Source organism: Ornithorhynchus anatinus, chromosome 14 (assembly GCF_004115215.2).
Source record: "Ornithorhynchus anatinus isolate Pmale09 chromosome 14, mOrnAna1.pri.v4, whole genome shotgun sequence".
Taxonomy (NCBI): domain Eukaryota; kingdom Metazoa; phylum Chordata; class Mammalia; order Monotremata; family Ornithorhynchidae; genus Ornithorhynchus; species Ornithorhynchus anatinus.
Window position 1 is genome coordinate 35058680 of NC_041741.1, and position 288358 is coordinate 35347037.

The following is a 288358-nucleotide window of genomic DNA, read 5'->3' on the forward strand; positions in this document are numbered from 1 at the left end:
GTTCTCTCAATTCAAACTGGTGTGAATAGTTGTACTGCTGTCACTACGTAGTGTCTGGAGTGCCACTGCTTGCCTATAAGCATTCTGAATCATCGCTCACTATTTTGAGGGTCAAGCAAAATTTGAATGCATTGAAAAAGATACTATTTTACATATTCTGGGACCAGTTAGAAAAAGATCTTACTTGTCCAGTGGCATATGCACTCTCTTGCAAGAGAGGATTCAAAGACCCTTAAAAAGCCACTTCAAGTTACAGTCAAAGATGCAAACCTCCTTTGAGTGTTATTTTCTGGACATATTTGAGGCAACTTTCTCCAAGACAGCTGTGATCATAATACCCAGCCATGATAACAGCCCTAAACACACAGAAGTTCAGCAGGCCTGAGCTCAGCAAAACAAAATTTACTTGGCCTGAACCAGAGAAAAAAGGCTTTTCATGAATCCTTGCAAATGCTAATGAGGTCTCCTCAACCTTGAACTATGTTTGCTTTTTATCTTGGAAATCTTTTTTTTTTCCAGTTAAAATACCACTAGGAGGTAAGAATGATAACTAATGTTGCCTATCCAGGGAGTTTAAACTATGACTGGTTGCTCACTAACATTTTTAGAAAACTATTACACATTTTCTAATGTGGGATAGTGTCCATTTGGTAAGAACAGAAAAGAAAAATAGACTGTTTACTTGGGTTTTAGCAGTCCACCTGCCATGGAGATGGCAGATAGTTCATTTGCATCAGTTTTGCTTTACTCCCCATCCGTGATAGTCTTGTGTCAATGTGAATGAAATACATTTGCAATGTGTAAATAGTTGACTCAAAGCACCAACTCTGTGCGCATGAATAGCTCTTTTAAGCTTCTCTGCCCTTTCTGGCCTGCAGATGCAAAGATAAATGAAGAAAAGCCTTATTATTTTTTTACTGAGGCTTAATTTAAAGATCTCTGCTCAACCAGCTTTCACCCTCACAACCCATCACTTTCTACTCCTTGAATTATTTGGCCCTGACTCTACAAATAACTGGGCAAAAGAACCCTGTTTTGTAGGTATGTTAAAACTAGCCTTGCTGTTATGTCCCAGGGATAGCCGGGTCTTTCCCAGTGAGAAAACATGGACACTTAAAGTTGATGTACTACAATCCCCTCCCTTATTGGTATAATTAGATGGATGAAGCTTTTCTTCAGTGATTTATTTGCATTTTCAATAGCATAAATCCCATGAAGAAGAGATCTGCTACAAAGAATTCCCACAGCCTATGCTTTGAAATTACCCTGTTTGAAAATTGCTCTCTATCTGCTATTTCTTTCAAGAAAGAGCAAAAGATGCCAGAAGCACTCAATCCAGTAAATTGTATGTTCCCTTTTCGACCACTCATTCTTCAAGATTAGTAATTGCTAGGTAGTCAGAACAGTTTGATATAGTGACACTTTTTAGGACCAGTGTTTATAAAAGAGAAGAATAAGCAAATCCGAGTGATTGACAAAATTCAGTTTGTAGTCCTGATTATAAATCTGTTCTATACTGGAAGAAATTCTATAAAAGGCCCTGCTAACTCTCTTTCTGAATGTAGTCATTCACTGTGACAGACGCAGTGTTCTGAGTGTCCAATTTGTTCTTTGCTTCTGAGAGCATTGTCAGTAGGTCAGTCAATCTTACTCATTGTTTGTTTATGGTACTTGTTTATGGTATTTGTAAAACCCTTACTATGACCAGGCACTGTACTAAGTGCTGAGGTAGATACGACATAATTGGGGTAGATAAAGTCACTGTCCCACTTAGGCTCATAGTCTTAATACCCAATTTACAGATGAGGGAACTGAGGCCCAGTGAAGTGACTTGCTCAAGATCACACAGCAGACACATGACGAAGTCGGGATTAGAACACACATCTTCCTGACTCCCAGGCCCATGTTCTTTCCACTAGGCCATGCTGCTTCTCTGTAGACTGTAAAATCTTTGTGAGCGGGATTTAATCTACCATCTCTACTGTACACTCCCAAGCACTTGGTACTGCTCTACACACAATAAGCGCTCCTTAAATACCACTGACAGATTGATCGATTTCATACTAATGATGGTATTTATTATGCCCTTACTAGAACTCTTCTAAGCACTGGGGTAGATACAATCTCATCCCATTCGACACAGTCCCTATCACACATGAGGCTCACAGTCTAAGTAAGAGGGAGGACAGCTATTGAATTCCCATTTTATAGATGAAGAATCTGAGGCACAGAGAAGTTAAGTGACTTGCCCAAGGTCACCCAACAGTCAACTGGCAGAGCTGGGATTAGAATTTAGGTCCTCTGATTCCCAGGTCTGTGCACTCTCCATTAGGCCAAACTGAGCCCAACCCATCTTAGGAGCGGCTCTAATATTAACAGGGATCTGAACTGGGATTTATACCCTTTATTCACCTCATCCTCACACAATTTATCTGTAATTTAATGTCTGTTTCCTTCTCCAGACTGTAAACTCTTGGTGGGCTGGGAACAAGTCTACCAACTCTGTTGTACTTTCCCACAAAGTAATAATAATAATAATAATAGTAATGTTGGTATTTGTTAAGCGCTTACTATGTGCAGAGCACTGTTCTAAGAGCTGGGGTAGATACAGGGTAATCAGGTGTCCCACGTGAGGCTCACAGTTAATCTGCATTTTACAGATGAAGTAACTGAGGCACAGAGAAGTTAAGTGACTTGCCCACAGTCACACAGCTGACAAATGGCAGAGCCAGGATTCTAATCCATGACCTCCGACTCCCAAGACCGGGCTTTTCCCACTGAGCCACACTGCTTTCAAATATCACTAATTGATGAGCAGGGACAATGCCAACACTTTCTTCTTCTATGACCCCCTTTGGGGCCACAGTGTCCATTGGGCATTCAGTCAGTGATAGTGATGGACTTTCCTGCTGGAAGGGAAGATCCTCCTGAACAAGATCGAGATCGTGGGATTTGAATCCAGCATTTGTTTTATAAAACAGTGATACACAAGGTAGATGGTTATCACGTAGCTTCAATAAAAGGCAATTCTGACCTTCTTTGTTCTCACTAGGGTAGTCACTTGAGGTAAAAATGTTCCATTTCAAATAGGGTAGTCGCTTTAGGTAAAAATGTTCCATTTCAAATAGCCTTCGTTAAAATGGTTGACCTAGAGGCTAACATAGGCCTGGAAATGTCACTCATTGTTCTGCATTGTTTGTTTCTCAATTGTGAAATTCACTGGCCAGAGAACTGCCTAGATCCAGCAATACACTGTTAATTGCATACTTTCAAATACAGATTTGCATTAGTATGTTGGCCAAACTAGAAGAGAAAACCATCCAGGGGGTGATAAAGCATTAAGGTTATAAATTTCATGGGACTGTCAAACAAAGGAGGAATTTTTATTAATTCTTTAAATGCAAATGTTGGGCACTTTCTCCCCATAATTCTCCCCTGCTGGGCCCCAGGTAGGGAAGTGTGACATAGTGTTAGTTTTCCACTCTGGGTGAGGAGAAAAGTAGAAAGAACAGAGTGGGTGATTCGTTGTGGGCAGGGAACACGTCTACTAATTCTGCTGTATTGTGCTCTCCTAAGTGCTTAGGACAGTGCTCTGCATATAGTGAGTAGGTGCTCAATAAATATGATTGATCAAGAGAGTTTCAGCTTCCCAGTGGATCTGAGGAAAAGGCCTCCATTCTCACCGGATTGTTTCTCACAGCATTAATAAAGGAGCGATCCAAAGCTGTCATGCCCTTCCCCCACCTGCCCCCCATCGGACTTCTCCACAGAGCTAATATTAAAATGTCATCAACGGAGACCTTGGCAGGCTCTGCAAGTATTGGGTGAATCGTTAACTATCCTCCCCATTCCCTCTCAAACATAAAATTGTGTTTTTTGCTGCTTCATACACCAGCTCAGCATTCTGTTCCCTATTGATTCCATGGAAAGCCCAGAAGGCCCTGAAAATTAAAGTCAGAAATTAAAAATGGAAGGGTCCAGCATTGTTGACATATCCCATCAATCAGTGGGATATATTGAGTGCTTACTAAGCACTGAACTAAGCACTTGGGAGAATACAAGAGAGTTGGTAGACACTCTCCCTGCTCACAAGGACCTTAGAGTCTAGAAGGGGAGACAGACATTAATACATTTCAGACATGTACATGTATTGTGGGGTAATATCAAGTGCTTTAAGGGTACAGATCCAAGTTTGAGGGTGATGCAGAAAGGAGTGGAAATAGGGGACATCAAGGCTTAGTCAGGGAAGGCCCCTTGGAGAAGATATGACTTTTTAAAAAGGATTTGAAAGTTGGGGAAAGTGGTGGACTGTGTTAAATGAAGGACTCAACTAAATCCCAGGCAATCGCTTGCTGATCACAAGACTTGCTGACCTCTTTATCCCTGACACCAAGATGGAGCCCTAGCTCAGTCCAGGCCTAATGAAGACTATCCATATTGAGCTTGGGGCTAATGGATTGGACTGGGGAGGGGTCCACCTGGATTGGCATGGTGTATAGAGCACTGGCCTGGGAGTTAGCAGGTCACGGGTTCTAATCCTGGATCCGCCACTTGTCTGCTGTGTGACCTTGGGCAAGGTACTTAACTTCTCTGTGCCTCAGTTACCTCATCTGTAAAATGGGGATTAAGACTGTGAGCCCCACATGGAACAACCTGATTACCTTGTATCCACCCCAGCATTTAGAACATTGCCTGGCACATAGTAAGCACTTAACAAATACCATCATCATTATTATTATTAAAGTTAATTCTCAGAAATTTTTCCAATGAAGGCAGGGTAAATGGAACAGTTCTGCAAGGAAAATTCCACTGGAATTAACTTTAAATATAGGAAATGGTACAAGAAGCTGCGACACCTCTCCCTTCTGAGTTCACTGCTGCTCATGACTCTGTGCTCAGTTTGCAGTTTATCTGGCAGTAATCCATTATGATTTTTGCTGATATTGATGATTAACTTTTAGACATTTCATTTTAGACCAATTTATTGCCCCTTTGAATTTGGACATGCTGCTCTGAGTTTCCAGGCCTTTCAGTAGGGCTCATAAAATGTGTGTTTCCAGGTCTAGAATGGCAAATTAAAGTGACCCGAGCCTGCTTCTTTACATATGGTCTAGGGTGTTGGTTTCAAAAAGAGAATCAATAAATTCTACCTGTGAACCCTGGTCAAAGCCAAAGGTGATTATGGACCAGCACACATTGTAATAACTCAGCTTCAATTTAGGATTGAATGGAAACGGCTGGGTCTGCCTTTTTTTGACTTTTTTTAAGCACTTACTATGAGTCAAGCATTGTCCTAAGTGCTGGAGGAGATACAAATTTATCTGGTTGGACACAGTCCTTTACATGGAGCTCATAGTCCAAGTTGGTGGGAAAACGGGAAGTGAATCCTCATCTGTAACTGAGGTACAGAGAAGTTAAGTGATTTGCCCAAGGTCACCAAGCAGACAATCGGTGGATACAGGAATAGGACCCATGTCCTTTGTCTCTCGGGGCCATACTCTTTTCACTAGACCAAATTGTGTTGTACTGTAAAAATATGGATTTGTGACCATGTTACTGAGTTTTTGCATGTCTCCTGTTGCCACTCAACATTTCACATCTTCACCACTTTTTTTCACCCCTCTCTAAAAAATACAGTACAAGAGTCGACATTTTCATATTTATTTTGTCCTTTTTGTTTTCAGAACTATTTTGTGAGCCTCCAAACTGCAGGAGTCGAGCTCATTTTGCTCAGAAACTCAGATGGTAAGTAGTAGGCGAGAACTCCCTTTTCTCAATTATGCACACACAAGTGTTAATTAATCCTTTTCATACTAGAGTTTGTGACCACTTTTTCCTGTTCCAATAATTTAACACTTCTACTCTTGTAGCTCATCTCTTGCCCCCCACCCACACTTCCTGCTACTGTAATAATAATAATAATGATGGCATTTGTTAAACTCTCATATGTGTCAAGCACTGTACTAAGCATCAGATTAGATATGAGATAGGTCGGACTATCCCACATACAGCTCAGAGTCTAAGTGGGAGGTAGAACAGGGATTGAATTCCCCATTTTACAAATGAGGAAACTGAGGCCCAGAGAAGTGAAGTGATTTGCCCAAGGTCACACAACATGAAAGTGGCAGAGCTGGGATCAGAATGCAGCTCCTCTGAATCCCAGGTCCATGCTTTTTCCCCTAGACAGTAAGCTAGAGAAGCGGCATGGCTCAGTGGAAAGAGCATGGGCTTTGGAGTCAGAGGTCATGAGTTCGAATCCCAGCTCTGTCACTTGTCAACTGTGTGACTGTGGGCAAGTCACTTAACTTCTCTGTGCCTCAGTTACCTCATCTGTAAAATGGGAATTAAGACTGTGAGCCCCATGTGGGACAACCTGATTCCCCTGTGTCTACCCCAGAGCTTAGAACAGTGCTCTGCACATAGTAAGTGCTTAACAAATACCAACATTATTAAGCTCATTATGGGCAGGAAATGTGTCTGTTTATTGTTGTGTTATAATAATAATAATGTTGGTATTTATTAAGCGCTTACTATGTGCAGAGCACTGTTCTAAGCGCTGGGGAGATAGAGGGTCATCAGGTTGTCCTACGTGACGCTCACAGTCTCAATCCCCATTTTACAGATGAGGTAACTGAGGCACAGAGAAGTGAAGTGACTTGCCCACAGTCACACAGCTGACAAGTTATACTATCCTAAGAGCTTAATACAGTGCTCTGCACCAGTAAGCTCTCAGTAAATATGATTAACTGACTGACTAGACCACACTGCTTCATTAGGTCATGCTGCTTCCCAATCCCTTTCTTAGGTTATAACAGGAGAGAGACAATCTAGAAGAACTGAGAACAAAAATGTCCATCATTCTGATCAACAGAACTGGGCATAACTATAAAATCCAAAGTCAGGTGGAGGAACCAAGCCACTAATTCTATAATTGTAGCATGACAATCAAGTCAATATATTGCCCCCAACTTTTTCAGGGTGGGCCATGAGTTGGCTTCATGATGGCCCTTCATCTTCCCTGCATGGTACTCTTCCAGCACTGAGCATCAAAGCTGCCCTGTGCAGGTACAGATTATCAAAGGAATATCAGGTTCTCCAAATAATATTACACTAGAAAATAAACAAAAATAAAACATAGGCTTGCCCCTTTTGGGTCTGGCCATTCTACTCACCCATGTATTTTTTTCCCAGCACTTTGAATGTTGCTTTGCACACAGTCATCCCAGTTATCACGTCTGGGTGTCAAAGGAGCACCTCTGTCTATTTGTAATATTGTGTAGCTTCTTCTCTATGGAGCTGTTCATTCAGTTATTGGTTCATCTGTTTCAGCCTAACATGTTTGTACTGCCTACTACTCGAGACTTGTTCTTCCTCCAGTTTTCATTTTCTAAAAATAATTTGGGTCTGGCTCCCCCATTAAACTGTAAATTCATTGAGGTCAGAGATGACATATGGTAGGCCTTCCCTGATTTAAGCCCTCTTTATTCTGCCTTCCTCTCCCTTCTGCGTCATCTATGCATTTCTATCTATCTATACCCTCTGGGCATTTGGTAGTCATCCCAATTCAGCCCCATGGCACTTATGTACACATCCTAAATTATTTATATTAATGTCTGCCTTCCCCTCTATAATATAAGCCTGTTTGGCCAGGGTACATGTCTAGTGACTCTGTTGTCCTATATTTTCCCATATACTTAGTGTTCTATACACAATAAGCACTCAATAATTACTACTAATAGATTATACTCTTGTTCTCTCCCAAGTAGTAATAATAATAATTGTGGTATTTGTTAAATGTTTACTATATGCCAGGCACTGTACTAAGTGCTGGGGTGGATACAAGCAAATTGGGTTGGACAGAGTCCAAGTATTTGAAAGGTGCCTAGCATTCAGTAGGCATTCAATAAATAACACTGAGAAGAAAGAAATAATCTTAAGGGAAGTAATGGTAACATTTAATCTTGAGCCTTGTCCTGGAATAGTTAAAATAGCCTCAGCAAACACATGCACCTTATATGTAAATGCCACACTGCATTTTATGCAAATATCTTTTAGGGCCCTTTTACTACCTTGTGTGTGTGCAATGGGGTGTAATAGAGGTAAACACATTCCTATAACAGGTGTCGGGGCTGTGTAGCTGAATATGTTGGAGCCGGTAGGTTACAATGGTATCAGCAGTGAAATATTTACGGGTTCAGGGCATGTGGAGCAAGGTGGCTGGAAATCGATGACTTTTCATGGCTAATCTGAGACTCATTCTGGAGTGCACTATTATCTACTGGTGCTTGAGAAGCACTGATGGAACACAAAGATAATAGGAGGAGGAGGAGGACAAAGAGGAAGAAGAGGAGGCTCCCCTGTTCATTGTGGCTGGCAACTTTCCTTTTACTGGTGGTCACTATCCCTTTCTTGCTTTTAAAATGCTCCAAGTTACACAAGCCCTGGAAAGACTTTAATATGAAATACAGAATTAAAACCAGAAGAGGCAACAATCCTTTTCCTTTCCCTTTTTTGTTCTCTAGCTCCCCTCCCCACCATCACCTCACATCTATAGAAAAAGGTGCTTTTTCTTTCTCTCCTCTCCTTCTTCCCCTTGGCCTCCCTCTCCGACTGGGCTCCCCCTCCCTGATTTTGCTGCTGCTTCTTCTTCCCACCAGGCACAGCTTAGGACCTTTATCCCATTAGCCTCGTTCCCTAGCTTGTTTGCCTACAGTCTGGTCTTTCTGATTTTCACTTTTAATTAAGATGGATCAATCAGAGCTCCACCAGGCTCCCGGTTTCAAGTTTTGATGAAGAATTATTACCCTCTGAGCAGAGGGAGGCTGGCGCTGGGTCACGTTCTAATGAATGCCAGGGGAGGCCTGAGTCCAGAGGGAGACAGACTGCAAACCGGCTAAATGGAGCTGCCAGTCCAGACTTGGCTGCTGCCAGGCTTTCCCCAATTACCAGGGCCAGAATTAGTCAGGAGTTGGGAACTGTGCTTTCTTTAGTTAACCCTCCCCCACTGACTCATCTGGGCCATTTCAAAAGGGTCCCCCTGGTGCAAAGTGATTTGCAGCTAATAAACCCGCTTACTTAGGAAGACCATGGATTTCTTTCTTTGAGACCAGATTGCCAGATGAAGTCCGGCTGTATTAAGACCTTCAAAGGAATTCTTGCTGGTGACTTAGGGGAGGTGGGAACCAATACCCCTACTTGGATAGACATTTTGTTTTCCAAGTCTGTTCTTCAGAACTGGAAACTTTCCCAGCTTCGTCATGGGTGAGGCCTGCAGCCACTTCATTACACCTGCAACAGGTGATCGGGAGGGGCTTTTCCACTCTTGGGCCTGGAGCTGAGTCACCCTGGAATTAACACCAGCCTGCCTAGGGGTTCCTCCCTTCTTCCCTTCCTCTGTGTGCCTTTCCCTAAAGCTTCTTTACTGCCGAACGCATTTGAAAACATCAAGCCACTCTCTCTAGCCAAATCCCTAATCCAGACCTGGTCTCAGCAATGTGGGGCATCAGCTCCTAAAACCTCCAGGTATCCCGTACCTTCCAAGCAGTGATGCAGTGTGGCCTAGTGGAAAGAACACGGGCCTGGGAGTCAGAGGTCCTGGGTTCTAATCCCACCTCTGCCGCTTGCCTGCTTTCTGACCACAGTCATTATCATTAGTATGACCAGTCATGTAATGATGGATGTCCTCATAATTTCCTCTCCTATTTTCAACCAGAAAGGTGGGGGGAAATGGCTAATCACTCTTTTACCTGCAAGATCTTGACAGACGCCTGAAATGAGCCTTTCCTCAACAGGTGAAATATGCCTTCTTCACCGCCCAACCACCAGTTGCAAATAATGTATCCTCTTCCACCCTCTCTGGCCTCCTCCTTCAAGTTTAGGGAGAGCAGCCAGCTCTTCAAGTTTTCTCAGGGCCTACATCCAGCCCACATGCTGAACCTCAACTCAGCTCGGGAGTACTCTACTGGAGTACATGCCTCCCCTCTCCTCCCTTTATCTTGTTCACCTGTGGGTAACAAGTGTTAGAACTGAGTCAGCTGTTGAGCCAGCTGGGCTGGCCTCTCTCTCACATTCTCTGTTCTTTTTGTTGTTGGTTTTGTTTTTTATAATGGTATCTGTGCCCAGTCACACAGCAGGCGAGAGATGGTGCAGTCATTAGAACCCAGATCCCCACTAAATCTCTGATCATATCAACTGCTCTACCCTCTCTCTATTTTCTAGAAATGTAGCTGGTGTGGGACAAGAAGTGTCTGGCATGTGAACCAGCCATGCAAGCTTCAGAGCCTTTATCGGTCACTCTGCTCACGGCTCTTCTAAAGGCAACCCAATCTCCATCCTGTGCAGATTTTCAGCGGGAGAGCACTAAAGCCTTCTGATTGATTGGATCACCTTTTCCAGTTCTATTTGTGTTGTCAGCCCATCACTTCTCAAGTGGATAAATCATGTTCCGCTGGCCATTAGATGGTGGAGCCCTGCTGCGGTGGCCTTCAGTGCGATCTCTGTCACATCCTTTTCCTTTAGCCCAAAATCTCCTGCATTTGCCAAAGTTCAACACAAGGACTCATTGTTGGGATAATTTGGCAGAACCTAATAAACTACCTATTGTTGTGAGATAACCCAAAGAATAATAACAAATATAGAGTCGGCGTCAAGGGTAAAAGAAATCAGATTTTTTTTATTACTAAGAAAACTCACCGGCAGAAAACACAAGACTCACTAACATTTTTCTGATTAGCGTGGAGAGGATTGTGACCACAGGAATGTACATTAACAAAAGCAATAAGCTAATTAAATAGCACACAAATGTGTTATTGTCTGGGTATTAATGCTCGAAGGTCATGTCTCGAATTTTGATAGCCAAGAGAGATTATTAAAGTGGATTATTTGGCAGGAATCTTTTTGTCCTACATGTTAGGTGCAAGCTTAAGATAACTAATTTATTTTCGGGGGGAACGAGAACAAATGATCTTTCACATACACTTGCGTTGGTTGTGTTTAGCGCACAGGGCTTTGGTGGAATCGAGAAGTAGAGGTGAGCTTTGAGAAGTCGGGGTGAGCTATAAACACTGTCCAGGCATTTGTTAGCACTGAGGCCTCTCGACTGTAGCTAGGGAGACTCAGACCTGTCTCTCGCAATTTGAGGTTTTATACATAACTGAGCACTAACCAAACAAGCAGTGAGCCATGCATCACCCTTGCACTGAGACAGACACAATGATCAAAAAGGACAAAAATGGTTCTGATAAAAAGAAATCCATGTTAACTGGGGCCTTCTCCCTAAACCACAGCAAGTTGCAGTGTGGCCTAGTGGATAGAACATGGGCCTGGGAGTCAGGAGGTCCTGGGTTTAATCCTGTTCCGCCACTTGTCTGCTGTGTGACATAGCGTGGCTCAGTGGAAAGAGCACGGGCTTGTGAGTCAGAGGTCATGGGTTCGAATCTCATATCTGCCGCTTGTCAGCTGAGTGACTGTGGACAAGTCACTTCACTTCTCTGAGCCTCACTTACCTCATCTGTAAAATGGGGATGAAGACTGTGAGCCCTATGTGGGACAACCTGATTACCCTGTATCTACCCCAGCGCTTAGAACAGTGCTCTGCACATAGTAAGTGCTTAACAAATACATTATTACTAGGCAAGTCACTTAACTTCCCTGTGCCTCAGTTACCTCATCTGTAAAATAGGGATGAAGACTGTGAGCCCTCTGTGGGACAGAGACTGGCTCCAAACTGATTACTTTGTATCTACCACTGTGCTTAGTAGAGTGCCTAGCACATAGTAAGTGCTTAACAAATACCACAATTATTATTATTATTCTCTCTAGGAGTGGGTTTAACAGCACCCACTGGAGCCAAACATTCTGGGTATTTTCACTCTGGCATGGGCCTAAATCAAACCTCTCTAGTGGGTGAAGGGTACTTTGCTTTTTGCCACATGGCCAAGGGAGAAGTGGCATGGCCCAGTGGAAAGAACACTGGCCTGGGAGTTGGAGGACTTGTGATCCCTCTAGATTGTCAGCTTGTGGGAAGGGAAGGTGCCTACCAACTCTGTTGTACTGTACTCTCTCAACACTCGAATCCAGTGCCCTGCACACAATAAGCGCTAAATAAATATCATTGATTGATTGATTCTAAATCTCAGCTCTGCCCTGTTTCCCGTTTCCCTGTTTCATGGCACATTGGTTGACATTGTCTCCCTGCTGTACCAGAGAATACAGGGGGCCCTAGTGGATAGAGCACGGGAGTCAGAAGGACCTGGGTTCTAATCTCAACTCTGTTAACTGCATGCTGTGTGATCTTGGGCAAGTCACTTAATTTTTCTGTGCCTCAGTTATCTCATTGATAAAAGGGATTTAGACTGTGAGTCGCATGTGGGACAGAGACAATGGTCAACCTGGTTAGCTTGTATCTACCCCAGTCCTTAGAACAGTGCCTGGCACATAGTAAGCACTTAACAAATATCATAAAAACATGTTCATGAGCAGGGAAGGAGTAAGTGGTAGCTCCTTTACTTGTCTGCTGACTTTGCAGGGTTGTTGTTAGGGCTGAAATTAACTAACTGATGTGAGAACTCTTTGGGAATAAAATGCTGTAGAAAACCAAGGTATTATTATTGTTATTATTACTACTTCTGGCAGCCACTTCACTAACTGATTTCAGGTTGTCCCTTGCTTTCTCTGAACTCTGAGAAAGAGGAACTGCTCGAGCCCTCCAAGCTGCTACTCAGCTGCCCATGATGACACTGGTACATTGTTTTTTTACCAATTTTTCCTGGGTGAACAAACCTAGGGAAAAAGATATTTATCACTATCAGGAATGCCCTCCCTTTTCATATCCAATAGAAAATTCATCTCCCCACCTTCAAACCCTTATTGAAGGCCCATTTCCTCCAAGAGGCCTTCCCTGACTAAGCCCTCATTTCCACTTTTCCCACTCTCTTCTGCATCACCCTGCCTTGATCCTTTTACTCATATCTCCCCTTCCCCTCCAGCCCCACAGCACTTGTGCATATATCCTTTACTTATTTATTTATTTATTTATTTATCTATCTATTTATTTATTTATATTAATGTCTGTTTCCCCCTCTAGACTGTAAGCTCTTTGTGGGCAGGGAATGTGTCTGCTATATTGTCATGTTGTAGTCCCCCTAACATTTAGTACAGTGCTCTCATGCAGTAAGCACTTAATAAATATGATTGATTGATATACAACTCAAAGGATGTGCTGCTTAACATGAAGTCTCCAGGTCAAAGTGACATCACTTTTTATTATATTTGTTAAGTGCTTACCATGGGTCAAGCACTATTCTAATTGCTGGGGTAGGTACAAGACACTGTGCCTGTATCACGAAGGACTCACAATCTAAACTGGGGGGAGGAGGACTTAATCCCCATTTTACAGATGAAACAACTGAGGTCCAGAGAAGTTATGTGACTTGCCCAAGGTCACACAGCAGACAGAAGGCAGGAGTAGAACGCAGGTACTCTGACTCCCAGGCCTGTGCTCTTTTCACTAAGCCGTGCTGTTCCCTCATTGTTGGCAACCTGGAAACCCCAGAAGCCAAGCTAAGGCCCCCCTCACCCAGGGTCTATCGCAAATGGTTGAGAGCCGGGAAGGTCTATTAGCCTCTTGGGGGCAGGGGCTTGACATGGATGCCCTTTTCTGTTCATACTGTGTCCTGAGCCAGAAACACAGTGAACTAGTGGAGGGAAATCCAAAGTAACGATAACCATATGAGGTATGATTTAGTCTAGTCCCATTGGTATTGTTTAAAAAGACAGCCAACTGCATTGATTTTGTTTCATCCAATTATTTTGTGGTCTTTCTCCAGCTCCAAGGAAGGAGCCTCGTAATTCTCCCCAGTTGCACTATAAATTATTGGAATAACCAGGGCTGTGAAGGGTATATGTCATCTCAACTAAAGGCTTGGGCTTTAAAGGTTTGGGCAGGCTTGCGTGAACTAGTGCTAGTTCCTGCTTTGGAAGTCTTGTATTTGAATCTTTCATATACCAGCCTTTCCTGAGTCTCAGTCCTCCCTGTAGAATTAATTAGTGAGTGATTCTGATGAGGGTGATGGACTGGCTAACATTTATACAGTGGAAAAATACTTCCGGGGAATATTTTATCCAGGGCCAGGTTTAGATGTTTGGTCACCTGAAACATTTTCCCACAGCACTTATGTACACAGCCTTATATTCTGCCTCTTCCTCTATCTGTAATATATTTTGTCTGTCTACCCCTGTAGAGTACAAGCACCTTAAGAGCGGGATTCAGGACTACCAAATCTATTGTATTGCACTCTCCCAAGAATCTACTACAGTGCCCAATAAATGTGATTAATTGATTGATTGAATGACTGATGAGTGCCCAGGTTAACCCTTTTAGCCCCTGCCAGTTCAACCCTCACCACTCATTGGTGGCGCAGCCCAAAGGTGGTGGTGGGGAGATAGGGAGCCTGGGAGGGTGACAGTGGCAGCTAATGAAATATCAGGAGACCCCTCCTGCATCTGACACAAATGTTTCAGTTTTCACACCTCACTGAGATTCTGGCATGACTGATTTATGAAAGAATTTACCTTAGTGGCTTGAAAATTTGCTGCCAGCTTCCACCTTTCTTGCATCTCTATATACTCATATTATCTGCAAGGCCCCATCCTTTCTGAAAATAATTTTTTTTTACTGTATCTGGTCCTTTGATAAGTGTCATTTTTTTCTGCTTTCCAGCCCTATCTTCTTTTTTCGATCAGACAAGTCAGTAGAGGAATCGAGGCTGACAAACATTGGGAGAACATTCTCACACACCAGCTGGGTGAATTTTAATAATGAAATAATTGACTATCCTTAGGTGAACTTCCTCATGGTGTATTTCCTCCCTAAAATAAACATGCCAAACTAGGGAAAAGTATTTGGGTCTATTGGGTCAGGAATTTCCATGTTTTGTCAGGAATGAAGGCAATTTTCCTCTTTGTATACCAGAGATACTCTCTTATAGGTAAATACTGGTTTGATATTGTCTGGAAGAAGCGTGGGGCACAATTGCCAGCTAATATAATCATCATTATTATTATTATTACTGGAATACTTCTCTGTGCCTCAGTTTTTTTCAACTGTAAAATGGGGATTCAGTGCCTTTTTTCCATCCCCCTTAGATTATGAGCCCCTATGTAGGACAGGGACTGTATCTGACTTGATTTTTTTGTATTCATCCCAGGGCTTAGTATAGTGTTTGGCACATAGTAAACCCTTAGCAAATACTATTATCATTATTATTATTACTATTGCTTTGCATTACTTATGACTATTGCATTACCTATGACTTTTTGCCCACCTTTATCTGGGAAAGACACAAAGGGCTTCTAAAGATCTTTGAGTGACGAGACTCAAATATCAGTGAGAGGCCAGAGCTTGGGGTGAACAGCCACAGTAACAACATGGAGGAAGTCGCTCAACAAGAAAGCTCACGGCCCCAATCCTAAACCTGATTTTTGAGGTTCACAAGACAAACCCAACCACCACATATGTTTCCTAAACTGAGATGAGCTTACTTGTCCCATCTTACTCATCTTCACCCCAGAAGATTCAGAAAGCAGGAGAATGCATTTCTCATGCTTAAGAAAGGATGTTCTGGGGTCTTGAGAACACGGAATTATTTGTTCCTAAACTCTAGAAAGGTGGCCTTGGCGGAACTGCCCAGATCAGTGTATTTTGGCTCCTGGTTGCAGTGGCATAAATGCCACGTGTATGAATGGCCTGGGGGCAACTGCTCACTGACTCACACAGCTGTCCTGGCACTCAGGAATGTGAACGATCAGTCTACCTCTGTTTCCTTTTCCCACCCCTTTGGAGTGGAAGGATAACAAAGCAGATGGGCATAAAGGGAGCAGGTGGGGTAGGTGAGCGTCACTGAAACCGCAGTGCAAGCAAGGGCGGTTCTGAGTGGAAGCTCTTCCAACATCCTTGTGGTTTGGTGAAATACAATTGTGCCTGGCCCAGGGAGTTTGACCTTTGGTGATTTTCCATTGCGATTCTGGACAAGGCCTTTTTTCATTTCCCAGCCGGCCCTTATGAGTAAAGCTCAGACAGGACCAAACCTGGATTTTGGGGGCCTAAATGCAAAACAGTAAAAAAGACAAAACCCCAAATATCTAACTCTCATTCTAGGAGTTTTGATAGCAGCATTAGAGTAACAGCATGGCCTAGTGGAAAGAACACAGGACTGGGAGTCAGAGGACCTGAGTTCTAATCCTATTCTGCCACTTCCTTGCTGTGTGACCTTGGACTAATCCCTTAACTTCTTGTTCTTCAGTTCCCTCATCTGCAATATGAGGATTCAATACTTGTTCTCCTTCTTCCTTAGACTGTGAGAGCCACGTGGGACCTGATTATCCCATAGTTCCCTAGCACTTAAAACAGTTTGGTACATAGTAAGCACTTAACAAATACCACGATTATTATTTTATCATTATCCAACATAAGGCATCTCTGCCCTGCTGAAACAAGGACCCCTGCAAGTTTGTCATAAACTGAGGACTCTGGATAATTTGCTCGAGGAGAGTTTGACATCTTCACAGAACCATACCCAGGTTAATGGTTTGTATGGCAGACAGGAAATTTATGGAGTTAATGACTAGGCATTGGTTTTTTGAATGGAAAGCACACACAGTCTGTGACATGACTTTGACAATGCAAGGTAGTTGGATTCTTTTGTGTCTGGGTTGCAATCAAACTTCTCAGAGGGGCAAAAGGGTGACATGTTCTTTTCTTCAGATAAATATTATTTCTCTCAGGCCTTGGCAAATCTTCCCAAGCTGCTGTGATGGGATGAGCCCGAGCTTCTGTAGGCATGTAACAATACCTGTCTAACACATGCGTGGCAGACAAAGCTGTCGTAAATCTCTAAGCCCAACAGGAAAATTAATGAGCACAGCACAGAGCGGGACCTTGTCAGTCCCATAATAGGTCTGTGGGAGGAAGAATTCTGCTGTTTCCCTCCAGGCATTAGGGGCAACTGAGCAACTGATGCTTTGTGGTCATTATCCAATTATAACTGCTTTTAGCTCTGAAGAATTTGGTCGTTTATTACTTTCAATTCATCCAGGGGAAACAGTGGCCAACACAACTGCAGTGAGGATGCAGTTTAATCTTCCTTTCCAAGACTTGAGAAAGGAGGCAGATTATAATGCTTTTCCTCCATGCACTTAAGAAATATCTTGTTACACCCAACGGTCCTTTAAAGTAGCAAAGATTTTGTCCTATTTTGCAGCTCGAGAGGACAAGGCATGGAGGATGAAGTAGTTTTTTTCTTTAAGGATATCCAAAAGAGAGCAAGGAGGCTGGAATGTACCGAGTCTTTTTAACTCCCAGTCATCACTGCAATCTCAGGACCACCCTGCTTTGCTCTGAGGAAAGTAAAATAGTTTTCCACATTCCCTTCTCTATACAAAATATATCCTACTTAAATAGCCGTCTGACAGGGCTCTTAGGAAGAGTTGCAAAAAACCAAAAGTACAGAATGTATTTTTAATCTTAATCACTTTATCATAGAAAATGTTTCTGTAACATGTTTTTACTTAGTGTACACTCTACTTTAGCAGCAAAGAAACTGTAGGGGTAGTATCAATTCAAAGCAGAGACATATTGATAAAATTACCTAACTGTCCCATTTCAATTTTTTCTCAAAAGCTATTTCAGCTACCTATGGTCATCCACCTGCCAGTGTAAGTTCTGAGAAGAAAGAGGGAGGTTGGTTTAGGGAAGAAGATGAAGGGTGTAGAGGAAGGAAGGAAAAAATAAATTGGTTAATTGTATTTATTGAGTGCTTACTGTGTGCAGAACATGGTACTAAACATTACAATTCAATAGAGTTGGTAGATTAGATCCCTACCCATAAGGAGCAAGAGGGAGAGTCAGACATTGAAATAAATTACAAATAGGGGAAGTGGCAGAGAATAAGAATAGGCACATAAGCGCAGTGGGACTGAAGGTGGGGTGAATAGCAAATGTTTGAAGGGTACAGGTCCAATTGCAAGGGCAATGCAGAAGGAAGAGAAAGAAGGGAAATGAGGGCTCAGATGGGGAAGGTTTCTTGGAGAAGTTGTGATTTTAGGATGGCTTTAACAGTGGAGAAAGTGGTGGTCTGTCTGAAGAGGGAGAAGGAAAGGAAGGGAGACAGAGGGAGGGAAGGAGAAAACATTACCAGAAAGACACCAACCTCTCTTACTTCAATCACAACTCTGCATCTCTCTAGGTCAGTAAAGGTACCAGAAGCTCAGGGCGTTGCTTTCAATCCTATTAAGTTCCTATGGGCAAGTAGCAACACTAATTTACAGGTTAATTAAAATCTGCTAATGGACACTCTTCATGATTCCAAAGACATTAATCAATCTATCAGTAGTATATATTGACCTACTACTATAAGCTAAGCACTGTACTAAATGCTTGGGAGAGTACAATAGAATTAGTAGACATGAATGAGCACCAATTGGAGGTATTTGAAGAGTGGAAAGATGTGGGCAGAATGACATGATAAAAAAATGACCCAGGCAGCTGGGAGGTGAACGGGTTGGAGAGAGGAAGAGAGTGGAAAGTGGTGATCAGCAAAGAGGTTGACACGAGGAGTCAAGCCAGGATATGACATGTGCTTGGATCAGGGTGGTGGGTCATTGGATGGATAGGAAGGGAAATGCTATGAATATGTTGTAGAGAAAGAATGGACAGGATCTGGCACTAGACTTCAGTTTGAGAGCTGAAAGAGAGCGAGGAGTCAAATAAAATACCAAAGTTGTGGGATTAAGAGACAGGGAGGATGGTGGTGTTGTCAAATGTGATGGGAAAGTAAGGTAGAAGAGAGGATTTGGGAGGGAAGATGAGGAGTTCAGTTTTGGACTTGCTGAGCTTGTCAGTGGGATATCCGGGCAGCAGCCAGGAGGAAATGCAAAAGATCAGAGAAGGACAGAAGTTAGGGCTAGCAGGTAGAATTGGAATTTGGGATTCATTATCATAGAGTGGGAGGTTGAAGCTGTGGAAGTGGATGACAAGGTTGCCCGCTAATGCAGGTTTCTGAGAGAGTATTTTCAGCTGGAGCTATAATAATGCAGAGTGTTGATTTTGAAACTGAATCAACAATTTACTCTCTGAAGTCACCTTTTATATTCTGCTATGGTTCTGTCAGTGATTTAGCTTTCAAAGTTCCTGTCAACAGAAAAGAGAATACACAAAATCTCTGAGTAAAATATCAAAATGAGTGGGAATTGGGGTCTCTTTGGTTTCCTCATTTTGAAAAAAAGGAAAGATAATTTATCAACAAATCACGCTGCATCCAAATAGTAATCGCGCCAACATTCCCTGGATTCCTGATGACAGTATAGCCAAAAAAAATGCAATGAAAACACGTATGATGGCAGAACTGAGTGTTAACAGACACTTTCAACCTCATGTTATCAATAATGAAATACCGTTAACCATCTTACTTGAAACGAAAGCTCCTGACTCTTGTCTATCTTCTGACTTCTTACATCCCCCTCTGGCTGATTTTCTCTGATTATAAAAACTTGCATTGTGTGATTCTCTTTCCTTCTTCTTTCTGTTGTAGGCCTCTCTCCTCTCTTTCTGGTCAGCAGCATCACTTTCTGCAGAAACCAGGGGTAAAAGTACGTATTTGAAGAGCAAAAGCTGAGAGTGGCCTATCAACTTTCAGTTCAAGTTATTATTACTGTGAGGGTGAGTGTAGGTCTTTCTCTGGCAAGGGGCCAGTGTAAACCCCCAAGTTGTCATGGAATCAGTGGCTGGACCCTTGGGCTGAGCAGGTGTCTGGCCACCTGGCTTAACTTGGAGTGTAGTTGAGGGTAGAGATGAGATAAGCTTGTTATTGTCATTCTGACTCTTGTTCAATTTCTCTTCTACCTTTCCCAATCCCATGCCCAGGCTGGCTTCCCTGTACATACAAAATCAGTGCTGAATGTGGATATTTTTGACTCTTGCCTGATTGTGAGCCCCTCAAAGACACAGGAACTCTAATTCCCACTATGTATTCTTTTCCAATGCTTAGTATAATGCTATACATACAGTAAGCACTTTATGGTACAACTGGAGATCAGTGCAGCAGATGGAGGCAGCTGGTCTCCCCTCCATTCCTGGTAGGGTCCACACCCACATACCATAACCCCTAGCTAGAACTAAACAGATCTACCCAGAGCTCCCTTCCCCCACTGCTGAAAAATATATTTTGCTGTTCTTGCTTTTTTCCTCTCTTTGCATCTCTCTGACTCTCTCCATCTCTCTGACTCTCTCTGTCTCTCTCACTCTGTTCTCTCTCCCATTCAGCAACCATTCCAGCTCTGGTGGGTATGAATTTGGGATTGAGCATTTTTGTAACCCTGCAGGGTGCTGAATTCAGTCAGAGACAGCTGCAAGAACAGCACTGAAATCAGGGCAAGAGTTCAGAAGTAGAGTAACAGGCCCAGCATTTTTCTTGAACATATTTGCAGACTGGATACTTTGAGGGCCTTTTTTCCATGTGTACCCCCAGTGCTTTCCCTTGCTTCTAGCTCTTGTGTGGACCTCCCTTGTGGTACTGCAATTACTCACAAATATTTCCCTTCTGAACTGTGGGAAAGAAGCTGAGTGTAGCTCTGACCCTTCGGCAAGGTTAGGCTTGGGGACTGACTGCCATTGAGACAATTAGCATAGAAGGAAAAGGAAGGAGCCCTGGAGACCCTGGAGTTCTTCAGCTGCTCTGTTCCCAACCTTTGGTCTTTGGTGTCCTGGGGTAGGGAGTGGGATGGTGGGTGGAGATGGGGTCAAGCCAGGGAATATCAAGATCCTTTATGCCATCTGTCCACCGCTGATTATCAACCTTCAGTCATTTTGCTGCATGAATTTATCCCAAAGAGCTAATTTTATGAGTACCAGGCCTCCTCCTCTGCTTAGAAACATTAGCAAGGCCAGATGTGAATTGAATTTTGGACTTGTGGTCACATCCCAACAGATTTAGTCTCATTAGTGTAAATCTATGAAAAGATAACCCTATCCCAGGACTTTCCATGACATCAGATTTCAAATATGAGGGACATTTGTTTTCAGGGCGAATGACACAATAGAGGGCAAAGACTTTGACCTCAGGCTAAGGATGCTAAGAGGTATTTTTCATTTTATTTTATTTACTCTGGCATTTGTTAAGCACTTACTATATGTTAAGCTTTGTTCTAAATGCTGAGGTGATACCCATTAATCAGGTCGGATACAGACCCTGTCGCACATGGGACTCACAGTTTTAAGCAGGAGGGCAAATAGGCATTGAATATCCACTTTATAGATGGGGAAACTGGGACACAGAGAAGTTGAGTGACTTGCTCAAGGTCACAGAGCAGACAAATGGCAGAGCCAGAATTAGAACCCAGTTCCTCTTACTCTCAGGCCAATGCAAGTTTTTATAATCAGAGAAAATCAGCCAGAGGGGGATGTAAGAAGGCAACCGATAGACAAGGGTCAGGAACTTTCGCTTCAAGTAAGATGGTTAACAGTATTTCATTATTGATAACATGAGGTTGAAAGTGTCTGTTAACACTCAGTTCTGCCATCATACATGTTTTCATTGCATTTTTTGGCTATACTGTCATCAGGAATCCAAAAAATGTTGGCGCGATTACTATTTGGATGCAGCGTGATTTGTCTTTCCACTAGATCACACTGCCCCGCTCTCTGTGGAGATTACTGGGCAGTGTATATTGTGGGTTTCTGAAGAACCAAGAGGTATGGAGGAATACCTCTTTGCTGACCCTTCCAGCTCCTGTTTCTCCCCACTCCAGTCTATACTTCACTCTGCTGCCTAGATTTTTTTTTTCTACAAAAATGTTTAGGCCATGTTTCCCCACTCCTCAAGAACCTTCAGTGGTTGCCCACGGACCCCTGGAAACTGCTTACCATCGGCTTTAAAGCAGTCAATCACCTTGCCCCCTCCTACCTCACCTCACTACTCTCCTACTACAATCCAGCCCACACACTTCACTCCTCTATTGCCAACCTACTCACTATCCCCATCTCGTCTATCTCACCGCCGACTTCTCACCCACGTGCCTCTGGTAACACAGTAGCTCAGTGGCAGAGCTGGGATTCAAACCTGGGTCTTCTGATTCTCCATCCTGTGCTCTTTCAATCAGGCCGTGTCGCCAGGGCAGAGACGAGAGCTATTTATAAACCAGAGAGAAATGGCAGAAGAATGGCCAGAGAGCACTAAACATAATTACCAGTGATCCTGGAAGGTGAGAAGAATATTTTCTCCAGAGATAAATGGGAAGTAAGCTAGGATTTGATAACCTTTACAAACTAGATAAAGTTATAGCATTAGCTGTTCTTTCATGACTTGGATTCAATACCTTTTTAGAAAGAAAAAATAGGACAGAAAGGATTCTTTAAAGAAGTCCCTTAATAACAAAGAACAGTTAGACGCAAGTGCATTTTCAGCTGAGGCTGGAAACCTACTGTGCTATTCAATATATTTTAAAAAGACCTCTGAATAAAAAGCTTCCATACAGCAAGGGTCTTCCCAATTTATGGTTTCTTCAGTTTAGTTATTACTGTAAAGGGTTTTTTGGGGGGATGGCAAAATGTAAGAAAGGAATCCTGGTCCAAAATAGTCTAAATATTTTCTCAGACTTTTCTCGGTCTTCTTGCTCTACATTAAGTGGAACAGAATATTTCTTTTTGAAAAATAACTTGTAAAACATATGGACCTACAGATGACTTCTTAAAGATGACTGAGGAGATGTTAGAATAGCTACTGAAACTCATCCTTTAGTACCAGTGTCCCATACAACACAAAAACACAGGGAAACAGAAGGCTTAAAGACACTCTCTAGTTTTTCTCAGTTTAAAAAGCAGGAGTAAAAATACCTTTTCAAGAGTCGGAAACACCTTATGAAATCATATTCTTTTATTACATAGATGAAATATAAAAACAAATTAACCAAAGAATATCCATTTTTGCAAGTCCATGGGACCTCAAAAAAAATACATGCGGTATGAGAAGAGTGATGTGATTCTTACAACACTGCAGTTCATTTTTCTCTTTTGTACACCTATGTACTGAAGGGTCTGTAGGTAATGTGGCTAAACATGGATTACAGAAGAGGAATAATTATGAAAATTTGAATTAATTCTGTGAACTGTCTCATACATTGGTGTTAATAATGGAAAAAGATAATGACCATATATACTGTAAAGACTTGGGAAAAACCCCTTTATGTTCAGACTTAAATACTTAGCATATAATAAAATATATTCCATGTTCACTGTGATTTTTGAATTGTAGGCTTGTGTGATGCAAATAAATGACTTCCTTTTCCTTAATGTCCATATTTTTCTCTCCAGGTAGTCATTATCTGTGGAAGATTGCATTCTCTTGTTTTTAAAATCTCTTGTTCACTTTGACTTTTTTAAGATTTCATCACAGCCGATATATATGGAATCCAAATCCTGGTCTGAAGTTGGGATCTCAGTGCAAATACATTTTTATTTTCAAATTGCATCCTTAAAAAATTTTCTCTGAGTGTTCAGTGCCAGAGCCAAAAGAGAAGAATTTATTTTTTACAGTTACTCTTGTCCATTTAGGTATATCTTGGAGTGCTTCCGTTTCAATATGTTGTCCCTACACACTGTCTTCTTTCTCTTCCCTCAAAAAATCAGAAATTCCACAAGTCCATAGTGGCAGGTAGTAAAGTGCTTTATACAATGAAATATTATTTACAGGTGACTAAGATCCATTTAACACCTTACAGACCAAAGTTCACATACCACGCATCACCTTCAAGAGAAGGCTCTTTCTTAAACAACTTTGTGAAACAAGATTGAAGTGCCTCAGGTTAAGTTTCATTAATTTCTTTAAATAGCATAAAATGCAAAGCAACACTTTCTGTTGTTGAAGGCTACTAATCAAACACATTGTTATCAAAGGTTAACTACAAAATCACACATTGCTCCTGTAGGACTCCCATCTGATGCAAATATCAGAATCAGCCCAGCACAAACTTGGTATCAACATCTGTTTTTAGATTCTACACTTTTATGCAACAAAAACTGTCAATTCATTCCCTCAAAGAAGTTATGGTACATGAATAAGTGCCAATTCTATACCTCTGTCATCCCAGGTCTTTGACACCATCTCATCTGGGAGCTTCCAAGCAGAGCTAAAAAGACCCCAAATAGGGTCTTTCTGACACGTTTGCTCATCAAAGTCTTCCTGCCACTCCCAAGTCTGTAAACTCATCCATTTACCATCTCCCAAGCCCTATGCCCTCCCTTTCCACCCCCACTCTCAAAATGAAATGTTGGCACTTACTTGTATATATTGCTTAAACACTGGTCCAAATGGGTGATGTGTTAGACAAAGCCTATGTGTTGGAATATCTCTCGACACTTTTTGGCACTTTTTTTTTTACATTCCAGTTTCATTTTCAAGGTCTCCTTCTTATCAAGTTTGCTTTTGCGCACATAGAAATGCCCTAGCGCTCTACGCACCTTACTATTAGTTGCAATATCTCTTTAAAATCTCCATGACTTTTCTTCCAAGAGATGGTTTCCAGTGCTGCACAAAACTTTTCATATTGACAATCAGTCGGCCAGTTCTTACATCTTCATGGCCTGCCACAAGATATTCCAATCCTAAAAGAAAAGAAAAATCAAGGATTATGTATCTTAATGCTTTATTGAGGTGAGGGCTCCTTTATTTCAGTTGTCTAATAGACAACCAAAGTCCGTGACTCAGTATGGGAGTGCAGGCCAATGCAAAAAAAAAAAAATAAATTAAGTAATGTTTATTGAGGATTAGGAGGAATAAATTACTGCTTCTTCACTCTTGTGCCCGGGGTTTGGCTATAGTACCACATGTGTTCCCTGAGCAGTGCAGCTTGGAAAAGGGGTGGGGACCCAAGTGTTCTGAAAGTGTGGGCTGGGGCAGAGTCTCCACCCTAGAGCAGGGCAGCCAAGTAATTCACTAGGCTCAAGATGGACGTGACTAGCCCTGCTCCTGGTAGGTGGAGGGGAGGATCAGGAGAGACATTTCTGTGGGGCCATCCTCTCCTCTCTGAAGACGGGGAGACTTGGTCTCATAATGTTGTAAATAAGGGTGCCTGGCTCTGGTGAATCTACCCCAGTGTTTGGAAGAGTGCTTGCTTGGGAGTCAGAGGTCATGGGTTCTAATCCCGGGTCCACCAATTTGTCAGCCGTGTGACTTTGAGCAAGTCACTTAACTTCTTTGTGCCTCAGTTACCCCATCTGTAAAATGGGGATTAAGACTGTGAGCCCCACGTAGGACACCCTGACTACCTTGTATCTATCACAGCGCTTGGCACATAGTATGAGCTTAACAAATACCATTATTATTAAGTATAATAATAATCTCAATCGTAATCATAATAATAATACAACCTTACTCGATCCAGTCAAGAGGAATAAACCACACTCCTGGAACTTACATTTATCATCCACCTGGTATGGGTGAAACCCTCTAGTGTACCAATAATCCTGTTTAGTAAATTATCTTTCTTTCTCTTCCTGGGCTCACCAGAGCCAGCCTCCATTATTCATAACAGCATGGTGTAGTGGATAGAGCTTGGGCCTGGGAGCCAGAAGGTCATGGGTTCTCATCCTGGCTATGCCACTTGTCTGCTGTGTGACCTTGGGCAAGTCACTTCACTGGACCTCAGTTACCTCATCTGTAAAATGGGGAATAAGACCGTGAACCTATGTGGGACAGGGACTTTGTCCAACCCAGTTTGTCCAACCGAGCGCTTAGTATAGTGTCTGGCACATAGTAAGTGCTTAGTGAATATCATTATTATTATTATCATTATGTTACTCAGGTCAGACTCAGTCTCTGTCCCACACTGGGCTCACAGTCTAAGTATGTTCAGACAGGCACGTTCCTCTAGAAGGCTAAGAGAAGTTTAATCAATCATTCATATTTATTAAGCATTTACTATATGCAGAGCACTTTACTAAGCACTTGGGAGAAAACAATATAACAGAGTTAGTAGTTTGACTTAGATTGTACAGAGCTGAAATGGTCACTTCTTGGGTGGAGGAAGGAGGGGTTCCTTAACTTTTGTCATTTTACTGCCATCTGTTGAGGGAGGCTGAGGGCGGGGTGCTCTCGAGGCCTACTGGGAATGTTATGAAGTTCAAGAAGAGCGGGTTCATCCCTTATAGAGCAGGCAATCTTCGGCAAAACACTTACATGTTGTGAGGAGAAATTCTGATCAAAAGCTGAGGCAAACATAGATACCTATGAAAATGGGATTTAAAAACCAGTAAGGAATAAATGATTTTCTGTTTTGGAAGGCTGTATTTCTAAGGATAAGACCAGAAGGGGAGGAATAAGAGGGAAATTTGGTTGTCACAGACTGATAAGATGAGGTAATGGGGGTCTGGAGCTAATCTAGTGTTTCCAGGGAGTTTAGTTGCTTTTAAACTGAATTCTTTGCCTTTTCAAACACGAAAGAAAAGGGACATAGTCCCTGAGGCAGTTCCATAGTTCAGAGAGGAAACCCAAGTTTAGGAGCACCATACCCTGAAGAACCTGAAAGCAGAGTACTGAAGAAAGTCTCAAGATGAGACTGTTAATACAAGCTGAGGGGGGTATCGTTGTTCCACTCTCCGCTCGCTATGTGGGTCAGTCTGGTGCTGGCTACTGGGCTTGATTTAGTGCTGGCTTGATACACTGTTTTGTAGCAGTATGTGGGAGTATGTGATGCTGATGGAAAGACCAAGTCCAGAATGAAGGGTGTATTTGGGAAGAAGCTAATCACTCTTGTAGCACTTTTCTCTGATCCCTAGCATTAGAGTGAGTACTCATGGTGATTATTCTATTTGTGGGGAACATTTTCCTCGGGCTTTAGGATCAAGGGAAGGCGCTCATCCAGAAAGCTAAGAAATTGCTACAATTAACCAAGAAATTTTATAGCTATTATAATTGTGTGCTTTTAATAAGCCAGGTAGCAATTCTTCAATTCATGTAGGATTACCTTGGTTTAAAATGGAAAATAATTGGGCAGATAGTGAGCACCTGAAGCAGAAGAATTGAGCTCATTGATAAGGGTGGTAGGTTTAAAAGAGGTGAGGAGAAGTGCCCTTTACCTCTCCAAATTATTAACACTTGATTTTTTATATGGATGTTCATATTACATACTCTATTTTTTTGTTTTATTTGCTATAGTTTGGCAATCTTCTTTTAACCTACTTGGGCACATAATTTCCTATGGGCCTAGCCCAGAGGGACTATTCATATTGATTGCCATCTGTAGGGCTGCTCACATAGGAATACAGAGTGAAAAAGCTAATTCCCAGAACCATCCAGGCAGGCAGGAAGATCTCAGAATTTTCTTATCAGCCCCTTTTATTTTAAAAATGGAAAAAAAACCAAAGTAAAGAAAAAGAAGAGGGTCTGGCTTTTGTTTTTGCAGGTTCCCATCTTTTCCTCAAAGCAAGTAAACATGTTTTCAAGAAGTTTTTGAATAATTGCTCTTATGTTTCTAATTGTGATGCACTCTCAGTTGATTCTTTGACTCAGTTTGGCAGGAACCTGATTAGGAAGTACAGTCCCCTTCCTGGAGAATGGCTCAAAGAATCTAACTTTTTGTTTTCAATGTCTTCCCCAAAGCAAAGTTTGGATAGCTGCTTTTGGTTTTCGGCAAGGTAATAGAAGAATTGCACGAAGGACTCTTGAAAGGTTTGGTCTACGTATTATAGAGAATTCATTAGTAATCTCAGATTTCCTGAATTTAAGTCCCAAGACCTCTTACCTGTTTTATTTCAATTTGTTTTTGAGGATTACATTTAAAATCCTGCTATTAAAATGTCTTTTATTTTCCCTTCACAAGAATTTAATAAAACATGAACGGGGGAAGAGGGAGAAGGGAAAGGAATCATGAGCTATCACTTTCTTTTTTAAAACTGGAATTTAATGATTTGAGAAATAAAATTATTTCCTTAGTATTTAAATTGTCTCCTTTTTCACTAATATGAAACGTATGAGTGCAAATATCACTGAAAATAACTGCTCTAACACAAAGGTCTGGACTGCCTTGAGAAGAATCAGACCTTAAAATTTAAATGATACAATTTCCCCTTCAATGCAAATAAGTCAGCAGATGAGAATCACATGCATGGGAGAAAATTTTTTTTTTAGTTTCTTCTCATCTTTTAGGAATAAGTCATGCCACACCCAAACTTCTCTTGACAATCCTGACTACACTCTGAATTCTATTTCTTGGGTTTCCACAGTGTTTACAGAAGCCGCCCAGACAGTTTTGCCAACATTGATGAAACTTTATTTGAAACCCAGAAAGATTATTTAATGAGAGATGACAAGTAAATAGGAAGAGGAACTGCGTGTTATTTTTTCTCCCTGAGGAAACAGATGCTTCACTCTTAATGGTAAATTAATTCAACATTATGTTTTCTGATGGAATCTTACATTTGCATTCCCTCTGAAAAAAGATTCTTCTCATAACGCGGACAAGGAAGGCTGTTTTCAGCTGACCTGGTAAATATCTCCAATTGATGGGGTTGGAAATGGAGGGCAGGAAATATAAATGAGGGCCAGCTCTGCCAAGGTGCATTTTCACACTGGGCCAAACTGCCTCCCTTCAATCAATTGATCAATGGTATTTATTGAGTGCTTACTATGCATAGAGCATTGTACTAAGTGATTGGGAGAGTACAATATAATAGAGTTGGTAAACACATTCCCTGCCCATGAAGAGCTTACAGTCTAGATGCTGTATCCTTGAGCTCAGCTGCAAACCTTTCTTTGGCCATCTCTGGTGGTAAAAATTGGAGAATATGGAAGAGGAAGCTTCAATAATTTTTATATATGGATATATGTATCTTTATCCATAGCACCTTTGTTTGCTAATGCAGTGGGGTGAATCAAGCCCATTATAACATATAACTCAATCAAAATTGGTAAAGGGACATATTCTCTATGCTAAAGGCACTTCCCAAGCATGTACTACCACCTTTTCAAGAAAGCAGGTGCTTATTAACCAGGTTAGACTACAGCCAGCCTAAAATTTGACATGCAACACATTATTTTATGAAATATGTGTATAAGACAAGATGTTGTAGCCTTTAATTCAAAGGATTTCATAAAGATGTACCTGGAATTTCTTCTACTATTTGGAATCTGATTTGATCTTATTCTCTTCTTTCTGTGTTTTAATTGAGTAAGAGTGTGAGGGTGTGTGCACTGTTTTCCTGCTTGAGGCTTCTGTCTCTCTATTCAAGCATTTCTCTCTTTGTCCCTACCTCTGTAGGGACCCCCATGTGAAAGGAATCTGAGAGTTTGTGCCTATGTGTGCATATAGACAGGTTATATAGTTATGATTATGTCTATTACCTGTGAGTTTGGAGGGAAGAGTTGTATGTCTGTTTCTGTATACAAGTGGGTGTGGAGAGGAGAGCAATTATGTATACAAGGGTGCATTTATAGACGAGGGTGGTGAGTGTGTAGATGATATATAAATTAATGGGATTATGGGTACTTGATGAGTTCATGAGGGAGGGTATATGTATGTGGGTATGATATATGCTTGTGGCTGTGGATGGGGGAGGAGTTGGGAGTGTATCTGGGTGTATGTGTTTGGCTAATGCTATCTGGGAGCCCCTATGCTAACAGTGTCTCCCTCAGGATAACAGTTGCTCGGGCCTCTGTGGCTGGTGACTGTGGCAGTCTCCTTTGCAAGGCAACTACAGCAAGAGCTTTCCATAGCAGCTACCGTCGGTGTGGATCAATAGCGCTGTGGCTGGTCCCTCCTCTACTGGGGTTTACTTGGCAAATGGTAGGCAGGTGACTGAACAAATCACCCATTAGAGAGCCCTGTATGTATACGAGGAAAGGTATGCCCTTTCCTTTCAGAAATGGTTCCCTCTCAGAATGTCAGCTTGACCTGGGCAAACAAATTTACCAAGATACTTGATAGAACCTGAGCTTTAGGGTATGGTGCCGTAACCCCGATAGCCAAGCTTTATGCCAGCCAATCACTGGGCTTGGAGAGGCAGTACAAATAGTGATTAGGTCTCAATTATATATGTATTTGGGTTGGGGTTGGGCACATGAGGAGCAAGATGGGCAAAAATCTACTGGGAAAATCAAATTATACTCACCGGGATTAAGGATCGGACAAGTGCAGCCTCTGTTAGTCCAGGATTCTGGATAGAGTGTCCGCTTTCCTCGGAGAATCTTTAGTTTGGTGGATTTTAATACTTTTTTGATCTTCACGGTGACCTCAGCATGGGAGCCTTTATCATGAGCTGATAAAATCTTTATTTTTAGCACTGTATTGACAGAATTCCAAAAGCAGAAATGCATAAAATGTCACATAATCTCAATTTACTTTTGGGCATTAATGTGAACATTCATTACCAAACTCTCCAGACTGATGAACCTTGCGGGCAGGCTTGCCAATTTCTTTTAAAAAATCATTAGACTCACCAAATTTGCCTTGACTCCAACCACGATTATCTGCTTCGCACTCCCCCCCACTCATCCCCGTTCCTCTCTACTGCTTCTTGTATCACTAGTCTAAGAGAACACAAGCATTTCACACAGAACTCAGAGTTCCTCCTCAACCACATTCCCATGAAAATCAAAAAGGGAGAAGAAAAGGGAGGATGGTGCATATTTTTCTGACTGGCACAGTACACCATTAGAAGAGCCAAATGCTTTAGCCATTTTAGCCGCTGGAGGAAGATGATGAAATAATATTGTCCCAATCTGGTAACAGTAAGGTTGAGACTTCCACAAAGTATTAATACCAGCATCCTAAAGGCTCCCTTTCCACAGCTTCCCCATTGCCAACTTATAGGGGATTCAATAGTTTAGGCTAGACTTTTAAAGTCAATTCCTTATTAGTACCTTTGCTTCAGGAAGAACTCCAAATTTCATCAGTAATCTTTTAGATCCAGCCACACCCTCTACTGCTAAGCCACAAAAGGATGGAAAGTATGAGTACTCTTTAGAAAACATGTATTTGTTGAGTTTTGGAAGATGACACATGGTCACTCTCACAGCTGGGGAGCAGTCCAGGACTAATGAGACTCCCCCTAAGACAGCCCTGGGTTTTGGTGCCTGGAGATTTTCACTTTTCTCTTCCTACACTGAGATAATACCATCTCTGGAAGTTGTTCTCTCCCTGATTACTAGTGAAACTCTATTTAGTTGGTGGAAATTCTAGCACAGAATATGCTAATATGCACTTCTATGCTCTTCACACTAGGAGTTCACTAAGATGGACAAATTTTTGTGTAGAATAGTCAGTTTTCCTATAACATGGGGGCTGTATTCCTGACGAACCCTGGTTTCACATGTTTACCTGACAGCAAACAAAAAGTTCAGTAGGGAATAAAGGGGCACATGCATGTAGCTCTGGGTGGTAATACCCTACCATTCACATGGGATTCTGATACCAGGGAGGAAAACAAAAATGGAAAACATGGTATCCTTTCAGATGCTAATATACAACCAGAATAGTGAATTTACAGCTGCTTTCATATAGAGTCATATAATCAAAGTAAATAAGAAACATGGATAGCATACACCATCCCACCAAACATTCTGATCCTGAGTAGTGTCATGATCTGGATAGTTGTTCTGGCACTGATCAAGCGTTTGTTTCACCTTGGCTTCTACCTCTGTTTCCAAGAGTTTATTTATTCTGTAGTGGGCATTCAATCATATTTATTTATTGAGCACTTACTGTGTGAAGAGCACTGTACTAAGCACTTGGAAATGAGGAGTGATTGCCAGTCAAATGCCTTCTGATTGGTTCAGGTTTCCAGTCTCTCTAGGTTTATGTAGATAAATAGTGTGGAGAGCAGAGATTGCACCTTTTTACTTTTACAAACTCCAAATACCTAGTATAGTGTATTGAACACAGTAGTAAATTCTGCTCAGTAAATTCTGTGGGACCTCTCTGATAGTGAGGCCTTCTCTGTTAGGTAGGATTAATTTCTCTGTGCTCTGATTCTACCAATGTAAGCTTTAATGTTTACTTTTGGTCCATTTTAAGAAAACTCATATTTTATGATTCTTACAAACACAAGTGCAAGAAATTTATTCTTGTAACTCACCATAGGAATATTTCATCCCACAGAAGACTTTGGGGTTTCCTAACACCTGTTCTTTACATTCACATTTACCTACAGAAAAGAAACAAATATAAATTTGGAAGTTAGAAAATCACAAGCCATTGAATCAGATGAAGTCACTGTTTTGATTCTAAGTGACTCTGAACTCAGGTTATCAATGTTAGATGAATGTTGATGAGCATTACTCAAACCCACAGCAATAAACGGAACTCCAGGACTTCCAAATCAATCCATCAGTGGTATTTGTTAAGTGCTTATGGTGTGCAGAGCACTGTTTTAAATGTTTGGGAGAGTATAGTACAGGAGAATTAGCAGATATGTTTCCTGCCCATATGAACCAGACTAATTATTATCAACAGCAAAACCGAATTACATATTTTTTAATCCTCCCAAAATTAATACTGTAGTGCAGACAGATGTATTTGTATGTCTTTTCATGTTTGTTTACCTAAGGGATCACAAAATCATTTGATTCACAAGCAGCGGTGGAAGTTGGGAGGAGCCGTTTGGAATGGGAACACCAATAAAAGACTAAGTTCCAGTGATCCCATTCCGATTTGAATTATTTCAACTGTGTTGAACTGAGCAGCCTGGACTGAGAGCTCTATTGTGGCTGGGGGCTGGGTGGCTCTTCACTGGTAAGTGTGGCAAGGAATGGACTTGTCCCCAGTGCAGCGCCAGGCCCCTCTGGAGGCACAGCTTGGTGACTGGGCTGCAGTGTGCCAACCACTCAGTAGGCCACCAGCCACACTGTTGGCTCTTGAACGAATCATTGTGGGAAAGGGATGGGGGAGCCGCTATGGGTAGCAGTGGCCTCCTGCTGCTCCATTTCTTTTGGGTTGGTGGGATGGCAGGACAGGGCCTTTGGGCTGGGCCCGGGACCTGGCCAGGCTGCAGGGTGATCTGGAGCAGCCATTGCCCTTGCCACAGTTGTAAAAGCCTGGTCCCGCTCCATCCCTCCACTTCCCAATCCCTGTACGATGCATATCGGAATGACCATCCTTTAAAGGAGCTGTTGGCTAAGTACTGGTGGCAACTTCTTTGATGTCCCTCATTCCGGTATGAGGCAATTTTTACTTTCACCCCTTTGTCGAGGAATAGACTGTGCACCTGGACACCCCAAACCACACATTCTAAGAAGTTTCCCAGCCAAATCAGATATGACTTCTCTGGAAAGGTCTCCTTATCCAACATGGGCATATGATCAGAATTCCAGAAGACTCCAGCCTTGGGCTCAGGCAACTGAACCTTTCTTTCCTTCCAGAAGCCCAAGCTGCATTTGTATTATGCAGTAGGTTGCTACAATGCAGCTGGTCATAAACTTTCTCTGTGTATATATAACAGTGTTTCTCTTTAACTAATTTTCTTCCAGTCATCATTACTTTTCCTCTTAAGGGATCTTCCATAAATTCAAACTCCTAATTATGACACAGGAAAACTGAGTGTCTTCTAGCTGGCTCTTTCTGTTTTTTCCATACAGTCAACTCACAGTGACTTATGGCTGAATAGATTCTTTGGCACTGAGGACTAGGAAAGAAGCTCTTGACTCATAATGTCTGTTTCTCCTCAAGGGTCTTGGAGAAATATATTCAGTACAGGCAAAGACTTAGGTTCCTGGAAAGCCATTTTCTGTCTAATCAAAGATGACTGAAGAGACCTCGTATACCGATTCAGAAAACTGGCCATGCACTGTAAAAGATTAGTTCTTCCTCACCTTCCCGGCACATGTGTAAGGAGAATTTAAGCTTTCTATTTGAAAAACTGGTACCCTCTTGTACAGTTGCTAAATTATCCAGATCTGTAAAACCACTGTAGGCCTGAGCTGAGACACCCTTAATCAGGTGCTGATGGCTGTGGAACTATTTAGTATGGGAAACAGGTTTGTAACTCAGGTAGTAAGAAAAGCCAACCTTCCCCATTCCAATCTATTTTGGGGGACTAATTTTAGGGAGTACTTCATTCAGAGACACCACAGTGAAGCAGTGGGTGATTAGTATTATCCCACACCAGTGACAATAAGTATCCTGATCCAGTTGACTGACTCTTGTAGAAATATCAATAATGACATTTCTCAGTGCCTAGAATGTATAGAGCACTGGGTTATGCGCTGGAAAGAAATACAAGGATGACTTAATTCAGACACAGTCCTTGGCCAAAGAGGATCTGATAATCTAAGGCTGGATGGTGATGGATAAATGGAGCAAATTCAGCTAAAAACAATTCAATAAAAGGTACTTAGGGATTTACAGGGTATACTAGGAATGCTAATTTTCATACTCAACAATGACCTGGGATCCTGTTGTCAGATTCAGGGAAGACCAGGCTGAAATTTCAGCTTTGGATGATTCCACAAAGGGAAAGCAGAGCGAAGCAAACATTATTTGAGCATTTGAATCCAACAGGGGTAATGGGAATTTTAAAATGCTAACAATCCCGCTGTCTCATCTATTGGCTGTCTCCTTATACTGGAAACAGACTATAAGCTCCTTGAGAGCGGGGAGCATGTCTACTAACTCCACTGTATTGTTCTCTCCCAAGCGCTTAGTACAGTGTTCTGCACAAAAGCGCTCAATAAACAATATTGATTGACTGACTGAAAGGGAGAGACATAGTAGAAGCAGACTGGTGGACCTTAGCCCACATCGCAAGGTCTCTGACAGATCAATCACCGTACTAAGTGGTTCGAAGAATAACAATACAACAGAATTAGCAGAAATGTTCCCTGCCCATAATTAGCTTAGATCTGCTTGGACTCCATGTTTGTGAAAGTTGATTTCACTTACTGTCATCCAAAGTGTTCCTTTGTATAACTGTGTGTTCCCTTTAGAGCAAAGGAGTCTGAGCAGGAGTGAGAGTTCCATGGGGGCTGGGGAGCCTCTCTGGGTTGGCACCAAGGGGCAAAACCATCAGCTTTGCCCCCACAGCTTCCTGGGCAGGGTGGGTGACCCCAGCTCCTCGGAGTCGTAAAGGGAATGAAAATAATAATAAGGTATTTTTGTTAAGCGCTTACTCTGAATGAGGCACTGTATTAAGTGCTGAGGTGGATATAAGCCAATTGGGTTGGACACAGTCCCTGTCCCACTTGGGGCTCATAGCCTCAGTCCCCATTTTACAGATTATATAACTGAGGTCAAAAGAAGTGAAGTGACTAGCCCAAGGATACATAGCAGACAAGTGGCATAGTCGGGATTAGAACCCATGACCTTCTGACTCCCAGGCCTGTGTTCTCTCCACTATGCCATGCTGCCTCTCAAATGGAACCAAAATGTTTGTTTCGTATTTTGCTCCTGTGGGCAGTCTTCATCTGTGGCCCACTTCCGGCACCTGTGGCTTTCTCTCAGTGATCCTAAACTCAGGTCAGAGAGCCTGGGGGTGTTCTAGGGACAAGGCAGGATCTGGACCCTGGAGTCAGTTTAGTGGTGAATGAATCCCTGCTTACGAGTCCAGGCTCAGCCCATCTGTCTGGGGGTGGTCTGGAGCTTCTGTCTCTCGGTTGGTGGCAACAGCTAGGCAGCAGAAGTAGAGCGACACCAGAAAACACTTCCCATTTTCTTCCTTTGTTACCCATTTCTTTTTCTCCTTTCTCCATCCACTCATTTCCTTTTCCCTATTTTCCTCCATCCCTTCTTTTTGGTCTTTCTACTAAACTCTCCCTCCCCAATTTGTTCCAGGCTCAGAATGAAAAGTTGATATCCCTGCATCGGATCCTCCGGGATTTGAAGATCTGATCTGCAATCTACTACCTCTCTTCCTCCCTCTCTCCTCTCCCTTACCTCATGCTCTTCACGAGTTTTAGGGCTCAGATGTTAAAGCTGGCTTCTGGCTGAAGCTTTTTGATTAGGTTGCAGCCCAGCTGCACTTTCTTCCCTCATTTAATATACTCAATGATTTGAATGCAAAATGAATAAAGAAATAAGCATTGTTAACAGTCGTGCTCTACTAGTCACAGCCAGATTTGGAACATAGCCAGTAAATGAAATTTTCCAGCTGTGGTTCTCTACTTTCAGAAGATGTAAAAATGAAGGCATGCAATTTGAATAAGGCTTTGAGCCTGAGAGAGTTAAAGTAAATGCAGAATAAAACTTTATTAATATAGGGGAACATATACTCATGAAGTTACACCTGCCTAATGGGAACCATGTATTGATTTCTGTGTAACTACGGTGTGTTTTGGTTTGGAATGTCAATCATAGCTGAAGGACCTACAACTCTAGGTGCTTAGAGCAGTTGCTCCACAGTAGGAAAATGAACAAAAACTTCTCTAAATTGGAGCTCACCCAGCTGAATTTCCGAGTTTCTGGGGCTTCAGAAACACAACAGCTGTTAATATGGATAGGAGTCTGAAATCATTCTGGTGCCAGCAATTCATTGCTTACTTTAATGGGATTGATACTAACTCCCTAGGATACATACTAATTGGCTTAATGAAAGTCACATATATTTAAATGCTTGCTCTTTATAAAATTTTACCTTAGCAAACTATTAGAGTAAGTATAGAAGAATATGAAATATACCATTCAGGTAATCAATGGAAATTTCAAATACATGAATTAACTTGATTCTCTTGTAAAAGACAGCATGGCTCAGAGGAAAGAGCAAAGGGTTAGGAATCAGATCTAGGTTAGAATCCCAGTTCTGCCACAGGCCTGCTGTGTGACCTTGGGCAAGCTCTTTAACCTCTCTGGGCCTCAGTTTCCATAACTGAAAGGGGGGATAAGATAGATGGTGAGCATTGGGTGGGAAAGGGACTGTTGAGTATCATTACTTTGTATTCACCCCAGTGCTTAGCATATAGTAAAGGGCTTAATAAATGCCATCAATATTATTATTATTTCAAAGAGCATGACATTGGCTGAGGTAAAGTTGTCAAACTAGAAGATACAGTAGAAGTGATTTGCAGGTACCTACAATTCCTCATATAATTATTCTCTTGAGAGTATGCAAGAACCAAGATTATGAAAGATTTAGGTTAAACTCATGAAAGTCTGCCAACAAAGCGTTAAGACTAAAATGCAGGGTGGAGACCCTATATTGGAATTTCCTTTTCCTCTTCAACCTCGATCTGAAGCGTCTCCATTTTTATCCTTGGCTTTGGATTTGTTTTCATTTGTGAGTCAGAGTCAAACCCTATGTGTTTCCAAAATTCTGTCATAGCTGGATATATGTGTGGGGCACACTTCACTGTCACCTCTGAATGGAATGGAAACTTCCGGCTCCACTTCCCCCCACCCTGAACGCCCTCTCTTTGCACATTGAGGATCGCACTCTCTAGGAGTGCGTCTAGGAGGGCCAGGACAGCTTGAACCTGCTTTCTCACCTGAATGTCGAAGAGCAGAGAATCCTTGCTCGTCCTCCCATTCCCTGGTCGCCTCACTCTCATTAAAGACAGAGTGAAAGTCGGGGATTTCATACCAGTCAATGTCTGCACTGCTGCAATAAAGGGAACCTGTGAAGCATTTCTGAAGGCATTCCTCAGCAGTCGGTAACACATATCACACATTTATAGAGATAAGAAGCTCACTGGCCATCACTCAGTTTTCAGGAACTTAAAAGGAAGGAAGCCTTGTTTTACTGATTTCAGATTCTGCCATTAAATACTGCATCATTTTTTGATTTATTAAACATTCAATGGGGACCCACCTCTGTTCATCTGATAGGCTTGGAAAAAATACTTCTCAAAGGCCACGTTTAGGAGGTCTACTTATCTGGTATGGGCTCAACACAAGCCCCTCATGAGACTTTTCAAAAATCAGGAGTAGTTTTTCCCATAGACTCTCACTGTTTTTTAAGCAGCTCTGACAAGGCACCAAGTCAAAGACAAGAGACAGGAAGAAGCCTGCCCATTTGTTACCTGCTGGTGCAGTCTCCAGTGAGGGGGTCACAGCTTCCAGCACAGTCACAGGGTCTGCAGCCATACTCTCCAAACCCCCAGTAACCCACCATGCACCTGTCGCAATGAGGACCTGCAACTCCAGGTTTACAAGGACAGTCACCATTGCTGGGGTCACAGAAAGTCACCGAGCTGAAGGGAAGGACTGCTGTTCCAACAGGGTGGCAGGAACACACTGCAAAGGAAAGGAAGTAAACATGGTAAAGTTTCTTCCTCAAGTAGAAATGAAGTGACAGACGTCACAGTGATCTCTTCATCTGTTACTGGTTAGCAGAATTGTTTCTCCCTCATATGTTACACATTCCTTCCTTTAGGAGTAACTGCCTAGTGAGAAGCAGAGTGGCCTAGTGGACAGAGCATAGGTTTGGGAGTCAGAAGGACCTGGCATTTAATCCTGGCTCCACCACATCTGATATGTGACCTTGGGCAAGTCATTTCACTTCTCTGTGCCTCAGTTTACTGTAAAATAGGGATTAAGTCTGTGAGCCCCATGTGGGACATGGACTGAGTCCAACCTGATTAGCTTGTGACTACCCCAGCGATTAGTACAGTACCTGGCACATAGTAAGTGCTTAACAAATACCATTAAAAAAAATAAACAAAACCTAGAATCCCTAGTCTTGGACAAGGCATATGAAGGGGCGAATAAAAGAAGCAAGTCAGGACAATGCAGAAGGGAGTGGGAAAAGAGGAAATGAGGCCTTTTGGAGGCGATGTGCTTTCAGTAACGCTTTACGGTGGGGAGAGAACTTGTCTGTTGAATATGAAAAGGGAAGGTGTTCCAGGCCAGAGGCAGGACGTGGGAGAGAGGTCAGTGGTGAGATAGGCGAGATTGAGGCACAGTGAAACATTCTCTCTCTTGGAGCTATCCAACAAAACTCCCAAGTTTGTTTGAAGGGGAACTGGGTACATGTGAAGACTCTGGGACTTGTCCATTCAGTTGGAGACCCTAGTTCAGATTTGTGCACATGTGTGTGTGTATGTGTGTGTGTGTATCCAAATTGCTACTATGTTGATTCAAGCATTTATCAAACCCACTCAACTACTGCATCAGCTTCCGCACTGACCTCCCTGACTCCTGTCCATACTTGACTCTGCTGCCTGGATCATTTTTCTGAAAAACCACTTAGTGCATGACTTTCCACTCTTCAAGAACCTCCAGTGGTTGTCCATCCACCTCCGCATCAATCAGAAACTCCTTACCATTGGCTTTAAAGCATTCAAGCAGCTTTGAACAGTAAGTAAAATTAACTAGAACATCTAAACTGGCATGGGTTTTTAAAATTTGGAAGAAAATCTGGTGTTTTCCTTTAAAGAAAGAAACAAATCTTCACTTATTTAAGGGCAGGATATTAGAAGACTACTAATAATAGGTACTTCAGGAGAAGAGTGAATTGTAATCTCAAGATACTGGTCAAATGTCCAGGGACAAGGACTTTCTTGAATGGATAGTTTTATTCCCTGGGAAATGTGGGGCCCAACCCCAAATGAGGAACAACCAATTTTCTACATCACACCAACATCTGTGGGACTAGTGCCAGGAAGGCGAGGAAAATCTTTCTGGGATCATGGTCCACATAGTCTTGCCTCCAAGCCCTCCTTGACATTCTGACAACAGCAGGCCTACTTGACCGACAGAGACCATTTAGGCTTTCCCAGGGCCCAGTCATGGGAACAGACCCATTGCCATCTTGGCAGACCTTAAGGTGCTCTTCATAGGGATGTCTCTGGAGGCCAAAAGACTGCTGGTAAGGTGAAAGGAGAGAGCTCTAGCTGCCAGCTCTTCCAGGCAACAGGTGTCACTCAGTGGATCTTCAGGCCTTTTGGGAAGCACAGATAAGAAGTAAACTCTCCTGGGAATAAGAAATCCTAAGATTGATGCTGCTCACAAGGAGATGGGCTGTGGACGATATGTAGAAACTGTGATAAGAACTGCCACTTCAAATCCCTACGTTACTGTGTTGAATACATTGCAGAAAATGTTTCTGCTGAGAAAAAACAGGTGGTTTAAGGATTTTTTTTGGCAAGCGGTTGTTTGTTTTTCTCCATGGAACTCAATCATCCTTGTAATTTTGGTTTCCTGTCCGATTTCTGAAGTCTTATATGTTGGCCTTTCTGCAGTCCTGTTTAACCTAGGCACTGTAGAGTTGACTTGCCATTTTAGAATTACTTACTATGATATATAGAGACAAAAACACAGGGTGATGTTACGTTTGGGAAGAGGGATTAATTGCAACTCTTGATGCCCATGATTCAATAAACCTGCTCATGCTAGGTCACAGTAAAAACCAAACAAATTCAGGGTCATTCAGGCTGGTTCTATCCTGCAAATAATCTGGATAATTCAGGATGAAAGATACACAACACTATCAATTGTCCAGATAATTCACAAGATAGTTTTCACTTGAAGCTATTGGCTAATTCATCTGAGTTATATTTTGGGCCTCCATCATTTACTACTGTTAGACCAACAGCTAAAGTTTTGGTTTGATGTGCAAGAAGGGCAGTATCTGGTAAGGCTTAATTAATTAAAGCAGAGTTGAAACTACAAACTGTTGCAAACTGTTTTTGTGAATAATAACCAGAAGCCATCCTATCTTGAGCCCTAATTTAATTATGTGGGCATTTCTAAGATTTGACCTCCGGAACTACATCTTGTGCAGCTATTTTTAAAAATGGCTGGGGGGGGCAGGAGGAGAGAAAAAATGATTTACTACCATTTTAGGAATGACCAGGCAGTTCCCAAAGAGAATCTGATTTCACCATCCATTCAGACTTCTCAATCCTCTCCATCGATATGACTTTTTGCACAATTACCAAATAAAAATACCATCCCGAAACTATGCAGAAGTAGCTCCAGGCAGAATGCTCCAAGACCTTTGGTAGCATTCTTCCTCAGAGCTGCACACTGAGGCTTGCCTCACATACTTCTACATGGAAGCTTGTCAAGCAGTTACTGTTAGATACAACTGGAGCTACTTTTCTTTTTGGTTCCTCAGATGCAATAGGTATTGATTAATAGCACTCCACACTTGTTTGGGAAAATGAAACTACAAGGGGCGTTAGTCTGGTGCCTTGTTATCTATATCATTTTATCCAATGCACATTTTCTACTGATAATTATGACTGAATTATTACTTAACAATAAGGTAATGGCAATAATAATTGTATTTAGTAAGTGCTTACTATGTACCAAGCACTGTTGGGACAACAGATAGAGCAAGGGCCTGGGCGTCAGAAGGTCATGGGTTCTAATTCTAGCTACACCACTTGTCTTCTGTGTGGCCTTGGGCAAGACACTTCACTTCTCTATGCCTCAGTTACTTCATCTGTAAAATGGGGATTAAGATTATGAGCAGCACGTGGGATAAGGACTGTGTCCAACCCAATTACCCAATTTGCTTGTATCCACCCCAGAGCTTAGTACAGTGCCTCGTATATAGTAAGCACTTAAATACCACAATTGTTATTATCATTATACTAGATACAAGATAATCAGATTGTATGCAGTCCATCTCACATGAGGATCACTGTCTAAGGAGGAGAGAGAACAGGTACCTAATTCCCATTTTATAGATGAGGAAATTGAGACACAGAGACGTTAAGTGACTTACTTACTTATAAGTGACTTGTCACACAGCAGACAAGTGGCAGAGCTGGGGTTAGAATGCAGGTCCCGTGACCCCCAGGCCTCAGTTTTTTCCACTAGGCCATGCTGCTTCCCTCTAGTGCTTGAGTACAATTTTCCCCGCTAGATGCCAAAGTAGTAAAAGGACATGTCTATCCATGTCTATCTCATAAACTTTAGTAGGAGAGATCTAATTTGAGCACCAGAAATCACAGGCCACAGTGTTGGCTTTCCCTTTGTTACAGAAAGTAAATCTCAGTACAGAGGAATGAACTAATAACACCGTGGTTCTTAGTTATTTAGTTTATTTTAATTTATAGTTACACTGCTGAGTTGAAGTGTCCTTAAATGACAGCCTGGTATCTCAAGGGATAGCCCAACCTATTTTCTGGAAAGGTGAATACCATGTTTGTTTTGGCAAACTAAAACCTGCAGGAATGTACAAAACATTTGTTTCCAAAACATTTAACCTAGACCATCCTATCTGCAGCCCGCTTTTCAGCAAGGCAGATGTTTTGGAAAACGGCAGCATTTACGTAATTGCCCAAATATATTCGCAAATGATTCCACTAGAACCAAAAATCTCCTTCCTGTAAAGGAAATGCTTGCTGCACCAGGAGTGAGGCAGGCTTAGAGGGTATCTAAAAACACGTCTCACTCCCTAAGGGCCTGCAAAATCATAATTCTGTCATTGACTTATAAATATGTTTATGTCTGTCTTCTCCTTTGGATGGTGTGTGGAACGTGCCACTTGGCTATTTTGTACTTTCCAAGGGCTTAGCACAGTACACCGTAACAAGTAGACTCCCGATAAATGCTATTACTATTACTTATGGCAATAAGTTTATGGCAAATTTGCCCATCTTAATTGACCTAAGGCAAATCAATCAATCAATCAATCAATGGTATTTATTTTAATTTCCGTATGTTCAGGATACTGTACTAAGTAAGCCCTTGGGAGAGTACAATACAACATGCCGTGCCTGATCATAAAGACCGATGCAGATGTCTGTTTTGAAATTCTTCCCGATCCAATGGAGAACAGCAAATAGCCGGTTTCAAAAACAAAGGCTTTTTTGTTTTTGTTTTTCCCCTGGAAAACGCAGTGCTCTACAAACAGAGGCATGCACATAGGGAAACCTGCAGGAGCAGTTAAAGGACGAACAAAGCAGAAGCAGCAGCGATGCTAAGCCTCTGATGTCACCGGCTCCTCAGAATTTCCCCTTCTAACTCTTCTGTCATTCCAATACGGATGTGGGCTGCTCCCTGGGCAGCAGCGGGAATGGCAGAGGAAGCTGAAGTAATAGAGATCACGATGGGACTGGTGGAACAAGGGAGGGAAAGCTGTCATGAGTTGCCCACAGCCACCTCGGCCCATTGCGGCCACGCTTCTGTTCCATTTTTCTGCTGGGCTGTGCCCCTGGCCTTTCAGCCTTCTTTGCTCTGTGGCAGCAGCCTCGAGAGAGGCCACAACAGGGAGCCTGGTAGTGACATTGGCAGGAGCCAGAGAGTAGCAGCCTACCCTGAAGGAGTGCAGTAGTAGCCTAGTGTCATGCTGCTCTGATAGAGAGCAGAGGACTGCTGCCATTGTTGATGTCATCAAATTAAAGAATAACTTATTTTGTGTTTGGGTGTTTTGTGCCAATCTCTGTGTGTATCTTTTGGCTCAACAGTATGGCTTTCTCTCTGTCTCTCTTTTTCTCTTTGGGTCTGTGTGTGTCTGCGTGTGTGGGTTCATCTCTCTCTCCTTGTTCAGGCCTGTCTGCCACTCTCTCTCTCCTTCTGGTCCTGTGTTTTTCGGCCTTTTTCTGTCTCTTCCTCTATGTCTCCTTCTCTTCCATCTTCCCTCCTACCACTGGGCTCCACTCCTATAGATCCCTTTCTCATCCTACTTCGAGTTCTTAAAAATATGTCAGTTTCAAGTTAGGATTTTGCCCTAACAATTTTGCTAGCAGCAGCTGACTTCTTCAGCACTTTCCTAGTGCTTGGACTCATCTAGCTTTTGACATCCGGTTAGTAAAAGCTACATTGGATGATAAAAACAGCATGGTACTCCTGATTTAGCTTTTCCAAAAACAGAATTAGAAGTTCAAGGTTCTCAGCTATGAAATAAGTTGCTTTTCAGTTCCTTTCGTCGCTGCTCAGAAGTAGTGCCTCCCAGACTCCCCACATTGTTTTGCCACTGAAAAGGCCAAGGACCCACAAAATTCCTGAGAGAGCCTGTCTGACAACAAGGTCATTTTAGAAACTCTGCTGCTCCCATGTCACATGCAGGGAAGGCATGTGGCAGGAGATGAGCAAGGGGACACAGTTTTGAGTAGAAAGGGAAAATTATTAGGTGTTAAAATATTCACATTGAAAATTCACAACACTTTAGAAGAAAAGAAAAGAAAAAAATTGACTACCTTTTTTGGTACTGTTTTCTCCTTTCCTTTTACTATCAACTATTTTCCATAGAGGAAGAATAGCTATAAAACAAAGATGAAAAGACATATTTAAAAATGAATTTCACTCATTGAAATAATTACAGACATTATACTATTTTACCACTTCCCAGACTCTATTTCATTGGCCCTTTAATGTTACACTGTAAAAGTTCTCTTATTAGACCCTTGACCTCAGTGAAGTATATACTAGTAATTAAAACACACTAGCCAATAAGCCTTTCTGTGGGTGCTCATCAGGCCTAATTCTTTTATCCATTAAGAGGTATCCTACTTGCTGGAAAAACTAATATACCTTCCCAAGGGACCCAATCAATTTATCAGTTCCCAAGATGCTTTGTTTAAAAAGCACTGTCTTAAAATTTCCCCGTACCTTTGGGCTGATGGAAAACCCTTCACTTCACTTTCAGCAATGTCCATACTCTCCTACCCAGGCTTTGCTGAGGCCTTCCCCATTTTCCTTCTCTTTTTCAAGCTGCACGCAGCATTTCAGTGTAAAGTGAAACTGGTGGGTGAGGTTTCTCCCTCCCTCTGTCCTGGGTTTCTATCTTCTACAATGTGAGCCAGTTGTTGGGAAGGGAGTGTCTCTATTTGTTGCTGAACTGTACTTTCCAAATGCTCAGTACAGTGCTCTGCACACAATAAGTGCTCAATAAATACAATGGAATGAATGAATGAATGAATATCTCTTGGTTGTCCTATGCTTTCTATTTGTAGGTGTCTCTTTGCCTCTCTAGGCTGTACTCTGTCAGTCTCCGGCACTCTTTGCCTCTCTCAACCGCTCACTTATTTCCTGACACTTGGCTTTTTCTGCTCTCCTCCTCTCGTATTGTCTTTTCTCCTCTCAGCCTTCTGTCCAAAGTCTCTCATCTTTTCCCTCCTTCTACCTCCTTCTAGATCCTCACCTTTTGGGATCCCATCATTGGCTGAGTTGTCTTTTTCCTTTTAGATTTTTTTGGGGCACAAATGTATCCCACAGAACCTAAAGTAGGAGATGGGACAGATCCTGAAATTTTGTGACTGTCCCACCCAACTCAGGACACCTAATCACATTCCCCTAGATTGGTTCCAGAACCAGAGGAGAAGGAAAAAAAACACTACCTGGGCTCGGTAGTCTGATGGGGTAAGTGAAACCCCATCCCCTCCCTCCAAATGTCACCAAGGGGCTGGGCAGGATGGAGAAAATCCCCAACAGCCCTGGTGCTCACTGGAGGTACAAAACGCATCTGGCTGCCACCAAAGTCTCTCGGGAGCACAAGAGGCCCTGGCCTAGCCCCAGAGCAAGCCGGCACAGAAAATTTATTCCTTTTCCCTAACGAGCCCTTGGTCTGATCTCGATAGGGCTATTGCTACACTCCCTGTTACCCGTTCCCTTCTTCCTCCTCTGGTTTTATTTGTTTTTTAACTTCCAAGTTTTTCTATCAGGTCAAACCTTCCCATCCATTCTGCCAAGTCACTTGTTCTATTAAAAACACTGCCTTTTGTAAACAGTTACTTCATCCTGGTTCTGAAGTATAATCATTCACAGTTGCTCCTTGAGAATAACAAAGATGTCTATGTGCTCCATGTGAAGTAAAATAAACTTGTGTGGCTTTAATGGCACTACAGCTTGAAAGGGAACAGTCTTTTCTTTTTTTTAAATGGTATTTATTAAGCTCTTACTATGTACCAGATACTGTACTAAGCGCTGGGGTAGATACAAGCTAATGAGGTTGGACACAGTCCATGTCCCGCACAAGGCTCACAGTCTTAACCTCCATTTTCAGATGTGGTAGCTGAGGCACAGAGAAGTGAAATGACTTGCCCAAGGTCACACAGCAGGCAGGTGGCAGAGCAGGGATTAGAACCCAGGTCACTGTGACTCCCAGGCCCATGCTCTAAACACTAGGCAATGCTGCTTTTCTACAGTCCTAAAGTAGGAGGTCTCAACTCTCGAAGGAAAGAGAAGCAGCATGGCCTAGTGGAAGGAGTACAGGTCTGAGAAGCAGAGGACCTGGGTTCTAATCTAGGCTCTGCTTACTTGCTGGGTGATCTTGGTCAAGTTGCTTAACTTCTCTGTGCCTTGATTTTACTATGGGCCTCCCTACTCAGACTGTGAGCCCCATGTAGGACAGGGACTGTGTTCAACCTAATTAACTTGTTCCGAGCCCAGTGTTGAGACATAGTAAGTGCCTAACAAATACCATTAAAAAAAATCCTGGAGCACAGACTTGACCCTGTCCAATGGGATCCTACAAGCCCTCATGAATTCCTGAATGTTTTGGTACACTACACTGTCAATCAATCTGCAAATTATTTTTAGATCACTTACTACCCAGTTTTCAGGTGTTTGGGTGAAATGCAAGGTTTTTCATATGCTAATTAAGATGGACTTTCAGTGGGAAGAGGGGTCACTTTGACCTGATCCATTGGGTATTTAGTATCATAACTGAGACTGGCCTTTGAATTGGCGAAGACAAGATTTTTGATGAGCAGAGCAACTGAGAATCTCATCAGATAAAGGTCCCATTTCAACATCTAGCAGGCACCATTCAAAAGGACTTTCAACCTTTTTATAAACGCTAGCTGTGGCTTGACTGGCTAAAAGGATTCTCCAAGATCTCAGAAATGAGATTTAACAAAACAAAATCCCCACTGGCAACAGGAAACACGTTGGACTTTTTGAGACTTTACTATACATACATGTACATAAGTGCTACCTGGTTGTATTTAAATGCTTAGATGGTGGTAGGTAGGTTGAAGAGGGAGTTGAGGGGATATAATGTGGGGAAACTAGGAATTACTTGGTGAAGTGCTTCTGGAAGAGATGTGATTTCCAAAGGGCTTCAAAGATGGGGAGATCTGTGGTCATTTGGATAGGCGGGGGAGTAAGTTCCAAACAAGGGGGAGGGCCTGAGCAAGAGGTGGATGACAGGAGATATGAGGATGAGGTTCAGTGGGGAGATTATCTTGAGAGGATTGAAGAGTGCGAGCAGGAGGGGAGTGGGAGAAGAGAGTGCATAAATAGGAGGGAAAGAGATGATTGACTGCTTTAAAGTCAACTGTCAAGTGTTTCTATGTACTGTGGAGTGAAATGGATAACCTTTGGAAGTTTTGGAGGAATGGGGAGATGTGTGCAGAATGACATTTTAGAAAAATGATCTTGGCAGCAGAGTAAAATATGGAACAGAGAGGAAAAGACTGGAGACAGGGAGACCAGTGAGGAGGCTGATGCAGTAGACAAATGGGATATATAGGTTCCTGGGCCAGGTTGGTGGTCATTTGGACTGAAAAGAAGGGTTAGATTATGGAAATGTTGTAGAGGAAGAACTAACAAGATTTGATGACAAACTGAATATGGGGGTTGAAAGGGAGGGAGGAGTCATGAATACTGTCAAGGATATCAATTCGAGAGGAGGATAACTGTAAGAACTTAAAAAATACAAAAGTAGCAATAATAATAATAATAATAATAATAATCCCAGTAAAAGAGATTGCTAATGAACTTGGAGGTTAAGTGAAAGAAATACAGCAACTTATATGTCTGATTACCCGGAACTCATATTCAATGGAAAGCAAACATACATAGTTGGCTGCATAGTTCACCTAGACACATCCGTAAAGAATCCTGAAGGATTATGACTTAATGATAAACTTTATTTACCATAGTCTTAGTGTCTTTTCTATTTCCTTAGTGCCTCTGGGGGTGAATGTTGAACTCATTTGATTATTTTTAAGTAAAAAAGTTTGCAGATCACCATAACAGCATGGGTCAGGGGAAAGAGCAGGGGCTTGGGTGTCAGAGGACATGGGTTCTAATCCCGGCTCCATTGCTTGTCAGCTGTGTGACTTTGGGCAAGTCACTTAACTTTTCTGTGCCTCAGTTACCTCATCTGTAAAATGGATATTAAGACTGTGAGCCCCACGTGGGACAACCTGATCACCCTGTATCTCCCCACTGCTTAGAACAGTCCTTTGTACATAGTAAGCGCTTAACAAATCCATCATTATTATCATATTAGGCATTCTTTTTCTACTACAAACCTAATATAAAACAACATTTTGACATTTCTTCAGATATAAACCATAAGCACTTTTTTACAGTGTTTCCATAAGTTCTTCACTGAGTCAGTAATCAGAGTGGAGAAGGAATTTCAAACTACACTTGTATTTGCTTATAATATTTTACTACTATGCAACTGCAGATGATAAGGAAAGATAATATGAAGTCCAAAAGGGGGCTCAGAAAATCTGTAAAAGTTGGCAGTGCCCTCTGAATGATAAAACAACCTAGAAATAGCAGTAAATTTTCTTCCATTTGGTCCCTTCACAAAACTATTGGGAGTGTCTGTTAACTGAGAACTCTATTCACCCCTTTGAGTCTTTTCCTACCTTCCTCCCAACTGTCTTGCAAGTCTAACCAGGTGGGAGAATAACCAAGATCTAGGCAAAATGTAGGCATTTTTCAAGAACTTCTCAAATCAACCCTTTTCATAGTACAGGAAAGCAAGACATGACAGTGTCTTTTAAAATAAAGGAAGTCTCTAAACCCATTTCAGTGGGATTTCAAGCGACTAATCAACAAACCATGTGTGTCTATCACCCTCCAGGGGCCCTCAGATTTCATCAAGTGCTTAGAACAGTGCTTGGCACATAGTAAGTGCTTAACAAATGCCATTATTATTATTATTATTTTCAAGGAGCTGTGTGTTGAACAAGAAAAATCAAACAGATTTGGATGTGACAATGATGAACAGCATCTCAGGGAATCTGGAAATGGCATAACAGGTCAGTATCTTTGGAAGTGCCATTAGACATATTTGTTCAGTTTTAATGCAAGGACAGACATATTCTTTTCTTTCGTTTCTGTTTTTGCTCTACATTTACTGAGAGCCCACAGCACTGCTTCTCAGTTACATTTGCTGGCTTCTGCTGCCTTTTACCCACTAAAAGTAGGTGTCCTTTGAGGCTCTGTTCCAAAACCCCTTTTCGTCTTGCTGTACACTCATTGTCTCGGAATGCTCTTCAGGTAACACGGCTCGGCTATCACCTCTAAATGCAAGTCTCCCAAAATCATCTCTTAAATTCTCTACCTGTTACCTAACCTACAATCCTGCATCTCCTCTTGCCTCCAGGACATCTACACCTGGATTTCCTGCCTCAAACCTAACATTCCTAAAGACAAAATCTCCATTTTTTTTAATGGTATCTGTTAAGTGCTTGCTATGTGGAGGCACTGTACTAAACCCTGGGGTAGATACAAGCTATCCAGGTTAGACATGGTCCATGTTCATCAGGGGTTTACAATCTTAATCCCCATTTTACAGATGAAGTCACTGAGGCACAGAAAAGTGAAGTGACTTGCCCAAAGTCACCCAGGAGACAAGCAGCAGAATCAGCATTAGAACCCAGGTCCTTCTGACTCCCAGGCCCATGCTCTAACCATGATGCTTCTCAAATGCGAAAACAATACTCACACTGGTCTTTTCTACCAGTTTTGGAGGAAGAATGGACAGGATTCAACAGTTGACTGATGATTGAATGTAAGAGCTGTATGAAGGTGTTAACGATACCAACTTGCTCTGGTGACTATATGAGAAGGTACTTGCCAGGTAGTACATATGCATGCCAAGTTTTCAAGAGATGCACCTCTTGCTCAACACATAAAAAAATTCTTCCTTTTTCATAGAGTTAGACTGTGCAGCATGGTACAATTGTTACTCTCGTCAAACAACCTGTTTGCTGTCTGATTAAATTACCATTTTTATGGTATTTGGTAAGTGCTTACTACATGTTAAACACTGTTCTAAGTGTTGAGGTAGGTTCATATTAATTAGGTTAGACACAGTCCCTGTCCCACATGGGGCTCAGACCCTAAGTAGGAAGGAGAGCAGGTATTTATTCTCCATTTTACAGTTGAGGAAATTTAGGCACAGAAAAGTTAAGTGACTTGCCCAAGGTCACCTAACAAGCAATTGGCAGAGTGGGGATTAGAAGAACCCAGGTTCTTTGACTTCCAGGCCCAAGCTCTTTCTTCTAGGGCATGCTGAGACTCAGATGTGTTCTCTAACACAAATGCATAAAACCTAAATATCTAAAGGACACTCTTGCTAGTATAAATGATAAGCTAGTATTATTCTTTATTTGGGTGAGCCAGCAGTTGCTACAACAACAGTATACTTTGAATAAAAATTATTTAGAGGTCTCAATGATACACAGTGTGGGGGAATCCCACAAATATAATGAGATACACACTTTGAAATAATCGTGACCTTCCCAGTGTTTTAAAGTTTAAGAAGGCATATGTAATGGCTTTTGATCACTTCCCTGGCTGAAGCATGGGGTGACAGAAGTCCAGATGGCTTGGTGGGGAAAGAGAACGCCTTCTCTCCCATGAGGCAGATCCCAGCAGTCTCCTCCTAGGGGATTCATTATATTTTGTATGTCTCCCTGCTAAACTGTAAGCTCCTTGAGGGCAGGAGCTCTCCCAAATGTTTAATATAGGGCTCTTTATACAAACAGAAAGTGCTCAATAAATGCTATTGATCAATTGATTAATGTCACTGATGGGTGTACTGTTTTCGAATACAAGAAGTAGCACTATGTACAGATCTGTAATGTATTTATTTATATTAATGTCTGTCTCATCCTCTAGACAGTAAACTCATTGTGGGCAGGGAATGCATCCGCTATATTGTCGGTTGCATTTTCCCAAGCTCTTAGTACAGTCTTCTGCACACAGAAAGCGCTCAATAAATATGATGAACTCACTAATAGAAAGATCATGGCTTGGGAGTCAGAGGAACTGGGCTTTAATCCTGACTCCGCCACTTGCTGCTGTATAACCTGGGACAGGGCACTTAAAGTGCTTTTGGCTTCAGTTTCTTCATTTGTAAAATGGGGTTTTATTTGTAAAATGGACGGTTTCTGACTTGATTATCTTGTATCTACCCCAGCAATTAGCACAGTACCTGGCACATAGTAAGCATTTAATAATTACCACAATTTTTAAAAAATTATTTTCTGCTGCAACTGATAATTTAAAAATCTTGAGGACCTAAGAAGAGAACATGTTGTAGTCGGGGAATCTGTGACTGGCTCTGGAGAATGCGAAGATGGGGCTGAGTAACAGAAGAACTCTTCTAGACTGTAAGCTTGTTGTGTGCAGGGAACCTGTCTACAGGTCAGTCGGTCAGTCAGTTGTATTTACGGAGTGCTTATGGCGGGCCAAGTACTGTACTAAGCGCCTGGGAGACAATATAACAGACACATTCAACTCTGTTGCACTGTACTCTTCCAAACGTTTAGTACAGTGCTCTCAACAAAATACCACTGACTGACTGATTGACAAGGTGGGGGTTATCAGATCTCTTTATTAGCTGATCTTGCAACGAAGGTTCCGATTTAAATGGGCCCAGCTATGGTAAAGGCCAGAAGGGGGAGCTAGGTTTCCTTCCCTTCCTGTCATTTATCCCCATCTTCTCCGGCCACCCCACCAGGAAAACTTAAATAAGTCTAAGTAGCAGAGTGACCTCAGCCCCAGAGCTGATAAAACACATGCATGATTGGCACTGTCGATCAATCCCTGGCATTGTTGGCAGGGGGACTTAAGGTGAGGCCCAAGTCCCAACTTCATTTCACTACGGTAAAAGTTGTATTTCCTCCTGGTGGGGTGCACTTTGGACACAGACTAGGGATTAAGCCTGATAAAAGCCTTAATGAAGAGTTTTTGCAACCCGCTCTTCTCCAGCCTAAACAGTCCCAGTTGCTTTAACCATGTCCCCCGGGAGGGCCTCTTTTTCAGTCCTTCAATTATCTTCATTGCCCTTTGAATCCTCTGCAAGTCCTCCACTTCTCTTTAATACTGTGGAGTCCAGAATTAGATTCGGGATTCTAGAAAGGGGGCTAGCCAGTATTTACGTATTTGGCAGAATAGCTCCTTTGATTGACGATAAGCGATAAAGAAGAAAACAGAAGTGAATGTGTTATAACAACTATTGCTCTTGCCCCCGCACTTGGCCGCGCATCAACTGAAGGCTATTATTCTTTCCCGAAGCTCATGACCTCGAAGAGTGTTAATGGGCTACATACCCTTATCAAAAGCAGAATTTTTATCCCTTGACTTTATTATGCTCATGGTAACATATGGCCATTTCATCATTCACATTTGAATTAAAATCTAACAATAAAGCCTTAGTTTAAGAGCTCTCTTTCCCCTCCGTACCCCCTCCAGGGAAATAACACCAATATCAGTCCAAGTCTCTTGGAAGGGAGTTCACAGCTTTTCCTCTTTCCTCTTCCAAACTGTCTTAATCATAATCTAGTTGTGTTTTTTAGGCATTTGTCAAAACCCTTGCCATTGAAATTTTAAATGGATTATGTGGGCAGGTGCTTCCACGGTCCAGAAACTAGTTACTATCCTGATAAAGACCCTCTGAATCCCTTGTGTTTTAAGAGATACACTAGTCTTCCCAGTTCATACATCTACAATGAAAATTTGATTTTTCACTTCATCCCTGTTGATAAATATGATACTATGTTCCACCTCTCAGCCCTTGGATTTAGCCGGTGAGGTGACTGTTTTCCTTCTGTCTTGAACTAAGGGTTTGCAGTCCTCAAATGTCCTGACATTTTTTTCTGAATGGGAGAAATAAATTCAGTTTCAATGGCCTCTGCTGGTCTTAAGAAAATAAGAAACAGCTTCTCTGGAAATGCTCAGGAGTATTTCTTGTCTTTGGAAGCCAGCGATTTATTGGCTGCATCCCAACAAGTAGACTCACTGTAAGATTTAATAAAGTGGGAAGGAGAACAAACGGGGATGATTACATTTCCCCCAGGAATAAACCCGTTGAGTAGATCCGGCTCTGACTCCTGTTTATTCACATATGGCCTCACTGGTCTGAATGTGAAAAGCACTTGGAAGATCCTGGCAAAATTTTGGTGTTTCTTCTCCTATCCTTGGCTGATTTGGTCCTTGGCCTAGCCTAGCCTGGAAATAACATTTCCCCCAGGGTCTGGTATAGGTGGATGCTTAATTTATTCTACTGGTGTTACTGACCATAATTCCACCAGTCTACTGGACATTTTAGCTCCAACTTATTAGTCACTGTTAAGAGCAGGTAGCAGCAGCAGGAAGTGGGACTGATCTTTGATCCTTGCACGCAACTGTCCAAACTTATTTGTCAGAGCTTTTGGAGGAAAATCCCCCTCTCACATTACAGAACACTTGCCTTCTGATCATCACTCTGACCGAGCTATGAGTGAATGAATTCTACTGTATAAATTCTGTTATGTCTCCCTACTTGTAATTTATTTTGGTGTCTAACTCCTCTGCTAGATTGTAAACCCACTGGGGGGAGGGATCATTTCTACTACCTCAATTCTACTACCCAAAATGCTCAGTATAGTTCTTGGCACAGAGAAAATGCTCAAAAAATATGACTGACTACTGTACCTGCTGATATGCCTCTTTCAGCTAAGGATTGGTATCAACAGTATTTATGTCAGGTTTTAAGGATTTTTTTGCCCTGAAGATAGGAACTGCTCAGTTATTTCTTCCTTCACATATATGAAATCTGTTTTTCATATCAAGGCTGTGGTTGTTATTCACAGCCAATGGATCAAAGACATCAGCAAGGTTGATCAATATACAGCAGATAGTGTTTCAGACTAAGGTCGGGGAGTGGGGTTGTCCAGGCAGAATTAGGGAAAAATCTGAATTTTAGAATTTTTTACAAATGCAGTTGTACTACCAAATTGTGGGCGGATGTTTCTCTGGGTTTTTAATCTATCCTTTTTTTTTTCTTTTTCTTCTGACTCCAAACTGCCTGGCACAGCTGGTGAGTCAGGAAATGTTTCTCCTCCTCCTTCTACTCCTTCTCACTTCTGTATTATCTCTTTAACTGAGACTTTACTAACCACAATGCAGATCAAATACTTATTTCTTGAACTAAACCCTGCCCTTCATTCAGCAGGGAAGAGGGCAAAGGGAAAAAGCAGTGGGTCAAATTGTAGTGTAATCCAGATTAGCAGTGTGAAAAATGAGCTTTTCCTGAATTCATTTTTTGAGGGTTGGGGGTAGGCTGCAAATAATATTTAGGAAATTAATAACTTTTTATGGTATTTGCTAAGTGCTTACTATGTGCCAGACACTGTACTAAATGCTGGGATAGATACAAGTTAATAATAATAATAATAATATTTGTTAAGCACTTACTATGTGCTGGGTACTGTACTAAGCACTGGGATGGATATAAGCAAATCAGGTTGGACACAATCCCTGTCCCACATAAGGCTCACGGTCTTAATCCCTATTGTACAGATGAGGTAACTAAGGCACAGAGAAGTGAAGTGACTTGCCCAAGGTCACACAGAAGACAAGTGGCAGAGCAGGGATTAGAACCCAGGTCCTTCTGACTCCTAGGCTTGTGCTCTGTCCACTATGCCACGCTGTTTCATGCTGCTTCAATGCTTTTCACATTGAAGGCCTCCTCTGGCCTCTTCTCCAGCGCTTCTGGTCATTCCAAGTCTGAAAAAGGGCTGGACACTCAATTACCCAGCCCTTCTAGTTCTACTCATTATTCCAGGGAAGAAACTGAGAGCTGGGAGAGAAGCTCTCTAAAGGAAAAAACAGTGAGGTGCCCCCTCTACTTTTCCCCCTTTATTTCCCCTCCTCCCTCTCTTCTCTCTCCAGATAGTGGGTAGCTGAAGAACGGGCAGCTGACTCCTATTCCTTTAGTGGTGGGGGAGTCCTCTAGTACCCACATCTATGTTGCTGGATAATCCAGTTCTCCAAGAAGTTCCTAAATCCCCCTTCTTCCTGTCCTTTCAAATCCTCATAGCTGCCCATCCAAATCCTCCACATCATGAGAAATTAGTGCAAATCGCAGGAAGTTTATTCTTCTCATAATTCCTTTTGCATCCCAGGAAATACCACAAGCCTAACATAAAGGAGTAAACTATCATAAGATGCTACGCCAGAAGCAAGCTGAAGCGGGCCAGAACACAGCTCTGATATAAGGGAAAGCCCTAGAATGACTGTTCCGGTTATGAAAACTGTTTTGTTGTGGCAGCAGTCCCCAGCCCTACCCCCAGGCCCTGCTGTCTCTTGGTCGCTAACAGCCAAAGCTGAAAAGCGGGCTCTGGGCATGGAACGGGGAGAGGGAATCGGCCCTGGACCGGGTACAAATAGAGCCTCCTGCAGTGAACAGTGAGCGGGCATTGACAGGGAAGATGACGGCTGGAGACAGTGCTGCTGTGAGGGTGGGGCTGGGCCACCCACTGCCTCCCCAGCCTGGCCCAATCCGGCGAGCATGGCCCCTTAGACACGCTCCCTTGCCACCTACCAGGCACTCACTGCTGCTCCTTAAGCCTCACCTCCCTGCACCCTGTTTCTGGGGCAGAAGAAGAAACAGTAGTCTGCTTGCTTGCTCTTTCCTCCCTCTCTTTTGCTCTCCTTCCTTCCCCTTACCACTGCCATCACTAGGACATCTGGGGCAAAACTGGGTAGGAGATGTGGGGGAAGAGGAAGGGTGTTGTGGGGAGAAGGAAGGAAGTTTGAGTTTGCGAAGAAGTTCAGCCCTCCAGCACCTGAATAACTTGTACCTACCTCAGCACTTAGGATAGTGCTTGGGCACTTAGGATAGTGCTTGGCACATAGAAAGTGCTTAACAAGTACCATAATTATGATTATTACTATTAGTGAGACCTGAACCTTGAGTCTGTGCTCCTTCTGGGCTGTGGGAAGAACTGCTCCTCATGGGGATGGGGTTGGGAAAGGCATAAAAGCCCTTTCTGGGGTTTCTGTTCTCTCCTTGACAGATAGAAGTGCCAAGTGACCTGGGTGCCTGGCTTCCGGTTCAGCTCATGAGAGCAGCACAATACCTGAAAACGTGTGCTGTCACGGGCATTCTGGTGAGAAATACGCTTTTGTTACAGTACTGGTAAAATGAAATGTATTCTACTGATACATGTAAATTCTTATAAACAGAAGAGGGGTGATATGTTCTGTTTTCTCCTTATTCTGGGAGCAACTTTCAAGATAGAAACTCTCTTTTGCATTCTTTGTTACTCCCCTAGGCCCCGAAGCAGTATCTTGCATACACCGAATAAACACTTGTTGGCTGAGTTGCCATGGCCGGCTGTTCTGATAGAAAGAGGCCTACTTTGTACCTTTCAGGGGTCCAGAGGAGTCAAAGTGAAGGAAATAATGATCTCCTGGGATGAAATACAGTGACCCTGACTACATTACTGGACCCTTCCAGGACAGATTCACCCTACTGGGGATCCATTTTCATCCTGCAGACCTGTTTCACTCAGCTTTTGATCCTCGGTGTGGCCGTATTAAAAAAAATTAGAGGATATTTATCTTGGCCCAACGCTACAGTCATTACTCAGGCAATCCTCCCACTGAAAACATTTTCATGAATATAGTCCCTGTTGGGTCTTAAATTGCTTTCCCTTCATGTTAAACTCTTACAAAGATGATAGCACTTTTCATGCAGCTCGGTCATTTGCAAATGAGAGAGTATCACAGAATGCTCTCAAATAATTCAGAATTATAAAACATGACTAATGCATCAGCAACAAATAAATTTGGATTCCTAGGAAATAATGTAGATGTCAGTTTTCGTGTAAGCAGGGGATGAATGGTTATGTCGTGCTGTCTTTTGGAGAGGCAGCACTGTGCTCAAGCCTGCTTCTGTGGGCACCATCGGGGGGAGGCTGAGGGGCAGCAGCAGTTGACAATATGAAACCACTTGCCTCCCTGCGTCCGAGACAGAAGCGGCGCCTGTGTGAATGGGGACCTGGAAGAGGGACACAATGGCTCTGAAGAAAGGGGGATGGAGAGTCAGAGGTTCCCTGGAGAAAGGGGGATGGAGAGTCAAAGTTTCTCTAGAGAAAGGAGGATGGAAAATCAGAGATTCCCTGGAGAAAGAAGGATAGAAAATCAGAGATTCCCTGGAGAAAGGGAGGTGGAGAGTCAGAGAGTCTCTGGAGAAAGGGGGGATGGGAAACTGATATTCCCTGGAGAAAGGGGGATGGAAAATCAGAGATTCCCTGGAGAAAGAACAATGGGGAGTCAGAAATTTCCTGGAGAGAGGGGTATAGGAAGTCAGAGATTCCCTGATTTGGGGGATTCAGTCAAAACGTTCTAGGTTTGGAGATTTTGTCCATCATTATTACATTATGCTGCGTTGCTCAATGTGGCCCCCCCAGCTTTCTGTGGGTTGGGGCGGCTGCTCTGGGGAAGGGCTGGCATTGCTTTTTACACCTCAAGCTGTCCAGGCATCTGAAACTGGCTCTGATTACATTCATCTCTAAAGGTACAAACAGGTGGTGGCCAGTTAAGTGAACTCTCACCAGGGGTTTCTTGAGCAAGAAGTAGATGTCTATTTGTAAATGTTATCATCCTCATTCAAATGAACTCAATCATGGGCTCACAGTAAAGCAATTCACTCCTATCATTAATCTGATTCCAAAGGTGTGGTCCAATTAATTTCCAGGCCAAGTTTATTTCCTTTTGCTGGCTAGTTCAAATATCGTTTGGGGAAATAGCTACGATAGGTGAAAAGTAACGTGGCTGAGTGGAAAGAGCACGGGCCTGGGAGTCAGGGGACCTACGTTCTAATCTCGGTTCCACCATTTACTTACTCCGTGACCTTGGGCAAGTCACTTAATTTCTCTGTGTCTCAGTTTTTTCATCTGCAAAATGAAGTTTCAATACCTGTGCTCCCTCCTACTTAGACTGCGAGCCCCATGTGAAACCTGATTATCTTGTGCCTACCCCAGCACTTACTATAGGGCTTGTAAGCACTTAACAAATCCCAGAAAGTAGGAGGGAGAACAGACATTGAATCCCCATTTTACAGATGAGGGAATTGAGGCAAAGAGATGTTAAATGAGTCGCCCAAAGCCATATAGTAGATAACTGGTAAAGCCAGGATTAGAACCCAGGTCCTCTGACTTCCAAGCCTGTGTTCTTTTCACTAGGCAACACTGCTTCCCATATGTGTATTTTGTACCTACTTTTCTTTGTCACCTCCATCAATCAAAAAGTTGAGATCATTTTTACAGAACAAAATCACCCTGATCTAGGTAGGAGAGAAGCAATGTGGCCTAGTAGATAGAGCACCAGGCCTGGGAGTCAGAAGGACCTGGACTCTAGTTTCAGCTTCTCCACTTGTCTGCTGTGTGACCTTGGGCAAGTCAGTTCAATTCTTTGTGTCTTAGTTACCACTTCTGTAAGATGGGGATTAAGACTGTGAGCCCCATGGGAGACATGGACTGTCCCCAACCTTGATTAGCTTGTATCCACCCCAGGGCTTAGTACATAGTGCCTGGTACATAGTAAGCGCTTAATAAATGCCATAAAAAAAGAGAGAGCAATAGGCTGGAGTCAGGAGCTCTGGGTTCCAGACCCAGCTGAGGTCACTAAATGTGCTACCCTCTGATGCTGGTTACCAGAATCGTGAAATAAGGACTATAATCCCAGCCCCCAACTAATCTCATATGGCTGTTGTGAAACCCCTCTATTCTTGGAGAAAAAAATAGGATATAAATCTAAGTTATCAATCAATCAATATTTGTTGAGTGCTTGCTTTGTGCAGAGCACTGTACTAAGTGCTTGGGAGGGTACAATAAAACAATATACAAGAGTTGGTAGACACGTTCCCTGCCCACAGCCAATTTATAGTCTAGAGGAATCAGCGCTACTATCCTGTTTTTCTGCAGTCTTCTTGCCACTGGTATTATTTTTTTTAAAAAAACTGAGGAGTTTTGAGGTGTCACCAATCCTTAGAACATCCCCAAATTCTTTATATTGTTTATGGATCCTTCTCTGGCTCGGTTGTTAGATGTATAGACACTTATGCAACCAGGCAATCCCCACTGGCTCCCCAGTACACATCAACAGCTATTTCAGCCAAGTCTGACATTTACTTAAGCTACATATCCACCTGCTTCAGATAGTGTCATGAGCATCAGGATAGATCTTTGTTAATTCTCCCTCTCTTTTCAAACCAAGTCTCATCATGGAACTATGCCAACTCCAAAGCGGAACCTGCTTTATAGGACCTTGGTTATTTCTGGGGGGGGGCAAGGGATTATTGGAGACTTCTAAATTAGCTGGCATTCCACAGAGTGTATCAGTGAACAGTGTCAGGCTACAGAGCAAATAAACTGTTTTTCAGGCCTTCAGCTTTGTTCCAAGGATAAATACCAGGCAGATGTAATAGTAGATGCAGAGCACTACCACAGGCAAGTGACTGCTCCTTTCTGTTTCATATACAGCTTTGCTTGTATTATGCATCAGTGTGTATGTCTTTATTGTTTAAACGTGATAATGAAATCAGGGGATCACCAGGACTGTTTCTGGGGCAGGGCGAATTAGGATAACCGCCTCAGGTCCGAGCTGAACGGTACCTAGAACTTCCCTCCTGACTAGAGCAATACAGCTGCTCACTCCTGGAGAATGAAAGGGGAAGGAACCAAATTCATTCATTAAATAGTATTTATTGAGCGCTTACAATGTGCAGAGCACTGTACTAAGCGCTTGGAATGTTCAATTAGGCAACAGATAGAGACAATTCCTGCCCAAAGATGGGCTCACAGCCTAAACAAATCTGCCCTAGGAACCAATGGCTCAGGGCCTTGGGCTGAGAGGGGGAGAAGTTTGAAGACTGTAACTCCTCCTCGTCTTCCCAGAACCAAGTTTATTTATTTATTTATTTATTTATTTATTTATTTATTTATTTATTATTTATGGTATTTGTTAAGTGCTTACTATGTGCCAGGTACTGTAATAAACATAGGAGTAGATACAAGGAAAACAAGTTGGACACAGTCCAAGTTCCACATGGGGCTCACAGCTTTAATCCCCATTTTACAGTGGAGGAAAATGAGGCACAGAGAAGTGAAATGACTTGCCCAAGGTCACACAGTGACAAAGGGAGGGCCCATGCTCTCTGTACTAAGCCATACTGTTTCTCAGTTAAGAAGAAAAAGCCCCCAACACTCCCCTTGGGATGACCCTCGATGTCATTTCCCTGACAACCCCTTTTTCTTCCCTATCCCTTTTTCCTCTATTCTACCTCTGCTTCCCCCGGCTCTCATTCCTTAAGCAGGCTTCCCCATACCAAGTGCGTCTTACAGAAGAGGGTATTTTTCTGGCACTTGTGTTGCTCCAGAGCAACACATAGGAATCCCTGTTCACCGATGAAGACATCAATATTAACTGAATTCTGAGAAGTTACCATGCTTCTTCTGAACTGACAAGACGAAGGACTAAAGGATTTCCATCTGCTGGTTTTTAAGCTTTGGTTCCTGCGGGAATCAGCTGTTCACTTACATTTGCAGGCATCGGGGGCTGAGAAGGGTCGTCGGAGATCCCGATAGAAGCCTGGCTTGCACCGCTGGCAGTGCTGCCCTTCAGTGTTGTGTTGGCAGTTGTCACAGACTCCACCGCTGCGATTCCCCGATGCCTGCCATATGTCAATGTCAAAGTGACACGTATCGGCGTGACCGTTGCACTTGCATGCTGGGAGAGATCAGAAGAGAGGGAGGCAGCCCGTTAAAAATGGTAAGCAAATGGAGACCTTAAGAGAGTAAAAGTATGCTGTTCTGGCCCCAGAAGGTTTTTGATGTAGAATAGCAATAATGAAATTGTGATGCTTATTAAGCCTTACTATGTGACAAGCACTCTACTAAGAGCTGGGATAGATACAGGATAATCAGATAGAACACAGTCCCTGTCTCACAGAGAGTTCACAGTCTAGGAGGACAGATAACAGGTATTTAATCCCCATTTTACAGATGAGGAAGCCGAGGCATAGAGAAGGGACTTGCCCAGGGTTCATTCATTCATTCATTCAATAGTATTTATTGAGGTCACACGGCAGGCTAGTGTCAGAGCTGAGATTAGAACCCATGGCTCCAGATACCAGGCTGGTGCCTTTTCCATTAAGCCATAAAAATCAGAACAATGTAATGGGATAGGCTTTTATTATAGTGATGCCTGCGAGGCCTGGATTTGCCCCTGTAAGCTCCTCTAGACTGTAAGCTCATGGTGGGCAGGGAACATGTCTACGAACTCTGCGATATTGTGATATTGTACTTTCCCAAGCGCTTAGCACGGTGCTCTGAACAGAGTAAGCACTCAATAAATACAATCGATTCATTGACTGATGGACTTTTTTTTACTGGAGAGTGAATTGGATCAACTTCTCTGAGAAGTATCCAAAAGTGATATTGCCATTTCCAGATTTCCAATCCTGAGTTTGCAACCAGTACATAATTCGCCCCAGAAGAGGTGCCGGGGCTCTGACTGGAGGGACTACTTTCACAGCCTCTGCCTCGGGGACCACAGGGAGAAAAGAGGGACTTCACCTTAGACATATCCAGATTATCTTGCATTTTCCTGACAAAGTGATTAGCAGACCATCCAGTACTATGAAGCCTCTCGCTAAGGCCCGGGATTCACGGCTGGCATTTTCAAGCTCTGAAATGACCAACATATTCAAAGTACAATTTATCATTCCTGTAAGGATGTTTCTGAGTCCCAGCTATAAACCAGATTGGAGTGTCAGAAGTCAAAAGGTCCAATCAGAAAGTCAGTTGCGCAGGGGTCCATACGGTGGCAATTTCTCTGGGCTGGCTAGGACTGCGAAATCAAACCAAACCATCAATCAACCAATCGATTGTATTTATTGAGTGCTCACTCTGTTCAGAGAACTGTGCTAAGCGCTTGGGAAAGTACAATATCACAATGTCGCAGAGTTGGTAGACATGTTCCCTGCCCACCATGAGTTTACAGACTAGAGGAGTTTACGGAGGCAAATCCAGGTTTCTAGGCCCCTTGAGTGGTTTAGCTCTAGTAAGAACTTCGCTGAATCCTCTTGCTGCTTTGGTTGGGGAAGGAGAAAGTGGGGAGTAAAGAGGAGGTCTGTGATCCAGGCCTCCACCCAACAAGAACTCATGTGCATTAGGCCCACTGAGCCATCCTGCGGAGGTAATTTTCCGAATCTCCTGCCCTGCTGGAGCCTTGTAAAACCACCCTTCCACCCCATATTTCAAACTCTGGATCAGGAATCATCGCTGTGAAACTGTGCTCTTGGAAACTTTCAGAGATTATCAGCAGCTCTAAGTTACACATTTCCTCTGCTCTGTGCATTTAAAAACAGAGTTGGCTGCTATGGAAAGGTTACTCTATTTGGGAGTTCAAGAAATAATCTTAAATTTTTCCTCTTGGGTAACATAAGAATGAGAAGGCAACTTCCTCTAGGAGTAGAATAGTGTGTACTTTTTTTAAAGGGTTGGTATATTTTTAGAGAGACACATAACCTTCTTGTATACAGGAAGCACATAAAACTTCACTCTCCCTTACTTAGTGGAAAAAACCATCTCAGAACTGCCGAGACTCCAGCCTCTACTTTGATGTGGGAGTTGGGAGGGAAGGCAGAGGGCAGGGGTGTCTGATCCATCCCGGGACCTGTCTGGCTCCATTCACTCCTTACCACAGACGGTGCTTCTTGAGGTAGATGTACTGAGTAGCTAATCTAGCACCTGGTTAGCCCTTTTCTTTTTCACTTCCTCTAAAGGAGTAAGTAGTTGGGCTCCTCGGGGCCCAGGGGCACACAGGTACCATGGCCCTGACATGGGTCAGGGTGGCCAGGAATGAGGCCTGATTCTAGGGCAAGTGGGACTGGAGGACTATCCAGCCAAGGTCTGCTCACTTTCTGTTCCAAGGGCTGGGATAGTATGTTGCTGGGCCAGCAGTTTCCATTGAGGACAAGTAGCATGCCTTCTGACTTTTCTGCACTCCTCTGCAGTCTCCCAAACACTCAATTCAGTGCTCTGCACATGGTAGATGCTCAATAAATACTCTTGATTGAGGTATTTTGGATCTGCTGAGAGTCTGGGGCCACCAGCCCTGTTGGCTCCTCTCTGGGAATCCCAACAGGAGTGGAAATTGCTTCTGCCCTTGAAACAGCTGCCAGCAGGCTTAGGAGCAGCAAGGCCGCATGGCATCAGGAAGGGTTTAGTTGTGCCCTAAAGATGTAAGTATAATGATTGTGGCATTTATTAAATGATCACTATGTGCCAGGCACTGTTCTAAGCCTGGAGTACATAAAAGCTAATCGGGTTGGACACAGTCCATGTCTCACATAGGGCTCACAGTCTTAATCCTCATTTTACAGATGAGGTATCTGAGGCAAGGAGAAGTGAAGTGACTTGCTCAAGGTCATACAGCCGACAAGTGGAGAAGCTGGGATTAGAACCCTGGTCCTTCTGACTCCCAGGCCCTTACTCTAGCCACTAGGCCATGCTGCTTCTCTAACCAAAAGTCTTATTATAACCACGCTTGTTCAGGGGTAAAAATACACTTTCAGTCTCCTGAGATTTTTGGGGTAAAACACTGAAAACTGAGTTGTTTATTTTATGCCCAAATTATGCCCTTCGGAAGAGAAGAACTGCCAGGCTATGAACATTTTATAACTAGAAGTTAAATTTGCCTATTTGCACAAACAACACTCTTTAAGTTTATAGAAAATACAATTGTTATGAAGAAATATGCCTTTTAAGTAGAGTCTGTAATTAAGTAATAGGGTGGTGAGCTTTTCCCTAGGACTAGGAAGAAAGGAACAGATATTACAGTACAAATCGCATTTACTCTGCAAGTAGTTTTTATGGTATTTAAGTGCTTACTATATGCCAGGCATTGTACTAAAAGCGGGGGTATATACAAGACTATCAGCTTGGATACAGTCTCTGTTCCCACATAGGCTCAAAGTCTTAACTCCCATTTTATAAATGAGGTAACTGAGGCACAGAGAAGTTGTGACTTATCCAAGTCACACAGCAGACAAGTGGTAGAGCCGGAATTAGAATCCAGGTCTGCTGACTCTCAGGCCCGTGCTCTTCCCATTAGGCCATTCTGTTTCTATTTTGTATTTAGGGAAATTTTTCAAATACCTTTTCAGTATTAAACAGAGTTATTATGATTATTATTCAAAATAATTTTTTGTTCCATAAGTTTCTAGAATCACTTCTCCACAAGGTCAATGACAGACTAACTAATGGCCCATAGCCCCAGAGACCAATATGTTTACTGAAAATCAGACACATTTCCTCTAGGCTGCAAATTCAGTTTCCCAGGGACATTCTAGGAACTAACATTAATCAATATTAATTTAGGAATTTGACATTCCGATCAGATCACACAACTCAGGGTTCCAGGTTCTGGTCATGGTGCAGAATAAATGGTTCCTTGATTTGAAGACAAATCTCAATGTCACTGCACTGGCAAATTGCCATTTTCTATATTCAAGGAATTTTTACTATATGCTATAAATCTGTGGTATCTATTAACCTGACCTTGGTGAACAAAAGAGAAAAATAAATCCCCAAGGACCTTAACATTTAAAAATGCAGATGGACTACTTTGATTTTGCCACCTCCTGCTTTCAGGAAACATAAGTTGGTCCTAACCCATAAAATGAATTTCTGCCTTAAATTTCAATCATTTTGATGTTTTAATTCAGGCATGTTTACCCACAAATGACCAGTTCACTCACTAACCCAGTTGAGAATTCTCACAGAATACCAAAACTTCAGTAGGAATCCCAAGAAAACAGGAGAAGCAGTGTGGCCCAGTGGAGAGAGCATGGGCCCCGAGGTCAGAAAGACCTGGGTTCTAATCCTGCCTATGCCGAATGCTTGCTGTGTGATCTTGGGCTAGTCACTTAACTTCTCTATGCCTCAGTTTCCTCAACCCCAAAACAGGGATACCTGTTCTCCCTCCTACTTACACTGTGAGCGCCATGCGGGACAGGGGCTATGTCCAACCTAATTAACTTGTACCAATCAAAGCACATAGAACAGTGTAAGTAACATAATAAGTGCTTAACAAATATATACCTTTAAAACCTCCCCACAAAGTAGAGCAGCCAGTCCAGCTCAAATGACACAGCATGGGCACTCTTTAGTCAGTGGCTGTACAAGTACTTTTAAGGTCAGTAAGAACCTAGGGTGGCCAGTAACATAAAAAGACCAGGCGAGTCCAGCTGCGAAAGTTGGACTTGCAGCTGCAAGGAGTCAGAGCAAGCAAAATGGTTTGCTCAGATGCTCTTCCTATCTTTCTCCCTCACTGCCTGCTCCCAGTTTTACTCTAGGCTCACAACTGCCACTTACAGCTGGCACTGGCGAGATATATTTCTTGGTGGTGATCTGGGGAGACAAATGGTGTGGGTCCTAGATCTGGGATCTGGGAGTTTGGAATCCCAAATGACTCAAAAGAAAGATGCCTCTAGTTCTCAGGGTGGTGACTTCCATCACGTACCCTCAGGTGACTCAAAAGTGTGATCGGCCTGCTTTAGAGAAATGCCTTCTCAAAGAGTGGTGCTTGGGTCCCTTGAAGAGGCCAAGCAAACATAACATTCTTGGTAATGCCGACATGCTAGCAGCTTGCAAACAGTCTGCTTCTTCCTTTGAGGACATAGCATTTACAGTGACGTGGGCTTTGCCTGTGTAGGTACCTCGGCCTGTCATTCAGGCTCTTGGGAATCTAGGACCGAGTTACAAGAGAGGAATCTCCTCTGCTCAGAAGGTTTTGGTACTTACTACGGCACTCATTTGGGGCCCCCGTCTTGCCATCTGCAGCCTCCCAAGGTCGGTCATTGTATAGTGGAGCACAGTATTGGCAGTGGGAGCCTGCTGTATTGTGTTTACACATACATTTCCCGTGGACCTAGAAACAAAGACAAAACAGTCACGTTCCCCAAATGATGCCTCATCCTTATCGCTTGGGTTTAGCCACAAAATGCTTATTTACTCTGGACATAGGTATGCAATCATACAAATTAGATCATGTGCTCAGTTAGTCTTGTGATTTTTTTCTAAGATTTTCTAGGCACCAATTCAGAAGCACATTCTCCAAGCTGTTGGCTAGGTAACCAGCCCCCAGTATTATAGTCACTGGCATAGGTTAAACACTTTTTCTACCAATGTATGGTGATCAATCATAATACCAGTGGGGGTGGGGGAGGCGAGGGTAGAGGGTTGGGGTAAATCAGTTAGAGATGAGTAAAGATAATGATACTTTTAATGACGGTACTTATTAAGCACTTACTATGTATCAAGCAATGTTCTAAGCAGTGGGGTAGATACAAGTAGACGCAAGTTAATTAGGTTGGACACAGTCCCTGTCCCATATGGAGCTCACAGTCTAAGGAGGTCGGAAAACAGACACTGACTTCTCATTTTACAGATCAGGAACCTGAGGCACAGAGCAGTTAGGTGATTTGCCCAAGGTCACACAGCAGACAAGAGATAGAGACAGCATTAGAACCCAGGTTCTCTGACTCCTAGATCTGGGCTCTTTTCATAAGGATATCACTCCAAAGTTTCTGGATCCTTTTTTTCTTTCCAAAAGGAATACATTTTTCCTACTTCCCAATCCTGAACTTCCAAACAGTAACAAATGGTAGTTCTCTAACACTACCTTTCCTCCGAGTCACTGTCCATGGGACTGATCGACGCCAATCTATCAAATCAACCGACCAATCGGTAGTATTTCTTGAAAACTTACTGTGGGCAGAGCACTGTACTAAGCACTTGGAATTGTACAACAGAGCTAGTAGGTAGGTCAAACATCATCAAGCTCTTTCTGTGACTCAAACTTCCACCTTCCCATGGGTCCTTAGGAGATACCCACTGAGTTAAAGCCGGAACCTGGGCTAAATATAAAATAGAGCAGCAAAACTGATCTGGCTCTGGGGGGAGACTTCGCTAGGAATCTTTACAAAGTCCCCTTAGCATTTAGCTAACAAAATATCTGCCTGGAGTTCTCCTAGAAGTTCTCTCTTGGGAGAACTTCCTTTCTCCTCTGTGCCTCCCTAATGAGTAAGGCGTGTGAAGTCTAGTTCAAAGTATGCTCCTGGAAGCCTTACCAAGGCAATTAATATTTAATGACTATGTACAGTTGTTGCAGGTGAAGTTTTGTTTCTGCTTACTCCAGAGGGGTAAGATGGAGGCTCTTCTGGCCTACTCCCAATTGTAGCCAACTCGCTAGCCTTCAGGGTTCTGTCTGGAGAATGACAAGGAAGAAGCGACATAGGGTGGCTGCACAGAACTGCAGGGAATTCTGCATAAACAGTTAGCACCATAGGTTCAACTACTAAGTGGCTTATTTTCTTCAGCCTCGGGACTGCCTGAGTTGGATTTAAGTTCTCACTGGGCACATTTTCTTCCAAGGACTCCTCTTTTTTGCTGGCTCTCTTGTAACTGGCTCAAGTGTGAGAGGCCCATTGGATTGTGACAGTTCAGCCCACATCTCTTTCTAAGCCCTCCCCTCACAGGTCCAGACAAGACCCAAACACTTAAGTATCTGTACCTTTCAGCAGCTAAAGTGCTCTGCAAAGCCGAACACAGACTACAGTCTCTAGTGCCCCTTAAGGGCAAAGCACTGTTCAATCCAGCTTTTGAATATTTGCTCTCTCACATCTTCTGGCCATGGATAGATAACCACAATAGTGCTTTGATCCAGCTGCTTGCATTGAACCTGTTTTTATTCTGCTCCCTCTCGTCACTAAGGGGGACGAAATCTTTCTTATCAAAGAACTTCTGCACGGTGAGGGTCCTCGAGCACAGCCACATGCATCTCTTTTTCGACTAGAATTGTTGCTGTCTGCTCCTTCTAAGACAAAGGAAGCTTGGAAAGGAATGGGTTGATGGGGAAAGTTTCCCAAGGAATAAATTGCTGGGCACAGTCACACTATATTTACATGACCACAGTATAGTAGGGAAACAGGAGAGGAAAGGGGATTATGAATCACCAGTGTGTAAATCTTCGAACAGCGTGTGCTTGATCTAACAGTGGTACAGTAAAGGTTCTTTGGATAAATCATTCCCACTTCCAACTCTGCTCAGCAGGACCCCAGAAAAAGAAGTCACAGAGGTGGGGTTTGTAGGATGAAGAAGAGAGTAAAATTGGCTATCCATCACCAGTTTAGGGATGGTAAAACATTCACTTCGAGCCCTGCAATTGGTGGTCACAGAGAGCTACCTCACACTCTTTCTCTAAGCATCCTTTGGTGCCAATGTCAGGGCTAGAATATTGGGCTGGATAAACTACTGCTCTGATGCAATATGGTTTGGCATATGCTCTTAGAACTTCATTTTTATGCCTTTTTATATTTGAGCTTTGCCTGTTTGTTCCTGCCGACTCAGAGCCTAGTCCTGGGCCAAGAATCTAAGGAAGTCTTCAAGAGGCCAGTCATTTTGAGTAACCTCATCAAACATTCACACATGTCACGGGATGCCAGGGACAATTCAGGCTCCCCCGACCAGAATGAGCACCTCAAAGCATTCTCTTGATCTGAGGATTTAGAGGTACCTCCCAGGGTCTGAACGATGCCAGCCCAGCAAATTTTTTTGCCTACAGAAAAATTCAAGGAGCCGTCATTTTGACAATGTACCAAATATAACTGTAAATCATTATCCAGGCTATTTCAAACTAGAAATCCCTCTTCAGCGATCTGATTGTTGTTGTTCAAGCATGAAAGATCACCCACTATTTGATTCTTGTGAAAAATGTGCAAGCAAAACCAGGTCATAGCTGAAAAAAGAGACCTCAATAACAAGGGACCTTGAAAATGTTTAAAACGCAATCCTTGTTTGGCCCCAAACACCACCCAGGGAAAGGCAATTGGGTTATGCTAATGAGACTGTGTATTATTGACCTAGTGTTGCTCAGGATCCAAAATGCTTTAGGCACCATTTGGCTGGCTGTAAAATGTAGAATTTGAGGTTCCTTTATGGATAACACAAATGTTTTTAGACATTTCTAAGTCCTCTAAACCATATGAATGTCAAATTGAGAGATCTCTCCTCTATTTTTTGCCCTTGCACTTGGAGTTGCACTCTTTATAACAATAATTGTGGTATTTGTCAAGCACTTACTATGTGCCAGGCACTGTACTAAGTGCCGGGATAGATGCAAAGTATCAGGTGGGACACAGTCCTGGTCCCGCATGGGGCTCACAGTCTTAATCCCCATTTTACAGATGAGGTAACTGAGGCACAGAGAAGTGAAGTGTCTTGTCCAAGGTCACATAGCAGAAAAGTGATGGAGCTGGAATTAGGAGCCAGGTCCTTCTGACTCCCAGGCCCAAACTCTATCCACCAGGCTGTACTGCTTCTCTATTCACCCTCCTCTTTGTCCTGCCAAACAGGCCCCACAGCATTATGTATACATCTTTAATTTATTTATTAATATTAATGTCTGTATCCCCCTATAGAACATAGGCTCACTGTGGGCAGGGCACTTGTTGATCAACTCTGTTATACTGTACTCTCCCATATGCATAGTAAAGTGCTCTGCACACAGTAAGTGCTCAATAATTATGATTGATTGATAGATATAAAGGTCCTTCCTGAACATATCCAACAGAAAATATTTAGTATAGAGACCATACTGCTTAGCATCTTTTAGCACAGTTACCTTAAAAAGACTTCCAGGCCTGGAGTTTAAGACAAAATAAGGTGCTTTTACTCACTTGTAAATTGTGTACTTGTCAAAATAACTGGGCTGTTTTAATGATAAGTGCTCTAAAAGAGCCACAGAGATAGGAAGGCATGCCATGCAGGTTACAGGTTATCTTTCCTGCCTGGTTGTTCCTTCTTGACTCATATATTCAGTTTTTCACTCATTCTCTCTGTCTCGGTGTCTGTTTCTTTTTCTCCCTGACTTTCCCTTTCTCTTTCTATCTGTGCCTGTCTCTCTTTTCTTCTGTGTTTGCCTCTTTCTCTTTCTCTCCGTGTCTCTCTCTTTCCTGTCACTTTTACTGGCGGTCTTTCTCTACATGCTATCTAGGCTCCACATGCTTATTAAAGACATTTAACTATTTGTTTCCAAATATGGTATGAGTAATCACATTGGCACAGTATATTTTCATTTCTTTTTATCTTCTTTCCATTTGGAGCTATACTTATAAATAAAATTGTGTAAGACATCCCTTAACAATATCAATTCTTTCATATTTACATCACTTTACAGCATTGCATGTTAATAGAAGATAGGAATAGTACCCAATTCATCAAATAAAACACATACACTAAAGACAGCTGTGGTAATTCAGAAACAACTTTCTAACTGCGAAATGATTTATAAACTGGCTCTGAACTAAACAACAACTTAAGCAAAATGCAAAGGGCAGAAAGAGATGAAATTCTAAGGAGATAATGTGACCTCTTTGAGTGAAAAGGATTTACTTCTAAAAGAATGAACTTAATGCATGAAAAGAGGAAAATTATAACAGCTTAGCCTGTTGGAACCTGCTCCTCTTATCCAGGACAAAAACAGGCGAAACAATGCTAAACCTAGCTCTTGTGAGAAAATATCTCCCTTCTATTAATAAGTACAATACATCTTTCCTGCACTGAGTGTTCACGTTTGTAGAGTACCAATAGAAATGAAAGCCCAGTGATGAATGTGAAATGAAATAATTGAGTCAATAGAACAGTCTGCTTGAGACAAATTTCAAGGAGTGAGGGGTAAACACTGAAGGCTGAGTATCCCAAATCCTCGCCCACTGAATACGGCATATAGAGGAAGAATGTAAACAATTGAACAACTCAGCACTGTGCTTCTCTGACTGTACTCGAACTCCAGAAAAAAACAGGTCTTAGAAATAGGGACAGCAACAGAGTAAAGACAAGAGGGTCTATTATGGGTAAGGAGATATACAGGCCACTTTTCAGAGCATTCTGAAAGGCTTCACTAAATGGTTGACTTCCATTACACTTCTGGGCACTTTAAAAGGCATCACTGGTGCACTGACCCTCGAGGATGTAAGCTCTTTGTGGGCAGGGAACAGGTCTACTTACTGTATTCTCTTGTATTCTCCCAAATGCTTAGTTCAGTGCTCTGCCCAAAGTAAAAACTCAATGAATACCATTGATTGATGGATTGAATGAATGACTGTTTTAAAAAGGGGTCATTTCTTCTGAGCTATCTGGGGCTAATTAGAAACACCACTTCTGTAACTATTGAGAGCCCTTTTGAGTTAAGGTTCTAAGCAGTGAATCTGGCTGTTTTGATGATTTCAAACAAGAATAAAGTTGAAATTCACTACATAAGGGGGTTCCAACTCTAGTGAACCCATTTTCTGACATTCAACACTGCTGCTCAGAAGAAGTCAACTGAGAAAGGGTAGCTCTACTTTAGTGCAGAAACAATAATAATGATGGTATTTATTAAACACTCATGTGCCAAGATTACACACTGCTGCACAAGCGGCTCACAGTGTAAGAGGGAGAGAGAACAGGTATCATATCTCTATTTTATAAAGGAGGAAACTGAAATACAGAGAAATTATATGACCTGCCCAAGAACTGACACTTTAGGGACAAAGTCATTAACTTTTCTTCCACAGGGTTTGGAGGATCGCCCAGAAGTGGAGTTGTAAAGATAATGGCTGCACTTTGGTACTCCCCAACACACACACTGTCAAGCTGTTTGTTTGTTTTACTCCTTGCCCACGTCCATGTCCATGTCTTCCCTCTGGCCTGGAAATCCCTACACTTTCATATCCAACAGACTGCCATTTTTCACACCTTCAAAGCCTTATTATAATGTTGGTATTTGTTAAGCGCTTACTATGTTCCGAGCACTGTTCTAAGCGCTGGGGTAGACACAGGGGAATCAGGTTGTCCCACATGGGGCTCACAGTCTTAATCCCCATTTTACAGATGAGGTAACTGAGGCACCGCAAAGTTAAGTGACTTGCCCAAAGTCACACAGCTGACAAGTGGCAGAGCCGGGGTTTGAACCCATGACCTCTGACTCCAAAGCCCGTGCTCTTTCCAGTGAGCCACGATCACATCACCTCCAAGAGGTCTTCTTCGACTAAGACATTTCCACTATTCCCTCTCACTTCTACATCACCTAAGCACTTGAATCTGTATGCCTTATTCACGCCTTCAGCCAAATGGCACTTATGTATATATTCATAATTTATTTTAATGTCTCTCTCCCCTCTAGAATGTAAGCTCATTATATTGTACTTTCCCAAGTGTTTAGTATAGTGCTCTGCACATAGTAAACACTCAAAAAATATGATTGACTGACTTCTCTACACAGACTAAAACCTCAATACCACTGATTGATTGATTGATTCATTCATTCATTCGATCAATCAATCAATATTTATTAAGCTCTTACTGTATCCAAAGCATTGAACTAACTGCTTGCTAGAGAACAGCAGAATCAAAACTTGTGACCTTTGTCTTCAGAGAATTTGTAATCTTAAAGATGGAGGGGAACAGGCTATTTACAAATAGAAAGAACCAATTTGTGGTTTGCCTTCATAGACAAAGAATCTAGTTCAACTTAACCAGGTCATCCTGCGTTTTCCATTCTGAACAGGGGATCAGAAATCCGAAATTTGGTTTCTAGTTTATATCATCATCATCATCTCATCTTCAGTATTAATATAGAGTACCTACAGTGTGCACAGTACTGTGCTAGGTGCTTGGGAGCACGCAAGATAAGTAAAAAAAAATGGTCCCCACCCTCTGAGACAGGCAGACAATGATGATGGAGTCTCCAGTCAAGGGTGATGAACTGAGACTTCAGATTTGAGAACCTGAACAAAGGAATTGATTACGATGATAGCAGTTTGTATAGTGCCTCTTACACTTCATCCCTGCCAGTCATGACAGCAGGTATTTAATGGGGTTATGAGGGAAACCAGAGAGACAACTGGTCAGTAGGACCTGGATTCCAATCCTGACTCCACTAAGTCTGCTATATGATCTTGGAAGAAGTTACTTAATTTCTCTGTGCCTCAGTTATCTCATCTGTAAAATGAGGATTAAGACTGTGAGCCCCATGTGGAAATGGATGGTGTGCAACCTAATTAGCTTCTGTCTACCCCAGCACTTAGTACAGTGCCTGGCACTTAGTAAGTGTTTAACAAATACCACAAAAAAGTAAGCCAAAAAAGAATCAATTCATTAGTAAGTGGAATAAGTACATCAACAACTATTAGGGCTGCAGACAGTTGAGATGATCTGATCTGAGACCTGGAGGAGGCAGGACTTTATAGAGCTATTTCCAGTTAAACTGCTGGAACCTTTGGTGTCCTCTACCTCTAATGATTTTGATGAAGAGGAGGAGGAAAAGGTGGAGGAGTGTTGAGAAGCAATGCTGAAAATTCTTGTATGCTACCAAATTCTGATTTTTGCTCCCTAAAGCCGTGCAATAAATATATGTTAACTGACCATAAAGAAATGTAGTAAAAGGCACACATGGATAAAGTTGCTAAAACTGGTTCTTGCAAGGCTGAAGTTGGATGAAATTTCATAGAAGCTAAGATCTTTTCCATTTCCATTTCCAGGCATTTTTGGGAAAAATGTTCCTTTCTTCCTAATCTTTGGATTAGTAATTTTCAATATGAGGATTCTTCAGACTCTACCTTATGGCTGTGGCAAATTAGCCCAGAAAAACCAGCTAGAAAAATTAAGCGACACAAGGACTGAGGCCATTTATTAAAATGACTGATGATGATCTCTTCAGTTTTGTCAAGACAAGAATTCTTTATACCTAACTTTATTTCATGCTGAGGTATATATTGTTTTCTTATTTCCTGTGAAAGGTAGGAAATGAAGCACGGGGAGAGGTAGTAATCATGAGATTGTCTCCTTTCTAGATACAAGGACAATTACCTTTGGACTGAGTTTCAAGAGCAGGATCTTCTAGCGCAGGCTTAGGAATGTAACTTCACTGAAATAGTTGGTTCTGACAGTGAGCTCTGATAAATGCAATTTCAGATTTCTCTACTGAAGCTCAATGGGTTTTAACTGCCCTTCATTTTCATGAATTTAATTCCAGGAGCTTCCTCTTCTTCAATATCATCAGGCATTTTATTATCCCTCAGGGTCCTGTAATAAATATTTCTGCCATAGAAATGCAAATAATTTTGGACTAAAAATTGTAATGCCCAGGAGGCTTATGAAGATTACATTTAGATAAGATCATACTATTACCTACTTATGGGATTCTTTTGCCATTACTTCACTGCAAAGACCTGTTTCTTATTTGTTCTTTGTGTACCATGTTACTAGGTGAGAATGCTAAATTTGTATTAGCTCTACTATCCAGTAATATAAGGGGAGCTAACACAATTACTCTCTGAGGACTTTCGGCACAGATTGCCTTGTGCCTTTTCTGGTTTAGGACCTTTCAGGTTCGGTCCTGTTGGGGGAATTGGAGGAGAATTACATATGGCCCTCTAGACTGTATACTTGTTGTGGGCAGGGAACATGTCTACCAACTCTGTTAATAACTGTGGTATTTGTTCAGCGCTTACTATTTGTCGGGTACTGTTCTCAGTGCTGGAGTGGCTACAAGCATACCAGGTTGGACATATCCTTGTACCACGTGGACTCACGTTCTCAATCCCCATTTTACAGATAACTGAAGCACAGAAAAGTGAAGTGACTTGCCTAAGGTTACAAGTGGAGACAAGTGGAGGAGCTGGGATTATAACCCAGGACCTTCTGACTCCCAGGCCCGTGCTCTAACCACTATCCTCCCAAGCTCTTAGTACAGTGTTCTGCATATAGTAAGTGCTTGATTGATGGAAAGCACAGTTTGATCCTTGGATTTGCACGTACTTAAGTGAACCCCAAATTAGGCCTTTTCATTTTAAAAAATATCCTTCTCATTATAAGAATGCAGGCTGGAGCAGAGCTTTGAGAAGCAGGCCCTGCAATTTCCACCCCACTTCTCCCTACTTTTTGCCACAGGTCTTATTTATAGTCCTAATGAAAAGTGGCACAGCTACCATTGAGGAGCATGGCCTATTGGAAAGAGCACAGGCCTGGGGTCAGAAGATTTGGGTTCTAATCCCAATTATGCCAGGAGCCTGTTGTGTGATCTTGGGCAAGTCACATCATTTCTCTGGGCCTCTGTTTCTTCATCTGTAAAATGGGGATTTGGTCAATCAATGGCATTTATTGAGCACTTACTGTGTGTAGAGCATGGTACTAAACGCTTGGGAGAGTACCATGCAATCAATCATATTTATTGAGCACTTACTATGTGCAGGGCACTATACTAAGTGCTTGGGAGAGCAAAACACAACAATATAACAGACACATTCTCTGCCCACAATTGAGTTTACAGTCTAGAGGGGGAGACATTGATATAAATAAATTATAAATAAACATAAGTACTGTGGGGCTGGGAGGGTGGGGGTGGGGGTGAATAAAGGGAGCAAATCAGGGAGATGCGGAAGGGAGTGGGAAAAGAGGAAATGAGGGCTTAGTCAGGGAAGGCCTCTTGGAGGAGATGTGCCTTCAATAAGGATTTGAAGGTGGGGAGAGTAATTGTCTGTCGGATATGAAAAGGGAGGATGTTCCAGGCCAAAGGCAGGATGTGGGCTAGAGATTGGAAGTGAGATAGATGTGATTGAGGTACAGTGAGTAGGTTGGCATTAGAAGAGCGAGGTATGTGGGATGAGCTGTAGAAAGATAGTAGAGAAGTGAGGTAGAAGGGACAAGGTGATTGAGTGCTTTAAAGTCCAAGGTACGGAGTTTCTGTTTAACAGGGACAGAGTTGGTAGACACATTCTCTGTCTACAATGAACTTATAGTCAAATTCTGTTCTCCCTCTCACACAGACTGTGAGCCCCATGTGGATCAGAGACTGTGTCCAACCTGATTAACGTGCTTCTACCCCAGCACTTAGTGCTGGAAACATAGTAAGTCCTTAACAAATATTAGTTATTATTATTATTATTGTGACCACTGCCCTTCCTCAACATCAGGGCTTCAACTGCAAGGAAATGATAGGGGAAGTACAGTGGCTGGAACTTGCCTCAAAGACTTTTTCTCCTCCACAGATATTTCAGGGCTCTCACCTCCCACAAACTCATTCATTCATTCTATCATATTTATTGAGCGCTTACTAAGCAGTTGGGAGAGTACAATATAACCATAAACAGACACATTCCCTGCCCACAATGAGTTTACAGTCTAGAGAGGGGGAGACAGACATCAATACAAATAAATAAAAATAAAAGATTTGTACATAAGATCTGTGACCACAACAGATAAAGAGCTGAGATTGAAATTTTTTTCAAGTTCAGCACTGTCAAGGTCAGTGATGATGTGTTGTCATTTACCATGGTGGGTATTTCATTTCTCTCCTTTTCAGTGGGTGACATTACACCAACTCTTTTCCACGGTCTACTTCCTGCACTCAGTACACTCTAACTTTTTCCTCTTCTCACTTTTGTGACTTTTCCAAGGTCACAGAACAAACAAGAGGCAGAGCTAGGAATAGAAACCCCAGGAGAGTCCCAAAATACCAGAGGCTTCCATCCCTGAGTAGTGATGTCACCAGGAGGATTTTGGTCTCCTCCTCCTCACCCCTTGCTACCTTCTGTGGGGATCAGGCATCTTGAGAGCCTTTTAGGGTGTAAATCTTCAGAAAAGCAGGGCCCGTGAAAAGTTTCTGTTTCTATGTTCTGTATATTTAGAAACTCTAGGGAAATCAGAAAAATGGAGCCAGCAATCTTTAACTTTGGTACCCAGTCCTTTAACCACTAATGTCACAATCTGGGAAACGGAGAGAAGCTAAGAAAAATCTAGTGTTTTGTAAAAAAAAATTACCTGACAGGATGGTTGGTGGGGGGGGCAGGGTGTTTCCTGTTTTTATTTTCAGTGTCTTTAGCAATTAGAAGGGTTTTAAAAAGAATTATTCAGTGGAAAGGCAGAGATGGGGCGGAAGATGAGGGAAAAGAGGGGAGAGTTATATGGTTTCCATTACTGTTCTTGTGGAAAATTTCTAAGTACATTTTTCTGTTGAAGTCCACTGCTCAATATGTCCTCCATAGCTTTGGGTTGACTAAGAGAAAAAGTCCTTGTTACAGACTATTTTGTATTCTCACATTTCTTTTTTTACTATCTAGTTCACGTTTACCATTGTTTTCTTTCTTTCTTGACAGCCTGTTAGACTGTCACTCGGTATTCAAGTAGTTTTACAAAAGTTGACTTGTTTAAGATAAATGAGCCACTGATTTGCTATACAAGAAGCCAGTTGCTAGGACATGTTTTCTTCCATAGCCTTTTGTAATTGAATTAATACATTCAAATGCTTCTTTTCATATTGCGAATTTGCTTGTTTCTCGGTGAATCTTGTAAAACACATTTCTTCATTATTTTGTATATTCATAGGGAATAAAAACCAAGAAAGAAAGACCAGCTTATTAAAAAGTAACTCTGTGTTTTTGGTACCTGATATTTCTTGACAAGAACATAGCCTTAGGAAATTTCAAATGAGTATAAATTATCTGCATATAGCTAGAGAACACAGCAATTAGCACATTCTAGATACTGAAAAAATATTGTCTTTGATGCAATAAATTCAAATCATTAAGTGCTGAAACTAAATGTTATCTTTCCAGGAAATTCCTGGGTATTCATATTTTTAAATGATTTCTGCCTGATGAATGTCAAAAGTGATTTTTCTTATGTCTTACTTTTCTTCAGATATATTATTATGTAATTAACTGGGTGACTTCTTTTTTTTAACAACCCTAGAAAGGGACAATGGGATTCCTTGTTTTAAAATGTCTATAGAGTGCACTTAATAAGGAAGCATGGAAATAGCTATTTACAAAGCAACTTAGCTTCTCTTCTCACCAAGGAATATGAGACAACAGGCATGATCGATTGCTAAGAATATCAGAAAAGCAATACAAATGAATCACCCTTGACAAAAAACAAATTTTGGAATATAAGTCACAATACTCGGAAAACACTTTATGCCACTTTGAAAATGTGGTCTCTGTGGGTCCTGTCATTCCCACTTGAAATTTCCTTAAGTCTTAACAGTAGTTTAAACATTTTAAATTCATATTTTTCTGCAGATTTGGTTTCCATGTACCCATGTCTTGCTTCCTTCTGGCTTTTTAAAAAATTATAAGCATAAAAATTCAATAGCAAATATATATCCTATATATATATCTATTTATCTTTACCTTTGACAATAAACCCACATCCATGTAGGAAAGTGATTAATTTAAGTTAAACTAAAGAATCTAAATAATCTAAGCCAGATAAAAATGTCTTTATTTATTTATTGGTATTTATTAAGTGCTTACTATGAGCCAGGCACTGTACTAGGCTTTGGGGTAGATACAAGATAATCAAGATAATCAAGAGTCCATATCCCACATAGGACTCACAGTCTTAATTCCCATTTTACAGATGAGGTAATAGGCATGGGAAAATTAAGTGACTTGCCTAAGGTCACAGAGCAGACAGGTGCAGGAACTGGGATTAGAAAACGGGTCCTCTGACTTTCAGGTCCATGCTCTTTCCATTGGGCCATGTTGTTTTTCAGTGTGAAGTCTCTTACCACAAGAGTAATAGATGATCATGTCTGCACCTCTTACACCCCCCCAAGCACTTAGTATAGTTCACCAACAGCAAACATTCTATAAATGCTACTATTAACTCTCTATTCACTTTCTATACAGACACAGCCCCTAATAAAAATACACAAATGAGTTTTTTTCATCTATTTCTAGGAAGGATGACTGTTGATGGAAAAGACCAGCTGTGGCTTGGAAGAAAGAAAGGTGCTTTGGGGTAGGTTTCACCAACTCCAGACTTAGCCTATTGGAACTGTGGCTTTTGCAATTAGAAAAGTGTCCTTAAGAATGTGTACCTCTTCCTCTCTGCCAAGGAGCCACCTGAAATGGAAAGAGCGATACCTCCTGGGGTGGGGGAGAGTGAAGACACCCCCCACCCTGCTCAACCCCTCTGCTGCCAGAAGTCTTTCTTCCCTCTCAACCATCCCAGGATCTGGCTGTCCCACTGAGGGGACATTAAGGGGTGGCCCTATAGAAGAAGCTTCAAGGAGACAGGGTGTATGTGAACTTAAGGACACACAGGGGAAAGAAGGGGGAGGAGTTCGTTCATGTTAAAAACCCCCATTCCCAGCTAAATATTTGAAGGAGAAGGGAAGAGGGAAAAAAAATGTGTGAAGGAGAAGGCCAAAGAATCAAGGACAGCCAACGAGTCCAAAAATGTCTGGATATAGCTGTGTTTCACAGCACCTCGTCATTTAGTTTTACTGTAGGAAAATTTAGCAGTCAAGAATTTATATAACTGAATTGTGTATTCCCCTCCTCCCTCTGCATTTACTGATTTATCCAGGGGGTGAGAGTCTTGGCACTCCTTTGCAGCTTTTTGGAAAAAGCATTCCAGTAGTTATGGTTGCAAGGGAATAGTCTGGTAAAACGATCTTGTGGACTGCTTAAACTATATGGAGCAGGATCACACTTCTAATAGTATACTGCAGCAAGAAAGAGCTTTAAGGCTGCTCCCTAGCTCTTGTTATTCACACTTTTTCCAGAGTCTCTTTCATCTGAAAGAGCTATATTATACTCAACTTTGCTATGATGATCTCTTTATTGCACAGATATCATTGTTGTGCACAGTTCTTTAGATCTGGGGAATGGTCATTATGGCAGGTAGGCATGTTTTTGTCGGAATTTCATTCTAAAATTACAACATTGTATACTTTACTATGTATGTCCATTATTTAGCACTAAAAAGCACTGCAGTCACTTTGCTTTCTCACACAAATACGTCAAGTTTGTATTGATAACAGTTTCATTTCCTGGGAAATCTTTTAATCCTCTCTCATTGTAATGCAAAGAACTTGATAGGATTAGGTTCAGTGGAACTGAATCACAGACCCTTGGCATGGTCACGGTTCCAGTCTGTAGCAGTGACCTTATTGTAAAATGCAATATGTAAATTGTAAAGTTCATTTTTCATCTTTAATTAGGCATGAAATTGATTTAATGCTGAATGGTGGAATTTTTTTTAGAACATTGGAAAAAGACTTTAAACTAAGAACTGACTATTATTTAAAAGAACTGCCAATATTTAGAAATTCATCCCACTAATAGTCATTCCTTATCACTCTCCCAAAATGGTCAGTCCAATCAATGGAAGCATTCTAAAAAAATCCGATAACTTCATATCATGGGCATTTGGAAAGTATTTTTCTTTAAAAAAAACAATGGCAAAGTCAATAAGCTAATCACTAATGATCACATTAAGCACTTTTTCTCATTCCTCACTTTTTCAGGAACACCCTTTGTTCCACAGTGTAAACAAAAACTATCTAGGGAATAAATAATATTTAGCTGATCTCCCCTAAATTATGCCCCCTTCTTACCCTCCACCCTGCGTCAATACTCAGTCCCTTCTCCAGTTCATACTTCATTCTTCTACGAGGATTCATTTCCTAAAACATCTTTTCACTCCTCCAAACCTTTCAGAAGTTAATGACTGCTTTCTGAATCAAGCTGAAATTCTTGGCCATTGGCTATTAAGACACTCAATCAGTTCTCTCCATCCAACTTATTCACTCTCCCACTCCACCTCAGCTCAAACTCCTTGTTCCTCTCAATTTAACCTACTGTGCCTCATCCTCACCTCTCCTGTTGCTAACCTCTTGCTCCCGCCCTTCCTGTGGCCTAGAACTCTCACCCCCTTAAAAATCAACAGTCCACAGCTCTCCCCTTTCCTAAAGCCTTTCTGAAATCACCTCTCCTTCAGCAGGCCTTCCCTATTTACTCTCTAATCTGTCCTGCAGGGCTGGAAGTAAACCAGAAGTAACCTGACTTAGTTTGGGTAGAAAAACAGTCCCTAAATGGACCTTCCGGATTGGGCTGGGACTGTGGGAGTGGCTGAAAGTTGGGTCTGGGGGTGAAGTAGGGGGTAGGAGGTCTGAGAGACTGGTCGCCATATGGGACCGAGCTGAGGTGGAGTTCCTTTGCCCTGCCCCACCCCTGCTGTCAGCTGTGTCTGGTTGCCACAGTCCCACACCCCCACTTCACTCTTCCCTGAAGGCCTACGGCTGTGGGCCAGAGGTCTACTTCAGCATTTGGTAGCACCTACTTTCCCCAAAAGCCTGCTCCCTCACTGCCACAGCCTCACCATTGATGATGATGAACTCTATGATACTCTCTCAAGCACTCATTAAAGTGCCCAGCATGCAATAACTGCTCATAAATAATCAGTAAATTTATTATATTTTGATATATGGCAACTATTATTTAAAAAAACACAGCAGGCCCATGTTCCCTTGCAAATGATGGTAAACTAATCACCATCATTGTCTTTTTCAGCTGCCCACCAGATTGTCACAACAGCATTAGGCATGTGTCTTGGTTTGGCCCTCAGTGGCCATAAGGGTGGTAGTGACGAGCCAGGCAAAACCTGAAACTGAAGAGGCAGAAAAAAGATAAAAAAAAAAAGAAGAGAAACTACACTTGCTATCTTAAAGGTTCCAGCCATTTCTATATCGATATTGACTTGCTTTCAGTATGAGTGTTATTTAGACAAAAAATAAAAATCTAGGAAATGAAAGGAACCGCCTCCACTTATGTGGGCCAGATACACGCAAAATCAGGACATCATATGATTAAGATTACATAAGATTACAGTCCTCTAGATTGTAAGTTTATGGTAAGGGAATGTGTCTGCTAATTCTGTTGTATTGCACTAACCTAACCACTTAGAATAGTGCTCTCGAGATAGTACATGCTCAGTAAATACCAGCGATTGATTAAAATTTTCTCAAGAAGTCATCTAGTCTGCTCTGCTTTCCTCAGGCATGAGGAGAGGTTTTTTTTACCCTTGTTGGACATTTGGAATTGGGGTCTTAATTCAAATATACATTTCACCACCTAGTGTGACAAACTCCTTCTTCTTTAAAAAAAAAAAAGAAGTATCCATTTTGGATGTCTCTGCAGCTCTAACTCATTAGGTAATTGCCAAGATGATTCTTCACTTACATCAGATCAGCATCAAATGATTATATTTTTCTGAAATTAATTTTTCAGTAGAAAGTTCCATTTTAGTCATATTGTCACCCTGGAAGTTGAATGTCCCTGCTGAGCCAAAGTCCACAATGGTGGACATCGATCAATTAAATCTACTGAGCACTTACTGCGTACAGAATGCTGTACTAAGCACTTGGGAAAGTACAATACAGTAGATTTGGTAGATCCAGCCTAAGAGGATCTTACAATCTATAGGGGTTTCACCTCCCCATCCCAGTGATATCCTGGGTGGCTTTTGCAGAGTCTAGGCAGGATAGTGCTCAGGTGGGAGATGATTAGGCCTCTGTGGCATTAGCTGTCAATTTGCATGGATACCTAAACCCATCAGGAAGCATGCCCAGGGCAGCTACACCCCAAACCTTCGGCCTTGCCTCCATGAGCCCAACCTAGCATTCTCAACGTTAAACTGAAAATTTATGAGATTTTAACAGTGATGTGACCAATGACCTTCCATTGCACTGAAAATGAGGCCAGGACTGCAATAGCTATTAAGCAACGAGGGATACCTGCTCAGATTCTTTTTATTTTTACAAACCCCTGTTGTAGACACATAATTGGATGGAACTGCTGGATTCTGGCATAGATTCAAGCGCTGCACCCACTGAGCTCTTTAATAAGTGTAGAGAATCCATGTCCTTTTACTATCCTCATATCCTTTTACTATGCTCACATTTAATAAATACTATCACTACTATTATTACTATTGTTTCTAGCCAAGCCAAGCTTCCCTGTTCCAGCTGGATTAAGATACTTCTGTAGTTGTGTATTTTGTCGACTTGCAACTACTAAGACATTTGAGGTGAGAAGCAGGAGCAGGAAGGAAGGGATGAAATGTCCAAAATCAATCGCCAAACTGTGGTGGAAGCCTGAACGTTCCGCCCTCAGATGCTAATGCTAAGAGGTTAGGTTATTGGAAAATGTTTTCAAAACCACATATGCAGGGTTATCACAACCTCAACTTCCTGGCTGAAATTAGAGAGCTTCCCAAAATGACAGTGGAAAGAGCAATTGGCATTTTGTTTTATCAAACGAATGACCGCAGCATGGAGGATTTGTGGACTTGTAAAGTAAACTTTTTCTCTTTCCTATGAGTCAATGCCTTATCATGGCAGAAGAGTTTGCGTAAGGTGATGAAGCTGAGGCTACCCATAATGGAAAGGTCTAAGCCAAAGTGTCAAAGTTTATTCACCTATGCTGGGCAGCAGAGGCATGGGAAAGAGTCAAAGACAAAGAAATCAAAACGCTGAAGAAAGACAACAGCAGAGACTAAAGTTTTTACTGTGGGGAAGAAGGCAATAGTAAACCACTTCCATATATTTTCCAAGAAAACTCTATGGATACACCTACCAGAACAACTTTATGAGAGAAAATGGGACATTCTGAAGAGGGTGTGTCCATGGAGTCTTCATGGGTTGGAAACGACTCTACAGCATTTGAAGAAAAGAAGTCCTTTTGCCTCAAAGACTATGATTTTCTTTAAAGAGTGATTTTTTTTTTAACCGAAAGAGTAGAAGAAATAGGCTGTCATATACCTAGGCACATTTTTATGATTTTTTCCCATTTTAATCAAAGTCAGTACAGTTGGTTAAGAGTACGGAGAGCGCAGCACAAACCATCACTACCCTGGCAAAAAATGACAAGCTGGTTGAAGGCGGTTGTGCTGTAGGTGATTGCTGCCAGTGGTAGTCCATACCTTTCTCTTCTTGACCGCCTATGTCTGAGCAATGCTCATTCTAATGGCACAGAGCTGGACAAGACAGGAATAGACGTGGCTTCATCTTCAAACTTCCTTCTGCATTGTCTATGCACTTGGATCAGTGACCTTTGGGCATTTGATATCTGCCCCACGCTCAACCCCATAGCACTTATGTACATAACTTTACGGTACTTATATATAGTAATGTCTGTCTTCTCCTCTAAACTGTAAGCTCGTTGTGGGCAGGGAACGTCGCCAAGTCTGTTGTACTCTCCCAAGAGCTTAGTACAGGGATCTGCACAAAGTAAGTGCTCAATTAATAGCACTGATGATGTTGAAACTAAACAACAACTACTATGACTAGTTAATCTACTTAGTGCCCTTTTCATACTAAATTGCCCTTTTCATACTAAAACACACACACACACACACACACACACACTTCCCCCACCCCCCCATCCACCTCTCCTCTCCTGGCCCCATTTTTATCCCAATTCATATCCCTGCCCTGAAGAAGTAGTCCAGGTCGGGCTGAGGCAGCCTTCTGGGGCAGGTGCCAAGCAGTGAGCCCTGGGAGAATCCTTAGGGAGGGAAAGAGAGTTCTAGGCAGCTCCCAGGCCAAGAGCACAGGTCCCTTCTTCCACAACCAGCCTGGCCCAATCTGAGCCATCTGAGAAGCAGTGGGGTGCTGTGTCCCAACGTTTTCCTCAAGATGCCCCATGTGTCTTTCTCTGAGGCTCTTCTTCTGTTGGTGGATGGACCCCCTGTTGCCTCCTCCTCCTCTTCCTCACCTCCCTGCACAATGCCCTAATTCTCCAATACTACTGCTTGCATGATCATTAGAAAATGTTTTCTTTCCAGTGCCGTTTATAATGAAAGACTAAAGGATTTGAGAATTAAATTGCAGAATCTAAAAAAGCCTAAATCAGCAAGGCATGCTAGCTAGTTATGCAACCCCTGGCCCATTCTCTTCTCTCTCTCTCTCTGCTGACCCCTTGCTCACGCTCTCCCTTTTGCTTGGAACTCCCTCCTCCTTCACATCCAGAGGACCACTGCTCTCCCCATCTTCAAGGCCCCTTCTGAAACCACACCTGCTTCAGAAGATCCTCCCTTAAAAATCTCTCACCTCCACAACCTACTTCCCTACTGCTACTTCAGTCTTTGTGCGGCACCCAGACAATTGGGTACTCAGCTATCCCAGCTCTTCCCTGTAGCACCTATATACATGCATTTTTATACTTTATTACTTCCCCTACCTGCAATTTATTTTAGTGTGTATGTCCCCCACTAGATTTTAAAGTCCTTGAGCCAGGAATCAAGTTTACTCACTCTACTGTACTCTCCTAAGTGCTTGGAACAATGCTCTGCACAGAGTAAGTGATCAATAAATACTGATTGGTTATTCACAGCTTTCAGTAACAGGAGTGATTATATGGAAATAGATGGAGGTTGTTCTTCATCTGTGTTGACAATAAATTGGTAGGAAGGGCTCGAATTAAGGCAATAGGTAGAATTAGGTAGAAAGAGGAACAACCTGAGACCAGGGGCTCCTGAGGACTTTTTGTGGAATCGTTTTTCTGGAGACCTTCACAAGTAGATATATCCATTTGTGGTTTAGGTGTGGTCCTGACTGAAGACTATCTCTTCTGAATCAACAACCCTGGATCCAAAATAGTTTGGGACTGTTCCAGAATTTTCCGATTTCTGGGTGCCCTTTCTGGAATACGGGAAATGTCCCAGATTTCTTTACTGAACTAGAATTCTTGGGAGATTAGTCCAAGATTGGACTCTGACCATGCTCAAAGTAAGGCTTAGTGTTGATATTCTCTCCAGCCTACACCCGGTGAGGCAGGGGCTACTAAATGTAGAAGTATGTCATCATGATGTCATCAGAATCTTGAATAGTGAGCCTCAATTGCTGATTTTGTGGTTAACCTATCACTAGACAGTTCCTTGTTTCTATTTATAATTCCTAATTCTAAAAGTATTTATTACTGTTGTATCTGGGACATTAGAGCAGGGATGGAAAAGTCAGATTCTGAAATTGACTCCATCCCCCCTTCCCTAACCCAAGCCAGAGAAGGTAACAAAAGAGATGGAGCAGGTAGCTTGTGAGGTTTGGGGGTAGAGTTAAAGAACTGGAGGAATGATGAGGCAAAGAGTATTATGATCTTTTTTTGAATGTTTGGAATTTCATCAGTATGTCTGTAGCTGAAGAAACAGTTTTTCTGAAACCTTCCACTAATAAAACAGGCCACAACTTCTTGCCAATATAGGAGGAGAAAACTGAATCATGGGCCCTCTGACAGTTTGATCACCTATCTTTTATGCTTTATTTGGCATCATTCGCTATTCACTCAGGGCATGATTTCCACTGGCTAAGGTAAGGCCTGAAATTTGGGGTGATAATACACCAGGGTAGAAGCAGCATGGCCTATTGCATAGAGCACAGACTCAGAGTTAGGCGGTCATGGGTTCTAACCCTGACTCCACCACTTACACTTCTCTTGCCTCAGTTACCTCATCTGTAAAATGGGGATTAAGACTGTGAGCCCAGTGTGGGACAGGGACTGTGTCCAACCTGAATTGCTTGTATTCCCCCCAGTGCTTAATATAGTTCCTGGCACATAGTAAGCACTGAACAAAACCCATAATTATGATTATTATTATGAAGAGCGTGTCAAAACCTTGACCTGGATTGAGGGCAGGAAACAGGAGAAAAGGTTGGTCTTCTTGTGGAACTGAATAGGTAGCTCTAAGGTTTGCCCCTAAGGTCATGGGTTCTAATCCCAGCTCCGTCACTTATCTGTTGTGTGACCTTGGACAAGCCACTGCACTTTTCTGTACCTCAGTTACTTCATCTGTAAAATGGGGATTGAGACTGTGAATCCCCATGTGGAACAGGGACTATATCCAACCTGATTACCTTTTATCCACCCCAGTGCTTAGTACAGTGCCTGGAACATAGTAAGTACTTAACAAACACCATCATTGTTATTAGTAATCCTAAGGACAGTATCCTACAACTATTTATAAGACTAATCGTCAATCCAGATCTCAACATGGCAAAGGGAACAACCACGACTGAGGTTGCATTTTGTCTCAAATTACAGGCTTGTTAAGGCAAGAGACAAGAGCTTTCTCTGTGCTAGGATAGTGGCTTTGGAGAAATTCTTTTCCATTACAATACCCTAAGTACATTAACAGCATCAAAAGAGTTAGGTCACAAGAGAGCAATTCTTCCTCTCTGGATTTGTTTGTTGTTGATTGGAATTAAGACACAAGAGTATCAAGAGTATCCAGGTATCAAGAGTGTGTTCTGGGGTGCAGTGGAAGATGTAACCTTGATTTGGAAAATCTTCTTTAGGGATGCTCAATGCCATTTGGTCCCAAGAAAAATGAAATTAAGAGCTGTTGCTTTAAATAGAACATTATGGTGAAAGAAGAGAAAACTATTTAAATATTCAAACCCATATATTTACAACTCAGAAAATCAATCCATCACATAAACATGTTATCAAGTCAGAATACTCATTTTCCTGTTTATTCACTCTTTCTCCTTCAGGCCATTTTTCATTGGACTGAACTGGCAGCCCATTATACTGGGAGTAAAATTCAAGATCAATTATTGACTTTGAAGTTCTGCCCAAAAATGGCCTGCTTTTTTCTGTCTGGGCTGGCTTCTGTGGGCTTGCTAAAGGGCTCATTAAATTCATGCTACGACCTGCACTTGCTGCTGCTGCTGGTCACCCCCTCCTATCATCTTATCTGAGGGCCCCAATATCTAGATCTCCATTGCAAAGAGCAAATTGAAGTCAGATGTGCTAGCAGAAGGTATACAATGCTGCTTTTGGTGGGGGAGGATATGGAAAAGTTGCTAGTGACCAGGGACTGCTTGGGAGGAATTCATACAAATGCCAGAAATGCTAGAGAACCAACCACTTTTTGTCTTTGCCAGTGAAGGCAACCCCGGTTTACATACCATATGGAGGGCCCCTGCTGCTTTGACCCGTCTGAAGCCATCAACAGGTGCACAGTGATCTGCATGGCCATTGCAGAAGCAACTGCCCTTGACAATGAAGTCATAGATGGCATAGTGTGTGAAATGCTGAGGCTTTGCATTGAGGTCGTTGCCTTGGCAGGGGCAATGTTGCCGTTTCAGCAGCTGAACCCGAAGGTTGGTGATCTTCAGCTGCTCCTGAGCTTTGGGGCTGTAAGGATCTTCAGAGGAATACGGTGGTGACAAAGCCCTGTATATAACCTGTTGTAAAAAAAAAAAAAAAGCAGAGACAGGAAAACTGAGTGAAGAACAAAAAACAGAATTATAAAAATTATGGCAGTTGTTAAACACTTACTATGTGCCGAGCACCATTCTGAACACTAGGGCAGATACAAGTTAATCAGATTGGACACAGTCCCTGTCCCACATGGGGCTCGCACTCTTAATCCCTCTAGACTGTGAGCACGTTGTGGGCAGGGATTGTCTCTGTTGCCATATTGTACTTTCCAAGTGCATAGTACAGTGCTGTGCACCCAGTAAACGCTCAAAAAATATGAACTAATGAATGAATCCCCATTTTACAGATGAGGTAACTGAGACCCAGAGAAGTAAAGGACAGCCCTTTGTTATTTCAAGGAGTAGCCAAATTTTACAATGGTTTCAGAAAAATAATGAAGAAAGCACACACTCTCATTTCTTCAAGGCAGAGAATAGGATGTGTTGTGGCTGAGGAACGATTTCATCCAGTGTTGGCTTATGGGTTCCCATCATTGTTATCCTTGAGTCTTCTTCACTTACCTATCCAAGTCATTACCCAAGTAATTAGTAATTTTTACTGGGCACTTGATGCTTAGGAGTTAAAAAGAGTATTACAGTCCTAGTAATCTTGAAAATGAGGGTAAAGTTTAAATTTAAAACAGCATTCCTGATAAAACTTAGCCTTAACTTCAATAGGCAGATAAAACTATTTCCCACTACCTGCCTTTATTGTCTCTTTATTCCTCCCGATTTTTCTCTAGCTCTACTTCTGAGAAGTCCTCCGCAACAATCGGGGAAAAACTTTCACCTCCCTGTGGTCACCTACTTCAATCAATTGATCAGTGATAATTATTAAGTGCTACTGTGTGTAGAGCACCATACTAAGCGCTTGGGAAAGTACATACAATAGGGTTGCTAGGCACAATCAATCACTTTGCCCCTTCCCACCTCACCTCCCTTTTCTCCTTCTACAGCCCAGCCTGCAAACTCCGCTCCTCTGCCGCTAACCTCCTCACTGTGTCTTGTTCTCGCCTGTCCCGTCATCGACCCCTGGCCCACGTCCTACCTCTGGTCTAGAGTGCCCTCCTCTCCTCACATCCGCCAAACTAGCTCTTCCCCGGTTCAAAGCCCTACTGAGAGCCAACCTCCTCCAGGAGGCCTTCCCAGACTGAGCCCCCCTTTTCCTCTGCTCCTCCTTCCCTCCCCATCCCCCCCACTCCCTCCCTCTGCTCTACCCCCTTCCCTGTCCCTTAGCACTCGTGTATATTTGTACACATTTATTATTCTATTTATTTTATTAATGATGTATATATCTACAATTCTATTTATCTATTTTGATGCTATTGATGCCTGTCTACTTGTTTTATTTTGTTGTGTGTTTCCCCCTTCTAGACTGTGAGCCCGTTGTTGGATAGGGATTGTCTCTATCTGTTGCCAAATTGTACTTTCCAAGTGCTTAGGACAGTGCTCTGCACACAGTAAACGCTCAATAAATATGACTGAATGAATGAATGCAGGAGAGCTAGTAGGCAAATGAGAACTTAGTCGGAAAAGAACTTTAGGAGAAGTGATTTTTCTGATGGCTTTAAAGGTGGGGAGAGTGGTGACTTTAGATTCTAACTCAATGTGGGCAGGGGGTCTGTTTATTGTTATAATGTACTCTTCCAAGCGCTTAGTGCAGTGTTCTTCACAAAGTAAGCTCTAAATAAATACAATTGACTGACTGGTATAAGGGGGATGGGTGTTCCAGGCCAGAGGGAAGACATGGGGAAGGGATTAGCGGTGAGATAGAGGAGATGAAGTTACAGAGAGCATATTGGTGTTACAGGAGTGGAGTGTAAGGGCTGGGCTGTAGTAAGAGATCAGCGAGGTAAAATAGGAGGGGCAGAGCTCATTGAATTCCTTACCTAAGTACACTCCCATTTTTCCTCCCACTTATGTCACATCTGTTAGATGTAAGCCAACTAGAAGGAGAATTTGGCTAGAGGATGTGGTTCCATTAACGTTTATTATTAATGATCACAGAAATAACACAAGTGTCTTAAATAAAGAAAACCTTAAAAAGCATTCTATAGCGAGTGCTGGATGAAAAATGCCACACTGCATGGACGTGTTTACACTAGGAGAAAACAATTTGGGAGAGAATGTTTCAATAGCAAATGTTGTTTCTACTCTTGAGTCTTCACTGAGCTCAATTAATATGTGCTGTGTGTGAGCTGTGGAGACAAAATAAACATTGGCGGAGTCACATACCGCTAATTTTGTCTCTGAGCCTGCCGTGAGCTGTGTGGACATCATGTCCACCTGCTTGACGGAGATCATTCCAGGCCTTTCCACCTAGATTCCTGATCCTTCTATCCTAGTGCTGCTGGAATGGATGCAGGGCAGAAACAGCATGGCTTAGTGGACAGAGCACCGACCTGGGAGTCAGAAGGACCTGGGTTCTAATCCCAGCTCTGCCATATGTCTGTTCTGTGGCCTTGGGCCAGTCACTTCTCTGGACCTCAGTTACCTCATCTTTATAATCCTCATTTTACATTTTACTCATTTTACAGTCCCATGTGGGACAGGGCCTGAGTCCAACCTGATTTGCTTGTATCCCCCCTAGAGCTTAGTACAGTGCCTGTTACATAGTAAGTGCTTAACAAATATCACAATTACCATTATCACTACTAGGCCAGGTGGGCTGCCACTGGGAGGATGGGACGAGTGTGGGGACTTCAGGACTCCCCCAGGAAGCATGCCTGTGGACTCCTAGGCTATTTGGGAGGGACAGTGAAAAATACACCGACATGGACCTGCAGCCTCGTCCCTTCCAGCCACCCCCAACTGGACAAAAACCTTTAGTTTCCAACCCACTTTAAGTTTCCCTTGATAACAAGGTTGATAACATTAGCACTGCTACGAAACAGCCAGTTTCTTTTCATCCTTTTCAACTCGATTTGCCTCATGTAGACAGAGTCATCATGTCTTGTTTCACTGATCAATCCCATACTGCTGGTCTGTTGTGCTTGAGTCCTTTCCAACAGATGCATCTTAGGTGTTCTTTCTCGGATTAGACTCTCAAGCCTTGTTCAGTGTCATGCACACATTAGGCAAGACCTAGTACACGAGGTCTTCTATTCTGCACTATCATCTGAAGCTATACACCGGAAAGATCAAGATCTTTTTGATTTTTAGATAAGCTCTGCTTTTCAGCATGTGAGTTAATGCTGTTCTCTCTACATTTTTAACAATCAGAAAGGTAGTAGGAAAGTGAAGGCGATGGCAAAAACCCAGGTCTCTGGGGAAGGGCCTTCTCCTGGCACATGCGTCTGATGCTGGCATGCCCCCATCCAACGTGCCTACAGGGGGTTGTGGGTGCCTATTTTAATGAATAGTTTCAACCTCCTCCCACCAGACGTTTTAGCAGGGTGATTAATATGGAGCCAAATTGACTCATTTGAATTGTTCCTTCTCTCCCTTCTCCTGATTTTCTCTGGTGGAAGGGTTGATAAGGTGCAAAAAGGTCAAAGGGCAAGCAGTATGGAGGATGTAGAGAAGAGGAAGACTCAATAAACACAACTGATCAATTGATTGAATAATTGAGAGTGGCCCATATTTCCTGTTCTCCATGTGATCCATTACCAATTGGGAAAGCCTTTTTTTTTTCACCTGCCTGACTCAATATCCCATTCTGCGAAATGGGGACAACAATACCCCTTATTCTCTAGCACGGGGGATGCGTAGTTAGTTAAAGTTTGTCACCCACAGTGCTGAGGGATCCACTTTAGAAAAACAGTACATTATTATGAAATTAGCAAAAAGTGAGGCATGATTTTATTATTTAAGATGACCATCAGCTATTCCCTCCAACAAAAATCAGAGTCCTTAAATGGAACTTATTTTAAATATGCCATCCTATTCACTAGGGAGGCATTCCAATGCAATGAGCTTCCTAATTAAAAGGTCTCTGAGGCTTTGCTAGTATACATTTGCAGAGGTCTGGGGAGGTGAAATCTGCATGAGAAGTTGAGTTTTATTGTTATAACAGAATCTTAGAACTTTTATCATAAATCCATCATTGGTATTTATTGAGTGTTTTCTGGGTGCACAGCCCTGTACTAAGCACTTGGGGGAGTACAATAAGAGTAGGTAGTCAGTCTCCCTGCCCACAAGGAGCTTACAAGTTAGAGGGGCAGACAGACATTAAAATATATTATAAGTGGATATGCACATACATGCTGTGAGCCTAGGGAGGGGTGAACATCAAAGTGCTTAAGGGTATAAACCCAAGTGAATATACTAGAGAAACAGCATGGATTAGTGGACAGAGCACAGGCCTGGGAGTCAGAAGGACCTGGGTTCTAATACTGGCTCCATCAAATATCTGCTATGTGACCTTGGGCAAGTCACTTAACTTCTCTGGGCCTAGAACAGTGATTGGCACATAGTAAGTGCTTAACAAGTACCAATATTATTATCATTATTATTATATTGTGATGCAGAAGGGATAGCCTAGTCAAGGAAGGACCCCTTTTTAAAAAAATCATATTTGTTAAGTGCTTATTATGTGTCAGGCACTGTTCTAAGTCCTAGGGTAGATATAAGCTGAACAGGTTAGACATAGTGCATGTCCCAAATGGGGCTCACAATCTTAATCCCCATTTTACAGATAAAGAAAATGAAACACAGGAAGTTCAGTGATTTGTCCAAGGTCACACAGCAGACAAGAGTCCTTCTGACTCCCAGGTCCTTGCTCTAACCACTATGCAATGCTGCTTCCCCTGGCCACTCTTGGAGATTTGATTATAATAGGGCTTTGAAAGGAGGGAGAGGGGTGGTTTGTCAGATATGAAGGAGTTGGGAGAGCAAGGGGTCAGCATCATTAACGGCATTATTGAGTACCATCTTGGGTGCAGAGCTCTGACATAGGCACTTGGGAACCTTTGGGAGAAGTAAGAGTGAGAACCCCTGAACCGAAGACCTTCTAATCTAATGGGGGAGGCAGGAAGCAGATATAAATCACCCAATATACAACGTGTAAAAGAGTAAGGAGCATAGATACAAATGATAAAGCACAGGAGTAAGCAATTAAATAACCACCATATACACATAAGTGCTAAGGTGGCTGATGAGGTGGCATGACCAAGGAGGTGGGGATAAGTTAGGGAATGCCTCTTGGAAGAGGTGAATTTTTCTGGAAGACTTTCAAGTTGGGGAGGGATAAGGTTTGGCAGACTTGATTGTGAAGGTGTTCCCCACAGGGAGAAAGGAAAAAGGAATGAGTGGGAGATGGAAGAGTTGCTAATGAGATAAGGTTAGAATTTACTAGTTAGATTTTATCACCATCTTGCTATCAGCCTCCTTTGGTTTTCCTTTCTCATTTTCCATTTGGAAACAAAGCACAATATTCAGCACAGCCCTGATTTCAAAGGAAAACCCAGCCCTGCATATTTCTTTTGCAACCATGTGGGTTTGAAAGTTATGGTACAACTATTGCCAAACTCATTAAGATGTTGGAGAACAAGGATTTTCAAAACAACCTTTCCTTAATTAATGAATAAGATGGCCACCGATCTATGTTATCAACCACAATAATGGTAGGTCAGGGGGAAGAATAGCTAAGGTCAGTCGAATCCTATCCTTACTGAAAGTAGTCCTTGTGGCAGAATTCTCAGGCCTGCATACCCTCTTGTCTCCTGAATGTTGGTTGCCACCGCTCTCTGGTTCTACTGTTGTTTTGACTGAGTCCTGGACCTTTTCCAGAACTGCCTCGCTGTTTGCAGAGGTCAGAGGTGGGGGATCAGGACAGAACGAGAAGGAATTTAGGAGCTCTTTCCCTTCCGGAGTCCAGATTGTGAAAGCTGAATGGTGGCACTGTGTTCCACGGGCATGACACCATGATCGGCGCGCTGATATCAGCAGGGATGGGACATCACGGCCCCGAAAGTTGCGTGTTGGAAAGGAGACAGCAAGCTTCTACAGGCACAAAAGCCAAGAGGAATTTAAACCTTGAAATCTTTTCTCCGGAAAGGAGACGCCTCTATCTGATACCCTGGGAAATGGAACTACCCCAGGCCAGGAAACAAAGAGCGCGCCAATCCAGATGCTCCGAACTTCTGGCAAGCCGCCGCTTGGGTTCCACTCAGGCTCTCTTCCAATTTCCCAGTAGAAACCATCATCACAATCGCAATACCCAGGGGCTGTAAAAGGGACAGCCTTCAATTGGACAGGCCACTTAGAAACACCAATCTCCCCTATGTCCTCCAGGACAACAGGAATCCAATGAGAGAGAGAGAGAGAATTACTGTTGTACTCTACATTTCCAGATCTTTCTGTCCTGTCTTGAAAATTTGAGCTGGGGCCATGGGGAGGAGCCAACAGTTAATGGTAACAGAATAATGACATCCTGAGTGTGCCAAAATTAAGCTGCATCAAAATCAAGGAGTTGCACTGAAAAATTGAAGCCCATACTTTCAGATCTTGCCCCGGCAGTATAGTGCCCTAAACAACATGGCACTGTATGTGCTGGGGAAGCTTATGGGCTCATACTCCAGGTAGTCTTTATTATGCCTTAAAAAGGTTTCTTTTTAACTGTTCCCCAACTTATTTTACTCTGAAGTTTTACCATGAAAAATGGGAAAACCAAGAATTGGGTAGATAATGGGAAGGCGAAGGGAAAACTGTGAACTTTTGATTAGGTGTGGGTGAATGTGAATATAAGATAGTCTATATGATTAGTAACACATTTCAAAATGTTTTTGTGCTTTTTCCCCGCCTCTCCAGTTGTTTGTACTCCTAGAGAAAAAAACATAGGCAGGTATGAGCAGGAACCCTACAGATCTCAACATCAGGTCCCAAACAGAACCCTGAGGGTTTCTGATTTAACAAAAATGGAAGCTTAACAATCCCAACCACAATCCTCTCAGTGGCTTTTCTAACACAACACCATAAGAGATGAAAAGGAAATTATAAGACTGTTAGGAACACTAAACCACATTTTCCCCTTAGTGGAGGTGTTAGAAATTACAGGTTGGAAATTTTGAAGAAATGCCAGCACCACAGAGGCATTTAGATTAGAAATACAAAAATAGGAGTTCAAATATCCTCAATTCTTTTTTGATGTCATTCATATTAGCAGACTTTAGAAAACCATCCTGGAAGAAATACTACCTAATACAAATACCTATAGTTAATAAACTTGTCTTGATATTTAGAAATTTTTACTTTCAATATTTTCATAAGCTATAAATAAGTTTAATAGCTATATATTCAGTGATGCATTAAATCTTAATAGAATCCTAATATTACATTTATTTTGTCACCAATATTCTACATCAATCGATGAACTGGGGTTTTGTTTAGTGCTTACCATGTGCAGAGAGTTCTTCTAAACTTTTGGGAGAATATAATGCAACAGAGTTGGTAGACAAGTTCCCTACCCCAAAGGACCTTACAGTGTAGAGAAGGAGACAGATGTTAATATAAATACATAAATAAATAAATTATAGATACGTACATAACTTCTGTGGGGCTAAGGTTGGGGTGAATATCAACTGCTAAAGGTGCACAGATCCAAGTGCATTTGCAACACAGAAGGGAGAGGGAGTAGAGGAAAAGATGGCTTCATTGGGGAAGGCCTCCTGTGCTTGTGACTTTACTAAGGCTTTGAAGGTGGGGAGAGTGGTGGTCTGTCGAACATGGACAGAGAGGGAATTCAGAGTTCAGGGAGTTGAGAGAGGGAGCAAGAGGGAGGATGTAGGTAAGGAGTTGGAGGCAAGAAAGATGAGATCAACTTTGTCATTGGAGGAGCGAAGCGTGCAGGCTGGGTCGTAATAGGAAATCAGTGAGGTAAGATAGGAGGGGGTGAGCTGCTCGAGTGCTTTAAAGTCAATGACAAGGAGTTTCTGTTTGATGCGTAAGTGGATGGGCAACCAAGGGAGGTTCTTGAGGAATAGGGAGATGTAGCAGCAGAGTGAAATAAGGACTGGAGTGGGGAGAGACAGGAGGCGGGGAAGTTAACAAGAGGGCTGAGGCAGTAGTCAGTAGTGGTAGAAGGCACACCCAAAATCCTAGAGTTGTAGTGGAAGGCACATCCAAAATCCCAAACACAGGAGCTTCTGTTTGTGGATATCCTACTCTCAAAATGCTTTGCAATCTCAAAAAAAAGTATTTAAACCCTTGTTTCTTCCTAGGCTCCTAGGAAAGTTCACCACATTGGAGTTGTAGAATTCTAAACCAAAAGTGCCACGGTTTTATTTTTACATTTAAAATAACAATGGCCAGGGAAGGCCAAAATGCAACAGCCTTTATGCAAAGCAGAATTGTCCTCTAACTGTCCTCTCAGAAGAATAATCCCTTGCACAAAAAGTAATGGCTGCTGTGGTTTTCGTTGAAGTAACTGAAGAGACATGACAATTAACCTAAGAGCAAGGAACCAGCGTGGCCTAGTGGAAAGAGCAGGGGCCTGAGAGTCAGAGGACCTGGGTTCTAATCCCAGCTATCTCACACATCTGCTGTGTGACCTTGGGCAAATCACTTAACTTATCTGTGCCTCAGTTACCTCAACTGTAAAATGAGGATTGAGACTGTGAACCCCACATGGGACATTGACTGTGTCCAACCTGATTAACTTATATTTACCCCAGTGCTTAGTATAGGGCCTGGCATATAGTCCACACTTAACTAATACCATGTTAAAACAAGGATCCACCAGAATCAAAGATGCACATCCATGCTCTTGGTCTGGTCTGCATTTGAGCCCTACCTACTCCATTTTCATAAATAGGTAGGGCACTGGGTTGCGAAAGAAAATTTTTGTTTTTGAAGAGGTTACTGGAAATGGATGACGTGAGGATCCAGTGCTTTGCTTATTCCCAAGGACAGAGAAAGCTTGTGCAAAGGAGGGCGGTGAAATCTGCAGAGCAAAACACAGCTGGAGGATTTAATTTTAGAACCTCTGTCCTTGACTCTACCACTTTAAATAAAAGCACCTACTTGTTCAGAAGCAGCATGTCACTGTTTTGGGCAGCACAGTAGCCTTATTGCTCACACCTCAGAGTGTCAGCCAATCCGTTTCATCAGATTACTTCACATTTTGAAGGAGTGGAGGAACCTTATCTACTATACTAGTCCTTCTGCAGATAGGACAATATAGCCTAATAGCTTTCAATGGAGTAATGCCGAGGAATGCAGTGCACTCAAGTAACTTGCCTGGACGATAATAACCTCGGTTTATAAGTACACAAAAGCCTCTTTGCACGTCTCAAGGCATATTTATGGTTCTAAAGTGATGAAAAGGCCACTTCTAAAATATCTCCAGGGGAAAGGAAAAAGACAGAACTATACAGAGCCCAAGGAAACAAAATTGCTTGAGGAAGTTTAAAAAAAAAGGCAAAAGGATCTAGGCTAAAAATACAGAAAAATTTGAAATGGCTCATCAATAAATTTGGGACATCAGTGCTTCAGCACTTGCCTTTTGAGCAGCTTGTGTTCCAACTTTGAAACATCACTGTTGGAGCCCTTCAGATCAATTCTCCCCTTGGGGCTCCAGAGATACTGCACTTGCTGACTTCTCCCTTTCCTCTACCTGACCTCAACACTTCTGTGGTCTCCTGAGCCAAGATTACAGTCAGTCACCAGACTGCTGTGTGGGACTGTGGTTGAGGAAATGTATTTCTCCCCCACAAAAGGAGGCCCAGACAACAGACAGGAGGGGAAGGAGGAGAAGGGAGAGGCAGCTTCACCTGCTTGCATCTTGTTTTGATTTTCCCATACCACGTTGCAAGTTGCTCCCCTTGGTACAGTGATATTGAAGCTGACTGCCTGGGAGAATAATAATAATAACACCTGCCCTTACCCACTTCACAGATGTGGTGAAAGCAAAATGCAATAACAGATGTGGAAAAAATCTTTGGAACAAAGGCACTGTATATGTTCGAGTTATTTTTTTATTTTCTTTTTTTCCCCATGGTATTTGTTAAGCACTTACTATCTGCTAAGCACTGTACTAAGCATTGGCAGAGTTACAAGATCATCAGGTTGGGCATAGTCCCTGTCCCACCCAGGGCTCACAGTCTTAATCCCCATTTTACAGATGAGGGAACTGAAGCACAGAGAAGTTAAGTGACTTGCCCACAGTCACACAGCTGACAAGTGGCAGAGCCGGGATTCGAACCCAGGTCCTTCTGACTCCTAGGGCCATGTTCTACCTACTAAGCAACACTGCTTTCCACCCCCCATTTGCTTTCAAATGCTATGTTCATCAGAATTTCCAGTTACCAGTTTTCTCCAATTTTTAATATTCTTGGAAAACAGGAATGCATGTGTTCTGTTTTAAAATATTAACAGATATTTATAATGTGTCAATGTTTAAAGATATCTGATTTTAGAGATCTGATTTGATTACTCATGAACACTTCTTGCTCTCTTCCCAAAATATTTATGCATTTCTCCTGGATATCTTTTCTTGTGAGAAGGAGCCTTGCAGATGGAGCATTGTATACACTCTCTGAGGCAGAGATATATTTTGAATCCAAATCACACATGATTTAGTGACTCCGCTGGCACTTTTTAAAAAGTGCACACAAAGTAAGTCAGATATGCCACTTTTCTCTGAAGCAATAGGTCTAGGACAATGGGGTTTGTAGGGTCCTAGGGTTTTACCTACTAGGGTATAATTTAGGCCCTGCTATTAATTACAAGCAACATAAACAAAAGGACTTATCCTCTTCCTACTTGAATCATTCACTTGGGGATAGTATTTTGTGTGTGTGTGTGGTGTGCCATGCCCAATTTCACAAGGTGGGAGGAAAAAACATAAATTAACTAAACCACCCACCATTATTATTACAGGTTATCCTACTAGCTGCCAATTTTAGTCCCTCCTGAGAAAATGTAAACACTTGGAATTATCTACCTCCCAGATATGCACAAACCAACGGCATACACATCCCTTCCCTACTCTTCCAAACCCTGTCTCTTTTTTCTCCTTCTTTGCATTTCCCTAGACCCCCTCTAGTAAACTCTAGCAAAAGTATCCATGGTGGCAAATGGTTTAACCTTTTCCTGATTTTCATAATAAAAGCTTAAACAAGAAGTTTGATCCCCTACCACTCCTTCCTCAATTAATCTTCCTTTTATATAAAAAGTTAAGTATGAAAGTTTAAAGCAAGTCACTTCCCCTGGGTAGATGCTATAGAGACCCACAGCTGGCAATTAGTTTGACTTTTAAAATAGGCTTTCTTGTCGAACATGTGTGTGCCTACTGGGGGATTTCCATAATGCAAACCTGCACCAGAAGCGGCTTTAAACTTTCCATTCAAGGGGCTTAATCGGGAGCAACGAAAATATCCTGATTAAGCTTTTTAAGGAAAAAAAAGAGTCAACTTTAAACACAGCTAGCCCAGTGGAGAGAAGTTGGAGACTTAGGGTTTCCTGGCAGATCCACTTCAAAGGGACCTCCCACCCCTGTCCCAACCCACAACCTGGGCTTTAGCCACCACTGGAGCCAATAAGGAAAGAGTCACTCCATCACGTGCTGAGGGGCAAACTTGTGGCTAGATACCCATTCTGGGTCCACAAATGGCTAATCAAAAAAGATGGCCCACAGAGGGCTTCTGCAGCTAACCCAGGAGAATGGGGGAGTCCACTGAATCCATGTGAAAGTACTTTCCAGGTGACCATCGTTTGAAAACGGAAGCTGTTTTGTGGAGTGTTCACGAGGATGAGAGAACACTGCAGGGTCCCAAGAAAAATAGAGGCAATGATCATCCTGAGGAAGGGTGAAACTATACGTGTCAGACATCTCCTCTCCGGTGATAGTTGACTTTGAACTCCATGCCCAATAAAGGAAAATCGGGCTCCCTGTACTAAGGAATCCTAGTAATCCAGACTTGAGGTTTAGCAATCACCGCTCCTTACTTGGGTAGTCTGTGGGTGATAATCATCTGACCTAGTGCTGCACCCCATCAGCAATGTCATCTCTGATTATGAAGAACAATTCGGTCACAGTGATTTAGTCGGAAGACAAGCATTAACTCCCGTAGGAAGCTTCTATGCCCTATGCAGGCCTCTTTGTCCTCCAGTATTCCAATGTTTTTTGTACTGTTTGGACTTCTGAGTCCAACTGGCAGCCCAAGAAACTGCAGCACAGTCCGGTCACTCACTGGAGAAAGGAAACAGCTGTGGAGGGCTGTGGTATGTGGCATCTGAATATCTGGAGCCACAGACTACACATGGCCATATGGCTTCAGCTCCATGTTTTTCACTTTGTCTAATAACTTTTAAAATGCTGATTTTAAATATTCCTTTCCCTTCTTTATCAAACCCCAGATTTGGCTTCAATTTTCTGAAAGTATACAGCCTGTGTGTTGACTATCATATTTCCAACTCAGCTAATTTTGGGAGATTTGGGGGTTGAATGGAAATGGAGGTGAGCGTGGCCCAGTGGAAAGAGTTCGGGCCTGGGAGTCAGAGGACCTGGATGCTAATCCCGGCTCTGCCACTTGCCTGCTATGTGACCTTAGACAAGGCTCTTAACTTCTCTCCGCCTCAATTTCCTCATCTGGAAAATGGGGATTAAATACCTGCCCTTCTTCTACTTAGACTATGTACTTGGATGGGGACTGTATCTAATCTGATTAGCCTCTGTCTACCCTAGTGCTTAGAACAGTGCATGACACATAGTAAATACTTAACAAATACCACACATTATTATTATTACGAGTTTCTACATACACAATGCTTATGTTGCATAGATATAGGTATCTCTGTATTCATGTAACTCTTTGAGAGTTCAGAGGGACAAAGTAGGCTTAGAACAGTGCTTGGCACATAGTAAGTGCTTAACAAGTACCATACTTATTATCAGGCTGCGTGAAAGTTTGAGCACATGATGAGCTTTGTGGTTTTGGCCACTTCCCCCTGGGTGTTAGAATGTTCTGCTAATAAATAGGGGGAGGAATGTATCTGTGAATTTCTGGCCACGAACTTCACCGCATCCCTTCTTATCGCACCTGCCCCTCACAAAATTCTTGGAAAACAGGTGTGTGTAAGTTCTGCTTAAAATATTTCAAATTGATAAGAAATCTTTTTAACATATTACAGCTCTCTGAGTCCACTGAACAAAAGTGCAAATGAGCTTTCTGAAGTACTCGCATAAAGTTCATAAAGCCTCTTAACCTGTTACACTAGTATTTAGCAACAATGACAACCTCAGGGTGAAATAGGACATAATTTGGGGCAAATCCACCATATGGTTCCTTGCTGCACTTCCCACTCCACATCAGAATGCCCTGACACTTTCCTTCTAAATCTGAAATTCCAATTCACTGGCCTTGGAAGGATAAATCCTCAATTCTGATAAGAAACTAAACAAAATTATTAGAGCAGTTTAAGACGTTTTAATAGAGTTGTTAAATATATTGGGTTGAACCTAAAGTCAGCAGATGGGCAATTAGGCTCCCACTCTTGCCAGTGGCTCAATTTGTGCCCTGGGAAGAGTCAGTTAACCACTTTATTTCCAATTTCTCCTGAAGAAGATGCCCGGGATGCTGTTTTGGAATGTTCACATTCCTTGAACAACGAATGTGCCGTAAAACCTGATTGCACCCTCTGACTGGATTTTTCTGAGCAGTTAGCAGCCTTCTAAAGGCCAGTCCAGCTTTAGCTACCAGGAAGTTGGTTTGGATCTGTACTCCTTAAGCACTTTGATTTTTCAACCCACGCCAAAACACTTATGTACACATCTTTTTGTAATTTATTTTAATGTTTATCTCCCCCTCTAGTCTGTAAACCTTTAAGGCAGGGAGCATGTCTACCTATTGTACTACATTATACTCTCCCAGGTGCTTAGTACAGGCTCTGCACACAGTAAATATTCAATAAATACCATTGATTGATTTCTTAAAATCAACTTAGGGATCCTAAATACAGTATTTGTATTGTGTTACATGAATCCAGAGTCTATTTTTAAAGGTCAACTTACCACTGAAATAAAAAGGGACCTTATAGATGGATTAATATTAAAAATGCTAAATATATGCATATACTGAGTAGCTAATCATTTTTATGAAAATAACTTAAGCATGGACATTTTGGAGTGGCCTGGGTTAAGTCTTAGCCTAAGAAGTGCAGGACCTGAAAGAAAAACCTTAAAAAGCTGGTTTTGCCGAACAAAATTTGGAAGGCAAAAGTTTGATAAAAGTGGGCCTTGGGGAGAAATTACTTTGGTCATTCAGAGCACAGTCTTCTGAGTCATTTCTAAACTAGCTGGAGGGAAACAGCTAAGCATTAATGCCAACTTTCAGACAAGCCAAACTCAAACTCCGGACATTTACAATTTCTAAAGAGCTGACTTTTTTTTTTAGGAGTAGAAAGATCTTTGTTCCATTACTCTGATAGAACTGTCATTGACTGTACTGGCCTTGCCCATGGGGACTTTTGATTTTGAGCACTTTGATTTTTCAACCCACGCCAAAACACTTATGTACACATCTTTTTGTAATTTATTTTAATGTTTATCTCCCCCTCTAGTCTGTAAACCTTTAAGGCAGGGAGCATGTCTACCTATTGTACTACATTATACTCTCCCAGGTGCTTAGTACAGGCTCTGCACACAGTAAATATTCAATAAATACCATTGATTGATTTCTTAAAATCAACTTAGGGATCCTAAATACAGTATTTGTATTAGGAGTAGAAAGATCTTTGTTCCATTACTCTGATAGAACTGTCATTGACTGTACTGGCCTTGCCCATGGGGAAAGACAGTCTGTTCATTCTTGATGATGGTTTTGTTGAATTCCTTTGAAGATGAAATGGTGGCAACAGATTATCTCATAGGTCATCCAGGTACTTACCTGTTGCCCACGGGATAAACTAGACATTTTTCACTTTTACAGATGCAAGTAAAACTGGCAGCATCTCTGTTCTATTCTCCAAGCTCCAAACTCTGGCAGGACAGCACCAACTCCTAGAAACTCTCTCCTTGAAGCTTCATGCCAGACACTGCACTAAGCATAATATATTCAAATCGGATATAGGTCTGTCCCACAAGGAGCTCACAGTCTAAAAGGCAGGGTGGGGGAATAACAGATATTTCAAGCCCACTTTACAGATGAGGAAATTGAGGCAAAGAAAAGTTATGGGACTTGCTCAAGGTCACATAGCAGGGAAGTGGCAGAATCAGAATTAGAACATACATCCCCTAACTCCCAGACCTATGCTCTTTCCATTAGGCTAACACTGCTATATATAGCATGAGTTATACGTTGTTGTCCATCAATATTACAATTGAGAAAAGTGTCTCATTTTCAACATTACAACAGATGCTGGGAATGGTCTCTGATTTTTCGACACACAAGTGATGTCAGTTACCCTAACACTGCCTTCATCAATGTGGTAACTTAAGTAAATATGAGAAATGTATTCGTATTTATAAGTGGGGAATCTCTGAATAGTTCCTGTCACTCATAACAAGTACAGGACTTCTGATTTACTATGCATTTCAGGGTTAATTAATGAAACATACTTCAAGGATACTCCCTTAATGTATCAATCAATCAATAAATAGACTTTTCTGAACACATACTATGAGCAGAGCATTGTACTAAGTGTTTGGAGAGTACAATAGAGTTGGTAGATGGAATCTTTGCCCTCCAGGAGCTTAAGGTCTAGGGGGGAGAGACTGACCTCTAAAGAAATTAAGGATGGAGTAACAGCAGAATATAAAGCCATGCAAATAAATGCTATGAACTGAGATGGGGTAGTAAAGTGCTTAAGGAGAACAAACCCAACTGCTTAGGTGAAGACTAATAAGGTGAGGAAATGTAGTGTAAAGTTTTCTAAACTGTTTTGTTTCTAAAATGAGAAAAGACTTAAGGAGTAGAATGTATCTTAATAATAATAATCATACTTGTGTAGCACTTACTATGTGCCAAGCACTGTTCTAAGCCCTGGAGTAGAGAGACATTAATCAGGTTGGACACAGTCCCTGTCCTGCATGGGGCTCACACCCTTAGTCCCCATTTTAAAGATGAGATAACAGAAGTCCAGAGAAGTTAAGTGACTTGCCAAGGTCACACAGCAGATATGTGGAGAGGTCTGTATTAGAACCCAGTCCTTCTGACTCCCAGGCCCGTGTTCTATCCACTAAGCCACACTTCTTCAAGTCCTCAGTTCCAGGGAAGTAAGGGAGAGGTGGGGGGTTTTCAGTATGTCTCAGCAGTGTGGCCTTATGGACCTTTTAGTTCTAACGTGGGATTGAAAAAAGAGTGAAGCTTAGTTTTGCTGGTCCAGATCTGGAAGATCTTCAAGTCAAACTTGACACAGTAGTTGGGATGTACTGGTTTAGGAAGTTGAGGGGAATTGTCTGTGGTCACTGAAGTTGGAGAGCTCTGAACAGCTGACTGATAATGCTATGATCAGTGCTCTTAAAAAATTTCCCTCAACACTGTTTTCTTAGCCAGCTTGCCAACTCCCCTACCAATTCCAAACACATATCAAGTGAGTTAATAGCAGTTATGAAGGAGATACTGTGTACTTATCTTTCCTATCAATATTATTAACATCTTACTCTCCTTCCCTGTAAACCTCTCCTAGCAAAAGACAGATTCTGAGCTTGTTGTGGACAGAGAATGTATCTACCAACACTGTTGCATTGTACTCTACCAAGCACTTAGTACAGTATTTTGCACATAATAAGTGCTCAATAAATATGATTGACTTAGTTAGGGCCTGCCCAGGGAACTTTGGGAAAGGAATAGCATTGGGCCTCACTAGGTTTCCTGGAACAGGATCTCCCCACAGCTCCCCTCCATTAGTCCATGAATTCCCCTAAACAGAGGTTCTCTGAGGCCTTTCTATTTCTCAAGAGGATTGTACTCTCCCAAGTGCTTAGTACAGTACTTTGCACACAGTAAGCACTCAATAAATAGCACTGAATGAATGAGTGGCAGGATGAAGGAGCAGCATGGCTTAGTGGGAAGAGGACTAGTCTGGGAGATAGAGGACCCGGATTTTAATCCTGGCTCCGCCATCTGCCTGCTGTGTAACCTTGTTGGACAAGTCACTTAACTCCTTGGTGCTCAGTGTCTTCATCTGTAAAATAGGAAGTCGATCAATCAATGGTATTTTTTGAGCAATTACTGCATGCAGAGCACTGTACTAAGCACTGTAAAATGGGGATTCAGTCCCTATTCTTCCTTTTACTTAGACTGTGAGACCCATGTGGGACAAGGATTGGGTCTGACCTGATTAACTTGCATCTACCCCAGGCCTTAGATCAGTGCTTGACCCACAGTGATTAACAAATACCACAATGATTATTATTATGATGAATGATGAAGGCTCAGAAACCGCTGATGCATGTGCTGCTGTTTCTGACTGACTTATCCTTCACCATCTTTCCTGTCTCACAAGCCTGTAACCTTGGCATTAGCCTTGACTCCTCTCTCATTCAACCCCTTATTCAATCCAGCATTAAATCCTGTTGGTTCAACCTTCACAATATTGCTAAAATCCATCCTTTTCTCTCCATCCAAACCTTTACCACATTAATACAATCACTTATCCTATCCCACCTTGATTACCATAACAGCCTCCTTGCTGAACTCCCTGCCTCCTGTCTCTCCCCACTCCAATCCATACTTCACTCTGATGCCTGGATCATTTTTCTACAAAAAAATTCATGCCACGTTTCCCCAGTCTTCAAGAAACTCCAGTGGAAACATGCTATTCTTTTCTACAGAATCCATATATGTATATCAGTCATTCAAGAATATTTATTGAGTGCTTACTCTGGATAGAGCACTGTACAAAGTGCATGGGACAATATAATGGATGATATCCCTGATCCCAATCTAATGGGGGAGATAGACACTAATATAAATTACAGGAGGAGGAAGCAACAGATTTAAAGATAGCTGTATAAGTGCTGTGTATGTGTACTGGCAGGGAGGATGAATCCTCGACGGCTCAGGTGGCACAAAAGTGCTGATGTGGTAGTAGAAGAGGAAGTAGAATGGGGAGACGAGACATTAATCAGGGCAGGACTCCTGTGGGATGTGATTTCAGGAGGGCTTTGAAGATGGGGAGACCAGGAGACTGCCAAATGTGAACAGGGAAGGAGTTCAGGAAGAAGGAAAGGAGTGAGCAAGAGGTGAGCTGAAAGAGGTAACTGTAGTCTGTAAGGTCTCTGTGGGCAGGGAGCGTATCTACCAACTCTGTTACACTGTACTCTCCCAAGCACTTAGTACAGTCCTCTGCACACAGTAAGAGCTCAGTAAATATGATTCATTGGTAAAAGCAAGGGGCAATGAGTAGACTAGCTTGAGAGTAGCAAAACGTGTTAGCTGGGCTGTAACGGGAGAGGAGAAGAAAAGTAACGGGGCCAGAGCTGACAGTTTCATAAAGCCGATGGTTAGGAATTTCTGCTTGATGAGGAGCAGAATGGACAACTATAGGAGAGTTGTGAGAAATGGAAAGACTCGTGTAAAAACCTGTTTTAGAATAATGAAATAGACAAAAGAGTGAAGTTTGAACTGGAGAAGGGAGAGCTAGAGACAGGGGGTTCTGAAAGGAAGCTGATAGAGTAATTCCATCAGGTCATGACAAGTGGTTGGACCAGCATGATTGCAGCCTGGGTGAAGTGGTAGGGGTGAACTCTAAAGATGTTATTAAGAAGGAATGACCAGGATTTGGTGACTGATTGAATGAGAGGGTGGAAAGAGAAAGAGGAGTGGAGAATAATGCCAAAGTTGTGGGATTGAGGTGGGAAGGATGGTGGTGGTGTCATTGGTGATAGACAAGTCAGGAGAAGGAGAGGATTTGAGAGGGAAGATGAGGAGTTCTGTTTTAGACATGCTGAATTTGAGGCCCTGGCTGGAGATCCAGATAGGGATGTCCTAGAGGCAGGAGGAGGTGAAAAATTGCAGTGAGGTTGATTTGGGAATCATCTGCAGAGAAGTCGTAGTTGAAGCCATGAGAGAGGATGAGCTCCCCAAGGGAGTCTGTTTAGACTGAGGATAGAATATCTGACTACCAAAAGAATCTGAACCAAAGATGACAAAATCTGAACCAAAATTTTTAATACGTGATCCTTTCTCATTTGGAGAATGAGGATGCACTTGTAATGAAACTCAAATCTTAGGTATCTTGTTTCCTCTGGAAAATAAAGCAGGGCATTGGAGATAGCATTTAAAGACTTGGCATCCTTATAAATAACTGACAGTTTTTTTGTCTATATATGCATTGCAGGAGTTAGGAGACATATGAGCAGAGCAGGGAGAGACACAGATTGGAACGGGGAGGGCAGGGAGTGAGAGGAAGAGAGACACAGATATGGGAGAATCAAAGAAAACTGAGTCAAACAAGGGGAGACACAAAAACCCCATAAATACCATCACCATTTAGGCGATTATCTTGTCAGTGCTTTAGACAGGATGGTAACGATTTTAGGGGGTTCTGTCCCACCACCTGAAAGCCTCTGGAGAGATCTACTGGAATCTTGCTTTTGTCCTGGTGGCAGGATGGGATCACCCAGCTGTGCCCATGGTGTCGATGGAACAGGAAGAAAAAGGAGTGGAGGAGAGTTGTCTTTGTCTAGCCTTCTCCTCCTCCTTTTATTTCTACTTCTCTTAGGTGGTGGTTGTAGCTAGTGCTGCTGTTACACCATCACCGGTGGCCCTTCTGGGTCAACTCTGGAGTTTCCAGTCAGTCAGTCAATTATATTAATTCAGTGCTTACTGTGTGTAAAGCACTGTACTAAGTCTTTGGAAGAGTGCAATATAAGACTAAGCAGGCATATTCCCTGCCCACAGAGAACTTACAGTTTAGAGGAGGAGACAGACACTAATCGAAATAAATTACAGCTATGTACATAGGTCTTTGGGGGCTGGAAGGAGGGGTAAAAAAGGAGCAAGTCAGAGCAACCCAGAAGGGAGTGGGGCAAAGGAAGGGAGGGCTTAGTCAGGGAAGGCCTCTTGGAGGAGATGTGCCTTCAATAAGGCTTTGAAGTGGGGGGCTGGGGGGAGGAATTGTCTGTCGGATATGAGGAGGGAGGGCATTCCAGGCCAGAGGCAAGATGTGTATGAGAGGTTGGCAGAGGGAAAGACGATATGGAGGTACAGTGAGAAGGTTAGCATTAGAGGAGCGAAGAGTGTGGACTGGGTTGTAGTAGGAGAGTAGCGAGGTGAAGTAGGAGGGGGCAAGGTGACACCGGAAACCCATTTTCCAGAGAATCAATCAATCAAAGAATGGTATTTACTGATCTCTTACAGTATGCAGAGCACTGTACAAAGTGCTTGGGAGAGTTCAGTACAACAGAGTTGGCAGATACCAATCCCTTCCCCCAAGAAGCCCACAGAATAAAAATGCTACCTGTGCACTTGGGTAACTTGTACCTATCCCAGCACTTAAAACAGCACTTGACACATAGTAACTGCTTAACAAGTAACAGAATAGTAATAATAATATAAATATTATTATTATGCACACAGATACACTCACTCTTTCTCTCCTCCACTTTCACTCACTCCCCATCCTCTTTTTTGGCCCCATTCCTTGAAAATTCTGGCCCTATCCCAAATGATCTGGTCCCTTAACCAAAATGATTCATAACCCATTTTGGTATGTTCCTATAACTGCTGAATTGAACATCCCACTTAGGATATTTTAGATATTATGATATTCCTGGTTAAACTCAGCAGATTTGGAGCCAGGGAAATCAGCTGGGTGTTCTTAGCCCTACTTATTTGAATTCCATAGTAAATCTGGGTTCAATTCAAGTGGCAAGTGAAAGTACATTGGGGCCTGAGGGTTTGTATTAATCCCACCCTTTCTTTCTTCTCCAGTGAGAGCATTCAAGGGAAATAGGTTCACTTTATCCTTTCAGAGTAAATTCCAGGGAAAACCTACAAGGCTTAGATATAAATACCAATGAGGAAAGCCAGAGATCAATTAAGGCTAATCTGTCATGGCATTTCATAATCTTATTCAGATAAACATGCTAACAAACACAAGTAGCTGATACCTCAAAAACAGGAAATTTGACATTGTTCAGTGACAAAGCATATTCTAACAAGAACACCAAAAACGATAACACTGTGTAAGACCTGGAAGTGATTTATTGGCATCGTTTTGAATTTACGAACAGCTAAATACCAGGTATTAGCTTTTTAAACCTCCATAATGGGACTGAGCTGCAATGGAAGGTGTTTTATCTTAATGCTTGATCTTTTGACTTGGATAGTTATGAGATTATCACCATAATTAAAAAGCTGGAATATGGCACGGGATAAAAATAAACCATTTTCTGTATAATAAAGAGGAAAGGGAGCTAGCTGCTATTTAGGTGTGAAGGGAGATTTGCCTGGCAAAGCACTGGAGGGAATTTACTTTCTGTTGATTTTTCTCTTGAAGATATTATTCACCTGGGAAGAAAATGGCCGAGGTCTTAGCGCACCGGGGCTCAAGCCCCAAACTTTCCAGTGGGGCTATGAGGGAGTCAAATGCCAACTTTCAGATTTGAACAGAGGTCAGTAACAGACAGTGAGTGGGGGGGAATGGGGGATGCAAGTTGCAGAACCCGTGATGTGTCAGTACTACTTGCCCAACCCCCTTCTCAGCCTACAGCTCACCTTCATGCTCAATCAATCATTTGATCAATTAGATTGAGCTATTACTCTGTGCAGCTCAGAAAGGCCTGGGAACAAAATGAAAATCTGCCTCCCCGCTCCCCCCACCCCCACACCCTACCAACCCACTCCGTTCATGCTCTCAGTGAATAGGACGAGTGGCTGAATATTTAGAGTGAGGAAAAGAGGCTAGTTCACTCCAAGGGATTTGTGCCTCCTCCCCGCAAAATATATGCAAAGCTTGGGTACCATGGTAACTCTACTCAACAGGGATAGCCATATTTAAAGTGTAATACCAGGGTAAGGGATGCCTGGACTCATAATGGACCAGTTTGGGGAGAAGGAGCAATTCAGCAGTCCCGTAAAGCCAGGTGGTAGTGAGGGGGGTTACTGAGTGCATGGCAGGAGCAGCTCGTTGTGGGCAGGGAATGTCTCTACCAACTCTGATATACTGTACTCTCCCAAGGACTTAGTACAGTGCCCTGCACACAGTATGCCCTAATACTAATAATTATAGTACTTATTAAGCACTTACCATGTGTCAGGCACAGTTCTAAGTGCTGGGGGAGATAGAAGTTAATCAGGTTGGACACAGTTCCTGACTCACATGGGGCTAACAGTCTTAATCTCCGTTTTACAGATGAGGTCCAGAGAAGGAAGGTGACTTGCCCAAGGTCACATAGCAGGCATGTGGTGGAGCCGGGTTTAGAACCCATGTCCTTCTTACTCCTAGACCCATGCTGTATCCACTATGCCCTGACTTTGGGGGCAGAGCTACAATTACATTGCTCCTCATTTCCAACCATGGTCACCAAAGGACCAGGTCTAGTGAACTAGCTGAACTAAGAGGAAACATCGGATGTGGAAGGATGGAGGGAGGCACTGAAAAAGCAAAGGAAGAAATGCAAGGTAAGAAAGGGGGAAATATATGTGGTCTAAAAGGATCAGAGCAGTTTGATGGATACTTAACTTAATAATAATGATAATCAGTTAAGTGCTTACTATGTGCCAAGAACTGCATTAAGCACTGTGGGTAGATACAGCTAATCAGATCAGACCCAATTCCTGTCCCATTTGGGATTTACAATTAGACCCAGAAGAAGCCTTTTTTAGTGCTTAGTACAGTGTTCTGCACACAGTAAGTGCTCAATAAATACGACTGAATAAATGAATATCTGGAAACAACTTTTTTGGGGGGGGGGTGGCTCATGGAATTGCAGCTGCATTATGATTTCTGGGAAAGTTTTTGGGCTATCATGTTTTGGGCCTGAAGTTATAATGAAGCAGTGCAGGTTGGTGTAAGTGTAACGTAGTTAAGACTGGCAAATCACCGATTTTGACCCATCTGACCAACCAAGTCCACTTGGGGGAAGGAGCCACGATTTTCTGGGTCAATTGTATGTTTTATGGAGGTAAAAATAGTTAAAATCTTATTGAAAGAGTGAGATTAATTAGATTGGAGAACTGCCTCCCCTCTGGGATAACAGAGAATATCCAGCTCTCTTATAATGTGATGGTGGGTCCTTCCAAAACCCCACACTAAGAAAACTCACCCTCTAGTACCCACCTGTTCCGATCCTGAGTGTATCTACATAGATTATTTCTCCAGACGCTGCCCCACCACCCCCAGCAGGATCGTGATGTTGAACAAATGTTCCTTAATTCCCTAACAACATTCCATCCAGAAACATGTTAAGGCCAAACCGAGTGTATTGTACTGTGACTTTTTGTACTAATTCTGAATCAAACCTCGTTTGGCGCCTTCAAATTTCCTGCTTATGTTTTTGAACCCCAAATTAGTTATTTTTATTCCTGATTCACAAAGGGGAGGAGAAATGCCTGTCTTACTTGTTTTGTTTTTGTTTGTGTGTCTCCCCTTTCCTAGACTGTGAGCCCGTTGTTGGGTAGGGATTGTCTCTATCTGTTGCCGAACTGTACTTTCCCAAGCGCTTAGTACAGTGCTCTGCACACCGTAAGCGCTCAATAAATATGAATTGAACTGAGTGAATGAAATAATGAAATAAGGCTTTGTTGAATAGAGAGAACAGACACAGAATAGCAGTAAAAACAGTAGTTTTCTAACCTGAAGCAAGTTGGACAGCAGATGGAGCTACTATTTTCCCATTTTACTTCATTCTTAAGTCAGAGAAGGTCTCTGTTCCCATTGCAAGAGGAAACACAGTTGGTTAGCTAGTAAGATAAGGAAAATGTGTGAGAAGTCCTTAGTGATATGAAAAGGGAAAAAATAAAAATGTGAAAGAAGTCAAACCGGGTTGAGCTGGGCAAATGCCCGGTGGAATTAGTTTTCCTTCTTTATAACTGGGTGAATTTGTCTCTAGGGAAGATTTGGCAGGGTTTAGAAGCAGTATGGAGGGCTAGGGCACAGACTGTTGGGGAACATCCCCAACCGACTGTCAAATGTGACTTTAAACATCAATTAGCTATTTCAAGTGCTAATGGAGAAGCAGTGTGGCCTGGTGGATAAACCACTGGCCTGGGAGCCAGAAGGATCTGGGTTCTAATCCTACCTCTGCTGTGTGACCTTGGGCAAGTCGCTTCACTTCTCTGGGCCTCTGTTCTCTCATCTGGAAAATGGGGATTAAGATTGTGAGACCACGTGGGACAGGGACTGTGTCCAATCTGATTATCTTGTATCTACCCCAGTGTACAATGCCTGGCACATAGTAAGCAATTAACAAATACCATAAAAAAATGGATGTTTTGCGATCACAATTTCTAAGGAAATTAGGAACATCTCATTCTATATCATCTGTGGAGAGAATTAATGTAAATCGTGAAGTACAGGCACGCCAAACTTTGGACCATTTTGGGGGCTAACTCAGTAGATGCTGACTTCAAACGTTTAGAGTTTCTGGCCAGAAAAGTATGTCTGTAACCAGGTTAACAAGGACTTTCTTTTTTTCAAGGGAACACTCAGTTAAAAAGCCTGCAGTATGCTAAATGATCCTGAAGAACAATGATCAGCTCACATGTGATTTGCATTCCTTTATACTAAATGCCCTTTGGTAACTGTAAGTTTAAACAACTTTTCAGATGTGACAGTTTCCCATCTGAAGCTATAAAATGCCTAGATTATGCAAAGCCCATGCAAATATGCTGCAAGCAGTTCATTGAACTATAAAATGAAGGGTGCATGCTAACAATAGCGCGATGCATAATTATTCTTTACAAGTTGATTTTATTGTAGACTAAGAGAAATGCCAAATTTTCATCGGATTAGTTGGGAGATGTACTTTTCATTTTCTCTTGTTTTCCTTTTTAGGCTTTTCTTTGTTGCTCTCTCTGTACTTTTCTGTCATTTTCTCTGAATTTCTCTTATTCTTGGTATAGTATATGAGTGTGTTAGTGCATGTATCCCTGTGTGTTTGTCTATGTCCTTTCTATACATCTCCTTGTTTGAGTTCTTTGTGTTTCTGTTTTGCAAGTACGGGTAGGGGATGAGAAAAAGGCTTGGCATGGAGTGGGAAAAGGAGTAGGGAAGGATGGAGAAGGAAATTTTTATGCATATGTAGGAGACGATCTGGGTAAATGTCTGTGACTACATGTATGTCTGGTATGAGTATGAGAATGGATTTTTGTTTGTGAACATGGCCTAGTTGGAAAGCACATGGATCTGGGAGTCAAAGGACCTGGATTCCAATCCCAGCTCCGCCAGCTGGCAGCTGTTAACCTTGGAGAAGTTACTTAACTTTTCTGACCCTCAGTTTCCTCATCTATAAAATCGGGATTCAATACCTGTTCCCTTTGAGCTTGGTACAGTATATTAAGATAGATAAATATGTGAGCAAATGGGTGTGTGGTAAGTATAGGATCTGCAATTGTGTGTGGATTTAGTGTATATATTTATGTGTATGAATGATGAGAAGGTGAAAAGGATAAATATATGGATATATAAAGTGTGGTGAGGGGCAGTGAGATTAGTGTATAGATTAGTTTGAATGTGTGTTTAATGGAAGGAGGGTGTCTATGAGTGTGGTGAGAGTACCAGGGGCATGTATGTGTGCACGTTTAGGAGGGAGTAGGGAAGGGGTTATGTATAGGGGCATGAGGACATAGTTCTTGTGAGGCTTCGGGGCTGGCAGCATTTGCCACCTCTTTGCCCCAGCGTGGAGGCAGGATTAGCCTGTGACATCAGCAGCCAGAGCGTCCTTCATTCAGTCGTATTTATTGAGTGCTTATGGTGTGCAGAACACTGTACTAAGCACTTGGGAGAGTACACTATAGCAATAAATAGACATATTCCCTGCCCACAACGAGCTTATATGTAGGGGCTACAGGGAACCTAGGCAAACCACCTGGTGTGGTATTTTGTTTTTTTTCCATCTAGCCATATGACACTGTTCTCGCTGCCAACATTGTAAAAGCCCCTTTGCTACTTATGGAAAGCTTCACTACATTTAGCAAACACATTAATTCACTAGTGCTTCCAAGAAATTCCTTTTCTTGGTATACTTTAGCACAGAAAAGATTTTCCTGTGATGTTTTGTTCTTTAACATTCCATATTTTTGAAGGACAAGAGCAACCAAAAAACCCATTCCATAAACCCTACCTTGATTAAGCACACATCACTGCAACACTACACGATGCCTTCAATTTTACCCTCTCGGCAACTCTCAAACCAAGTCAGTAGGTCACTGTGCTCAAGGTAAGCTGATTTTTTATTTTAAATTCTCCATGTGGAACAAGAATATGGATAGGATGTTTCTTGCTTCCTAATACTTAACCCTCTGTCTCCTCTATCTCACCGCCAACCTCTTGCCCACGACCTGCCTCTGGCCTGGAATTCCCTCCCCGTTCATAGCCGATGGACCACCGCTCTGCCCACCTCCAATGCCTTCCTAAAAATCACATCTTCTCCAAGAGGTCTTCCCCAACTAAGCCCTCATTTGTCTACTCCCTTTCCCTTCTACATCACTTTGGTACTTGGATTTGTCCCCTGTGTCTCCCCAGCCTTAGCCTCACAGCACTTCCGTACATATTTGTAATTAATTTTAATGTCTGTCACCTCCTCTAGACTGTAAGCTCCTTGAGGGCAGGGAATGTGTTACCAAATCTATTATATTGTACTCTCCCAAGTGCTCAGTACAGTGGTCTGCACATAGTAAGCACTCAAAAAATGATTGATCAATCAATCCCTCCAGCCAGACTGCCCAATTCACACAGATCTCCCCTTTGTGATCAGAGAATGGCTTCATCTCAGGGATTCACAGACTGACAATAGCTGGATCCAGCCAATCAGCAAGACTAAGAGGTAGAGATCCACATTGTGACCCGTTACCCCAACGACTACTGAACTTATTATATGGATTCTTCCATTTCTGAGGCAACAGTAAACCTGAATACTAATATAAAATAACATTTAAATGTTAATATAATAATACTGGAAATGCAAATTTTTAGAAATTGTTTTTGGTGAAAACATTTACTGTTTGATTTTATAAGCAATGATCAAGAATAGTAAATGTCATTCACTGCATTCTCCTACTCCATATGCACGTAAACATCTGACTTACCAGACTACCTCATGGTTTCGTGTTCTCTATCACGTATGAAGCATCTCAACTTGAGATGCCTGTTGCTTCAGGCTGATCACTCTGCATTCACTTCCCACCAAATTGCTTACTAAGGGTCTCCTGTCACTCATCCTTTGGGACCCACCCTATCCCAGGATCCTCAGCTTCTGGAGGACTGGGAACTATTTTGGTTGGTATTGTTGAGAGGAAAGGACCAGAGCACGGTATCAGATTTAGCAAACATAAATAAACCGTGCAGATTCAACATCAGTAGGTGTGGTGCTTGGAGGAGAGGGACAATACTTTGGCTTGTTTTCAACCGCAATGATGAAGAGAAGTCTGGGGCTCCAAGAGGCTGGCCTTCCCAGAGAAAAGGCACTGTCTTCATTCAACCACACCTTCCATCTCTTGAACAACACCCCCTGGCAGAGTTTATGCAGTGGTGTGTAGCATTCCTCGATGCAGCATGTAAAAAGGGAGTCACACAGTGTCCTGCTGGAATACCACCTGCCAAAGTAATCTAAATATTTAGATGAAATCCAGCAAAAATCTAGATCCTATCACCTCACAAAGAAAGGAAAGGTCCAAAAATGTAACCAAAGAAGTACAATGGTCCCTGGGCACAATCAGCCCAAGCAAAAATACTCCTGGGCCACAGAATGGGGAAATAAGAATAATAGTAATAATACTTGCTAAGTGCTTACTATGTGCCAGGCACTGTTCTAAGTAATGGGGTAGATACGAGATAATTAGGTCTGACAAAGTCCCCTGTCCCCACATGGGACTTACAGTCTAAGCGGGATGGAAAACAGGTATTGAATCCCCCTTTTTCAGATGAAGAAACTGAGGCAAAGAGAAATTAAGTGACTTGCCCAAGGTCACACAGCAGACAAGTGGCAGAGCCAGAATTAGAACCTAGATCTTCTGACTTCCAGGCCCCTGCTCTTTCCACTAGACCACACTGCTTCTTATTTCTGTGCTTTCCTTGGGCATCCGACTTCATAGTTCTGGCTTCATTTCACCTTGAGTTTCAAGGCAGAAGGGCCCATGGTAGGCTGCCATCGGGATTGGGAAGACAGTCCTTTTTGTGTACTGTCTGACCGCTTTTAACAACTTAATACCCCCTACCAATACCACGTTGTATATTCTGCCAGTTAATCTGTCAACAGTATCTGCATTCTTGTCTCAATCAGTCACTGGTATTGTATCACTGGCACTTAGGCTGAACAGAGAACCGTAAGGGCTTGGGAGAGTACAATACCATCTCGCTGATAGATAGAGCCTGTCCACCATCCAGGTTTCTGTTTTATTCCTCCTCTGATACCACTGGGCTAGAAATAGGAAGCCCTGAGCTCTGCAAAGGACAAAAATCTTGGGCCCGGCTCAACCTGGCCCTGGTCCAGCCCAGCCTGGGCTTGCTTGTTGGAGTGGTTCCCTGAAACTTGAGACCAGGTTCAACTCAACACCGACCAGATCAGGAAAGGACTCCAGGGGCCACACTTCCGGGGGATCATTGCCCCCAAACGCTTGACTTCCTGCAGCCCCTGGGCATAGAAAGAGGTCAGGAAAGAGTGGGAAGGGCCCACCCCATCCTAGTCCAGAACCTTCCTGAACCTAACAAGTTATTTTGGGGCACAAGGCTTTGTGGACTCCAATGTGAAGGCCCACCTTTCCCCCTCAGAAATGTAAATCTCTTATTGAAGAGAGAATAGATGTTTTCCAGCATATACCAATTAATGGGTGGAGTGCATTATTTTTGCATCTAACGGCCAAAATATGTGGGTCCTCAATTTGTAGGAAGTGTTTGTTCAGGTGAGAGCTTTGCTGATTCTGTTGGCCTAGAAAATATTGCCTCAGTGACATCAATACTCCCTATTGTCCTCATTCTTTCAGCATTTTTGTCTAAATGCACATCCCACATTATGCAGGCAATAAATACCTTTCAGTCAACTCTCCCGCTCATCCCTTACCTTGCTGATCTCCCACTACAACCCAGCCTATACACTTTATTCCTCTAACATCAACATAATCACTATACCTCCATCTTGTCTGTCTTGCTTCCGACCCCTTGTCCACTTCCTTCCTCGGATCTGCAATACCCTCCTCGTTTACATTCGACAGGCCAACCTCCTCCCCACCGTCCAAAGCCCTACTTGAAATCACACCTTCCCTCACTAAACACTCATCATCCCTATTCGCCCTCCTTTCTCCGCTGCCTTTGCACTTGGATCTCTACTCACCCCTAGCCCCACAGCATTTACCTATACATACTTCAATCAGTGGTACTTACTGAGTGTTTACTATGTGTAGAGCCCCATAATTGATTTTAGACTGTCAGCTCCCAGTGGGCAGGGTTTCAGGTCCTCCAACTCTACTGCATTGTACTCTCCCAAGTACTTATATAGTCCTCAGCACAAAGTAAAGTGATCAGTCAGTAGTATTTATTGAGCATTTACAGTATGCAGACTACGATACTAAGCATTTAGGAGAACACAAATACAACAGAGCTGTATGAAACGTGTTCCTGGCTTACAAAGCGCTTTTCAGTCTAAAGTGGAGAGACAGTAAAATAAATTCCGGACATGTACAGAAGCGTTGGGGGCTATAGGGTGAGGTGACTATCAAGTGCTTAAAGAGTACAGATCAAAGTGCATGGGAGACCCAGAAGGGAGAGAGCACTGGAGGAAATGAAACCTGTACAGCCTAAAAGCTGCACATGAGACTGTTGGAGTTGCTGAGATACTTGTCACTTTTTGGCAGCTAGCATTAATGTAGCCCACTGTAATAAATTAAATGGTTGTATTGGGTAGGTAAGCGTGTCTACCATCTGGTCATTCAGAATAGTGCTGCTATAAATTCACAGGTGCAGATGTCCAAGTGGAATGGATGATGGGCCTTATTCCACCAACTCCAAAATAAATTGAAAGCTCAAGTCCTCCATTTGGACTCAACCTAGAATGTGAGCTGTTTCTCCCCCTGTAGATTGTAAGCTCCTTGTGGGCAGGGAAACTTTCCATCAACTCTATTGTACTGTATTCTCCCAAGCACTTAGTACAGTGCTCTGCACATAGTAAGTGTTCAATAAATGTGTTTGACTGATTGACTGATTTCAAGCATGGGCTAATGGAAAAAGTACAAACCTGGGAGTCAGGAGACCCTTATTTTCACCCCAGCTCCACTACTTGCCTTGGGCAAGTCACTTACCCTCTCTGTGCCTCCATTTCATCATCTGTAAAATGGGGATTAAAAATACCTGCTTCCCTCACTCTTAGAAACAAGAGCCCAGTATCAGACAGGGATTGTGTCCGATCTCATGATTTTGTCTCTACCCCAACACTTAGCCCCATGTTTAGAACATAGCGAGCACTTAAAAATACTAACATTAAGTTCCTTGTGGAGAGGTAATGTGCTTACTAAGTCTGTTATATTACACTCGCCTAAGCACTTAGTAGTGTGCCTGGCACACAGTAAGCACTCAATACGTATCATTGATCAGTCATTACTGTTATCATTAAGTCCCGGTTGCTTTAAAAATCTTGATGCCGAGTGAAGCCAAATCTTTAACATGAAGTCCATTTTATGGGTCAGAAAGGAGAGTGGTAAGCAGTTAGGGGGCTGCCTTTAATTCCAGTTTCCAAATAGAAAGGGGCAGTCACATTCCCAAACCCACTGCTGCCGGTGCCCAGACCCCATTCAACAGATAATATTGGGCCTTAAAATTATAATAATGGTATTTGTTAAGCCCTTACTATGTGCCAGGCACCGTTCTAAGCGCTGGGGTGAATACACTCAAATCAGGTTGGACATAATCTCTGTCGCATGAAGGGTTCACAGTCTCAATCCCCATTTTACAGATGAGGGAACTGAGGCACAGAGAAGTGAAAGTGATTTGCTTAAGGTCACAGAGCAGACAAGTGGTGGAGTCAGGATTAGAACCCATGACCATCTGCGTCCAGGCCCGTGCTCTATCCACTAGGCCTGGCTGCTTCTCCAAGCAATAGCTTCGTACATGCCCACACTTCATAGGGTACAGGGTCGGCAGCAGACAGGCAAGTGCTCTAGCTGAAGTAACTGGGCATTCTTTTCCCCCTTACCATCAATCCATCAACTCCATTCATTGATAAGTGATGTATGTTTTTGGACCTTTCTTGATAGCCCACTTCCATATGCTCTACTTCTAGTTTCTCATAACATCCCTGTTCCAGACCCCTTTCCTGAGATGCCTCTAAAATAAACAGTGCTTTCCTTCCCTCTTCGCCACCCCTACCCGACAAAGATGAGTTGCTCAGAAACTGAGTGTGAAATGACAATCCCTACATCACATGATGTGAAATGATTGAGTGCCCCCACCCCCAAAACAGCCCCCAAGTGCTCATCTGCAGAAGTAAAAGTAGGTAAGTGATTAAAAAGCAAGTGCCTTGCCAAGGGTCTTTAAAGAGGGAGGAATTGTTTGTTTCTTCTTTTCTCTCTATTGTTTGCAGGGGCTATTTTGTATTCTTCACAATAATACCCACTGTCATAAAAGGCTCTCTCTCTTCCCTCTGATAAACTTACCATTTCTCTTCAGTGGCTTTGTTTTTATTTACTTCCTATTTGAGTAGGAGAGAGACCAACACAGGTCTAGAGAATAGTATCTCTCAGCTAACTGAAGCAACTCCCTCTTGAAGCCAAATTCATAGTGCTGCTGGCTCTAGGTCATTTGAGGCCAGTGCTCCTCTCCCATTCCAACATAGCCAACACACTTCCTCCTCTAACCCCAAACTATTTACTGGGCCTCGATTTCACGATTTCATCTTTCTCCCTGTGGACCCTTTGCTCAAGTCCTCCCACCTGCCTGGAACTCCACCCATCTCCCAAGCTCTACTAAATCATATCTCCTCCCTTCCCTAACCTCTCGATTCTTCACCCTATTCCCCCTTCCTTCTGTCCCCTCTGCACTTGATTCTGTGCCACCAAAGCAATCTGTTAGTGCTCCCCCAGGCCCACAGTAGGTATATACCCACAACTGCTGCTTCCCCATCCATAATTTATTTTAATGTCTGTCTCCCCCAACAAATTGTGAGCCTCTTGCAAGTAGCGATCCCGTCCACCGACTCTCTAGCATCATCCTCTCCCAAGTGTTTAGTCGAGTGCTCTGCATAGAGTAAACGCTCGGTCAACTGGGTGGCAAGTGGGTTTAATAGTTACTGACATTGAGTTATAATCAACCGATCAGTCAATTCATTTTGTCACCATTACATTCCTTGTATGTATGGGGAACGGAGTTCTAATCCAACAATTAGGCAATTTATTTTGTCACCATTACACTTGGTGCGCGTGGGCTATCATCTCCGGCGTCTATTCGGAAGAAGGCTGGGTTCAACTCTTACCTCTCCACGAGTGCAGGGGAAGGGCCTGGAGTATCTAGAAGTGCACATGGCTCCCTTCTCAGCAACATCATCCTCCAGGCCGAAGGTGGAGGAGCAGTTGGTGGCAAAGTACTTGTAAGGCTTCCATGTTTTCCCGAAATCCTGGGACCGCTCCAGGACCATGGCGGCTGGCCTGGGCGACTTGAACACCATGATCAAGTGAGTGAAGTAGAACTCGGCCTCCAAGTCCAACTGGATCGTCTCCCTGCGAGCGTCCTCGGCCGACTGCCACCACGTCCAGGGAAAGCGGAAGGAGGAGTCGGCCATGGCGGAGGGGAGGTGAGCCAGGCGTGGGAGTGCCGCAATTGCACTTGTCGCACTTGGGGCTGGCGGCAGGTCAAGTCTGCGTTCTCACTGTAAGGAGCAGTAGAGTTCGGTGGAGTTGCGCCCGCAGGTGGAATCAGCCGAGAGTTTCCTCCCGAGGGCCAGGTTTCCCATCCGAGGGTTGCAGGCCTTTACACAGTGCGACCTCGATCCAAGCTACGCCACTCAGCCCTAAGCAGGGCAAAATAAAACAATCAGACAAACAAAAAAAGCCAATGTCACTCCAAAGCCAACCTCCCTGGGAAAGTTTGCCCCTTCAGCCTGGTCCCCCTGAGATGGCCAACTCTGGCTAAGGTCATCATCCTCTCCTGTTTTGAAGGAACAGTTGATCACAAATTAAGGACAGTCGAGATCAGTGTAACTTGGACAGGGCGGCGCGACTGCTCTGCGTTTCCCCTGTAGGGTTTATTATTTGTAGTATCTTTATATTTTGAATTTAAATCCTCAAAGTGTCTAAGAAGGAAATAAAATCTCCACAGATGTGGACTGGGGATTTTAATGCTTTCAGAACCTTCCTGCTTTTTGACATTGGCATCCAGCGAGGAACTGTGATACATTTCTTGACCTGTAATCTTTTCATTTAAAATTTAAAAATAAATGGAAATGAAGGTTCGTGTAACTTGGATACAAGCAGCAAATCTTAATGTTTTAAATTAATATATAATCTCTCCCACCTGGCATCATTCATTTCACACATTAACTCAGTGTCTCCCTGAATAAGCCTAGTGCTTCCCAAGAAATGACTCAAAGCCAAAAAAGGATCCTTTTTTGCCTTTACATTAATATCTGAGGAAAGAGTGACTTGGATTGGAGGAGGAATATTGGTTGTTTAATGGATGGAACATTCAGAACAAATTCTTCTCTGACTGCAAAAGCATAGAAAGTGGAGACAGTGTCAAGTATTAAAAAGGACTGTTGTTGCTCACACACACACCCAAAATCCACCCTTAATACAAAGTAAACAAAACTGACAAAGGGTCAACTGTGAACTTGGCAGGTGGCAGAAAAGCTTATCTTGGAGGCTTCACTTTTATGGCCTTACGCAGTAAAGTTACCTGCCTAACAGGAGGATGTTTTGAGTTTGGCAGCCTCTGCAACCACATTCAAACATCTTCTCTGAGCCAGAGCACCGTTTTAGAGAAACACAAACACACCCACATCACAACCTCCAGAAGAGCTCCAAAAGACTTAAACTTTTTAGTTTCTTAACGCCAAAAACATTTAGTTTGAGATAAAGGCTTTAGTTATTGCACAGTCTCATTCATTCACTTTTCAACTATGTGATCCTACCATTTGTTCTAAGAACCTGAAATGTGACACCGCCGGAGCTATTAATTATTAAAAAACAAAATTCAAAGAAAAGCAAGTGGAAAAAGAGGCAAACGTAACCAGGCTAACAAAACCCTAAAGTCGGTCCCACCGTAGGCTGGAATATAACAGACGGGGCATTTCCGTGATAACAGAAGGCAATCAAACGACAACTTAGGAGGAAAGGAGGAAATAACCTTCAACTCCATGCAGTGTTTTTGCCTTTAAAATCAGGGGCATCCTTGGACCCGCTTTAACCATATGCTAACCTGCACTCGGGCTTGCTGGAGAACTGATGGGCAGCGATCAGTTATGGAAAAGGCACACAAACAGACAGTATCCTATGACTCACCTGCAAAACAGCTAGGGGAAACAAAAAATCATATACCACACTGCCTGTACGAGGGTGTCAGACTTGAAACATTTGCCTTGCCATGCTTATCTACAAAGGTTTGCCTTCCTTTTATGCTTTTTTTCCCAACACGGGTTTACAAAGGGGAAAAAGTTTATGAGTTGGCCTTGGCGGTTAGGTGGTGGTATCTATGGGGGTATGACTGAAGGCATTTAAATCAGTGACCTCGCTCCATGGAAAATAGTGCGGAAACATTGAAAAGAGCTCGCGTCCCTGCCCTCCGAAAAACAAAACGACCACGTGAAAGAGTGGGTCAGGATCGATCGGCTGGCTGGAGATCCTTGAAACTCCATCCAAGTTTGTCGGGCAGCTCCTCCACAGGGGCTGGACTGGACAGGGTAGGGCAGGGCGGAGCAGGACAGGGGATGGACAGGGCAGGGCTTGGCCAGACTAGGCTGGGATGGCAGGGCAGGGATGGGCTGGCAGGACAGCTGGGCAGGCAGGGTAGGGCAGGGTAGAGCAGGGTAGAGCAGGGCTGGACAGGGCAGAGCAGGGATGGGCAAGGCTGGGCAGAACTGAGCTGGGCAGGGCTGGGATGGGCAGGGCTGGGCTGGGCAGGGCTGGGCCAGACTAGCCTGGGATGGGCAGGGCAGGGTTGGGCAGGGCAGGGCAGGGATGGGCAAGGCTGGGCAGAGCTGAGCTGGGCAGAGCTGGGATGAGCAGGCTGGGCCAAACTAGGCTGGGATGGGCAGGGCAGGGATGGGCCGGGCAGGGCAGGGGGTGGGTTCTGAAGGAGCCTGGATTGCTCGGTCCTCAGACAGAGTTTGTTGGTGGAGGGGGTCACCCCGAGGGGGGGGGGGGATGAAGGAAGGAAGGAAGAAGGGCGCGATGCCCCGTGCTGCCCGTCCCCACCGGCGGCCCTCCTTTCCGAGGGGCGGGGATGGGCAGCGGGCAGCAGGGGCGGCTGGCAGGCCGGGGATGGCGGGCAGCATTGCCCCCGATGCCCGGGTGCAGAGGAACAGGTGGCCCGGACACAGCGGGCAGGGACAGGGGCGGAGGGCGGCCACCAAGCCCGCGGTGGGCAGGGATCGTCTCTCTTTCGGGTTGGAGCGCACTTCCCCAGCGCTTAGGGCAGCGCTCCGCACACAGGAGGAGCTCAATAAACACGGCCGAAAGGAGGACAGCGGGGGCAAGGGGTGGCAAGGCCGGGGGGCCACCATCCCAGGGGGGCAAAGGGCACGGTGGTGGCCGAATGGTCCTTTCCAAGCGCTTAGTCCAGTGTTCTGCACATAGTAAGCGCTCGATAAATACTATGGAATGAGTGAATGGTGCCATCCCGACCACTGGGGAGAGACCCAGTGTGTGTGTGTGTGTGTGTAGGGGGATGAAATCCTTTCCCCCCCCCCGGGTGGGCACGACGGAGCCCAGAGCGCCCGCTCCTTTGTTCCTCCCATCGTCTTTCTGGAGCGCTTACTAGGCGCAGGGCACTGCACTAAGCGCTTGGAAGGGACCACTCCCCAACAGAGAGGGCCCATCCCTGCCCCGCGACGGGCTGACGGTCTCAACGGGGGGGGGGACGGACGGACGGACGGACGGCAGAGCCCGAAGAGAAGGTAACAAAAAGAAGGCAAACCTCCTCCGGATCCACAGAACCAAGGGGATGGCCAACCTCCTTAGCGGGGTACGGCTGGGAGGGTGCAAGGTGGGAGGCCACGGGGAGAAGGGGCGATGCCCGGAGCCGGAGAGCCACGGGAGGGGGCAAGCTGGGCACGGTGGCCGGTCGCCCCCCGCCCTCGGGACCCCCCATCGTCCCCGCCACCGACCTGCAGCCCCCTCCGAGCAGCTCCCGAGCAGCAGCAGCAGCAGCAGCAGCAGCAGCAGCGGGCGAGAGCAGGTCCCCATGGCTGGAAGAGCGATGGACCGAGGGCCCGAGGGACGAGAGGGGGCCGGTCCTTGGAGGGGGTCCGGGCGCCCCGTGGGCATGTCAGCTCATCCCCCAGCCCCGCTCTCTCCGCCAGCAGCAACGCTCAACTTTCGGGGACCCTTTTCTTCCCCGGCGGCGGCGGCCACTTCTTCTTTGCCTCCTATTCCTCCTCTCTGACTTCTTCTTCTTGCTGCCGCAGCGTCTCCCTCTCGTCCTTCTCCATGGGCAGCTTCAGCCGATGCATTTTTATTGCACCGACACGGCGACGCTCCGGTGCGGCCCCTTCCCCCCGCCCCCATCCCCGCCCCCGGCCGGCGCCCGCGCCGCTCGCACCCTGGCGGCAGAGCGCAGTACTGCAGCGCCCACCCCGCCGCGCCGCCCGGGCGCCGACAGCCCGGGCGCTGCGCCCCCCTGCGGCGGAGCGCAGTACTGCCGCCAAACTCCTTCTCTTCCCCTCCTCGAAAGGGAAGCCGCGCGGCTCAGTGGCAAGAACCCGGGCTTGGGAGTCAGAGGTCACGGGTTCGAATCCTCCCTCTGCCGCATGTCGGCAGAGGGAAATGCGGGGAGAAGAGGGCTTAGCTGCGGAGAGGTGAAGGGGGGCGGTGGAGGGAGAAGGGGAGCTCAGTCTGGGAAGGCCTCTTGGAGGAGGTGAGCTGTAAGTAATAATAATGTTGGTATTTGTTAAGCGCTTACTATGTGCAAAGCACTGTTCTGAGCGCTGGGGTAGATAGCGCTTACTATGTGCAGAGCACTGTTCTGAGCGCTGGGGTAGATACAGGGTCATCGGGTTGTCCCACGTGAGGCTCACAGTCTTCATCCCCATTTTACAGATGAGGGAACTGGGGCCCAGAGAAGTGAAGTGACTTGCCCACAGTCACACAGCTCCTCCCCCTCTCCCTTCCCATCCCCTCAGCACTGTACCCGTCCGCTCAACTGTATATTTTCATTACCCTATTTATTTTGTTAATGAGATGGCCATCGCCTCGATTCTATTTACTTGCTGTTGTTTTAATGAGCTGTTCATCCCCTCGGTTCTATTTATTGCTATCGTTCTCGTCTGTCCGTCTCCCCCGATTAGACTGGAAGCCCGTCAAAGGGCAGGGACTGTCTCTATCTGTTACCGATTGGCCATTCCAAGCGCTCAGTACAGTGCTCTGCACATAGTAAGCGCTCAATAAATACTACTATTGAATCTCTGCAGTGCCCAGGGCGCCTCCCCGCCCAGCCCGCGGCCTCGGGTCCAGGGCGTCCTGCAGTTTGCTGCTGGGGCTTCCAAATCCCTCTTCCCGGCCTCAGCGCCTTCTGGCCTCCTTCTCCCCTCGGCATCTCCCGTCCCTTCTCTCCCGTGCACCTCCGGACCCAGAGCAGCCTAGGGGCAGGGGAAGGACCGGCCGGGGGGACAGGTCGGGGGACAGGCCGAGCTTCCACTTGGGAAGCCCTCACAACCTCCTTCTCCGAGAGCATTCCTGGCAATCGGCGAATCCCTGGCTGTCAGGTCAGGGCATGCAAAGGGGCTTTAAAAAATCAACCGCAAAACAGGAGCGCCCCTTCCCCCCACCCATCACCCACTTGCTCTCCCCCCTCCCCGAGCCTAATCCCTCTTCCCGCCCGTCTCCCGAGGTCCAACCCCCGGGCGCCCTCCCGGCACGGGAGACAAAAGTGGGCACCGCGGCTCAGCTCCAAATCCCCAGCTTAATCCCGGGGTTATTGTCCCCTGCCCCATCCCATTCCCCTCCTTCCCCCCGCCCTGGCCTGTTTGGAGGCCGCTTGGTTGAGTTACAGGGTGACTTCCACCCCTCTCCCCGGCTGAGGCTCAGTCATCTCATTCTGAAAATGGGATTATCTTTACCTTTCCTTACCTCCTCCCTCCCCGCCCCCCCCCCCCCAACTTCACAGGACGAATAATAACGTTGGTATGTGTTAAACTCTTACTATGTGCAGAGCACTGTTCTAAGCGCTGGGGTAGATACAGGGTAATCAAGTTGTCCCACATGAGGCTCACAGTCTTCATCCCCATTTTAAAGATGAGGGAACTGGGGCACAGAGAAGTGACTTGCCCACAGTCACACAGCTGACAAGCGACAGAGCCGGGATTCGAACCCATGACCTCTGACTCCCAAACCCGGGATCTTTCCACTGAGCCACGCTGCTGCTCTAACTATAGAGGGGTGGACCACATGACCACACTCTCCGCCCCCCAACAGTTGAAGTTCTGCCTGCTGGCAGGGAGATGGGCCAGATGATGGCTCCTTACCATTCTATCGAATGGCATTCTGCTTTGCCTACGCTATAATGCCATGCACACCTTACTCGTCATAAGGAACACATTGTGATCCCCTGGCTGGAGAGGTAGCAGCAGCCACTAGGGAACCAGACAGGCTCAGGAGGCGCTGGGACCGCCAGTCTGCCGGCGGGCACGGAGCTGCCAGGCAAGGGAAAACGCCAAAGGAGGTGAAAAGCGGAGGACACGTTTCACTGTTTCACATGTAGCTCTCCTCTTGGATGTGTACTAGCAGATAAAATCAGCCCCCAAACACCATTTGATTTATTGTGCCTGTCTCAGAGACGTCAACAATTGGATCCTTTTTGGCAAGGGTGGGTAATTTACTATGGCTCAGCTGGTGACACATAGCAGGATTTCATATCACACCGGGGACTTGAGGGTAAGATCGGGGCAGTCCTGGAGAAGCATTAGCTTTTTTCCACTGTCCAGAACTGGCAGGGGAAATTAGTAGGGGGTGGCAGGACAAGGTCATATACTCCACAACACAGAAGGAAGAAATAGAAAACTATTCTGGGACTTCTCCCCAAGCCCCTCCCTCCAAACGAAATACCCTTTTCTTTTCTACTTCGGTCCACCTGGACGGCCCATTTCCCTCCAAATTTCGATTCTAAAAGTAAGTCAAGACACATGGGACCAGGGGTGAGAGTAGAACTGGATACAACTGGAATGGGAGTGCAGGACCAAGGCACCTTTAAATGCCTGGGCATCCTGAGAAGCCCGGCCATTGGGCGGGGGCAGGACCAGGGGGTTGAGAAGCAAGGCATTTCAAATGGCAGCAGCCACGAGACTTGGGCTGGGCAGTCCGGTGCAGAAGAGGGGACCCCCACGGATCCCCCCGCTGGGTGCCACCTCACCGCAGGTCAAGTCTGCTCCTTGGCTCACATGCCAGTGAGGGGCAATCCGCCCCCCTGGCAAGGGCCCCGATCCAAACGGCGCGGGACTTGACATCCCACTTCCTCCCTGCAAAATGCATCCGCCCTGAAACAGTTCCAACTAAAATGAGCAAAAAGGCATTTATTCTCTTACCGGTGGTTCCAGACTTTCTGCCTCACTTCCACCCCTGCCTGGGATCCCAATCCTGGGATTAATTTTATCCGTAGATCACCGCCAAACAGTAATGGTGAGAAGGCCGTTAGGAAAGTGAACTCAAAAGATTTCCTTTTGAACAAAGAAGTCCTGCATATTCCAAACAAGGACTTCCAGGGACAAGGCGGCTACTCTACCCACTAAAATGATATCTGCTAGATAGGCGTAGACTATGTATTTTATTCCCGGCTTCTGATGTTTTTAATTATGGGTTTGGGAGAAATTCCCCTCTTGTGAACTAGTGGGAAAGTTCAACTAAGTAACAATTAACAACATTCCCCAGGAAGCGAGGACAACAACAATAATGCTATTTTGAAACAGAATCTGTGCAAGTGCCTTTCTTCCAACTAACTCACCTGTTCTCCCAACATTTTCCCCAACTTCCTCCAGGTCTCCTGTGTGCGTTCAGGCAGGGGGCAAAGGGAACTGGAGAGGGACAAGGAGAGGAGAGAGATGGGGAGAGGGGAGGAGTGTGAATAGTGTTTCTTCATTTAATAGGTAAAGAGATAGAGGGGTAGGGACAGAAAGGGGTAGGGAGATTTGCATGCTTAGTTTGCTATAGACATTCTTTAAGCTTCCTCAGTGCCCTTCAAATGCCTCTGACACTTCTCTCCAAATCTAGGGGCTTCTTTGAGCTTGGCTCAAGCTGCTTACTGCCTCCACTGTTTCACATTCAAAGCATTAGTCTCCAGCAGCAGCTGCTCATTCCTGGGAAGGGAATGAAAGCCTTTGGAAAAAATCTAGGCGGCTCTACAGGGCACTCTGTTAAAGCAACCCCACACTCTTCTACAAAACCAGTGCACGTGAAATTAAAATTACCTGGTGCCAAGAAAATTCAAACAAGAGCTGCTGCCTTCTTACTATTGAGATCACTGACCATGCTTCAGAGATGCCTATTTCCAACATTCCTTCTCCCTTCACTGAACTGAGTAAAAGAGCCCATCCACCGGACATGTTTCTAGACAAACTACCATCTCAGGAAATGGCTCAAGTACTTGCCAAAAGATGCCCTCCAGAAAAGGTGTGCCTCAGGAAAAGAAAGGGGGTTAGATCCCAACATTTCCCCAACTGTGGAGCTACAGAGTGCGGATGCTGATCGCCACACTGAAATCCCTGCCCAAGTGACCTAGGCCTTGGGGATCAGCACTTAGGTGCTCATCTGAGAGATTCACACTCTGCTGTCTGAAGTGGTTCAAAGTGCTTACCCACAGTTGTAATTTTAAAAGCTGACTTTAATGGGTTAGTTTAACATAGGTAAATACGGGTATTTTCAGCCAGGCCCTTTGCTGTGGGTGAAGTGGGCTGGGCCATCTAGGTTTGGCATTTGGGTGACACAATCAATCACATTTAATGGGGGCTTACTCTATGCAGAGCACTGTACTAAGTGCTTGGGAGAGTACAATATAACAAGATGACAGTTGGTAGACCCGTTTCCTGCCCAGGAGTTTACAGCCTAGGAGGGAGAGACAGATGTTAATCTAATTACAGACATGTTCATAAGTGCTGTGGGGCTGAGGGTGGGGTGAATAAAAGGTGCAAATCTAAGTGCAAGGGTGACGCAGAAGGGAGTGGGAGAAGACGAAATGAGGGTTTAGTTAAGGAAGGCCTCTGAGGAGAGGTGTGATTAATGAGACTTTGAAGATGTAAAGAGTGATCTGTCAGATATGAAAAGGAAGGGCATTACAGGCCAGAAGCAGGACATGAGCAAGGGGTCAGTGGCAAGATAGATGAGATCAAAGTACAAGAGTAGGTTGGCATTTGAGGAGCCAAGTGTGTGGGTTGGGATGTAGTAGGAAATCGGAGAGGTAAGGTAGGAGGGGGCAAGGTATCTGAGTTCTTTAAAGCCAGTGGTAAGGAGTTTCTGTTGGAAGCGGAGGTGGATGGACAACCACTGGTGGTTCTCGAGGAGTGAGGATACATGGTCTGAATGGTTTTGTAGAAAATGGATCCAGGTAGCAGAGTGACATATGAGGGCCCTCTTTAACCCTATGGGGTTTCAGGGAACTACAGGGCTGCCTCAGGAGACCCGTTCCAGGTTACAGGCATTACAAAGGCTGGGGGACAAACTGGGCTAGGTAGGGGCTGCTTCAGGAAGGAGTTAGCTCAGTCCCCAAACACCCTAGATGGAACCAGAGAATTCAGAAATGGACTAAGAAGAGTTCTCCTCCATCTACATCTTGGAAGGCCTATGACTAACACCCTCCTGACCTTGAGAACAAAAATTGTACCCAACATCATAAATTCTTTTTGTAGCCTGGCCCTGGGAGAAGTGTTGATTTCAAACTGCACCTTACCAGACACTGTCCAAGATCACTTAAAAAAAAAAAAGTACTTATTAAGTGCCAGGCACTGTACTAAGCACTTTTCAGCAGCATACAATCACTTTTCCTACTTTCATTTTTTCAGTGCATTGTTAGAATAGGTCATCAAAATCCTTCCTTTAAGCTCAACATATAGCAAGACAATCAAGGCAGAAAGCAATAGTTAATGAAGGAAAACAACACTAGTGACACAGTTCCACAATCTGGGGAATCACTTCTGTTTACCTCCTGGAAATCTCTAAATATTCAGCATTTTTGGTGATCCTGTAGGTTTGGTACCTACTACATATGTATATACTCTCCCATATATCCACAAAGCAGGCAGTTTTCTCTCTCTCCTCTCTCTCACTCTCAGTCTGTGTTTCTGTTTTTGTCTCTCATGACAACTTTTATTATCTTCTCCGATTTTTGGAACAACTCTCCTTTTCCCAATTTCCCTCATGGATCTTGGGATATCAGTATGTATTTGCACAAATTGATTTGGCTGAGGTTGTTGTTGTGTTGGAGTCTGGTGAAGATAATAATTATGGAATGCACTAAGCGCTTTCTAGATGCCAAGCTCTGTGTTAAGTTCTGGGGTGACATACAAGATAGTCAGATCAAACAGTCCCAGGCCCGTGGGAGACTCACAGTCTAAGAGGGAGAAGAGGAAATTTGTTCCTAATTAACAAATGAGAAACTGAGTCACAGAGAAGTTAAGTGACTTGTCCAGGGTCGCACAGAAAGCAGGTAGCTGAGCTGATACTAGAACCCAGACTTCTTGATTCCCAGGTTCCAGGCTCTTTTCATTGAGCCACACTGCCTCAGAGTGACAGGGGTAGAAGCTGTCTGTAAGGAGACAGTAGAGAGACCCTGCCATTGTCAGTATATATCTTCCAGAGGGCTTCCATCTAAAGGTCTTTCTCCTCCTCACTTTCTCCTGTGTCATAGTTGGGGCCGAAGTCCTAACCACTGATCTCGGCTGGGGTAGGGAGTGTCAAGCTTTGGAATTTGGAGAGTATAAATACAGCAATAAGTAGATAATATTTCCATTCGCTAGGGGTAAACCAAGATTTGTAGAGGTTAGATCATTAGCCCAGTTAGCACAGACTGTTAACGATGGAGCTCTGTGGCTCCCGACTTCCAGTTTAGCATTCTATCTGCTTAGAAATATCTTTTGTGAAATCTGGTTACCACCTCATATTGCACTTAGTGTTCTTTTGACCTAATCATCTGTAAGCTCCTTGTGGGTAGGGATTGTGTCTATCAACTCTACCGTATCGTACTCTCCCAACCACTTAGTACAGTGCTCTGTTGGATGCATCATGGCCCAGAGAAAACAAAACAAGCCTGGGAGTCAGAGGACCTAGGTTTTAATCCTGGCTCCACCACATAACTTCTGTGTGACTTGGGGCAAGTCACTTAACTTTTCTGTGCCTTAGTTTCCTCATCTGTAAAATGGGGATTTAATATCCGTTCTCCCTTCCACTTAGACCGTGGGTCTCATGTCAGGCAGGGACTGTGTCCAACCAACCTGATTAACTTGCATGTACGCCATTGCTCAGAACAGTGTGACACATAGTGAGTACTTAATATAATAATAATAATAATAATAATAATAATAATAATAATAATAATAACACAATCCTGCCTGAAAGACATGGTAACCTGATTGCCATACATTTCTCCTCACAGGTACACTAAGCCCCGTTTGCAGTGATAGGGCTCATGTAATTAAGGGCAATCTTGTGATCCAGGCCTAGTGGAGGACAATAAATAACTGTGAATACAACAGACCCTTTTCAAAGGAGGCCTCTGTGAGGAAACAGTGCAGGCTCAGAGGATGTCTTACCAGCCAGGAAATAGGCAAAAATTTATAATTACAGTTCATAACCCCCAGTCCTGCCACTTGATTGGCCCAACTGTTCTCTTGGTTGGTCTAATAATAATTCTGGTATTTGTTAAGTGCTTACTATGTGCCAGGCACTGTACTAAGCGCTGGGGTGAATATAAGCAAATCAGGTCAGACACAGTCCCTGTCCCACATGGGGCTCACATTCTCAATCCCCATTTTACAGATGAGGCAACTGAGGCCCAGAGAAGAGAAGTGATTAGCCCAAGGTTACACAGCAAACAAGTGGCAGAGCCGGGATTAGAACTCCCAACCTTCTGACTCCCAGATCCAGGCTTTATCCACTACGCCATGCTGCTTCTCTAGACCTGGAAGCACACTGTTTCCAGTGTGCTGGAACGGAATGGAACGGAACGGAAAGAGGAACATTAACCTTCTGGCTCCGGTCAGGCCAGAGTCCCTAGGAAGTCGGGATTGGAGGCTTCTTCCCTCCTATCAGGTTTAGATCTTTCTCCTTGATTATCCCTCCAAAAGAGCCAATCCCCAGGTATAATCCATCTTCTTATGGTTTCCTTGACTGGAACAGGTCCCCCTCAGCCCATTCTTCCCACTCGGCCTGCCCCAGTTCAAGCCTACATCTGTGAAGTGATTACATGACAAGAAGCTCCAACACCCCAGCTGCAAATACAACTGAAAACTCCATCTACATATACTGTCACCTCCACCTTAGGATCGGAGGCCTAGGAGCCCCAGAGTTCCTTGTCAATGTCAAGATACAAGAGGTTGATTCCTTGGGAATGGACAGGGGCCTCTCTGTGCTTAAAGGAACTAAAAAGCAGGCCCCACGATGGCAAGGAATCCTAGGGAATCCAGCCTTTTACTGTGGGATCTGGGACTTCTTGATTTGACTTGGGGATGCTCTCACTGGCCCAGAAGATACATGTCCCTCATGTATCTCTGGATAGTCCAGGAAAAGAGAGTGGGGGCAGTAATAATAATAATAATTCTGGTATTTAAGAGCTTACTTTGTACCAGGCACTGTTCTAAGCGGTGGGGCAAATGCAAGCAAAAGGGGTTGGTTGGACACAGTTCCTTGTCCCACATGGGGCTTATAGTCTCAATCCCCATTTTACAGGTGAGGTAACTGAGGCAGAGAGAAGTGAAGTGATTGACCCAAGGTCATGTTGCAGACAAATTGGGGAGCTGGGATTAGAACCCCATGATCTTCTGAGTCCCAGGCCTGTGCTCTAACCACTACACCATCTGCTTCTGAGTAGTTCACAGAAATCCCTCTCCCAAAATAGAAAGGCTCAGCTACATGAACGGGAGTTGACAAATGGTTGAGATCAGGGGTGCTAAGCTAAGCCCCACTTGCCTCACTTACTTTAAGGTGGACTCAAAATTTCTAAAGAAATTATAATCGTAATGGCATTTGTTAAGCACTTACTGTGTACTAAGCACTGTATTAAGTGCTGGGGTAAATACAGGACAATCAGGTTGGATATAGTCCCTGTCCACATTGGGTTCAAAGTCTAAGTAGGAAGGAGTAGGATTTAATCACTTTACAGATGAGGCATAGAGAAATTAGTGACTTGCCTAAGGTCACACAGCAGACAATATTAGAACCCAGATCCTCTGACTCCCAGGGTCTTGTGCTTTCCACTAGCGTGCTGCTTCTAGGTTGACCTGGGCTCTAAAAGAGGTCAGGAATAACCAAAAATCCAGGGTGTATCAGGTTCATTTAAACCAGGATGTGAGGCATCCCACATACTGGAGGTTAAAGAGTATTCAGTCCGCCAGTCACAGTACAAGCCGGGATACTCCAAAATACTTCTACTCTACTTCTATTCTACTTCTACCCTACTTCTACACTGTATAAGCCACTGAATGCCCAGTGCTAATATTCTGATATCCAAACAGAGAATGCTTCACGATGCACTAAGTCAAAGGAGGCTGGTACACTCTTCCTGAAAAAACACCATGGGAAAATCTGAATGGATCCCTGCTCATGTACTTACTCTTAGTTACTACTGAATGAGAGGAACCCAGAAGGGAAGTATGTCCAGGGCATATATGAACTCCATTTAAAGTTGGATGAAACTGGTTGAAGATTCATATCTTCCATGAAGCCTTTCCCTGTTATTCCTCCCTTTCTAATCATGAAGAGGATGGATGGGAAAGAAAGGTGGGCAAGAGAGAAATATTGCCAAAAACATTGAAAGAAAAGTCAATCACACAATTTTGGGTAAGGTCTTGGGTAAATCAATGTAAATTCACGGATCAAGGGACTCTAGCTTTCTCTTGATTCATGGATTTATGTAATTAGTGCTCAAAGAACAAATTATAAGTCTTCAAAAAACAGTGACAATTATTCTGAGCTATGAAGTGATCACATTTTCACAGCAAAATACTAGACATATATCCTGAGATGGCCACAGTGGAATCCAGGGTACAGGATCAAATGGCTAAAGTATTCTTATGTGGATTCTCTTCTTCAAGCACACCAATCACTTCTAGGAACTAAATGACTCACTAAGGAAGGCACATCAACTCTTCTGTGTCACTGGGACACCACTTAACATGTTGAAGCAGGAATACACTAAACAGAGCTTCCAAATCAGGTTGCTGCTAGCGCTCAAATCTTTCAGGTTACAGTTATCTTAGAGTTTTCCTTGCCTGTGCAGGTCCATTTCGCATGAGGGTCACCCTCATCACATGCATGCACAGTGAAATCCAAGACTATGGTTGCCAAACAGCAACTCAATCATGGGTTCGGGGAGTGGCCATCTTGGATATTTACAAGCACCTACCCTTTATGCCTGTTGGTATTCAAAATGGTGAGGCCCAGTCTGGGCATCCCCCAGAAGATAAAGCTTGAAAAAGACTCTGATAATTGGTTCCTTAGAGTCCTGAAATAGCCACTGTGCCTCTCTGAGTGCCTAACATACTACTAGAAATCTCTTAGGGACTGGAGAATTGGACACATGATGTGTTTTCAAGAACTACTTCGAAAGCAATCAGACTGTTTGGATAAGCTCGTTCACAACAAACGTGTTCTTCCTTTAAAGGGTGGACCCTGAGCCAAACTTGAAAGTAAACACTCACCACATACTTTCATCCTGTCGGTTGTTATGAGTATTTTGGTTCTAACAATGCAAAAACTGTGAAGGATGGGGGTTTACATTTTAACTCCAAGCCTGTTCAAAGATCACTTATTGGCCTCTGGAGAAGCACACGGAATGCCTGTTACCGTTTAACATGTTGCCAGTGGGTGAGATGTAGATTTTCAGATAGTTTTGGGATGCTTTGGGTGCTCTCATGTGTGGCAGGGTGTACTTCTCTCTAAATGTGGAAGTGGAGAGTCTACATCCATATTAGGAGCTGAACAGGTATTCCAGGTTTCCCTCACACCAGCTCATAGAAGAAAAATGCCATCTTGTATCTTAGAGACTGAAATTCCTTAGTCAGTGAATCACACTCTTGATTCACTAACTTTGATATGAATGTTCCAGCTCTCTTATTAGTGGAATGGGATGATATGCTCGCACCATTCGTCCTTCTAATTTCAAATAAGGGTTACCGCTGTATATCCACTAAGTTTTTCCAGGTGAATTTAAATGGCAAGAGAATTCAAATGGCAATTCTTGATCATCGTGGTCTCACCACTTTATTCTCTATTCATCACCCATTCTTCCTGTTTCTGCACTTAATCTCCTCATCCTCAAAGCACATTGCCAGCATCGTTAACTTCCCTTATCCCCTCAACAACATGGTTCTTCCAGATTGCTCCGAACACCTGACCTTCCTCACTATTCTTCTGTAAGACTATCTTACTCCTCTTCCTCAATTGTCTTTTCCTTAGTCCAGAAAAACAAATCACTACAAAGCTCATTAAAGACCAGTGGGAAATATTCAGAGTTATGAACTCAAAAACTTCTTTACTATTTGGTCATTATCTCTCTGTGGGGTATTTCTCATCATCTGTTCCAATCAATCAATTAATGGTATTTATTGAGCATTTACTGGGGGCAGAGCACTGTATTAAACAATTGGGAGAATACAACACAAGAGATTAAGCTCACTGTGGACAGGAAATGTATCTACCAACTCTGTTATACTGTACATTTTTTTTTCATTTTTGCAAGTGCTACTGCTCTGCTAATATTCTGCTATGAAAATAGAAGAAACTCCACTGCGATTCAAAGGTCTCACTAGCTTGTTTTGTTATTTCAGCAAACTGTAAGATGGAAAGATGGCTTATGAAGGCAAGTTGCTGTGTCTGAGTAGGCTGAACGTTTTTGGTTCTTCTGAATCAGTAGTGGAGAAGCAGCATTGTCTAATCATTAGATCATGGGACTGGGAGTCAGAAGGACAGAGGATCTACTCCCTACTCTGCCACTTGTCTGGTTTGTGACCTTGGGCAAGTCACTTAACTTCTCTGTCCTTCAGTTACCCCATCTATAAAATGGGGATTAAGACTGTAAGCCCCACGTGGGACACAGGCTGTGTCCAATCTGACTAGTTTATATCTATCCCAATGCAGAGAACAGTGTCTGACACATAGTAAGTGCTTAGCAAATACCATTTTTAAAAAAAGACAATATTCACCTGGGATGAAACCATACTAATAGCCATCTCCTCTATGAAAGCACATTCTGGGTGGGAGAATTCCTTGGGGAAGATGCAGCATACTGGTAAATCAATTACCACTATATCATTAACAGTAGTAATAATTACATTAGTAATGATGAGCTAATCAAAATAATAAAGTAGTAGTAATAGAGTTGAGAATGCTAAAGTTTTGGCTCAGTTCCAAAAAGCTAACAGCTTTAGAGTTTAGCTTCAGCTGTAGAAATGTGTATGTGTGTATGCGCTATAATGAAAAGGGTTGGGGATAAGGGGAGTGTGGAGCATTATTGTTGACTGCCAGACCAAGGCATCTGAGGTGGGCCAAGTGAGCCTGAGTCTAGTTCTGCAATTTGTCAACCATTCCTTCACAAACCTCTCCATGCCCATTCCCAAGGCAGTGTGAATCTTCCTAACTAGAGAGAGCAGCAATTCAAAAGGATCTCTGGGTAAGAGATGGGAGAACCTTCTTGGCTTGAAGGGTGAAGACAAGTAAATTTTGAGTGTTGAGTAGAGTCATCAAAGATTGAACAAGCACTAGGCAATGTGACCTAGTGGAAAGAATGCAGGACCAGGATTTGGTAGCTCTTGACACTAGGCCTAAGGTTCCAGGAAGGATTAGCACCATTTTCAACTACAACCTCTTTATCAGATAAGGTCGGGACAAGTAAATTTGGAAATTTGGGGAAAAAAATATGCCAAAGTGCTATTCAGGTGCAAATAGTATTAACATCTCTATCTCAAAACGATCTTCTGAGTATAAATATCGTTTCCGTGAAAGAGTAATACTGCTAAGAAAATAAATAGGCTCTATAAATTCAGGTATTAATTATTATTATCTCTAGAGGACCTGGCATGAGCCCTGTAACCAATACCTTCAGCTAACCATCTCACTTTGTAGTTCTAGCAGCAATGGCATTCACTGAGCACTCACTGGGGGCAATATACTAAATCCTTGGGAAGTACCAAACAAGTGGAGAAGACACTGCCTGTCTATAGAAAATCTCCTATTCCTAAATATTCCTGGTGCCTGAAATTCCCAACAGCTCTAGGTAAATTATTGGTACAATTATTTCCTTAGATGGGCTGACTGAAAATCTTCAGCTGCATTCCGAACCCAGTTACCTTTTGTCTTTTCCTTTATGGCCACTCTGAATCAATAGTTATTATTCTTTGCCCCCTCTATTTCTTTTTTTCAAACGCATAGACTACTTGGATAACCTCTCGCAGCATCTTTTCCATAGATAAACTGGTCTTCCCTCTTAAGTGAAGGCTCTAAATCAGAGTAAGACAGGAGGAGAGGTGGGAATACCCCAGTGCGACAAATTATGCAATTAATAAATTAATCCCCCAAATCATGTCTGCACCATCAGAGGTTACCATTGGATGGTACAAAAGAGGGACACCAATTAGCAGTGATTTTTAGCTTCGGTGGAAAATGACGAAGTTATAGATGCTGTCAAGTATAGCGCTCTGCACAGAGTAAGCATCAATAAATACGATTGAATGAATGAATGAGTTGGGCTTTAGGTTGTTAAAATGTTGTTGCATTTGGATGTTACGTTGGGTGGTTGAGACTTAAAAATCATACATTGCTGTTAAAATTAATATTACCAAATGAAGTAATGATCTGAGCATCAGAGAAAACTGGTTAGCTGCAGGATAGAATCAGATCAAAGATCAGGAATAAAAAGTCTGAATCAACCTTCCCAATGAAATTGAACATATATGAAGCTGTCTCTGTTGCTCAGTTACAGCTGAAAACCAGGTTGCTCCGGTAAAGAAATGAGGGAGAAATGATCTGCTAGCTAGTCTCATAGGCTACTTAAAACTAGTCTTACTGCAGATGCATGTGGTTATAGAAAAGATGTTTTTAACTTGTTTACGTGGGTGTGGCGCACAGCATTGGAGTCCGTGACACATGGGGAAAGATGGTGAAATAGTATGAGATCAAGTGCTGTAGAGAGTGATCTCAGATTTACAACCTGGGTGGGCCTGGTAACACATACGAGCTCTCAGACGAATAATTCCATCATTCCAGGAAGAACTCACGGGGACAAGAAGACCAAGTGAAATCAAGCAGGGCCTACCATTTGGGCAAGGAGAAAATTGCAAATGGCTGATGGGAAATGCAGTGTGAGGGAGTGCAGAGTGTGAGCATGGAGATTAACAGTCCTACAATCAAGAGGAAAGAGCCAGTCGTTGCAGAGACAGTGTTTATGCACTTTTCAGAAAGCCCTAATTCAGGTTGATTACAGCATCACAAAATGAACACTTTTGATATTTAGATGAATATTCACTAATTTGATGACTGATGTGCTGTCAGGAATAAAATACAGGGCTGACACAAGGTTGAGGAAATCATTTGAGTCTCATCAGCAGGTGCTTCTTTGTATTAAAACTGGATAATTGGAGGTGAAGCCCTGTTCCATTTCTCTTCAAAAAGACTCTTTCAGCCTAAAGGTTCCTTTCTCTCTCCTTGGAATCAACTTAAGGTCTCCCTTTTCCTTCAGTCCTATTTTTAGGCAAAGAAAATTTATTGACCAAATGGGTCTTTTTTCCTTCTCATTCAGAGACACTTGATAGGGGGAGCTGTCCGTGTCCAAAGATTCTGCTGCTACTGTCAGTCAAATAATAACGGGATTTATTGAGCACTTACTATGTGCAGAGTACTGTAACTAAGCAGTAGCGTGACATCATTGCTCTGCATAGTTGCTGCCTACCAAAAGTTGTTACTGCCAGGGAGGGTGGGGAAGGGAAGGTTAAAGAGGGGGATAGGGTAAAGAGGAGAGAAAGGTAGGAAAGAGAAGAAGGACAAGGGAGTGGAGAGAAGAGAAAAGGAGGAAGGGCAAGAGAGTGGAGGAAAAGGAAGGGAGCATTAGAGTTAGTTTCCTTTCATTTCCTATTTTTTTTCCCCAAAGTTTGTTGGTAGGAAGAAGAGAAAGGCTTGACCATTCACATTGACCTTCAGTTTTTTCCAGAGAAACACATAAATGCCATTGCCTCTCACTTAGAAAATATTTCTTCTTTTCACTTTAGTAATTAGGCTAACTGTATTTTGAGGCTGTAGGCTGATATTAGGAAAGAAATGGAACTCTTGACTTTCAATGGATCCCTTGCATTATTCTGATACTGTCCTTATGGCCCCAACTAGAAATATTTCTGCATTGATCTTAATGGTCCCTTTAGAGATCTCAAGAGACAATTGGATCTCTATTATCCAATAATAACTCAGAATGTTGAGCGAATAGCAGCTTGACCTTCCATCTCCTTAGGAATCTCAGGATGCTGATACTTTTGGCATATGACTGAGTCTCAAGCCTTCCCAGCTATCTGGGCTCAGATCTGCAGTTCTATTCTGATTCTTATTTTCCAGCTCTAGAATTGGGAAAAGTTATCTTTAATGGTCCCAGACTCGGTTTCCTTTCCCATCAATCTGGGCATACATTTAATCTGTTTTACTGATCTTGAAGTTGATACCCTCATCACAAACTAGGAAAATAAACCATTCCAAAATATGATGCATCCTCAAAACATTTTTAAGCTTGTTTTTCTGGCATTGCTCAACATCAGAAGTTTGCAAACAGAAATAGAGCAAAGAGGTTAAATGAAAATACATGTATATATTTTTAATCTTCGTGCTTAACTAGTGTTTACAAACTATTGCAATCTAACAACGGTCCTAAACTAAGAAATATGCTAGTGACTCACCACATTTTAATGCTACTTGAATTCTAGACTTCCTGAATGATTAGCTGATACCACAATGCAAAGAAAAATGACTAAACTTTTTTATATTTCCTTTCAAAGCAAAATATGGGCTTGGATATTACTCAAACTTCCTATAAATAACAAAAACCAGAGAACTGGAGTCCACTTACTCTTCCTTATAACCATGATTTCTGGCGCCAATAATCTTGTATGCATAAAAAATGGCCATACTGGAATGAAAGCATTTTTATAGGATTTACCATAATTGGAAGTCGAGTCACGGCAGCATTATGGCACTGATATTGCTATTACTACGGGTCCAACACTGGATATGGAATGTGCCCTGTTCACCTGCTAATAAGAAATATTTACTCTCCCATGAATTTAGTACAGTGCTCTGCATACGGTAAACACTCAAGAAACACCATTGAATGAACTGAATGAATGAGGAATATTTAGAAGTTTAGTGGGGGCAGCCTAAAAGGATTAAAGCAAGAAATCCCAGAGATTGTTAGGGAAAGGTTGATTTACATAGAAGCAAGGGTGATCACCATTTTCATTTAGAAATATGGACAATTCTGTGGTTTCCAGGAATTTTTTCACTTGGGTGGCACCTCCTCCTCCAGTTAGCAGGAGAAAGGTGCTTGCCATGACTCCTTAAAGACCTCTTCTTCTTCACTTGTATATAACCGTGTTGTGTGTGCAAAGCACTATACTAGGAGCTTGGGATAGTACAATAAAGCTTTAGACGCATGCTCTGCCCACAATGAGCTTACAGTCAAGACCCTCTCGGAGGATGTCATGGCACAGAGTCCATGCCCCCTGCCCATCAAGTAGTGTCTATTTAAGAGGGCATTTCAAAGAGTGGTCACTATGAACAGTTCTGGGAAGAAGACTCTTTAACAGATGCTGCAGAAGGCCACTCAGAGTTTACACTGACAGTGGAGATTTTCAAGGGCTGCTGCCTAATTCATCACTGTTCCTCAAAATGTTGAGTGTCTGATAGGTGACTCTAGGACTATAGGACCCCTTGAAGACTCCAGTTTCAACTATGATGGTACTCATGCCTGCAAGCCACGGAAGATGCAGCCAGTTTTTCATTAATTAAGCCTCTCCTGCTTTATTTCTCAGTGAATTTACTGCTCCCATTGGGCATACTTGATTAAAAATAGAATTAAAAGGTTTTTTAACCACTCCCTAACTTATCAACATTTGTCTTCTAGGTTCGTCTTCTAGGTTCTTCTTTTCAGAGTACAGGTTCAATGAGGCATTTTATTTTCCACTCCATAGTAGTTTTAAAACCACATCAATTTTTTTTTTCATGTGCAGCTGTTGTTTTAATCCACAAACCATAGCTGTAGGCATTTTTCTCTCTACTGCACAATTCAGAGGAGAAAGAATGAAGGGGAACTAGCTAATCTGCACATTGGATATTAAAAAAAAAGAAGACGGGGACAGACAAAAAGTCTGTCGGAGACTGGTAATGCTCATTGGTAAATAGAATATTTGAGTATAAAAATTTAGATCTTTAACTCTCTCTTTAGTAAAGGCTTTAGACTCATTTCATCTCCTTTGATATTGAATTTACCATCCTGAAATTCAAGTTTCGAAACAGAAAGTTTGGAAACAGTGGCAATATATATGTATATTTATATATATATGTATAGGTATACTCTATACATGTATATATAAAACAGTCACTAGCAACTGTGCAATTGTGCCCCAATTATATGCCTCTTATTCTCAATTTAACTCCATGTTTGAATTGAAAAGCTGGCAACCTCTGGTCTCCTGCACTTGTCTCTGAGAGCTGGCCTTCCCCGAGTGGTTTAGTTCTGTTTAGTGCCGTGGAACTGATTCCATCCTCTGGACTGTAAGTCCTTGTGGGCAGGGAACATGTCTACCAACTCTTCTCTGTTGTATTGTCCTCTCTCAAGTCCTTAGTATAGTGCTCTGCACACAATAAGTGCTCAATAAGTACTATTAATCAATATCTTTACAATTCACTTGCTAGAAATGCTGTTCTTCCTGGATAATGCACATTCCCGTCTTCACATAGCACCCTAATGTTCCATGACACAGTGGTTACTTTAAGTCTTTGCAATGCAAGGGCAAAGTTCACCATTTGAAGTTAGGTGAAGCAGGAAGATTTTATGGATTCCTTTTCTTGGTTCCCATTCTCATTTGGAATGAACCAAACGTTCCTAAAGAGAGCTGCTTGGATGGTCAGGTTTCTGCTGCACGATGGTGCTTGCTTTTCCAGCAATCGGAAAAATCAATATCCTGGGCCTTCTACTTGCAGAGGTCTTTCTTGTACAGTAGGTGAGGGCTATGCTGCTGCCCTTAGAAAAGGAGATTGAATTGTTTTTGCAGTAGTGGTGTTCGGTTGTAATGAACCTACCACACTCTCTTGTCTAGTCTGTCCATCAACAATACACACTGTTAATAATGTTGGTATTTAAACGCTTACTATGTGCAGAGCACTGTTCTAAGCACTGGGGCAGACACAGGGAATCAGGTTGCCCCACGTGGGGCTCACAGTATTAATCGACATTTTACATATGAGGTAAATGAGGCACAGAGAAGTTAAGTGACTTGCCCACAGTCACACAGCTGACAAATGGTGGAGTCGGGATTCGAACCCATGACTTGACTCCAAAGCCCGTGCTCTTTCCACTGAGCCACGCTACTTCTTGTTAAACAGTGGGTTGAGATAAAGGTGGTGCCTGTGGCCATGGAACATAATAATAATGGTATTTTTTAAGCATTTACTATGTACCAAGCACTGTTCTAAGTACTGGGGTGGATACATACAAGTTAAACAGATTGGACACAGTCCCTGTCCAACATGGGGCTCACACTCTTAATCCCCATTTTACAGATGAGGGAACTGAGGCCCAGAGAAGTGATTTCCCATGGTCACACAGCAGATATGAGGCGGATCCAGGATGAGAACCCAGGTCCTTCTGACCCCCAGGTCCACGACCTATACATAAGTCACACTGCTTCTTTACCGAACATAAGCCCCCTTTAGCAGTAGATGCCACTGCTCCCTCATCTAGATTTTTCTACACTGTTGAGAGAGACATTCATTCATTCATTCTTTCAAAAATATTTATTGGGCACTTACTATGTACAAAACTACATCCAACTGAAGAGATAATACGCACCTTTGGACCACACTTGGTCTGCGGCTTTGGGACACAATATCCCTGAGGAACCTTTACAGTAGCAGACACTGCAAGGCTCTCATCTGTGTTTTACTCTGCCAAGAGTTTAGTACAGTGTTCTGCACACAGTAAGCACTAAAGAAATACACATGATTGAATGAGCTGGGTGATTAATTGTTTCTGAGTGAGGCATTCATTCCAGAGGACAGATCGTCAGGATCTTCATGGAAAACCAGGCTTAGACTCTGGTCGTTGAACACATCTCTGAATGCCCTCCTTAGCAGCAGTTGCTGCCTTACTCCATCCCGCTTACATACCACTGTTGAGTGAGCCATTCACAAATTCACTGATGGCCAGATAGTTGGAGATCTTTTAAGAGGTACATCTTGGAAGCGACAATATGGGAATTCCAAAAAAGAAGATCTATTGAACTACCCTCTTCTCAAAGAGTAGCCCGGGCAGATGTGGCTTATATTCTTACCAACTCACTGAGCCAGTTTCTCTTTAAGAATTTGAGTCTAAAAAATGCCAGTGATACATATATAAAAGGGAATAATTACATTTGGAAAAAAATGAACATGTCAAGAATGACTGGGTATAATAAACACTATTTAATATGCCATGTGGCCTTGCCATGGTAAAGCATTTTAACCCATTTCCACAAATTACTGTGCACATCTTGTGTTATTTAAGCCTTTAAGCATGGATCTGGAAATATAATATATTGATTTTGGAATGCATTGTGTGTCATGACTTCTAGCAAAGAGAAGATGGCTTTTTAATCATTGGCTCAGTTTCTTAAATTGAAGTTAGATGTTTTTTAGTGTTCAGTCCAATGGATGATCAAAGGAAAGCTGGAAAATAGAAATGTTTCATAATTTGGGGGGACAAATTGTTTACTTTTTTTGTAGTTAAAAAGTTCTTTTTTCCATTATAAATTTAAATGCTCATATTGATCTTTTATTTTCTAAAATAAAAGCATCTTAATGGAATAATTCAAAGGATATGTTAGTGACTGTGCAGCGCGACACTCAGGCTCTTAGCTGTATGAAGTAGCTCCAGTTGCTTGATCCTGCCTGCAGAAAAGACTTCCGTAGACGAAGGGCTGGGGAGGATTTTGAGTGACTCTAATGGATGCACTGATGCATTCCAAAGAATGCATTGTCTACCACATCATCCTCAGAGGAGAAAACAGTCACAAAGTAGAACATCGCTGAGAAAAATTGGAAAAACTCTTCTTCTTATGGGATAGGGAGTGATCGTAGATGAGAGAAAAGAGAATGGGAGACTAGCTTGGGGTGAAATTAATCACCAAGTGCCTGGAAATCATAAGGACCTGGGATTGAATTCCAGATCTGCCACTTGTCTATTGTGTTACCTCGGGCAGGTCACTTCACTTCTCTGTGCCTCAGTTACCTCATTTGTATAGTAAGGATCAAGACTGAGAGCCCTGTTTGGGACAGGGACTGTGTCCAACCTGATTCTGCTTGGTAACACCACCCCCAGTGCGGGAGAACAGTGCCTGGCACATAGTAAGTGCTAACAAATACCACGATCATTCATCATCATGCCATATTTTATTTAAATAATCACTAAAAGATATCATTTTTGTAATCCAATGTTAAAAGGGCAGGAAAATGTGTCTGTTATATTGTGCTTTCCCAAGGGCTTAGTACAGTGCATTGCACACTATAAAGCACTCAATAAATATGATTGATTAACTTGATTGATTAAAAGACTGTCAGAGAGGAAGGGACCCATTCCTAAGTGATTTCACTATTCACTGGAAAGATTGAAGGTCCTGAGATGCCCCTACCAGTGGAGAGCCAGACTCTCAGGGCCAAACTCTTTGCAGGCCACCTTTATTTTTATATTATTATTTCATCCACATCGTATCTCTTCATACCTTAACATGATTGGCTTTGGCCTGCAAACCTCCTTCCTCGGTGGGTGGTCCTTATGGGCACAACCACTCCAGGCCAAGTCAAAAGGTAAGCTGAGAGGGCCTCCTTTGGGACTGGCCAGAGATGAAGACATTCATTATATGGCTCCGAGCCCAATCCCAAATATGTCTGTCTCTGAGGATCAGGGTGCCATCCCTGGAGCAGACTATGCAGTGCTCCCAGGATCCCCCAAACCCACCTGCCCTGGGTATGTTCCTTCATTTTTCTTCTGTAATTTTTTCTTGTTTACATGCATCTAAACTTCAGATATTGCAAGAAAGCAGAAAGGCCTTATAAACTTGAAGCTATGCTTCCAGTTGTACTTATCTCATGAAGGAGGACTTTTGAGCCTCCGTGGATAGATGAAACAAAAGATCTAGAGAAAATAAATACCTGGGAAAGCAAGCCCAGTGATCAGCCGCTTCAGAATGACCTTACCTCAGCTCATCTTGCACTGGAAATGATCAAACTGTCACTTTCCTTGTGGATTGAACTGCTACTGAGAAGCAGGGTGGGTCTAGTGGGTAGAGAATGGGGTTGGGAGTCAGAAGGACCTGGGTTCTAATTCCAAATCTGCCACTTGTCTCCTGGGGTGACCTTAGACAAGTCACTTCACTTCTCTGGATCTCAGTTCCCTCATCTGTGATATGGGATTAAGAGTGTGAGCCCCTACATGGGACAGGGACTGTTCAATCTACCCCAGGGCTTAGTACCAGTCCTGGCACAGAGTAAGCACTTCATTACCTTGATTGCTATTGTTATTACTTAAAGTTTCTGAATAGCACAAGAATGTTAAAACTTGGGCGGTGACTGAAGCCAAGGCCTAACTTAACATCTGCTTCATTGATACCAGAGCAGAAAATACTTTATACAGAATTTTTTCTGTTCTGTACTTCAGAAAAAAGTGTTAGGCTCTTCTGGGCCACTTCCCAGGAGCTACAGGGTTTTCTCCAACTTTTACCTTATGGGATCTGACCCAAACCATTCTAGAATGGAAAGGACTAGGGTTCTGTCATCATAACTCACCCAAGGAAATATGTTGTCAAGGAGTGGATCTACACAGGGAAATGATCAATCCTGAATGTCATTAAACAGTTGACGTTGTGAGGTGTGGAGTAGTGTGAAATTCCTTCTAATTAAACACCTTGAGAGGAAAGATTCGTATTTTGCAAACCTGACCACAAATGCTGTACCTTGGATTGAGGCTGTCCCTTCTAAATACCTATTAATGTTCTTTTCAAGTGGTTCCCTGACGAGAGTCTGGCAAAAGTTCAGCTAAAGGAAACATTTTGACTGCTGGATAACAAATCCCTGAGGGTGTGCTGCTGAGCTGAAGGGAAGAAGGGATGATCACCTGAAGAAATACTTGTTTCAAATACTCATACGTACACTGACAAATACAAAAATGATTGCCTCTTTGCATATGTGTTAAACTTGCTAGAAGAAGGCACCCTCATTCACTGAGAAAATTTGTTCTTGAAGCTTTGCTAGGATTTGAGAGTCAAATATTTTCAAAGAACAAAGTAGTTTCCTCCTAAGGCAAAATGTTCACATTCAGGGATACGCCTGGATTTTTAGGTACAGTATAGACGACTCTAGGGGCACATTCCAACAAGCTAGCGGTGTATAAATTACCATACAGCTGCAGTGTCTCAGTGGTCCAAGATGAGATGGCCTTCTGGGGATGAGCAGTATGCTAAACTGAATCTCCGCATCCTCCGAATTCTTATTCCAACACCCCCAAGGCACCCAGGGGATCCCCTCTATAGAACAGAACCTCTCTGAAGTGACACTGATGAAGATGCCAAAAGTCACTGGTATAATAATAAAGATTATAATGATAATAATGAAAATTATAGCAACATGGCCTAGTGGAAAGGTTGACAAGCCTGGAGTCAGAGGACCTGGTTCTAATCCTCGCGCTGGCACTTGCCGTCTGTAAAATAAATGCACACTTAACAGATGAGGAAACTAAGCCACAGAGAAGTGAAATGATTTGCACAAGGTCACAAAGCAAGAAAGTAGCAGAACTGGGATTAGAACCAGGTCCTCTGATTTCCAAGCCCGTCATATTTCCACTAGGCCACATTGCAAGTGCTTAGTACAGTGCTCTGCACACAGTAAGCGCTCAATAAATGCAACTGAATGAATTGTTGGCTCCATGTGGTATCTCTTCCAAATACACATTCTACTTTCAAAAGAAATCCCATTTTGTACCTTTTGGAAATTCAGCAATAGACTGTTGGTAGTTGACAAAAGATTTTGAATCCTTTTTCTCTTTGAAGCTTCGTTTGGACAGAGGGATTGTTCAGAGAAGAAGATTCTGATTTTGCCCAGGTTGTATTTCTTCTGAGATGGGCCTCATACAGAAGCAAGCAGATTAAGCATTTATATAGCAGTGTATGATTTTAGCAAAAGCTTCTGAAATGTTCAGACAAATCCCTTTGCTCATGTGTGAGACAAAGTGACATCTAGTGTCAGTTTAGAGAAAATGAGAGCCATTAATTGGAGTAAAGATGATGAATTTCACATTCCTAGTGCACAGAGCATAGGTCTGAAAGTCAGAAGGACCTGGGTTCTAATTCCAACTCTGCCCCTGGTCTCTGGGTGATCTCAGACAAATCACTTAACTTCTCTGTGCCTCAGTTCCCTCATCTGCAAAATGGAGATTAAGAGTATGAGCTCCATGTGGAAAAGGGACTGGGTCTAACCTGATTAACCTGTATCTACCCCAGCAGTTAGAAAAGTGTCTTACACATAGTAAGTGCTTAACAAATACCATTATTATTATTATTACCACCAGGTAGAGTAACATCTAAAGTGGTTTGGGATATACATAATCAAATTCTGTTCAATAATTCCTTTGCCTGTGATAATGTACCTTAACAAGTATGGGCAGTTTGTGACTATATTGTCCTTATGTAGTTCAAAATAAGCAGGGTATGCTATATTTGTCCATAGTAGTAAATATGCTATTCATTGATGGAGAAAGTGTATTAAGATACAATTGTTATAGGAGCGCTTCAAAGTATTTAAATGAATATTCACATGCGTTATACATGATCTCTTGTCATGGTAAAATCAGAATGCTGCTAAACTCTTTAAATTAGCAGGACCCACAAACAAATTTCAATATGGAACAGTTTATAAGCAAACAGGATGTTCAAATATCCCTGATTTCAAAAAGGGACCATCAATCCCCAATCCACTTTCTCCTAAATTATCACAAGGGAAAAAGAGGAACTCTTCTGGGAAGCAAGAATAATCTTAATGCTTATTTCTTTATTCTATTAGCCCTTATACATTGCAGTTTTCAAAAATCTCTTGGTAAGAGGAGTATCTTGCCGGCCTTTTTTTATTAGAAAGATAGAAACTAAAAATTTCAGGATTTCAGTATCAAGAGGACCTCTCTACCACAAAATATAGATGCTGGGCTCAGCCTGCCAAGTTCAAAATCAATGGCACTCATTGACTGACCATTTGTATTAATGTCTGTTTCCTCCTCTAGACTCTAAACTTGGCTCAGGGGAAAGAACCTGGGCTTGGGAGTCAGAGGTCATGGGTTTGAATCCCGCCTCTGCCACTTGTCAGCTGTGTGACTGTGGGCAAGTCACTTAACTTATCTGTGCTTCAGTTCCTCATCTGTAAAATGGGGATTAACTGTGAGCCTCACGTGGGACAACCTGATGACCCTGTATCTACCCCAGCGCTTAGAACAGTGCTCTGCACATAGTAAGCGCTTAACAAATACCAACATTATTATTATTATTATTAAACTCATTCCGGGCAGGGAACATGCTTATCAACTCTGTTATACTGTACTCTCCCAAATGCTTTTTAAAGTTCTCTGCACAAAGTAAATGCTCAATAAATATTTTTGATTGATTAAATACTATTGGTTGACCACTGATTGTGAAGCACTTGGGAGAATAACACAGAGCAAGACACACATCATTCCCTACTCTCAAGGAGCGTCAGGTTATTCTTTGTTCATTCATTCATTCAATAGTATTTATTGAGCGCTTACTATGTGCAGAGCACTGTACTGAGCGCTTGGGATGAACAAGTCGGCAACAGATAGAGACAGTCCCTGCCATTTGACGGGCTTACAGTCTAATCGGGGAAGCCAGTGTGCTTTTTGTATGTGGTGGTTCCTACCTGTCCCTACAATAATAATAATAATTGTGGTACTTGTTAAGCACTTACTATGAACCAGGCACTGTTCTAAGTGCTGGAATACAGCTAATTGGGTTGGACTCAGTCCCTTTCTCACATAGGACTCTCAGTCTTAATCCCCATTTTACAGATGAGGGAACTGAGGCCCAGAGAAGTGAAGTGACTTGTACAGGGTCACAAAACAGACTAGTGGCGGGGCTGGGATTAAAACCTGGGTCCTTCTGATTCTCAGGTCCACGTTCTATACACTAGGCCATGCTGTGGGTGCAGTCAATAACTACTCTGGTCTCTCAGAGATGAAATGAACTTTCAACAACATTTAGGTGTTCTGCTGTCCATTGGCAGACTTTTTTTGCCCAGGGAACTGACGACCACCCAGCAGGATCCCACCCTAGGAATTGGAAGGGAGGAACCAATTTGAGGTAGGAGGAACCAAGATTTCTGGGGTGCTGTAACCCATATGCAACTCAACTATCAGCATAGCCTCTTTTCCACTAATTGAGCCAGGCACATAAACCCAAACCTGAAAGTATAAGCAAGAAAAGATGAGTTGGAGAAGCTATGTTAAGCCAAAGTGGGGTTTAGTAGGTTAAGAGACTTCCCAAAATAAACTACGGAGGGGACGGGGGTGCTGATTAGTTAGTGTCAAACTATTGTCTGAGAGAGACAAGTTCACTGAGCCTTAGTGTGCTCATTTCATCGTTTTCCACAACCAAGTCTATGAAACTTGTTAGGTGGTGCCTTTTTATGGTTGGTCTTTGGTGGGAGCTGTGGGTCTTCAAAACAGCCTAATGAAGGTCTTGTTGAAAGGTGGCAAGGGAATTAATGTCTGTCTTCCCCTCTAGACTGTAAATTTGTTGTGGGCAGGGAATGGTCTGCCAACTCTGTTGCACTGTATTCTCCCAAGTGTTTAGTACAGTCCTCTACACATGTCCTCTATTAATGGTACTTAAAATCACTGATGATGAACTACAGAGAAGGAAAGGAAAAACTACTTCATCCTATAGACACCATTCAGACAAGTACCTGTCTCCCTTAGTTGTTTTAAAATTGGAATGATTTTTTTCTAAATTCATAGTAATTTATTAATCCCCTTGGCCCAACCCAACTTCTTGAGATAGAACTACAGCATGCCATCGGAACAGAAAGGGTGGCAACAAAGACCAGAGCATGCTAAATACCTCCTGGGTCTCTCTCCCCTATGCCTGCATCTGCTAGGATTTGGTAAGAACTACTTTCTGTCCTCTTTACTGAAACTCCATTCTTGTTTGCCCTAAGCTCAAAATGAAGAGTAGGCTCCTATGCTTTCAAATGAGTATTTGGTATAACTGAGTAAAGGCAGAGTGTATATCCTGTATATAATTGCAGAAACAGCATAGCTTAGTGGATAGAGCGCAGGCCTGGGAATCAGAAGGACCTGGGTTCTAATCCCAGCTCTGCCACATGTCTGCTGTGTGACCTTGGGCAAGTCACTTAACTTCTACGGGCCTCAGTTCCCTCATCTGCAAAATGGAGATTAAGAGTGTGAGCTCAATGTGGGACAGGGACTGTGTCCAACCTGATTAACTTGTAACCATCTCAGTGCTTAGAACAGTGCTTGGTACATAGGAAACGCTGAACAAGTACCATAATTAAGAAGTAAAAGACTTCCTCCTACTTTATCCTGGGAAAGGTGGAATAGCGGTTTGGGGTCACAAGTATTTTCCCCTCAGAGACCTAAACACCTTACACCTTTTATGCATTACTGCAACTCCTCTGGGTTGAAGAAAGTGAAATCTTTGACTTGGCATTGTGAGACAAGAACAGGATGATTTCCCATTAGTTTCTTAGCCCAGTCTGCTCTCAGAAGCCTGGGGACTTAGAAAGACTCATTAGTTCACCCTAAATAGGATAAGTCTTAATTATATGAATAACCATAATAACAACAATAAAACAACAATAAAACTTAATAGCTTGACCTAGTGGTTGTTCACCGCCAGGGTTAAGTTTCTAAGAAGATTGACTGGACGATAAAGAATTTGTGTGGATTATACTTGGCAGAAATGAAGTTGGCTAGGAATTACAAGATAAAGAAATGAGGATTTATGGTATAAATTCTTTCCTCAATATACGTATTCATAACCATGCTGGCTTCAATGGGATTTGTAGAGGCAAACCAAACGGCAAGCTCTTGTCCTACTTACTTAGGTAAACAGTGGAATATAGTTCCATAAATCTTCTCAGATTTTAGCGGCAGTATAGGGGGGCAATAAACCACTCCCTGGCTGAAATCCAAGGCTTAGAAGGGCAGATTAAGATATTAACTAGGGAGTGAGTGGAGACCCACATTCTTGTCCTTATACAATTTTCTTTCTTGGAAACAGTGACTGAATTTCCTGTAAGACTAACAATCTACTGGTGAATTATGGATAAGAAGAGAATTTGATCTGACAGTTTACTATGATCTATCTTTCTTTAATATAGGACAATTAAGGTTTTAAAATCATCTTCTTGTTAATGTAGGCAGGATAAAGAGAGTCATTAAAAGGGGAAAAATGCAAACTGTGCATTTGTTGTGTGTACTCGAGACATACACAAGTTTCAAATTTATTTGCATAGTTGTGACCCCTCCATTGCAGAAAGCACTAGGAAATTTATTCTAACTGCATTAGGTAATACATAGGATAGCCCAGATTGTTATCGTTTGAAGGCATTTGTGCCAGAATAAAACTTATTTTTGGCATTAAACACTGGTGTCTAGACTAATTTTCCCTAAGTTTCACACAGCTTTGGTTCCTGGCCAATTCTCTATTTGGGTTAGTAAGACACTGGAAAAGGAGACCTTTAAGAGCAAGAGCCTGGTAGTAATAGTTTTAGTAGTGCTTTCTGTGTTCAAAGAACTGTACTAAGTGGTGAGAAAAAATACATCAAAAGGTTAATAGTGTAGTGCTTTTTATGCTATAGGAAGGGAAATAATTAATCTATTGAATTCCATCTTGGTTACAGATTGTTTCAACTTCAAGGTTTTTCAAAAAATCACTGAGCTCCAAAAGATCTCCAGATGAAGAGTCATTTGGTTTAGTCTCCTTTTCAGCAAAACTGCAACTCACTGGTGAATATTAGACAAGTTCACAGGCCTGGCAGAAGGCCAGCCCATCCCCAGCATCATTTGGAATATTTGGGTTTGGAAGAGGCTGGCTCTTCTCCAATAGTAGGAAAGCCCCAACCTCCTTGGGTGGAGCCAAGCTCTGCTGAGGGCAAAGAAAAGGTAAGTCAGACAGCTGGGCCTTTCTGTTGGCTGTGAGCCTTTTCCCCACACAGAATATCGTCGAGACCATGGGACTTGACTTCTACTAATCAAATCCTCAATTTGGCACTGACGGTCTTAAATCTCAGTGATTATAACTATTCCCTTGAAAACCTAAACTTTAGTATTTTCTGTTGTGGTCTTTTTCCCATTCGTACTATAAATTAAATCCCGATTTTGATCATTATCTTGTTTGGAAATCTGGCTCAGCCATAGTTGCTGAAGCCTAGGCAGATCCATCCACCAGGTGTTGATGGGAGTTTTGAATCCCGTATCTGCTCTGGATAGTGAACATAGGGTGGTTAATCATTTTATCCCAGTCTTCCTGAAGAATCGTTCCGCCCTCATCTTACCTCTCTTCAAAACCCTCCTCTGCATCTCTGCATCACGTAAAAACTCCTCACAGTCAGCTTCAGGGATCTCTCCCACCTGACCCCACCTTACCTATCTGCTCTCTTTACCCGCTATTCCCCAGATCGCTGTCTTTGTTCTTTCCAAGCCAACCTTGCAGCTGCACCACATTCTCAACGCTCTTTTCTCCATTCCCTTTCTCATACTATCCCACTCTTCTAACTCCCTCCCTTCCCACATCAGACGGATCACAGCTCTCCCAAATGTAAATCCCTCCTAAAATCGCACCTACTATAACCAACTTTCCCGGATTAAATTTCCCACCACCGGGTACCATAGCATCCTTTCAGCCACCTCTAGTACTAGTGAATTTAGACATGTCCTCCTTACCACTCCTGTACCCAGGTTTACTCAGCGTATTTATTTTGACCATTCTAGTTATACCTATTTTTAATGTTAGTCTTCTCCATTACAATATAAGTTCCTGTTGGGCAGGTACCCTGTCACTTCACTGTTCGGACTGAACCAAGTGGATGCTCAGTAAATGCTACCAGTACTAGTAAACAAAGCAAGTGATTCCAATTTTAATGTCCAGAGGAAAAAATCCTCAGTGGAATCTAATAGTGAACTTGATTCTCCCTTAATAGCTTTCAGGGCCCCGACAACATCCTCCCTAAACCTGGGGGTGGCTATCCCTCGTCCCTCTATGTCCTCCTATATTTTGCCCTGGAACTCAGTCCTTCCCTCCTAGCTCAATGGAAAACTGCAGAATGATACTGGCCACAGCTGCTTTTTCACAGTTGCCACGCACGTATCATGCACAAAGCAGAGTGGCTCAGTGGAAAGAGCACGGGCTTGGCAGACAGAGGTCCCGGGTTCTAATCCTGGCTCCGCCACTAGTCAGCTGTGTGAACTTGAGCAAGTCACTTAACTACTCTGTGCCTCAGTTACCTCATCTGTTAAATGGCGATTAAAACTGTGAGCCCCACGTGGGACAACCTGATCACCTTGTATCCCCCAGCACTTAGAACAGTGCTTTGCACATAGTAAGCGCTTAGCAAATACCACAATTTATTTTTATTTTATTTAAGATACAAGAGGCATCATAATAAGAAAGTGTAACAGCCCTCACTCGGAGAACCCTATCAATATCAAGATGTTGGGTGACTTTAGTTATGGCTCCATTTTGATTGTCTGTTGGATAAACGAGAGAGGGCATTCCAGGCCAAAGGCAGGAGGTGGGCGAGGGGTTGGTGGCAAGAGAGAAGAGATCGAGGTTCAGTGAGTGGGTTGGTATTAAAGGATCAAAGCGGGGGGTCTAGCTTGTAGAGGGAAATCTGGGAGCTATGGCAAGGGAGTGGGGGGACAAGGTGATGGGCTTTTTTAAAACAGATGGTAAGCAGTTTCTGTTTGATGTGGAGGTGGATGGACAACCACTGGAGGTTCTTGAGGGGTGGGGAAACACTCTCTGGATGGTTTTGTAGAAAAATGATCAGGACATCAGAAAGAAGTATGGATTGGAGTGGGGAGAAGCAGGAGGCAAGGAAATCAGCAAGGAAGCTGATGCAGTAATCAAGACAAGATAGGAGAAGTGCTTGGATTAACATGGTAGCAGTTTGGATGGCGAGGACAGGGCAGATTTTTGCGATGTTATGAAGGTTGAACCAACATAATTTGATGACTGAATGAGAGAGATGAATCAAGGATAACAACAAGGTTACAGGCTTGTTAGACAGGAAGGATAGTGGAGCTGTCTACAGTGATGGGAGAGTCAGGTAGAGGATTTGGGTGGGGAACTGAGGAGTTTGGTTTTGGACATGTTAAGTTTGAGGCATCAGTGGAATATTGAAGTACAGATGTCCTGAAGGCAGTAGGAAATAGGAGACTCCAGAGAAGGAAAAAGATCAGGGCTGGAGGTGTAGATTTGGGAATCACTCATATAAAGGGGGTAGTGAAGTCAGGGGAACAAATGAGTTCTCCAAGGGATTAGATGGAGAATAGAAGGAGACCCAGAACTGAGTCTTGAGGGACTCCTACAGATAGGAGGTAGAAGGCAGAGGAGGAGTCCATCAAAGAGACTAAGAATGAACTGCCAGTGAGATAGAAGGGCAACCAGGAGAGGCCACGCACTTAATACAGTGTTCTGTACACAGTAAGCACTCAGTAAACACCACTAATGATATTCACAAATGCATATCACTGCCTGCATGGAAAGTATTCTTTGATAATACTATTCCCTGCCTGGATGTGACGGCTATTTGGACACACAGACGTCAGTTTATATACTTTTTAAATGAATCCAAAAACAAAATCGTAATCTCAACTAATATTCAGAGCTTTACACGTTCAAGAAATAAGATGGCTGCTAGAAGACTGCACTTTTACAAACCAATCGGCAGAAATGGAGACCTTGAAGCGGTGGAGAGTGTCAGGCCAGGACCCTGTTTGTTGAGTGAATTGCAATCTAAAGAATGCAAACTTGCATTTCAATCTTCCCCCTAAACAGACAACCTGCTACCGCCTTACTGTCCCTTCTGGTGGAACTGTGGACAGCTCCAGACCCCTGCCCCCATGATCTCGCAGACATCATCCTCCACTCTTCCCCAACTTCCTCCCTGCACTTTGTTCTTGCCTTCGTTCCCTCTTATACACTGTTTTCCCAACCTGAAACTTCCTACCTAAATAGCACAGTAACCCCTCCATTCAAAGTCCTCCTAAAATCCCATTAACTCCAACAAACCTTCCCTGATTAGTTCCCAGGTTCCTGCTTCCTACAAACCCACTGGAAGTAGCATGGCCTAATGGATAAAGCATAGGCCTGGCAGTCAGAAGGTCTGGGTTCTAATTCCAGTTCCACCACTTGTTTGCTGTATGACATTGGGCAAGTCACTTCACTTCTCTGTGCCTCAGTTACCTCATCTCTAAAATGGGGATTAAGACTGTGAGCCCCATGTGGGACATAGACTGTACCCTACCTAATTACCTAATCCTACCTATCCCAGTACTTAGTGCAATGTCTGGCACATAGTAAGCACTTAAACACCACAAAAAAGTCCTGAATTTATGAACTTACCTATTCTTAGTACTTGACTATATCATTCAATTATGCGTTCAATTTTAGTAATGCCCAAATTAAATCCTTTTTCTGCATTAACTCCTTATTTCATTTGGATGTTTTACTGTCAACTGTTTCTTGGCCAGAGTTTGAAATACTCTTTCATTGGTTTTTGTTTTCCATCAATAGTATTCAGTGACATTTGCTGTAAAAATAATTAATACTAATAATTATGGTATTTAAGTGCTTACTATGTACCAGGCACTGTACTAAGCGCTGGGATACAAGCAATCGGGTTGGACACAGTCCCTATCCCACGTGGGGCTCACAATCTCAATCCCCATTTTACAGATGAGGTAACAGAGCACAGAGAAGTGAAGTGACCTGCCCACGGTCACAGAGCAGACAAGTGGCAGAGTCGGAATTAGAATGCATGATCTTCTGATTCCCATGCCTGTGCTCTATCCGCCGTACTGTACACAGAACACTGTACTAAATGCGTGAGAGAGTACAACAGAGTTGGTAGACCTGTTCCCATTCCCTGTCCATAATGAGTTTACAGAGTAAAGGGGAGACAAACATTACTATGACTACATTATGGATATGTACATAAATGCTTTGGAGTGGAGGGTGGGTTGAATACCAAGTGCCCAAAATGAACAGTTCCAAGTGCGCAGATGATGCGGAAGGGAGAGGGAATAGGGGAAATGAGGGCTTAATCAAGGAAGGTCTTTGGGAGAAGGAATTTTAATAAGGTTTTGAAGGTGATGAGAATGGTGGTCTGGTGTATATGAAGGAGGAAGGGAGTTGGAAAGAGGTCAGCAACAGACAGATGAGATCGAGGCACAATGAGTAAGTTGGCATTAGAGAAGCAAAGTGTGCAGGCTGGGTTGTAATAGGAGATCACTGAAGTAAGTATGTACGAGAGCAGCAAGGTGAAGTTGGAGGGGCAAGTCTACTAAGTACTTTAAAGCTGATGGTAAGAAGTTTCTGTTTGATGTGGAGGTGGAAGGGCAACCACTGGAGGTTCCTGAGGAGTGGGGAAGTGATGGACTGAACTTTTTTTTTTAGAAAAATTATCCGGGCAGCTAAAGCGAAGTATGGGCTGGAATGGGGAGAGACAAGAGGCAGGGAGGTCAGAGAGGAGGCAGATGTAGTAGTCAAGGTGCATTAAAATTAAATGCAGAGAGTGAAGGAGCTTATGTGTGATGTAGTGGAAAACAACATGGTCGAATAAATCTTTCTTTCCCTTCTGATGAATTGTAAGTAAGAGTTTGGCTTTGTCTGGACTGTAAGATTTCTCTGGGCAAGGAATATGTCTGTTTATTGTTATATTCTCATTCATTCAATCATTTGAGCACTTACTGTGCGCAAAGCACTGTATTAAGCACTTGAAAGAGTACAATATAATAATAAACAGACACATTCCCTGCCCACAACGAGCTTACAGACTTTGCACACAGTAAGCTCTCAATAAATACGATTGAATTGAATGAATGCTTCCTTGTAATGTCCTGTCATCAAGGAAAGTCCCTCCCAGTTGCAGTTGTGAAGGCAGCTGTGGGGATTCCTGATAGGACCAGGAATCTGGCCATCAGATTTTCAGGTGCAGGTCTGCAGAGAGCCTCAATACACCTAAACTGTGTTCGTAAGGATGCCTCTGTAGGAATACCAAATCCACAGAAGCCATAAAATATACCAAACAGGATTTACTGATTGATAAAAGGATTTAGTTGACACTCAAAGCAGAGGAACAACAAAGTGAAAGATTGATGTTGCTAAATGGAATTTTGTTTGTTTTATTGAGCTCGGCCTGTTTCACTGAGAACAAGTTATTCACTCTTATTTTCTTAAACAATTCAATTCACTGGGAGGGGAGGAGCAAAGGAACAGTGGAAGTTTTATTTCAGATAATGCAGGGAGTCTAATCTATCCATTTCTGCTCTACCTTACTTACATTGGTGTGGCCTTCTGTGTTTCATTCACAAGCCAGATGCTTATTACTGCTTTCCCAAATGACCAAAAAAGCAAAAAAACAAAACAAAACAAAAACCCAACCACCTTTGAAGAACGGTTTATTATTAACTCCTATTATAAGTTAGAATTAAGCTTTTATCAAATATGACAGAGTTTAAGTCCTTAAGCATAAGGAAAAGCTCTGTGGATATGAAAACATGCTAAGCCGACAGCTCTCTTACTTAATCTAGTGTAGCACAATAGCCTGCTGAAGTTTTGGAACTGCTGGTTGGTGAATAACTTCTACCTTAAGAAGGTTAACTTGACTGGCGAGTTCATAAACAGTAAGTTAAATTCTACATTTTTTAAAAATGAAATTTCTTAAGCTATTATGTGCCAGGCACTATACTAAGCAAGGGGTAGATTCAAGCTATTCAGGTTGGATACAGTCCATGTCCCATGTGGGACTCACAGTCTTAATCCCCATTTATCAGATGAGGTAACTGAGGCACAGAGAAGGGAAATTACTTGCTCAAGATCACAGAGAAGATTAGTGGCAGAGCAGGGATTAGAACCCAGGTCCTCCTGACTCACAGGCCCGTGCTCTATCCATTAGGCCACACTGCTTTTAGGCCACATTTCACATCCACAGATCTGAACTCTGACAACTACTAAACAGGTTTGACAAATAGCTCAGTGAAGCTTCCCAAGATGCAATGATTATTCCATGATGATAAGTCTGGCTCTGTTAGAATCTAAGAGGGTTTGTCTGATTTTTTTTCTTTATCATTAATGGAGTAGAGCAGGGTTTTGTAATAGGCCTAGTCTTGTTCAGCCTAGCCTATGAAGTCACATTTAAGAACACAACAAGGGATCTGGAAGCTTGCTTTATTCATAATACAATTCTGATCCTCTGGGAAACTCTTTAAATTCAGCCGACTGAGGGTATTGAATCAGTCATTTCAGAAGTGCAACAGGCAATCGACAGCTGTAGAAGCACATACACAAGAAATGAACTTCTTGTTAGAATTAGAAAAGTGTAAAAGGTGAACAGTTAGCCTGAGAAAGACTGAGGCTAAGAGCCAAGGGCAGCTAGCAAGTCCTACAGATAAGCAGTGGAGGCCCAAAGTTCACCTCCTGCTCTGGGTATCCCCCCACCCACCAAATGCTGCAGGCATCCTCTTCTTCCTGGAACTCCCTGTTGGTAATGGCAGGGCTGCATGCTCAGTCCTGAGAGGAAGAAGGAAGTGGGGCTTATGCAGTCTACAGCCCATTCTACCACAGAAGATAAATCTGTGGTCATTCAGCAGTTTCCTCATTTGTATAAATTGATCGCACTGATTTTGTTGTTGAAACCCAGCCATTAGGGCACCATCATCCACTACACACTTACCCCTTAATAATAAAACTAAGGATTAGAATTACAGCATTTATTAAGCACTTACCATGTGCCAGACACTGTTCAAAGCACTTGGGTAGGACCGAGAAAATTGGGTTAGGCACTCACTGCCCCACATGGGGCTCACAATCTTAATCCCCATTTTATAGCTGAAGTAACAGAGGCACAGAGCAATGAACTGACTTGCCCAAGGTCACACAGCAGACAAATGGGAGAGCTGGAATTAGAACCCAGGCCCTTCCGACTCCCAGGCCCATGCTCCATCCACAAGGCCATGCTGTTTCATGGTCCCCTCTTGGGGGCCATGTTAGTAAATGGGATGGGAGTATTCTGGGTCATCAGTACTATAAGTCTCAGAAGACAGTGGCACTCAAATTAGGGTCATTCTTGTCCAGATGGGAAAATCCAAGAATTTAAAATGAGGAAGATTTGCCTTATCCCAACTCTTTTATCCCTTTTCTTTTACTCAGTGCTGGATAAGATATGACTTTCTACAGAAAACAGATTTAAGCAACATGTTGCAAAATGTTGAACTTCACGTATCTGGTAATAGACCCAGCCATACAGTATTTTCTGTGTGATGCAGCATGGCCGAGTGGAAAGAGCATGGGCCTGAAGTCAGATGACCTGGGTTCTAATTCTGTTTCTGGCACTCCTCTGCTGTGTGGGACCTTAGGCAAGTCACTTGACTTCTCTATGCCTCAGTTAACTCATCTGTAAAATGGGAAAGAAATCCTACTCCCTCCTACTTAGACTGTAAACCCCCCAAAGGTCAGGGACCGTTTCCAACCTGATACCTTGTATCTCCTCCAGTGCTGAGAACAGTAACTTGTTGGAGCATAGTAAGCACTTAAATATAATTATTAGTTATTACTATTATTATTCAGTGTATTGCCTGTTTGTTTAAAGTTCTGCCTCTCTCTGAAAGGGAAAAGAGAGGTACTTATTAAAAAATCATGATTTGGGAGAATCATGATAACTTATTAATGGCATTCTAATGGAAGGTCAAACAATGAGAAACATCCACTAAAAAGCAGTAGTAATGTGTGTCATTAAAACAGAAAGTATCACTCCCAAATTCAAGAAAAAGCACTAGTTGACTGAGATGACAATGTCTGCTTAATCTCTTATCAGAAGCTGGATATGAGAGAAACAAATACCTGATCTGACAAGAATTATGTAAACTGAATTAGACTTCAGGTGCAAAGCTTGATATTTTCCTTTGAAGTCTTCAGCAAATAAGATTAACAGCTTTCTGTGACTTTCAGCCATGAATGGCCCACAAAAGGCCCTGTTTTTGAGGTACATAAAGATTGGTCAGAGGCTTTTGAGCAAAGATTTAAAAGTACCTCTCAGTTCATTTTTATTGATTTTCATTTGGAGAAAAAAATGAAATAAAAACAAGCTTGACTGTGGCCTTTCTTTCCTGGAAGATTCAGCAAATGCACAGTCCTGGCCAGAAAATGATATGGCCAGAAAATGGCCAGAATTGTCCCTTACTTCACTGCTTTATCTCATTGCCTTGTTTTCCTTAAATATCCCATAATTAGACTGTACGCTCTGCCAGGGCAGGGATTTTACCTTTATTGCACTCAAGACCTAATACCAAGCTCTGACCTAGTGTGCACTAAACCACAAGCACTGCCTCTACCCACTAATGTCAGGCTGTAGCTGTTGCCCTAGATTTTACAACTGGAAATCTGGCCAACAACAGCCAAACCCCAAGGTCTGCACTAGCTTCCTATTTTCTTTCTGAAATTCAAGGTATTGATTCAGTATATGAGGTACTATATCCTGTAATATGAACTGAGGCTAGTTTGCTATGTCCTCTCTCTCTATGTAGCACCTTGTCACTAGAGATCAGCTGGTGCATGCCTGGTGCCTATTTCTGGCTTTTCATCAAGGCTCAACAGAAAAGAAATGGAGGAAAGAGCACTGTTTTGTTTTTTTTTTTTAAAGGGAAACACACCACTCTGCTATGGAATGATGCACCCAATAGGCAATGAAATACTGACTGAATTTGGAAATATAACTAGGAAATTATTTATTGAGATTAAGAAAACATAATTGAAAACATTTAGGTGCAAAATGAATTTACTTTTTGTTTTTATTTCAAAAACTGGGAGCTTTAACTTTGTACCTCCATATATCCAGGAGTTCCTTGCAAAGGGAGGCTGATGAGAGGGTAGTACCAATGTCACTTTTTTATGGTATTTGATAAGCGCTTACTATGTACCAGGCACTCTTCTGAACACTGAGATAGATACCAAGTAATCAGGTTGGACACAATTTATGTCAGACATGGGGCTCACAGGCTCAATCCCCATCTTGTGGTTGAGGGAATTGAGACCCAGAGAAGTTAAGTGACTTTCCCAAGGTCCCCCAGCAGGCAAGTGACAAAGCTGGAAGTAGAACCCAGGTCCTTCTGACTCCCAGGTCCATGCTCTATCCACTAAGCCATGCTGCTTCTCACTTACCCAAGTGAGGCACGATGAGTGGATGGCCCAGCTGAGGCTCTCCTACAGATTGGAATCTTTAAGTTTGAGGGCAGAGGCTTTGCACCTCACAGTCTTTTCTTCCCCCAGTCTCCATGGAGAGCCTCTCCTACTGTCCCAGAGAACCAGAGGAAGAGAGAAGATTAGAAGGAGGCAAGGATGAACAGGATGGAGTTAGGAGTGGGAAGGATTGGCGAGAATGGAGAACAAAGAGTCGTGATGGGCAATGGAAATAGCCAAATTAGAACAGAGCTAGAAGGGCCTTTAGAGACAAAGAGATACAATCCCAGATTTGGAAAGTTTAACCCAAAAAAGGTCAATCGGAAAAGAATAGAAAGGGTTAAAAAAAATTAAGAAAAGACCTGGAAAAAAACCTTAAGGATATGCAAGCCCTGTCAAAGTCTGCCCTACCTACTATATTGTTTCTTGATAATTTAAAGAGATTAGAAAAATACCTCATCAACAATCCACACAGACTTTAGATTTAAACTACACTTTGACCAAGTCACAGGGGTTAAGATGGCTCAGTTAGGCAAACGAATGCAGATATCATAAGCTGGTTCTATTTTATTTCTCCAATGGAATTACTGCCATTTATCTCAGTGAATGAAAGTGGAGAAGTGAGAGATTGGCAGAAATTCCAGTAGGAACCCTTTTTTTTTTTTTTCCAGCTTTCCAGCTCTAGTCCCGAACACAGTTACAGCAATATCAGAATTCTGAAAAGTATCAAAAATATCACCAAAGGAGTTGATGAGAGTGAGGGCTGACCCAGCTTCTTGAGACTTATTCAACGAATTGCAGTGAAAGAAATTCTTTAAGTATTGTTTAAAGGTCTTTGCAACCAAGGGCACAAAAGCTAGAAAATGCTTCTAAAAGCGTTATCCCCACCCCCATCTACATTTCTTCCAAAGTGCTTTCACAAGAATACACTCAAGTGGCTTTTCATGTATATTTAAAGGAATTTTCTATGGGAGTGGAACAGCAGATGCTTCTCTCTCTTTCCCCATTTGCCCTTGCCAGGCATAAATACCTTGATGTATATGAATGGATATATGACATTTCACAGGCTCACATCAATCATCTTCTAACTCTGCATAGGCAAGCTCCATTCTGACACTTGTTCTTCAGAGTTCACACCTGGTTTGCACTCAGACTTGCTCAATTTGAGTGGATTCACTGGGCCTGGCTCCACAACTATCTGGGGAGTTTCACTTCATTTGTCCCAGTATTCCAGTATTTTGGATTCACCCATAAGGTTCCTGGACTGCAATTTCGCTGCACCCCCTCCCCGCACCCTAAACTACCCTTATCTCTTCCTCTGTGATCTTCCACAGTTTCCCCCCCACTCCCCAAAGTTTTTCTTTTTTTTGCTCTTTTTTTTTAAGCTTAAAATAGCTGTCTTTTCCGCCATAATTGTCAGCCCCTTCCTTGCCTTGTAGTCCCCATGTCCTAGGTGTAAGGTTGGAGGGACAGAACTGACTGGCGGTAGAGTTTCTTCAATCCACCCACTGCTTTAATATTTCAATCTTAACTTATACATCCAACGTCCTGCCATATTCTTAGATTGTGAGTCCCCTTTGGGTCCAGGGATGAGGTATAATGCTCACTGTATTTTTTCCTCACATTTAAAACACTATCAATGCTTAATAAATGCTACTGAATGAAGGAAACAATCTGGAAAGAAAGGGACTGCAAACCAGGGGAGGGGGTGTTAGCGGCAGATGTGCTAAATTAAAAAAAGAAAAAGAAAGACAAGTTGAAGTTGGAGAGGGCAAGAAATCATAACACGAAAGGGTTAAGTTTAGGGCTAATATGGGGAGGAAGAGGTCAGAAAGGTTGTGGGCTACGAACATGAGCAGGGAGGGCCAGGAAAGGAAAAGGCATGAGAAACAGGACAGGAGTGGAGTGGGAATGGGGAGAGGGCTGAGATTTACTTCAGTTAGGAGCCATTATTTAACCCTAGAGTGCAATAGAAGTCTTTGTGCTGCTGGATATCTCTGAACCTTTATCTGCTATATGGAATTCCACCTCACAGAATAATCCTTAGCCTGATTAACAGCCTAGAAATATGGACAGGTTTTATTATTTGAAAAAAATTAACAAAACTGGATTAAAACATGCTGTGTCCCTCCCCTCTTGAATAAAGAGAAGTGTGGTTTAATGGAAAGAGCATGGGCCTGGGAGTTAGAGGACCTGGGTTCTAATTCTAGCTCTTCCAACTGTTTGTTGGGTGACATTGGGCAACTCACAACTTCTCTGTGCTTCAGTTTCCTCGACTGAAAATGGGGATTAGTTATCTGCTCTCCCTCCTACTTAGACGGTGGGTCCTGTGAGGGACAGGTAATGTATCTGACTTATTAACGTGGACTTACCAAAAAAATAAAAAGAACCACACAGTACTGCAGAAAGATTATTTTGGGGCAGAGATGCCAAACTGTCCCTGAGCTCTGGTCTGAGAATAAATAATTGCAGAGAGAACTGGAGACACACCCCCTACCCCCCCGAGACAAACTATAAATTCCTGGTGGGCAGGAAACATGTCTACCAACTCTGTTTTACTGTACTCTGCCAAGCCCTTAGTACAGTGCTCTGTACTGGACTCTATAGGTGCTCAAAAAATACCATTGATTGATAAAATTGACTATTTTGCTAACCTTTTATTCAAAGATCTTTGCCACAGTGTGTCAATAGGAGTCAGGATCTGGGCCTGCCAAATATATTATTAGAACTTTACAGCCCTTAAAGAGAGGAACCAAGAGGCAGACAAACTAAAATATGAACACAGGAATTTTTGCCAAAGGCAAAACATAACAAGAAGAAAAAGTACCTTTGAGTCTTTTCCTCTTCTTATTTTTAGTTATTAACTGTGATAAAATAATTGACTTAATAAAAGAAATTCATCTTCAAAAAAACACCTTAATGGGACCTGAGAAATTATGGGTTTGGAGCATAACCTCAGACCAAGCAAGCTCCGAGAGTACTGGCATGCAAAGAGGAACATGACCCACCCTACCTGAAAACCAGGGTATTTGAAGAGTGAGAATTCAATCAACCTCAAGCACGAGGCTTTAGAAATTAAGCAAAAAGTGTCTAGACAGTCAGTCAAGGAAACTTTACTCAAGATCTTCATCTCTATCAACTTAAAGAAAACAGAATGAGACCTAAAATTCTGGGAGATTCTAGATTTGAATTAAAATCACTTTATCAGGGCTGTACAAACTAAAACTTCTAGTTTGGGTTTTCAAATTCTAGCCAGAATTAATTAATTTGCTAATCACCTACAATGGAAACAATTTAGTGAAATGTAACGAATTGATTTCTAATGTTTATTACTAAAAAGAAAATGAGATTGACCCGTGACTTTTTTGTTGTTTTTTTATTTTTGTCTTGGTATTTGTTAGGCACTTTCCATGTGCCCAGGCGTCGTATTAAGCACTGGGGTGCATACAAGTTAATCAGGTTGTCACAGTCCACATCCCACATGGAGCTCACAGTATTAATCCCCATTTTACAGAGGAGATAACTGAGACACAGAAAAGTTAAGTGACTAGCCCAAGTTCACACACCTGATAAGTGGTGGAGCCAGAATTAGAACCCTGGTCCTTCTCACCCCCAGGTCAGTGCTCTAACCATTAGGCCATGCTGACTTCCTTTTATACCTCAAAGATCAGTTCAAATTGAAATTTGGAAAGCAATATGCAAACTTGAATCTCTCGGAAGAAGGGCACATGATTAATGACACTTCATTATTTCTCATATCTACGTTAATAGAACACAAACGTGCACTTTCAGGCTTCTGGGAATATGTTAATTTGTCTGACTGCATGAAGCTTATTGCAGTCGGATTAAATCTACACTTTAAGTATCTGGACTTCAGGGAATTAAAAATACAAACCCTTAAATAAATTTGGAGGTGGTTTGGTGACACAGACCACCATGAGAGACATTTTCAATTACTTCAGCTCAAGTACGTCGTTTTCAGAAATTCTATTTGCTTGAACACTCAAGATAAGCTTTCCTGAAAGCACTATTAACAGAGACCAAGGATTTCTGTTTTTGAAAATGTCTTCCACTGGCTATGAGAGAGGGCAATCTTTCTGGCATGCAACCCAATGAAATACTAGTTATTGAAGACGATTTGGGGGCTAATTTTGGATCTCTGCTTGAATTGCCACCTTCACTTGAAGTCATTTTTATCTATAAGTATATCAAATACTGTTTTGTGAGTGCTTTGACTGTACTAAATCGGCAATGAAATCGGCTGAGGTCAACCTCAAAATTTGTTACTACAGAAGGCCAATATTTACTTCACAGAGAACGTCACAAAAAATGTTCTTTTCATCAGCTTAGCAAACTTGTCAGCCTCTTAACTTGTTAATAGCGAGTGACAGAGATGACTTATAGTGTGTTTTGGTTTGAAATAAGCCTTTTGGGAAGGAAAGATATCTGGACTCTCAATGGCACCGCGTGCATTGTTGACACTCAATAAATTTTATTACTATAAATACGAGAGCATTGCTTTACTGAGCCACTCGAAACCACCCAGGAACATAATGCTGGATTTTTTCAGGGCTTTTTGCAATAACAAAAAATGAGTTACGTTCCAATTATTAAATCTATGTGGCAATACCACATCAGTCTAGAAAAATGAATTTTAATTTTAATAAAAGGAATAATTGTGGTATTTGTTAGGCACTTGTCTAGCACTGAACTAAGCTCTGGGGAAGATACAAGATAATCAGGTTGCACACAGTCCCTGTCCCACATAAGGCTCACTGACTAAGTAGGAGGGAGAATAGGTATTGAGTCCTCATTTTACAGAAAACTGAGACATGGAGAAGTTAAGCGACTTGTCCAAGGTCACCCAGCAGGCAATTGCCAGAGGAAGAATTAGAACCCAGGTCCTTTGACTCCCAGGCCTGTGCACTTTCCACTAGGCCACACTGCTTCATATGTTTTGGCTTCTTGCAAAGATGAATTGAACTGTTGAGTTATCAAACACAAAACAGATGTATTTCTTGTATGCAAAATGGCAACAATTAACTCTGTTTTCAGAATAAGTGTAAAAGCTCTTCAGAAGTTAGATGAATTCAAGATGGTGTCTATTCAGTTGGCATAGGCCACACAGCTGCAACTGGGAGAATTAAGAATTACTCTGTAGTTATGTAGTGAGCAAATGAGATGTGGGAGTGTATGAGGCACTCACACAGTACCCCCAACCCATCAATGAGTTGTATTTATTGAGCGCTTAGTGAAGAAGCACAGTACTGAGCACAGTACTAAGTGCTTGGGAGAGTTTCTATGCCTCCGCATAAACTGAATTTTCAACTTGGGCCTTCAACCCTGGTGATCAAATATAGTCTAGTGGATGAAGCATGGGGCTGGGAGTTGGGAGATAAGGGTTCTAGTCCTGATCCTCATGCTTGCCTGCTGGGTGTGCCTTGGATCAATCTCTTAACTTCTCTGTGCCTTGGTTTCTCCCTCTATAAAATAATGGGAAAATGCTTACTTTCCCTCCCTTTTAGACGGTGAGTCCCATGAGGGACCGTGTCTAAACTGATTATTTTATATCTAGCACTATCCGTTTATGTTTTGAAACTTTTGAAATCAGATGTTTAGCACTAAGTGCTTGCTGTGTGCCAATCACTTAGTGCTAAACATCTGATTTCAAAAGTTTCAAAACATAAACGGAGTGTAGACATCATACGACACCTAAAATCCTCGAACTCTCACAGACCCTCCTGGTGATCTCTAACTGAGGTTTCCAAGGATTCTGTTGAAAGCTTCTTCACCAAGTTTTCCTGCTCAATAATGCTAGTCCTGGGGGAGTTAAGCTGGTTTGGTCAAGAAACGGTCTTCTGCACTGTCCTTCCCCTCCTTCATTACAAACAAATACAGCTGTCCTTTAAGTCATATGAAAATGATGACAGTGACAGTTGGCAGAGCTCGACTGTACCCCTGCTTAATGAGTTGTCCACGGTTCTGCTTTGCCATTTGTCTTCTGGGCAGGTTATTATGAAGGCTGTCAGTGCCGGGTGAAGATTGGGTAAGCACTACATTCTCTAGTCAGCGGGGAGCGGAGAACCCGTTCACATGAGATCAGCAGGGAGTGGTGGGAATGTATCTGCCCGCAAGGCATCCACCAGGGACGCCCATTCAGGAGAGCAGTGTGGGTTCACGCAAAGACCAGGGCGTCCTCCCCTAATCTACGCCTTAATGAGCCTTAGGAGGACGTTCTCCTTCCTTGTGGGTCTCTTGTGAGCTAAAGCGGAATGGACATCCTAATACAATAGTCGGTTTACATTTGGCTCCTCACCAAGACCCAGTTCAGAGACTAAACAGCCCGTCTGATACCTATGGATGTAAAATAGGTCAGACCCATGAGTAAATGGAGTTTGATAGTCACATAGCCCATCTCCTGAGCACGCTTACATACACACTGAAAACACAAGAATGGCCATGACCCATTGCAGTTATTCACTAGGTGAAATGCACCACTTAGATGCTCTGAAGTCAGTAAACGGGGGTTTCTTAAAAGCCAAGCACACGACCCCAGTAAAAGAAGTGATGGTAGCGGCTAATGGAATTTGAAATTAGCATGGATGAGCAAACCCTGCTATAGAATTTTGCTTATAGAATTTGCCTTGACACAATGTGGAGAGAAGCAACAGTTCCTAAGATTTTTCAGGTTCTCTCCTTTTAGATACTGTATTTCTCAACTCGATCTATTTTTCATGCTGCAAAGGAAATGCTTCATTGCCCCATTGTACCAAAATCTGAATGGTCCCCTTCTGCAAATAGAGAAGGCATGTTTCTTAATGTAGACAAAAGAGTATCATCCCAGTTGCCTCCCAAAGAGTCAAATTACAATGAGGGAACAAGAAAACCTCAGGAAAATCTGGACCCATTAAAGTGCAGGATGGTAAAAAGCTTCACACATTTCCTGGTTTACAGTGAATGAATAATTCCTCAAGCAGTAGACTACTTTGCATATTCAAACAAGTAAGGGAACAAGTCACAACCTCTTTGGGCCTTTGCTTCTTCATCTGTAAAATGGGGATAAAATAGACTGAGGGCCCTGTGTGTGAGGGATTGTGCCCAATTGCATAATCCTGTTTCTACCCCAGCTCTTCAGTGCCATAATAACAGAAATGACGGCAAAAGTTCTGTATGTGTTCACATATAGTTCAAATAAGATCTCTTTCTTCAGGGGAAAAAAAGATAATGAATCACTGTCTTGTCAGGTAGTTGTCCAAGATTCCTCTATAAAATATGCAGGAATTATAATGAAAAATAAACCAAAGTGCACTTCTTATCTTCACACTTCAACAATCTTTCACTCATACAAATGCAGTCATGTAGGTAAAGCTGTCATTTCCAATCCATATTATTTCTGATAAATGCTAGCTATTCCAAGGCCATGCCAGTTTGAGTGAATATCTCCATATCTGCAACTCAGTGATAAATCTGTTCACTTTGGTGAGAATGATTGTTTCCATGCAATAGGTTAAAAAAAAAAGAAGTATTTTGGGTATGAGCAGTGAACCACACCCATAATCCATTCCCCCAGATATGGTAGGAAGCAAAGTTAGAACAAAGTTATGCAGTAAGTGCAAATGGTTTTCAGCAAAATAAATGATACGTCTTCAGTGAAGAATTTCAGGACTACCTGATGACGAGGCACAATTTAAATGAGTCCTACCACCTGATAACTTTATATTTCATAAAGAACACAGTGATATTTTTGCCTTCTTTCCCCTTGCCCTTCCTAAATCCACGGTATTCATTTCTCAGCTCCCCACGCCCATTTTGGCTCTTCTTTCTTCTCTTCCCTCTCCTTCTGTGCCTAACACTTATCAAAGTGCCACAATCTACACACATGCTTAAGCAATGAAAGCACAAACCCTGTGTATGGAGGAGAAGCCTGCATAAGGAGAACGAATTTCTAGGGGATCCTCTAACTTTGTGATCTTGCGAAGCACAGTGGTCTAGTGGATAGAGAGTCAGCAGGGCCTGGGTTCTTATCACCACTCCACCACTTGTCTGTATGTGACCTTGGACAAGTCACTTTACTTCTCTGTGCCTCAGTTTCCTCATCTGTAAAACAGGGATTAATACTGAGCTCCATGTGGGACTGGGACTCCAACCTAATTAGCTTATATCTACCCCAGCGCTTAATACAGTGCCTGGCACATAGTAAGCATTTAAATACCATTAAAGAAAATTCTCAATCAATTGCTTCAGCCTCCCCTAAAACTAGACCAGGCTAGTCCTACCACCACCATCCCACCCTGACTCCAGTGGTGCTTGTTAGGCCTATGACTGAATAAGAGCTTCTTATGTGACCAGAAGTATATATTTCCAGCCAGTTTAGAAACTTCATTATTTTCTACTCCAGTAAGAGCCGATACAGGGTAATTTTGGGGGCTGCTTCTGCCTGTGTTTTGCCTCCTCCTCTTCCTCTCCTCTCCCACTCTGGTAGTAGCCATTGCTGCAGCTATCACCATTCTATCTCAGCTGAAATCAAGGTCCTCGAGCAATTCAGGGGATAAGACAATCTCAAAGATCCTGATGTTCTGCCTAAAGCAGGACTTCTGCTTACTGTATCTTTCACCTGCAAAGTTTGCCCAAACCCTTCTTGGAAATACAGCTATTTTCAGTCTGAACAACTTTCCAGGGTAACAAATTCCATATATTCAACAGCTGCTATGTGAAGAAAATGCTTCCTATTGTTTCTTTTGAATCTACTACCCTAAAATGGTACCCCTCTTCCCAGAAGTGTGAGATTTGGCAAATAATTTCCTATTTGTCCTATCTCAACTGATCATAGCTCAGTAAACTTTTAACATGCATCCTCTCAGCTGTCATCCGTCCAGCCTGAAGAGCCCCAAATATTTCTGTTTACTATTTCCCCTAAACCTAATCTATTCACTCAATCATATTTATTGAGCACTTACTGTATGCGGAGCATTGTTCTAAGCACTTGTGTTAATGCCTGCCTCCCATTGTAGAAGGTAAGCTCTTTGTGGGCAAGATTAAAATCTACCAACTCTTTTGTATTGTGCTTTTCCAAACACCTAGCACAATGTTCGGTCCACAGTAAGAGCTCAATAAATATTACCGATTGCTTTATCAACCTCCTGAACTTCTGGGTTGCCCTTCTCTGCATTTCTTATGTTCATAAGAATCAATCATATCACGGTATGGGAACACCTACTGTGTGCAGAGCACAGTACTGAGTATTTAAAGAGAATACACCCAAAGAGACATTGGCTCTGTCTGACCTCAAAGCCTTATTTCTAATGGGAAAGGGCAGGTTGACAAATTATTACATCAGTCTAAATTATGGTTTATATTTAAGTGCTGGTAATGAGAATAGAAATCCATTTGTTGAGAATGGTTGAAATTTACATAAGTGTGAGGATGGGTGCAAATATGACCAAAAAAGGTGTATGTTGGGTGATGCACCTTGGAATAATGGAAAGTAATCAAGAAAGGCTGCTCGGAGGAGGTGGTCTTTGAAGGTGGGGAAGGCTGTATAGTCTGGTGGATCTGAAGTTGGAGGGAGTTCCAGGCAGGAGGAATGACAAGACCAAGGGCCCAAAACTGAACTATATTCAAATCACATCATCACATAGACAACGTGACCTTTAGTCTATACATCTGAACTTGACCTATTTCACTTTTTGCTAATCTAGAAAACTTTTTTCCTCAGGGACAGTGTTTCATTAACTTGCTGAAGCTTAAATATTTCTTACAATGAAGAGCCTTAGATATATAAACAGAAATTTTGCTGCCTTGCTTTTTTATTTTAATTTGTACACTGCTTTTCCTTTGCAGAGCATAACAATCAGGCAAGTGGGTCTCTACATCCAAATCATTCCTTCATCATTCCATATTAAATCCTAATCTATCAGTCAACCTCACCCTCTTTATCCTTCACTGAATTCTAATCCCTAAATTTTATTCCTTAATCATTTTTCTGTATAGTCTCACTTCCAGATTTCTCTAGGTTTCTTGAGCACTTCCTAACCTTTTGAAATGGTATACCTCAACTGAGCCTGTGAGCCTGGCACATAGTAAGCACTTAAATACAACTATCATCATCATCATCATCATCAATTTGAGTCTTCTATACAGATCAGGAATGTAAAGATTAAGTCTGAAAGACAGAAGGAAGAAAAGGAGAAAAGCAGAAAGAGGAAGAAGGTGGAGGGGTGGGAAAATGCCCTCTCCCTCTTTCTCTCCCTTCCTTTGGATTCTTCCCCCTTTTCCTCCTTATTTTCTGAGAAAATAAGATGACTAAAAATATCCATGAATGTCAGTGAACCAAACTCTGAAACGTCTTGAGGCATCCAACAAATTGTTAAACCATTTCATCAACCATAATAAAGACTGAGAATTTAAGACATGTCACATAAAGGAAGAATCCTCTGCCTGCTGCCAAAGAAAACGAATAGACTCTAGGGGTGTTTATTAAAAAAAACCATGCAAAACCAAAAAATGTAAGGTATGAACTAACCTCCTACTGTAATTGCATAACAGCATTAATGTGTCAGAACAGGTATCCAGTTGCTTTCTGCAAAGGAATCAGCAAATTTATTTCATTACATGTTTTTATTTACTTTAACATTGCCCCACAAAGATCAAGAATGGAGATTATGAAGTCTGAAATGTTTATCTTTTATCAAAGTTCCCAGAACTCTGGCTGTTCTGCTCTTGGAAGCTACTGACAATTTAGCATAAGAGGCAAGACTCAAAAAGTTAAGAGCCAACTATGTTCCTCTTGACCAAGTTTTCTTTCTTCCTCTCTCCTTCTTCCTCTACTTCCTCTGTCTTCATAGTCAATCTGTCACTTGGGCATCCAGCGATTGTAGTGGAGAATTACAAAAATACATACATATCCCAGTCCCTGCTTGGAGGATTTTGCCATCTATTTACAGCAACTAGCTATGTCACCTCACCAACAACCCGTGTGTCTCCTGGGCCTGAATGGGGCACACCTTCCCAGAATCGGCTGGAAGTGTGAGAGGTAGGTGGATCATTTAGGGGTTTGAAAACACTAGAGAATGAGCATGTTGTTTTTAGGATTAAACATCTAGAGGTTAGAGCCTTGTACCAAATATTTGGGGGAATGCGACAAGTGCAAGACAAGCTTTCCTCCAGGAGTTTACAACCCAACGAGAGCGACAGACAGAGAAAATTACAAATAATGAAAGCAGAAGGAAGAACAAGGTGAAAACAGGAAGTGTTATAAATATGTCAGTGTTGTGACCCTGTTTCTCCCAGCCCAGTTCCGGGGTTGATGTCCAGAATTCATGCGGAATAATTCCCAAATTTCCATCTTTGATAAAGGTGGGTAACTTGGCAGAGAGAAAGAGTTTGGGGCTTTAGGGCTGAGAGTCAGGAGACTCTGTCGCAACTCTGCCACTTGCCTGTTAATGTGACTCTGGACAGGTTCCTTAGTTTCTCTGTGCCTCGGTTTCTTCCTCTATAAAATGGGTGTAAGATACCTGCTCTCCCTCAGACTGTGAACCTTGTGGGGGACAGGGACTGGGCCCAATTTGATTGTCTTGTATTTACTACAACACTTGAGAAAAATATTTGGCATACAGTAGGCCCTTGATAAGTACCTTCATTATTATTAAGGATGAAGAAGAAGCATTAGTGTAGCTCTAAACTCTGAGCTTCAAACCCCTAATCCTTCCCACCACCTGGTGCTCTCTTTTGGAGTCTGATACGATCTACTGCAGTGCTTAGTACAGTGTTTGGCACACAGTAAGCACTCAAATACTTTTAACAAATGCCCCAAGTATTATTATGATCCCGAGCTCCACTTCAGGACCTGCAGAGAAAGCGGCATGATGCAATGGATAGTACACAGGCCTAGGAGTCAGAAGGTCATGGGTTCTAATCCCGGCTCAACCCCTTGTCTGCTGTGTAACTTTGGACAAATCACAACTTCTCTGGGCCTCATTTACCTCATCTGTAAAAAATGGGGATTAAGAGTGTGAGCCCAATCTGGGACAGAGACTGTGTCCAACCTGATTAATTTGTATCTGCCCCAGTGCTTAGAACGGTGCTTGGCACATTGAAAGCTCTTAACAAGTACCATAATTATTTGTTCCCCTCACGATCTACCTTCTAGTGCTCTATTCTCATTATCACCTCTGCTGTAATTTGTACCATTTCTTTGAGAGATGCTATAATCCACTATGATCAAAATCATTTGGTGAGCATCCCCTTATGTGTTACCTGAATTAGATGCTTGGACAGACAGAGAAAAATTAAATTAGACTATCTCTGCCCCAAAGAATCTCAACCATCTGGGGATGGAACACGGAAACATGAGCCATCCAACAAGAAAAATAACACGGCCACAATTAAACCAGAGCTGCTTGGAAGAGTGTCTCACAGTAAACCCCTCCTCCTCCCTATCCCGTCTTCCCATAGTCAGGAGGAAATAGCAGAATTAGTCCCATATCATAAAGGTGCTCCTGGTGGGAGTCAGGGTGTCATATTGCAGAATTCCACTTGCAGGTCGGAGTCTCCCCTCCCGACACTCTGCTGTCGTGGGAGGGAGGGCTCGGGGACCGCATTAGGTGGCAGTGTTCCTGGGAAGGGTGTGGGCGGCCTGAGACCTCGGTGCCCCCGGTCTGCCAGGCCCCTGGTTCAGGCTGGCACTAATATAAAAGAGGCCAGTAGCAAGGGTAAAGTATTATCCGACCAGACGAGCTCACTGGCACCTCAGGAAGATCCTGGTGGGCAAGTGCCATTGTGGACCTATCTGAGTATGTTAGTGGCTATAGGGGAAGAGCCCAAAGGGAATTCTGCATCCCACTGGATGATGGCCAAGTTCTTTTTGCACCTCTAGTTGACTCAGACGCAAAATAGAACACAGCACCAGGCGCTTCAAACAATCCCGCCATTACTACAAGGGACAACGTTTTGGTGTGCTCAGGACTATGAATAATAATAATGGTACTTGTTAAGCATTTACTATGTGCAAAGCACTGTTCTAAGCACTGGGGGGATACAAGGTGATCAGGCTGTCCCACATGGGGCTCACAGTCTTAATCCCCATTTTACAGATGAGGTAACAGGCACAGAGAAGTTAAGTGACTTGACCAAAGTCACACAGCTGACAAGTGGCAGAGCCAGGATTTGAACCCATGACCTCTGACTCCCCAGCCCATGCTCTTTCCACTGAGCCACGCTGGCCTTTTCAGCTACATATAATAGTAATAATAATAGTGGTATTTGTTAAGCACTTACTGTGTGCTGGATACTATAGTAAGCACTGGGGTGCAGCGTGGCTCAGTGGAAAGAGCATGGGCTTGGGAGTCAGAGGTCATGGGTTCGAATCCCAGCTCTGCTGTTTGTCAGCTGTGAAACTGTGGGCAAGTCACTTAACTTCTCTGTGCCTCAGTTACCTTATCTGTAAAATGGGGATTAAGACCGTGAGCCTCACGTGGGACAACCTGATTACCCTGCATCTACCCCAGTGCTTAGAACAGTGCTCTGCACATAGTAAGCGCTTAACAAATACCATCATTATTATTATACAATAAATCAGGTTGGGCACACTCCCTGTCCCGCCTGGGGCTCACAGTCTCAATCCCCATTTTACAGATGAGGTAACTGAGGCCCAGAGAAGTGAAGTGACTTGCCCAAGGTCACACAGCAGATAAGTGGTGGAGCCGGGATTAAAACTCATGATCTTCTGACTCCCAGGCCCATGGTTTATCCACTATGCCACGTGCACTCATGGCTGAACTTCACCAGTGATGCCTTCTTCAGATATGAAGGACAACTGTGTTTATAGAAGTGTCCAGAAACAGAACTGGAGCCCCAACTAGGCAACAGAGCCATCTGGAGGCCTTGTGAGTTTCACTGAAGCTTGGGGGAGGAGGAGAAGGAAGGGTTGTTCGGGAAGAAAACTCTGGAAGCCCCCAAAGTCCCTTACTCCCTTGAAGTGCCTCCCCAAGTTTGATCCCGTGGCACTCCAAATTCCTTCTCCCCTCTCACCCCTTCGATTCTTAAACTTTCACGGCGGGGACCTTGAAGATTTCCCAGTACATTTTTCAGAGCCAGTGGCAGCCGCCACTGTGTACTAGCCAAGCAGCCTTGGTTTCCGCCCACTGGCCATCCAAGACAAAAGCCTGAATTAATCGCTGTCCCCTTGTGAATGCAGTGTAATGACATCATACACAATATTTAGAGGCTACAGCTACCGCGCATTGATTCTGAGCGGCCCTAGCCAAACCCTGCAGGGGTAGGTTTCATTGACCTTGGTCATGGAGACGATACCCATACGGTTCTGAGCCTCCACCCAGTTGCCAAGTTTTACGGCGAAAGTAGGTACTAGGGTCAGACACCTTAGCCTCAGCATTTCCCAATCAACCTTCCCTGGCTTGTCCCAGAACAAATCAGCCACTGCACATCACCTCCCCTGCCTTGCAAGGCCGATTACTTTCAGTGCTTCCCTGTTTCCAACGACTTCTAAACCCATGGGTACCGAGGCCCTGGAGTGCCAATTCTAGAGGCACAGATTAAATAAGCACCGCTGAATCCAGATCTCAGTATGCTCTATTCCAGATGGCCAGAGAGCACTTCTCAATGCATGATTGGCAGGAGACAATGAAAAAGCAGAAGGGATGGCAGATAATACCCAGGCTTGCTAGCTGAGTGAACAAATAGATCTCCCTGCTGGGCCTACATGTGACTACTCCCATTCCACCTACCAAAGAACTGAACACTTGAAGAGATTTTCATTGCAGGGCACACCATACCTGCAATGGCACAAGCCAAAAGTATAAACTGAATTTTTTCCTCTCTAGCAGAAATAATATCAAGAGGTTTTTCCCTACATCCTTCCTGCTTCTCTAAGATATTGCTGTGGAATATTCACAGAAGTATCATTTTTGCTTCTGGGCCATTTGGGGCTGATTCTTAAAAAAATGAATAATTTTGCTGCTCCTATACTCCCTACCTTTCCTTGACTTTCAGGGAAGTTACTGAACTTGTGCACCAAGTGGAAGAGTCTTGAAAAAGAAGAGGAGAGATAGCAAACACTCCTGACCTTGCATGCTGGGAAACAGAAGTCAACAACACCTTGTTCAGTCCCAAAAAGAAGATTAGCAGAGAGTAAAAAGTAATGACAATGGGAGCAGTGAAAACAAGCTGCTCGAGGCATGAATCACTTATCTTTTCGGGCTGCGAATTAGATCTTTCATTCTTGAAAGCTCCTTTGTCGCTTAAATATTTTCTGCCCACCTGTTCCCTTCTCAAAACTTTAGGAAATGGAAGTCCATGAAGTCTAAACTGATAGCTGAAGCTTATGATTATCACTAGGGATGGTGTTTTGAAATACAATCTTGGAGCTATGAATGAACAGAGGAGTAAAAGGAGTTTTAGCAAAGCAGTGGCACAAAGACCTGCAGTCACCATTTCTCCTGACACCGGCCTGGTTTCTGAACCCTCCCCCGCAGGATGGACAAAGAGGCAGCATGAAACTGTCCAGAAATCTAGAACGCTGAGGTTGGACTGGTTATGGCAGTAGCCAAACTACTATCACTTATTTTAATGCCTGTCTCCCCATCTAGACTGTAAGCACAATAATAGCAACAACAATAATAATAAGAGTATTTGAAGTGCTTACTATGTGCCAAGCGCTGTACTAAGTACTGGGGTAAATACAAGGTAATCAGGTCCCACATTCAATACCTGTTTTCCTTCCTAGTTAGACTGTGAGCCCATTGGGCAAGGAAATTTTGGGTTGAACACAGTCCCTGTCCACATGGGGCTCACAGTCTCAATCCCCATTTTGCAGGTGAGGGAACTGAGGCACAGAAAAGTATAGTCACTTGCCCCAGGTCACACAGCTGGTAAATGGTGGAGCCGGGATTAAAACTCCCAGGTCCGTACTCCTTCTACTAGGCCACACTGCTTCTCCTCCTTGTGTGTGGAGATCCTGTCTACCAACTCTATGATAGTAAACTTTCTCACCTCCTCCAAGAGGCCTTCCCAGGCTGAGCCCCCCTTTTCCCTCTACTCCCCTTCCCCTCCCCCTCAGCTCCTCCCCCTTCCCCTCCCTCAACACTGTGCTCATTTGTATATATTTATTACCCTATTTATTTTGTTATTGAGGTATATATCCCCTTGATTCTATTTATCTTGATGATGATGTCTTGTTTTTGTTTTGTTCTGTTTTGCTTTGCTGTCTGTCTCCCCCTTTTAGACTGTGAGCCCGTCTTGGGCAGGAATTCTCTCTGTTGCCGAATTGTACATTCCAAGTGTATAGTACAGTGCTCTGCACATAGTAAGTTCTCAATAAATATTTATTGAATGAATAAACTTTCCCAAGTGCTCAGTACAGTAAGTGCTCAATAAATACCATTTATTGATTTCCTGGTAGATTCTGAACGGCCCTGGCTGGGAGATAAGGAACCTAAATCTGCTCCTTTAGCCACAGTGTGCTAGACCTCCCGTGATACTTTTTTCTTGTTTGCATTTCTGTTTCTTGTTTTTTCACCTTCCTTTATATGTCAGTGCCACCCCCATCGCACCTTAGTCTTGGACTGTGCCTCTTGAAGGCCAGGAACCATGTCTAGTTCTCAACCCTGTACCTTTTCTAGCACTTGTGTATAGTGCTTTCCACATAGTAGATGCTTACTACTGTTACTGTTACTGCTGTGACAGGAATGGAGCCTCCCAGCTATGCCACTCAATGCTAGAAGGAAAGGTGAACAATACTGAACCACTTGAAATTAAAAAATAAGAACTGATTAACTTTAAAGATCCAATTACAAGTGGTAGTAAATGGGCTACATGCTAGTATGTTCATTCCCACAAAATGTATTCTACTTTGAAACTAACTCCTGGTGGGCAAGGAACATTTAATAATGTTGGTATTTGTTAAGCGCTTACTATGTGCCAAGCACTGTTCTAAGCGCTGGGGTAGACATAGGGGAATCAAGTTGTCCCACGTGGGGCTCACAGTCTTGATCCCCATTTTACAGATGAGGGAACTGAGGCACAGAGAAGTTAAGTGACTTGCCCACAGTCACACAGCCGACAAGTGGCAGAGCTGGGATTCGAACTCATGAGCCCTGACTCCAAAGCCCATGCTCTTTCCACTGAGCCACGCTGCTTTCTAACAACTCAGTTGTACTGTACTCGCCCAAGCCCTTAGTACAATGCTCTGCACAGAGTAAGAGCTCAATAAATGCTATTGATTGTTTGAACTTAATAAAGAGCTTGAAGAAGAGTTAGTACTTATAAATATTAATTTACATGGGACTGTGAAATGAGCCATAACAGAGGCTCATCTGAAAATTTTTCTTGCTCTATTAGAAGCCTTCTCTCTAGTTCACACCACCATTATCCTCCCTTTATCACATGCCTGCAACTTTGACATTATCCTCCACTTGTCTTTTTCATTCCATCTGCATATTCAGTCACTCTCAAATCCTTTTCTCTTCACTGGCTTTGTTCTTATTTATTTTATTTACTCAGGAAAGAGACACAGGCCCAAGGAACAGGTTGTCTTAGTTAACTGAAGCTCCTCCCTTTCGAAGCCAATCCACAATGCCGCTGGCAGAGTAATTTATGTCCATCACGACTCTACCACTACAACCCAGCCCACACACTTTGCTCTCCCAATGCCAAGTACTTACTGTGTCTCAATTTTGTCTGTCTTACCATCCACTCCTTGTTCTCATCCTCCCCTCTGCCTGGAACTCCTTCGCTCTTATTATCCGACAGGCTACCTACCACTCTCTCCATCTTCAAAACCCTATTAAAGAAATCACACCTCCTCCAGGAAACTTTCCCTGATTAATTTCTAATTTCCCCACCTCATTTTCCCTATCATCTGTATTATCTATGCACTTGGGTCTATACTCTCTAAGATCTTTGCTACTCCCCTCACAGCAGTTATGTATGTATCCTTATACTCTTTTGCTTCCCTTTTCTGTAGTTCAATGCCTGTCTCACTAAATTTTAGAACTTCTTGAGGGCAGGGATCCTATCTACCTTCTCTCCTGGTAGATTTCCAAGTACTCTGCACACATAAATTGCTCAATAATAACAATAATGGCATTTGTTAAGCGCTTACTATGTTCCAATAAATACCATCGATTGACTGGTCGATGGATCGACTGATTGCTAAAGAAGTTTCCTTTTGGATCCTCTCTAAAAATAGTCTTTCCTTTATCCTTTAGGGAACTTAGGACAAGGACCTTAAACACCAGATGCAAAGGACTTTCCGCCCACATCCTTCAGGATTTCAGATAGGATTTCAATGTGTGACAATGTGGGCTGTGGAGGAATGCCCAGCTAAGCACAAGTGGCTTCTTAGTGAGACCACACCCCTAAAAAGAAGCCTCTAGTTAAAGTGGCAAAGTGTTATGATGTAGTTCTGGGGTCTTTGAACTTACAGGGTGTCTTCAAAAGATCAAAAAGAAAAATAAATCCATCGTTTATAAAAAGGGAAAGGAAACTGGAGGGAGGGAAAGTAAAACAAGAGCCAAAGAACAATATGTAAAAGTGGTAGTCAAATGCACCAACAGTCATTCACTCGAAGAACAGAAAAAGCCCAGAATATTATGCTTACATGTTTTAAATGCACTGCTAGCTGTGTTACTGAAAAGAAATGACTTCCAATGAGGCAGGGAAGATTTTCTAAAACTTTTAAATATTCCTGGAAAAAAAAACACCTAAAGTGATTTTTTTTTTGAAGAGTGGGGCATTGGGAAGAAAGGTGAGAGAGAGAATGGTAAAGACATAGACACACACACGCAGACACAGTCACAGAGAGACAGACATAGACACAGAGACACAAAGAGAGGAAAACTGAGACTTCTAGAACGAATAGCTTGCCAAGAGCAATAATTTCACCAAAGGCTCCAAAACAGAAGGTGAACTTTTAAAAACAATTTAGCCAGCATTTTAATAGGCAAAGCTAATGACTATATTTCAACAAATCATGCCAAAGCCATCACATTTTAGACTTGACACTGCCCCAGGCAGCTGAATTCCCTCCTTCCCTCAAGAATACGTCTGACTTCCATGCCAATATTCTCTAGTATGTGTTTGGTGCTCCCTTGGCATGGAATCAGCCCTTAAGCTATTTCTGTGATTTGGAGCCAGCTGCAAGTCTCTATTGAAAACGTGTTTGTGTTAAAGAGCTGCTTTCCCAATTCTCTCTACACAAAGCTCAAGTTCCCTTCTTTGATCAGAACAATTACATTTTTCATAGATTTTTGTTGAGCTTATAATACCTGCCCCCAGTTCCAGTTCATTGATAGCAAACTTAAACCCGTGAAACATACACCAGAAGGCGGCAAGACGTAAGAATTTTCACAGTGGTATAAGTGTGCCATGTGTAATGTCTTTGGGATTTTTTAAAGCTTCCCCTGAATGATCATTTTTCAAAGTCTGGGATTTGAATAGATTTTTAGTTGAGAAAAATTGAATAATTTTCTTAAAAAAAGTGAAGATTGGATCTTTCAGAACAGACTGTGGTAATACCAAAGTAAGGTGCAATCTTCCAGGACTGCATCCAGGATTGAATTTATAACAAAGTTTCAAAAAACCTCAGATTTCTAGTAGCCCGATTTCTAGCAGGGAGAGAGTGGGGGAGGAAGCATTATTGGGTCTCCTCTCTCTTCCTCCATCTCCCACATTGGCTTCTTGTCAGATGACTATTAAGACCATAACTGCCTATGGAAGAAAATGGCTAGTGCTTTTTCAAATCACTATGCCAATACTCTCATAGGTAGTAGTGAAACATTCTTGCCCAAATTGACATCTTACAGTCCTGTCTGACCTACCAACCATAGCGAGGGTAGAGCAGCATAGCACTTGGTTCCAGCCTTCATCCATGCCAACTCAGAAATGAGTCTAAATTGAAAAGTAAGAAGGGCCCCCATGCCTTACTTTTAGATAGCAGTAGCCCGAGTCAGGAAACCTTCATTTTAATCCCGATTCTGCCACTTGCCTGCTATCTGAACTCCGGCAAGTCATTTAACTTCTCTGTGCCTCAATTTCCTCATCTGTAAAATGGAAATTAAAGTCTTATCCTCCCTCCCTCAGGCTGTGAGCCCATGTGGGACAGCGACTGTGTCCATCCTAATTATCCTGTAACTACCCCAGTGCTTGGCACATAGCAAGCACTAAAATGCCATTATTATTAAAATACCCTATTACATAAACAGTAGCTACTGAGCATATCTCCATTTCCTTCCTATCTATGATGGATTTGTGTTTGTCTCTCTTGCCACATTAAGATCCTTGAGAGTGGAATTACTAATTCCACTGTACTAAAGACTTTGTATAATGGCTTCTCAATAAATATCATCCATTGTCTGAGGCCAGTTCAGGGATATCTCATTAAGTGGCCAGAGGGGGACCGTTTGCTAAGTTACCTCCAAATAGAAAGTTTGGCTGAAGCAGGGTCTTCTACATCCAGCAGTTTGCTCTATCCTGCATTTGTTCCTCACCACTAGCTCCGATCCCAAACTTTGAGAGAATCTGGCTCCATTACATCGCATTGCATCCAGTCCAGAGAACAGCCACCCTGGAAAAATCCCACAAACAGTAGAGTCACCCTAGCTGACAGTACCAGGTGATTTGATCTTGTGGCTAACAAGGCAGGTTTAACAGAATTTTTTTTTAACAGCATCCCAGCAAGGGATGGCTTTCTGTACAAAAGTATGGCTTGGAGAGGTTGCTTTCCGTCTGGAGTTCAGACACATCCATTCATTTTGATGAGGAAAGGGAGGGGTGAGGAGGAATCTTTTCCACCTTGTTTGTGGGAATGTACCATTCAAGATGGGACTCCACTGCTCTGCCTGCCAACCCCATGATGGTGGAGGTTCCCTTCAGGAATGATGAACGACCCAAAGGACTCGGACCGAGAAACTGCATGAAGGACCTGATTCTAGGTCTAGAGACTGGCAAAGCAGGACTCGCATTCTCTCATTTCTGCCTATTCCCACTGACGCATGGAGTGCAATGAGCAGCACGGTCTAGTGGAGAGATCATGAGCCTAGGAATCAGAGGACCTGGGTCCTACTCCGAGCTCCACCATTTATCTGCTGTGTGACCTTGGACAAGTCACAACTTCTCAGTGCCTCAAGTCCCTCATTCGTAAAATGGAGATTAAAATTGTAACCCCCATGGTGTCCAGGGACTGTGTCCAACCTGATTAGCTTGTATCTTCTCAAGAGCTTAGAACACTGTTTGACACATAGTAAATCCTTAATATCATTAATACCGTTATCATTATTTTCATTATTAAGCAAGAAGGCGGCACTCTGCAAATTGCTTGTGCAGTCTTCATCGACATTAACCTGTTTATTTTCTATTGTACTCTCCCAGGCACTTAGTACAGTGCTTTGAACACAGCAATCAATATATACGATTGAATGAATTAACCTGTACTATTGAACTAATTAACCAGCCACAGGCAGAACTGGGTCTAGAACCCTCATATCCCGGTCCCCAGGGCAGGGCGCACAACAGTACTTAAGAAAAGCCCAGGAGAACACTAACAGGGGCATTGAGAAGCAGCGTGGCTCAGTGGAAAGAGCACAGGCTTGGGAGTCAGAGGTCATGGGTTCGAATTCTGGCTCCGTCGCTTGTCAGCTGTGTGACTGTGGGCAAGTCACTTAACTTCTCTGTGCCTCAGTTACCTCATCTGTAAAATGGGGACTAAGACTGTGACCCTCACGTGGGACAACCTGATTACCCTGAATCTACCCCAGCGCTTATAACAGTGCTGTGCACTGTGCATATAACAGTATGTGCTGTACATAGTAAGCACTTAAATACCATAATTATTATTATTATTATTATTATTTGGTGACCATGTTCACATCCCTAACTGATTCAGCTGCTGTTGCTAATTTTGGGGTAAGAAGGAAGGAGCTGCTCACTTCTTCGTGTAAAAATGAGGCAGAGAGAGAGGGAGGGAAGTGGAGAAGGATTTATTGCATGGGAGACAAGTACAGACAAGACTAGAGGCACCAAGTACAGCAGCAATTCACTTGCCTCCTAAACTCCTACAAAGGGCATTGGTCAAAACAAGTCTCCTCCACAAAGGAAAAGGAGAGTTGTTCCCACCCCACTTGGAGACTCTGTTCATGGAAGTCAGGGCCTTTCGACACAAAGATGGAAAGGGGAATTAAGACTTCCTAACTTCCTCTCCAACGGTACCAAAACAAAAATCTTAAAAGTCTCTTTCTCAGTAATCATTTCCTCTCCTTGTTTCCTGAAACTCTCCAGGGGTCAGGGCAGAGATGGGCACAGCCTAATGTAGTACATTTTGTACACATTTTAGTATCACAGAATTGCTTCAGTGACCAAGATTTATTTTTCTTTTTGGGAAACACTGTTCTCAGATATGAAGGGCTTAGTGCCTTAAAGATTGATTATCACTGAAAAGGGTTAATTGATAAGGTTCTGACACCCCAAGAAAAAAACACCAAAGGATTCCATTAAAAATTCAAGTGGGACTTCTTTTTCCTGTTAACATACTCATGAAGAAACACAAAAAGAAATGATATTACTTTATAGTCATTGCTTCTAGTCATCATCTTGCCCATCCACTAGCATTTTGAGGGAATGATATTTTCATAATTACATTTCCAAGAACAGGGTGGGTCTAAATGCTCTCATAATGGTTCTATTTTGTTTTCTGATGTCATTGAGTTTATTACTGATAGCTTCTCTTTCAGAAAACACTTCAATCAGGAAACTTCTCTGACATTTTACTAGCATTGTAGGAACTTATTTACTCCGAGAAAAAGCATAACAGGAACCAGGTCTGACATTTATTTGAACAGTTGAAACTATGCAGTTGAAACTAAGGTCACATCTCCTCCAATAGGCTTTCCTCAATTAAGCACTCCTTTCCCCAAGTCCCTCTCCCTTCTGCATCATCTATGCACTTGGATCTGTAACTTTTGGCCACTTGGTATTTGTCCCACCCTCAGCCCCACAGCACATATTTTGTAATTTATTTGTATTAATGTCTGTCCCCCCCTCTAGACTGTAAGCTCACTGTGGGCCCGGAACACTTCTACCAACTCTGTTGTATTCTCCCAAGTACTCTGTACATTGTTATTTAGTACTCAATAAATACCATTGACCGATTGGCCCTATTTAAGTGGAAACTCCGTCACGTGTTTTCTTCATGGAAGAGTTCAGTTTGTTCCCCATAAAGGAGAAAATACAAGGATCTTGCATGAATCATGACAGCATAAACAGTACAGTGTTAGAGCTTTGGCCAAATGTATTTTTCCCAAGTATTTCTAGGAGAGAATACCTTAGTTCAATTAGGCTACAGGAAATTCTTCTTAAGCCTACTTTTTCACCCCCATGAGAAATACAGTTTAGTATTTTCTCAAAGTATAAATAGTATGAACATTCAGTTCTTGCACTATTACATGATGCTTTTTAATGTTAAGCGAAGCTTCCTAGAAGCCCAATTCATTTCAAATATCCCAGAACTAATCAACTCACCAGACACCCTTAACATCACATATTTATACCTCTCCTCAACACCTGTGTAGATATGCAAACCTAATTGCACCTTTATTCTGATATTTCATTCTGTATATTTGCTTTATTGCCTATTTTATCCTTGATCTGACCCCCCTTCATGTGCACAACTATCTGAAATAATTCTCTATCAATCAAATTTATTGATCGCTTACTGTGTGCAGTGCACTGTACTAAACACTTGGGAGAATACAGTACAGAGCAGGTGGACATGTTCCCTGCCCTCAACAAGCTTACAGTCTAGAAAGGGAGACAGGTATTAATATCAATTTACAATATATAAACCACAATTATTATTAAGCATTTACCTAGGTGCTAAGCAGGGAAGATACAAGAATATGAAGTCAGACACAGTCTCTGTCCCACATGGGGCTCTTGGTTTAAGGAGGAGAGAGGGCAGTTTATCTTACCCCCATTTTACTGATGAGGAAACTGAGGTACAGAAAAGTACAGTGATTTGCACACCGGGCAAGTGGCAGAGCTGGGCTTAGAACTCAAATCCCCTGATTTCCAGGCCCATGCTCTTTGCCCTAGGACACACTGCTTCCCGTAACAGTCTGGCATTGCCCTCCCTCGCCCCATCTCTCCATCTGAATCCTACAGTAGGTCTGGAGTTGTCTGGATTGTTTGGGGGTTTAGGACTGAACAGACCTGGGACTGGCTTCCTAACTCAAACCAACTCTCATTTCAGGAACTCTCTGATTGGCTTTGGATGGGGGTGCTATTAGCCCCCAAGAAGGGAAGAGTCCCAGCACCGTACATATTACCCGGGGCACTTCCCAAGAAATTCTGTTTAGGAGGTCGGGGGGTAGAGGGAGGTCCCCCTTCCTGGGACTCCCCTAAACTTCTGGAGCTGACCCAAACTTGGAAGAAGATTCAGATTAGGGTAGGTATCTTGTCTTTGTCCCCAACCTGCAGTTCAACAGTTGACCTAGGATCTGGGGAGCGCAGACTAAGACATGGAACAGTCTGACATGGGGGTGGTCTCCAAATCCTTCGATATGACTCAGAGTATAATCACTAGCCACAAACCTGCAGAGATGATCCATAGGGCATTCAGTAATAGTTGGCCTGACAGAATCACCAAGAAAGGGACTCTGTGAGAAATGGGGGGGGAGGGGGCGGGGGTTCCTCCAGGTAACCACCAACCAACCGACAGACATAAAAAAGAAATGGAATTTAAAACCCCGAAATAGAGAGGAAAGCCAAACCAAATCCTCATTACAACACATCACTAGATAATCCAGCTTCTATAAAACACACAGACTTATCTTTACAAAGTTCCTTGAATATACAGAGTTCTGAGAGAATGTACTCACAAATAGCATATGATAGGATTTTCTACCAGTTTCATCACAGTTCAGCAGCCAGCTGGGCAGAATGAGACCAGAGAACCTCCACCCCTCCTCATTTTAAAGGCCTTGGTCCAACTTAACTGGGTCTTATTCTCAGATAACGCTGGAAAATGAAGCTTCCAGGTGAGTTTCCTACTTCTCTTCAACAGGTAGACTTCCAGTCTGCCTCTACTGGAAGTCTGAACATTATCACAATCACACCCTGTCAATATTGGTTACTCATGAGGCACATGCCCTACTAATCGATATCTATCAGTACTGGAGTTTCCACAGTGCCTGCTCTCTGCCTCCCCACGATGGCTCCTGGGTAGTCAAGGTATCTAAAATAGGTGTGAATTCCACAACTCTAGTTTTCTTTAGTCAACTTCTGTTTTTAAAGTTGCCTAAAAAGGAATTCTTCTCTCATAATCAGTAGCCCCACCATCTGACTATTACAGAGAACTCTTGAATAGAATTCCAGGTCTGGGAGATTGAATGTTTTCCTAGGAACTGGGAACCCTGAAGACTCCTCTAGGTGAAACAGTAATAATGTTAACTGTATACTGTACAATCATAGCAATGTGCTGTTCAGAGACACCCTGGGTTTCTTAATAGTGCTTGCTATTCAGGAATACACTGGTCACTTCAAATAGGGAAGGGGCTAATAAAAGTGCCCTTAAAATTTGCCTGCCCTACTCATTCAAATCAAACTCCTCAGAACACCTCATTGGGTGGGCTTTTGCCTCAAAGCTTCATAATTAATAGAAAACTCATATGTAAGAAAATAGCCATTACATCATGAAACTAGGCTGCTTGACACCTCATAGAAGAAAGTGCTGCCATGCCCTCTTCTAGAGAATTCAGTCTTCAGATTACTGCCTTTCATGGGTGGGATTTGCATCCAGATAGCCCTTAGTTTCCAACCCTCCAGAAATATCTAGAGGCATAAATAATTCACCAATGACCCTTTATATAAATCTAAATCGGAGCAATTTGCCACCATCCTCAGTGAAAATAACCCAACAGCAACAAATAATAAAATGAAAGAAAAGTGATTTTAAAAGAACCAGGCAGACTTACCAGGCTAGTATCACAATTTGGCATGGTCATCATCAAGGAGGATTTGAATGCATGTGAATGAAGATGCTGAAAAGTAAAAAACAATATTCAGATCCTAATGAATTGGAAAAATAAATCACACTGCTCCATTTTTGCCATGCTGGATACTAGCTTTTCATTTATGTTGTGGGGATGAACTCGGGGCAAGATTTTGAGGAGCTAGAGCCTCAAGGGACATGGCTTCCAGTGGGTGGTTTCAAGGTGGGGGGGGCATCAGGGGGAAGCACCTTAGTTTGGAGTCCAGAAATGACCTCCAAAGCCCCTAGGTGGGCTTTAGAGCACAGCGGAGCCTAAAAGAGTTCTCAATCCAATCTGGAGTTATTTAGAGGTATGGCAAGCTCCAGTTCCAGCCCTGGAGTCCATCAAGAACCCAACAAATTCCAGCTGGAGGCTAGTGAGGGCAGAACTATCCCCCCTTAGGAGAGTCTTCACCTAACTCCTGAGTGAGAGAGAATCCAGCCCGGCTGCTGACAGGAGTAGAGCGTTAGTCTCCTTGTCACAGGCTAATTTGAAGCAGAATGAGCCAGAAGAATATTCTCTATCTTCTGGCCTCATTTTTCACAGGTTCCCATCCAGCTACAAGGGATCCTTCACTTGCTCTGCTGGCAAACTCAACTTATTTGTCACTGCCATCTAGTGCCTTTTTTTCCTGTACTCACCCCACCTTCCTTTAAGCTTCTCTCCTTAGAGGTCCTTACTCCCATTCTTGTCACTCCAAGCCCCAAACTATGAACACACCCATTTAAAAAAATATTTTTCCTTCCTGATAGGCACTCTACTTCTCTCTCGGCAGTCCAGGCCTGGGCCCACAACGAAGCTGGTAGTCTTGAGGCTCTAGAGCCAGGTCTTCTGTGCTCTAGCTTGATTCTGAGCTAATAATTAATAATCGTGGTATCTAATGCTTCGTGGCTCAGTGGAAAGAGCACGGGCTTTGGAGTCAGAGGTCATGGGTTTGAATCCCAGCTGTCAGCTGTGTGACTATGGGCAAGTCACTTAACTTCTCTGTGCCTGTTACCTCATCTGTAAAATGGGGATTAAGACTGTGAGCCCCACGTGGGACAACCTGATTCCCTTGTGTCTACCCCAGTGCTTAGAACAGTGTTCTGCACATAGTAAGCGCTTAACAAATACCAACATTATTATTATCATTATTAATATGTGCCAGGCACTATACTGAGCTGGAGAGGATACAAAAAAATTGGGCTGGACACTGTCCCTGTCCCACATGGGGCTCATAGTCTCAATCCCCGTTGCTCATAGTCTCAATCCCCGTTTTACAGATGAGGTAACTGAGGCACAGAGAAATGAAGTGACTTGCTCACGGTCACACCACAGAGAAGTGGGAGAACCAGAATTAGAACACAGGACCTTCTGACTCCTAGGCCCATGTTCTTTCCCCCAGGCCACGTTGCTTCATGGCTGAACAGAGGACTCCTCTCTCCCCTACCCAGTTCCAGTATCGACACACTATGCTTTCCCATATCCCCGGCCAACACCATCTGTCTGTCTCCTCTTTATCTTCATGGATTGCTTTGTGGCTTCCATCTGCTGGGTCCAGAGCCTTGGGAGCCCCAATCCCCAGAAGCCTCGCCCCAAGTTTGAGTCAGAAGCTGTCACGTGTGTCCTGTATTCAGTATTTATAGGTGAAGCGGCATGGCTTAGAGGAAAGAGCAGGGGCTTGGAAGTCGGAGGTCGTGGGTTCTAATCCACATTCTGCCACTTGTCTGTTGTGTGACTCTGGGCAAGTCACTTAACTTCTCTGTGCCTCAGTTACCTCATCTGGAAAATGGGAATTAAGACTGCGAGCCCCACGTAGGACAACCTGATAACCTTGTATCTACCCCAGCGCTTAGAACAGTGCTTGGCACATAGTAAGCACGTAACAAATACCATCATTATTACAGTGCTAAGGGGATAGAACATTTAAAATGCTATAGTGACACCTTCCGGCCACCAGAAAGCATCCCCCAGCCAACCGGTCCGCTAGCCAGGCAACCAGAACTCCACTTAATTTTAATTATTCATTCATTCAATCATATTTATTAAGCGCTTACCGTATGCAGAGCACCGTACTAAGCACTTGGGGGGATACAATACAACAACAGACACATTCCCTGCCCACGATGAGCTTATTGAGCGCTTACTGTGTAGAGATTCATTCAATAATAATAATAATAATAATAATGTTGGTATTTGTTAAGCGCTTACTATGTGCAGAGCACTGTTCTAAGCGCTGGGGTAAACACAGGGGAATCAGGTTGTCCCACGTGGGGCTCACAGTCTTAATCCCCATTTTACAGATGAGGGAACTGAGGCCCAGAGAAGTTAAGTGACTTGCCCACAGTCACACAGCTGACAAGTGGCCGAGCTGGGATTCGAACTCATGAGCCCTGACTCCAAAGCCCATGCTCTTTCCACTGCGCCACGCTGCTTCTCCATTCAATAGCATTTATTGAGCGCTGACTATGTGCAGCGCACTGTACTAAGCGCTTGGAATGGACAAATCGGTAACAGAGACAGTCCCTGCCCTTTGACGGGCTCACAGTCTAATCGGGGGAGACAGACAGACAAAAACAATAGCAATAAATAGAATCAAGGGGATGAACATCTCATTAAAACAATAGCAAATAAATAGAATCAAGATCACTGTACTAAGTGGTTGGGAGAGTACCACATAGCAGACACATTCCCTGCCCACAACAAGCTTTCAGCCAGCCAGCTAGCTCTCCTTCCACCTGAGCTCCCTGTTTGAACAGTCCATGAGTAGGCTAGACTAACTGGGACATACTTTTGTGGACCCCCACCTGCCAACTGACAATGGCCTACCCCAAGCAATTCTAAAACCAGCTTCACTCTCATCCACCATTTTACAAACACACAATGGAGAAACTATCTGTCTAAGCAAAATCACATTTTAGAAATACCTAGAAAATGTAAATGTAGTTTGGGGCCTCAGTTAACTGGGTAATTGGAGAAGCAGCATGGCCTAGTGGAAAACGTACACACCTGGGCATCAGAGGTGCTGGGTTTTAATTCTGACTCCACCACTTGTTTGCTGTGTGATCTTGGGCAAGTCACTTAGCTTCACTGTGCTTCAGTTACCTCATCTGTGAAATGGGGATTAAATCCTCATCCCTCTAACAGAGACCGCACCTGCTTGATTATCTTGTACTGGCCCAAAGCTTAGTACCATGCTTGAGTATAGTAACTGGCACGTAGTAAAGTGCTTAACAAATACCATAATTATTACAGTGCTTAACACACTGTATCATTGAAAAAAAATTGATATAATAGATCTGACCTCGATATTACATCTGATTTGACACACATGGATTTTTCACCAATAACACAGCCTCCTGCAGCCCCTTCCTCCATTCGCTAGTTTCTATTCTTTCAATTTATTCCTCCCCCCACACATGAAGCCTTCAGAACATTATGACCAGCAGTTTTTTTAATTTGTTTGAGCGGAATAAGGATGAAAGCCAGACTCTCTCATTAGTAGTAACATGGCAAACGTCAGATCTTTTAAATTTCCAGCCCTCCTTCACTGATAGACCTGCTATCATAGCCACCCCAATTTTACTTTGGTGGTCCTGATGTATCTGTCTCCAGTCCAACCCCACCTTCTATATTCGTAGACTATGATCCTCTTGAGGGACAGGGTATTTGTCTAATTCCCACCTGTATTCTCTTTCCCAGTGCATAGCATAATTATTATTATTATTACTTGTCAGCTGGGTGACTGAGGGCAAGTCACTTCGCAGCGTGGCTCAGTGGCAAGAGCCTGGACTTGGGAGTCAGAAGACGTGGGTTCGAATCCCGACTCTGCCCTTTGTCAGCTATGTGACTGTGGTCAGGTCACTTCACTTCTCTGTGCCTCAGTTCCCTCATCTGTAAATTGGGGGTGAAGACTGTGAGCCTCATGTGGGACAACTGGTTACTCTTTATCTACCCCAGCGCTTAGAACAGTGCTCTGCACGTAGTAAGCGCTTAACAAATACCAACATTATCTGGGCCTCAGTTCCCTCATCTGGAAAATGGGGATTAACTGCGAGCCTCACGTGGGACCACCTGATGGCCCTGTCTCTCCCCCAGCGTTTAGAACAGTGCTCTGCACCTAGTAAGCACTTAAAATATTCCAACATGATTATTCTCTGGGCCTCAGTTCCCTCATCTGGAAAATGGGGATTAACTGTGAGCCTCACGTGGGACCACCTGATGACCCTGTCTCTCCCCCAGCGTTTAGAACAGTGCTCCGCACCAGTTCCCTCATCTGGAAAATGGGGATTAACTGGGAGCCTCAGGTGGGACCACCTGATGACCCTGTCTCTCCCCCAGCGTTTAGAACAGTGCTCCGCACCGAGTAAGCGCTTAACCGAGACCAACATTATTACCTCATCCGTAAAATGGGGATGAAGACCGTGAGCCCCACGTGGGACAACCTGATTCCCCTGTATCTACCTCGGCGCTTAGAACAGTGCTTTGCACATAATAAGCGCTTAACAAATACCAACATGCAGCGTGGCTCAGTGGAAAGAGCACAGGCTTTGGAGTCAGGGCTCATGAGTTCGAATCCCAGCTCTGCCACTTGTCGGCTGTGTGACTGTGGGCAAGTCACTTAACTTCTCTGTGCCTCAGTTCCCTCATCTGTAAAATGGGGATTAAGATTGTGAGCCCCACGTGGGACAACCTGATTCCCCTATGTCTACCCCAGCGCTTAGAACAGTGCTCGGCACATAGTAAGCGCTTAACAAATACCAACATTATTATTACTAGAGAAGGAATGACCGCCTGAATGCAGGACCAGAGCTGCAGCCTCCCGCCTGAAGCTCGGCGCGTCACGTGCTTGGCGAGCGGTGGCGCCGGGGAGCCTCTAGGGGGCGCTGCCATCCCCCACCCCACCCCCCCGGCGTGTTCCGCGCATGCGCGCGCCCTTTGCCCTCCCGCCTTCGGTCCCCGTCCCGTCCGCCTGCCTCCCGCCGCCATTGTGGTCCGGCCCCGCCGCCAACCGTCATCATGGTGAGGGCGCCCTTCGCCGCCGCCGCGTGGGCTCCGAATCCTCCGGATAAACGATGAGGGAAGCAGGAGGAGGGAGAAGGAGGAGGAAGGGCTCCGGGAGGGGCGGGGGGGGGAGGCTCGGGGCGGGCTTCACGCGGCGGCGGCGGCGGCTGGTCCTGAAGGAGCGGAGCCCGCCTGCCCCGCTGGCCTGCAATGCCCTCCCTCCTCACCGCCCACAAACTCACTCCCTTCTCCTCTTCAAAGCCCGCCTCAGAGCTCCCCTCCTCCAGGAGGCCTGCCCAGACGGAGCCCTCCCTTTCCCTCTGTTCCCCCCCCCCCCCCCCCCCCGTTCTTCCCCTCCACACTTTCCCTCTGTTCCCCCCCACCGGGCTCATTTGCCTACATTATTACCCTATTAATTACCACCCACAAACCCACTCCCTTCCCCTCTTCAAAGCCCTCCTCAGAGCTCCCCTCCTCCAGGAAGCCTGCCCAGACTGAGCCCTCCCTTTCCCTCTGCTCCCCCCCGCTCTTCCCCTCCGCACTGGGTTCATTTGCCTACATTATTTATTATCCTATTAATTACTGCCCACAAACGCACTCCCTTCCCCTCTTCAAAGCCCTCCTCAGAGCCCCCCCCCCCCAGGAAGCCTGCCCAGACTGAGCCCTCCCTTTCCCTCTGCCCCCCCCCCCCCCGCTCTTCCCCTCAGCACTGGGCTCATTTGCCCACATTATTTATTACCCTATTAATTTTCTGAGGTGTGTCTCTCCATCATTCCGTTTATCTTGATGATGCCTTTTGTTCAATTTTGCTTCGCTGTCTCCCCCATTTAGACTGTGAGCCCGTCTCTCTCTCTTGCCCAATTGGCCATTCTAAGTGCTTAGTCCAGTGCTCTGCACATAGTAAGCGCTCAATAAATACTGTTGAATGAATGAATGAATACTGCAGGCTCACCTCCTCCAGGAGGCCTTCCCAAACCGAGCCCCCCTTTCCCTCTGCTCCCCCCCCACCCTCTGCTCTTCCTCTCCGCACTGGGCTCATTTGCATATATTATTTATTACCCTGTTAATTTTCTAACTGAGGTGTGTGTCTCCATCATTCCATTTATCTTGTTGATGTCTTTTGCTCAATTTTGCTTCTCTGTCTCCCCCATTTAGACTGTGAGCCCGTCTCTCTTTGTTGCCCAATTGTCCATTCCAAGCGCTTAGTCCAGTGCTCTGCACATAGTAAGCGCTCAATAAATACTGTTGAATGAATGAATACTGCAGGCTCACCTCCTCCAGGAGGCCTTCCCAGACCAAGCCCCCCTTTCCCTCTGCTCTTCCTCTCCACACTGGGCTCATTTGTATATATTATTTATTATCCTATTTATTTTATTAATGAGGTGTATCTCTCCTTCATTCTATTTATCTTGAGGATGTCTTTTGTTCAATTTTGCTTCGCTGACTTCCCCATTTAGACTGTGAGCCCGTTACTGGGCAGGGATGGTCTCTCTCTGTTGCCCAATTGTCTATTCCAAGCGCTTAGTCCAGTGCTCTGCACATAGTAAGTGCTAAATAAAAACTTTGAATGAATGAATACTGCAGGCTCACCTCCTCCAGGATGCCTTCCCAGACCGAGTCCCCCTTTCCCTCTGTTCCTCCTCCCCGCCGACTCTCTCCCTCTGCCCTTCCCCTCCCCACACCACTTGGGTATATGTTACATGGATTTATTCTACTTATTTTATTAATAGTGTATGTACATATTATTCTATTTATTAATGATATGGATGAATCTTTAGTTCTATTTCATGCGATTGATGCCTCTCTACTTCTTTTGATGTCTGTCTCCCCTCCTTCCAAACTGCAAGGCTGTTGTTGGGGAAGGGTTGTCTCTGTTTGTTGCTGAATTGTACTTCCCAAGCGCTTAGTACAGTGCTTTGCACCATTAATCTGTAATAATAATGATGATGATGATATTTGTTAAGCGCTTACTATATGCAAAGCTCTGTTCTAAGCACTGGAGAGGATACAAAGTCATCAGGTTGCCCCTCTTAGGGCTCACAATCTTAATCCCCATTTTACAGATGAGGTAACTGAGGCACAGAGAAGTGATTTGCCCATGGGGCTCACAGTCTTAATCCCCATTTTCCAGATGAGCGAACTGAGGCACAGAGAAGTCAAGTGACTTCCCCAGAGTCACACAGCTGACAAGCGGCTGAGTGGGGATCTGAACCCATGACCTCCAACTCCCAAGCCTGGGCTCTTTCCCTGAGCCATGCAGCTTCGATTGACTAAATGAATACACACACCCAGTGCACGTGCCCCGGGCTCAAACACAATATAAACCCTTAGGGAGATTTGGATTGAAATCTGGAGTTGGGATGGAAACCTGTTTCTGCTGAATATCCCTGTCTATACTAACCTGACTTGTGATTTGTCTCGAACCTTATTTTCTGCAGAGTTTACCACTGAATCCCAAGCCATTTCTGAATGGACTAACAGGCAAACCGGTGATGGTGAAGTTAAAATGGGGAATGGAGTACAAGGGTTACCTAGTGTCAGTGGATGGCTACATGAACATGCAGGTAATTAAAATTAGTGGCTAAAATGGGGAAGCACCAACCTTTCTGCAGTAAGCATCCAAGGACTGTACTAAACTGGAACAAAGTGGAGCTTTAAAAAATGTGAAGTTTTGGCTAGCTCGTAAGCACATTATTTTAGTCTTCTCCTCTAAACTGTAAGCCCGTTGAAGGCAGGAAACATGTCTGCAAATTCTTGTACTCTTCCTAGTAGTACGCTGCTCTGCAGGTAGTGCTCAAAAGCATTGATTGAGTCCAATCACTAATATAAAAGTTACAGACTTTAATCCAAGCAAAGCACTGACTGGAGATCAAACCCCTAATTAGAGCTGTCCTTTTGATGGTGGAATATAGGTGAGCCTTTATACCAAAAGTTTGTTTTGGGCAGGGAATGTCTCTCTTGAAATTGTACTCTCAAAAGCTTATAGTGTTCTGCACACAGTAAGTGATCAGTAAATACCATTAATTGATCACAGAATGTGGCCAAGTTTTTGTGAATTTTGAGGCTCCTTTTTGGGTTTGAAAACACTAAGCGTTATTGGTTAAGACTATTCTTGCCTTCAAAAAATGTTAGTAGTAGTGCTTGTTTTTTCCTGAAGTTCAAGATTTAACTCTTCAGTCTCTCACCTCAATTTGCCTTCCTTGGTGGTTTTCGCCTATCAGTCAATAGTATTAAGCCCTTGGGAAGAGTACAACATGATGGAGCTGGTAGACATGTTCTCTGCTCACAAAGCGTTTACAGCCTAGAGAAGACAGATATAAATTATGGTAAAGTACATAAGTGCTGTGAGGCCAAGGGTGGGGTAAATAAAGGGTATAAATCCAGTGCAGGGGCAATGCAGAAGGAGGAGAGGAAAAATGAGGTCAGTCAGGGAAGACATTTTAGAAGGGATGTGCTTTTTAATAAGGCTTTGAAGGAGGGAAAAGTGATCCGTTTGTCACATATGAAGAGGAAGGGAGTTGTCGAGAGCGATGAGATTGAGGTACAACCAGTAGGGTAGCGTTAGGGGGGGTGAAATGAGCGTGCTGCTGGATTGTAGTAGGAAATTTGAGAGGTAAGATGGAGGGGGCAAAGTGATTGAGTGCTTTAAAGCCAACGATAAGAAGTTTGTTACAGAGGTAGATGGGCAAACACTAGAGGTTCTTGGAGTAGGGAAACACAGACTGAATATTTTTTAGAAAAATCTTGGCAGCACAATGTAATATGGAGTGGGGAGAGAGGAGGCAGGGAACTTAGCGAGGAGGTTGATGCAGTAGTCAAGGTGGCATTGGATAAGTACTTGGATCACTGTGATAGCAGTTTGGGTGCAGGTGAAAGGACAGATTTCAGTGAGGTTGTGAAGGTAGAACCAACAGGATTTAGTGACAGGTTGAAGGTTTCTTAGTTTTCTCTTAGGCCTTCAAGGGCCACTTGAATAGGTCCCTGCATTCAAAGGCCCAAAGTAGAAAGAACAAGAGAAGTGAGAATCCTTCCTCCTTGTTGTAGAGCAGAGAAATGGAGTTTTCTGAATTGTCAAGTCATTAGTCCTCAGCATATTGTATATTCCTTACTTTGAAACCCCCTCACTTGGACTTTAAGGGAAATGGACTATTGCAAACTATTGCCATGTTCAGTTTTTAAAACCTAATGTTTTTAAATGGGCATTTATTGCTTTTCCACCTGCAGAACAGTATGGAATTTGGGCCCAACCTAAAGAAAATGAAATAAAGGGATTACGAAATCAACCATATGGAAACTATTTCAGAGAAATTTGAATTTATTGCTTTATAGTATCTATCATATACAGGTGCAATTAAGCAAAAATGTAAAAATTAGACAAACTTTTTTAAAAAGAATTCTTAACCAAGTTATACACCTATGAACAATAAGTTACTATGGCTACACTTAATTATCAGAATGACATGTGGAAAAGCTTATCAGTAGATGGAGGTTAGCTTGCCAAATAAACTGGATTATCCCATTTCTCAATGCAGTGTATTAATATATTTTCTTATTGACAGCTCGCAAATACGGAAGAATACATAGATGGGGCATTATCTGGACACCTTGGTGAAGTTCTAATAAGGTAATTTTATGAGCTGGACCACTAGTATGTCTAGAGGGTATTAACTTACATTAGTATGGGAGAGTTCTTGCCTACCAATGCTTGATTTCTTAAATTATCTTGATGTAACCATCTTTAAACATTCAACAAAATGTTCTACAGGTGGAATTTAATAACTTGAAATTTTTCAAGATGGCAATTTTGTGACTTGTTCAATACTGAACTTTCATCTGGTTTTAGCCGAGTATGTTTATTCATGGGCTAAAGAATTTGGGCTATAAAATGGAAAATCTGATTGCTGATATCCTAGGCTCTGTTTGGCCAAGCACCTTATTTGATGGATCTTAATCAGTTTACTTTTTCGACAAGTTCAAAGAAAACTGGAAGCTGAAAAGTAATTGTACTATCCTATGAACTAGTACTTAAGAGCATAAAAGCATTGATTGTGATAATCAGTGACTAGTCTTAAAAGGATTCTCACATACACTTGAGAGACAAATGGTTACATTTAATCGTGCAATTTTTTCAATGACTGTTAGGAATAATTTCATTTAGGGTGAACGTTCTAAGATGGGGAGAAAAACCTAACTTAAAGCATATACTTCATACCTTAAGTATTTATGTGAAACTAATTTTGGCTCTATTTACAGGTGTAATAATGTCCTTTATATCAGAGGTGTTGAAGAGGAGGAAGAAGATGGGGAAATGAGAGAATAGCATTTTTCACGGACTCTTTGGGGTTGTCTTTTTTTTTGTATATTTCTAGAATAAAGAACAGTTTTGTGTTTTTCATCTTGTCCTAGTCTTGATCTAATTGATCTTTGAAAAATTACATGCAAATATATTTCTCAGAACCATTAAACCATATAATGAAATAAAGGGGGAAAACTGTTATAGGTGAAAGTAAGTTATCCCTAAATTTTTTTTTAAAGGCTACAACATTTTTGGTTTGGGGCATGTTTCCTTTAAAGTTAACTTCAAATTCTCTTAAACTCACTAAAGACTTATCTTTGACTCTGAGAATGCAATGTTAGAGATCTGTGCTATCTTTGATATTCATATCCAAAGTGTTCTCAACCTATATAAGCAACTAAATCCTAAGAGTGGAACCTAAATAATGTATTTTAAAATAGTGAAGAAGTTAGAGCGATAGGAATATATTGCCCAAATTGGGATTTAGGCCCAAGAGACTGAATGACCTGCATGACGTGTTTGTATGTTGGGGGAAACTACCAGGCTAACTATATTTTTATGGATTCTACTTAGCCTCTAGAACATCATTCTGCCATAATCCAGGTCCCTGCAATTTGGTATTGGTTACTTAATTCAAGTAAAAAAATACTCTTCTAGTTCTTCAGGTTTTGACTCTTCATGTGCACTTTCCTTTTTAACCTGTCTAGGAGGTTGTGAGCGAAACACAAGTCGTCTTCCCAGCTGGAACACAGGATAAGCAACATTTAACACTGATCTTAAAAAAGGTCACTGTTTTTGATTAAAATATCAAGCAATAGTGGGAAATTACAAATAACCTGGTATAAACTAGGGAAAAGTGTGTAGTCTTAGTTTTTTTTTTTTTGTTTTTTTTTTTTTTAGTAGATACCGATCTTTCAACTTGAACATGCAAGAAGCAAATCTCACCTTGGGACCAAACTTATGCTTGGGAGGGATGCAGTTAAAAGAAATATTGCTTCAACCATACAACCATATAGACTTGACCCTGCCCCTTTTCCATCCCTTCACCCTAATGTCTCTCAAAAAAGCCTAGGCAGATTGGTAATTGAATAAGAAGAGCAGGACAGAATGCCTAGCATGCCAAGGACCTAGTTGGCAGTTGGACTGACCCTTTAGCCAAGTGGGAGACCAGGGCCCTTGGAATTGAATTGATCTCAAGTTGTGAAATCTGCTCAGTGAATGGAAAAGGGAGCCGGATTTTCCCTTTTCAAGGCAATCAATGGTATTCAGGCAGAGCACTAAGAATGCAGTAGAGTTGGTAGACATATTCCTTGCCTACCAAAAGCTTATAGTCTAAGGCAGAGACTATAGATCAGATGAAATGAGATGAAGTATTAAGTGCTTTAGAGGTGCATAGGTGATTCTTGATTCTAGTTATTTGCTATTGTTTTAATGAGATGTTCATCCCCTTGATTCTATTTATTGCCATTGTTCTTGTCAGTCTCCCCCGATTAGACTGTAAGCCCGTCAAAAGGCAGGGGCTATCTCTATCTGTTACTGATTTGTACATTCCAAGCGCTTAGTACAGTGCTCTGCACATAGTAAGCACTTAAGAAATACTATTGAATGAATTAATGAATAGGTGATGAAGGAGGGAGGGTAAAAGGGGCTTAACTTAATTAGGAAAGGCCTCTTGGAATAGATGTGATTTTTAGGAAGGCTTTGAAGGGGGTGAGAGTGTCCCAGGCCAGAGGGAGGATATGGGCAACAGGCTGGCAGTGACAAGGATTTTATGTTGGTGTAGTGATGTCTGATGAATTAAACAAACCTTTTTTGTTGGTTCTGCTACTGCTCTTTCCAGTGCAATCTTTAGTTTTGCCTCCTGAAGTAGCTGTTTTTGTTTCAGTTTTTCTTCACGTAGCCTGGGAGAGAGGAAAAAGTCTCCTGTTATTACAGGGCTGATATAAGGAAGATTGATCTTTGGTGTACTGATACTTTTATCCTGAGTCATTTGGCAGAATACACTCAAACAGTAGAAATCAGATTTTTCAGTGAGAGAAAACTTCCCTTGCAAGTTTACTTAGAATGGGTGTTTTCCTAGAGCCTTGTCCAAATTACCCTCCAGGGATAGAGTGCTGTATTTCTCTTCACTTCATATTGCAGGAGATTGGTGTGTGGGACAAGGGGGGGGCAGTGTTTTTCTGTCAGTGCCATCTGTAATGGTTTTTATTTTGTGTATGATTTGGGCTTTTAACACTAAGTGGGATGGAATACTACATTTACTCAATTGCCTCCACTATACACTTTCCCCTCCCCTATTGTTGAGGAGCTGAGAAAACATTACTTTTTTAAGCAGTGATAGTGACACACTGGGGTAGAAAAAGGAGATGGGTCAATGTACTAATGCTCCATAGGCAAGGGAGTTGCTTTTTTGAAATATGTGTCCACAAGGGTAAAAATGAGAGAAGCTGTCAACACAGAGAAGCAGCATGGCCTATTGGATAGCACAGACCTGGGAGTCAGAAGGCCTTGGGTTCTCATTCTGACTCTGCTGTGATCTTGGGTAAGTCCTTAACTTCTTGCCAATTACCTCATCTAAAATGGGAATTAAGACTGCAAACCCAATGTGGGACAGGGACTGTGTCCAACCTGATGAGCTTTTATCTACCCCCAATGCTTAGTACAGGGCCTGTTACAAAGTAAGCAGTTAAATCCAATTAAAATTAAGTCTTGCACTTAAAGGTAATTCCTTCACTAAGACATGCAGAACTCTGGGTAAGAAGAGAAGGAAGATTGGAAGGGGGGACAGTTAATTCATTGAGTACTTATTGTATACTGTAGCTATATTGTACTTTCCCAAGTGCATAATATAGTGTACCAGTGCTCTGCACACAAGAAGTGCTCAGTAAATATTATTTGATGGTAGGCAATCAGTGGCATTTGAGCACTTACTGTAAAGCTTTTGGAAGAATACTGTACAATAGAGTTGGTAGACATGATTCCTGTCCTAAAGGGACTTGCGTAGTACTCTCCCAAGTGCTTAGTACAGTGCTCTGCACATAGTAAGGAGTCAAATATGATTGATGAAACACTTGGGAGTGCAATAAAAGTAAAGAGCAGCACTTTGTAGGGCCCCTTGACCTTTCTCTTCCTTCACCCTTTTTTCTTTTTACTCCTACTCCCTTATTGCTAGCCTGTGTAATGGTCCTTCACTTTTATGGGTGTTAAAAATGTGGAGCAGTTATACAAATATTCATGAAACTTTACACCTGAAAATTTTCCTCCAAAGAGCTCATGGTGCTTTTATAAAACTTAGAATTATCTTAGTTTATTAGTTCAAAATAACTGTGGGTCCTAATATAAGCTTCTATGGTTATATAGTTAAATTTGTGGGCAACCTGGTTGCAAATTATTTTTATATGGAATCTGCCCAAGAATTGCTGCTGCTTGTAATTTGTTCTACTGAATAATACCAAATTTATAAAAAAAAATGAGGGGGTGGGAAGTAAACAAAATGTTGCCAAACTGTACATTCCAAGTGCTTAATACAGTGCTCTGCACACAGTAAGCGCTCAATAAATATGATTGAATGAATTAATAAAATGGGTTGAGACTACCAATAATTTAGGTTCTGATTTTCCCTCTGCACCCAAAATACCTATCAAATTTCCTGGGAACAGGGAATGACACCTTGTATTGTAATCCAACTTCGAGGGCCAAAAGACCTAATTCTATCGAGTCTTGCAGAATTGAAATAAAGAATTAGGTTTGCTTTTAAAGTGTATAAAAAACAATGACCATACTTATTCCTCTTTTCTCTCCGCTTGGGCCGCTCAATCAATTCAATTGTTTCTTTGGGAACAGACTCCAGCAAGTCACTGAGTTCTTCCAGTCGATGCTCTATTTTCATCAGCATTTGAATTGTGTTGAGATTATAAGCTTTAGGTTCTCCCACACAGGATTTGAACACTTCAGTGACTTTTTTACTTAACATTTGTAACATTTTGTCCTTGGATTAAAAAAAGTGCATCAGAAACCACTGACATATCTAATTTAACAGAAGAGATCATTTTAAAAAGTCATAGCACGTCATCTATTAGTTCCAAGTCATAATGTATTAATAAATAACAAAACTTCTGACAAATTTGTTTATAACACATGTTTCATACAAACTAAAGTTAAATTGCAAAAAAGTCTAGTACTGAGGGTTTTTTGGTTTTTTTTTTTTTAAACAAATGCAAGTGTATCAGTGGATGGAGTTTCTCTAAAGAGTAGACTTCATGCTTAAGGCCTGCTCCCAGGGAAACATGGTTTGGAGGGGAAGCTACTATAATGTGACTGAAGACACCTTTGTGGAGCACCAGGAGAGTAGTTTGTGTGAGTAGTGAGGATGGAGGAGCAGCTATGAGGAATTCGAATTCTATTCCCCATGCTCCATCACAGTCCTCCAGACATCATCTGGGGTCTATTAATTACCATTTCTTCTCCATCACTACCACCAATGAAAAATTCAAAGATTACCACCCAATCTGACTTCTGTGATGGAAGCTGGGGTGGATGGGTGGCTGAGCACTGATCAACAAGGAAAAAGACTTTGAGCAAATTATTGAACTGCTTTACTGTGCCAAATGGCTCAAACAGTACACATAGCTTCCTAATAAAACTTCCCTTATATACAATATAGAGCTTATTCACAGAGATTCTGGATTGTAAATTATTCATTAATAAATTATAGATTATATAAGTCACAGTAGATTAACAGTCCTGAAATGTCACAACTAGTAAATGACAATTTTCACATGAGAAATCATTTTTTTCATCCTGCTGTTTGCTGACATTTAGATCAGAAGGGTAAAGTAACTTTTTGAGATTTGGAGTTTAGGTTTACCACCACTTCCAAGGACCACAGTACAAAAGAAAACTGTCATGCCCTAATTGATGAAAGTAGTCGAGGCTCTGTAAGTCCCCACCCAACATGTCCAGTCACTGCAGGGAAGACAGATCTTTAGATCATTCCTTACCCCACCTCTGCTGCACTGTTGCCCGATAAATGAGTTGCAGGCCAGTTTATCTGTTTCGATAAGGGCTAGGGAGGGAATGGAAGGATGGACATCTCTTCTCTCCCACCTTCATTCTGTACCGCTTTCAGCCAAAGCAGAAGAAAAGCACCTTCAGCCTCTCTGACTTAACTGCAGCCTTCTCTCCCCCTGCTAATTCTGTGCTGCCTTCATTGCTGGTGGGAATGGCTGTCAATCACAACTTCCTTTTGGTGTCTAAGCAGCTGAATGTGCCTTTAGGCTAAGACAAGGCCTGGTCTCTACGTAGGCTAAAGAGTAGAGACAGAGGTGCTGCTCCAGAAATTTGGAGCCTTGGTGCTTAGCCCACCGGGAACAATGGCAAGAGGGGATGTGGTGAGTTCACACTAAACCAGGTCCCTGTGAGAAGGTGGGGCCAGGGTTTGGGTATAATGAGAATGGTATTTAAGGGCTTATGTGCCAAGCACTGTATTAAGTGCTGGGATAGATGTAAGATAATCAGGTTGGACACAGTCCCTGTCCACATGAGGCTCACCGTCTAAATAGGAGGGGGTGGGATATAATTCCCATTTTACAGATGAAGAAACTGAGGCACCGGGAATTTAAGGTGAGGGACTATTTAGTTTTCTTCATGATATTTGTTAGCTGTTATAATTATGTGTCAAATATCACTCTGTTCTCTGGGGTAGATAAAAGTCAGATCTGACACAGTCCCTTCCCCACATGGGGCTTGCAGTTTAAGTAGGGAGAGCAGGAATTGAATTTCCATTTTGAAGTAGAGGAAACTGGCACAGAGAAGTTAAGTGACTTGCCCAAGGTCACCCAGCAGGGAAGAGGTGGATCAGGATTAGAACCCAGATCATCTGGCTCCCAGGTCTCTGCTTTATTCACTAGGCCACACTGCTTCCCAGGGTAACACAGCAGACAAGTGGTGGCAGGATTAGAACCCAGGGCCTTGGACTCCCAGGCCCATGCTATTTCCATTAGGCCACGCTGGCCTACTCTCTGGCCATCGGGACCCTGGCTAGGATCTCATAGCATTTTCCTGTTGGAAAGCAGCATGGCATAGTGGATAGAGCACAGGCCTGAGAGTCAGAAGGACCTGGGTTCTAATCCCATCTCTGCCACATGTCTGCTGTGTGAGCTTGGGCAAGTCACTTTTCTTCTCTGTGCCTTAGTTACCTGATCTGTAAAATGGGGATTGAGACTGTGAGCCCTAAATAAGACAGGGACTGTGTCCAACACAATTTCCTTGTATCCTCCCCAACACTCAGTACAGTGCCTGGCACATAGTAAGCACTTTATTAATTACAGTTATTAATTAGCAGCTCAGAACCAAGCTAGAGCACAGAAGAGGACCTGCGTCTAGAGCCTCAAGTCTACCAGCTTGACTCTAGGACCAGGTCTGGATTGTGGAGAGAAAAGTAGGGTGGCCATCATGAAGGAAATTTATTTTTAAAATAGGTGTGCAGAGAGAGGGACAGAGATAAAAGTTTACCTGGGTTTCTAAATTAAACTCTCCAAAACTAAACAGGCTGGACCTCAGTGCTAATTCTGCTGCTTTTTCTTCTTCTTTAATGCAGCTAAGCTTAAGAATTTCTTTTTCTTCTACTAGGACAGCAATATTCTGTTTTCTGTAGCAAAAGAAAGAAAATCTAAGTTTTATTGTGTCCTTGTGTTGTGACACACTCAACCAGGAATTCGAACATCCTTTCTAAACAAAGAGTAAAAGTGTCTTTACAAATCAAGCAATAGAGCTGAATGAGTTCATATTCTGATAATACCCTTGGGGGGGTTTTCCATTTGTCTTTGAGTCTTTGGCTAAGCTAATATTGATGAGCACCCCTTTGTCATCATTATCAATATTTGGTCCCACTTACTGAGAACATAGGAGCAGTCAACAAAAATAAAGGATATTGCTGACGATGCCCTCCAGGCATTTACTACAAGACATCCAGTGGGGAAGTCAAGCAGACAGTAGCCAAATATACAAGTAAAAGAGCAGGACCGAAAATAAGTACGAGGAATCGGTGATGCCAACTTTCATTTTGAGGTGGGGGTGAACAGGGGACTGGGGAAGGGGAGCTGTGAACATATTCTAACTGGGGAGAGGGAAGAACTGGAACATCTAAGGTCAAGTCAAACACACACAGCCAAACAGATCCTTGTCCTGACTGAGACTGGCCAGTCAGTCAGTCAATCAATAGTAGGTATTCATTCAATCATATTTATTGAGCACTTACTATGTGCAGAACACTATACTAAACACTTGGGAGACTACATTCTCCCCCCTCTACACTGTAAGCTTGTTGTAGGCAAGAAATATATCTGTTATTGTTGTACTGTACTCTCTCAAGAGCTTAGTACAGTGCCCTGCACATAGTAAGCGCTAAATATAATGGAATGAATACAATATGACAATTATCAGAAACGTTTCCTGACTAAAAGAAGCTTACAGTTTAAAAGGGCACCTGGAGAAAGACACTGTCCAGAACACTGCTGTATATCCCTGGCTTCCTGCTGGGAAAGGGATGGGCAGTACCAAAAAAAAAAAAGTGGCTTTGTCTTTACCATCCAGAGCCCTAGGATCCACTGTAGATGAAAATATTCCTGAAATAGCCTTACATTTTACAACAGCCCCATTGAAACTACTGGATTTGTCAGTGTTTGCTATTTTCCAGACTGAATGTTCCAATTTTTCCCCACCTAGAGTGTCTTTATTACTTACATTTTCTCCTTCATATTTTTTTCTGTTCTTTGAAATTCTTCAAAAGATTCAGCCATATCTTGAGAGTGTTGTATCAGATTTAAGTTTTGCTCCTCTAGCTTTGAGAAAATGTGGAGTAACTCTTCTGGATTTTGAAAGTATATCTTCGGTTCCTAAGGTAAAAAGAAGAAAACCATGTAAGATGTGCCATCTGTGGCATAATGCTTATTATACATATTAGTAGAATTTAAACTTCTTGTAAAAAGTATTAGAAACAGCCTGCATATCATGGACATACATGCCAAATGTGCAGTGGTACAATTTTAACCTCACCAATTCTGAAATTCCTCTATCAGACCACAATCTCTTCAACTGCCTTCTCTCCCCTGCACAGCCACTCCCTACAAAGCTTCTGTTTCCTTTAAAGAAAGCTTTACTCTCATGACCACCTCCAATTTTCCAAAGTTATCATTGCCCCACTGGTCTCCATTCCCAATGTACCCTCTTGAGGCACAAATCCACACCTGTCACCTCCACCTTTAGCGGAGACACTATAGACAAAGCTCTCCCTCCCGTCCCTCCGGCAATCACCACCCCAGTGTCCACTCCCTTTCGTGGAGTTTGCTGCATACAAGAGGCACTCAATGATTAACTTCTCCTACCTATTTAAGGTGAGGGACAATTATGCAATTAAAACAATTCTCTCAGTATATAAGGAAACTAAGAACCTATTAATTTTCACTGACAAATAAATGAGTAAAGTTTTGTTACCAGATCATTCCCTATATCATCTAAGGAAAGGTCAAATTCATCATTTGAACTTATCTCCCTGTTGAAAAAGAAAAATATCAGTCACATTTAAGTATCATTTTCTTCCCTGTCCTCTCAACAGTCTTTGACATAAAGGCACAGAACACAACCTATTTCAGTCTACTTAATACCCTGTACTTGGTCTCACAAAGAAACTCCATGATTCATTAAATGTAATGAATGTTTTATTTATAGACTAATATGCATATATCCTATACTTTGTATCTTATACTGCACAATTTAAGACATAGAAGCCAATTCTGTCCACACTGGAACGCTTTGGTGTTGTGTACAATAAAGTGAAAAATAGATGTACATTAAGCACTTTTAAACACAAGATAACCTCCTTATTCCACTAAATTCATTTTCTGAACATATTTTTTGAGTTTATCAATACTAGTCTACTTACATGAATATAAAAATTTCTGCATCTGATCATTACATCTTATTTTGATAACTTGTATGTCATAGGAAAATCATTTATTCAAGCGGATACTTGAAGAAAAATAGTTTTTAACATTAGCTCATCACTGCAACTATTTCAAGGGCAGAAAGAAGGCAAGCAAAGGCATACTATACTTTGGTAATGATGGTTTCTTTTCCTTTTCTAGGTTTGATTGGTGATGCTTAACTCCTTTATAATCTTCAGAGAAGATGGGTTTTATTGTTTTTATGAAAGAAAAAGAAAATAACATGGTGCAAAATGGATTCACAACACTTAGGTTCTATTTGATGCATACTCGATGTCACAGACTGATGTGTGAATGTTAAACCCAGAACCAAGGTGAAATGTGAGTCTGCACTTATTTGATTTATTGCAACTGTGATTTCCACCATTAGATCCCAGGGGTAGGGTCAGATGATCCAAGGCACAGATGGGATGGAGCAAGTACTCCGCGCCCACATCTCCAGGCGCTCCATGGCTCTGCTCGTTTTGGGCTGAGCAGTTCATGGAAGTGAATAATAACAATAAAATGTTGTGGTACTTGTTAAGCGCTTATTATGTGCCAATCACTGTACTAAGTGCTAGGGTAGATATAAGTTAATCAGGTTGGACGCAGGCCCTGTCCCACATGGAGCTCACACTCAATCCACATTTTACAGATGAGGTAACTGAGGCCCAGAGTAGTGAAGTGACTTGCCCAAGGTCACACAGCAGACATGTGGCAGAGCTGGAATTAGAACTCAGGTCCTTCTGACTCCCTGGCCTGTGCTCTGTCCACTAAGCCATGCCGCTCTTTTCCCTCAGTTCCACTGCCTGCCACACTCCTACCTGACCCCCTGCCAAAGCTGTATCATGGTGAACTCGCTGTTTAGTTTCCCCTCTAGACTGTAAGCTTGCTGTGGGCAGGGAATGTGTTTACCAACTCTTAGAACAGTGCTTGGCACATAGTAAGCACTTAAATACTAACATCATTATTATTATCACTCTCCCAAGTGCTTAGTAAAATGTTCTGCACAAAGCACTCAAATAAATATGATTGATTGATCAAGAAGAATAAATGGCAGCATGGAAAAAGTAAAGGTGTTTCCACTGCTTAAACCTTCTCTCTCCTCCTTCACCTTCATCTTCCCATTCTTTGTTCAATTCCTTCGGCCCCTGGGTGTCAAAATCTAGTCTTGCCCAAGAGTCAGTACTGTACTGTAATTATGAAATGGAGCATTAAAAATATGAAATAATTAAACCAATCGATCAATGGCTATATGCACAGCACTATATTAAGTGCTTTGAAGAGTACAATACAACAGAGTTGGCAGGCATAGGCATTGCCCACAAAGGGCTTACAGTCTAGAGGGGTGGCAGACATTAAATATAAATAATTTAAAGATATGTACAAGTGTACATATTAAATATGATGAAAATTATATAGCAATATCAAGAGGTAAAATGGAATGAATACCATGATTATTATTATTTTTAGGCCCTCCCTCTTCGTATCTGACAATCACTCTCCCCACCTGTCTCTATCTGTTGCCGACTTGTTCATTCCAAGCACTTAATACAGTGCTCTGCACATAGTAAGTGCTCAATAAATACTATTGAATGAATGACAAGGCACATCACCAAGAGGCCTTCTCCAACTGGACCCTCATTTCCTCTTCTCTCACTCCCTTTTGCATCACCATTCTGCTTCTCCACAATCACTTTCTCTCGGGGGTGTGGGGGATGGTGGCTTGGGGGTGACCAAGCCAAAATATACTGGCATTGTGCAAAAGGCAACTATTTAGTAAGCTTTATGCCTAATTATAATGGTAGGTAAGGAGCCCCAAAATATTTTGGTAAAATTGTTCTAATACCACTCTTCCTACACTATTATTTTTTCACGCATTCACAGAGGCAGAAATGATGAAAGAGTTGTTATACATGGCTAATATTCCTTAGCAAGTGAAAGAAAACGTTAAAGGTATTTAAGTCTCTTTCGCAGGCTCCTCCTCTGCCTCCCACCCGCTAACTTTTTGGAGGCCCTGAAGGTTCAGTTCTGGTTCCCCTTGTATTCTCCATCTACACCCACACCTTTCACTCCCATGACTTTAACTACCGCCTTTGGGCGATTGATTCCCAAATCTACATCTCCAGCCCTGATCTCTCTCCTCCTCTCCAGTCTTACATTGCCTCCTGCCTGCAGGACATTTCTACTTGGATATCCCGCTGACAACTCAAATTTAACATGTCCAAAACAGAACTTCTTATCCCCCTACCCAAACCCTGACTTCCCTTTGAGTTTCCCATCACTGTAGACAAATCATAGCATTCGTGTTTTACAAGCCCATAACCTTTGCATTATCCTTAACTCATCTTTCTCATTCAACCCACATAGTCAATCTGTCATTAAATTCTGTTGGTTCGACTTTCACAACATTGCTTAAATCTGCCCTTTCCTCTCCATTCAAAATGCTGCCACATTAATACAAGCCCGTAACCTATACCATCTTGATTACTGCGCCAGCCTCTCTGCTGACCTCCCTTCCTCTTTTCTCTCCCCACTCCAGCCCATCCATTCCATACTGCTGCTCAGACTTTTTTTTTTTTTAACCAAAATGTTAAGTCTATATCTCCCCACTCATCAAGAACCTTCAGTGATTGCCCATACACCTCTGCATCAAACAGAAACTCCTTACCTTTGGCTTTTAAAGCACTCAATCACCTTGCCCCCTCCTATCTCACACCCCTCTGCTCCCCTAGTACAACCCAGCCTGCACATTTTGTTCCTCTAATGCCAAGCTATTCACCATCTCTCTTAACCTTCTCTCTTGCCCATCTCACTGCCAACCTCTCGCTTGGAGATCTTGCCCATCTCACTGCCAACCTCTCGCTTGGAGTGATTTCCCTCTTCATATCCATCAATCACTCTCCCCACCTTCCAAACCCGCCAAACAACCTTGCCTAAGCCCTCATTTCCCCTTCTCCCACTCCCTTCTATGCCACCCACTCTCTCAGCACCACAGCACTTATGTATATCTACAGCACTTATGTATATATCCAAAATGTATTTTTTTTAATGCCTCTCCCCCTCTAGACTGTACGCTCATTGTGGACAGGGAACGTGTCAACCAACTCTTATATTGTACTCTCCCAAGCATGTATTAAAGTTTAAATGCAGTATACAGTACTGTACTGCAGCTCTGCATGGGTAAGCACTCAAATACAATTCATTGATCTAAGAGAACTGTTACAAATATTATTCCAATAAGGAATTAAAAAAACCCAAATTATCACTTGATACTTACCTAATGCTAGTTTTGGAAAAGTAATAGTCCCAGAACTCTGTCTAGCTCTGTGGGCGGAGATTTTTTTTACGGCTTGCTGTACTCGCCAAATCTTAGGGGACACCTTCCACAAAAACTTTCCACAGTCCAAGTACTCCTTAAGGAGGATTTCAGCTTTTGCAATTTCACTACTCAAAGGAAACATGTAGTGGTTATATGATTGACAAGGTCAGTCAGATCACACCAATTTTTAAAAAACTAAATAACTGATTTTAATACATAATTTATAATTGTTTCTCTCCCCCCTTGAAGCTTCAAGGAGTACAGTGTATTTCTTATTCTTTTTCAGATCTGCAGTGACCTTATTTCTTTTGTGAATGCCCTCAAAACTTCACTGCTTCCATCCAGTATGGTCATACAGAGAAAGAGCATCATCAGTCTTTCCAAAAGAGCAGTATCTCTGTGCATCCTCCCCCAAAGTAGGATTCCTATAAGCCTTCTTCAGTTGCTTTCCACACTATGTGAAGCCTATATTCCCAGTAATTTGGGGGTAAATTACCAGACCCCTTTTCTAAAGTAGCCACAGTTGATCAGGCTAAGAAAATGGGCTCTCTAAAACCACAGATGCCTCTTTTTCTGCCTGAGGCAAAAAAGAGGTGCTAAAAGTCAGAGAGGGGTGTTAGTCCTAAAGGGGGTTGCCTTACAAACTGCCAAACACAGGATCTTGAAACAAATGTTTAGATCAAGTATTTTACCATGCAGCTGCAGTTCTGCCTGTATATCCACTCATCCCATTCATACGAACTTTGTCAAAACATTGAACACCACTTTGCAGGAATGTGCTTAAAATGAATAAATCTACAAGAAGGGACTCCCTTGGGAGAAAAGACAACAGAAATAATCCCCAATTAACTGGTTGATTATAGCCCCTGGACATTTGAATAATGAATCACCGCAACTGGACAAAGTACTAAAAGACTGTAAATGCTTGCAAGGATGATTACCAAATAAGAATACAATGAATTAAGAAAGCATTTTTAGCAGAAGCTCTCCTGGTCCATGCAGTCGTTTATTAAGAAAAGTGGCATAAGTTTCCACTGAGGGATATTTACATTTAAATATAAAATGTAAATATGACAGTGTTCCTGAGATCTAAAACTGGTCACAGAGGGCATTTCTAGACGGAAAAGAGTTGATCAGTTGGTCTTAGCTCTAGTTTCTAAAGTTCAATCATAGGTTTCTTTCCCAAACAATTTCTGGGCTTGTGGCTAGTTTTGCCTTAATGAACATGGGAAGCTCCCATTATTCATCCCCTCTTCCAGCCCCATAGGGCTTATGTATTTATTTGTAATTTATTTATGCATATTAATGTCAGTCTCCCCCTCTAGACTGTAAGCTTGTTGTGGGCAGGAATGTATCTGTTTATTGTAGTATTGTATTCTCCCAAGCACTTAGTACAGTGCTCTGCATATAGTAAGTGCTCAATAAATACAATTGAAGTTGTTGGGCAGGGATTGTCTCTATCTGTTGCCTAATTGTACATTCCAAGCGCTTAGTACAGTGCTCTGCACACAGTATGCGCTCAATGAATACGATTGAATGGATGAATGGAAAGTTGAATTAGCTGAGAACAGTCACTGACACCACTGTCAGAGAATTAGGGTTTTCAATAAGTTCTTATAGAAAACTATTGGATCCTACCAATAATGGACTTACTTTTTCATAGCCACCACTTCATCAGTAGCTGTTTTTAACTCTGCTGTGACTCGAAGCTTGGCTTTGATTTCCTGCCCAACGCTAAATTCAATAAAAAAAAAATATTTAAAGCCATGTTTAAAGCAATGGATCAAAAACCGGATAATTACTTAAATGCTAACATTTTAAGGGCATCTTCAGATTTTTTGTCATTTTCTCGGAGAAATTCCTCAAAAGCCACTTCATTCTTTAAGAGCTTTTTTTCTGCTAATTTAAATTCCTCCTCCTTCTGTATCATAGCTTTTTCCAAATCCTTAATAGCTTGTCGTTTGACACCCAATTCATACTGTGAGGATAAAAACAGAAGCAAAACAATTAGAAACATTATTCCATCATAGTCTATAAAATGAGTCCTAGCAAATCTTTTTTGCATAGTTAATCAATCATTTAAGTGATAAATTTATCTGTTGCTGCATCTACTGGCCTAAAGTGAAAAGGACATTTGTCAACTGTCTGATTAATTTACTCCATTAAGACAGCCAAACCAGATAATTCAGGGGGAAAAAACCCAAAAAAACCCATTGAAATGTGCTAAAACCACATCTCAGAATTTTGTAGGTCAGGGACTGAAATGGAAAAATATTATTGTTGTTATTATATTTTAAGTACCTACTATGTATCAAGCACTGGACTATGAGCTGGGGGTAGATCAAGTTAATCAGGTAAAACAAATTCCCTGTCCCCAATGGGGCTTGTGGTCTAAATAGGAGGGAGTATAGGAGAACATTTCTAAATATTACTGGTAACTAACTGCATAAAGTAATAAATTGAATTTAGTACCTCCATAAAAAATCTATGTTTTTGTTCAGTAATATATTCAGATATACTCTTTTTTTCTTCTTCACAACCTTTCAAGAGAATTGAAAGGTATTTAGGTTGAGGTCAGTATCATTCATTGCAAGCTTTAGTTCAATAAATCTCATTTCTTAAATGGATTTAATGACCTAATGAGTACATTAAAGGATAAAACAAGATAAAAAATTAGAAATCTTTGAGACCCAACATGCAGACTTCAGATTTGAGAATTTTAGACAGCTGGGGCCACTGTCTAATCTTAAAACCATAACTTCACTTTTTTCCAAAAAATGATATTTAATAATAAAAATAATGTTGGTATTTGTTAAGCACTTACTATGTGCTGAGCACTGTTCTAAGTGCTGTGGTAGATACAGAGTAATCGGTTGTCCCACGTGAAGCTCACAGTCTTAATCCCCATTTTACAGATGAGATTCCTGAGGCACCAAGAAGTTAAGTGACTTGCCCAAAGTCACAGAGCTGACAGGTGGCAGAGCCAGGATTAGTACCCATAACCTCTGACTCCCAAGCCCGGGGTTTTGCCACTATGCCACCCTGCTTCCCATTTATTTATTTGTTAAGTGCTTACTATGTGTCAAGCACTGTTCTAAACTCTGGATTAGATACAAATTAATCAGGTTGGACACAGTCCCCTGTCCCACATGGGGCTCACAGTCTATGTAGGAGGGAAACAGATACTGAATTCACATTTTGCAGATGAAGGAACTGAGGCAGGGAGAAGTCAAGTGGCGGAGTCAGAATTAGAACCCAGGTCCTCTGACTCCCAGGCCATGCTCTTTCCATTTGAAGATGGATTCACCATTTTAAGACAAGCTCTCTCTCGCTACGTTTTAGACTGGCAGATCCAGAGAGGTTTTGAGGGATAACACAGTCCTAAAATTATAACCTAGGAGATACTAAACTATAAAATGTCAAACAAATCAGCAGGCAACATTACATAATGAACTCTCCTGTGTCTAGTGGCTAGGAAGAGGCAGAAGCCAAGGAAGGATGATAGTCCATTGTCTCCTGGCCCTTTGAAAATTTCTATGCAATCTTCAGCACTACTGGTCCTTGCATGCAATAAAATGAAATGCCTTCTCCCCAACTCCCTCTCTCTAGCCCTCACCTTCAATCCTAACTTTTTTCCTAACCATAATACATCAATAATTTCTGCTCTATCTCCAGGTCTAAACCTTCAACCTTAACCCTTCCTTTATAGAGGGTGTCTGGTCTTCGTGGGCCTCCATTTTAAATTTTGCACACATGGCTCCTGATTCCATCATTTGGCTCTTAGGTTGCAATCTTTGTTTCTAAGTCTTTAGAAGCCAGTAGGAGTTCCTGAGCTATTTTCTGCTGTTGGCTATTCACTTTTGCCAAATATAAAATGTGGCATCTAAAACTAATGGTCCCATCCACCAGCTTCCACACTGTACACCACTGCTGGAGGAGCAAGATCCTGCCCATTCTTTGAAAAGTGGGACTCTACAACACTGACTTTAGCTGGAAGCAATCCAACACCCCAGGGCACAAAAATACAATTTTAGTTGTCACTATCATACTCTAAAATATTTTTTTAAAACCCTGAATGTTTATACTTACATTTTCTTAAAGATAAAATAAAAGCAGAATCCTGGCCCTTATCTACAACAGAACTCTGACACTTGAAACGGGAGCCTAGAATGACCGTGTTTTTGCGATTTCGAGTTTTCATTCTGGATGCGTAATTACATTTTTCACGAGCTTTCAGATGTTGTAGAGCAAGACTATCCTGCAGATACAGAAAATGAAATTAGTGTTTCTAAAGTATAAAGCATTACTCTTTAATAATGTGGGTGTTTGTGAAGCGCTTACTATGTGCAGAGCACTGTTCTAAGCGCTGGGGTAAATACAGGGTAATCAGATTGTCCCACGTGAGGCTCACAGTGTTAATCCCCATTTTACAGATGAGGTAACTGAGGCACAGAGAAGTGAAGTGACTTGCCCACAGTTACCCAGCTGCCAAGTGGCAGAGCCGGGATTCGAACCTATGACCTCTGACTCCCAAGCCCGTGCTCTTTCCACTGAGCTACGCTACTCTTTGGCCACACTAATGATCAGGGAAAAAGTGGCAGTGGAATAAATCATGGCATAATACACACTTTCTAAGCCCCTAGCAAGTTAATCAAATTTTGGATCAGTGTCTCTATTCCCAGCTCTACCCGAGACTTAGCAGTGTGGAAAGGCTTCCGTCCCCTCCACTCTACCAAGACTGCTCTCTCTAAGGTCACCCATGACCTCCTTCTTGCCAAATCCAATGGCTCCTACTCCATTCTGATCCTCCTTGACCTCTCTGCTGCCTTTGACACTGTCGACCATCCCCTCCTCCTCACCTTATCTCACCTTGGCTTCACGGACTCTGTCCTCTCCTGGTTCTCCTCTTACCTCTCTGGCCGGTCATTCTCGGTCTCCTACGCTGGAGCCTCCTCCCCCTCCCATCCTTTAACTGTTGGAGTTCCTCAAGGGTCAGTTCTTGGCCCTCTTCTGTTCTCCATTTACACTCACTCCCTCGGTGAACTCATCCGCTCTCACGGCTTCGACTACCATCTCTACGCAGATGACACGCAGATCTACATCTCCGCCCCTGTCCTCTCCCCCTCCCTTCAGGCTCGCATCTCCTCCTGCCTCCGGGACGTCTCCACCTGGATGTCGGCCCGCCACCTAAAACTCAACATGAGCAAGACTGAGCTCATCTTCCCTCCCAAGCCCGGTCCGCTCCCAGACTTCTCCATCACCGTGGATGGCACGACCATCCTTCCCGTCCCGCAGGCCCGCAATCTCGGTGTCATCCTTGACTCGTCCCTCTCGTTCACCCCACACATCCTATCTGTTACCAAGACCTGCCGGTTTCACCTCTACAATATCGCCAAGATCCGCCCTTTCCTCTCCACCCAAACAGCTACCTTACTATTACGGCTCTCTCGTTATATCCCGGCTAGACTACTGTGTCAGCCTTCTCTCTGACCTCCCTTCCTCCTCTCTCGCCCCGCTCCGGTCTATTCTTCACTCCGCTGCCCGGCTCATCTTCCTGCAGAAACGATCTGGGCATGTCACTCCCCTTCTTAAACAACTCCAGTGGTTGCCTATCGACCTCCGCTCCAAACAAAAACTCCTCCCTCTAGGCTTCGAGGCTCTCCATCACCTTGCCCCTTCTTACCTCTCCTCCCTTCTCTCTTTCTACCGCCCACCCCGCACGCTCCGCTCCTCCGCCGCCCACCTCCTCGCCGTCCCTCGGTCTCGCCTATCCCGCCGTCGACCCCTGGGTCACGTCCTCCCGCGGTCCTGGAACGCCCTCCCTCCTCACCTCCGCCAAACTGATTCTCTTTCCCTCTTCAAAACCTTACTTAAAACTCACCTCCTCCAAGAGGCGTTCCCAGACTGAGCTCCTCTTCCCCCTCTACTCCCTCTGCCATCCCCCCTTTACCTCTCCGCAGCTAAAGCCTCATTTTCCCCTTTTCCCTCTGCTCCTCCACCTCTCCCTCCCCATCCCCACAGCACTGTACTCATCCGCTCAACTGTGTATATTTTCGTTACCCTATTTATTTTGTTAATGAATTGTACATCGCCTCAATTCTATTTAGTTGCCATTGTTTTTAAGAGATGTTCTTCCCCTTGACGCAGTTTATTGCCATTGTTCTTGTCTGTCCGTCTCCCCCGATTAGACTGTAAGCCCGTCAAACGGCAGGGACTGTCTCTATCTGTTGCCGACTTGTTCATCCCAAGCGCTTAGTACAGTGCTCTGCACATAGTAAGCGCTCAATAAATACTATTGAATGAATGAATGAAAGAGTATGGGTTTAGGAGTCAGAGGACCTGGGTTCTAATCCCAGCTCCACCATAGGTCTTCTGAGTGACCTTAGGCAAGTCACTTAACACCTCCGTGCCTCAGCTTCCTCATCTCTAAAATGGGGACTAAATACCTATCCTCCTCCTAGACTGTGAGCCTCATGTAGGACAAGGACTGAGTCTAGTCTGATTAACTTGAACCTACCACAGCACTTAGAGTGCTAGACTGTAAGCTTGCTTTGGGCAAGGAATGTGTCTCTCCCAAGTGCTCAGTAGAATACTCTGCACACTGTACTAAGTGCTTGGGAAAGTCCAGTGCAACAACCAAAAGTGAAATTCCCTGCACACAATGAGTTTTGTCTTGCCTTATATGCTGTTTTGTGCCACATAACGAGAATGACTGGGATATACTGGAACATGGTTGGAAGAAAGCAAAATCTCAAGGGAGTTGTGATTAGCACTACAAATGCAACAAAATTATTCAGTCAAATAAAAGCTAGGAAAATAGGAGCAGAGTGCCTCATTTTGGACACCACATTTTGAAAATGATGTTGATAAAATACCTTTTCTCTGTCTTTTAACTGTTGTTCTTCGTAAAGAAACATATGTTTCTCAGCACACCTGAAAGGATTTGCTTTTTCTGTGGAGAAATGCTTATTTTTACCTGTGAAAGGAAAGAAAAGTTTATTCCTGATGCTACTATGAAAAATCCACGGTGGTCCTCAACAAGCAAGTCCCCAGAGCTAAATAAGAAAAGCCTAGGTGGGTTACTCCAGTAAAGGGAGGGCCACTTTTCCTGAGCACTGCACTGTTCGGGAGAGTACAATATAACAATAAACAGACACTCTCTGCTCACCACGGGCTTATATTGCTGTATCTACGTGGTTCCCAGGCCCAAGAAGTCCCTAGGATCATTTTATAGGATGGGGTCAGGACTAGGATAACCCTGGGGGCCAGGGGGCGGGGGTGGTTTGCCAGCTGCCGTCCAGAGAAAAGTGGCTGGCAGAGAGGTGAATTTCCCTCTGGTGGCTGAAATATCTGCAGAAAGTGACTGGGGACTGTCAATGATCTCTACAGATTGGACTCTCTGATCTGCCTTGCTGACCTTTACCGACGAATCGGTCCTTTTTTTCAGGTAAGTGGAGAGATTGCTCCGAAATGGTAGTTTCTAGGTAAAAGAAACAAAATGTTATGAGCAGCCAGCTCAACCAAAATATCCTGGAAAAAAAGTCATTTTCCACCAGGGGGCACTATTCTCCTGGAATGACTGACAATATCTGGCTGCTCTTCCCGTTAACGCCAGATTAAATTCTGCCACAACAACAAACGCAACACAAATTTTCCTTTTCAAACATCTGCACAGTTTGGAAGGCCAACAATTTATGAGTAAACACACGGAATTTTTTTTGGATTTTGACCCTGGGGTCAATTTCTCCATGCTATAATAGAAAATATATTTCGATGCAAGTAGGGAACAGCTTTTCGTATAGGTCTGCCTTCATTCATATCATCTTTTATACAAATTGTCATACTACAGTCAGGTCACTAGTTTGTGCAATAAAAATTCACAAACATGCAGTCGTGTAGAACATGCAGCAAATGGCCTGCTAGGTCCTCTGCAAGCAACAGAAGCAGTGTGGCCTAGTGGAAAGTGCACGGGCCTGAGAGTCAAAGGACGTAAATTCTAATCCTGGCCCTATTTGTCTGCTGTGTGATTTTGGACAAGTCACGTAACTTCCCTATGGCTCAGTTACCTCATGTGCAAAACGGGGATTAAGATCGCGAGCCCTAGGTGGGATAGGGACTGTGTCCAACCCGATTAACTTGTAACAAACCCAGCACTTAGTACAGTGCCTGGCACATAGTAAGTGTTTAACAGATGTCATCGAAAAAAACAGATGCTGCCCCATCTCCCTCTTCTGGCAGGAATCCTGGTCCAAAGATGCCGGTGACATTGCCATTGTTACTGCTGTCAGGGAGCTGCTCTCCAGAGGTTCCAGCACGGGGGAAGAACTGTTCCCAGTTCTGTGCTCTATCCCCCGGCCATGCTGTGTCTCTGTGACATCTCTTTTCCTTGTTAACTGGTGCTTCTCCAAAGGGAATATCTCCTGGATAAAGGTCTGTGTGTGCGCCTCTCTCTCTAGGTCTTTTCCTCCCTTTTTCAACCCTACCTAATCTCAGACCACTGTCCCTGCTCGTATAAAAGTCTCATCCGCAAGCACAGTATCTAAATAAAGATAATTCTATTCAACGAGTTAATTTCTTTTGTCTCTATTTAATAGTATATTAGGCTGTCAATTGTTATTAGTAATTGGCTGGTGAAGAGTGGAAATACTCTAACAGAAATCTCTCTCACTTTTCTTCCCGCCCCATCTTTTCTTGACTGATCCAAACAAGTAACTACAATTTAAGATTTTTTTGTGATAGGAAATTTGAAGGATGATGGTAAGGATGAAATGGGAGGGTTTTTTTGTTTTGATTTACCAGAACTTGATTTAGAAAAGTTAGCCGATGAATAAAGCATTGCTGGTAATTCAGTTGTCAACGTTGCCATGATTCCTATATTTTTCAGGCTCTAGCAGACAAAAACAAAAAAAATTACCATTTAGACACCAAGGGGAGCAGAATTTTATCTTTTATGCATAAACCATTCTCGGCTCGGCCACTAAATCCCGGCTTGGCCACTTGTTAGCTGTGTGACTTTGGGCAAGTCGCTGCTTAGAGAAGCAGCGTGGCTCAGTGAAAAGAGCATGGGCTTGGGAGCCAGAGGTCATGGGTTCGAATCCCAGCTCTGCCACTTAGCTGTGTGGCTATGGGCAAGTCACTTAACTTCTCTGTGCCTCAGTTACCTCATCTGTAAAATGGGGATGAAGATTGTGAGCCTCATGTGGGACAACCTGATTACCTTGTATACCCCAGCGCTTAGAACAGTGCTCTGCACATAGTAAGTGCTTAACAAATACCAACATTATTATTATTCACTTCTCGGTGCCTCAGTTACCTCATCTGTAAAATGGGGATTAAGACTGTGAGCCCCACGTGGGACAACCTGATTCCCATGTCTACCCCAGCACTTAGAACAGTGCTCGGCACATAGTAAGCGCTTAAATACCAACATTATTATTATGGCACTGAGGGGGAACTATACAAAAACTGAACTAGAAGGGGTAGAACACAGCTCCTATCCTCCTTAACTCTCCCTCTAAAGGTGTACTTGAGTAGGGAGAATCTGATGGATGTCCAGAGCTTCTAAGCTATTTTACTAAACACTTAAATTATCACAGCTCTAAAGAGACTGTGAAAAGGAGGTGAAAGAGAAAACAGTGCCAGGTACTGCAAACATTAGCCATAACAACCGACAGGACAACCTTGTTGTGTACACAGAGTGACCAGAACTCTAAGGCCACACAGCAGCCTGTTACATCCAAACTGCTTATCTTGTATCCAAACTGATTATCTTGTATCTATCCCAGTGCTTAATTCAGGGCTGGCACATAAGTGCTTAAATACCATTACGAAAACAACTATATGTACATATATAATTTGTGATGGTGACTTCATTAAAGGCTCTCACACATTTGCACATTATATAACTAGTCAGAAAATGACACTTTCGAGAGTGTTCCTTTCTGATGTATTTAATTGAAAAGGCTAACATGTGGCTAGCAAACTGTAGGCCAAAAAGCCATCTCACAGATTTCCAATGACAGTGCCATTTACTGTTCACAGCTCATTCTCTGACTCCCAGTCTGCACAAAACCTTTTCTCAAAGAAGGCCACAACATTCTGTGGTTCTCTAACATTTCAACTCTGCCATTTTTGGCAATCCAAATAAAATATGAGTAGCAGATGTCACAGATTTTTTTTTTAAGATTTTAGAACGTTGGTGGTTTTAACTCCAATTAGAATTAGAGAAGCCCTGAAATGTAACCTTAGATTATTCACCAACCTTCACTGTGCAACTCTGGGCAACTCTCAATTAAATGGAGATAATATTGCTTCTCAAAATATATAAAAAAGATTGATCAATAATATACCTTTTTAAAGTGGAATCCTCAGTAAAAGGGCTCAAGTAGGCTTGCATTTGCCCTCCTTCTCAACCCTGCACATCCTATGGAAGAAAAGATTACGATACATAGAAAAGAAATGGAAGGTATTCAGGAATATAGCTCTACCTTGGCCACTTGTTCTATGATGATCTAAGGCAAAATGAAAACTGGAACAACAGTCCTAGGGAATCAGTTGATTAATAACACAGTCTCTACAAAAAGAAAAAGAAAAAAATTCACATCACTGAAAGTTATATTAGTAACAGAAATATGACTAGAAGCAGCATGGCCTAATGGATACAGCACTGGCCTAGAAATCAGAAGGACCTGGGTTCTAATCCCATTTCTGCCATTTTTCTGCTGGATGACCTTGGGCAAGTCACTTCACTTCTCTGGGCCTCATTTCCCTCATTTGTAAAGTGGGGATTAAGACTGTCAGCCCCATGTGGGACACGGACTGTGTCCAATCAAAGTAGCTTGTCTCTATTTACTTAGTATAGTGTCTGGCACATAGCACTTAAAAATACCTTATAATATTCATATCCAGAAGTTTACAGGCAACCACCAAAGCAATAAAGGACAAGGCATAGAGACCATGGAATACAAAGAGTTTAAAAGCCACAAATACTTTATTTGTGGGGAATACTTTACCCCACCTGCCCACAACCCATGGAACTATAAAAACACTCATGTGATTCCTGTTGAGGTTTGAACCCACAGGTCTTTGGGTAATGTCTAGCCTGTTTCATGGATTTGGGATTTCTCCCAACTGGGCTCCTGGGCATCCGATCTAAAGGATAAAAGCCAACCTCTGTCAAGGCCTAGGTTGGCAAACAATAGAAAGCCTTGTTTAGCAGCAGATGCAGCTTCCCAATTTTGGAACAATGCCCAGATTATAAATTTCCTGCTTTCTTCTCCCATAATACCCTCTCCATGGGCAAACCCAGTAATGCTCTGAAGAGTTTCAGACCCAACCTCTGAAGCTCTGCTAGGATTCATTCATTCCCCCAGAGCTGGAAGCCGTATTAACACTAGCAGTAGTACTTGTTGAGCAACAGCTGGGTGCCCCGAATTGTACTAAATGCTTGGGATGGTACTGAAGCAGGGAGATGATCCCTGCCCGCTGGGAGTTTACACTGTAATGAGGAAGGCAGACAGAAAATATTTATAAATAATCAAAGTACGTAACATACAATTGGATAACATATGGATGACATATATGCACAGATTTTTAGGTTGGGTATAAACAAGTGAAAATCCTGTAGTTCAGAGGTGTTGGATTGGCAAATTAGGTCATTTAATTTCCCTACTCATTTTTTCTAAAGTTATTCTGGGACGTTTTAACCAAAGCTTAAAACAGTCCAGGTTCTCAAATTCTGAACTTTTTTTTTCTTTTCGGCTGCAGGGAAAAAGGCCAGCGAATACCCCCTCCCACCGTTGCGGGGAAGACGAGCCAGCCCTATTTACTTTTAATTGTTTTCCTCCGGCCACGATGGTGACAGAGTCCACGGACACCTAAAATCCATCAATCGATAGTATTTACTGAGCGCTTACTGTGTGCGGAGCGCGGAACCAGCCCGGGCAGTTGGTTAGATCGGGGAGAACGGCAGCTTAACGTTGGGGGAAGGAGCCAACGTCACCCTTCTGAGCTGGGGACTTTTCTGTCGGTTGGGTCGCGACAGAAAACCTAAGTTTTGTCGTCGGGGGGGGGGGGGGGTCTCACCGCAGGAGGGCCCGCGGGTCCGGGGGGCGTCTGACGGTCAGCAGGAGGAGAGACGGGAGGCCCAGCCCAGCCCAACCGCCCTCCCATCCAACAGCTGCCCCTCCCTCGTGCGACCCCCACCCGTGCGCCCCAACCCCCGCCTCTAACCCCTCCAGACCCCAGGCCCGACCCTGCCTCTGTCCCCCTCTAATAATAATAATGATGGTATTGGTTAAGCGCTTACTCTGTGCCAAGCGCTGTTCAAAGCGCTGGGTCCCAGGCCCTCCCACGGCTCTGCCCTCTCCAGTCCCTCCTCCCCGCCTCTGCCCCCTCCAGCTCCCTGCCCTTCCTCCACCTCTGCCCCCTCCAGCCCCCTGCCCTTCCTCCACCTCTGCCCCCTCCAGCCCCCTGCCTTTCCTCCACCTCTGCCCCCTCCAGCCCGCTGCCTTTCCTCCACCTCTGCCCCCTCCAGCCCCTCCTCCAGGCTCTGCCTCTTCCAAATCCCTGCCCTTCCCTCCACCCCCCTGCCCTCCCCGGGCCCAGCCCCTTTCTGCCTCTGGCTGCCGTCCCCCGCCAGGTCCTTGCCCCCCACCCTTCTCCCCAAAATGTTGTCAGTGAACTTTTAGCAAACCCGCCCGCCTCCTCTTGGCCCGGAGGCCAGAGCGCCAGGGTCCCCCACCCCCTGGGCCGGTCCTGCCCACCCCCTGGCCCTGCCCGGCCGTGCCCCCGCAGTGCCCCCGCAGTGGGCCTCCTGCGGCGAGCACCATGGGCGGCGGACACCGGCTCCTGCTGGAGAACGCCCAGCAAGTGGTGCTGGTGTGTGACCGGAGACAACCCTACCTCCAGGCCGGGGCCGGCCTCACTCTCCTCCACAATGCCAGCCTGCTCATCGGAAGGTGAGTCAGACCCTCCCACGCCCACCCCGGGGGCACCGGGCACCCTTTCCTCCCTCTCCCCACCTCCTCCGGGCAAGGGCGGGCCAGAGCCGGGGCGTCCTGCCCGCCGCAAGGACCGGCGCTCCCAGCCCCACTCCTCCACCTGTGCGCTGGCTGACCCTGGATCAGCCCCTTCATTCACGCGATCCTACTTCTTGAGCGTTTACTCTGTGCCACAGCACTGTCCTGAGCGCTTGGGAAAAGCACAATTGGGCTATACATAAAGAGAGTCCCTGCACACAGTGGACTCACAGTCTAGAAGTGGTGGAGAGAGACAGCAAGACAAACAACATCAGTAACGTTATAAATAGAATTATAGATATATGCACTTTTCTGAGCTTGTTCCCTCCTTTGTAAAATGGGGATATTAAAACTGTGAGCCCCAAGGTGGCACAGGGACTGTGTCCAACCTGATTAGCTTGTATGTACCCCAGTGCTTAGTACAGTGCCTGCCATATAGTAAACTCTTAAATACCATTAAAAAAAGTGGCAAGGCAAGGACTGCGTTGAGCTGGGGGTTCTATGCCAGATGATGGGTGACTAACGCCAGAGTCCCTGAAGGTTGTTTGGCTCAAGATGGAAAGTTGAGGCCCATCCTGGCCTGTTTCAGTTCACCCATGTTCTCTCTAAGTTTTCTCAGATGGAGAAAGCTATCAAAATGCCAAAACCTTGCCCACGCCAGAGGGTTACAAACCTTTTTGCAACAGTAACAGGAGTCTCTGCTCTTCAAAGACACCAGGACCCTGCCTCCTCCTACAACTCAGGCTGCAAATCCCACCTCTAATGCCAACCTACTCACTATCCCATCCCTCCCCAGCTCATCTCTCATACCCACAGCCTGCCTATGATCTCCCCAGCCCTCCCTCTTTATAGGCGCCAGACAATTACGCTCCCCACCTGCAAAGCCTCATTGAAGGCACACCTCTTTCGGAACTTGGTATTCACACCACCCACTGCCCCCCATCACTTATGTACAGATCCATAATTTATTAACGTTAGGGTCTGTCTACCCCTCTAGACTGTAAACTCGTTGTGGGCAGGGAATATGTCTATTATATTGTTATAACAATAGATTAGTAGGGTGCTCTGCACCCAGTAAATGCTCAGTAAATATGTTTGTGATTGATTGGCCGATTATTTCATCTAGGTTAGCTCAGGGAAGGGGAAACCTTGGCCCTGGCTTTCTTCAAACAGGTGAGAATCGGCAGGTTTATGCAAGTGAGCATCGGTTCACTTCTATCCATCAGTGGTATTTATTGAGCTCTTATTCGTGCAGAGCACGATTCCCATAAACCACCAGCTCAACTGTGGCTCGTGGTCGATCTTGAAAAGCCACTCAAGCACAGTCCGGTAGAAAACATCAAATCACCAAACCGTTCATAGCTTTGAAAAAGGTGTAAAGAATTCTGTAGGAGTGTGACTCATTTCGTGTGAAATGCAGAATCGACACCTGGGGGAGATTGATTTGCCTTTTCTCTCTTCTCCCAGCTGCAGGTGCTTATTAGCAGCAGAGATTCCCAGTGCAGGAGGGAGGAGGAGAAATAAGGATATGGAGAGTATAGAGTTGTCCTTCGGTTCCAAGAGGGTGCTGCTGACAGTGAGATTTAATTCATGTGTGATACTGGGAAAGGATCTCTTACACACCTGTGTGCTGTCTTTAAAAATGCAGTGGTGTGCTATTTCTGGTCCTTTGCCAGTTTGGGTGAAGTGTATGTAGATAACAGTTGTCCTGCCACCAGCATGGGCTTGAATTTTTTGTAGTAGTAGAGTTTGAGCTGAGCCATCCACATTTCCTGGAGTGCATGCCCTGTGATATGCATTATGAGATATTTAATACTATTGTCAATAAAATGATGGTATATGATAAAGGTTTTCAATGTGTCAAACACTATATTAGGCATTGGGGTTGATACATGATAATTATTTTGGATAAAGTTGCTGTACCACATAGGGCTCACAGTCTAAGGGGGAGGGAGCACAGATATTTAATCACCATTTTAAAGTTGAGAAAACTGGGGCACAGAGCAATTCAGTGACAGCAGGGAAGTAGCAAAGCTGAGATTAGAACCCAGGTTCCCTGACCCCCAGGCCCTTGTTCTTTCCACTGTTTCTCAATGTTAAATCTTCCCTAGTTAACAATTATTTCCCATGTACCTAAGCCAGTTTTTCCTTCTCCTTTCATAGTACTTACCCTTTACTCTTCTCAGCCTGTAACTTTCATCAACAAGCCCCTGCTCCTCATCCTTCAGACATACCAGTCATTCAATCAATGACATTTATTGAGCACTTGCTCTATGCTGAGAACTCTACTAAATGCTTGGGGCAGTACAATGAACAGAGTTGGTGGACATGTTCCCTGCCCACAAAGAACTTGCAGTTTAGAGGGGGAAACAGACATAATATAAATAAATAAATGATGGATATGTACTTAAGTGCTGCGGGGCTGTGGGTGGGGTGAATCCCAAGTGCCCAAAGGCTAGAAATCCAAGTGCATGAACAGCAACATAATCATGCCATAATTTGCGTCCTGATCTGCACCGGCAAAAGACCCTTCTGACTCCCAACACTACACTATGAACTTCACACTATTCTCTCATTCCCTGATCTCATCCAGGGAAGCATTAAACATCAAGATCACCTTGCATGTCTTCCAGAAATAACATCGGTACCTCTTGCACATTTTCTAAAAGATGGTAAATGATGAACCAAGCAACTTTAGTGAACAAAAGGAAATAAGATGATATATGCTGAATCGCTGTTTCATTTTTTTCCACAAACCATTGTTGTTTTTCTGCAGAGATGGATTTATAGAAGCCATAGGTCCTGTGGATACTATCCGTAAGCAGTTCTCAGGAGAAGTGTTTGAGGAGATAATTGACTGTTCTGGGAAATGTATACTTCCAGGTAAGTACCATTTCTTTAAGTATCACTGAATCACTGAAATCAGTAATTGAAGAATGCCCAAAATACCATTCTTGGGTCCAGTGAGTCTTGGTTGTTAGTTATTGATGGTGGCTACTTATTGATAGTGGCAACAGGATGTTGGAAGGAAAACGGGATTTTTGCCCTCCTTGACATCCAGCCTAGTGATTCACCATCATCAGTGGTATTTATTCAGTGCTTCCTATGTGCAGAGCACTGTACTGAACACTTGAGAGTATACGATATGACAACTGGCAGACACATTCCCTGCCCACAGTGACCTTACAGTCTGGAGGGGGAGATTAAGGGTTAGGGCTATAATAACTGTGGTGTTTGATAAGCATCAATCAGGTGCCAATCACTGTTCTAAGTCATGGGCTAAATAAGAGATAATCAGGTTGGATACAGTCCTTGTTCCACATGGGGGTCACAGACTAAGTATGTCATAGTTAGTGTTGTACCATTTAACATCCCTTACTTTCCCCTTTAGATCCCTTCATTTCCCCCTGTTAATCCCTTATTGATTTATCCATGGCATATTTTGGCAAAAATGACAAAGAACAACTATCCATTTCCAAACTGTGAGGCCAAACTGTGACAATGTAATTATTTTGCACCTATTCTAATGCAAAGCATGTTATTTAACATGGAATATGCGCTGAATCAATCAATCCATCTTATTTATTGAGCACTTGCTATGTGCAGAACACTGTACTAAGCGGTTGGGAGAGTGCAGTATGCCTAATAATGGAGTTGGTTATCTCATCTGTAAAAAAAGGGGATTAAGAGTGTGAGCCCAATGGGGGACAGGGACTGTATCCAACCTGAGATATCTCCCCCAGTGCTTAGAACAGTGCTTGGCACATAGTAAGCACTTAACAAGTACCATAATTATGACTGTTAATTATTAGATGCATTCCCTGCCCACCACAGGCTAACAGTGGTGACTTCCTTAATTCTGCCTACTTGAGGCATAATTGTTTATTAAAGAGGTTTAAAGCAAAATACAGACTTCAATTGAAGTGACATAAAAACCAATCTTTTTTAAAACAATATGCTTATACAGGGGATAAGGAAGAGCAAAATCTCTTATTGCTACCATCATGGGTTTATTTACCTTTATGGATTTTAGCTTTACTGGCTGAGTTGAAAGAAAAACCACAAGGCAGCATTTAATCTGTCCCTCCCAAAATAGCAGCAGCAAGCATTTGCACATTTTGCCAAGAGCCAACTGTGGAAAAAATCTGTTTAATATTATAGTAGTTTGCATTTGTAATTGTTGGTGTGTACAAAACCTTTTTTAAAAAAAGAGCTTAATTTTTTCAGGGTTTAACTTCAAGGTTTGTTGATTTCAGGTTTGGTGGATGCACACACACATCCTGTTTGGGCTGGTGAGAGAGTTCATGAATTTGCTATGAAGGTAAATTGAATTAATGGTGGCACATTGCTCATTTGTGATGTTTGATTTTAAAAGTTAACAACTCTTTCTGAAGAGGCAAGTCTGGCAGACTTTATTCCATTTTTTCTCAAGTGCAAGTTTAATCTTATTTTCTTTCCCTTTCCCTATTCTTTTCCATTTCCCTTTCCCTTCCCTTCCTTCCCATTCCAAATAGTGGGTGGAGAACAGTTCCTGCCTTCCCTAACCTATATTGCATGTTTCATGAGTATCCTCTATTTCTGCACATTTCTTTTTGTCACATCTTTTGTTTGGAGTCTGAGGTTTAGCAGGACTCTGAAAATAAAAGGGAACATGACCACAACATTGCAGTTATGAGAGTCTCTATCTTCCTTGATAGTGTGATACAAACCACAGTTAAGCCTTTCAATGCAATTCTCTTTCTTTGGGGAAGGAATAGACCAATGACCCAGTCAGCCTCTGTCAGTGACATCTCCTCTCTCTGTATCCCCCTAACTTTCGCTTTAGCACATTTGTGACCCCTAAGTACTTGGGTACTTACCCTCTCCTTACCCGCTTCCACCCTTAGGACTTATGTACATGTCTTTTGCTGTATTACTTCCTCCTTCCAGTAATTTCAGTGTCTGTCTCCCCCATTAGACTCCTCTCACAAGTGTTTTGTACATTGCTTGGCGTACAACCGGCACTCAATAATTGCTACTGACTGATTGATTATCCATGAAGCTATCTGTAATTGAAACAGTGCTAACTGCCCAGTTTTCATTTTCCTCACATAAATATTGAATCTGAGTGGTCAATAGTTGAATTTTTTTCATGGATCTCCTGCCCCACTTTCACTGCATCAAGGTGGTCTAAGAGAAAGCTTTGCCTTTAGCTGGCAGGTGCCTCTTACATGGATATACACCAAGCTGGAGGAGGAATCCACTTCACTGTGGAGTGCACACGGAAAGCCTCGGCAGAGGAGCTCTTCACTAGCCTCAAAGAGCGACTTCTGCGTATGCTGAGGGCTGGGACCACCTTGGTGGAGTGCAAGAGTGGCTACGGCTTAGACCTGGAGACGGAACTGAAGATGCTCAGAGTGATCGAACGAGCTCGACGGGAACTAGGCATCGGCATATCTTCTACCTACTGTGGAGCTCATTCAGTGCCCAAGTAACAAAAAGTTCTATCACCGGGTTGCTGTTCACACCCTAGGTAGCTTTAAATGGTAGAGAAAGAGGTTCGGGATGGGTTACGTAACATGTCTGTGGCTTGCTAACCAACAACTCCCATGACAAATGAAAGACTCCTGGGCTTCCTGGTGGCTTTTTCCCTTCCTTCCTGGCTGCAAGTGGGTCTCCCTGGAAATGTGGGGTGGCCACTCTGAATCCCTGTCCACCAGTTCCTGACCTGGCTTCAGAGAGAGTCCTTCCTTTCCACCTCCCTATTCCCCCCTCCTCTCTGCCCTGTCTTCACTTACGAAACCCTTGTCTTAGTATGGGGAATAATTGCTTGATTAAAGCTCCCTCAAAAATGGTCAATCTTTGAGGAATTAGCTAAATGTCCGTAAAATAGGAGTGTCTTCATGGTACCTGACCCAGTTCTGAGGGCCCATCATTAATGCTTTCCTCTCATGAGTCAGGGGCAGAAACTGCAAGGTATAGACAAAGTCTAATGTGATTTACTTGGGACAAATGGCAGCATCAGAGGCAGAGCAAAGGGCAGAGGAGGAAGTGAACAGTAGGGGGTGGTGAGGACCCTCTCTTTTTATGACGTGTGTGTGTGTGTATATGTATTAACCACTGCTAGTGATGGGGAGATTGAAAAGGGAGGAGGTGAAGGAAGGAGGTAGGTAAGTGATTGGCTCTGAAGAGCTACAGTGGGAGGCCACTCCCATAGTCAGACTATGCCAAAGGTCATTTGGGCATGTGGTCTTGGTCTTTGATCTCCCAGCCCTAACTTTACACTTTTCTGGTGGTGAGGGGAGACAGATAGAGAAGAGAGCAGCAATATTCAAGAAACTCTTAACCCAAGGACAATTTCCCTAAAAACAAAAATTCCAATTAAATGCTTCCTTGTAGAAATGAAGTACACTACTTTGGTGCCAAGCATTTTCCAAACCTTTGAGGATCAAGATGACTCTACTGCAGTGATGGCACTAGAATTACAGTTCTAGAGAAAAAGACTCACCAGTACTGTGAAAGCCCTGTAGAGATGGTAGGCTGTCTTTCAAAACAGAATCCCAAACTTCGGGATCTGAGCAACTCTAGCTTTCCACATTCAGAGATATCCATGGAGGTCGAATGTCTGTGGTATTTACTGAGTGCTTACTATGTGCAGAGCACTATACTAGGCACTTGGGAAGAGTATAATACAACAGAGTTGGCTGACAACGTTCTCTGCCCACAATGAGCTGACAGTCTAGGGGACGAGTTTACAGCCTAGTTATCCGAGTTCATTTTGGGGCTGTGCCTAGGGATTCAGGCAAGTCTCCCTCATAATCCTGCAGAATTTCTCTATGGTCTAAGATCCTGCTTCACCCTCAGGATTGTCAGCTGAGTTTGAGGACCTGAGGTTGTCAACCAGTAGTGCTTACTTAGCACATACTGTGTGCAGAAAGCTGTACTAAGCACTTATACAGACACAGAGCCCTGTTTGTTTTTAGAGGCTGGGATACAAACTCTGGGACAGGTGTTTTGAGATGCATAATTTCTTCCACATATTCTAAAAGATGACATTCACTGTAAAGTAGGTGAAGTAAAAGGTATTGCAGACAATTCCCCAGCCTTTTCTTTTACAAGAGGAAGAAGAGGTCAGAGGAACAGGAGACTAGTATCACCATCTTGTATTAATCATCCCCAAGCGTTTAGTTTAGTGCCTGGCACATGGTAAGGGCTTAACAGATACCATAAAAAGAAAATGAAAAAAAGGACAAGTCAATCTGTAACGTATCCCTCCCTTCCCCTGAGTTCCTTAATAGTCACCAGAGTCACATACTTAATAAACCCAAGCATCCCCAGAATACAGAAAATTTGCTTTCTCAGTTTTCTCTTATTGCTCATTTTGAAATGAGGTAAAGGGACTTAGAGACAAACATACTACAGCATATTGAGATCTTTCTATTCTGTACATTAATTTAGCTCAATATATTACCTCACCAACTTAGTCAATTAATCTGTGGTATTTATTGAGCATTCACAGTGCTCTGCACATAGTAAGCGCTCAATAAATGCTATTGATTGAACTGTGTGCAGAACACCGTAATAAGCGCTTGAAGAGTACAGTATAACAGAGTTAGTAGATATGTTCCTGCCCACTTTATTCCCTTTCCTTATTATCAGTCACTCAGACAATGGTACTTATTGAGTACTTACTGTTGTGCAGAACACTGTACTAAGCACTTTAAATATCCACCCCTTATCAGGGTCTCTAAACACTTGAGGAACTAAAATTAGACAAGATAATATACTTTACCTATAACATGGCATCACAGCAATACATTTCCTACCTGAAATGGATATACAAGGAATTACAGAAACAAACTTGCTAGTATTACTGCTTCATCCTTTCCTAGAGTCAGAGTTTTGAAAAATTCAAATAATAGCTACCCTCTTAAAAGTGCTTAGTAGTTGATAATCTGTCAGACAATCAGTAATTTGAACTGTGCAAAAAATGAACTGTATTATTACTGTATAATCTGCTTCAAATGAAGAATTGGAGAATGCATTTCTTAAATGTAATGAATGCAGTGACTTGTGGGTGCCAGACTGAAATATTCTTAGTGGTCCAAGAATACATCACCCTAGTGGGAAGAAGACAAGATTAAATATCGAGGTCAAGGTTAAATTTCTAGTTCTGGACAGAACACTTAGCCATTCAGTTCTCAACATCCATCTCCCATTACCTCCAGGGATGCTCTTTGAGCAAATTTTCTGTGATAATGCTGTTTTCTTTCATCAGGGGGAAAACTGCCACTGAAGCTGCAGATGACATTGTCAACGTCCACCTCCCTAAACTGAAGGAACTTGGTCTAAGTGGTGAAATACATATTGACAATATAGATGTATTTTGTGAGAAAGGTGTCTTTGATCTCGATTCTACCAGAAGAATTCTTCAGAGTGGAAAAGATATCGGGTTGCAGATTAACTTCCATGGAGATGAACTCCATCCTGTGAAGGCTGCTGAGGTATTTCTGTTTTGAGACTATTTTTTGCTTTCTCTCCATGAGTCTGTGAGAGGATGCTCTTTGTGCGTTTGTTCAAAGCACTGCCTTCCCACATGCAAAGTTCAATTTGTAGTTTATGAAAAATTCTGGTTAAAAATGTCTTTATATTTCGATGGAATGAGTTAAGGTGCTTGGACTCACACCGAGGTTTGTCAGTAACTTGTTTATTGGGCTGTTAAATATTTACTTTTCTTATCTCCTGTTGGTGATGCAAATGAAAGAATGGTCTCATTTATTAGAATTTCAGCAAGTTTGGGTTGGCACATCAGTGGGCTGCAATTTGATCTTTATTCACCCTGTACAAAGGAGAAAGCAGCATCACCTTGCCGACAGAGCACAGGGCTGGGAATTAAGTTTCTCATCCCCACCCTGCCACTTATCTGCTGTGCGACGATGGGCAAGTCCCTCAACTGCTCTGTGCCTCAGTTTCCAAATCTGTGAAATGGGGATTAAATAGCTTCTCTCCCTTTAAGAACATGAGCTCCGGCTGGCGGTTGCTTGGCAAGAATGCACCATTTAGCCTCTTGTCTCCGTGCAGGGCAACAACACCCGTAACTCTTTTCAGTCCCTAGCTAATCTTAAACTCATGATCTGTTAAACTTCTGATATTGGATAAGATCAGACTCATTAAAAGCAGTCGAGATAGGACTTCATCATTCCAAATTTACATCATGTGAAGAACCTGACTGTTTACTGAGAAAATAAAAATAACCTGCTTGAAAGGATGATGGTATTTATTAAGCATTACACTAACAGCTGGGGTTGATCCAAGATAATAAGATTGGACACATTTTCCCTCATTTTAAAGATGAGGAAACTGGCCCAAAGAAGTTAAGTGATTTGGGCAAGGAGACACAGCAGGCGAAGGGTAGACCTGGGAAGAGAAGCCAGATCTCCTTACTAAGCACTTGGGAAAGTTCAGTACCACAAAGTTGGTAGGCACAGTCCCTGCCCACAAGGAGCTTACAGTCTTCAGGGGCAGACAGACATTTAAATAGATTAGGGATAAGGGAATATTAGAGTATAAGAATATTTGCATAAGTGCTGTGGGGCTAAGTACCAAGTACTTAAGGGGTACACAGACAATTGTGGAGTCAAAGCAGAGGACAGGGCAGATGGGGAAATAAAGGGGATAATATGACACCAGCTTCAAATGCAACATGAGAGGTGGGAGATCAGACTCCCTTTGGCTCCTGAGGCGGTTTAGTTGCTTTGTTTTGGTTTTAAGTGGTATTTGTTAATTCATTAATGGTATTTATTGTGCCCTTACTATATGCAGAGCACTACACTAAGCACTTGGGAGAGTCCAATACAACAGAATTACACACTTTCTCTGTGTCAGGCACTGCTCTAAGCCCTGGCGTGGATACAAGCTAGCCATGTTGGACATAGTCCATGTCCCAAGTGGAGTTCACAGTCTTAATCCCCATTTTACAGATGAGGTAACTGAGGACCAGAGAAGTTAAGTGACTTGCCTAAGGTCACATAGCAGACAAGTGGCAGAGATTGGATTAGAACCCAGGTCCTCTGACTCCCAGGCCTGTGCTCTTTCCACTAGATAACACTGCTTCTCATGACTTCACAAGTCTTCTCAGTCTTTGCCTGTCAGTTTTCCTCACAGCTTCTGGAGGATCATTTGTGTTTGCTGATTTTCAGAAAGGGCTAAAATACCTTCAATAGAATGTCTTTTGAAAGGATAAATTAGCTTATTTCTTTAAAAACGTATCCTTTTCAAATAGCATGGTAAATTTCAAGTACAGGGAGTTAGTTCATGCTCTAACAATGGACTGTTATCTAATTGTAAACATCTAGTCATTGTGGTTTACTTTCACTGTTAAAGCTTTCCTTCACTGTATATGTCGTTTAGCTTGGCGCTGAACTAGGAGCCCAGGCCATTAGCCACCTGGAAGAAGTTAGTGATGAAGGCATTGCTGCTATGGCAACTGCAAAGTGCTCAGCTGTCCTCTTACCCACTACGGCCTACATGCTGAGGTAATGCCATTTACTGGGCCCCCTGAGAGTTGAATCACACTTATGTGCCAGGAACAACATAAGCAAGTGTTTCTAAGTAAGAGTTTTGGGTCCTCCTTGCCCTCAGCATCTTTTTCATTCCCCTTTGAGGAACTATTAAGAACTCTCTTCCAAGAAACTTGGCTGAAATCCACCAATGGAGAACTCAATTTTGGACTGACTTCAATACATTATTTGCACCTGAGAATTGAGAGAACTGCCCAGGAAAGTGGTCTTTCCTTTTAAAGTTTATTAAAGTGGTATGTTGGGTGACTCAAAAATAATGGGTTAGCCAAAATGTCTGGGGAATAAAATACCAGTATTTCAGAGTTCCACCCAATTCACGGGTACTCCTCTACATAATTTTCCAGTCTTTGGTGATACACCAGCATATCCTTCAGAATGGGTCAGCGTTGATTGGACTAGGCAGCCTCTGTACTTTGGATTCCAAATCCCCGTGGTCACTCACCCCCATCTGTGCTCCTCTTTCTGAGTTGTGTGTCAGTGGGCCCTTAAAGTGTTTCCTTAGCTCGAGTGCCACAGTGGGTCAGACCCTGGTCCCCTGACCTCCTCAGATTCATCCTGGTACAGGTGGCCAAGGGGTTGGCATCAAGCACGAAACTTCTTGGTTGCTGCAACTTGAAACAAACCCTCTTCTGCTAACTCTGCCAGGGCCACTGCAGGGGTGGGTTTGGACTTTGCCTGGGCCACCACCACGGAATTCCAGTTGAACTCATTCAGGCAGCAGCCCACCGTCATTTTCGCTTTTAGCCTAAAATGAAGTCCAGATAATGGAGCACTTGAAATTAATAAAGCACCCCAGAGAGATTCTTTTAGAACACCCTCCTAAGATTATCAGTTAATAACCCAAACCAGCTGCAATTCCTAAAAGTGGCTTTCTTGCAATGATTTAATGTTTGCACATTTTTCTAACATTTTCTCTAATGTTCTGGGTGTAACAGGTAATCATTTACAAGCCAAATTCAGTGCTAGTAGAATATTTCTTACCTATCAAGTCCAAAATACTTGGACTAACACTAACTTTGCTTTAATCTCCTAGATTGAAGCAACCCCGAGCTAGGAAGATGTTAGACGAAGGGGTGATAGTTGCTCTTGGCAGTGATTTTAACCCTAATGCATATTGCTTTTCAATGGTAAGTTGCTGTTCTTTTCTGCTTTACGACTCTTAGGTGATTATATTTTTAATGACCCAAAGTCTCCCTAAAGAGTATGGCAACAGCTACATTTTTCCTTAAAGGTATTTAAAAGCATTTAGAGAAGCAAGCATGGCCTAGTGGAAAGAGCACAGGCGTGGATGAGAGAGGACCTCGGTTCTAATCCCAACTCTGCCAAGTGCTTGCTGTGTGACCTTGGGCATGTCACTTAACTTCTCTGTGCCTCACTTTCTCTGTCTGTAAAATGGGGATTAAATCCTCCTCCCTCCAACTGACACTGTGAGCCCCACATGGGACAGGGACTGTATCCAACCTGATAAACCTGTATTTAGCCCAGTGCTTGATGCATTTTAAGTGCTTAACAAATGCCATAAAAAGTAGTTATCTTATGAAAGACAATGATAATACCTCTGACCACTCGCTTGGACAAGCAAAAGTCGTGCAAGATGTGGCTCTTTTGGACCTTCTGATCTATGTAGAACTTCCGTAGAAAGCAAAAAGGTACCAGGTCCCTGTTCTTAGTTTCCAGTCAACTCTCAATTACTCAGAACTTTTTCTCTTTATCCACAAAATCTGGCATCCTATGAGAAATCTTATTTAACTCCTTTGGGTATTAGAGTCTGAACTGAGAGTTGTGGGGTAATCTTGTTCAAGTCATTTAAATTTTTTCAGTCACTCTTTCCATTAGAATAGAGACCAGGACTTATTTTTATTTATAAATAAGCCTGGTTGGTAAGGGCTTTTCCTTCACCAGTGATGGTATGAAGTAAATCTATCATCATGTGGGCAGCAATCTCAATGAATTTGAGGCTATAATAGGTGAAAGGAAATGTCCGTGGAGAGGAGAAAAGCAGTTACTTAATCACTCTATTGGCAGTAATAGCCAACTCAGCTTTGGCCTCTACCTTTGCAAGCAAATTGACGATACATGTGCCAAATTTAAAATTCTCTCTATAGCATCTATAACTTTTAGAAGAAGAACTATGTAAAACTAACAGGTCAAAATTAAATACATATAAATATTAGGTTGCAATGGAAAACAGATCAATGAAGGACATACCTATTTATTTCATCATCATTTAATTCATTCGCTGGAATCGATGGCGATGTTTTCTCTTTCTCCTGTTTCTGCATCAGCCAATGGTAATGCATTTGGCCTGTGTGAACATGAAAATGTCAATGCCAGAGGCTTTAGCGGCTGCCACCATTAACGCAGCTTATGCCCTCGGGAGATCTCACACACACGGATCCCTGGAGGTTGGCAAACAAGGTGATGTCGTTATCCTCAAGTCCTCAAGGTGAGTGTCCTGCTAATTTTGCTTTGCATTTCTTAATTTTACATTGCTATATATATTATATATATTACATATATATGTGGGAGGGAGAGGGGTGCATTTGTTGAGTGCTATATGCCAAGCACTGTACTAAATGCTGGCGTAATAATAATAATGGTGAAATGTAAGTGCTTACTGTGTGCCAAGCACTGTACTAACCGCAGGGGTGGTTACAAGCAAATCGGGTTGGACTGACGATTGATTAATCCCTATTTTGCAGATGAGGTCACTGAGGCACAGAGAAGTTAAGTGACTTTGCCATGGTCAAACAGCGGATAAGTGGCAGAGCTGGGATTAGAATCCACATTCTCTGACTCCCAGGCCTGAGCTCTATCCACTAGGCCATGCTGCTTCTATATATTATTCAATATTTATTTACTGACAGGACATTATACCCTCATCTCACATTCTGTGCTAGCCTTTGCTCTCTTTATCTCACACCCAAAGACAAGGGTCGCAAAGCTAAAATCCACCTCCCCATTGTTCAAACCACCATTCTCCTTGACTGAAATAGTGCAATTATTTCCATCTATCACCTGATAAATTTTTTATCAAGGGCGACTTATTTAAAAAAATTTAAATGTTCATATATTTAGTACTAGAAATGCTGTGATGAGAAGTAGCGTGGCTTCGGGAAAAGAGTAAGGTTTTGGGAGTCAGAGGTCGTGGGTTCTAATCCTGACTCTGCCACTTGTCTGTGTCACTTTGGGCAAATTACTTAACTTCTTTGTGCCTCAGTTCCCTTATCCGTAAAACGGGGATTAAGACTGTAAGGCCCATGCGGGACAACCTCATTACCTTGAATCTACCCCAGAGCTTAAAACAGTGCTTGGCACATAGTAAGTGCTTAACAAATATCATTATTATTATTATATAGAAAAAACAAAAGAGATTTAAAAAAAAGATCCTGGTCAAGAATATATATATATATTTACTATAGGCTCTGGCAAATGCTTGAAACTCAAATGTATTTATATCACGTCTTTTCATTTCTTTCTAGATGGGAACACTTGATTTACCAGTTTGGAGGTCACCAAGAATTAATTGAGTATGTTGTAGTGAAAGGAAAAGTCATCTATAAAAATGACAGAGTCATGAACTACTAAGTTTTTTTGGCAAAAGAAAAAAGCCATCGACATAAATAAGAACAAATTAAGTTACTTCAGTAAATGTCAGCTTAAACATTTTGCATAAATTAATAGTTCATTGGTAGAACAAAACTTAGTGTAAAAATTGTTATTCATTATGAATGCACCATTTTTAAATTAACCATGTAATTCAACAGAGCATTTATATGTGAAGCTGTTATGGGAGCAATTGCTTTTAAAATCTATTACATAAGTTCATGGAATTGGCAAAGTTGAGAAACAGCATGGTGGTGTGGTTTATTTATTCATATTAATGTCTGTCTCCCTCTCTAGACTGTAAACTCCTTGTGGACAGGGAATGTGTTTATTGATGTATCATACTCCCCCAAGCACTTAGTCAGGTGCTCTGCACATAGCAAGCACTCAATCAATACATTCATTCATTCATTCAATAGTATTTATTGAGCACTTACTATGTGCAGAGCACTGTACTAAGCGCTTGGAATGAACAAGTCGGCAACAGATAGAGACAGTCCCTGCCGTTTGACGGGCTTACAGTCTAATCGGGGGATACAATCGACTTACTACAGGATTCTGCCCAAGAAGGCCCCTCAGGGGAGTGGGAGAGGGACAGAGAGGAGAACTCAAAAGTTCTCATTCTCCTCTCGCTGGTGCTTCATTTAGACAAACACCTCTGGGAGGTACAGGCCAGTGTCTTAGAGACAGAACGCTGGCACCACTGTTGTTGGACAGCCTCATTTTTAAATTTGCCACTGTTGGGGCTGTGTGTCTGCAGTGAGGTGTGGTGGTTCCAGGTACCCTCCAGAGGGGTGCAGGGAAGATCCACTGGGATAACCAATGCTAAGTAACAGAGAGTGTCTGTAATTTAATGCCTGTAGACTCTAAGCTCCTTATGAGCAGGGATTGTGTCTACCAACTCTATTTTATTGTACTTTCCCAAATGCTTAGTATAGTGCTCTGCATACAATGTACTTAATAAATACCATTGATTGATTGATTGATTGACTGGGTAGAGAGATGTATGGGATGTAGGGTGGCTAGAATCTTTGGACTTCATTATCAGGAAACTTGTATAGATTTTGAGGAAGAACTGAGGAGAAATAAATTCCAATTAGAAAAGTGAGTCGTCTATTCCTTTTCTATGCTTCTGCGAATTGGGGCTCAGCCTCAATATTCATAGATGTGACAAAAAGTACACATTTACAAATTGCTCTATGTTTGTGTCTTGGCAAAAAACAGACTCCACAGGATAAAACTGGGGGAAAACTGTGATTCCTTTCTGCAAACATTCCTCCTCCAGCTCCGTCACAGTGATTAGCACATTTTGTTGACTAAATTGCTTAAGTCTCTTTGGACAGCAGCTCTCCAGCTCCGCCGGCACCATCCCTGTAAACATATGGCAATGTGAAGAGGGAAAATACTGTTCTGTTGGGCATTGTAATGTTAGGACTGAATTGGCTGCTAACAATAAGTAAACAGATGATTATATTAACTCTTACCTTGACTGGTTGTAACTCTAAAATCCCCTGTGGTTGATAGGTGTCATTACTAAACAAAAAAAATGTCAATAAGGAGCCGTTAGAATTCAACTAATCCATACCCATGCTTCCAAGTGGGACATTACCACATCACCAGGGTAAAAAGATTACAGTCTAGTCTTTTCTTTAGAATATCTTAAGAAGGCCAGGACCATGAAAGCAGCGTGATCTAATGGAAAGAGCACAAGCCTGGAAGTCAGAGGATCTGGGTTCTAATCCCTGCTGCACCATTTACCTGCCGTGTGACCTTACGCAAGTTGCCTAACTTCTCCATGCCTCAATTCCCTCATCAGCAAAATGGGGATTCAATGCCTATTCTCCCTTTTGCTTAGATTGTGAGCCCCATGTGGGATCTAATTATTTTGTACCTACCTCAGTGCTTAGTGTACAGTGCTTGGCACTTAACAAATACTACAGTTATTATTTTGATTTGCCTTAGTAATATATACTGTCTCAGACCCTGTAGATTCAAGAGGCTATTCCTACTAGCTAACCCAAATCGCTCCTTTGTGATTTAAGCACATTTCCTCTTGATGTTGCCCTGAGAGACTTTTACATTAAAAATTCCCTCCTAAAGGAAATAAAACACCTTATTCATTTACTGTCACCTCTATCTCAATGGCACTAAGAGCTTAAGGAAATTCAGAGGGCCATAGTTAGCCACACAATCTACATTCTGCTTTCCCACTACCTCTCCTGTGATGGAGAAGCAGCGTGGCTCAGTGGAAAGAGCATGGGCTTTGGAGTCAGGGCTCATGAGTTCGAATCCCAGCTCTGCCACTTGTTGGCTGTGTGACTTTGGGCAAGTCACTTAACTTCTCTGTGCCTCAGTTCCCTCATCTGTAAAATGGGGATTAAGACTGTGAGCCCCACGTGGGACAACCTGATTCCCCTATGTCTACCCCAGCGCTTAGAACAGTGCTCGGCACATAGTAAGCGCTTAACAAATACCAACATTATTATTATTATTATTATGGTACTATCAGAACAATAGGCAGCACAAGGATGAATGCAAAGTTCATAAATAAGCACTTTTATTACACAAGTAATGTTTACACCAGAATAGCATCATGGCATCAAGCTAATCAATAAAGAAATCCAGTTCCGGTAAAAATGCCAGCAACTAAATATAAGTTCACATCTTTCTATTTGAGGGAAAAGTGGTTCCAGTAATCTTGGTTAGTATTTCAAATTTCAACTCATTCTTCAAGGATAGGCAAGAAAAAGGGAGGGAGACTTGTGTGATTACTGAATTCTTTTTTCAATAATATGTCACCTTATTTTCAGGTCAAGAAAGTGGCTAAAAATTTCCCCGTAACCCAAGTATGTTTGTAACTTAGAAAGTAGCACCGTAGACTCTGAGGAGGAAGAAGGTTACAAAAATTAATTTGACATAAGAAATATCTCAAGAAAGAGCTTTTTTTCCTGAGCATTACACTCTGTGACTTATTAAAGGTCTTCTGTCTCTGGAAGATCTTGCTTAGCATTTGTTTTGATGTGCAATGAGGCCAGGGTAAAGGCTGTGGGAGATATAGGTCTTGATTCTGGGATGTGCTCTCTTCTGTATTTTTCAATGTAAGGCGCAGCTACATCCCAAACCTATTGAGTAGAAAAGAACAGAGCAAAATCATGAGGTTGGTAAGGTACCTAGTTTTTCACATTCCAAGAATATCCATGCTACAAAAGTCAGAACACTATGGGACTGCTGTGCGACCGTGGGCAAGTTACTTAACTTCTCTGTGCCTCAGCTGATCTGTAAAGTGGGGTTTAAGACTGTGAGCCCCATGTGGGACATGATTAGCTTGTAGTTACCCTAGCACTTAGTACAGGGTCTAGCACATGGTAAGCACTTAACAAATACCATAAAAAAAATTGCGAGGAGTTTTAGAATTCCAGGGAAGCTTCTCTTTGGTCTCTGAATCAAACCCAGGAATGCAGGAAAAATGAGAATCATGTTAAAAACCTAAAACAAACTTGCCTTCTGCCTTCTTCAAGACGATTCCATTTTTTTATCCAAAGGGAAAAGTTGGATTTGCAAACCAACAGGTAAAGTCAGTGAATCAGTGACTTCATTTCACAGTAAAACCCCTTGTAGGTGCCCTTTAGCAAACAGTTGGTCACAAGGTGCTGTGTTTGTCTCCCCTGTTAGAGTGGAGGTTCCTTGTGAGCATTTCTTTATTTCTTTATTCTGCACTTTCCAAGTGCCTAGTACAGTACATTGCACCAAGTGGATGCTCAATAAATATTACTACTTCTACAATTAATAATAATTAATAGGTATTAAGTGCTTACTATGTGTCAAGCATTGTGCTAAGTGCTGGAGTAAATGAGGTTAGACAGTCCCTGTCCCCTGAGGTTCACAGTCTAAAAGGGAGGGATGAGGAAACTGAAGCACAGAGAGGTAGAGTGACACCTAAGATCACACAGCAGGCAAGTGGCAGAGCCAGAATTAGAACTTAGGTCCTGATGCTCAGGCCTTTCTCTTTTTTGTCTTGCAATATAACTCTCCACCATGCTCTGCCTCTCAGGGTTCCTCTGATGTTTAATCTAAAATAGGTCTCATCATCTCATTGTTTGACCTAAGAGTTAGTGACTCAGTGGGAACTCACTTAGAAGCAGCGTGGCTTAGTGGATAGGTCACGGGCTTGGGAGCCCGAGGTCATGGGTTCTACTCCCAGCTCCATTACTTGTCAGCTGTGGGACTCTGGACAAGTCACTTAACTTCTCTGTGCCTCAGTTACCTCATCTGTGAAATGGGGATGAGGACTGTGAGTCCCATGTGGGACAACCTGATTACCTTGTATCTACCCCAGCGCTTAGAACAGTGTTTGGCACATAGAAAGCGCTTGACAAATACCATCATCATCAACAGTCAAGTACAAATTACTAAATAGCTCTGAAATGGTCTGGAAGATTTCCTGCGACTTCCAAAGAGAAGATTGGGCACTAGAACTTGTTTCAGTAGTAAGAAGATAATGCCATCTACAGTATAGAAGCATGATTAAGACTATTAAGTCTTGCCTTTTGCTCCACAAGTAGCCTATGAGCTGCCTCAATGTCTGGGGCCATGAAGCGATCTTTCATCCAAGGTCTGGAGAGGAGAAAAATAAAACACATTAGCTAAACATTAACCATAGTTGGAGTTTACAATTCTTTAGCACTTTGACCTCTGGGAAAGTGTTTATTTGCCTTTACCTGACAACGGAGCGCACAAGGTCATAGACCTTCTCCAATGGAGTGGTCGTTCTCAGGGGGCGTAAAAACTCAATGCCCTGGCAAGCGGCGAGAAGCTCAATGGCCAACACTAGGAGACAGAATGGCAACAATTTAGCCAGGGATATTAAATGCAGATTACAACTTATTCTGCCTGAGGTGCAAGTTCATCCTTAGACAATGGACCCCTCAAGGTTTCTCTCCCTGTTCACCTTCTTGTTATGCTCCTTGTCAAACTTGTCATTCTTTTATGGCACTATTCTAAAACTCTATGGATACACATACCAGAACGACCTTGTGACAGAAGATGGGACATTCTGAAGAGGGTGTGTCCATGGAGTCATTAAGGGTCAGAAATTACTTGAGGGCATTTGAAGAGATACTAAGAGCTGGGCTAGATACAGGCTCATTCATTCATTCAATCATATTTATTGAGTGCTTATTGTGTACACAGCACTGTACTAAGTGTTCATCAGGTTGGACACATTCCACATCCCACAGGGGGCTCACAGTTTTAATACCCATTTGACAGATGAGGTAACTGAACTCAAGAGAAATGAAATGTCTTCCCCAGGATCACACAGCAGACAAGTGGCAGAGCTGGGATTAGCACCTAGGTTCTTCTTGGTCTTCCTGGTCCCATCTCCTCCAAGAGCTCTTCGTCGATTAAGTCCTCTTTTCCCTGGCTCCCTCTCCCTTCTGCGTACTCTGCAGACTTGGATCTGTGACCTTTGGGCAGTTGGTATCCATCCCACCCTCAGGCCTGTAGCACTGATGTACATACTATGAATTATAAATTATTTACGTTAATGTCAGTCCTCCCCTCTAAACTGTAGACTCACTATGGATAGAGAATGTGTCCTACCAACTCTGTTGCAGTGTCCTCTCCCAAGTGTTCAGTACAGTGCTCTTGTCACCATAAGCCCTCAATAAATACCACTGATTGACTGATTGATTCCTGGTTCTCAGAGCTCCCTTTTTTGATTTTCTTGGCTGATCTGAACATTCCTCCCCACCTCCTCATCCCTGTACCAGGCAGGACCTGTCTGGTTAAGATTCTTTGCCTCCTCCTTGCCTGTTTCTTCATTGTGTTGTGGGTTCATTTAAGGGTCTTTCTCTCCTCCCCATCCTCTCACCTGTGTGAGGTAGCAGGGAGCAGGGGATTCTCTATTACTTGTCTAGATTTTCCTGAAAACTAATCTGTAAACCCTAAAGTCCTAGCTAGTAACCGAACAAAGGGATCTAAGCTGTCAAAATTAAAATACAAATACACTTTTGTAAAATCCCTTCATACCTATCTCCATTCCAAATTACAAAGAGATTCTGTTCTGATATGTAATGAAATACAGTGTGATAACCACTTAGGATACGGTCCTCTTAATGGTAAGCATTTTTGTGTGAAAATGGGAATTGTTTTTTCTTTGCAACAATCACTATTATCTCTACTGTACTTGTTGAAATCTGAGACTACAAACTCAATGGGGGCTGAGATTAGGTATAACAACTCTATCATATTCTCCCAAGTGTTTAATACTGTGCTCTGCACATAGCAAGTGTGCCATAAATACCACCAACTGCCTGAAACCTGGCCTCAAATATGAGTTAAGTGGGATGAGGTGGCTGTCCTACAGTTAATGGGAACTCAAGTAGTATTTCAATCCTGCATGCTCAAAGAGCTGGAGAGGAGTCACTGCACTGAATAATACATAAAAATATATACACTAGACAGTATCTTTCTCTTTAATGTAGATACAAAACAACTGCATGACCTTGGGCAAGTCACTTTGCACTTCTCTATGCCTCAGTTACATCATCTGTAAAATGGGGATTAAGACAGTGAGCTCCATGTGGGACATGGACTGTGTCCAACCTGATTATTTGTATCTATCCCAGCACTTAGTACAATGCCCAGCAAATAGTAAATGCTTAACAAATACCATTAAAAAAACAAAACTATCATGCTTATAAAAATATATATTTGGAAGAGATGGCTGACCCTGAAACATATGGGAAGAATGATGTTTGAATTGGGATTTTCTATGTTGAAGTTTTAAAATAGCAATTTAGGAGAACAAGAGGCCAAGCCCCCAATGGATAGGTTGAGTTCAATATCATAGTTATAAATGGGGCCTTATAAGATCGACATTTGGTCTGTCCTACCTTGTTCGACATGTTCAATAACCCTTAAAGCCTTTCTCGCAGCCCATCCTCCCATGGAGACGTGGTCCTCGGTAGCGGCGCTGGTTGAGAGAGAATCCACAGAAGAGGGGTGGCACAGGGCTTTGTTCTCAGAAACTGCAAAAGTCCAATGAAAATGAATACAGCACTCCTCGTACCAAAAGCCGCAGTCCCAGAATCAGTTCTAGAGATTGAGAAACAGAGTGGCCTAGTGTAGAGGGCACGGGCTTGGGAGTCAGAGGACCTGGGTTCTAATCCCGGATCTGCCACTGCTTGGTGTGTGACCTTGGGGTTAGTCACTTTCATTCAATAGTATTTATTGAGCGCTTACTATGTGCAGAGCACTGTACTAAGCGCTTGGAATGAACAAGTCGGCAACAGATAGAGACAGTCCCTGCTGTCTGACGGGCTTACAGTCTAATCGCACTTAACTGTGCCTCAGTTCCCTCAACTGTAAAATGGGGATAACTATTCTCCCTCCTACTTGGAATGAGTCCAGTGTGGACAAGGACTGTGTCCAACCTAATTAAACTGTTCCTACCCCAGTGCTTAGAACAGTCTTGTAAGTGCTTAACCATGCCATTAAAAAAAAAAAGTTGAGTTTGAGGAAGGCTATGTGACCCGGCAGGAATGCTGCCGCATGCTGGGGCCGGATTTCTAACCATCTTGAGTAACATCAGAGGAATATTCCAAAATATTCTAGGCCCTGCTGCTGCATAGGTAAGGACCACAGTCTATAACCTGAAATGGGATTCCGACTAAATCGCATCGACACAAGTTTGAGTTCAAGTACAGTAAATTGGTTGTGGATAGGGAACTTGTCTGCCAACTCTGTTGCAGAGTACTCTCCCAAGTGTACGTACTACAGTGCTCTGTACACAGTAAGCCCTCAGTTACATACCAGTGATGATGAAGTACAGAGGGAGATTGCTAATGAAGTCTGGGAGAGAAAGTAAGGACTTGGACCCGAACACTCAAAATAGGAAAACATGAAAATTAAAATCTCAGGGCTAAAGAGAAAGACTTTCATTTTACTTTTGCTACCTGCTAAAGAATCCAGAATAGACTCCTCACTAATTTAAGGCCATAAGAGAGGTCATCCTGGACCCTACCTATTGCTCAACCAGCCAAATGCTCTATCTCCAACAGTGGGACCAAAGGATTCTGGATGGAAGAATGATGGCTGCTTCCTTAAAACCCATCATCATAGTTACAGGTGAATTGTTTTATAACCCTAATTTTTCTCACTAATAACCCATCATGAATGTATCTCCCATTAATTTATCTACTTTCAGTCAAGGACAGAAATGTTTTAGATTTCACTCTCTCCTCTTCCTATTTTTTTGCGCCCCACCTCCCCTTTTTTCTATCCTGTCCCTCTGGGGACCTGTTGGGAAAATCTGGTTATTTCTACTCAGATTCCATCCATTCCATCCTGGCTTGTTCCCCAGTAGTTAGAATTCAAAGCCACTTCTCTTGCAAATCTTGTGGGCCTGCTGATGTTCAGAGAAATTTGGATCAAATGTCAATCAAAGCTGCTCAACGGGGTTGGGGGGAGAGGGGAGAGAGAGAGAGGGGAAAGAGAGAGAGAGGGGGGAGAGAGAGAGAGAGGAAAGAGAGAGAGAGGAAAGAGAGAGAGAGGAGAGAGAGAGAGAGAGGAGAGAGGGAAAGGGAGAGAGAGAGAGAGAGAGAGAGAGAGAGAGGAGAGATGAGAGAGAGTTGACCCAATTATCTTATATCTTCCCCAGCAGTCAGCACAGTCAGAGCTTAACTAATAACTTTTATTAGTCTGTAGGAAAAGGAATAAAGGGAGCAGTACAGAGCTGCAAGCAATAATGGACAGCTGATGTAAATCAAGCAAACTCCAGGAAAATAAGGACCAAATCAGAATAAAATTTATTAGGGAAAAGAAAATATTCTAGGGCCATACTTAACCTACAGCTTTTAAGTCTTTCTATGTGGAATGGGGTCAAAAACTTTGCCTTGTTAGCTACCAGATTTTTGAAAGTGCTGTAGAGAAAAACGTGGATTATATACCAATCATTAGAGGAGCAGTGCTGTCCAGTGGAACGAGGGCAGAGGACCTGGGTTCTAATCCCAGCTCTGCAACAAGTCTGGTGTGTGACCTTGGGCAAGTAACTTAACTTCTCTGGGCCTCAGTTCCCTCATCATCAAAATGGGGATTCAATACCTGTTCTCCTTCCTCATTAAACTGTGAGCCCAATGTGGGATCTATTAATCTTGTATCTACCACAACACTTAGCACAGTGCTTGACATAACGTTTAATGAATACCACAATTATTATTTGAACCTGATAAATTATAGCCCTATGCCTCACACTTTTGCTATCTGTTGGACTACAGATGAAGTCCTCAACTAAAACTCTTAACTGTAAACTTCTTGTGGGCAGGGAACATGTCTACTAACTCTGTTGGTTTTTTTTTTAAATGGTATTTATTAAGTGCTTACTATGTGTCGAACACCGTTCTAAGCAATGGGGTAAGTATAAGTTAATTAGGTTGGACACAGTTCCTGTCCCACATGGGGTTCAAAGTCTAAGTACGAGGGAAAACAGGAGAATTGAGGCCCAGAGAAGTGAAATGACTTGCCCAAGGTCACAGAGTAAGCAATTGGCAGAGCCAGGATTAGACCCCAGGCCCTCTGACTCCCAGACTCGTGCTCTTTCCACTACGTCACACTGCTGTTGTAGTCTGTTCTCTCCCCACCACTTAATACAGTGCTCTGCATGCAATAAGTGCTCAATAAAATACTCTTGACTAATAGAACAATGTGGCTTTTCCCTGTCACCCCAAAATGGTGGATGTCCTTACCCAGGGCAGCTGCAGTGCAGTGAGCAATCATGAATCCAGAATTCAGACCCCCTTCGGTCACCAAAAACGGAGGCAGTTCACTGAGTGATGGGTTACAGAGTCTTTCGATTCTCCTTTCGCTGATCGCAGCAAGTTCATGGACACCGATCGCCAGGTAGTCCAAAGCCTAAAAAAGCAACGTGTTTTTTCATTCAATTATCCCTTAAGAAATTAATATTTCTCTTGAGACATTTTTAAAGGCTTACTTTGGCTGGGTATTCCCCATGGAAATTTCCTCCAGAAATAGTCTCTCCTCTTGCAGCAAAGACCATCTTTCAAAACAAGTTAAGGCTTGAGTATGAATAAAAAACTCCAGAGGATGAAACACAGCTTCTACTTGGAGTTACTTCTGCCTGGTATCAAAGAGGATTCACTTCTTTAAATTCCAATGAAGAGGCGCAAGTGCTTTCATCCATTAGTCAGTAAACTCATTCATTCATTCAATAGTATTTATTGAGCGCTTACTATGTGCAGAGCACTGTACTAAGCGCTTGGGATGAACAAGTCGGCAACAGATAGAGACAGTCCCTGCCGTTTGACGGGCTTACAGTCTAATCGGGGAGACGGACAGACAAGAACGATGGCAATAAACAGAGTCGAGGGGAAGAACATCTCGTAAAAACAATGGCAACTAAATAGAATCGAGGCGATGTACAATTCATTAAGAAAATAAATAGGGTAACGAAAATATATACAGTTGAGCGGACGAGTACAGTGCTGTGGGGATGGGAAGGGAGAGGTGGAGGAGCAGAGGGAAAAGGGGAAAATGAGGCTTTAGCTGCGGAGAGGTAAAGGGGGGATGGCAGAGGGAGTAGAGGGGGAAGAGGAGCTCAGTCTGGGAACGCCTCTTGGAGGAGGTGATTTTTAAGTAGGGTTTTGAAGAGGGAAAGAGAATCAGTTTGGCGGAGGTGAGGAGGGAGGGCGTTCCAGGACCGCGGGAGGACGTGACCCGGGGGTCGACGGCGGGATAGGCGAGACCGAGGGACGGTGAGGAGGTGGGCGGCAGAGGAGCGGAGCGTGCGGGGTGGGCGGTAGAAAGAGAGAAGGGAGGAGAGGTAGGAAGGGGCAAGGTGATGGAGAGCCTTGAAGCTCTTAACTGCAAGCCTGTGGGCAGGGATGTCTGCTTATTCTGTTGTATTGTACTCTCCCAAGTGGTTAGTACAGTACTCTGCACATAGTTAGTACTCAGTAAATACCACTGTTTGCTTGAAAGGCAGGAAACTTGTTTTACAGAATATTTCCCACATTTCTTAAGTAGCTTCCCTTGGTGCAGAGAAGAGTGCTCCTACTAGTTCCCTCGTAGAGGTTGGCATAAAATGATCAATCAATCCATCAGTGATATTTACCGAGTGCTGACTATGTGCAGAGCACTGTACTAAGCATTTGGGAGAGTACAATACAACAGAGTTGGCAGACCCTTTCTCTGCCCATAACAAGCTTTCAATCTAGAGGCACTAAAACACTACAATCATTCCTTTACAAGACAGAATGCTGTAAAACAGGCAAGCTCTGGACACCAAAATGGAGAAGAATGCTAGCAGCACAGGGTTGGAGGTACTGAAGTTTTTTCTTAGGTTGGGAAGCATATGCAGAACAGCAAGCATTTTATCTCTGCCCTATATCTCTGGAACAAATTTATAATTTTCAGAACTGAAGTTACGATCAGCAAATGCCAAGCCACTAAGTTGGTACACTCACTTCAGTGTTTCTCCAATAGCCTTTGTGAGAGAGAAATTTGGTTGGGCAACAAGGGTTTGCCCTCAGTCAACCCAGTCATTGCTTCTCACCATCACGGAGACCTGGCTTACTGCAGACAATACTAGGATGTGCTGCCGGGCACTCCCTGAGGGGCTCACATCCTCATTCACACGACTTCTCGGCAGCCTTTGACATTGGCTACACTGACTACATTGACATTGACTATACCCCTTCTCATGAAAACACTATCTAACCTTGGTTTCACCAATCCAGTTCTCTCCTGATTTTCATCCTACCTTTCTTCTCAGTCTCCTTCACTGACTTCTCACTCCTTTGGAGAGCTCATCTACTCCCACAGCTTCAATGACCACCTCTATTCAAACAATTTTCCAATCTACAGAACTTTCCTATAGGGATGCCCTACTGGCACCTCCACATTAGGCCAAAACTGAACTTTTATTCTTCCCTCCCAAATCCTCTCCTCCCCCTAACTTCCTGTACACAAATGATGGTCCTTGAAAACAGGGATCGTATTACTAATTCTTTCTGCTTTCCCAAGTGCTTAGAACAGGGCTCTGCACACAAGAGGTACTCAATAAATAATATTGATTGGGTAACTGGAAGGCCAGAAGATAATGACTAGTACATTGCGAGGGTTGCAAAAACCTGTAACCACCCTCAGCTATGCGTTCTAGCTTTCATGGCATATTCATAAGCCAACTAAACTTCAATCATTCATTCAACTGTATTTATTAAGAACTTACTGTCTGCATAGCATTGTACTAAGCGCTTGGGAGAATATACTATAACAATGAACAGACACATTCCCTGCCTACAACAAAACATTTTGTGAAGCCCAAGTTCTATGGTATATGATTACAATGACTGGCTGCTATGATTACTTTTCCTACACAATATTCCACCCACTTTGCACTTAAACCTACAATTAACAGCCACAAAAAGTGTCAAATTCTCCATTCCTAGCTCCAGGAACAAAACACTACCCTGTTGAAGAGAACACTTCCTGAATATTAATTCCTATTTAAGTCAGATGACTTTCCATGTCTACTTTCAAGGGTGGGGTTCAGTCCTCTGAGTTTAGAAATTGGTTTTCCCATGCCTGGCACTATGCAAAATGAAAGCTATTGGGCCTGATTTTTGCCATCCCCTCAAAGGAGAATGGGCTGTCCCAAGTCTGCACTGAAAGATCTCTAGGGTTTAATGTTGCCTTCCTCTGTCTAGTGCACAGATGGTACATGTCATCCCTGTGCCGGACTCACTGGGGATGGTTTGTAAAAAGACGGGGAGCATGGAAAAAGGTACATCTGGTTCCTGGAAATCCTGCCATCAGTGTGGCCGCTGTCTCCCTGCTCCCCATTAACACCTGCTTGAAATATCTCACAGAGGAGCAGTGGGGAAGTGGGGAGAAGAGAGCAACATAAACCGTCTCACAAAGGCTGAGATTCTCTGCTTGAAGCAGACATATGCTTGCTTCAAACAAAGTATAACGGTAGGTTGGAGGGAGCGAGCTCTACCTCTGCCTCCTCATGGGGTGTGTTGTTACACCCTCAGAAGTTCTAGAGGGGTAAATTGGGCTCTTTGCCACAGCTTCCATTTTAGCAAGTGGTCTATTTTTAATTCTCTGTGCATCATAACTCAACCACTAGCAACGTAAAGAAGTAGCAAAATGACTTCAAATAAGCAGGGCCTTTTCTATTTATTTCTCAAATCTGAACTGCTGATTAGGTGGCATGATTAATCAACTGGGATGATTAATTTATAGCACTGCAACTCTGTCTGTACAACAGTGCAGATGAGCCAACAGATAATACAAGTCTAAGTCAGGTCTTTTAGGTTCTCTCATGGGAGAAATGATCTGACCTGACATTCATGGGTGACTTGTAGAATTAGTAAGGGCCTTTGGGATATTTCCTGTCTCTGCTACTGGTAGGATTTTTGATTAGAACTCACTGCCAACAGCACATATCTTGCAGAGCTACTGTCAGCCCTGCTGTAACAGCAACATGCTAATTTATATTAACATCCTGGTGGATCAGCAGGATTTTAGCCTTAAGGGCTGCCAATTTGGCCCCTTTCATGAATTCTAAAGACAGAAGGAGAGAGAGAGAGACTAGAAGAGAGAGTGAGAGAGCACACAAGAGCTTACAGCCATATGTGGATTAGACTCTCAGAGGATTGGAGCGCTTCACAAAGCATGAACTGTTCTCATGAAGATTTATGCCATTTTGACTCCTGAATGACAGTGTCAGCTCCAGGGACATCCAGGGCATTTAGCAGGATTTCTCTTGCATCCCTTTTCTGTGCAAGATAGGACAAGTGGTCCCCTGAGCCAACAACCCACACAATCAAGGAAAGAAAATTGCCTTTTTATGAGAGGAATGGAAAATTTCTTGTGGCTTTCTAGACAAGCTGAAAACCCCTTAAGATCTGAATCAATCGAAGTCTGTTTCAGAAAACGGGACACAGAAGAAAGCCCATGAAGTATTAAAAAAAAATCCAGGCTGACAGATGGCTCTCAAAATAGACCCTGACAGAACTGCCTTTTGTTGAATTCTTCAGGGCATCCGGGGAACCTGTGGGAGTGGAATAAATGCAGAGGGTTTTCACCCCACTGCAGGCGACATCCTCATTCAGTCTTCCCCCAGCACTGGCTATCTTTTTTGTAGGATCACCAGGGAGCTGAAGGTTTAGGTAACTCCACATACGTTGTCTCCTCCCACACAAATGGACTCCATTCATTTTTCACAGTGATTTCAGTTTTAAGAGGACTTTGTTAATACAAACTACTAGTTTGGGTTTTATCCAGACAGCCATAAAAGGATACAGGATTGTCTGTTGCACTGTTAATTTCTGTCATGATGATGTCCTTGACAAAAGCGATTGTGTCGTTCACTATACCATGGACCTAGGAGACAGAAGATGGGTTCAGAGCAGTTTTTCTTCAGCCATAGGGGTCAAAAGCAATCCATTCCCAAGCAGAAATATTTTCTAGCTAAATTGGGAGTGCTTCATTCCTGCCTCAGAAAAAGAATGGATGTGGAAGGGTAATCATCAAAAGTTCAGCTCCCTCCTCTTTTGGGGGATGGAGGCACTCAGCTCTGGGATTGCTCGGGGCAAAATGTTGCAGACCCCCATAGAGCACCACTATGTTCTCTCTCCCCCAACTACAATTTATGGAACTTACGTACTTTTCAAACAAATGGATGAATCAAGCTATCAACATTATTATCATTAATAGTTTTTACTGAGTGCCTAAAGAGTTCAAAGCAAAGTATTATCTGCCTGGGAGAGTACAACTGAGAAAAACCATGGACTTGGGAGTCAGAAGTTGTGGATTCTAATCCCGGCTCCACCACTTATCCGCTGCATGACTATAGACAAGTCATTTCACTTCTCTGTGCCTCAGTTACCTTATCTGTAAAAAGGGGATTAAGTCTGGAGGCCCACGTGGGACAACCTGATTACCTTTTATCTACCCCAGTGCTTAGAACAGTGCTTGGCGCATAGTAAGTGCTTAACAAATACCATTATTATAATATTATTATTACACTGGAAGGAAGACACAAAATCACTGCCTGCCAGGAACTTACAACTTATTCAATTATTGTGTATTTTAATCTCTTTTTCCACTTCTGTCTTTTCACCCGAGAAGCAGATGATTTTGAGATTCCTTTCAGCCCTATACAATTCTATGTTCTGGATCCTGAACTTTCTGAAGGAAAATTGATACTCAAGGACTTAAGGAATACCTACATAAAGGATTTTCAATAATCTATATATAATGTGAGTACCATGTGCAAACTAATGGCAGTGTGGGCTAGTGGAAAAGGTACAGGCCTGAGAGTCTGAGGACGTAGTCTCTAACCCCAGTTTGTCTGCTTATTGACCTTGGGCACTCAATCATATTTATTGAGTACTTACTGTATGTAGAGCTCTGTACTAAGTGCTTAGGAGAGTACAGTACAACAGAGTTGGTAGACATGTGTCTCAGTTTCTTCACCTCTAAAATGGGGATTTAAGGCCTGTTCCTCCTCCTACCTAGACTGTGAATCCCCTATGGGACAGGGATTGTGTCTGACTTTTTTTTTTTTAACTGATTAGATTGGATCTGCCCCAGTGCTTAGAACAGTGGCCAACATACTAAGTGCTTAACAAAACAGAAATCTAGTCACGGGACTGGTCTTCACTGGGACTTCCGGGTGGATGTGGTGGAGGAGACAATGGCAGACACATTTGGGCCCAGTTCACCTGAGGCCAAGCTAACACCACAGCTGACCGAAGCAGGACAGGAGACCGTAGCAATGGCTTTGTCCATATCGGTCCTTCCTGGGGCCATGAATGAACAGGTGTGACTAGTGCAGCCCAAACAACATATTTCCTACCCATTCACAGCTCCAACAAGAACCATCACAGCAGGAGAGGAGAAAGAGGAAAAGGAAAAGGAGGCTACTCAGCCTCCTCTTACTCCTCTTGCTTCTTCCAAAAATATCAGCCTCAGTTGATGCTGCACCATCACCACTATGGCTGAGGGGCATGTAAGCAATAAAGCCTCACAGGATGGAACCTCAGAATTATACCAGTCCTTCCTAAAGAAGGCCTGAAGGGCACTGTGTCTATATTTACAATGTTATATGCAGCAACGACCCCTGCCACCACATATTCAATTATTCAAAATGAAAAATAGCAGAACCTAAAAAAGACACAGCTGTATAGAGAACACTCAGAAAAATTCACCCACACCCACCCAAACGATCAAGAGCTCTGCAAACACACACACATACACACACATTCTCTCTCTCTCTCTCTCTCTAACCCTCCCCCCCATCTCTCCCTCCAAGAGTAAAGTGGCTCAGAAACAAGGATAGAGAAAAACTTACCCAGAGGGAAAGAGAGAGACGGAGAGAGAGACAGCCAGGTACTGAGTGAGACTTATACTCCCAAACACATCAGTCTATTCTAGAAGACTGTGGCTGTTTTATGACTTTCTGCTGGTTCTATTTTACTAGTGGTATAAGCTGCTGTAAACTGATACATGAACTCAGTGTTCTTCGATTCATAATGCAAACCTGACTGCAAACCTCCGCCACGCAAGTGTGGGCTTTTGTAGCAGCTGGTGTTGAGTACTGCTGGGTTTCCTGCTTCAAGCCAAAAAATGCCACCTACAGTATGGAATTGCTTATGCCCATGATAAACTTAAAGTCCACACTAATAGGCTGGAGGAGAGACGGAGATGCAGAGGAGGACCAGGAGATGAACCGATAACATCTCAACTCATGCAGAAGGAAATAATGTTTACTTTTAGTGGAAACAGTCATCACCGATATTTTCCTTTCAGGCTATTTTTACAGAAAACCACAATCAATTATGTGCCACTTGTATAAGGATGATATGCTTGTTCACTATGGCAAGAAAGACGGACCCTTTAATATTCTGGGTCTTTTTCCTATTAAACAAATCAAGAAATGCAGCAAAATTCATCTTATGGAGGGGAAGGATTAGTTTTCTCATCCAGGATGGGTGAGGTAGCATTACTGTTTCGTCCTTCGGGAATGGAACTTCTATCTTAGGTTCTGAACCATGAGAACAAATTGCTTTTGGACCTGAATGGTGTAAGAGACCTAATAGATTGTAAACCTCTTGTGGGCAAGAAACTTGTGTTTTGCATCTGGATCACTCACCCAACCAAGCACACTGGGTAGTGCACGGCACTTGGTAAGGTGCTCAATAAAGAAGTTGTGTGGCCTTGTGGAAAGAGCATGGGTCTGGGAGCCAGAGGACCTGGATTCTAATCCCAGCTCTGCCACATGTCTGCTGTGTGACTCTGGGCAAGTCACTTCACTTTTCTGGGCATCATCTGTAAAATGAGGATTAAATTCCACTCCCTTCTATACTGACTGTGAGCCCAATGTGGGACAGGGACTATGTCCAAACTGATAAACCTTGTATCTCCCCCACAGAATAGAACAGTTCTTGACATGTAGTAAGCCCTTAATAAATACCATAATAACAATAATCATTATTAATAAATACCATTACCTGACATTTATGTAGCTCTTCAGGAGGGAAATCTAAGCAAATAAATAGAGTTTTATAGGAAGAGATCTGTACTGCTACAGTTGTAAGAGGGAGACGTACTCACATCATTTTGTATGGAGACAGCCTGTGCAAAATTAATCTAGCCTTCCTGGGTAGGGCCTAATGATCTTTTCTTTCCCTTCCTCATGCATACTCCCTATGAGATTTCAATAGAAAGTTAGTCTTACCTGTGGGCAACAGCGCATTGTGTATGCATCCTGGACTCTATCGCAAAACCTGTGACTTTCTGCAAAAACCAAAGAGGAAAACAAGGTCACATGCCATCACTTACTTTTCTTTACTCTCCCAAACAGACCTGGACAGATAAAGTCTCCTTGCTGAAGTTTTCAAACCTGCTATTTCTGACGGATGGTGGTCCGAGTCCAAGAGGGACCGAAACCGGAAGGCTACTTCGATTTGGCCCCGATGAGGTCTCACGGCATGAATATCTGGAAACAGAACATGGAGAAACTGGGAAACCTTAATATTTCTCATTTACTGACTGAGGAACAGCCACAAGAGAATACAAATTCTAACCAGTATCAAAGGCTCGGGTGGTTCCCTTGAGCACTTCCAGGGTCAGGGCTGCAACAATGTCCGCTTGTCGGGCGATAGCACTGGCTCTTTCCACTGCTTCACAGCCCAAGGATGTGATCATCTGAGTTCCATTAATCAGAGCCAGGCCCTTTGGAGAGGCAGCAAGAATTTATTTTTAATTTGGGTCAAAAAATTACATAAGGGCTTCTTATTTACAACATTTTGATAGTCACAAATGCATCTATGCCCCCATTCTAAATTACAACCCAGAGAGCTTGCATTAGAATAATCCAAGAGAGACAGGTAGGTGTTTTTCAATGCCTGATAGGAATAATACAAAATTTAAAAATCCAATGTTTTCCTTCTAAAGTTATTTCTATCTTCTCCTATTCAGTTTTCAGGAATGCATATTAAAAAGGCAGGAACTAAAAGCATGGCACAAATGGAATATGAATATTTTCTACAGTATTTTCTATGTCTCCCTATTTGCCTATGCACTTTGATCTTTACCCTTCAGGCACCTGATATTCACCTTAACTCCAGGCTCATTCCATTTCTCCTATCTGTAATTTATCTGAATGTCTGTCTCCTGCCTGAAGACTGTAAGTTATTTTTGGGCAGGGGTTGTGTCTACCAACTCACTTGTACTGTATTTTCCCAAGCTCTTAGTATAGTGCTCAATAAATATCATTGATTGAATAACTCCATTTGAAAAAAAAAAATCAGAACAGCCCAGACTGGGCCAAATGGGGCAGAACAACCCTGAATTGAGGTCTCTGCTCATTGGTCACAAATATGCTATTAAAAACTTAAACAATATGGATTAAAACAAGATCCATTATAAGAGTTTCACTACCTCTTTAGGCTTCAAGACAACTGGTTTCAGTCCATGTGCTTCCAAGACCTGCAGATAAACGAGATATGACACAAGCTCATTGTGGGCAGGGACTGTGTCTTCTAACTCTGTTATAACTGTTACCTGTACTCTCCCAAGCACTTAATACAGTGCTCTGCACACAATAAGTCCTCAGGAAATACAATCGAATGATTGTATGATATGCATCCATGATAAAGAATATCTAACTTCACTGGACATCTTAAATGGGTTTTAGAGTTAAAGTTCTGCAAATATGGGGCACCTCTATGGACCTTCTAAATGCAAGAAATTCCTGAAGGAAAGAGGGCAGGAAGCAGTCTCCCCAAAGGAAAATGCAGGATGTAAAGATCTATCTGTGCAGTATATCACTAAGGAACAAATTCTTTATAAGCCTCATAACTGAGTATGCTCAGAACAAAACCATCAATACAGCCATTTTCAGTAACTCAAAGTCAGTCATCCAGCTTGGGAATTAACCAGACTTGTGGCTTCTTTTTCTTCTTGTTTTCCACTTTTTTGTGAGTTTGCTGCAGATTATCTTGGGAGAGGTGGGCAGAGAAAAGAAAGGAGGAGGAATTTAGTTCATAGCAATTGTTAGTGGCTGAGGTGCACGTGGGCAGAGAAAGAAAGGAGGAGGTATTTAATTCATGACTACTTGTTACAGGTTGAGTGTTAGTATTAGATCAATGAGGTTTTGGATTATCTGTGAATTTAATTATCCTCATTCCCTGTGTAGGGAAAAATTTGTTTATCATTTACCCTGCTCAACATCTTACAAAGAGGGATCATCTGATGAAGATAAACTCCATCAATAACCTAAAAATCTCCCTACCGTGAATGATTAAGATTCCTGATTTAAGGTCGATTTAGTGGGTGAGATTGGATAAAACCTCAGAAATAATTTAAAACAATAAAGACTATCATTTCTTGATAGGACAGATCTAGCTACATTTATCTACAAATGCAGTTTAAGGTAAAAATCATTATGGAGACAAAGAACCAACGAAGAGGGGAGAGAAAACCTGGAAGAGAAAAGGGAAAAAGAGAAATTCTAGGTAGGAAGCAGGCAGAATGGGTCTGAGAAGGGTGGAGATTGCACACCATATTTGTTATTTGCCTTGGGATTTTGATTTTGGGTGATGCAATATAACTGCCTGTACTGGGAATTTGGGATGAAGCAGGCTACAAGTTAATAAAACCTTCCTGCTGGAAAAGCTACAACTAATGAAATCTCCTTTTTTTTTTACATCAATGAATTCACAAAAATAAATTGAAAGTAACACTTCTCCTTATTAAGCCAAGGTGCTATCTGCAGAAGAATCTGATAGGTCCATGACAATTAGTAAAAATCAGTACTCTTCCTCCCTTTCCACCTGCCAAAAGAGAAACTACTCTGGGTAATTCTTTTTCTTTAAAAAGGATTAGCCCAATGAAGATTGGGGATGTCCAGCTACCCCAAACTTATAGACTTTACAGCCTCAAATGTTCAAAGCCCTTCTCAGGCCTGTAAAGTCTGATTTGGTCACGTGGAAATACAATGAAGCAAACTAATGATATCCCAAAACAAAGGTACCTCAGACAGCATATGGCCCCTTGGGGGAGAAAAGCAGCATGGCCTAATGAAAATAGCATGGTCCTGGGCATCAGAAGGACTTGGGTTGTAATCCTGGCTTTGTCCCTTGTCTGCTGGGACAAACTTAACTTCTCTGTGCCTCAGTTTCCCCATATATACAGTTGGGATTAGGATTGTATGCTCCACAAGGGACAGGTACTGTGTCCAACCTGATGAGCTTGTATCTATCCCCACACTTCGTACAGTGCCTGGCACACAGTAAGCGCTTAACAAATACCATAATAAAAGAGAGACAGCTTGTCGAATAGGGGAAAGCTGTAATGTAACCTTACACCAGCTAGAAATATAATATCACCGGCTATAAGATCACTTAGGTTTTAAAATGACAACTTGATCATTTATATGACAGTTTCTTAACACTTTGCCCCTAAATAGCCACCCCGATGCACAGCACATCGCCTTACGTATTTTGCATCAGCCCAGCCACTTTTCGGAGACCACATCTTCCCTTCTCCTGTGAGGCCGAGAGCAAGATGAGAAAGTGGGGCCAGGTCTCCACTGGCTCCAACAGTCCCTTTCTCTGGAACGTATGGCAGGCAGGATGCTAGGAGAAAAAGCTTCAATTACTCACATCATTCTTTCTTTGACAAAAAGTAATAGAAACCTGTAGAACTCAGTCCTAACCAGACCGAAGGGTTCCGATAAAATTTAGGCAGCTCCCTTTACACTACATTCTGGCATTTCCCTAAGAATTTTCCCATCCTAGTACCCCGGAGTCTAGATGGACTCCCTTGCTTGTCAGGAATGCTGACTTGCCATCTGACAGGGCAACTGGGGAATCAGCTGAGAAAGATCAATAAGACTGGCTTCAGAGCAGTGATATAAAATAAAGGTATTTGTTAAGCTCTTACTATGTGCCAAGCACTGTACCAAGTATTGGGGTAGACACAAGCTAATCAGGTTGGCCAAAGGCATGGACTTAGTACAGTACCTGGCTTGCAGTAAGTGCTTAACAGATATCATTAAAAAAATGCACTGCAATCTAGTGGGGGAAACAGACACGTTAAAAAATTACAGGAAAGAGGAAGCAAAATAGTATATTTTCCCAAGTGCTATGGCAGTGGGGAGGTGAGGTGAAGGGCTGAAGTGACATTAGAAAGGGAAATAGAATGGAGAGTTAAGGGATTAATCAGGAAAGGTCTCTTGGAGGAAATGTAATTTCATAAAGATCAAGTGGATTTATCAGCCTCAGAGACCTCCAATAGAAAATAGGAATCATATATTTTTCCTGAAATGGCACGAGTATTATAACAAAAATTATAACTATTACAGCAGAATGCAACAGTGGAAAGAGCACAGCCTGGGAGTCAGAGGACTTGGGTTCTACCCCCAGCTTTGCCACTTGTTTGTTGTTTGACCTTGGGCAAGTCACCTAAATTCTTTATGCCTCAGTTTCTTAATCTGTAAATTGGGCATTCAATTCCTGCTCTTCTTCCCCATTAGACTGTGAGCCCCAAGTGGGACAGGGATTGCACCTGACCTGATTTTCTTTTATCTACCCCAGCACTTAGAAGACTGCTTAGCACACTGCAAGCACTTAAACACCACAATTATTATCATTAATGCACTAGTCAATCATTTTTCTATTTAATTTTCACGGTCCCTCTTTTGCTTTCTTCTACTCAGTCTTCTTTTTCTGTGTCTGACCTGTCATTTTTGGTATTAAACAATCTGAGATATTTATTGAGAGCTTATTGTATGTGGAGCACAGTACTGACCCCTTGGGAAAATACAATACAATAAAGTTGGCAGGCAAGATCCTTGCCCACAAGGAGCTTACAGTCTTTGGGGGAGAAAGACATTCAAATAAATTACAGAGAAATAGTAGACCATAAGGACATATACGTAAGTTCTGTGGAGCTGGGGTATCAGGTACTTAAGGGGCATACAACCAAGTGCATAGATGATGAAGAGGGGAGAACAGATAGGGGAAAGGAGGACAGTCAGATAAAGTGATTTTAGTATTGCCTTTTGGAGGAAATATGATTTTAGGAGGGGTTTTAAAGGTGGGGACAGAGGTGGACTGTTACGAGGGGGGAAGAAGTTCCAGGCCTGAGGGAGGATGTGGGCAAGGGGTCATCGGTGGGATAGGTGAGATTGAGATTCAGTGAGTAAGTTGGTGCAAGAAGAGCAAAGTATGTGGACTGGGTTGCAGTAGATCAGCAAGGTAAGGTAGGAAGAGAAGAGCTGATTGAGCAGCTCAAAGCTTATGGTAAAGAACTTCTATTTGATGAGGAGGTGAATGGGCAACCATTGGAGGGTTTTGAGGAGTGGGAAGATTGGAGCTGAGCAGTTCTTTGGAGAAATTATCTGGGCAGCAGAGAGAAGGAAGGACTGGAGTAGGGAGAGACAGGTGTCAGGAAGATTAGCGAGGAGGCTGATGTAGCAGTCAAGGTGGGCTATGATAAGTGCTTGGATCATTGTGGTAGTTGTTTGGATGGAGAGGAAATGGCAGATTCTAGAGATGTGAAGGTAAAACTGTTTCGATTTTGGGACAGGTTGAATGGCCAGGCTGAATGAGAGAGATGAGTCGTGGATGCTCACAGTGATTGCAAAACAAGATGTCTTAAGCATTAAAGTCACAGTGAGAGAGAGTGTCCGGGATGCGTTGCTTACCATTGAACACTTCAATTACTTGATGGAGCGTTTCCAAAGAAATTCCACTATAGCCTTTGGCCAGGACGTTGATCCTTAAAGCCAAGAGCATGCGACATCTCTCAGGGATCAAGGGTTTTCCAACACCTGCAGGGATAACATCAGGAATAACACATGACCACCCCAGAGTAAACACTATGCTACTCCCTCACTAGAAAAAGCCAGTATTTCAATTAATTAAAGGTATTTACTGAGCTCTTACTGTGTGTAGAGTACTGTACTAAGTGCATGGGAGACTACCACAGAGTAAGTAGACAGAATCCTTGCCCTCGGGGCGTGGACAATCTAGCAGACATTAAAATTATAGGTTGGGGAAGCAAACCATTATAAAGACATGTGCCTAAATGCTGAGGGAGGAGTGCGGAGTGCCCAAGTGCTTAGGAAGTAAGGGCTCAAGTGCATGGTGATGCTATAGGGAGGGAAAATAGGGTGGGCAGATGAGGTAAACAGCATGGCTTAGGGGAAAGATCATGGGCCTGGGAGTCAGAGGACCTGGGTTCTAATCCCGTTTCCATCACTTGTCTGCTGGGTGATCTAGAGCGAGTCATTTAATGTCTCTGTGCCTCAGTTACTTCATCTGTAAAATGGGGATTAGGGTTGTGAGTCCAATGTGGGACATGGTCCGTGTCCAACCTGATAATCTTGAATCTACCCCAGTGAGTAGTACATTGCCTGGCACTTAGTAAACACTTAAATACCATTAAAAAAAGACAGAAAGAGCTAGATTGGACTAGGGAAATAACATGGCTTAGTGGCAAGAGCATGGGCCTGGGAGTCAGAGGACCTGGGGCCTAATCTCAGCTCTGCCACATACCTGTTGTGTTACTTAGGGAGGTTACTTAATTGCTCTGTGCCTCAGTTCCTCCATTTGAAAACTGATGATTTAATACCTAGTCTCCTCCCTTCTTAGACTGTGAGCCCCAGGTGGGACATGATTATCTTGTATCTACCTCAGCACTTAGTAAGCACTTAACAATTACAGTTGTTTTTACTGCAAGTCACGGAAGGTTTCCTGGAGGAGATGTGACTTTAGTAGGACTCTAAAAATGGTCGGTCGGATGTGAAGGGGAGTTGCAAGCAAGAGAGAGGGCTTGAGCACAGTCAGTAGCTTGGTGTTAGAGGAGCAAAGTGGTATAGTTAGTAGGAAAGTGGTGGTGATAGATAACGGAGATAACTGATTGACTGCCTTTGAAGCGTAAGGAACCTTTCAGGCCTGTTTTCATTACCTGAGGAATGTGAACGCACTAAATTGAGCTGAAGCTCCCTATAAGAGAAAAGACAGGTTCATTTAAAAAAAAAGTCACTGCTCGTTAAACTGAGGACAAGGAAGCCACAGAATTAAACTCTGGGGTTGGGGGAAAGGGGTAAGCATTGAACCAAATGTATTAATGTCAGGAAAGATAAAACATCAAACATACTTGAGTTTACTGATGGGAATGACAGTACGAGCAAATTTCCCAAAGCCTGTAGTGATTCCATACACGACTGGAAGGAAACAGAAAGCATCGTTTAAGCAAAGGCAACCATTCATTAAGAAACGAGACAAAAAAAAACCTCCCCGCAATTTCAGAACAAAAGAAGCACCAATACCAGTTTGCTCTTTCACGATGCTTTCGATAACATCCCTGGATTGTTGGACTTTCTTTTCAGCTTCGGGAGTGAGCTACAAAACAGATTGTGAATTCTTAGTCTGCTATTGATGTCTTCAACTGTAAAATAGTGACAGGAGGAATAGATGGCAAAGACCAAAAATTTTACCTTGATTTTGAAGAGCCCTTTTCCTAAACTGACCAGATCCTCAGTTGTTAGGCTGTTCCCATCTAAAGAGATATACTACACAAAAGAACTAGAGTTCAATGCATTGCAGTGGTCAATGGAGTTAGCTTAAGCAAATACAGTTCTGTGCAAAACTGTCCTTTGACATCATAGGGATTTCATCACTCTGTCTTTGAGTTATGCAAAAACCATGCGGTAGTGAAACATTAATAAAATAGTGGCTTACCTATGAATTGATTTTAAGCAGTGCCCGGAAACACATTCACAGAATGTGAATATGACCTCCAAAATAAACGATTGGAACATTTTATCTCCCTTTCACAAACTTTAAGGTGGATTTAAGTTTATTAGTATCAGTCACTAGCAAGGATTTGTGGAACCGTTTCTAAAATGAGCAATACTGTGTTTGGAATATATTTAATAATAAATGAGAGTGCCACTTACTTTTTCGGGTTCCCGGTATTTGCTATATCTGAAGCCTGGTAAAGGAAAAATCAGGGCAACAAAACACAAAGACAGCAGTTTTGCAAGCAAGTGGCAAAACGATACTCTGCAAAGGATACAAATAAACTCCTTCTGGTTGAGATGGAATGAAATCTGGAGACATTACATCGCCTTCTATAACTAAAATATGAATTAGAGTTGGATCCAGTTAGGATTTTAGATTTTGCTTTAGAAAAACGGCAAGAATTCATTTCACTTCAGATCAAACATAATTGAATACACCCAACACATATCTACCTTAAACTCAGGCTTCAGGTCCCTAATGATGCTTTAAAAGCCAGAGACAGAGAATCGACAAGTGTAGCACAAAGGAGAAAAGATGATCGGTAAGATTCAAAACTAGCCAGTACAAGCTTGAAGAATTGAATGGGATACAAGCTTGAAGAATTGAATGGGACCCTGATTTGTATTGGACTCCAGATGCCCTTAGTCTTCTGCCCTTGAGCAGGATAACTTGTTTTGAAGGGTATCGAGGACACTGAACCCTCTCTCCCTCCCCAACGACCATCCCCCGCTCACTCTGCTCTCTCAACTCTGCTTACCAACTTCCACAAACTCATTGTCTTCTAAGGCCACCTCTAACGGGTCATCATGATCCAGCAAGCCTAAGCCTTTGCATCTCCGCATGTAGAACTTCACTTCATCCACCGAGGTAAACCCCCCATTATCCGGTTTGTTCTTCATATAACGTCTCACTGCCTCTTTGCCCAGCCACCTCACTGTGCTCGTGCCATCCTGGCATGGCACCGCCAGCCATTCCCCTCGGACGTGGACTGTGTACCTTGGCATCTTTTAAAAGAAATAATATATGTCCTCTGGGTATTGGGTCCTGTGGTTGTCCTTCTCCCAGAGAGGTTGAGATGAGAACTGGCGGGGTGTTTACTGTTCACTAGAGCCTGAACCTCAGCTCTTGCGAATCCCCATGTCCTAATCAGTGGTGGAAAGAAACCAATCAGAACCCTGCAACCTATCCTCTAAACACCCTGACTTTTCATGCTAATTAGAACCAGGGCTTCAACAAGTTTCATCCACTCCCACACCGAGTCCGGAGACACACCTCCTTACCTAGGGGTGGAAAGGGTGAAAGTTGAAGCCTAATGACTCACATGTTATCGTCACCTAAAAAAAAAACAAAAACCCAAATGGAAGGTTTTAGCCCAAGGAGGAAGGGCTGCTGGCTGCAAATCAGTAATGGTGCTATTTGGAGGAAGATAACAGATTTCTAAATTCCCTCTTCATTTAGACAACAGAACCAGGGGCTTCCTTGACAATAGGCAAGGGAAGGGAACCACATCTTCAGACAAAGCGTTCCAGATGAACCACCTTGCAGTACGAGAAGGAAAAAGAGAAGCACAAGCATCCTTTGCCTGTCTGTACAATCTCAGAATTTCATCTCACAAACTACTTTGAAATGATTCTGGGCAAGTGCCATAACCAGATTTAAAAGAAGACAATGACAAAAAATACTTTTAATACTGAATGAATTGTATAAGCATTTACTGTTTATGCACTAAAAATAGAAATTGTGATTGAGGTAATGCAATCATAATCTCCTTGGCTGGGAGCCAGGGAAGACTGAGAGTGGGCTCTTATGGCTAGAGTTCTGACTCACCTTGAAAAGCAATAGCTGGCAGATGGCAGCAGCAGCAGGCGCATTGATCAGCTCCACCACCACCATGCCACTCCCACTCCAAAGCATTCTAATCACTGAGCTGGAGGGAATTTGCTAAAATGCATCTCTACTTTTATAATTTTTAGGGTCTTCCATGATGAAATCCATAGATCAAGGTCAGTCAAAGCTCAAGACAGGTAAAGTGCTGACCCTAGCTCTGCCACTGGCCTGCTGTAAGACCTTGGGAAATTCACATAACCGCTCTGGGCCTCATTTATAAAATGGGCATCATATCGATTGTGAATCCCATGTGGAATAGGGACTGTGTTTGATCTGAAAACCGTGTACCTGCCACAGTGTTTAGCATATAATAAGCAACTGATGAAGGCCATAGTTCTTTTTATTATTGTACCTCTGGGGGAGACTGAAAGAAAAATCTATTAAAGGTATTTACTAAGCACTTAGTGTACAGAGCACTATACCAGGCACATGGTAAAAAAGGAAAAAAAATCAAGAGGTTTAACAGGATAAATAATAATTAATAATAATAATAATAATAATAATGATAATGGGTTTGTTGAGGCTTACTATATGACCACACTGTCCTATGCACTGGGTAGATATGAGATAATTAAGTCGGGCAAAAAGTCCCCATTCTGCATGGGCTCATACTCAGAGTCAGAGGGGGACCAGGTACTGAATCCCCATTTTATAGATGAAGAAACTGAGGCAGAGGAAATTAGCTGGCACTCTGCCTTAAAATCCAATTGCCATCACAAATATGGGTTAGCGAAGCAGACTTTCTCTGTAGCTGCAGGGCATGTTCAGATGGATGGCCTGTGGGGTATATAGGATACAGGTGCAAAATACTGTCCAAGTGCTGGCCCCTATAAATAGAAAAACTTGAACCTCAGTTTTTTTTGTCTTATGCTGTAGAGTTGTCTCCGACCCACAGTCACACCACGGACACATCTCTCCCAGAACACCCCACCTCCATCTGCAACAGTTCTGGTAGTTTATCCATAGAGTTTTCTTGGTAAAAATACAGATATGGCTTACCATTACCTCTTTCCACGCAATAAACTTGAATCTCAGCTCTTGGCTCTCTACTATGCTGCTGCTGCTCAGCACGGGTGAGTTTTGACTCGTAGCAGATTGCCTTCCACTCGCTAGCCACTGCCCAAGCTAGGAATGGAATGGATATGCCTCTGCTTGACTCTCCCTCTCATAGTCAAGACTGGTAGAGTACTGGAAACTCTCCAGGTGCCACCCTGAGAGGGGGGAACCCCAGCTACTCTACAATTAATTGTTCACTTGTTCAGTAAACACAAAAAAGAAAATCTCAGTTGAAATAAAAAGGAAGACATTTCGCCAAGCACTCGAATAAAGAGAAACCACGAAAACAGCCCAAATTTCAAAGGATTGGGTTGGTGGCCTTCATGAAATCAGACTACTATTCTAACAGGTCAGCAACTTTGGTGAGTCAATTACTACTTACTCAAATGTTGTGTAAGGGAATTGGTTTTAGCTGTAATCTTTTGGCTAGGCAAAAAAGTGTCAAAGGAAAGAGGCCAAAAAAGGGAAAGAAAGATTTTTCAGCATGTTGGCAACAGAAGAGGAAGTAAAAACCAAAGAAAAGAACCATAGAACTGGGAGAAGTATTAAAATAGCAAATGCTGATAAATTAGATGAAAAGTACATTACAGGCAGTCCTCAAACTTACAATGCAATTGACTCCTGAAAACTGTATCAAGTTGAAATGTTGCAAGTCGAAACCAATTTCCTCATAGAAACAATGTTATAAATGAAGGATTGATTCAGGAACTAAAGTAATACAAAATTATCCAAGAATATGTACTGAATCAATTATATACAGCTATCTCTATATAGGTATATATGTATTTAAATCAATCCACGGTATTTATTAAACTCCCACTGTGGGTGTACTTTACTAAACGCTTAAGGGAGTACGACAGAGTTAAAAGACACAGTCCCTGCCATCAAGATGCATAAAAGCTAACAGGCAGAGAGATCCAAAATTATCTAAAGACAGAAGGAAGAGGAAACAGGAAAAATGATTACATGGAAAAATCAAGTGCTTAAGCTGTAGGGTAGGTTAAATATATATAAGCAAGAGTACTTACTGAGCACTGACTATGACACACACACTGTTCTGAGCGCTTGGAAAAGTACAATACAATGAGTTGGTAGCCATGATCCCTGCCCACAGGTTGCTTACTGTCTACAGGAGGAAATAAACTACAAAGAGGGGAAATGGCAGAGTGTAATGAGATGTATACAAATGCTGTAGGGATGAGGATGGGATGAATATCAAGGGCTTAAAGGGCACAGAAATGAGTGCATAGGTAATGCAATGGGGAGGGTGGATAGAGGAAATGAGGACTTAATCAGGAAAGATCCCTTGGACTTCAGGAGGGCTTTGAAGGTGGGGAGAGTTGTGGTCCATCGGATATGATGGAGGAGGGAGTTCCAGGTCAGAAGAAGGACTAGGCAAGGGTTTGGTGGTGGTGCAAGAGATGAAATCAAGGTCCAAAGAGTAGGCTGGCATTAGAGGAGCAAAGTATGTGCATTAGGTTGTAGTAGATTAGCAAGGTAAATGGTGGGCAGGGGGGACAGGGAGAGAGCTGGTTGAATGCCTTAAAGCCTACAGTAAGGAGTTTCTGTTTGATGTGGAGGGGGATGAACAACCACTGGAGGTTCTTGAGGAGTGGGGAAACAGGGACTGAATGTTCCTTTAGAAAAATGATCCAGAAACAGTGAAGTATTGACTGGAGAAGGGAAAGACAGGAGGCAAGGAGGTCCATGAGGAGAGTGATGCAGTAGTCAAGGGGGAGGTAAGTGGTTGGATCAGCATGGTAGCAGTTTGGATAGAGAGGAAAAGGAAGATTCTAGAAACATTGTGAAGGCTGAACCAACAGGATATGGTGACACTGCATACGTGGGTTGAATGAGAGAGATGAGTTGAGGATAATACCAAGGTTACGTATGGGCTTCTGAGACGGGGATAGTGGTGTTTTGTTTACAGTGGTGGGTAAGTTAGGGGGAGGACACGTTTTGGGTGGGAAAATGAAGACTTCTGTTTTTCTGACACATTAAGTTTGAGGTGTCTGTAGAGTAGGTGTCTGTAAGTGCAAAAATTCTGAGGAGGTACAAACTCCTGCCATGGAAGTTGGGAAGATTATCTGGGGTAAATAAAAATCAATCAGAGAAACTCTCTTGGAGGAGATGATATTTCACAAAGCTTTTGAGGACGGAAAGACCATCTGACTCAAGTCCTCAAGAAGTTCATTATTTGCTCAAGAAAGAACTTTCTATTTCCTATCCCTTTGACTACTGGCATTTCATTTTAACCGCAAGACTTTCAAAAGACCATTACTACCTCAGCAGGGTTCCAGTGGCTGCAAGACTGAAAGAAAGATACAGTTGCCTGCTGAAGAACAGGAATTCTGACATTTTTCAATTGGTTTGGTCTGAGGCAGAGATTAATTATCAAAGGCTACTTTTTTTATTTAAAAATCATCTACACCTTTCAGCAATCTACCTAATAGATATGATTAAAAATGTTATATTTCTCATAAATGCTATTTAGTGTACTAAAGTTACACTTTCAAGAACATTTCTACAAAATGAAATGGCTGTGGGTTACGATAAAATTAATACAGTGCAGTTATTTTCTGGTGCTTTTGTGATACTTAAAAATCAGAAAGAATAAGATTAGTGGAGGAAGAAATTTACGTTATATATGTATATTGCTGACAATCTGTTTAGGCCATATTAGACATTCTAAAACAAGAGTTAAGCAATCTTTCTCTTCCAATTTTTCCTGAGATAGGCTCTGGTAAGCTTCTTTTAAGTCTGATAGGCCTTTCCCTCTGCCCTCCCTCAATCAGATTTCTTAAAAATTAAGCAATTTTTAGAAGTTGGAGTACTCACACCAAAAAGAAAAAAATATTGACTTAATCATACAATTTCCAAGTTTAAACAAACTACTCAGTTTAACAGACGATAAGCCAGTTGGGATGAATTATAAAAGTTTATTTTTCAGGTTCAGTGAATAAAACAAGCTGAATTCCAATGACCACGCTGTATAATTTTCTTAATTTCAGCTGCAGCTTCAATTTAAATCAAACATCAGATTAATCTAAAGAGGAGCAAAAACACTGTTTATCAGCAACCACGACACATTACTATGATAGCACTCCTCTCAAAGACCTGAAAGGTATTTTATCCCATTAAAATTAATGATTCCAGAGATTTTTTTAGTTTGACAGTAAATCCTTTAAGCAAACAGGACATAGATCTTTCAACTACAATCAATGGCTCTACTTCGGCAAAGTCATACGGCACAATTGAAAAAGCATGCAATAAAGGGGAATATTTGGTTTCAGTGGGATTTGCTGTATTTCTTTAGTAGGTCGCTTACAAAAGAGCAATTGTTTTAAATCAGCAAAAATCAGTCTGTAACTAAATCACATTCAAATCTTTTCCCACCAGCATAGAGGTCACAGGATGCATACTGGCTTTATGCTGTTGAAAGGCACTGATAGCTTGATCACGAGACTTGTCAAAAGCCGCAAGGTCTCTGCAAAATAATTTTGTACCATTTAAAAATAAGAATAAGCACTTCACATTAGATTAAATAAAAGTACGCATAGGAAAGTTTTAACTTATTAAACTGTCACTCTTACCATCTACGTTTTCAATGACTTTTTAAAGAAGAAAGAAAATTCACAAGGGGAAACATTCTTATAAAATGATGGTAAAATTAAAGAGTGAAATCCTCACAGAAGTTACCTTTAGCATGCACATAAATCTCTAAAATACTTAAGCTTAAGACCACTAATACTTTGCCAACCTGTGGGACTGATTTCTCATATGTAACATATATACATTTGCTACTCTATTTACATTCAAAATGTGTTCAAAATGCATAGATTTTGTCATGGGTCTTACTTAAACAAAGGCCGGGTAAACTTCATTCTTCCTTGTTCTGTGGCCATTCTTAGAGCCAAAGGAATAGCCTCTTCCCACTTGGACTGAATGCAAAGGCGCAACCATCTTAAAAAGAAAGACAATTATTCCTTTAAAAGATTCTCTCTCATTGATAATTCTATTACATTTGTCTCATAAAAGCTTTTCTTGCACAACTGAACTTTTAGCATTTGACCCTCAAGTAGTTCTGGGAATAAAGGTACTATAATCCACTTGGGCCAACTGCTAGGCTGGTGCTGATGAGCAATCAAAATGGTATTTATTGAGTGCTTACTGTATGCAGAGCCCTGTACTAAGCACTTGGGAGAGTAAAATATAACAGAGTTGGTAGGCATGTTCCCTGCCCACCAAGAGTTTACAGTCTACTTTTAGGACTTGAACTGTTTCTATTTTACCTGAATTTTAGGAAATTATCTCAGCTTTGAAATCCAGGACAATATCAGGGAATTTATCTTTTCGACCTTGTGGCATGGTCTCATAGCACACTTCTCTCCTTGCCGTTCTGTGTCATTGTCCATATGGGCAGAAGCAGAGCAGGACAGAGCAGATGGGAATCCTGCAACTTGTTCTTGAGTCAATCAGTGACCTTTCTTAAGCACTCACTGCATGCAGAGCACTGAACTAAGCTTTTGGAAGAGTAAAATATAATAGATTTGGTAGACATGATTCCTTTTTTGTGCACAAACCTGGTTGTAATTTTGAATTTTCTACAGTTTTGTTCAAACATTCCCTATTTGCAAGCTTTAGTAGTATCAAACTGTGTTTGGTTTTAATGAGCAACTGTGATCTGACACAGTAAAAATAGTACCTCAATTTTGCAGGCTGGGAAGAATAGAAATTGTAGATATCCTACACTTTTTCATTTAGGAGAAGGCTGCTTTGCTATTATAACATTGTAAAGCAAACAGAGCAAACACAAATATCAGCTCTTCTAATCCCTTTTGGATGCAAAATGCCACACTCACAGTCACTCAGTCTTGAGGTATAGTCCCTGCAACAAAGCAGTAACTTTGCATCTGGAAGAGGGGGCAGGGAGGGCAACAAGTGAGGTGGAGGGATTTGTGCAAGCTGAAGGGGATTCAGGTGTTTAATGCCATTGGTGACCCTCTCTCAAATCCCTCAACTTCCTCTCTGCTGCAGTCATGGGTAACTGCCTAAGGTGATGGAGGACGCCATGGGCATTTTAGGATTCTACTTGGGTTCTGCACCCAAGACAGTTGTTTCCACACCCGGGATATGGTCTTAGGGAATGCTTTTATCCTAGCTAGGGAGGAGACAACATGAGAGAATTCATGTAGGACTAGAAACTGGGTCTTGGACCCCCAGACAAGTAAGACAGTTGTTTCCACACCCGGGATATGGTCTTAGGGAATGCTTTTATCCTAGCTAGGGAGGAGACAACATGAGAGAATTCATGTAGGACTAGAAACTGGGTCTTGGACCCCCAGACAAGTACTCACTCCATTAGGCTAGGGCCAATCAACTACTAATATAACCACTACTGGCATTTCACAGTATATCAGGCACGACAAGACACAACCTCCTTAGGTATGCCTCTGAAGTGTTGGTTTACTAAAGGAGAATGAAAGTAATTTTAACAAATCGATCAATCATTTCCTAAGCGCTTACAAAATGAAAAGCACTAAATTCAGGGGGAGAATAAAGGGGACATTGATTTAACCATGATCTCTACCTTACAATCTTAAAGTGGGGTGGGGTTGGGAGGAAGGAAGGCACAGAAGGAAAAAGCAACAAACTAAAGTCAACTGTTCAGAGAGTTATTTCAGAAACTACTTGAGTATTTGCAGAAGCAGCGTGGCTCAGTGGAAAGAGCCCGGGCTTGGGAGTCAGAAGTCATGATTTCGAATCCTGGCTCTGCCACTTGGCAGCTGTGTGACTGTGGGCAAGTCACTTAACTTCTCTGGGCCTCAGTTCCCTCATCTGTAAAATGGGGATTGACAGTGAGCCTCACGTGGGACAACCTGATTACCCTGTATCTACCCCAGCGCTTAGAACAGTGCTCTGCACATAGTAAGCGCTTAACAAATACCAACATTATTATTTGCTATTTAAATTTGCTGCAAGCGTAGTTTTGCTTCTCACTGTGGGTCTATCAATTATTTATTCCTCCACCAGGGGGCTCTGGTGATCTAGGATGAAGACAAAAAATTGAACTAAAAAGGAAAAAAAAAATGCGAAGAGGGTGGAAGGGGATGAGAAGTCTTTTAAACGTTATAATATTTCCAGGTTCTTTCCTTTTTGCCTTCCCAATATTTCTGCCACACTGTTTCACACTTTCCTGTCACCAGAAAATGACTTTAAAAGACATACCTGAATCTTATTTCAGAATTATGCACAGCATTGAAGTTGTACACCTCCTGCATTCGTTTCACATGAGATATTGGAAGTGGTGCCTAAAAGCAAAATGAAAAATGAAGGGAAAGTGCCTTGAAACAAGTCAAGTATGAAAGAAAATCTTCTATCTCCAAAATTTATCAAGACAGAAAATTTATGAAGACCAAAGGACATAGTTTAAAATCAGATCACTACTGATTCAGGGCGATACAAAAAGAAAGTTTAAAATAGGACAAGCATAAGAAATCTTTACTTTACAAAGCAGCCAAAGGGGAGCTGATATAGATTTAAACGTTCAAATTCCAAAAACACTATTTTAGTTGGTAAGTACACAGAAGCTGTAACTTTAGGAGGGGCAAACCTGACAGTTTCTATCTCACTCACAGTAAAACCTGGTCATAGGAGAGAGAACTTTTTAACAGAACTGGGTCACGGCACAGGAAAGACACCTCAGGAGGTTATCAAGTGCAGTTTCCTGCTTCCACCAAAATCACATTTAAGCCACTCCAAACAAATGAGAAATACTGTAAAAAGACTTGTAGAGAAAGGGCAAGTACGCCTTCCTCGACAACCCACTCCAAAGTCTTACCACCTTCAATCCAAATACCCCAAAGGAAATGGGTTTAATCACAATTTAATATCATCTCATTTATTTTTTAATCCTCTCACAACCTCTGAGGCTGTCTTTTGAATACTGTTCCAAATTCTTTGCATCCCTTTCAAGCTGGAAACCCAGAACTGGACACAGAACCAAACTTATGGTCTACCTAGAGCTGAATAGGAGATTTTTTTAACGGTATTTGTGTGTCAGGCACCAATACTAAGCGCTGGGGTAGATACAAGATAATCAGATTGGATACAGTCCCAGTCCAGCATTGGGTTTACAGTCTTAATCTCCATTTTACAGATGAGGTCGCTGAGGCATAGATAAATTAACTGACTTGCACAAGGTCACATCAGGCAAGTGGTCGAGCCAGGATTAGAATCCAGGTCTTTCTTACTCCCTGGCCCGTGGTCCATCCACTAGGCCACACTGCTTCTCATTTCCTCTTGGTCCCTATGAAGTCTGTTATTTCATGCCTGACTGACTTAAGACAGACACACTCAAAAGTGAAAGGGTTCTAAAAACCAGGCTTCCCTTCCACTTTTCATTTTGACATGAGACCGATTTACATACAGCTTTTCTTACTTTGCCATTGCCCACAAGACACAAAACCCTTATGCCTTCATGCCAGCACCTTTTAAGCCAGAACTTACTTTCAGTAACAACTGTGCTAGGAATTCAACCAGTTGGTGAGAAGACATTTCCTTCAGGTCTGCAGAGCAAAAAGAGTTCAAGTCGCCTTCACTGGCCTAAAAAGCAAAGCAAATTTAATCGGTCATTCAAGCACATACAAGGGGATGAGAAGACGATAGGGTCAGCCACTGCAAATAGATGGGCCACAGGTTTGGGATCAAGGAATGGCATGAAGGATAGGATTATAGAGCCAGTTAGTGTTCTGTGCAGTATCACTTGACCTCTTTCAACCCTGTCAGTCATGTTCTCCTGAGGTAGCAGGTGTAATAAGTGAGTAGGTGAAGCAGGAGAGCAGCCCACGGAGAAGTGCATGGAGGAATTTTTACATACAAGAGCAATTTATGGCTGAAGTGATCTCAGATTAGCGTTGACACTGGGGCACTGCACCATAATCCAGCAAGCCGTTGCCTTGGTAACTGCCTGGGTCTTCCCTACCCACATCATGCAGCTGTTTTTAGGATTCCTGTTGAGTCCGTTCATAAAGCATAAACTCAGCAGGCACTCCCCTATTTTTTGCTGTTTCACCATCCCACCCCACAGCACTTCAATGAATAAGAATAATTACAGTATTTGTTAAGCGCTTACTGTGTACCAAGCACTGTATTAAGCACTGAGGAAGATATAAAATAATTTGGTCCCACATGGGGTTCACAGTCTAAGTAGGAGGGAGAATGGGTATTGAATCCCCATTTTGCAGATGAAAGAACAGGCACAGAGAAGTTATGTGACTTGCCCGAGGTCACACAGCAGACAAATGGCAGAGTCGGGATTACAACCCAGGTTCTCTCTACTCCAGGGCCTGTGATCTTTCCACTAGGCCACGCTGCTTCTGCTAAGTCTAACAGAGGGACATAGATGCTTATAAGTAAATGCTATCGTCCATTTGCCCAGACGGATCACGTTGTTTAGCTCAAAAGATTAAAGCAAAAGTTGTGGCGGAACACCTAAAAACCAGTGTATTTAAGAGATACTATGTTGCTGATCGTAAATAACTTGTTTTCTAAGCCTTGGAAGCATCCACAGCCCACTTCATAGACGCTTGCTGCGGATAGTTATACCTATCTAAGAAAATGTTGACCCTTGGCATGAATCAGTAAGAAAGAAGCTGCAGGAATTACCTTGTTTTGTTCATTTGTTACAAAACTGCTGGAAATTGAATATCATAAATTCAGGCACTACAACTGCAAATTAAATCTATTATATTTTATGAAAAGAATATATCAAAACTAAAGGCAACAAGCCAGTGATTTCCTTCCATAGTTTTTTTCTGTTTTCTTACACTTCAAGTATTTTTACGCGTTGCAGTTGACACCCAATCCACTACTACTCACTTTGATCCATCTTTGGCTCAAGGCAATACATGCATTTGTTAATGTCATATCATACCTGCAGAGATGAAAACAAAGAAAAATATTTTATTTTAGAACTTTACACACTCCTTTACCACAACTGCTCACACGAGCATCTTAACTCAGTAACCACTGTGTGGCATAAAAATCAATCTCATAAATTTTTAAATATTCTTCCCCTAAACTGGGTTCAAGCTTAAAATATAAACATGAACAAGTCTTTGATGTAGTGATTCTAACAGTAGCAACTACAAGATTCCTGGGTTCCTTTAGCCTTGGTATGAGCATCCGTATGTGACAAGGTATCAGAATGCCTAGCTCTCTTCCAGCCCTACTGTTATTAGGGCTTCTTTCCTGGTGACGTGGCCTGCGAAACCTGGGCTACCAAGAGCTGGGTTTCTCTTGCCCTTGGCTTCGGCACTAGCGGTGGTCCATTAAAGAGCTCACTCTATGCAAGGCACTACGCTAAGCACTGGGAAAAAAATGAATACACAGGTGAAAATTAGACACAGTCCCTGGCTCTCATGGTGCTCGCAATCTGAGAATGAGTGATGAGGGAGTGGGCAGGCCACAAACAATACAGAGCAGGATGAGAGTCCCTCTAGACTGAGAGCTCATTATGGGCAGGGATTGTTTCTCTTTATTGGTGTATTGTACTTTTCCAAGTGCTTAATATAGTGCTCTGCACACAGTAAGTGCTCAGTAAATACAACTGAATGAATGAATAGGAGAATAAAAACACAAAATGAACAAAAAAACACAAGGCTATTGGTATACACAATGAAAAGGATATGGATCAAGTTAATTGTTTCCCTCATTAGATTGTAAACTCTTTTAGGGTAGGGATGACATCTTACTTCTTTTGTACAGTACTTTGTCCACAATCGGTACTCAGTAAATACTGGTGATACTGATTGGTGGAGCTAAGATTCAATGGCTTGAATTATATATGCTAAGGGCAATCAATCCATCAATCGCATTTATTGAGCACTTACTTTGTGCAGATCACTGTACTAAGCACAACAGAGTTAACAGACAATCCTGTTCTCAAGAAAGATAAAATCTAGTTGGGGAAACACAGGCTAAAATAAATTACAGGCAGGGGGAAGGTACAGGGTTTTAAGATATGTACATAAGACATATGGGGAGGGTGTTGAATTGCCAAGTGCTTAGATGTCATGAAAGTGCTTTAGTGGCAGAGAGGGAGTAGGGGGGCAACTAGAAATTACTCAGAAAATCAATCAGTGGTATTTACTGAGTGCTTACTGTGTGCAGAGTCTGCACTGAGAGCTTGGGAGAGTAAAGTACAACAGAGTCAGTAGACGTTTCACTTCCCACAAGGAGGTTACAACCTAGGGAAGACTTCCCAGCAGAGACGTGACTTTAGAAGGCATTTCAAGCTATGGACAGCAGTGGTCTGCCAGGTGTGAGGTGGGGAGGGAGGTCTTGGCAAAAGGCGGATGTGAGCAAGAGGTCAACAGCAAGAGAGATGAGAACGAAGCATAGTGAATAGGTAAAAGGAGTGAAGACAGAAGCTTGGTGTTAATGGCAGCTATGACAAATACTCGAGTATATCTTCGACGGATATTGTCAAACAGACAACCACAACTGATAAAGGGAGACCGTGACAAGATCTGATTCTCGACTTAATGTCAGGAACAAGAGCTCAATGTGTTTGCTACACCACAAAGAGACAAGTGGTGCTTTTTGTTTAGAGTGGCTCAAAGACTCCAACACAAGAGTACTAAAATGCCATTACTATCAAGCAATCGTATTTATTGAGTGCTTACTGCGAGAAGAACACTGTACTAAGCACTTGAGAAAGTACAACACAACAATATAACGGACACATTCCCTACCCATAATGAGCTTACAGGCTATGGGGGGAGACAGACAATATAAATACGTAAAATTACAGATACATGTATCTAAGTGCTGTGGGGCTGGGAGGGATGGTGATGAGTAAAGGGAGCAAGTCAGGGCAACATAGAAGGCAGTGGGAAAAGAGGAAATTAAGCAGCATAGCTCAGTGGAAAGAGCCCGGGCTTGGGAGTCAGAGGTTGTGGGTTCGAATCCTGGCTCTGCCACTTGTCAGCTGTGTGACTGTAGGCAAGTCGCTTAACTTCTCTGTGCCTCAGTTACTTCATCTTTTAAAATGGGGATAAAGTCTGTGAGCCTCATGTGGGACAACCTGATTACCCTGTATCTACCCTAGCGCTTGGAACAGTGCTCTGCACATAGTAAGCGCTTAACAAATACCAACATTATTATTATTAAGGTTTAGTCAGGAATGGCCTCTTGGAGGAGATGTGCCTTCAATTAGGCTTTGAAGCTCGGAGAGTAACTATTGGATATGAAAAGGGAGGGTGTTCCAAGCCAGAGACAGGATGTGAGCGAGAGATTGGAAGCGAGATAGAAGAGAACAAGGTATAGTGTGCAGGTCGGCAATAGAGGAGCAAAATGTATAGGCTGGGTTGTAATAGGAAAATAGCGAGGTGAGGTAGAAAGGGACAAGGTGACTGAATGTTCTAAAGACAATGGCAAGGAGTTTCTGCTTGATGTGGAGGTGGACGGGCAACCACTTGAGGAGTGGGGAAACATGGACTGAATGTTCTTACAGAGAAATGATCCAGGCAGTGGAGTGAAGTATGGACTGGAATGAGGAGAAACAGGAGGCAGGGAGGTCAGCAAGAAGGCTGATACAATAAAGGTGGGATAGGATTCCAAACATCTTATAGGTGACTGTTTCTCCCTCTTACGAAATTAAAGCTACTGAAACGGAAACTAATATATGCTTCAGCTTTGGCTTGGCACAGAAATCCTCTCCATTTCTGTACTATTCATTTTGTATTCAAAATGCACTTTGTATTTTGTATCCAAAATAATCTAGGAGGGAACTAGATAAAAATAGTTATTTGCAGAGTGGGCTAAAATAGCAAGTAGCTGTGTGCTTTTAATTTATTCTAATGAACAGTGGTAAGATATGTAGAAAAACAAAAAAGAAATCAAAATGGCTACTAAACCATTGAAATACGGTATATAAAGATCAAGTGAAATAGGTTCTATTTTAATAACTTAACAGGCCTCCCTATTACTTTCGAAATCAACAGACTAATAAAAAGTGATTTTCCAACATGGCTAGTTCCATTTTCTTTTATCCCAAGACCCAAAGGATATTATATATCTTATGGATCCTGCCTTGAGCATAAATATTTTCAGGAAAGGGAAGAAACTACCTAAATACATGGGTGTCTGTGGTTGAATGATGATGATGATAATGGTATTTGTTAAGCACTTACTATGCGTCAAGCACTGTACTAACTGCTGGATGAGAAAGCATATCATTAAAAGAAAAGAAAGTTATCCAGGGAATGCTTACTTGGGTTTTACAGGTGGCATTCCAGGAGAATGAAGCCAAGCATTCCAATCAACTGTATCAAGAAGGTTAACCTACAAGCACAAGAAGAAAAATTTCCTTTTTTCCTTTTCCAAAAAAAGGCACATTTCATATTTCCACTTTCATTTTTAATTTTATTGGACTTCGAAAAATCATGTGAACTGTACTTAATCCAAAACAACCTGTTGAGCAAAACCAAATGAAAAAAGTATGCCAAAATTAAATATGAAATTAAGGAATGAGCTACATGAGTCTCTCCCTAAAAGAAATTAAATATATTGATTACTATTTCTATCTCAGCTAGTCCCATTTTCTTTTGTGTATATATTATATAAACTACATTTTTCTGAGTTTTTGTCAGAACAAGATTTGGTCTTCTTTTAAATGGGCATCAGCCCACTGTCAGGACATAAACATTAATTACATCGGTTTGCAAATAGCCAATACTTTAGGACATATAAAATTTTATACCAGACAAGGAAAAAATAATTCCATGTGTAATAATCTTGCTCCCTGTGTATTTCCTGTAGGGAATGAGCTGGAAACAAGTGTTTTGAGGATGGCAGATTTTTTTTCCCTGTGATATTAGTTGAGATTAAGTTATTATCCAAATTTTGGCATTAGAGCATTTTCTTCCTGTTGTAAAAACCATCTTTAAGATAACCTTGAGAAGGCTAGTTTCACGAAATAAATCACTCTTACACAAATGCTTAACTCAAAATTTTTCATCAAACCTTGTCCTTAAAGTATGAATACAGGAATCCCTTCCACTCATCAGTCGCGACACTCTTGTAGGAAAAGTTCTGAACGTAAGCCTTAAGAAATCCCAGGAAAATTTCTAAGAGGAAACAGAACATTTATTTTATCGGTCTGTCATCTAAATGAAGATTCCTGTAACTTTCTCTCTCCTCAGAGGAAGAAAAAAAGGAGTGAAGGAATGCTGGTCACTTGCCTGGCCCTCCAAGAAGTTGTTCCAGGTAAAAGAGCAAAGCAAAACCCTTCTCATAAGGAACCAATGAGTATGCCACATCAGGGTCTATGTCCTTCAGGTCAACCACCAGCTTTGTGAATGGGTTTGTATCCCCAAAAGTCTTTATCTACAAGGGACAAAAATGAACACATTTACCTATAAAGAATGGAAACTCCCCTCCTCTATAGGAACTCAAACGCAGCCTGGGAAAACAAGAGTATGGTCACTCACACATCCAAGGGGGCTTTTGAAAGGAGAACAATTAAATGGGCTCAGGATAGCTAAAAGTAGAGGTGTCAGGTACACTGAACAAGGTTGCTAATTATTTGGTCTTTCTTTTTCCAGTTTAGAATGCTTTTACTATTTAAGACTCAGCCTTAACTGCCAGAATCTAGCAACAAAAAACATTGTTCTTTGTTGTATAGTAGTTTCCCTTTCCTGGAGTCGTATAACTTTTCCTTTTTAAATTAAGCAAATCTTTAGCAGAGCCAGTTAAAACTATTCATCCTGAAAGGCAATCTCCTTCTCAAAAGTTACAATGGAGTGATTATGAAAATCTTAAAAGCAAATCAATGCAGAGATTAAGAAAACGTTTGCTCTGAAGAGTTCTTTCACGAATTGAGATTCGTGATTGATTGACTGAATTATAATGTCAATATCTATTCATAAACTTACATTACTCATAAATTAACTAACTAGAGTCACATATTCCAAACACTTAGAATTTTTAAATAATAAAAACAGGCTCAAATGTGGCTTATATTTTCAAATAATTTTAGTTTTCAGCTGTATAATAACTCCCAAAATATAAACTCTCTCATAGTATTAGATGATTTAAGTCTAAGAACTACAAAGGACATTCCAAGCTGAGAATCTTCAAACCACAGTTATAGTGCTGGCTCCTTCACTAATTGTCTGAATGGTTGTTGACCAAGACACACTTCATTGTTCCTCCAGTGGAAGAATCACCCACCTGTTCAACTAATAAGATTACTTGGAGGACTCGCTATTGAAGGTCAACCAAAGTTCTTGGGACTCTGGAGAATAATGTTACATGGCATTATTCATTTACCGAATTCTGTAATTCTCCCCATCCTCCCAGAGCGTGGAAATGCCGGAACTTTTCCCCAAAAAGTCGACCACAAATGTGGCGCTCCAAGTAAACGGTGTGCCCTTCGTTCAGCCTAGAAAGAGAGTCAAATATTGGTGACTTCACTGGATTAAAAAAAATTCCTCTTCTCTGTAGTGATCAAGTGCATTAGACTAATGTGCTAAAACATTCATTCAATTGTATTTAATGAGTGCTTACTGTTTGCAGAGCACTGTACTAAGCAATTGGGAGAGTACAATACAACAATAAACAGACACATTCCATGCCCACAATGAGTTTATACTCGGGGGTGGGAGGGGGGAGAAACAGACTCCGAATCAGAGGAACAACAGGTTTTGTGTGGTTCCCAACCCTGTAGAATGACTACAATGATCTCTCCAGCAACAAAGATGGTAATCCCAACCCCTTAAGGACTCCGCTGTGTTGGTGGCAAAACAAAGCTGCTGTTCACTAATGTGCACACTAGGCAGACCTACCCTAAGCATTTATTTCTAGGGGGATAAAAATGAAACCTACCAGAAATGATCCCAAGTTTTGTTTGTCACTAGGTTTCCCGTCCAGCTGTGAGAGATCTCATGTGCAATAACCTGAGCAAGAGGGTAAAAAAAAAAAAGATTTACATAAACCTGTTACTCTAAAATACATCAAATGATGATAGGAATTTGGGGAGGAAAACAGAGCACATTTCACTTTCAAGACTTGTTGGTAACTTAATTTTCCATGTAACAGGGATCATAAAAGCCACTTTCCTGATGAAAATTATATTACCATAAGCAGGTTAAGATTTGTACCTTTAATTGGTTAGTTAAATAGCAAGCAGGAAAGAATACCCACAGTAACCCAATAAACATTTCCAAATATTCCCCAATTAAGCATAAGTGAGAGCTCAATATTTCTCGATCCTAATGTTTAGCAGCATCTTGAAAATTCAAACTTGAAAACGTTTTAGTTTTTCCAAATCCAAGCCTCTCAATCCTCTTTTACTTCACATCCCCTAGTCAGCCACAACTTTTGTTACTCAGTGGTTGTTTTGCATGAGACATAAATCATATTCATTATCCCCAAACCACAAAATGGCACAAAAGAAAGCAGTTTCGTCTTCTAGCAGTCAAAAAGAACATTATCAACTATTGTTCATTCGATGATTTAATGGTATTTATTGTTGTAGTAGCTTTTCTGGATCAATTTTCAGTCCAGGTAAATAAATGTTTTTTTACCCGTGATTACATATTCCTGAATTTCTCCTGAATGGTCCTTGAGTCTGCTTGAGCGACAGAAACAGAAAGAACTCTGACCAGCATTCAGCCCCCTGCTTAGACTCTGGGAGTTCCCTGAGGCCCCAGAATTGTGAAGAGAGTGGGAAGAACAGCACTGGAGACCAGTAAGCCTTGAAATCCTCTGTTTAATTAGGCAGATATGCTGATGTTGGGATACCTAGACACTAGTCTACAGTGAGCTGAATAATACCAAATTCTAGCCATACAGATTAGTGAGGATAGATTTACAAAAATCTGGTCAAAGAAAAGTGCTATTAAGAAAAAGAGTGACATGATGTAATATGATTTAAGCACTATATCTTCTCTGCTGTTTCTGAAATCAATTACCGTCTTTTTTAGATACCATCTAACCTATTATTACCAAGTGCCGTCAATGCATTTCCTATTCATAGCGAGTCTATGGATATATTTTCTCCAGAACGTCCTGTCTTCTGCCATAATCTGTAATCTTTCTAACGGTTCTTCCATTATCGTTGTTATAGTCTCTATCCATCTAGCTACTCGGTCTGCCTCTTCTATGTTTCCCCTGGACTTTTCCTAGCATTAGTGTCTCCTCCAGAGAATTAGTCCTACTAATTATCTGTTCAAAATAAGCTAATTTAAGTCATTTGGCTTTCCAAGACCAATTTGGCTTAATTTGCTCCAAAATCCATTTTTTTGGTTTTCAGGCAGTCCATGGTATTCACAAAAGCCTTCTCCATCAAATTTCAAAAGAATCTATGCTCTTTCTGTGCTGTCTAATCTATATCTTATATTTACCCACACAGTGAGTGTACTGCAAGTGATCGATAAATATCATTTTATGATTAATATTAAGAGAATCTTAATCTAGTGGAAGCTTGAATAAGATGTTTATACTTACATTTGAGAGTGACCTGTCACCTGCCTAAAAAAATAGAAAAAAAAAGTTATTCCCAAACCACAAATCAAGGCACTACTCTACGCCTAGTGCTCTGCATTAATAAACACTAGACTCCCACAATTAATCCATTAACAGTCCTGAGGGAACTTAAATGATGGAAAGAAAAAATGATGAAGAGCTAAACAGTATTTCATTTCTAAATTCCTTGCTCTCAGTGGAACTCTACTATATCCTGGGGGAGTGAAGATAGAGCTCTTCTATTCCTCCTGGTGAATGTCCTTACATAATAGCTGTTTTTTTCTTAAATCCTATCCACTCTCCAATGTCCCCCACACCACAGCTCATCACCAGACCCTTGATTTCTTTCCTAATGCCTTCTTTCATTACGACTTTTTTCTCTCTTTCCTCCCCCACCCCCCACAAGAGATGGTTAGTTACTATATGGGATCAGTAAGATCTGAATAACCACAAAGGTTCCTAGACCATGGAAGGTGGGGCTTGACACAACTTTGTATACAAAATATGTGGAGCATACTATGTTCTTTATCTTAATTAGTGGTTTCTTTTTATTTTAAAAAAATTCAATGGCAGCAAGAAAGACACTGAGTAATATAAGTCATGATAAAGTAAAAAGAATCACAAAAATAATCTATTACTGTACAAATGCAGTGCTTCCCAGTGGTTGCCCATTCACCTTTATATCCAACAGAAACCCTCATCAAATGCTTAAGGCACTCAATCAGCTCATTCCCTCATTCCTTACCTCGCTGATCTCCTACTACCACCCGACTTGGACACTTTGCTCCTCTAATGCCTACCTACTCCCTATACCTTGATCTCATCTATCCCTCTGGTGACCCCCTTGCCCATGTCCTTCTTCTGGCCCTTGCCCATACCTTTCCCCCTTCATAGCTAACAGTCCACTTTTCTCTTCACCTTCAAAACCCTTTTGATCATTTCCTCCAAGAGGCTTTCCCCGACTAAGCCCTCATTTCTCCTACCTGTCCATCCCTTGCCTATGCAGTTCGCCAGGTATCCCTTAAGCACTTTGATACTCACCTCGGCCCCACAACACTTAAGAACAAATCTTTATCATTTATTATTCCCCCTACACATTATTTCTGTTAATGTCTGTCTCCCCCTATAGACTGTAAGCACTTTGTGGACAGGGAACGTGACAACCAACTCTATTGTACTGTACTTGCCCAAGCATTAGTTCAGTGCTCTGCTCGCAGTAAGCATTTGATAAATACCCTTCATTCACGGATCACTTACCAGCAAAGTAGGAGTTACAAAAGTAAGGCAAGGGTTTTCCATGCCACCATAAGGAAAGGATGGTGGTAAAACCAAAAGATCATATTGGCCCCAAACATAAGGACCTCCCAAATCTTCTGCAATTTTCAACATAGCCTCAGTCTGAAAAAGTGAAATTCACAGATTTTTAGTAAACATGCTATATGCTATATATGCTATATGAAACTGTAACATTGATCACTTAATAATTCTGCATCTATTTGAATCATGTATGATGAAATAAGACATCATATAGTTTTATTTATTGCTTTGTCCTTGGCTCCTGATATAAAACCAAGTTCTCCAATGGATTGAAGATCATTCATTAAAATCTGGAATTTCAGAATAGAAAAATCATCCATCTTTCCATTCACATTACCCACACACATTTTGGGATCTGTTTGGGGTCTTTTGTTACTAAGTCATTCTACTGGTCACCCCTCTTTTTCCTTTTTCTGAAATGCCATTATTCTTTTTCACTGAACTAGTTTACAGCATCAGAGTGATTATGGAGTCTCCTGTTGAGAATGAGAGATGATCCTTGGTCCTCAAACTTCAGGACTGAGAACTGATCGTAGTGAAAAGGGTCTGCATGGCCACCTGCACACTATCATCAAGGCCAGTCTGCTGGAGGCTTGGAGAGGAGGCAACCATCCCATCCTCTTCTCCCCTGGGTGGGAGACACACAGCCACCACCAAGGAAGATAAAACCAACATTCTCTGGCTTTTTCTCCTGCATTGAAGGCTACCATTATGGGGTCCCACCTACTCTTCAAGTAGTATTGATGGGGGTGAGCAAGGGGAAGAAATTGCTCTCTGAACCCAGGAGTACAGAAAAGGTGGGAAGGGAGGAAAAGCCTTCCACCAAAGAGTATTTGTGGCAATTGCTTAGCTTGAATTTTGAAGGTAAGGCTTTGTATTTTAGTGTTAAAAATAGCAACAGACCCCACCTTGGTTCCAGAAAGATATGGCATCATAATTCCCCAGAAACCAGTAAATAGAATTGAATAATCCAGCTATCACAAGCTAGAAAATGCAAGTCTGTCACCCACCTCAGAAAATTCATAGGCAGATTTTTCCACCTGTTCCTTTTCAGACCACACCAAAGTTCTTGGGCCAATTTTTCTGTAGAATTACAGATCACAGTTAATTTTCAAATAAAGGTATTTGACTTGACTCCATCTTTAGGTTTATTATAAAATATATTAATCCAGCTAGGAGTAGCAAACACAAAATAGGGCTTTAGGGAAGGAAAGAATTACTTTTAGAATATTTAGGAAGTATTTCAAAACACAACTAAAAGGACACTGGACAAAGGACAATGTCCTACTAAAATCATGCCTCCTCCAGGAAGCCTTATTGGGCAAACTTCTCATCCCCCCACATTACTCTTCCTCCCTTGCATGTTACCTGTGCACCTATGCACTTGCATTCAGTGCTTTGCATGTAGCAAATGCTCAATAAATATCACCAATTGATTCATATCCTCTAAAATCTGGATATTCACCCTACCTTCCATGGCACTTATGTACATACCATTATACTCTGCTGCTTCCCCTACCTGTAATTTGTTTGTTTCCCTCACTACCTCTCAGGTAAGCAATCTGAGAACAGGAATCATGTCTATAAACTGTACTGTACTCGAAGAGCTCAATACAGTGCTTGAGTGCACTTTCATTCATTCATTCAATCGTATTTATTGAGCGTTTACTGTGTGCAGAGCACTGTACTAAGCACTTGGAAAGTACAATTCGGCACTTTCATCAAGGTGCTCCAGCTCTGCAAAGCCGGCACATATCCCCAAATTCATTTCCCGCTGCTCATTAAGAGAAGCAGCGTGGCTCAGTGGAAAGAGCACGGGCTTTGGAGTCAGGGCTCATGAGTTCGAATCCCAGCTCTGCCACTTGTCGGCTATGTGACTGTGGGCAAGTCACTTAACTTCTCTGTGCCTCAGTTCCCTCATCTGTGAAATGGGGATTAAGACTGTGAGCCCCACGTGGGACAACCTGATTCCCCTATGTCTACCCCAGCGCTTAGAACAGTGCTCGGCACATAGTAAGCGCTTAACAAATACCAACATTATTATTATTTCCCCTAAAAAAGTTAAGAACAGCAAGGGCAGCATCGGCAAGCACACAAATATGGTAAGTCTGGTGGTGGTCATGGGATTCCCTGGAGCAGCTAGGCTTATACTCTACTGTATGAGAACATACTAAAGACAGTGATTAACTGATTTCATCTCCACTCCAAAAAAGAACAGCACACATCTAGCTCTTTTCTATAAATCAACTGTATATATTTTCGTTACCCTATTTATTTTGTTAATGAATTGTACATCGCCTTGATTCTATTTAGTTGCCATTGTTTTTACGAGATGTTCTTCCCCTTGACTCTATTTATTGCCATTATTCTTGTCCGTCCGTCTCCCCCGATTAGACTATAAGCCCGTCAAACGGCAGGGACTGTCTCTATCTGTTGCCGACTTGTTCATCCCAAGTGCTTAGTACAGTGCTCTGCACAGAGTAAGCGCTCAATAAATACTATTGAATGAATGAATGAATGGAAATAATCTTTTGGATCTGCTTGACTCATTTTAGCAAACATTTTAAGATACGCTTTACTTCTGAATTCAACAGGAGTATTTATGTCAAATCAAAACCATAATCGAAATGCCTAGGTTTTCTGCCCTGCTTTCCACTTTGATATATACTTCCCGTAAGGAATGGGCTAGAGCAAACATCTTTAAATTTCTGCATAACGCTAGACAAGTAAAGGAAAATTAGGAAAGTGGGAGGGGGACATTCCAGGCCCACATGAAAAAGGCACTATCAAGATGAAGTACCTGTAGAAATCTGGAGTCACATAATCTGTCAAACAAATTATTTTGTTCTTTACACGTTAATCTCAGATAAAAATAATTCATCTTCTAAGTTTGGGGCTTTCAGACCATGGCAAATGCATAACTCATTAATATTCTGCTCATTTTAAAGGTGTTTTTACTGCACCAAAAGACTTATCAACATTACATAAATTTGTACGTCTTTCCGATGCTCACCTGCTTTCTAAAGCTCCAACCACAAGAGCAACCAGGTAGCAGGGAATTGGCACCTAAAAGAAGAGAACAAAAAATGCCATACATATAATGCAGGGTACTTACTGTATGGTACAATCAATATACAAAAGAAAATATGCTTCCTTTAAAATCTCCTTCCCTGCATTATCCACTTGCCTTTTACCCTTTTACCTCTCCAGTTTAACTTTTATTTGCTAAGGCAGTTCAAATTCCCTGTACAACAAATTTTTAAGAAGTTTCCAGGAGGCCAGAAGGGTCAGATCTCATTTCAGGAACATGGGATTTTGGACTACTTTGCACTTTTTGTGCCCGTTTTAATGATTAACATGTAGTTCCACCGTTTCATCTAAAGAAGTAAGGCTACACAATTTCCTTAGCATGCTTAAACTGTAAAATCCAATTAGGGAAAAAGCTCTAGGCTGCAAGCTCATTATGTACAGGGAATGTGTCTGCTATTTCTGTTGTATTGTACTCTCCCAAGTGCTTAGTACAGTGCTCTCCACATAGTAAGCACTCAGTAAATACCATTGATTGATTGATTACGGCAAGTTTTGTAGAGCTGGGATTTCATCCCAAGAAACTCCCGGCTCAACCATGTACCTACTGGGTGACCTTCGCCTAGTCACTTCACTTTTCTGTGCCTCAGTTCCCTCATATGCAAAATGGAGATTAAATAACTCTTCTCCCTCCTACTTAACTATGAGCCCAATGTGGGACCTGATTATCTTGTATCTATCCCAAATTTAGTGCAATGCTTAGCCCATAGTAAGCACTTAAATAACACCACTGTTATTAACTAAGTCTAAAAAAATCCATTCCACCTCCTTCTGGGTCCCCAAAAATGAAAGGCTAACCCCAACCCAGTTTAGAAGCAGAGAAGCTATCAAATAGCCTATGTCCCATTTAGGTGAAGTAGAGGCTGACCCCAATAGGAAAATTTTCATTCCTTCCCCCACAATACCAGCCTTGGAACAGTCAGAGGAAAATTAAAATTCAGAAGTGTGCAAGGATAGAGTTAACTAGCAGAAATGCAGGAAAGGGTGATTGAAGAGAAAAGGAGAGAAAGATGTGAGAAAGTGTAAATATAGGTTCAGAATACCACTTGTGGTCATACGCGATCACCTAATTGAGATTAGGGGGGTTGTGGTTATTAGCTATCAGGAAAGCATGAGGAAATGGGCTTTTCTTGAAACATACAGTCAGATAACATAAAAATGTAAAGACTTAAAAAATTATCACCAGAGAAAGGAATACACCGT

At 42.6% G+C, this 288358-nt stretch overlaps 6 protein-coding genes and 1 non-coding gene across 14 annotated transcripts in view; 2 read left to right on the plus strand and 5 right to left on the minus strand.

Moving 5' to 3' along the window:
- Window positions 1-22907: 22907 nt before the first annotated feature.
- On the minus strand, window positions 22908-124212 carry NTN4 (netrin 4). The gene is given in 13 exon segments (XM_039914082.1): window positions 22908-24652; window positions 30155-30325; window positions 32120-32188; window positions 37455-37567; window positions 37989-38202; window positions 60427-60615; window positions 65697-65823; window positions 87691-87969; window positions 120488-120829; window positions 120831-120851; window positions 120853-120885; window positions 120887-121021; window positions 124144-124212. Coding segments are annotated over 12 exon segments (1773 nt in total). The 5' UTR covers window positions 120965-121021; window positions 124144-124212; the 3' UTR covers window positions 22908-24515.
- A 68859-nt stretch (window positions 124213-193071) lies between these two features.
- Window positions 193072-198541, plus strand: SNRPF (small nuclear ribonucleoprotein polypeptide F). The gene is made up of 4 exons (XM_029079265.1): window positions 193072-193164; window positions 195585-195710; window positions 197706-197770; window positions 198400-198541. Exons 1-4 carry the CDS (start codon window positions 193162-193164, stop codon window positions 198464-198466), a joined length of 261 nt encoding a protein of 86 aa, XP_028935098.1. The 5' UTR covers window positions 193072-193161; the 3' UTR covers window positions 198467-198541.
- Window positions 197444-224532, minus strand: CCDC38 (coiled-coil domain containing 38). Of its 7 annotated transcripts, none has more exons than XM_029079259.2 (17): window positions 224438-224532; window positions 221233-221318; window positions 219542-219632; window positions 218163-218225; window positions 217621-217721; window positions 214835-215003; window positions 213218-213285; window positions 212560-212723; window positions 212399-212479; window positions 210704-210870; window positions 207554-207617; window positions 206936-206993; window positions 206186-206337; window positions 204956-205091; window positions 202225-202430; window positions 200250-200343; window positions 197444-199183 (listed from the first exon to the last, which is right to left on the minus strand). In XM_029079259.2, the coding sequence occupies exons 3-17, from the start codon at window positions 219609-219611 to the stop codon at window positions 199076-199078; spliced, it is 1701 nt and encodes a 566-aa protein (XP_028935092.1). In that variant the 5' UTR covers window positions 219612-219632; window positions 221233-221318; window positions 224438-224532; the 3' UTR covers window positions 197444-199075. The 7 variants fall into 7 exon arrangements, with proteins under 7 accessions (XP_028935092.1, XP_028935091.1, XP_028935094.1 ...); XM_029079258.2 differs by lacking the exon at window positions 224438-224532 and adding an exon at window positions 222830-222921; XM_029079261.2 differs by lacking the exons at window positions 221233-221318; window positions 224438-224532 and adding exons at window positions 221095-221168; window positions 222661-222792.
- On the plus strand, window positions 223413-238176 carry AMDHD1 (amidohydrolase domain containing 1). Its single transcript, XM_029079264.2, has 9 exons — window positions 223413-223704; window positions 226541-226647; window positions 228021-228085; window positions 228957-229234; window positions 232022-232247; window positions 234154-234278; window positions 235357-235450; window positions 236609-236769; window positions 237806-238176. The coding sequence occupies exons 1-9, from the start codon at window positions 223574-223576 to the stop codon at window positions 237909-237911; spliced, it is 1293 nt and encodes a 430-aa protein (XP_028935097.1). The 5' UTR covers window positions 223413-223573; the 3' UTR covers window positions 237912-238176.
- Window positions 238177-240464: 2288 nt separating this feature from the next.
- HAL (histidine ammonia-lyase) lies at window positions 240465-264402 on the minus strand. 2 transcript variants are annotated; one of them, XM_001511021.5, is made up of 20 exons: window positions 264033-264402; window positions 263550-263610; window positions 263431-263458; window positions 262969-263043; window positions 262801-262873; window positions 262629-262695; window positions 262437-262474; window positions 261172-261297; window positions 258960-259099; window positions 256902-256949; window positions 256046-256193; window positions 255862-255957; window positions 255697-255755; window positions 252258-252338; window positions 247921-247986; window positions 247676-247841; window positions 244826-244960; window positions 242648-242756; window positions 242474-242543; window positions 240465-241051 (listed from the first exon to the last, which is right to left on the minus strand). In XM_001511021.5, the coding sequence occupies exons 1-20, from the start codon at window positions 264277-264279 to the stop codon at window positions 240902-240904; spliced, it is 1983 nt and encodes a 660-aa protein (XP_001511071.1). In that variant the 5' UTR covers window positions 264280-264402; the 3' UTR covers window positions 240465-240901. The 2 variants fall into 2 exon arrangements, with proteins under 2 accessions (XP_001511071.1, XP_007668243.1); XM_007670053.4 differs by having other exon boundaries at window positions 264272-264400.
- Window positions 264403-266245: 1843 nt separating this feature from the next.
- On the minus strand, window positions 266246-266383 carry LOC114816835. The gene has a single exon (XR_003764641.1). It is a non-coding gene; the product is annotated as a small nucleolar RNA SNORA7 (small nucleolar RNA).
- A 2754-nt stretch (window positions 266384-269137) lies between these two features.
- LTA4H (leukotriene A4 hydrolase) overlaps window positions 269138-288358 on the minus strand; it is a 33313-nt gene continuing 14092 nt past the window's right edge. Inside the window, exons 6-19 of the mRNA XM_001509769.5 lie at window positions 287082-287134; window positions 285079-285151; window positions 284009-284149; window positions 282734-282757; window positions 281111-281181; window positions 280556-280667; window positions 279466-279610; window positions 279248-279351; window positions 278496-278566; window positions 275099-275153; window positions 273728-273823; window positions 272447-272529; window positions 270077-270181; window positions 269138-269705 (exon numbers count right to left, since the gene is read on the minus strand). Of these exons, the coding sequence (XP_001509819.2) occupies window positions 269588-269705; window positions 270077-270181; window positions 272447-272529; window positions 273728-273823; window positions 275099-275153; window positions 278496-278566; window positions 279248-279351; window positions 279466-279610; window positions 280556-280667; window positions 281111-281181; window positions 282734-282757; window positions 284009-284149; window positions 285079-285151; window positions 287082-287134 (1251 nt within the window). The 3' untranslated portion in view covers window positions 269138-269587. The remainder of the gene's footprint in view (window positions 269706-270076; window positions 270182-272446; window positions 272530-273727; window positions 273824-275098; window positions 275154-278495; window positions 278567-279247; window positions 279352-279465; window positions 279611-280555; window positions 280668-281110; window positions 281182-282733; window positions 282758-284008; window positions 284150-285078; window positions 285152-287081; window positions 287135-288358) is intronic.

Excerpts from the sequence above, each read along its gene's own strand:
- HAL (XM_001511021.5), bottom strand. The coding sequence starts at position 264,279 with ATGCCAAGGTACACAGTCCACGTCCGAGGGGAATGGCTGGCGGTGCCA. Across the intron at positions 262,696-262,800 it reads CATCGTGAAAGAGCAAACTG|TCGTGTATGGAATCACTACA; the intron begins GTATTGGTGCTT and ends GTTTCCTTCCAG. Across the intron at positions 262,475-262,628 it reads ATTCCCATCAGTAAACTCAA|GGAGCTTCAGCTCAATTTAG; the intron begins GTATGTTTGATG and ends TTTCTCTTATAG.
- SNRPF (XM_029079265.1), top strand. Across the intron at positions 195,711-197,705 it reads ATGGCTACATGAACATGCAG|CTCGCAAATACGGAAGAATA; the intron begins GTAATTAAAATT and ends TCTTATTGACAG. Across the intron at positions 197,771-198,399 it reads CTTGGTGAAGTTCTAATAAG|GTGTAATAATGTCCTTTATA; the intron begins GTAATTTTATGA and ends CTCTATTTACAG.
- CCDC38 (XM_029079259.2), bottom strand. The coding sequence starts at position 219,611 with ATGGCAACGTTGACAACTGAATTACCAGCAATGCTTTATTCATCGGCT. Across the intron at positions 218,226-219,541 it reads CTTTTCTAAATCAAGTTCTG|AAACTACCATTTCGGAGCAA; the intron begins GTAAATCAAAAC and ends TCTTTTACCTAG. Across the intron at positions 217,722-218,162 it reads GGACCGATTCGTCGGTAAAG|GTAAAAATAAGCATTTCTCC; the intron begins GTCAGCAAGGCA and ends TTCCTTTCACAG.
- AMDHD1 (XM_029079264.2), top strand. The coding sequence starts at position 223,574 with ATGGGCGGCGGACACCGGCTCCTGCTGGAGAACGCCCAGCAAGTGGTG. Across the intron at positions 229,235-232,021 it reads GGAGCTCATTCAGTGCCCAA|GGGGAAAACTGCCACTGAAG; the intron begins GTAACAAAAAGT and ends TTCTTTCATCAG. Across the intron at positions 236,770-237,805 it reads GTTATCCTCAAGTCCTCAAG|ATGGGAACACTTGATTTACC; the intron begins GTGAGTGTCCTG and ends ATTTCTTTCTAG.